This window comes from Cydia amplana, chromosome 27 (assembly GCF_948474715.1).
Source record: "Cydia amplana chromosome 27, ilCydAmpl1.1, whole genome shotgun sequence".
NCBI classification, from domain to species: domain Eukaryota; kingdom Metazoa; phylum Arthropoda; class Insecta; order Lepidoptera; family Tortricidae; genus Cydia; species Cydia amplana.
In genome coordinates this window covers 1,106,970-1,350,762 of record NC_086095.1, presented here as the reverse complement: position 1 = coordinate 1,350,762, position 243,793 = coordinate 1,106,970, and the positions used below count along the sequence as shown (strand labels likewise).

Below are 243,793 nucleotides of genomic sequence, written 5' to 3'. Positions count from 1 at the left end.
CAGCTTTAGATTCCCTTAAATTTGCGATGCCTCCAGGAAACACGCGAATGAGTTTGCTAAATAATGTGTATGAGCCGGTTATGCACTGTGCCTTATTACAAACAAATATCGGATAACCTGCCTGTTACCGACTGCATACATAAGACCATAAGATTGTTACAGTAAGCCTTCTGAAAGGCGTTCCACTGAGTTTTAAATAACAATGAGAGCTAACTGAAATTAGACTTCTATATTATTTTAATCGTTTCAAGATTCACTTTGGATCACTGAGCTAGATTAGTCAGTTAGTTTTATATTTTACACGAAAATAACAAGTGACATAGTAACTACATATATTAAAATAGAAAAATGTGTTTTGTATACTTCATGAACAAATATCAATATACAGTATACTTATGTAAAAAAGGTCTGAATAACATTTAAATAGTTGTGTTAACAATGATCAAACTTGTGTTAATATTGACTTTAATTTGTTTGTATTTTAAACATGTGTTTGCGAAGAAAATCGAATGTGGTTACAAGGTAAGTTATGTTTTGTGTTTGACACAGTTATCAATTAATATTGATAGCATAGAGAAATATAAGTAAAGAAAGAGTGGTAACTCCATAATCAGTTATTTCGTAAAACGCGAGTTATTTCGTAGTCGACATCTAACATCAGTTTGGCACCAGTTTGGTAAGAAAACTGATGTATGGATGGAGTTACCACTCTTTCTTTACTTATATTTCTCTGTGATTGTTAGCAAGATAATAGTTATGAGGGTTGGGCGTTGGAAGACTAGCGATAGGTAGAAAGGTCGCGGATTCGAACCCTGGAATTATACTAATGAGTTTTTAAAACTTACGTATGAAACGAAACGAATAATTTACGAATAGGTTGTCTGGTAGAGAATGCCATTTGGTGTTAAGTCCGCCATTTGCACATTGTTGTGTAGATATATTGTGCAATAAAGTTTAATTAAATAAAAATGTATTTTTGGATGAAATATAGTATTGTGAGGAATGAAAACTAATCGCAATGACGCTTATTTACTCCTCTGGGTTAGAAGGTGATATGTGACGTTATCTATAAAAAGGGACCTTATTGTCGATGGCGGTTACGCCATTATTAACGATGCTCCGATATAAATACAATGCCGCGCGACGCTGTGCGGCGTAAGCGCCATTGACTATAAGGTCCCTTGCTTTTCATAGATACTCGTAATGCCCCATATAGTACCTAGTCTTATTAGCTTAGGCCTGTCTTGGGCCTGTCCTTATACTAAATTCTCTTTGGTTGACAGCAATGCCCCCAGACCAGAGAGGGAGCGCTGAACGTGCATCTCATCGCGCACTCACACATGGACGCTGGCTGGGTGAAGACATACGACCAGTACTACTACGGATGTATAAATAAATAAATAAATAAATATTATAGGACATTTTTACACAAATTGACTAAGCCCCACAGTAAGCTGAAGAAGGCTTGTGTTATGGGTACTCAGACAACGATAGATATAATATACAAATACTTAAATACATAGAAAACAACCATGACTCAGGAACAAATATCTGTGCTCACACAAATAAATGCCCTTACTGGGATTCGAACCCAGGACCGCGGCTTCACAGGCAGGGTCACTACCCACTAGGCCAGACCGGTCGTCAGTATGTGCAGTTAATTATTTTCCCCATATCTACAGAACTTCCATAAGACACAGACATATTAAAATGGGTCAATTGAAGGTTCAAGAAACAGGGAGGCCTTTGCCCAGGCTAAAGAAATAATGATGTTACAATTGATGTAATAATTAGAACTTTACGATCGTAAATTTTTATCCTAAAATTTAGGTTTTTCTTTTCCGATCCTGAACCCTAGAATACCTAATTTTCATTCGATAGCGTGACGAGCGTTCGCGTTTGCGTTATGTCTTGGGATTTTGAACAGCGCGCCAAGCGGGACGTTTTGGAAACTTAAAATCCCGTACAAAATGACACTTAACGCAAACGTCACGTCACGCTATCGAATGAAATTTACACCTGTAGCCGCACCACGAGTTGACACTTGACGTTTACGTTAGCGACGGCACAGACTACAGACGCTGCTATCCCATACATTCAAATGTGACCGCCTAAAAGCGCATCATTACCAGATGGCGTCACTGAAAATGCACTGTTGCCTATCATGGATACAAGATGGCGCTGTGTCACATCCAAATCATAGAATTCCTAACGACATCTATACGTCTTCATTGAAAGTTAGTAGACATATGTCGTTGCCAACGATTAGAAGTAATCAACAGATGTCGCTTTATAGCGTATTGAATAAATCATGAATCTAGTTTAAAACTGGATCAAGCATCAAGCATGAGGGGTGGAAGGAAATGACCGAACAGGATAGTCTTATGTATCTTTCAGTATGAGTAAAGAGAGTTCGGGCACTTAAGGAGTACAGGGAGGGAAGGGAGAGGCAGGGTACAGAGAAATAGCGTAGCCAAACGGTATAACCATAAAGTAATTTCGGAAAACGATACTGTGGTGATGATAATATTTATATATTATAAGAATGCTACATAAGTCTTGCCGAAACTATTTAAACCGGCTGAAAATAAATACCTGTCATAATAATTTTGCGCATGCTACCATTGGTGCATGGCAAAAGGATTAGACATTACTACTGGCGTAAGTCCGTCTATATGCCACCATGTCACTGGTACTTGAGCGTTTCTTTATATTTTTTTAATCCAATTGCTCAAAAAGTTTAGTTTTTGTAGCTGCAAATCGTGCGTAAAGTTTGATTTTTTTACACTAGTGCTAAAAAGTAATCTGATTGATACATTTTAAATAAATGAGTATTATGCGAGACCCGCTTATAAATGACCCACCTGAACAACGCGCGATTGGGCATAAAGGAGTATTATTCGAGACCCAATAGTATTACTTGAACAACGCGCGACAGAATGAAGCTGACGTTCGTACAATACACTTTATACACTTAATATAAATGTAATTAATTAGATATATATCAATATAATGAAATAACAAAAGATTCATGTTTTTTTACATATAGCTGGTCAACCAAATCTTGTCAGTAAAATAAAGGCGCGAAATTCAAATTTTCTATGGGACGATATCCTTTCGCGCCTACATTTTTCAAATTTGCCGCCTTTTTCTACTGTCAAGATCTGGTTGACCATGTATAATTATATGTTCTGAAAATTAATTTTATTAATTTTAATAATACAATTTCTCTTCTATTGGCATAATGCTGACAACAGTGACAACAGAATCCACATTGAAAAAAATGGCAATTAAAAGTAAAACTTTTTTTATTCCCTTCCCGCCTTTTTTATTCAACATTTAAAGTGATTTATGTTTGTAAGTAATTGCCAAGAAAGCATAAGTTATTAAATAAAAATGAGTGATTCAGACGATTTTGGAGTTAATTTAACGCCACCAGATATCAAAGCAAAGGCATCCGTTGTAAGTGACAGGGCTATAACCGCGAAAATCGAATTTCGCAAATTGCGGGCATTTTTCTCTGTCACTCTAATTACGCCTGCATTGGAGTAAAAGAGAAAGATCCCCGCAATTTGCGAATTTCGGTTTTGGCGGTAGCCCCTCAGTATATTACCGGAAAAATCGAAAGCTCGGTACTCGTGCAAAATGACATACTTCTCGCACTTATATCGAAAACTACTATTTTTTGCCATTTTTTATATTGTGATCTTTTTTGCCACTTTTGTGTTATTTGTACTCAAATTCACGAGCTCTTTCGATCCTAATGAGATAAAATACCTCAATTCATGCTCAATTCACTCTTATCGTGCCTTCTAAAAATTTACGATACAAGTTGCATTTCAATAACTATAAAAAAGTAACTGATTTGACTAGTACGAAAATACCCTATTGTAACAATACGATGCGACGTTGTCGAGTTAAACTGGACTCGCTTCGCAGTAACTCATAGCAGTTTGGCAACGTCGCGTCGTGCTTTTATTTTTAAGCAACAGATTTGTACATGATTTGTACCATCTTAGTACCTATACATACAAAGATATGTTTTCATAACGTTCCTTTTCAACTTCTCCCATGGCAAAACCCGTACCTATCAAACCTGAAATTATTATACAAAAGCATTTAGTGTTTGTTTTAATAAACTTTTTCTGTTATAATTAGAATAAATATATCTAATTTTGCGTATATTGACCAGGCAGGTGTTTGTATCACTAATTATGTGACCTATAAGTATAAACAGACAACAGCGTGCACAGAAACGTCAAAAACGGCATCAAGTAATGATTATTGCTATTTTAAAATTAGTCCCCTACTTCAGGGTAATGTTATACGCCTGTTCCTTAAAACAGCTGAGGGCCTACCGCGAACCACGTTCGACGTGTTGCCTCCCTGTCACACTTACGTACGAATTTACAAGTGCGACAGAGAGGCAACACGTCGAACGTGGTTCGCGGTAGGCCCTCAGAAATGGACACTGAGGCATAATTATCATTATTTTGGAATTTAAGTACTATATAATATTATTTGTAGTCTTTTGGAATATCATATTTTATTTGAACTAATAATATTGTATAATAATAAATCATAAAAGCTCTATTTAGGGACAAGAAAGAACTTTCAACGGCAACACTAAAAATAAACTGTCAAATAGTCAAGTCGCCACAAAGCGGCACCGCGTTTGTTGCCTTTGCTGTTTCTGTTTATACAAACTTATTAATTTCATATTATAGCTTCATTTGAACTATAGTACAAGTACGTGAATAGAATACCTAGACGTGTCTTGCTTGGTGCAGTTGCGTAGGTATGCTAAAAGGAAAGTTGGAAGACCGATGTGGCGCTTTAAAGACTGTGCTAAGCGTGACATGTGCCCAAAATGTGGGAGGTCGTGCCGCTCACGCATCGGCCTCCACAATCACCAAACCCGTTGTCTAAACAGCAATGCATAAATCGTCTGCAATAGACGAAAAGACCTGTGATGATGACGTGAATTGCCGATGTAGTAACGGAACACTACTAATGGTAAAACCTACATATTAATCTGACAGTGTCTACTGTTTGCCAATAAATGATAAAAAAATAACACTTCAGGTAAGTTTGTTTTGAATACAAAGGTTAATTAAATAATTTATCACCACACCAACTGGTAAAGGCCCCCTTGATTGTTCAAATACTAATGAGAAAATGGCATTTTTCCCACATGTGGGGCAAAGTAATCAGATCTAAATTTTGAGTTTCCTTATGTTAGCTGGTAGAATTTACTTTTAAATGATGATTTTGAATTATAAATTCTTTATAATGTTCATGTGGATTTGATTTTTTTGGTATTTTATAGTTGGTATTTTCCCTGCGTTGGCATGGTGATAAATTCTGTGTTTCATTAGGTGGCAATGTTTGTTTAACCCTCGTGCCTTGAATTCTCACAACGCTCAAGATTCCACTTCTCGAACCACTCGCTACGCTCATAGTTCAAATCTTCTGCTTGCCCTGGAATCAACATTAGCATGAGCGGTTAAACAACTGCTTTGCCCCCTTGCCCACTAATAACTATTGTCAAGTTTTATTTTAACCCCCCATGCTAATATTGATACCCGAGCAAGCAAAAGATTCCAAAGTATTTAGAGTTAGAGCAAGAAAGAAGAAAGGTATGTCATAATTTCAAAGATGTTTGACATTTAAAATAACACATGTACTGCGCAGGCGATCAATATCGCTGCATACTTTTCTTGGTCTAAATCTATACAATGGTTAGTGTTTGCAAACAGACTCCAATGTGAAGGCAATGTGTATTAAACTTTATTGTGATATTATTACATTTTATATATAAAAAATATGTTTCTGATTTCAGGACCCAGCCTCTAGCCACTAGAAGTTACAATGTATGCAACAAGAGAGTGAAGATGAAATAGTCAATGCATCTCTGTACAGTCGCCATCAGATATATCGGAACGGCCAAGGTGTTCACAATATCTGAACACGCACTCTAACGCCCTGACAATAGAGGCGTGTTCAGATATTTGTGAGCGCCTTGGCCGCTCCGATATATCTGATGGCGACTGTACGACAAGTAAAATATTTTGAGTGGAAGATGGTTGAGATTGATTCCTGTTTCAACGGACAGACACATGCTATGAAGATTCTCTTAAAAATAATAAAATACAATTAATAAATTCAATGTTTAACATGATAGTGACTTTATTTTGTCTACCCACTAACAACCAATTTGTTCAATGCTGGCGGGCAATGGCGGTAAACTTAAATATTTGATGTAGCATGAAGCTAAATGTTTTGAACATAATGGCAAGCCACTAAAAAGTTTTAATCCTAGATTAGCCATTAAACTGTGGCTACCAGTCTGATTTGTTAATTGTTATATAAGTACAGTCAGCGTCATATAGTAGGTAGCATCCAAAGTATTCAAATAGTTCGGTACACCATATTATTTGTATGGCGTACTGAACTATTTGAATACTTTGGATGCGACCTACTATACGACGCTGACTGTACTTAATTTAAATATATATAAATTGTATATTATTTCTACGGCCTCCTAGCTAGTCAGTAGTGACAGTGACCCTGTTCTGCCTATGAAGTAGGAGGTCCTGGGTTCAAATCCTCATAGGACATTTATTTGTTTTTTAATTGTGTGTGTATATATTAATGGTCTATATCTATTCCCATCTGTCCACACCTCTTGTATGGCGGCGGGGACAAATGGGACACCATATTAATACACTTTTAGGGGGATCCGAACCTAGGACTTCCAGCTTTGATATGATCATAAAATATAAGATATGTATGTATTTACATTTACACATTGTATTATTGCTTTCATACATATAGGGATATTTTTTTAAATGTCGGATGTCTCTTCTCTTTTGAGCATGAATAGAAGCAGGGGATAACTGACAGAACGGGATAGTCTTATGTATCTTTCAGTAGGAGTAGCAGCGAAAGCGCTATTATTGTTTGTCCTTGTCACAGTCTCACATCTTGTTTTATTCCCCACCGTAAATTGACCACCGTGATTGGTCGAATTCATTTGTTGCCCACCATAACAAATAAATTCGACCAATCATAGCGGCGCAATGCGACGCTATGATTGGTCGAATTTATATGTTTTGTCCCTCACGGAGGCACGCGTACACCACTTCTATAGGATGCTACCTTCTATGCTTTTGAGCAAGTTTTTGTCACCTGCCCTGCTATTCAAACTGCTCAAGAATTTACAATGTTTTGTTACCAAGTAGGTCGATTAGTGTAAGACTGTCCTAAAATATATGTATAGCTATATGAGGACAATTTTGTAATGCGTAAGGTTAAGTAAATTAATATACAAACAGCAACACTCCTAACTGTACATCGGTACAGTTAACACTTAACAGTGTGGCTGATGATACCATGTAGGTTTAATATATTTTAATTATTATCACGTTTCTAAGAACAATAGTACATTATTGTCGAGGTTCGGAAGTAGCTACTTGCAAGCTGAGGATTCGTTTTAAACGGACGACCTTGGGAGTCCGTTTAATTGAATCCGAAGCCAGCAAGTAGCCTTCCAGCCGAGTCATATATAGTGCTTTTCTCAAAAATGGTGCAAGAGATATTTTACAGAAGCAACGTTCTAATTTTCACAGAGAAAAGTAAAACCATTAAAAAGATTTGCTTGCCACCTTTAAAAAAAATAGAAGTGTATTTTTCTGCTGAAAATACGCCAACGTATTTGAGACACCTAAATAGTCGCGGTACCAACATTATATTAATAATAAGTGCTGATCATCTGTTTGGCTGTTTAATGGACCTATGCCTTCATTTGATATGGCCATTTAAAGTTTTAAAAAGTTTGGAACTCGTTTAATAATGGAATTTGTATGCAACATTGCAGTCCCGAAATCGAGACTGCAATGTTTTTAACTTTTTAATTTTTAGAATGACCATAAACTACACACTTCGCGACCTATTTTTTAACCGGCAACGTCGACTTTGCCGTCCATTTTTGAGAAAAATTATATTATTTATTACTTAATAATGTTGATATGTTGTCTGTGATATGATCATAAAGTATGAGGATTTACTACAGTGACATCTATTGATAGTCTTTCTCAAACAATCGAGCTATTTAGTGTGTTACAACGGCAAGAAACTAACTGTCTAGTAATGCGATAGATGGCGCTTAGAATAGTTCATGCCATTATTTATTTATTTTTTTCTGCGTCGATTTACTATGTGTAAATGGATGTTTTAAAAGGTTTTTGTTGTAATATGCTAAATAAATTAGAACTATACATGTTAATTTAAAAATTGGCAAGATTTGAAATAACACAAATATATATTTAGGCCCAATGGTGCTCTGAGTGACATCTCTTGAATTTTTGTGGAACTAAGCGAGGCTTGTATGGGCCGATTACTCTATACTATACTTACTTTATGGCGACGGCGTTAACTAGCTCGATCGCAGTCCATCTCGCTCGCACAGATGTATTGGTGCGTGAGAATGCGATTTATGCGATCGAGTTCACACAGCCGCTAACGTAAATGTCAAACACCAACTCGTGGTAGCCGTGGTACTGGAAATGAAGGAAGGTGTATTTCTATTCGCAGCTAAACCAACAGTCAGCACGGCGAACGTTCAGCTCATTTTCCACTCAGTCCTATCGGAGTTGCTCCACGATAAACGCAGAAAGTAAGAATCTACTGAGTCTTTCATATTGTATAGTAATAGTAGGTAGTATCTCTGTGTGCTGTACACCACATGATCCCAGCGCAGCCATTAAATAAAAAACCTAGTCACAAAAAAATCTAAAGAATCATTTCAGAAACATGTAACGGACATACGAGAGTATATTTACAAGCTTTTATTTAACTTGCCCTGTTAGTATGTACATATGTAACTATGTTAGTGTGGGTCAAATCTTGGAAGCTAAAGACCCGATTTCCGATATAGCTGCATATACACGTAAACCGGACGACAATGCAATATTATGATGACATGGAGCTGATCTGATGATGGAGACAGGAGGTGGCTATGGCCATGGGTAGCTCTGTGTTAAATTGTTTGGGGTTGCCTGTATTAGTTGCCTGTGGAAAGAAAACTACAATCATCGATAGAGTCTGTGCGGAAAGAGAAGGGTCGTGAAATTTATGGGGCCCAATACATTCCACGACTCTTCTCTTTCCGAACAGACTCTAAAAGCTTGTACCAAAAATGAAATTTTTGCCACAAACTTATTGTCTAAGCTGAAACCAAATGAAAAGAAGAAAGCTTGACACTCTCTAAGTCAGTAGTTAAGTAGGTCTCATCTTGTATTTATCTATGCGATAATCCCACTGCATGATTACTTTCAGATTCACGTTTTCGGAGGTGAGCTACTTCTGGCGATGGTGGAAAGAGCAGCGGCCAGCAACGAGGGCCACCTTCCGAGGTTTAGTTCAGGAGGGCCGGGTGGAGTTCGCGGGCGGAGGCTGGGTCCAGGGAGACGAGGCCACGACGGACTATCTGATGATTCTAGACCAGTTTACCTGGGGACTCAGGTATGGACCTTGACAGGTTTTGGAGTCACATTTCGTGGGTTTATGCTGGAGGAGGGCCACCTTCCGAGGTTTAGTTCAGGAGGGCCGGGTGGAGTTCGCTGGCGGAGGCTAGGTTCAGGGAGATGAGGCCACGACGGACTATCTGATGATTCTAGACCAGTTTACCTGGGGACTCAGGTATGGACCTTGACAGGTTTTGGAGTCACATTTCGTGGGTTTATGCTGGAGGAGGGCCACCTTCCGAGGTTTAGTTCAGGAGGGCCGGGTGGAGTTCGCGGGCGGAGGCTGGGTTCAGGGAGATGAGGCCACGACGGACTATCTGATGATTCTAGACCAGTTTACCTGGGTACTCAGGTATGGACCTTGACAGGTTTTGGAGTCACATTTCGTGGGTTTATGCTGGAGGAAGGACAGCATGAGGGTCGCTGGTGAAGGCTGGGTCCAGGGAGACGAGGCGATGACGGACTATCTGATGATACTGGACCAGTTCACCTGGGGACTCAGGTACCTTGGCGACAGGTTCTGGAGTCACATTTCGTGGGTATAGCTGGAGGAAAAGGACCGCATGAGGGTCGCTGGTTAAGGTTGGGTCCAGGGAGACGAGGCGATGACGGACTATCTGATGATACTTGACCAGTTCACCTGAGGACTCAGGTACCTTGGCGACTTAGGTTCTGGAGTCACATTTCGTGGGTTTATGCTGGAGGAAGGACCGCATGAGGGTCGCTGGTTAAGGCTGGGTCCAGGGAGACGAGGCGATGACGGACTATCTGATGATACTTGACCAGTTCACCTGGGGACTCAGGTACCTTGGCGACAGGTTCTGGAGTCACATTTAGTGGGTTTATGCTGGCGGAAGGAACACATAAGGGTTGCTTGTAAGGCTGGGTCCAGGGAGACGAGGCGATGACGGACTATCTGATGATACTGGACCAGTTACCTGAGGTCTCAGGTATGGACCTTGATAGGTTCTGGAATCACATTTCGGGGGTTTGTGCTGAAGTATCGTTGGAGTTTGCTGGTAGAGGCTGGGTCCAGCGAGACGAGGCCACGACGGACTATCTGACGATACAGTACTGGATCAGTTTACCTGGGGTCTCAGGTATGGACCTTGACAGGTTCTGGAGTCACATCTCGTGGGTTGGTGCTGAAGTATCGTTGGAGTTTGCTGGTGGAGGCTGGGTCCAGCGAGACGAGGCCACGACGGACTATCTGATGATACAGTACTGGACCAGTTTACCTGGGGTCTCAGGTATGGATCTTGACAGGTTCTGGAGTCACATTTCGTGGGTTTGTGCTGAAGTATCGTTGGAGTTTGCTGGTGGAGGCTGGGTCCAGGGAGATGAGACGACGATGGACTATCTGATGCTACTCGATCAGTTCACCTGGAAACTTAGGTAATATAAGGACAATAATCCTCCTTTAGAGCAATCTTTTGTAGTGCTTTTGTAGCAGGCAACGTCACCAAAGTTAACGAGAAAAAGGTAGACTTTTAATGAACAAAAGACAAACACTTGGACGAATCTACAATCTACACACTTAGGGCTCAATTAGACGATACGAGAACTCGTATGCGAGTTTCATTACATTGCGGGTTTTGATCGGTCGGTTGAATTGGACGTAACCAACAGTCCGCAATGTAACTAAAATCGCATGCGAGTTCGCGCGCCGTCTAAATCAGCCCTTACTCTCGACATACATAGGCACTTAGAAGGTACGGTTAATTTACTTGAAGAGCGTTTAATAATTCACTTGTTGTACAGAAAGATGAATGACACCCTCGGTCCCTGTGGCAAGCCGAAGGCCGCCTGGCAGATCGACACATACGGCCACTCCAGGGAGCACGCCTCGCTCCTGGCTCAAATGGGCTACGATGGACTCTTCATAGGTAGGTATAAATAGCACTCTTCATAGCAGAGAGTCTGTGCGGAAAGAGAAGAGTCGTGGAGAGTCGCTTCTCTTTCCGAACAGACTCTAGGTAAATGTTAAATGAAACTGATGTCAACAGTACACCGTCATGACGCGCTGGCGATCATGGCGCTGTGGCTACTTTAGTAAATGCCAAAAAAAGGACATTGAATAATAATCCTCATCTGAACCGGGACCTTCTAAGTGGAAACTTGCATGAGATTTCTGCTTGTCGTGGCTTCTGTATACTTATAATTGCGTATACCAACCACTCACTTGCCTTTGCAGGTAGAGTGAATCACAAGGACAGAGAAGCCATGTTGGAGGAAGAAAGAATGGAGTTCATGTGGAGAGGGAGCGATGTTTTAGGTAAATAACGCCATTTTCAGTAATAATAATGAAGTTTGTCAAAGGACTGTGTGTGTGAAGATAGAGAGAATCATACTATATTTGTCTTACACTAGTACTAGCACCCAAAAGAAGAGGATGAGTATAGGTTTCCTGGTTCTCACTGACTGACAAATTGGTTTGACCAACTATATATTTGACGGAGACCGAGTTTCGTAATTCGTTATCCGTTTTGATTGGTCATGACGTCATGACTCTATTCACTCTTCTCCTTAAGACTTCTATGGAGACCGTTGGTGGCCAAAAAGCTTTAATAAAGCAACACTAATTTTCACGATAAATGAATGGTAGGTACTTACCTACCTTACCTACCTATACAATATACATACATAGTTGTCACGTAGAGAAAGGTATATTTGTTAACTATCGAAAAAGAAAATGTATATACCTAAATAAAAATAAATGGGATAAAAGGTCAAGCGAATGATGATCCAAACTGAAAACTTTGCCATGAGCTTATTACAACAGTTGTTGAATGATGGTCCCTATATCATTTTTGTCATTTTTATATGGATATTAATAACTCAATGTTGATGATTTTCCAGGCAAGATGTCGGACATAATGACGCACACACTGTACAATCTGTACAACGCGCCGGACGGGTTCTGTTTCGACTTCCTCTGCAACGAGGAACCGATTATCGACGACCCTGACAGCAAGGCGTACAACGCCGAGAAACGGGTATGGAAGCATCATATCCTGTTATATGTATAATGTATATACTGTCTTGTGGCCTGAATCGGAAACATAAAGTGTAAGGCCTGAGTGGACGCTCGCTCGGCGAGGCGTGCAGCGTGGCTGTGTGCTCACGCGTGATGTGAGCAGCGTGCACTAAGGCCGCTCCTATACGTGCGCATTTGTTTAACATGCACGCCGCACGCCCCGCCCCGCTGCACGCACAACAAGAGCGTCCACTCAGGCCTTACACTTACATGTACAGTCACCACACGGGATTGTTACACTATTTAGGGTCCCAGCTAAATTGGTTGTTCCGTACCTATGAAATGTCCAATTTAGCTAGAACCCTAAATGGCGTAACAATCACGGAGCGTGAGCGTGACTGTACATTGCCAAAGAAAGTGCTGCCATCTACCGTTCTCGTACGTTTTCTTGTGCACAGTAGGTTCTGCCATCTTGTGGGCCACATCGGAAGCATAAACTTCACATTTACGCCTAAAGGCAAAATTCTGACGGCTCCTGTGCTGCCCCCTTTAGTTTCATTTTATTTAATTTCTACTATTTTATGTCGCACTATATCTAGATGTACTAGAGGAAATGTTAATGAGGAGCGGGGAGTCACTACCTTATATTGTCAAAAAGTTTTTAAGGAAATAACTATTTTGAATTTTTTTCAATCTCTTTTACAGGTCAACGACTTCATAACTCAAATCGAGCACCAGGCCAAGTACTACGAACACGACAACATCATGGTGACCATGGGTGGTGACTTCACGTACCAGAGCGCTGCCAATTGGTTCATGAGTATGGACAAACTCATCAAGTCAGTATGGGACTTTACATTATTTACAGGTGTATGACTTTAACATTCCGCCCACCAAAGTCATAGGAAGTAATACTAATACTACCACGTACATTTATTTATTTAAACCTTATTGTACAGTAAAAAATATACAGTGACAAAAGGCGGACTTAATGCCACACGGAATTCTCTATCAGTGAACCTGCATCAACTGTAGTGACCGCACTCTCAGACTGTCTCTCTCAAAACATAAAACTCAAACTTGTCGAGTTAGTACGAGGCTACATTCTTCGCAGGTGTATGGTTTTAACATTCCGCCCACCAAACTCAACAGAACCCAGTAGTACCAACTGGTAACAGGCTTAATCTAGTGTGACGGTCATAGGTAAAATAATCTTGTATACTGAATGGCAATTAAACTATTTTTATTTTCACACAACTTTGGGAACAAATCAAATTATTTAATTAAATATTTTGATTTGTGTTTTTCTTTAATATATGACATCTATTTCAGTTTATATTTTAATTTTATTTTTAATTCATATACAGCGAGATAAAATACAAAAGTTTGTTTGTCATCTACAGCCACGTGAACACGCATCCCGCCAACATGTCGGACATAAACATCTTCTATTCGTCTCCGTCTTGTTACCTGAAGGCGCTGTACTTGAATGGGCGGAGGGACAAAGCCATTTACACTGAAAAGGTGACCTACATCATAGAGAAATATAGTAAGACAAGAGTGCTCACTCCATACATCAGTTAGACTATTAATTTCAGTGTCTACATCTAGCATCGAGTAGCGGAACTATCAGTACTGCTACTTGACAATAGATGTAGCACCGATCGGAAAGTTATGCTGTTGAGATAAGACTTTCCGGTCGGTGCTACATCTGTTGTCAAGTAGCAGTACTGATAGTTCCGCTACTCGATGCTAGATGCTAATAGTCTTTTTGGTACTAAAACTGATGTATGGAGTGAGCAATCTATGTATTTTTTTCTCTATGCCTACATACATGTATAGTCTTGAGTTTCATTTCCTTTGTTTCGTTAAATTTTCAAACAAATAAAAATCAACTCTGTTCCCTGCACTATAGGTTCAAATTTCAGTGGCAAATTTTGGGTTTTGCATTTGTATGGCTGGGCTAAGGAGGCTATAATTAAATTTATTATGGACGACTCGGCCTGTGGAGCCGCGGGTTCGAATCCCGGTAAGGGCATTTATTTGTGTGACGAGCACAGATATTTGTTCCTGAGTCTTGGGTGTTTTCTATGTATTTGTACCTATATTATATATTTCGTTGTCTGAGTACCCACAACACAAGCCTTCTTGGCTTACCTACTGTGGGACTTAGTCAATCTGTGTAAGAATGTCCTATAATATTTATTTATTTATTTACAGTACATATGGTGCTACTTTCCCGAACTAGTGCGGGATTGAGCGCTTTCCGTGCGTATGTCGAAACTTTAAAGTGCCATATGTACTGTAAAACGTTATACGATACACGTGCGAATAGGTAATTCGCAACTCTTGTCGATTTAAAACGCTCCCTTCGGTCGTGTTTTAATTTATCGCCACTCGTTTCGAATTTCCTCTTTTCCGCACTTGTATCGTAAACAACTATTGTTGTCAGGGGGATCACCTGCCGTATGGTAGCGACTCCAGCACGTACTGGACCGGGTTCTACACGTCGAGGCCCAGCATCAAGTATATCACGAGGAAGACGCACATTTTTCTTCAGGTACCGCTATATAGACTTGAAAAGTTTCGCCGTCTTTTTAGCAAACATTCATAAATTGTATAAAATTATGAAAAATATATAGTGTGACTGCTATACAGCAGTAGTATAACTATAACTGGTCAAGCAGATCTTGTCAGTAGAAAAAGGCAAATTTGAAAATTGTCGGCGCGAAGGGACATCGTCCCATAGAAAATTTGAATTTCGCGTCTTTTTTTACTGACAACATTTGTTTGACTAGAATAATTACTGGCCACTAAACAGTATATAATTGGCCACTCCTAACAAATTAGAAAAAAAAACAAAATATTGTCTTTGGTTACTGCGATACTTACTCATGAAATTATAAAACTATTAAAACGGATTATATCCCGTATATTGAATTTATACTACATCCCGACGTTCCCATATACGCGATATAATGCGTTTTAATAGTTTTATTTCAGAAAATTGAGTTCTTATTGTTTTATATTTATATCAAAGGCCTTCCTCCTCCCTTTCCGGGTCTTCCACATATCCGGGTCTTGTCCCGTGTCCCACCAGTTTCTGTCAAAGGCGTCGAGGTCATCTCGCCAACGCCGTCGAGGTTTGCCGCAACCTCGGGTTGGATTTGGTGCTCTATACATACACATACATACATATCATCACGCCTATTTCCCAGAGGGGTAGGCAGAGACCACGGATTTCCATTTGCTACGATCCTGACATACCTCTTTCGCTTCCGGTTTCGCTTTCGGTTTCGGCATAGAGAAATATAATAAGACAAGAGTGCTCACTCCATACATCAGTTAGACTATTAATTTCAGTGTCTACATCTAGCATCGAGTAGCGGAACTATCAGTACTGCTACTTGACAATATATGTAGCACCGACCGGAAAGTCTTATGCTGTTGAGATAAGACTTTCCGGTCGGTGCTACATCTATTGTCAAGTAGCAGTACTGATAGTTCCGCTACTCGATGCTAGATGCTAATAGTCTTTTTGGTACTAAAACTGATGTATGGAGTGAGCAATCTATGTATTTTTTTCTCTATGGTTTCGGTTACAATGAGATTTAGAATATATCGTTTCAGATAGCGAAGCAGCTGACAGTCCTCGCTCGCATGGGAGATTCCTATGAACTGCATCTGCTGAGACACGCGCTCGGCCTTATGATGCACCATGATGCCATAACAGGTCACTCATTTAAATACATTAGATTTCTTTTTTTTTTATTTTTTTTTAGATTTATATGGTCTAGTACAATATTAAACTAGACGTTTAAATATTGCACTTAGTAAAAGTTGTTTCAGTATGACCGTAGAGAAATATAAGTAAAGAAAGAGTGGTAACTCCATATATCAGTTTTCTTACCAAAACGAGAGTTATTTCGTAGTCGACATCTAACGTCAAGTAGTGGAACTATCAGTACCGCTACTTGACACCAGATGTCATAAGTTTCGCTACTGACGAAAAATGTACTACTAAAACAATTTACAACTAATATTATAAACAGAAGGAGTTGAAAGTAGAGGTCCGGTTAATCCGGTTATAATATTAGCTAAAAATTGTCGAGCATTAGAGTTTTTGTTTTTTGCTACATCTATTGTCAACTAGCAGAACTGATAAAGTCCGCTACTTGACGCTAGATGTCGACTACGAAATAACTCGCGTTTTGGTAAGAAAACTGATGTATGGAGTTACCACTTTTTCTTTACTTATATTTCTCTATGGTATGACCTACATATTAATCCCTCAGAGTATGGTCGCACGCACAGACAAGACATCCTCTAGACTGAGTATAGTAACGCTACCCCCTCTGCCACTCATACGGTAGTTTTACTCCATCTTCGAGTCAATCCCGTGCCGTGATTGGTCCGTGTCTTTGAACGGACCGATCACGGCACGGGATTCGCTCACCTCGTCCCCCGCAACCCCGTTTTGATGAAATAATTGCTCTAAACTCCGTCTAGAGGATTCCTAGTCTATGGGTCGGACGTCACAAAATCACCCCGTATCCCCCCGGTCTTCCCCGCATTTTTATTTATTTTATTTATTTTATTTTATTTTTAACGAATATCTTCATTTGCAGGCACTAGTCAGCAGCACGTGGCTAACGACTTCGTGAAAACGCTGAGCGAAGCTTTCGTGGCGTGTACGAAGAAGGTTTCTACTTTACTGAGGTACTTAACTATTTCTTATGTGGAAATTTCTGTTTTGGTACAAGCTTTTATCGCTGACTGTACTTTTCTTACGACAGACAACTAATACTTATCGAGACAATTCCAAAAAACCCCTAAACTCAATTAGATTGCATTGTTTCATCATAGAGTTCCTATGACCACCTCCTGTCTCCATCATCAGGTCCTAGAACTAGCGACTCTGGATCACTAGCCCATCGCCCTGCCAGCTGAGCTACCGAGACCTCACTCTATGACAGTGAACATTTTCACCATATCACTCATTTGCGAGGCGCCATACCACTTTTCATTGACTTCTAAGTTTTGTGGTATCGTTTCTGCTTAATACAAATTAATTAAGATTGGATTGATAAGAGCAATCGATATGAATCAACGTTTTCAGCTACCTGACACCGACGTGGGCCGGCACTCGGCGGTCGAAGAGTAACCAGCAATTCAACACGTGTTACCAAATCAACATGAGTCAATGCCCGGTACGTTCTTCAACCTAATTTTTTAAGACGATAGTGGACGAACTTCGCAATACAAACTTATTCCTCATATTCTTCCCTGGATATTGAATTGATGGGAAAAATATTTGTACACACTCATACTCTTATGATACTTTTAAAAAACCGGCCAAGTCCGAGTCGGCCTCGCGCACGAAGGGTTCCGTACCATTACGTAAAAAACGCATTGCTGTAGGTCAAGTGTAAAAATATGGGTATATATGTACATATAACTTACTCCCCTTGCATAGCTGTAGTTAATATAAGTAAAGTCAAGTGTAAATATATGAGTGTATACATACAGGGCCGGATTAAGCATGTCGGGGCCCCTAGGCAGTGCAATGCTCGGGGCCCCCGTACAGTTAATTCTGCATACATAAGTTCAGTTGTAAGCAAGTTGCAAGTAAGTTTGCGGTTTTAATTTCAACCTTCACGTGTCGGTTGAGCCGATCCGAACATCCCGAATGTTTTTTTCGCTCTTGCGTGGACATAAAGGTTTTTTATATTAGTTTTTGCCGATTCCTCCTTGCGTCCAGTGTGGGGAGAGCTCTTTTTTCTCAATAAGTAGTTAAATATTTTGCGAGGCTGAACAGCGATTGTCCGACCATATGAGCCACATGATTAAAATTTACCTAATAATAAAGGTTTTACATGTGTTTAAATGATTATTCATTAACCAGTCAAACTAGCATATAAGTACAGGGTAAATCGGAAAAGCAATAAATATCGCGAGCGCAGCGAGCGCGAAATTTTTTCTGAAAAAATTGTGAAAGCGTGTTAAAAAGGCCTAAAAATCCGAAGTTACCCAGTGAGGTTTCATGCGAGGTCAAAGCCGTGCTTCAGGATAAGCTCAGCTAGATCACAGACGACAACCAATGTCCATTGTATTAATAATAATCGAGACCGCAGGCCGAGCTTGGCGCAGCGAGGCCAAAGGCTAAGCTGAAGAAGAGATTTGGTAGGCGAACCAAAAATTGAGGTAAAAAGTGAGGCTGAAGGTCGAGCTCAGTATTCTCAGTAATCTCCACATACTTAACTAGCCCAAAGCGTACTTAACCAGCGAGATGAGCTTTCATGCGAGGCAAAAGGCTAAGGCTTCTGAAATCAATGAATCAAAGCAGCGCTCTGATACGAACCAATCGTCAAATGTTACTCAACAATAATATATGTGTCATACAAGAGTTACTCGGAGGGCCGAAGTTTCATTAGGGAGGTTTTAGGCCCTCGGGAGCCTGAGATTCGAGCTCGATTATATACAGACTTTACAAGCTTTAAAAGCTATAAAATAACATAATTTACATAATCATTTGATGATTGTGTGTGTGAGAAACTGATATTAGACATTAGGTATAAGTAGTTAACATAAAAATTTATGAATTTTGGCCATATGCCAAACATGGCAAACACATTTTTTTTTGGCGCGCGCGGGGCCCATAGGCAGTTGCCTACTCTGCCTTAGGGTTAATCCGGCCCTGTATACATATAACTTACTCAAAAATATGTCCCATATAGGGGAATGGTACATTTCTTCAGTATTTAGCTTGTATCTGACCTAATTGCCAACAACAACCCGATTTACCCCAGTTTGTCGAGGGTCAAGAGAGCCTCCTCCTCCTAGTATACAACCCTCAGAGCGTGAAGACGTACCACTACGTCCGGCTACCGGCCATAGCCCTGCACTACATCGTCAGGAACGCTTATGGTAAGTTCCTGACAGCTTGCTGTCTCTCTCTCGACTCACTCTGTCTCTCTCGCTAGTACACAACCCTCAGAGCGTGCTATAACAGCCACCTACCGGCCATAGCCCTGCACTACGTCGTCAGGAACGCTTATGGTAAGTTCCTGACAGCTTGCTGCCTCTCTCGGGACTCACTCCGTCTCTCTCGCTAGTATACAGCCCTCAGAGCGTGCTATAACAGCCACCTACCAGCCATAGCCCTGCACTACGTCGTCAGGAACGCTTATGGTAAGTTCCTGACAGCTTGCTGTCTCTCTCAACAATCACTCCGTCTCTCTTGCTAGTATACAACCCTCAGAGCGTGCTATAACAGCCACCTACCAGCCATAGCCCTACACTACGTCGTCAGGAACGCTTATGGTAAGTTCCTGACAGCTTGCTGTCTCTTTCGACACTCTATCTCTCTCGCTTGTGTACAACCCTCAGAGCGTGCCATACCAGCCATAGTCCCCAGTTTGTCGAGGGTCCCCACTATGTCGTCAGGAACGCTTATGGTTAGTAAGGAATTCCTTCTATTTGACAATTTAAACTTAATTTTACCAACCCCAGGCTTCCATCTTCAGATTCTGACTGAATAGGATCAACTGTGAGATATGTGTTGTACTTACAATCAATCAAACATTTTTTCAAACTGGTTCTGATAAAAGACAAAATGTGCATCACGAAATCTCACTCAGCATAATGTCCGTATTAAGCACTATTTCTTGTTTGTAGATGAGGAGCTGGAGTATCAGCTCACCCCACTGGCCCCAGCGGTCACCAACCTGCCGGGGCGGACCGCCACCACCAACCACGAGCTGCTCTTCGAGGCGGAGAACATCCCACCCCTGGGCTACGCGTCCTTTTACGTCACGGCCATCAAGGATCCTCTGGTATTTTCCCTAAACCTCAGTCTATAGGTAGATGAGGAGTTGGAGCACCAAGGAGCTGGTCTTCGGAGTAGAGAACGCATCCTGGGCTACTCATCCTTCTACGTCACCGCTATCAAGGATCTTCTGATATTTACCCTAAACCTTAGTCTATAGGTAGATGAGGAGTTAGAGGACCAACGAGCTGGTCTCCAAAGTGGAGAGCGAATCCTGGGCTACTCATCCTTTACGTCACGGCTATCAAGGATCCTCTGGTATTTACCCTAAACCTCAGTCTATAGGTAGATGAGGAGTTTGGAGTACCATCGAGCTGGTCTTCGGAGTGGAGAACGCATCCTGGGCTACGCGTCCTACGTCACGGCTAAGGATCCTCTGGTATTTACCCTAAACCTCAGTCTATAGGTAGATGAGGAGTTGGAGCACCGGCGAGCTGATCTTCAAAGTGGAGAGCGAACCCTAGGCTACGCGTCCTTCTACGTCACGGCTATCAAGGATCCTCTGGTAATATTTACCCTAAACCTCAGTCTATATGTAGATGAGGAGTTGAAGCACTAACCTCAAACTGGTATCCAGCCTGAAGGATTAGAAATAGTAGGTACCTACTTAGTGTAGGGTGACTGCTACCTATAGTTATTAGCCACTACACAGTAATTGGCCACTCCTAACAAATCAGAAAGAAAGAAGCCTATAGAGGTATTTTTGTTAAGAGTGGCCAATTACAAGTAGATAGTAGATAGTGTCCAATATAATATATAAATAGATAAATAAATATAATAATGCTATTTGCAAATCCATTATCAATTATGTTTATCACGTGAATAAATAAAGGAAATAATAATATATTGAAGTAATTAGGTACCTATTGTGTCAGACAGGTGTTATTAAATCGTATTTCATTTCATTTCATTTATTTTTATTCATAACAATAAAATTATTGTGTTGAACATAAACTTAAAATTAAAAATTAACACTACATTAAATTAAATTACATGCAATTAAAGCTCAATGAAGTGATCCCAAGCTGATGGTATTAATGAAAGTATAAGTACCTTTATTCAAATTGTAATTGTTATAATTAAAATTATATCATGTCAAGGAATGAAATGTAAATAAAAATAAATAAGTATATTAAAAAATTAAAATTTACTAACTAAGATATAAGCAAAAATTTAATAATATCATTACTTTGGTATCGTCATAGAAAAATACAGTCACATTAAAACATAAAACTCATTAAAAAAATATAATAATAATATAATATATATCTAACAAACTACTATTGACAGCTATCGGCTATAAAGTCAGTTATACAATAGTACGACTTTTTTAATAAATAATTCTTGAGTCTTGCATTGAAAATTTTACTGTTTGTAATTGTTTTAAATTCAGTTGGTAATTTATTGTAGAGAAAAACGGCCTGGTAACTTGTGGCGTGCTTCATAACGTTAAGCCTCGGGACTACAGAATTTTTAATGTCTTTTCGCCTAGTAGACATCCTGCTTTCTCTCTCGGTCGTGCTCTCATACTTGTGTAGGTGTTTTACTAAGTCCGTTAAAAGTACAAGTATGTAAAGACACGGTGCGGTAAGGATTCCGAGTTTGATGAAATGGTCTCTGCAAGAAGCCATTTGTGGTATGCGTACAATCGTTCTGATTGCCCTTTTTTGTAATATAAAGGCAGCATTTACATTATAGTTATAGCTGTTGCCCCATAATTTGATGCTATAACGAAGCTTGGCTTCTATAAGAGCGTGATATACCATTTTTAGTTGTGCGGTATTTATAGAATCTCGCAGGCAGCGTAAGGCATAACAAGAGGAACTAATAGTATTGCTCAGTGCCTGCATTTCGTGCTTCCAGTTAAGTTGTGCGTCAATATAGACCCCCAACAATTTAACAACATCAGCTTGCATAATTTTGTTGCCGTTTAAACTTATATCCAAACTATCCGATTTTTTTGCTGTCGCTGAAAATAGTATGACACTGGTTTTGTTGCTGTTTAGTCTTAGATTATTTATTGCGAACCACTCATTAAAAGCTAATACTGCAGCATTCCCCCTTTCATTTAACTGCGTCATATTTTCAGCAGTTATAATAGCATTAGTGTCATCTGCGAAAACAGCTAACTTGGTATGAGGTTGTGAATTTATTATATATGGTATCAGGTCGTTCAGAAACAGTACAAAAAATAATGGGCCGAGTATTGAGCCTTGTGGAACTCCGCGTCTTATAGTAGCAGTCTTTGATTTGACCACTTTCTCAGTGTCTCCATCTATTGTTTTTAATTCAATGTACTGCTTCCTATTATTTAAATACGAATCTAATATCTCAAGGACTTTTCCTCTAATACCATAATGCTCAAGTTTTTTTAGCATTATTTCATGGTCTACAGTATCGAAGGCGGAACTGAGGTCGAGAAAGATGCCAGCCACTTTCATCTTGTCATTCAGACCTGTTACCACGTCCTGAACCAAGGTGCCTATGGCCTCTCCAGTACCTACTCCTTTCTGGTATCCAAACTGTCTATCGCTTAGGACATTATGAACAATCAGATGTCTTTGCAACCTTACCTTTAATAACTTTTCAAATATTTTAGACAGCGTAGGTAATAAGGATATCGGTCTATAGTTTTTGGGGTCGCTACTGATGCCTTTCTTGTATATCGGCAGTACTTTCGCAACTTTTAATTGATCAGGGAAGATACCTAATTGGAAGCAGTTATTATAAAAGAGCGCCAGTGGTGCCGACAACAAATCAATGTTAACTTTAAGTACGCTTATGGGTATCTCGTCGTGTCCCGTTGAAAATTTATGTTCCATCTTTTTTACGATCCCGAATACCTCTTGTGGGGTTACACTCTCACAACTCATGGACTGCTTCACCCTTATTGAATTCTGCCTCAGGATATGCATAGCAGATGTAATATCAGCGGTTGAAATGCCTTTACTATGATCAAATACACTTGAGAATATTTCGGCTTGTTCTTGAGGATCTTCAACAACCTTGTCTGTTTTGAGGATTAATTTGGGATTTGACTTAGCCGTTGTCCTGTTGCTTTGTCTGTTTACGATTTTCCATAATTGTTTAGTTGAGTTGTTAGCCTTGCTTATTTCAAAAGTTATGGCTTTTTTCTTAGCGTATCTTACTACTCTATTATAGATAGTTAGATATCTTTTACGATATGCATCAATTGAATCATTGGTATTGTCTTTATCTACGCTATTTAAAAAGCGTTTCATTTTACTTGAGATTTTGATGCCTGTGGAGATCCATGGTATACTAGGTTTATTTCTAACCATTTTCGTTCTCTTTTTCATGAAGCATGAGTCAAATAGGCCACTAAAGTCACTCAGAAAGTTATTAACACTAATATTATTCCAATTTTGCTGTGATAATCCTTGTCTAAAGGCAAGGTTGTTATTCATGTTCAGTACGCGGCGTTCGGTATAAATCACCGGGTCGTCTCTCTTGCCACCAGAACAATCTAATACCATTTCACAGCACAAACCTGCGTGTCCGTCAGCCAAGCCATTATGATCGATCCAAGTGTTTTCTATCTTGTCTTGAGGAATATTGGTCAAAATATTGTCAATGCAAGACTCGGACTGACTTCTTTTAAAGGTAACATCTTTAATGAGAGGAATAAAATTGTAACATTTGAGCAAAGACTGAAATTCAATAGATTTTTTATCATTTTTATGAAGATCAATGTTAAAATCCCCACAAATAATACAACTCTTACCAATAGAGAAATCAAGTAACCGTTCTAATCTTTCAAGGAAATTGGCTAAATTGTTATCGCTAGGACTCCTATAACAGCTAATTATAAGAACATTAGTGTCACAGTCTTTAACACCACACACTTCAAAACTTCCTGTCTCATATAGTGACTTACAGAAGGGCAATTCTTCTGATTTTCTGCTCGAACGCACTAAGATGAGGCTGCCACCTCTTTTTTTGTTTGTTCTAACATTGTGAGCAGCCATATTATACAATGACATATTAAAAACAGGTACTGAATCCTTATTTAAAAAGTGTTCACTAATACAAATATAATGCAGTTCGTTGGCTACAGTACTAAGATAAATCTCTAGCTCATCTTTTTTATTGGATATTCCGCAGACGTTCTGATGGAACACGTTGAGGTTGCTGACTTTACCTCTTAGTTTCCCAGCGGTTGCACAACTAGTGCTTGAGCTATGCCTAAAAAATCAACCACGGTATCACTTACTGCCTCCTGTGATGTACCATTTATTTCAAAGTTATCTATTAACGAGTTCACAGTAGTACTACTGCATTCCATACAATGTTCGTACTCGAGGCAACATTTCAAGTCATCAAAAATCCGCGATAAGCCAACATCGTTTATCAGACCTGATCGTTTCCAAAACATTTTAAAAGTATATTCCAAATTACAGTTAGAGTCCATTAGGTATGCGTATTTGTGCTGGAGAATATCCGAATATAGAATTTTGTTAAATAATTCTATTCTACTGTTAAAGAGAATGCTATTGGACTTCAACTTGTAAGTCGGCGCACAAATAACAACGTTAGTGCTTACTATACAACTAAGTTTTTCCCTAATTAGGGTTACAATGTTTTCATAATTATTTGTTTGTAAAAAATCTTTGTGCCCTATTAAGATTATACACAAGTCATCCTCTGTATAATGTTGTAATTTTTTATCTATTCCTCCTAACAAATCCGAAACTCCTCCGTGGGTGAAAAGGTGATGGCATACTTGATACTCGCCAAAAATCTTCTCCACTGTTTTTTACACCGCATTGTCCGGGTAGCTACTCACTATACATAGTTTTCGTAGTGCCGGCTTATGCTAAATTCGGTACATACATTTAGTTAGAAATCTTGTACTCGAGAGGTGAGGGGGCGGGGGGGAGGTGCCCTTTAAGATCCTATCAGAAGAAGCAAATTCTAGCTGTTGGAAATAGGCCACAAACATAAGCGCCTGCCGCTGTACCAGTAGCAACACGACGCAGCGCATGGAAGTTAATCTTGACTTTTAGGAAACTCTCTTGCCATATATACGCGGTTAGCAACGTTTCATGTTAATCTTCATTTAAGTTTTATAATATATTCTTTTTGTATTTCCCTCAAAACTTGTCTTATTTCATTAGGTTATGGGCCGCCCCATGCCTACATAAAAAAACAATTGAAAGTCAAAGTGTTTTTAAAGTGAAATAGTTCAATTAAAATTTAAAGTCATTCTAACCTAAAACGGTCACCAAGTAGGATTCTTTTTCAGCATAATATCAAGTGTAATACATTATAATGACGTCTAATAATGGATTATTGAGCATTGAAAAATTAACTGGAAGAGAAAATTATGCCACTTGGAGTTTTGCCGTAAAAGCATATTTGCAGTTGGAAGATTTATGGCAATGTATTGAACCAGAAACCGGCACGTCAGTCGACGCTAAAAAGGATGTTAAAGCTAAGTCAAAACTTATTTTGCTTATCGACCCCATAATATATGTGCACGTTAGAGAGGCAGAAACATCCAAGCAGGTGTGGGACAACTTAACGTCAGCGTTTGAGGACTCAGGCTTGACTCGAAAAGTAGGCTTGCTAAAAGATTTAATAAATACTACGCTAGAAACAAGCGCAAGTATAGAAGATTACATAAATAAAATAATGTCATCCGCACATCGTTTAAGAAACATTAAATTTAAAGTAGACGATGAATGGCTGGGAACGTTAATGCTAGCGGGATTGCCAGACGTATATAAACCCATGATTATGGCTATTGAGAGTTCCGGAGTAAAAATCAGTGCCGATTCCATTAAAACAAAATTGTTACAGGAGGTAAAAACTGTGGATACAACTGCATTTTACTCAAACTCCAGAAGGCAAGAGAATAAAAAGACTGACAACAAAGGGCAAGGGCAAAGTAAATCAAAAGGACCCAGATGTTTTTTTTGTAACAAACACGGGCATTTAAGCAAAAACTGTTGGCATAAGAAAAATAAATTAGATAGTAAAGATAATGCTTTTATTGCAACTTTTTCAGCCACCAGTGCCACCACACACAATGACTCGCTGAACTGGTATGTGGATTCGGGTGCGTCGAGGCACATGACGTTACACAGAGAATGGCTCCAGGACGAAAGGGCATCATCTGTAACAAACATCAGAATCGCTGATAATAACATACTCAAAGTACAGAGTTGCGGTGATGTAACAATCAAAGTACCTGACATGCATGGAAGCATAAGTGAAATACAGGTAAGAAATGTCCTTTATGTACCTGATATTGGCACTAATCTAATATCTGTCAGTAAGACGATAAAAAGTGGCTGTAAAATAGAATTTGATGAAACTGGCTGCCAAATAATCAATAAACAAACTGGTTTGAGAGTAGCAGATGCCATTGAAGTTAATGATATGTATAAGCTTAATACAATTAAAGAAAAAGTTCATGCTATGCCCGCCGCAGTTGCTGATGATGACAATTTTGTTTGGCATCAAAGAATGGGTCACTTAAACTTCAAAGACATGGAAAAAGTTCCAAATTGTACTACCGGTGTAAAATTGTCTCCGTGTAAAGAAAATATAACATGCATAAGTTGTATTGAAGGAAAGCAGACTAGACAGCCATTTCCAGGTGAAGGCTCCCGAGCAACCGAGTTGCTAGAAGTCATCCACTCCGATGTATGTGGACCGATGCAAACTGCATCACTTGGAGGTGCCCGGTATTTTGTCACTTTCATAGACGATTTTTCACGTAAAGTATGTGTTTTTACCATGAAGAGTAAAGCTGAAGTTTTTGATAAGTTTGTTGAATATAAAGCAAGAGTTGAAAATGAACTCAATAAAAAAATTAAAACCCTAAGGACAGATAATGGCAAAGAATACGTAAATAAAAATTTTGACAATTATCTCAAGAAATTTGGCATATTGCACCAAACTACAAATCCATATACACCGGAACAAAATGGATTAAGCGAGAGAATGAATAGAACTCTTATTGAAAGATCTAAATGTATGGTACTAAATGCTCAATTACAGAACAACTTCTGGGGCGAAGCAGTGGTAACGGCAGCGCACATTATAAATCGTTCGCCGACGAGAGCCCTTTCTTACATCACTCCAGAAGAGGTTTGGACAGGCAAGAAACCAGATTTAAGCTACATGAAGATCTTTGGGTGCAAAGCGATGGTACACATACCTAAAGAACGCCGCCAAAAGCTGGATCCAAAATCCCGTGAGTTGATTTTTGTCGGTTATAGTGACTCCGTAAAGGGCTACCGTTTCATAGATCCTAAAAATAAGCAAACTATAACAAGTAGAGATGTCGTATTTCTCGAGGCCACTGTAAAAAGAAATATAGTTAATAATAAATCTGCTCCTGAAAAAGAAAAAGTAATTAGTAATGAAAGGAAGAATAGTAGACATGAAGGAAATGTACATGATGATACATCTGCACCTGAAAAAGAAAAAAGGATTAGTAATCAAAGAAATAATGCTACACAGGAAATAAATAAAAAAATAAAGTCTCACAAAAAGGAAGAATTAAACTTACCAAAGTCTAAAACAGTGTACTTACCTTTACCTGAAGAGAGTGAAGAGGATGATGATGATAGTGATGATAATAACAGCGTTGGAACCGATGAACTGAATAGTACATTTGTAAACGTTGAATCGTCATCGTCACCAGTATCAGTTTATTCAGATCCTAATGATGAGTCCTATATTCCTGAAGAGAGTATTGAAATTCCACAAATAGATAGGGATCTTCGGCCACGTCGTCGAGAAGAAATATATGAAGCTAATCCTCCGAATGTTGATGCATTGTTTATGTGCATGAACGGTGAATCTGCAATGAGCATTTTAGATAAGGATCCACAAAGTCTTTCTGAAGCTCTACAGAGTAATAAGGCAGAACAATGGATACATGCTATGAAAGAAGAGCATAAATCACTGCTTGATAATAATACTTGGACATTAGTTGATTTGCCTAAAAATAAAAAAGTAATTCCCTGCAAGTGGGTTTATAAAACTAAAACAGATGAGAAGGGCAATGTATCAAGACTGAAGGCACGACTTGTCGTAAAAGGCTATCAACAGAAAAAGGGCATAGATTATCACGAAATTTATGCACCAGTGGTACGCTACACTTCTATAAGATATGTAATTGGCTTGGCTGTAAAGTATAATTTAAAAATTCATCAAATGGATGCAGTGACCGCATTTTTGCAAGGTGATATTGATGAAAATATTTACATGTCTCAGCCACCCTACTTTGAAGAAGGCGACAAAGTATGCTTACTTAAAAAATCCATTTATGGTCTGAAACAGGCCAGCAGACAATGGAACAAAAAGCTTAATGCAGCTTTATTAGAAATAGGAATGTCACGATCCAGAGTAGATCCCTGCATATATTATCGTATAGTCAATGAAAAAGATATATTATTTCTGACAGTTTATGTGGATGATTTACTATGTTTTTTCAATAACGAAGAATCTGTCAATATGATAAAAAATAAACTGAGTACAAAGTTTCATATGAAGGATTTGGGTGAAGCTAAATGTTGTATTGGTTTTAGAATTACTCATGAAAAATCATTGAATGAAATTTCTCTGGATCAGACTATGTATATAGAAAAGGTACTTACTCGTTTCAATATGAGTGACTGCAAACCAGTGCACACGCCGTGTGAAGCTAATCTGCAACTGAAAAAGGCTGAAAATGATGATGATGTCTTAAAAGATATCCCATACCAAGAGTTGATAGGGTGTCTCTTATACTTATCTCAAGGCACCAGACCTGATATAGCCTATATTGTAAATCAATTAAGCCGATTCAACAATAAACCTACAGCACAGCACTGGATGGCAGCAAAAAGAGTTTTAAGATATCTACGAGGTACACAAGATTTAAAACTCACCTTCAAGAAAAATAATGCCAATATAGTAGGCTACTGTGACGCAGACTGGGCGTCCGATACCGAAGATAGGAGATCCTGTTCTGGATATGTCTTCACATTTCAGGGTGCCGCCATTAGTTGGTGTTCTAAAAGGCAGCCTACAATAGCTCTCTCGAGCACTGAGGCGGAGTATATGTCACTAGCTACTGCAACGCAAGAAGCCATCTGGCTCAAACAATTGGAAGAAGATTTTTGGCCCACCATGTCAGGTATACCAATTGTCATGTTTTGCGATAATCAAAGTGCTATTAGCATTTCAGGTGATGACATCTACCACGCCAGAAGCAAGCACATCGACATACGCTACCATTTTGTGAGGGAGCGTATAACCAACAAACAAATCTCCGTTCGCTACAAAAGCACTCAAGATATGTTGGCCGATGTTCTCACAAAGGGGCTGCACCGGCCGAAGCATCAGACATTCTCAATGGCAATGGGTTTGTGCCCAGAGGAGGGTGTTGGAAATAGGCCACAAACATAAGCGCCTGCCGCTGTACCAGTAGCAACACGACGCAGCGCATGGAAGTTAATCTTGACTTTTAGGAAACTCTCTTGCCATACATACGCGGTTAGCAACGTTTCATGTTAATCTTCATTTAAGTTTTTATAATATATTCTTTTTGTATTTCCCTCAAAACTTGTCTTATTTCATTACTAGCTATAAGATACATCAGTTTTAGTACCAAAAAGACTATTAGCATCTAGCATCGAGTAGCGGAACTATCAGTACTGCTACTTGACAATAGATGTAGCACCGACCGGAAAGTCTTATCTCAACAGCATAAGACTTTCCGGTCGGTGCTACATCTATTGTCAAGTAGCAGTACTGATAGTTCCGCTACTCGATGCTAGATGTAGACACTGAAATTAATAGTCTGAACTGATGTATGGAGTGAGCACTCTTGTCTTACCAGTGTCTTACTATATTTATCTATGCTATAAGTTTTCTTTTTATATGTAATCCAGTGACATTTACATATGCCATACGATAAATAAATAGGTAAATGTGCGGTGAAGACCGTCTACAAGTTCGTTTGTGGCCTTCAACTCTTATGCTTTGATCACACCGACCGAGTAAACGGGCGAGACAGTGAAACGAAGTATCAAATTGTTACTCGGCCGAGTAACAATTTCATACTTCGGTACGTTTACTCGGTACGTGTGATCAAAGCATAAGGCCTGAGTGGACGCTCGAGTTAGGCGTGCAGCGGGGCGGGGCGTGCGGCGTGCATGTTAAATAAATGCAAGCTTATAGGAGTGGCCTTAGTGCACGCTGCTCACATCACGCGTGAGCCCGACGCCACGCTGCACGCCCCGCCGAATGCTCCGCTTCGAGCGTCCACTCAGGCTTTACAGGCTTACACTTACAGAAGGTCGGTAGAGCAGAAGGAGTGAAAACTCGTCCTTTCCGACTGATTTTATAGGTACCTATCTATTATTAAAACAGAATAATATAGAAAAATAAACAAACGTGAAAATTAGGTTATGAATTTATTGAATAACAAAAGTTGACTTCAACAAACAACAATTACTAAGTCAGTGGTAACAAAACAGAACAAAATAATTCAAAGTTAACAAAAATAAAGACTAGCGAAGCAAAGTAGGTAGGTAGTCACATTTTACGGTAAAGGGAATGCGTACCTAGTTTTCCTAAATATGCGTTAAATATTGGGTCGTCCCATTCGTTTTTCGTCAAGTTCTTAATAATTGTCCTATTCTGCTTTCGTCACTCATTCTACATTGAAAGCCACTGACGATTGTGACGAATGTAGAATGGGTGACGAAAGTAGAATAGGACTAATTTAAGAACTTGACGAAAAACGAATGGGACGACCCAAGACGATACCAAATATTGTCATTAAGCTACGTTCGTAATCATATGAAAAACATCGTGATGTGCATTTAAAGCGAGGATAGCAATGTGCAACTTGCAAAATATTCTCAAAAATTTAAAGAAATAAATTAAAAATTATTTAAAACTTCAAATTATCCTAACATTCCATGCGCTTCTTTTATAAGATCGGCTGCTTTTTCCGCTATCATGATCGCGACCGCGCCCGGTTTGGCCGTAGGGCCAGAAGGATATATGCTGTCATCCACCACACGGAGTCTCGACACGCCTTTCACCCTTAAATCACTCTGCCCATAGCGCAAGTACCACATGGATGGAACGCGGTCGTAGCTAAGTTCCTCACGTAGCACTGCCAGTATTCTTCGCTTTCAAACTCCAATGCATCGCACTCTGGAAGAGGCGGCCTGATAAATGTACCTCCATGTTTGGTAACGTATGACGAATTCTCCAATTTCTTAAGTTTCTGCACGCCGCTCGCATAAGTCACTAAATCATCAGGGTCGTTAAAGTATCCTGTTTTTATAATTGGTGGGACTGTAGGGTCCGTGCTGGCTAGGGTCACAGAACCTGTGGATTTAGGCTTGGAAAAGAAAACGAGAACCAAGATCTTTTCACTCGAAGGCTTCTCTAGTAAATACTTCATAGTAAGCTGGATGTTCCAATTGAAGTTGACGAAAAGTAAGTAGAGAAAGATCGGTGAAGCAGCCCCGAGCATTATAGTAGCATGCTGCAAATTTGGTGCCTTTTGACCCACGGCGAATGAGCCCCCGATGATAGGAGCAGGGAATGAACTGAGCGCAGTCAGAGATCGGACCGTGTCCATGGCACTCCCGATATCCGGCTTTCCACTTATGCACATAGGAACAATCATAGGGTCCGACATTTTCTGTCCTACAGACAAGTCTTCTACAACATCTATGCCCAGTTCTTCCAAGTCTTTTCGGGGACCGACGCCAGAAAGCAGCAGCAGTTTCGGCGACCCAAAACCTCCGGCAGATAAGACGACTTCGACGTCAGCGAAAAGATTAATTTTCTCCCCATTCTCGGTCAAAACCTCGACTCCTTTAGCTTCTTTGTTATCAATAAGTACTTTAGTCACCAAAGTGCTTTTAAGCAGGTAAAAATTGTGTTTATCCTTAATTGGCAACAAGTACGCTTCGGCAGTGCTGGAACGTCTTGATGGTTCCTTTTTAATTTTGTACCAATATGGTGCGTTGCCTCGGATGTCCGATGTAAGAGGATCTCTAAGTGTTTTTAAGCCGATTTCTTCAAATGCTCTGAGCAAAATGTCATTTTTCTCCAAGAAATTACTATTGACAGTGTGATTTTTGACGGAGAGTGGTCCTTTCTTACCATGGTAGAAGGCAGTGGGGCCGTCTGCAAGGTACGGGTCTGTCATGTTTTCGGCTTTCTTGAAGTATTTCAAGACAGAGTCCCAGGACCAATCTTCAGATCCGGAAGCTTCGACCCACTCCTCGTAGTCTTCTTTTGATCCTCTGTAACAGCAAAGAGAATTTAACACTATATTCTCTTTGGTAGCAGCTAGTTTGCACCTTCGCAAATTTTATAGATACCTATCATTTATGAGCAGATTGTGCATAGTGCAAGATTCATACATTCCGATCGTGTTCCGTTCCTGTATTATTAAGTAAAGATTAGTGATGATTATCATACATCGGGGTTTTCGGTGCGGGAATGATTTCGTGTATTTATAACTTTGTTTATTGTAAAATAATTACCAAACTATGAATTAAACGTAGGTAGTAAGGTCCAAATGTTAAATTAATATCGTTTTTACCTGTTATTTGGCTAGTGTAAAACATTCCCACACCAAAAACCCCGATGTATGATGATTATGTGTTATTAGAGAAGATTATATATACCTTTCATATATAAGGTGATCCAGTGATGAGCATCCGCCAAGCATTTTCCCTCTCGTATGCGCCACTCTCCCACCGTTGAGAGCTTGGGAAGAGTAGCCATCGTTCGTTGAATAATAGTCCCAGTCCCAGGGGGAGTGGGTGAACACTTGCCATATTCCTGGTATCTGTAGTGATATACCACAGTGAAGATCGTACTCAACCCAATAGTAAAATGACTGAACTGAGGGCCGCAGGTCTGACACTGAACGTTGGGGCCTCTGTACCCGTAAGGCCAAATGTTCAGAGCGGTCAAGCAAACACCGTGCTTTCACAGAAACAGATTGAACAGCTAAAATGTTACAAAATCTACGAAAGTCAAAGGAAACAGATACTTATGTACAGTCATCATACGAGATTGGTTTCCATTTAGGGTTTTTGCTAAATTGGAAATTTTATAGCGTAAGTATTGAACAAATAATTTATCTAGGACCCAAATGGCGTAACAATCGCGGAGCGTGATGGTACAAAAACCTTACCGCGCTGAAGATGGGGGGATCCCCGCCAGCTTCTATGAGGAGCACTTTCCAGTTGTGAACCTCGGTCAGTCGGCTCGCCAGGGCCGCACCTGAGGTGCCGGCTCCCACCACGATCACGTCGAAATGGTCGCCATCTGAAAAACCCAGTCGGTTACAACTACTAGAATAACTATAAAAGTCTTACTTAACCGCAAAGATGACCCCACGGGAATTGTGCCGCGTGCGACTCAATTAAACTGCACTGCAAGGCCTGGCCCGGTCTAGCGTGAGTCATTGTTTATGGATGACTGTTGATAGATCAGTACATTCGGCGGCAAAAATGATATACCTGATACAGCGCTCTGCTTCGGCCACTGGACCACGAAGTCGCTGACGACGACCAGTAGAAGCTGCACTAACGGTAGCAGTATTCCCAGCAGTGACTCGGGGGTCAAGATGGAAGTCAAGGAGCCTGGGAAGCCGTCGATCAGGTTTTCCACGCTACCTGAAAAAGGAATACAATTTTGTTGCTATACGAGTAAGCGTTGGTAGCCTAATGGTGAGACGTCCGCTACAGCTGCTATAGTATTCCACCGGGACATTACTGCCAACTGCATTCCTGCAATATTGATTTTTACACTTGCGCTGTAATAATGTTACAGTCGACTGCACTAGTTCAGGAAACGTCAAACAGGTAATTTTTCAGGCAGTAATTCAGGCGATTGGATCAGTATTGCAGTGCGACGTTACTGTCGACTGCATTACTGTCGCAAATGCCAAATATCTACTCAGCAACATTGATTTTGACAATATTTTGCCTATGCACGACCGGCTGTGGGGTGCGATGCGGTTGCCGGAAAGCAGGAATTTCGTGTTCCAGTGTCTGTGCTGTATGCTCTGGCTCATGCACTAACGGAGCCCCCATCGAAATCACCGTCAGCAATGATGATGATGATGAGTTTTTAGTTTTGGCGCATTTTTTGCACAAAAACTCAGCCTCACTGTGCAGAGGGGGAACGCGGCAAGTGTCCTGGGTACAATGCCCCAGGCAAGTTTAGGGCTAGATTTTTGAAGTAATCATGCATTTTGTTATTCAAAGTTGTTGTTGTTCAATAAATTTCTGTCAGTGTTTTAATACATATTAGAACAAATTAAATTGTTTTTAGTTTTAGAAGATAATTAGAAATTTCATTTATAAGAATTATACGTCCCAATCTTAAAAATAAAGTTACTATTATGTGTAGAATTATAATTAAATTTCTCTCTTTAATATCTTTTTAAATATTGATCCTAGCGAAGAAGTGTACTAAATCTTTCTTGTATATGTAGGCAATTTTATTTTAATTATTTATTTATATGAACAACTTTTGCTATGGGCCACCGTTTACGAGTTATTTACGAACAACTAAAAAAAACCTGCAAATTTATTATATTTAATTTTCCCCTTTAATATCTCATTAAATATTGATCCTAGCGAAAAAGTATAAAGAATATTTTTTGTAGAGAATTTTATTGTGATTATTTAAGTATAAGGTTTTTTTTTTTTGCAATGGGCAACCGTTTACGAGTTATTTATGAAAATTAAAAATTAAGGGACCTGAGAAGTGATTGTAATTAACATTCCCCCTTTAATATATTTTAAATATTATCCCAGAGAAAATTATTCAGTATGTTTTTTATAGAACATTTTATGCAGATTATTTTTGTTTTAGAAAATTTTTTGATATGGGCTACCGTTTACGAGTTATTTACGAAAAACTAAAAAGAAACTTTAAAATTGATTATAATTAACTTTTTCGCTTTAGTATCTTTTTGAATATTGAGCCGAGTGAAAAGTATTCGATATATTTTTTGTATATTATTTATGTTTTAGGACATTTTCTGCTATGAGCTAAGCTACCGTTTACGAGTTATTTACGAAAAATTAAAAACAAATGAACCTTAGAATTGATTATAAATAACTTTTCTTATTTAATAACTTTTTAAATATTGATCCTTGCGAAAAGTGTACTGTATCTTTTTTGTAGGAAATTTTGTGTAGATCATTTACGTTTCAGAACATTTTTTGCTATTGACCACTGTTTACAAGTTATATACGAAAAAGTGTTGATATCTTTTTGAATATAAATCCTAGCAAAAAAGTGTACGGAATCTTTCTTGTAGGCAATTTTATGTACATTATTTACGTATATGATTTTATTTTGCTATGAGCCACCGTTTAAGAGTTATTTACGAAAAACTGACCCAATAAAAAAAGCCTAGTTTCGCCGCTTTCGTTATTTTTGACCTATTCAACTAACGCTTCTTTTCTAAGAAAATAACACAATGGAAAGTTGAAAATATGTAGTAGAAAATGAGACCCTAAAAAAGTAAATTTATTAGTAAATTATTTTTGAAAACGCCGAATGACTTACCAATAAGATTGTCACCCAACACACTGAGAGAAGCGTTGGCGGCGCCTTCAACTGTGTCTAGTAATTTAGGCACAACGTCAGGACTTAGATGCCCTGCGTGGCCTGATACCAGCTTTGTGGCTGTTGGTAATAAATTTAGAAGCGACATTTTGCGATTGGTATCGATTCGCAAATTGGGTGCTCTATATATATATATACCAAATGTCACAGCGAACAATGCACGTGCGTATTTGGTACCGACAAATCTGAATTCATGTTTTGTGAGAAATGTCTAATAGTCGAATCGAAGCCGTTATGGATCGCTCCCATACATAACCCAATTTTTAGGGTTCCGTACCCAAAGGGTAAAAACGGGACCCTATTACTAAGACTCCGCTGTCCGTCCGTCCGTCCGTCCGTCCGTCCGTCCGTCCGTCCGTCCGTCTGTCACCAGGCTGTATCTCACGAACCGTGATAGCTAGATAGTTGAAATTTTCACAGATGATGTATTTCTGTTGCCGCTATAACAACAAATACTAAAAACAGAATAAAATAAAGATTTAAGTGGGGCTCCCATACAACAAACGTGATTTTTGACCGAAGTTAAGCAACGTCGGGCGGGGTCAGTACTTGGATGGGTGACCGTTTTTTTGCTTGTTTTGCTCTATTTTTTGTTGATGGTGCGGAAACCTCCGTGCGCGAGTCCGACTCGCACTTGGCCGGTTTTTTTTAAGCTATGAGCTTCATCACATATGTTGCTTGAGTAATTCTAAGCATTTCAAGTCCGGGAGGCAATAAGAAATGTGGGTCTAGTCGGAGAGAGCGGGGTCCAAAGATGGCCGCCACCCTTCATATTAAAAAAAAATCTATTCTCTTCCTGGTGGCTACTAGGGCAAGTTTGGTATCATTTTCGACCGTAATAAACCGAAGACGTAGAATTCATTACTGATATTAGTTTTATTCACTTTCATAGTAATTTTACAAAAAAAACGTAAAAAGGTGAAAATGTTGGTTGGAGATTTTTGCTTTGAGAGTTAATAACTTTTGTATAGTGACAAAAAATGTAATACAAAAAATACTATACTAAAGCGCAATTCTTGTAAATTCTATAAATATACACTTTTAATAATATCCTAATGCAATGAATTCTACGTCTTCGGTTTATACGAAAATGATACCAAACTTGCCCTAGTAGCCACCGGAAGAGAATAGTTTTTTTTAAATATGAAGGGTGGCGGCCATCTTTGTACCCCGCTCTCTCCGACTAGACGCACATTTCTTATTGCCTCCCGCACTCGAAATGTCGCTTAGAATTCTCAAGGAACATATGTGACGACCAAAAATGTTGGGTCGCTTTTGGGATTATTTTTTTTAATTATCATAAATGTATGTATGTACCTATTACCTAAATTTAATGTCAGTTACATATCTGAGTAAAACCGGCCATGGTATTATTTTCATATTTTCCTCGGCAAAAATTTTACAATTTTAGCTCTTTCAAACGATGCCCGATTTGACCTAGTAACTAGATTTTGAAATTTTGCCCCCACTTCATATGGGGCATTTTTCATATTTAATCAAAATTAAATAAAAAAAACCGGCCAAAAGCGAGTCGGACTCGCGTTCGTAGATTACCCAATTTTTAACAATATATTTTTTATATGTGAAACGCGAGGAATTTATTTGTTTACGTTAGATGTCCGGCTTTGGGTCACGAATTTACATATGTGTACCAAATTTCAACTTAATTGGTCCAGTACTTTTGGAGAACATGGGCTGTGACAGACGTACAGACAGACAGACTCACGAGTGATCCTAGAAGGGTTCCGGTTTTTCGTTTTGAGGTACGGAACCCTAGTAATACTTTCGATGTGTTTTGGTTTTGGCGTTGTACCGATTCCAAATTTCGTATCGACAGCTTAAGTAGTTCTCGAGATATTTAGCGATGTGTCAGACAAACAGATGGACAGAGTTGCACCATAAGGGTTCCTAATTCCTATAGTACCTTTTTGAAAATAAGTGCCCTAAAAAGATAGGATACTTTTTAGGGCTCCGTATCAAAGACCCTATTACTAAGACTCCGTTGTCCGTCCGTCTGTCTGTCACCAAGCTGTAACTCATGAACCGTGATAGCTAGAAGCCCCCTCCACACTCGTGCGCGAATCGCGGCGCGAAGCCGCGAACGCGAGTGTGGAGTCGATTTCGCAGATGTGCGATCTCTACTCCACACTCGACTCGACTCGACAAACAACCAACAGGGAATATATATACCCTGCTAAGTTGCATTGCATCCTACAACACTATGTTATGCCTACTGTAACAAATCATTTTTTTCTCTAGAATTTGTAACTATAATTATAACTCCTTAAAGACGAAACCGGAATAAATAAACCGGCCAAGTGCGAGTCGATTTCGCGCACGAAGGGTTTTGTATCTATAGAACAAAATAATAAAAAGAGAAAATATTTATTTCCCTATCTTAAGGATATGACAGATTTTTTAATTATGTCTAAATTGTAACATGACGGTAACATTTCTAATTCTAATTACAACCTTACAATGTTATTACGTAGTTACCTTACAACGTTAAAAACATGATGGCTAAAGTTTGTACAACTGTGAACGTGAATGTGTTAACAAACAATAAGGGCAAGCAAGTGCGTAATACAATTCATTACGATTGAATAATATACATGTCTCTAAATGATAAGGGTAATTTTCTGATCGCGATTTTTTTATGTGTCCCAGATGAAAATCGGAAGGTTGCATCAGACCATTATATATAATACTTACATACCATTTATTTATTTTTATATCACAGAACTATAAAAACGGCTAGGGCGACAATTTTTTATCTAATTTCTATGGCCACAATAATGTATATGTTTTAGATATATTTCCGTTAACGAACACTAGTTTGACATAGCACGTTTCTATATCATAATATTGATGATAAAATAGAATTTCTGTAATATGCAATTTAGATTTTAAATGATTTTATTTATTACGAAACCCAATTTCCGTGCCTCGATTTTCTAGGCACGGGAATTTGAGATCATCATATATTTTATTAATTAAACGCTATTGATATGGATGTGATGTTATATGTCTTTCAGCGTTATTTAGATCCTATATCGTGGAATAATTACAACTGGGCCATATATTATACGAATTTTAATGAACACATAGTAAACTTATATCACTTTTTTTTAGTTCGCTGCGAATCCATGAATGCTAACAAATTCTATCGATAAAGCTTACCTACGATTCTAATACTCAGATTCATTAAAAAAAAAACAAAATAATAAGTATGGTATTCATAAATATTAGTAACAGACCACTTTTAAACAAATCTACAAAGGGATTTGTTAGATGATTTTCGCAAACACCTTATTTACTTGCAGCTAAAGATTACCAGTCCGCCGGACGATGACTGCCTGTCAGTTGTTCGGAACTGTCACCTTTTTGTTCTATCTGATTTCGCCTTTATGTAGGTTTGTTTAAAAGTGGTATGTTACTAATATTTATGAATAACATATATTGTTTTGGTTTTTTAATGAGTCTGAGTATTAGAATATCTTTATCTTTCAAAATTTCATGAATATGTGGTACCTACACCCTGAAAGTAATATTGGCGCTATTTTATTATTCTACTAATTATCACATTCAAATTATTAGGCTTATTATTAACCGGGCAACTAAAATATTAAACAGGAATTTTTATTGGGCATATAATAATATAATTTGGCTGTGCATTAATATTTTAGCGCCAAAAAGAATATTTTAGCCTCAAATATAAGCATCATATTATTAAAAAACTGGCACCAAAATCTAGCCACCTAAAAAAAAATATAGGGAACTTAAAGTGATAGGTTGGCATCTAAAATAATAAATTAATTGGCAACTAATATTGTAAAGCGATCATAAAATGTAGTTGTCATCTAGTTGTTCACACCTATGTAATCAACTAATCATAACTGAGCATATCTTTTCAGCTAGGTAGTATTTTAACACGAAAGCAGTTAAATTTAATGAATATTGGTCACTTTTTACACAAAACACCACAAATTAATTTACCAATACGCAATGGTCAGTATACTTATAGTCGAAATTTCTTACCATGAAACGCCTAATGGCCATTATACCTACCATTAGATCTTTAAATTTTTAATTACTAATTTCAATAGTTACCAGTGTGTTCTGCTAGAGTCAACAGATAGGTTCGACGACGAGCGAAGCGAGGAGGAGCGTGTTAGGTTGACCGTGTAATGACCAAACAAAATATTTTAAAAGAACTTAATTTTTTAATCAATAGATAGCCGTTTTCTTTTTAAAATGTGCTTCATAAATGGTCTCCAATATATTAATTCAGTTGCCAAATAAATACTTGGTACCTGCCTAAAAATAATCAAAAGCTGTAACGGCATTAAAATACAACTCATATTGATATATTTTAAGGCTCCTTTTTGTTGCCAAACTGTTAATTTTAGTAGCCATTTCTATTTTTTTAAACTACTTACCCAAATTCGATTAATTAGTTGACCGCTTAAATACGAGTATGTGCCAAATTATTATATTAAATCAATATTTGAAAATTCCATGGAAATTAGATAAAAAATGCTCGTTTGGTAAATTTGACCCAAAATTACTAATACAAAGCGGTACCTAGTTTTTATAGGTACGTATTGAATTGTTATAGGTTTAATCGAAGGAAAATATAATAAAAAATATTAAACACGGATACTAGACAAAAATCTTACTAAATATTGAGGTCTATAAAAAAAATCACGTAACAAGTGTTATTTTATTTTCCTTAAATTTCAGTTCTAGGTATATATATCGTTGACAAAGTATCTATCTATCTAATACCTTTAAACGAGCAATTCTTGTTTATTTATTTATTTATTTATTTATTTATTTATTTATATATATATATATATTTCGGGGATCTCGGAAACGGCTCTAACGATTTCGATGAAATTTGCTATATGGGGGTTTTTGGGGGCGAAAAATCGATCTAGCTAGGTCTTATCTCTGGGAAAACGCGCATTTTCGAGTTTTTTTATGTTTTCCGAGCGAAGCTCGGTCACCCAGATATTAATAGTATTATTTTAATACACAATAGCTACCCCGATACCCGGTACAATTTTAGATTTTAGGGTTCCGTAAACTTCTAGGAACCCTTATAAAAAATCTTTATTGTTAGGCAACTTAGGCAGTTTAGGTACCTACCTACTAAACAGAATCGCAATAAGGACATCGTACGAACTTTTGATCAGGGGTGTTCAGGGTGACATGTGTGAGGTACCTACTGTGAAAGATGGACGTTAAGAACGCCTTCAATTCCGTAAATAAGGGACACCCTGCGGAACGAAAGGCTTTCTTCTACAGTGTTACCTACCACTCTTCCTCAAAATTAAATTACAAAACCAATGAGATCCTTTCAGGTTGTGTGGAATACATCGCTCTTCATCAGCGATAAGACCGCTTGTTGTCTACCTCTATCGTTAACCGCCTTTCCATACAAATGTAGTCCCCATTTTCGTCTCTGGATATTAATATTTTGACACAATTTGATGTAAACAGGGTGGCGCATTCAGATCGGTCAGTATGGGAAAATCTGAAACTATAAGACATACGACGATCTCTTCTTAGGAACCATGTCATCGATTTTAGTAACAAGAAAAACTGCATTCATACATTTAAAAAAATGTGTACTCAGCTCGGGAATCGAACCCGGACGTTTTGAAAAAAAAAATCTAAAATTATTTCTATTTAGATATCGATTGTGTACTTGTGTAGGTCTTAAGCAGTAAATGTTACTATGAAACATGATGTCTGAAATGAATAAAATGCATTGTTTTCATATCCTTTAATTTATTTTAGTATGTTTTCGAAATGGCCACCATTTTTTTCAATACATTTTATATAAAAAAAATTAAATGTATGAATGCAGTTTTTCTTGTTACTAAAATCGATGACATGGTTCCTAAGAAGAGATCGTCGTATGTCTTATAGTTTCAGATTTTCCCATACTGACCGATCTGAATGCGCCACCCTGTATATCAACAACATCTACCTACCTAAAAAAAATAAACGAGCGGGCAGAGCCTTGTGATTTAACATTAAGACGATTTTTTACAACTGATGAAGCCTTTTGTAGCTTGAAATATTTTTTTTTTTTAATAAGTAACTAATATAATTATATACCTACATCCAAGAAGCGCTGGTGGCCTAGCGGTAAAAGCGTGCGACTTGCAATCCGGAGCTCGCGAGTTCGAACCCCGGCTCGTACCAGGTCAATGAGTTTTTCGGAACTTATGTACGAAATATCATTTGATATTTACCAGTCGCTTTTCGGTGAAGGAAAACATCGTGAGGAAACCGGACTAATCCCAATACGGGCCTAGTTTACCCTCTGGGTTGGAAGGTCAGATGGCAGTCGCTTTCGTAAAAACTAGTGCCCGCGCCAATTACTGGGATTAGTTGCCAAGCGGACCCCAGGCTCCCATGAGCCGTGGCAAAATGCCGGGACAACGCGAATAAGATGAATAAACCTACATCCAAAATCTATTATTTTCATTTCAGGGAGATTTAGAGTACATGAAGAATAAGAAGTTAGGTCCTGATCCAGAATTGTTCACGCAGATCTCCAATGAGGTGAGTACCTACAAGCCGTTTTCGTAAAGTTTTGGAGCCCGGTTCTGTTTTAACCATATGATATGGTTTGATTTTGTTATGATACGACCTCTAATGTGCCCGTGTGTTTTGTGACGTCACAAGACGCGCGCTTTTTGTACAGGTCATTTGTATAGGTCATTTTTAATTTTTAAACTAATTAGGGTTCCGTACCCAAAAGGTAAAAACGGGACCTATTACTAAGACTCCAATGTCCGTCTGACTGTCTGTCACCAGGTTGTACATAGCTAGACAGTTGATTTTTTTGAGATGATGTAGTTTTGTTGCCACTATAACAAAAAAAACCGGCCAAGTGCGAGTCGGACTCGCGTTCCAAGGGTTCCGTACATTAAGTCCGACTCACGCTTGACTGCACATTTCTAATAGGTTTTGCTGTCATCTATGGGTAAAGAACTATTTTGTGTATTTTTTTCAAAATTTTAGACCCAGTAGTTTCGGAGATAAGGGGGGAATGGTCATTTTTTCTCTCGGCTTCGGCCTTCGCTAGCCTTGACGCTTCGCCGTCGATTTTATGGACCTTAGTTGATTTTTTTAAATGTATGTCCACAGTATCTGAAGGTACAGATTAACAAGCAGACCGGCTTACTGGAGTCCATTCAGCACGTGAGCGGCGCGAAGGTTCAGGTCTCCCAGAACTTCCACTACTACGGGCAGACCAGGGGCAGTCTGCAGTCAGGGGCCTACAGCTTCAGGCCTGACCAGCGACCAACACCTGTAAGTGCGCGAAGGTGCAGGTCTAAAACTCCGGCCGTCCCCAGGAGTCTACAGCTTTAGGCCTGACCAGCGACCAACACCTGTAAGTGAAGAGTGCGAAGGTGCAAGTCTCCCAGAACTTCCACTACTACGGGCAGACCAGGGCCAGTCTGCAGTCAGGAGCCTACAGCTTCAGACCTGACCAGCGACCAACACCTGTAAGTGATCAACATACAACTCTAAACCAAGTTTTATAAAATTTTGTAACTAGCGAAATAATCAAACTATTCTAGGTATTTAGTATTTGGACTTGTGTTATTTCAACTAGAAATAATAGTTATCAGACTGAAATAAATATAGGTAAATGTCGTGTACGAAAACACAAGCATATGCAAACTTGTGAAGGCTATGCTATGGTACCTTATAGGTGATCCGAATGACCTTAGTGGTTAAAATGTCGTCTGCCACGAATGCAGAAGACGCTGGTTCGATCCCAGCCATAAGCATAAGGAGGCCTTGGTCACTTTTTCATAAGACTTATATTTCAGTTTATAATCTTGTTTTTCAGATAGCAGAAAAAGCAACATACAACACGATTCGCGGAGCCCTAGTGAAGGAGATCCACCAGCGCTTCTCCAGCTGGGCCTCACAGACCCTAAGGCTGTATCGAGGGGAGGAGTACCTCGAGCTAGACTGGGTCATAGGACCAGTGCCCATCAGGTACTAGGCTTGAACACGGTGGGACCCTCGTGGTCCACCAGCGCTTCTTCAGCTGGGCCTCACAGACCCTACGGCTGTATCGAGGCGAGGAGTACCTCGAGCTGGACTGGGTTATAGGACCAGTGCCCATCAGGTACTATTAGGCTTGAACACGATGGGACCACTGGGACCCTTGTGACCCACCAGTGCTCTCCAGCCCCTCGCAGACCCTACGGCTGTATCGAGGGGAGGACTTCGAGCTCGACTGAGTCATAGGACCAGTGCCCATCAGGTACTAGGTTTGAACACGGTGGGACCCTCGTGACCAACCAGCGCTTCTGTTTCAATTTTGTCTGCATGACACATTGCAAGTTAAATTTGATGATTCCTCATGCTTATCTTAAACTTGAATTACTTACTTACTTCCTGCTGTGGCGAAAAGACCCGAAGTGGATCTTGGCCTCCGACACCAAAGACCGCCATACTAATCTGTCCAAAGCCGTTTCTGTCCAGTCGACGGCGCCAAGTTCGTTAAGGTCTTTCTGCACTTCGTCTATCCAGCGGTACCTAGGGCGTCCAGACGGTCTTCCGCCACTTGGTACTCCAGAGTACGCCCTCCAAACCAACTCAACTAACCAAGAATAAATGTTTACAGCACAGACCTGGGGAAAGAAGTGGTGTCCATCTTCACGAGCAACATCAGCAGCCGCGGGGAGTTCTACACCGACTCCAACATGAGACAGATGATGAAGAGGAGCTGCTGGAATGAGTCTGCTGGTAAGAATATGGATAAGAGAAACATTGGGAAAAGGGAATTCTCATATTGTTCGTTTAAATAAATTCTCTGAAGTTTTACTTTAGGTTAATGAAATATTATTTAATTTTATTCTTCAGGTCAAGTCGTCAAAAAGCCAGTGGCGTCGTGTTACTACCCGGTCACGTCCCGGCTGTGTATTCAAGCATTCAACGCTAGCACAGGTGAGGAGGCTAGCCATATGTACAGGGGGCATAGCCAAATGAACATGGGGCTAGCCAAGATGACAATTAATTAGAAACTCTTTCGTTGTTTCTAACTCTTGTGTTCAAACCATAGAGAAATATAAGTAAAGAAAGAGTGGTAACTCCATTCATCAGTTTTCTTAACAAAACGCGAGTTATTTCTTAGTTGATGTATGGAGTTACCACTCTTTCTTTACTTATTATATTTCTCTATGGTAGAGAAGGTCGGCATGGCAGAAGGAGCGAAGCTCTTCCTTTCTGACTGTGTCTAAGCGACATATGTAATTAATTATGTATACAAATACGATGGTTCTTGCCGTATGACGGTCTTACCAACCAAAATGTTTATACCGGTCTTCCACACATTGACCGACTTATGTTAAACAGTGTTATGTTTGGATTGCAGGAATGTGTATTTTGACAGACAGGACTCAGGGCGGGACTTCATACAACGACGGGGAAATAGAACTTATGGTGAGAACCCACTTTTTACGCCTCGCGCCAAAAATCTGACTGCTCCTGTGCTGCCCCCTAAAGTTCATGCACGTTTAGACTTGTTCAGATTGTAAAATATGATTGTCAGTAGGTATTGATTCTACCGACAGCTTGTCGTCAGGTGACAAGCAAAAGTCACTAAGTACCTCCACAAACGTGATTACTTACGTTGATTTAAGTTTAAATATTAGTAGTAGTAGTAGTAAACTCTTTATTGTACAAAAAGACATATTAAAAATAACATACAATTAGTAAGAAGTACAAAGGCGAACTTATCCCTTTGAGGGATCTCTTCCAGTTAACCTTTGAGTAGATGAGAGAATATTTTATATAATATATAATATAATATATTTAATATATAATATATTTATATAATAATATAATATTTTTATATATTATTATTACGCTGCACAAACTTCTTCAATGATAATTTTAACTTGTAGTACGTGCTTTATCATGTAGCCTGTTCCATGAATGTTACAGAGAGGCAAAGCCAAAATTAAAAATATGTATCTGATTTATGAACATAACTCCTACGTTGAACGATTCCCGCGCTGTCAACTGTCAATGTCATTGTGTTTATTCATGTTAGCCTAGACCATTAGGGCTTAATGAAATAATAGTAAATATATAATAAATATGTGAAAAAATAAAATATTAGTGTACGACAGTCCGACCAATTACAAAATTGGAAGAAAATACAAGAAGACTGAAGAAGAAAATGCTACTTTCGCGACCAAGGTCAAAGGCGGCGTCGTTTCGTGGATAGCATGACTATCCACCCGGACATGTTGCATATCAAAATAAGAATCTAGCAGGGCATGGACGTAGGTACCTACTTTTTATTTTAGGTCTGCATCATCATCTCCATCTCCGCCAGCGGCGTAGAGAAAAAAGCGATTTTCGCGTGGCGTATAAAAAGCAATCTGTGCCCTCCTCGCTCGCCAGCGACCGAATGTTTAATACGTATCTAAAATTCCGAAAGGGAAATAAACGCAAAGTAGGAAATACAGTGGACCCAGTATCAAGTGCTTATTTGTTCATGATTTTCGACGTTTGTGCTACTTGTGCATTCTGGATTTTTTGGAACACTATTCTAGCTAGGTGTATATCTGTCCGCTAACTGCACATGGTGACTGAGCTGTGCACTGCATTCTGGAGCACTATTCTAGGTGCGTCTGTCTGCTAACTGCACACGGTGGTTGTGCTGTGCACTGTGCATTCTGGAGCACTATTCTAGGTGCATCTGTCTGCTAACCGCACACGGTGGTTGCGCTGTGCACTGTGCATTCTGGAGCACTATTCTAGGTGCCTCTGTCTGCTAACTGCACACGGTGGTTGTGCTGTGCACTGTGCATTCTGGGCCACTATTATAGGTGTGTCTGTCTGCTAACTGCACATGGTGACTGAGCTATGCACTGCAATCTGGAGCACTATTCTAGGTGCATCTGTTTGTAAAATGGCTATACTAAGCTTTTTGGAGTACTAACCTAGGTATCTCTGATGATATTTGAACTTGGCAATCTTTCACATACTAATACTAGGTGTGTTCAATGCCAGTATATTTGGGACATTGTGGTGTTGTCACTTATTCCTTACTAACAGCACTGAGATATGGCTCATATCCTACCTGCCAATGGCAGTGGACTTAAGGCCACAAGTCTTGCTAGAACTGGGTTTTGTGGCCCCATGAGTTAATCAATGTGGTATGCCAAATTAGGCCGTCTCTTGATATGTACTCATCTTCAAGTAGGTGAATTAAAATATTTATTCTTATTTCAGCAAGCAAGGAATTAAGCGAGTAAATCTTGACATCGTGAGACGGAGGCACCAGAAATCTGGATATGGAAAAATCCTAATAAGACAACCTCGTTGTTTGTTTTTTCAGATGTATAATTAAGAACATTACAAAACCAGTATGACCCAAACAAGATTATGCAAAAATAATCTGCGCTGTAAAATTTTATTGGCAGCGACTTGAACTGCGGCTGGTGAGATGCTTGTCAGTAATGAATAAGGCTAAGTATTTGTTTGCTAACTGTGATGATTTAGCTCTCAATCAATTTTGTGCTGCAACCGGCTGTCGCTTTTAAGTGACTGACTTTCATTTGTGTGACTGTCATCGCTGAGAATCTTCGCTAAGGCAGCGGTCCTTTAAATACTATTAAAGCACAATAAATGGCATTAGAGATTTCTTTAAAACATGCTGTCGACAAGTGATATTATAAGAAAATCTAACAGAAAAACTAATAGCTTACGGCCCGGTACTTCAACTTCAAGGGCTCGATTATCAATCATATTTTCCAATGTATGTTTTGCTGTTACTATTTGTTTCATATAATAAAGTGTTCATTTAACATTACAACATACAAAAAACCCTGGTCAAAAGCAGCGATAAGGAAGCGGAGCAACACTTTCCTCTCTGCAGTCACAATGTGGTCGCACTCAAGTGACATTACAACAGCCTGTGTTCATTTAGAACAAATTCTCAAAAGCTGTGGTTTATTTAAATACACTTCTTTAATTGCAGTGACATCATATTTACAAGGATTCTGTCATAAAAAATTAAATTTTGTCTGTGCTAATACCTAGAGGTATTCCGAAATATGATCAATTCTGTAAAATTGATAGTCAAATACTAGAAAACTATGTGACTGTGATATATACTGTGTGTATATGCCTATGATGTCCTTATAAAATAATGTACACTTTATACAGTTTAATATTGACTTCAATATTTTCTCTACCAAATCCTAAGAGAAATAAATACAGATACCTATAGAAGAAGTAAATTTATTGCAACTAAGCAGTTTAAGTCAACAGGGAATTGGAACTGTTATGAAACTAATGAAGTAATGACATAAGTCCTTTTATTAGACTATTAGACTAGGTGTCGATATGTGTCAGACCTTTCATGAAGTGTCTAAGATCTAGAGGTCACATAATGAGCAATTGTTTAGATTATATATCTATTGTTGAAGCTTATTATTATAAATGTTATTTATACCATGTAGGTGCATACATATACAAGATACACTTAATTAGTCTTGATACCATTACCTATATGGAGCTATAATCAAATGAAATTAGCTCCTTAGTACTTACCTCAGAAAGCTGGGTAATACTATAATTATTTCTTTAGCCGATAAGGATAAATACAAACTTAAACAACAGATAAAGTCCTTTATATATTGGTCACATTGTAATTAGTTTTAATGAACTTTGCTCATATAAATGGGTTGTTGTACCTATAACTACAAGTTATAGGTACCTATAACTACAAGTTATAGATATTTAAGTTTGGCTAATGAATATGGTTATGTGTGTATTTAAAGAGCTGAATAGATAAAAGTACCTATACTGAATTTCGTATATTTTAAAGAAATACAATGCCAATATATCACCTAGTGTGACATAATTTGGTGGCTAATTAAAATAAAGGGTTATAAATATATATTTTTTCCAGATATTTAATTACTTACGGTAATACTTACACCCGTGTGGAAATTATTAAATAAGCCTAATAGAATGAATTAGGTACATTAATTTTGTTCAGGTTATGGTGGTCTTGTTTATGTTTAAAGACCCTCTTTTCCGGTTTACCACACTGAGATACATCTGAGAGAAGACAACACAGCTATCGCAATTATTTATAAACCGGTGAAATGAAATACAGTATTTTTTATGTCTAGGAACATTAGCAGTGGTGTGAAAAGAGAAATTACAATATTCTACTTAAATGCTATATGTGCTTTAAGTGTCATAAGCTGATTGAGAGAAAATAATGTAAGATTTCAGATTTAACGCAAATTAAATTTGAAATTCTTACAACATTTTGGAAATCCATATACCTCACGAGTTATTGGTTATTATATAAATATCCTGGTGAAGTAACCCAGATGTTTTTTCTACATAAGTAGATGCTTTTGCAAAAAATATTTTATCTATGTTTTCCTTCCAACTGAAACGAAATCTAAGGTATTAAAATTTAGGAAAAGTAGAAGGCATCAAGGCACGGTCATTGTAACTACTCAGTTTACAAAATATTTACACGCATATGTACATATAATTGTATAAGATTTGCGCCCCAACTCTCATTTATAAAAACATATTTTATTAACTGGTTTCAAGTTTCAACAGCGGTTACCCCATTATCCATTATCCTGGTTACCCCAGTGTTATCCAGGAAGTGCCATCAGCCATCACTGAAGGAGAAGAGGAAGAGGAGAAAGGAGTACAGTACGGTGTAATCCCTTGCGCCCAACACCGTCAAGCACACACACACACACAGTACACACTTGAAATACTGGTGTATGTTATGTAAAAATAATTACATTAATTATTTTATGGCATCTGTTTCAGAAGTGCTTGCCGTTTTTAATAGCATTATGTAATGAGGGTATAGATGTGTAAATAATTGTAAATCTGCTCTTGTGCTTTTATTGGGGAATAGGCTCTCCTCAAATGATAGAATTGAACACTTTGTGAAGAACGTTTTTTCGATTGCACCAAACTCAACCTTAAAGTGTGACCTAGTACCCTTAATCGGTCTTAAATTATTTATTAACAATGTCACCAACTAATGAAAATCATTCATTACAGGATTAAGAAAAAGTAAAAAATTACTTTATCACTTTTATTAGCTGTTGTGATTGTACCTATACAACGTGCAAACCCTGTCCTTGAAAAAATATCAAACTTTACTGTTATTCTGATTGATAAATTTCAGCAACCCTTGCTATCCATAGCATTAATTTTTTCAGGGAAAACACTAATTTCAAATTGAATGAGGTGTAAAACATTGATTACCTGTATATATAAATAACGAACAATAATATTCGTGATGGTAGTTAACTTGTTAGTGATTATTTATTGCCCTCAGAATCATGAAAAAATCACTTCCCAAACGATTTGTAGAGGGATTACATAAGTCAACTCTTAAAGATTTGTATTCATATATTTTTATTTTCATCACCTATTTAACCTGTTATGTGTTGTGTCAACCGTAAATCGTTTAGGAGTTGGTGGAAGAAAAACATCAAGGTGGAGTGATTCTTGTAATGATTTTTCTCAATTTCATAATCATGGTTCCATCCAATAATTTTGGTAAATCCTTACTATGATAAATGAGAAAATAAGTGTTACTTAAAGGTGTAACCAACAATAACACACTGCCAAGAGTTGCTTATAGTTGTTGTATTCGCCAACAGATGCATCTCATGCTATCCTTTGATTTCTTTCCTATAATAATTAAGTTGTATGTGGTATTTGGTGGTATAAATGAAAATACTTACCTATTAATAAATAAGGATCAAATTATTTTTGTTTCAACTATCTATACTATACGATAGACAGTTTGATGAAATGATATCACTAGATCTCTAAATAATGTTGTAAACTAAATATACATACCTATATTTTGAAAATAGTTAATGATAACTAAAAAGGTACCTAATTTAAAATGAAATAATAAATCATTGTTAATCAATGATTTCATTGTTGTAATACAAAGCCAAAACAAACTTTGAATACTTATCTCTAAACATCTACAAGTTAAAATTATCATTGAAGAAGTTTGTGCAGCGTAATAATAATTGGAAATTAAACGAACTTACCTGTAAGTGAAGTTCATTTCAATTATATTAGCTGCACAAACTTCGAAATGATAACCCATCCCGCCCAGTACCCACGTTGTCCTGAGACAGCCAGGGATTCGTGTACCTATAATCCCTGTCAAAGTTATGGCAATATTGGCTTTGCTGAATTGGGGGCCAAGTTGTTCCATCTATTGGCGTATTCACTGCCAGCGTGAGCTGAAAGCATAGCGGATACCATATGTTTTTTCCGCTTTGTAGCGATAAGTACCTAAGAATAGAGAATCCTAGCGGGCTACTGGCAGTGAAAGTGTTATGTCTTGGCTTGTTACTCTAAACTAAATGACATTGACAGTTGACAGCGCGGGAATCGTTCAACGTAGGAGTTATGTTCATAAATCAGATACATATTTTTAATTTTGGCTTTGCCTCTCTGTAACATTCATGGAACAGGCTACATGATAAAGCACGTACTACAAGTTAAAATTATCATTTCGAAGTTTGTGCAGCTAATATAATTGAAATGAACTTCACTTACAGGTAAGTTCGTTTAATTTCCAAATATATTTTATTTGAATATTTTATAGTAATTCTAATTAGTGACTTCTGCTTGTCACCTGACGAAATATAACATTGATACCGTAAAACGGGGTGAGTAGGTTTCGCGGGGACAGGTGGGTTATGAATGGGGAGAGAAGGTTTGAAAGGGGGTTGAGATGCTTTTTTAAGGCTACTGCCACAAAAACAATGCATTCCAATTTAAATTGGAGCTATAGTAATACTCATAATAAAAAAAAATGATCCAACAATCTTCCAAAATCACCTTTGTATGAAAACCCAACTCACCCCAAATACGAGGGACTACGGGGTGAGGTGGGTTTTCCTGTTTATCGTCAAAGTTATGAAATGGAACTACCCAAAATAAAATAAAAACGAAAATACAAACTTCCGGAACACTTATTATATACACCATTCAGTTTGCATATGTAAAAATAAAAATGTTATCGAGGTTTGAATGTCAGTTTTGCACCTACTCACCCCATTTTACGGTAACTAACTTTCTATACACTCTGTTCTCTTTGCCTCGACCCATGGGGATCTCTTGTGTAAAAATGTACGCAGGTATAACTGTTGGTAGATGATGATGATGACTCCAGGTCCACAGAAGACTTCTAACTGACGATGGCTTCGGTTTGGACGAGACCCTGAATGAGGAGGAGCACGGGACGGGGCTGGTAGTTCGAGGGCAGCATCGGCTGTTCCTCGGCAAACATAAGCAGGACGGTAAGACAGGCTGTCTCTCTCACACGAGCCTTGGATGAGGAAGGTTCAGGGCTGGTGGTTCGAGGGCAGCATAGGCTCTTTCTCGGCAAACATAAGCAGGACGGTAAGACAGGCTGTCTCTCTCACACGAGAGCTTGGATGAGGAAGGTGGCTGGTGGTTCGAGGGCAGCATCGGCTGTTCCTCGGCAAACATAAGCAGGACGGTAAGACAGCTGTCTCTCTCACACGAGAGCTTGGATGAGGAAGGTTCAGGGCTGGTGGTTCGAGGGCAGCATAGGCTGTTCCTCGGTAAACATAAGCAGGACGGTAAGACAGGCTGTCTCTCTCACACGAGCCTTAGATGAGGAAGGTGGCTGGTGGTTCGAGGGCAGCATCGGCTGTACCTCGGCAAACATAAGCAGGACGGTAAGACAGGCTGTCTCTCTCACACGAGCCTTGGATGAGGAAGGTTCAGGGCTGGTGGTTCGAGGGCAGCATAGGCTCTTTCTCGGCAAACATAAGCAGGACGGTAAGACAGGCTGTCTCTCTCACACGAGAGCTTGGATGAGGAAGGTGGCTGGTGGTTCGAGGGCAGCATCGGCTGTTCCTCGGCAAACATAAGCAGGACGGTAAGACAGCTGTCTCTCTCACACGAGAGCTTGGATGAGGAAGGTTCAGGGCTGGTGGTTCGAGGGTAGCATCAGCTGTTCCTCGGTAAACATAAGCAGGACGGTAAGACAGGCTGTCTCTCTCACACGAGAGCTTGGATAAGGAAAGTTCAGGCCTGGTGGTTCGAGGGTAGCATCGGCTGTTCCTCGGCAAACACGAGCAGGACGGTAAGACAGGCCGTCTCTCTCACACGAGAGCTTGGATGAGGAAGGTTCAGGCCTGGTGGTTCGAGGGTAGCATCGGCTGTTCCTCGGCAAACATGAGCAGGACGGTAAGACAGGCTGTCTCTCTCACACGAGACCTTGGATGAGGAAGGTTCAGGGCTGGTGGTTCGAGGGTAGCATCGGCTGTTCCTCGGTAAACATAAGCAGGACGGTAAGACAGGCTGTCTCTCTCACACGAGAGCTTGGATAAGGAAGGTTCAGGCCTGGTGGTTCGAGGGTAGCATCGGCTGTTCCTCGGCAAACATGAGCAGGACGGTAAGACAGGCCGTCTCTCTCACACGAGAGCTTGGATGAGGAAGGTTCAGGCCTGGTGGTTCGAGGGTAGCATCGGCTGTTCCTCGGCAAACATGAGCAGGACGGTAAGACAGGCTGTCTCTCTCACACGAGACCTTGGATGAGGAAGGTTCAGGGCTGGTGGTTCGAGGGTAGCATCGGCTGTTCCTCGGTAAACATAAGCAGGACGGTAAGACAGGCTGTCTCTCTCACACGAGAGCTTGGATAAGGAAGGTTCAGGCCTGGTGGTTCGAGGATAGCTTCGGCTATTCCTCGGCAAATATAAGCAGGACGGTAAGACAGGCTGTCTCTCTCACACGAGACCTTGGATGAGGAAGGTTCAGGGCTGGTGGTTCGAGGGCAGCATCGGCTGTTCCTCGGCAAACATGAGTAGGACGGTAAGACAGGCTGTCTCTCTCACACGAGAGCTTGGATGAGGAAGGTTCAGGGCTGGTGGTTCGAGGGCAGCATCGGCTGTTCCTCGGCAAACATGAGTAGGACGGTAAGACAGGCTGTCTCTCTCACACGAGACCTTGGATGAGGAAGGTTCAGGGCTGGTGGTTCGAGGGCAGCATCGGCTGTTCCTCGGCAAACATGAGGAGGACGGTAAGACAGGCTGTCTCTCTCACACGAGAGCTTGGATGAGGAAGGTTCAGGGCCGGTGGTTCGAGGGCAGCATCGGCTGTTCCTCGGCAAACATAAGCAGGACGGTAAGACAGGCTGTCTCTCTCACACGAGACCTTGGATGAGCAAGGACACTGGGTTAACGGTTTAACCGCTCAACCCCGGGTTAGTAGGATGGTGCAAAAAGCGCTAAGTCGGTTAAAAACAAATAGCATGAGGAAACTAGCCCAATTCGTCTTGTAAAATGAAAGGAGTCCAGCAGTGGAACGTCAAGTCAAATTTAAACGCTATGCGTTATTGTATGTATGTCAAACACTTTATTGTACAGTCACGCTCCGTGACTGCGCCATTTAGGGTTCTAGCTAAATTGGACATTCCATAGCGTAAGTATGGAACAACCAATTTATCTAAGACCATAAATGGCGTACCAATCGCGGAGCGTGATGGTACATAAGAGGTTAAGATGCAATTAAATAGAAAGTAGGTATACAATGTACAAAGGCGAACTTATCCCTATAAGGGATCTCTTCCAGTCAATCAGGTAATCAGTCTCTTCAAGTCAGTCAGTTGTCGCTTAATTCCCACCGCAATAGCCTTTTGGCTAGACTTTTGATAATGGTTACATTATAACACTTTAAACTTTCGAGTTTTGTACACATATTTAATTACACAAACGGGTCTAACGCGGGGGGTTGATATTTGTTGGGACGTCAGTCTTTCCGTGACCACAGCTGGTGCAACTCAGCTGAAACGTCGGAATGAAAGGTGAAAACAATGAAATTATATCGCGTTAGACCCGTTTGTGTAATAATGGTTACATTGGTTACAAAAATGTTTCAGGTGAAGAGCTACCGTTCCAAGAGAGAGCGAGCTACGTAGCTCGTCGCTGGCAGTGGGAGCCGTGGGTGTTCGCAGCGGCAGCTGACAAGTTGAACAGGAGGAAGTGGCAGGGCATGAGGAACAAGCGGGTATAGTATCCATGTCATAGAAGAGCTCCCGTTCCAAGAGCCAGAGAGCCACGTGGCTCATCGCTGGGTGCCGTGGCTCTTCGGAGCGGCAGCTGACAAGTTGAACAGGAGGAAGTGGCAGGGCATGAGGAACAAGCGGGTATAGTATCCATGTCATAGAAGAGCTCCCGTTCCAAGAGCCAGAGAGCCACGTGGCTCATCGCTGGGTGCCGTGGCTCTTCGGAGCGGCAGCTGACAAGTTGAACAGGAGGAAGTGGCAGGGCATGAGGAACAAGCGGGTATAGTATCCATGTCATAGAAGAGCTCCCGTTCCAAGAGCCAGAGAGCCACGTGGCTCATCGCTGGGTGCCGTGGCTCTTCGGAGCGGCAGCTGACAAGTTGAACAGGAGGAAGTGGCAGGGCATGAGGAACAAGCGGGTATAGTATCCATGTCATAGAAGAGCTCCCGTTCCAAGAGCCAGAGAGCCACGTGGCTCATCGCTGGGTGCCGTGGCTCTTCGGAGCGGCAGCTGACAAGTTGAACAGGAGGAAGTGGCAGGGTATGAGGAACAAGCGGGTATAGTATCCATGTCATAGAAGAGCTCCCGTTCCAAGAGCCAGAGAGCCACGTGGCTCATCGCTGGGTGCCGTGGCTCTTCGGAGCGGCAGCTGACAAGTTGAACAGGAGGAAGTGGCAGGGCATGAGGAACAAGCGGGTATAGTATCCATGTCATAGAAGAGCTCCCGTTCCAAGAGCCAGAGAGCCACGTGGCTCATCGCTGGGTGCCGTGGCTCTTCGGAGCGGCAGCTGACAAGTTGAACAGGAGGAAGTGGCAGGGCATGAGGAACAAGCGGGTATAGTATCCATGTCATAGAAGAGCTCCCGTTCCAAGAGCCAGAGAGCCACGTGGCTCATCGCTGGGTGCCGTGGCTCTTCGGAGCGGCAGCTGACAAGTTGAACAGGAGGAAGTGGCAGGGCATGAGGAACAAGCGGGTATAGTAGCCATGTTATAGAAGAGCTCCCGTTCAAAGAGCCAGAGAGCCACGTGGCTCATCGCTGGGTGCCGTGGCTCTTCGGAGCGGCAGCTGACAAGTTGAACAGGAGGAAGTGGCAGGGCATGAGGAACAAGCGGGTATAGTAGCCATGTTATAGAAGAGCTCCCGTTCCAAGAGCCAGAGAGCCACGTGGCTCATCGCTGGGAGCCGTGGGTGTTCGCAGCGGCAGCTGACAAGTTGAACAGGAGGAAGTGGCAGGGCATAAGGAACAAGCGGGTATAGTAGCCATGTTATAGAAGAGCTCCCGTTCCAAGAGCCAGAGAGCCACGTGGCTCATCGCTGGGAGCCGTGGGTGTTCGCAGCGGCAGCTGACAAGTTGAACAGGAGGAAGTGGCAGGGCATAAGGAACAAGCGGGTATAGTAGCCATGTTATAGAAGAGCTCCCGTTCAAAGAGCCAGAGAACCACGTGGCTCATCGCTGGGAGCCGTGGCTCTTCGGAGCGGCAGCTGACAAGTTGAACAGGAGGAAGTGGCAGGGCATGAGGAACAAGCGGGTATAGTAGCCATGTTATAGAAGAGCTCCCGTTCAAAGAGCCAGAGAGCCACGTGGCTCATCGCTGGGTGCCGTGGCTCTTCGGAGCGGCAGCTGACAAGTTGAACAGGAGGAAGTGGCAGGGCATGAGGAACAAGCGAGTATCTTATCTTATCTTATGGTATTCGGGGGCCCTTGCGGATACACTTCGACCCATAAGTATCTTTTGTGCAATTACCCCCTAGGAAAGATCCGCCAACTACTCAAGAGCTTTTCCCACCATATCCATGTGTCGGATGATGGAGCTCATGGGTAGCGTTGTAAAGTCCTTTGGTTCCAGATATCCTGCTCCAAAGTCCTTCATTCTTTGTCTGGCTAGGGCGTGACATTCACACATTAGGTGTTTTACTGTCTCTTCCTTTTCGCCGCACATACGACAATCAGTGTTTTGTTAAAACTTTTGCTAAAAACTTTTTCGTGGGTTTTTTTTTTTCAATATAGTTTCTTGTTAACGTCCAGTTCTCGGCGCTGCGCGTGCAGGGGCTGCCTCGCCACGTCCGGGTCCTGACCCTGGAGCCGTGGAAGGCTGGCTCCGTGCTGCTCCGCCTTGAGAACACCCTGGAGAGGAACGACAGGAGTAAGACCACCAATAATACCATAGCCGAATTTAAACTGTTGTGACACATACTAACATTGAATAATTTCACGGTTTAGACTCACTTGTTTTAATGGAAGCGCTGGCCTAGCGGTAAGAGCGTGCGACTTGCAATCCGGAGGTCGCGGGTTCGAACCCCGGCTCGTACCAATGAGTTTTTCGGAACTTATGTACGAAATATCATTTGATATTTACCAGTCGCTTTTCGGTGAAGGAAAACATCGTGAGGAAACCGGACTAATCACAATACGGGCCTAGTTTACCCTCTGGGTTGGAAGGTCAGATGGCAGTCGCTTTCGTAAAAACTAGCGCCCACGCCAATTACTGGGATTAGTTGCCAAGCGGACCCCATCAGGCTCCCATGAGCCGTGGCAAAATGCCGGGACAACGCGAGGAAGATGATGATGAGACTCACTTGTTTTAATTCACCAAGTAGTGGTAGGTAGTGTCAACAGCACTATGCCCGCCTACAATGACAGCGGAAGACCTCCCCCAACCGGTTTTTTCAGCGCGCGCGCAGCGTGCGACGCGGCGTGCCGCAGTACGCGATACACGGCCGTCGTGAACGCTGCTCACACTGTTAGTGCTTGAGAAAGGAGACCTAGGCTCTTCGAAACATGTCGCGTGAGTGACTTAAAACAAGTGAGTCTAAACCGTAAAATTATTAAATACCATAGCCTCCTGCGTTTTAAACACCGACCGACCGTTTCATTATCCGACGATAGAGACTTTATATGCTGGTCCTCTCCACATTGATTTTAGTATAACTAACGACCCGCCCCGGCTTCGCACGTTGCACAAAACCTTAACTAATCATATACCTGAAACCTTTATTAAGAATCGCTCTATTGATAGCTGAAAACTGCATGAAAATCAGTTCAGTAGTTTTTGAGTTACATCACTACACCTTATAAAACAAAGTCCCTCGCCGCGTCTGTCTGTGTGTTATGTATATTCGCGATAAACTCGAAAACTACTGTGCGGATTTTCATGCGGTTTTCACCTAATAATAGAGTATTCCTGCGGAAGGGTTAGGTGTATAATATAATATAATTTGTTAAGATTTTGTGTAACCCGTGCGAAGCTGGGACGTATCGTTAGTAGTACTCTATACACTGGCATATCTTTTCTTTGTATAAGAAAAATGACAATTTTTAAAAATAAACTAAATAAAGTCACGGGTAAGCATTTAGTGGCAAATGTATGAACTCGCAATAAACACTAATCAATGAAGGCCAGCCACACTTACCCCGCAGCCACACTTACCCTTATTGACCTAACTACATTTTTTTAAAGCCACTCAAAGACTGGAATTACCGGACGACACGCCGCTGCCGACACACATCAATGTGGAACTCAGGAAACTCTTTCAGCATCTTAAAATCAAGTAAGTGCCAGTTGCACCGTCCGCACTTGACAGGCTGATCAACGTCACCCGACGCGCCGCGGCGGTTTATTAGGTATAAACTTTCCATACAATAAGCCAAGTCTTTAATGATGACAGTTTGGTGCAACCGACCCTAAGTCATCGTATTTTACAGATCAGTAACCTACAATATGATATTTAAATCTTTCGCGTTTTGAACACATATAATTGGTCAAACCAATTTGTCAGTAAATAAGAACAAAAAAAACTATACTTATCCTTTTCTTTTGGGTGCTAGGACTAGCGTAAGACAAAGATAGTAAGATTCTCTCTGTCTATGTTTGAAATGAGACAGTCTTTTGACAAACTATATTAACTCACATTTATAGATGGCGTTAATTTTTGACATTTAACAAATTGACACATATCAGTGAAAGAATTAGGATCTAAGTCAAATGGCGTCCTAACAGTTTTAATCTTCTGTCGTAAGATGGCAGTAAATGTACTGTGGCTACATAATTTACCATGACAGTAACTCTCTATACACTCTGTTCTCTTGTTTAATATGAAGCAACGAACACGTAGACGGTCTTGTCCGATAGACGGTATTACCCACATTGACTTTGTATAATATCTGTGATGATGGTATGCTTTAGGTCGGTGAGAGAGACTACTCTAGCAGCGAATCAGTGGCTAGAGGAGGCGAGGCAGATGGACTGGAGTACCAGGTACAGTCACACGGGATTGTTACGCCATTTAGGGTCCTAGCTAAATTGGTTGTTCCATACTTACGCTATGGAATGTCCAATTTACCTAGAACCCTGAATGGCGTAAGAATCGTGGAGCGTGATGGTACATTAAAAATATATTATGTACTTAATACCTAGGCATTTCTATTTAAAGTTGTACCGTAAAATGGTGTGAGTAGGGGCAAAACTGACATTCAAACCTGGATAACATTTTATTTTTATATATGCAAACTGAATGGTGTATATAATAAGTGATCCGGACGTTTGTATTTTAGTTTTTATTTTATTTTGGGTAGTTCCATTTCATAACTTTGACGATAAACAGGGAATCCCACCTCACCCCGTAGTCCCTCGTAATTGGGGTGAGATGGAATTTCATACAAAGGTGATTTTGGAAGATTGTTAGATCGATTTTTTTTATTATGAGATTAGTATAGCTCCATTTTAAATTGGAATACATTACTTTTGTAGCAGTAGCCTTAAAATCCCATCTCACCCCCCTTTCATCCCTTCTCTCCCCATTCATAACCCAACTCTCCCCGCGAACCCTACTCACCCCATTTTACGGTACCTACAAATTTTGTGTTAGAATTGGGAATTTTACATTATTTCTACTCAGAATCTAGAGCTTTTTTTCCATCTTTACTGAGTAATCCCTATGTTTTTGGTCCATTTCGTTACGTTTTCCATTTCGTTACCTTCTATGACCGTAACAAAAACGGACAAACAAAAAACGTAGCAAAGTATGTGTACACTTTTTCTCCTGTAATGATCGAATGATCTCATGATTTTGACCCATATATTTTCATACATTCAAAATGTATGAAAAGAGTCGTGACAATTAGACGAGACCGCAGACTAAGAGAATGACCCAAATATAAAATGGGTTACCTATTTATAAAAAAGCCTTGCCTTTGCAAAAAAGTAGTAGTAGTAGTAGTAGTAAACTCTTTATTATACAAAAAGACATATTAAAAATAACATACAATTAGTAAGAAGTACAAAGGCGAACTTATCCCTTTGAGGGATCTCTTCCAGTTAACCTTTGAGTAGATGAGAGGAGAAAGTGAAAAGAGGGTGACAAATGCAGCAAAATGTACAACAAGGTACCAGAAAGATAAAGGATATAAATACATACATAATGTATAGGATAAACATACATATATTACACAAAAAGGAATGGGGAAAATACACTAAAAATTGGAAAGAATTAGAAAGATATAAAGCAACTATACAATAGAAATATAGACAAATTAATCAGTCAGATCAGATAGCCATAGCTTCTTTAACCTCTCCTTGAACGACGCAACCGATTGTGCCTGCCTGAGCGAAACTGGCAGCTCATTCCACAGCTTCACTGGACGCACTGCGAAGGACTATATTATATTATATTATAAGTAATAATAATTATTCTACATTTTAGATACGTGTACACCGGCGGGGATGATGGTATTTTATCAGAAGACGTAGATTACGTAGAAGATGAGAAATCTGCACATAAGGATTCAGGTACATTATAGAGGTAGAAATAATTATAGGAAGGAACTATTAATCTAATCTAAAACGTTGTGGTAACTGATTCTGCTAAAATACTTTTTTAAATTAATAACCGAATTAACAGTTTTTAGGGTTCCGTACCCAAAGGGTAAAAACGGGACCCTATTACTAAGACTCCGCTGGCCGTCCGTCCGTCCGTCCGTCCGTCTGCCACCAGGCTGTATCTCACGAACTATAGCTAGACAGTTGAAATTTTCACAGATGATGTATTTCTGTTGCCGCTATAACAACGAATACTAAACACCGAATAAAATAAAGATTTAAGTGGGGCTCCCATACAACAAACGTGATTTTTGACCGAAGTTAAGCAACGTCGGGCGGGGTCAGTACTTGGATGGGTGACCGTTTTTTTTTTGCTTGTTTTGCTCTATTTTTGTTGATGGTGCGGAACCCTCCGTGCGCGAGTCCGACTCGCACTTGGCCGGTTTTTAGCAAAGAAATCACTTATTATACGCTTGACTTATGGACACTTGATTTGACCTTTATTTGACCCTGTTACAGCCTACCCCCATATTTTTATAACGCTGTTACGTCTTCGCCCAAATCTAATGTTTAGTAAATTTCATTTTTATGTAAAAACGCATTTCTTTTGTCTTTTCTTTTATTTTGTAGTTTCACAGTGCCTTGGTTTTATACTGTAATGCTTGATCAATAAATAACACTTGCAGAAGCTGAGCCAGAACAAGATTCCGACTTCGCCTCCAAAAGACCCGAGCGACGCAACAAACACAAAAGAACGACCAGATACGAAAACAGAAAGAAACGAGCCATAAATATATCTGAAAACTTCGTTGACAACGAGTTTACCGACGAAGCCAGAGAAATTACTGCAGAGGCTGAAGAAAAAACAAATGAATCTGACTTTAACGATTCTATATTCGCGATTAATGTCACAGATGACGAAGAGACGAAAGTGACAACTGAAGGTAATTATGAAGAAGTAGATGTGTCTATTAATAAAACAGATGCTAAGTATTTTGTACTGGGAGATAACTCTGGGCTGACGACAGAGAAAACGGTGAAGAGAAGAAAGTTTTCAAGTGAATTGAAGAATTCGGACTCTTTTGAAGATGTATCAGCGATACGGTCGAGTCAAAAGGATGTACAAAGGCAGCCAGCAGGTAATGAGCGCTTTTATATTTTACTAAATTATATATTTAATGATACGACAATACAAAAGGTAATCACTGTCCATATCCCGGTCGATATATTAAGTCTACTAGATATCCCTTTATTCTATTACGAAATAGTAAAAATATGTCAAATTTTAATTTATTTGCTAATGATTTACTGGTCGCAATGATTTTGTGATTGGCAATAGTCTCATACGAACAAATAAATACAAACTAAGTACCTATAGTAAAAATTTGGACTGGCATATTTTTTACATACTCATAAATAATATTAGATAAAAAGTTTAAAATATCCAGTAAGACATCTCCAAAGCACGGTTAATTTATTTTCATACATTTTTGTATGGAGGGTTGTTTCATTTAATTGGAATGGTTTCTTTGGATAATTTATATACAAACGGGTGACTTACGGAACCATACACCGAGCACGGCCCGAAATGCTCTTGGCCGGTGTTTTATTAATTGTGACGTTATCTATGAAAAGGGACCTTATTGTCGATGGCGCTTACGCCATTATTAACGATGCTCCGATATAACGCTGTGCGGCGTAAGCGCCATCGACAATAAGGTCCCTTTTCATAGATAATGCCCCAATTCTACGTATTCCACAGAACATATCGATATCAATCCCGACGAAACGGACGATGGAGTCACAAAGTCAATGTATGAGATGTATTACAAGAAAAAAACTGAAGTCAAACTCAAGAAGACTTTCAAAAAGGCGGTCAAACCTCGCCCGCGTTGGCAAAAGATATCGAAGAAGATTGGCGAAGATAAGGAATCAACTGTGTAAGTAAAGCCTGCTTACACGATACAAGCTGCCTGTAGTTTCTGCTTGTACTTACCACTTAGATTACGTTCCCTCTGCATTGCCATGGCACATTACTTTAGAAATCGCCATCACTTGTCTGTTTGTACGTAGTTAAATCTGTGAGATCGATAAAATATTGATGTTGCTCATGAAATCGACCTGTCTTCTTCATTTAGTTTTTAGTTTAGTCTGTATAGTTGCCGCATGGCGCCACGGCGCTAGCTGTCAGGCGCAATGTACGGCCAAGACGGGTTCGACCCAACATTGTACATAGTAATTTATTGTAATGTATTTTTATCTTTTTGCTGTCTTTGTCTTTTGTATGTTATATATTAATTTTGTTTTGTATTCATGTTACCTATCGTGATGGTTTCACCGGATGGTCTCATCGGAAGATCAGCGCTGGAAGTCGCCAGCAACATGCTGAGATGAGACCATTTCGTGGCACTTTGTCCTTTTATTCTCTGTTATATCTCTTGTCATCTCTTGTTATATCTCTGTTATATCTGTTACATCTGTTTCTATTTTGTGTTTGTGCTCACGAATAAAATTATTTCTATTCTATTCTATTCTATTCTAAAGTATCTTGAAGAAAGAAGAAGAAGAGTTTCTCCTTTCTTTATTTCTTCTTCTAACGTATCTTTTGCACTACAATGTTGATATACATATAGAGTCTGTTCGGAAAGAGAAGAGTCGTGGAATGTATTGGGCCCACAGACAAGACAGAGCATAGTAACTTCAACTTCAACTTCAACATTTATTCAGCAAATAGGCCACAAGGGCACTTTTACACGTCAACATTGAATTTACATACAAGCAAAATAATAATAATAATACATCAACAATTATTAAATACAACTACAGCTACCAAATCAAACCAACGTAATACAATTACTTAGAGATGTATAAGGTCTCTTAATGTCGAATTACATAAAAAAACTATAATAATAATATTAAAATAAAAACAAAACAGATACATGGAAAAAAAAATTAAACTTATTTAGAGGTGTAAATTGGTGTAAATGTCTCTAAGTGTCAGAACTAAAAAATAACATAGTTTATCAAATTATCCTTAGAGATGTATAGGGTCTCCAAGAGCCAGAATCCTGTATGATTAACACATTACGAGAAAAAAAAACATACGAGAACCGAATGAGGCGTCTCACTGCAATTAAATTAAAAAATAAAGTTACTAAATATATTCGTGTTAGCTTAAACAGACCCGTCTCCACAAACAGCACCCGTTCACGAGTACGACGCGTATCTCAGCCATCGCTACCCCCTCTGCCACTTATACGGTAGTTTTACTCCATCTTCGAGTCAATCACGTGCCGTGATTAGTCCGTGTCTTTGAACGGACCAATCACGGCACGGGACTCGCTCACCTCGTCCCCCGCACCCCCGTATTTTTGGCAGCATCGGTTTCATGAAATAATTGCTCCAAACTCCGTCTAGAGGATTCCTAGTCTATGATTGGGCCCCATACGTTCCACGACTCTTCTCTTTCCGCAAAGTCTCTAACTATATAGATATGTAGCTTATACTATAGGTAGATGGGCTTTTACTACTCAGAATCGACAGCACTCTCCATCCTACCATTAAAAAAAGATGTCCCAAAATGTCCATTCCATTACGTCACGTTTTTAGTATGAGAAATTTTTTCACTTGTATGTAATGTGACGTAGTGGAATGTACAATTTTTATACAAAATTTTGGGACAATTTTTTTTATCATCAGGATTGAATATGCTAGTGATTCTGAGTCGAAAGAACCCAAGAACACCAGGATCTGGGAGAATCGGGTTTTCAATATTTATTTTAGAAAACGCCCAGATATAAGTCAAGAAAGAGTGGTAACACCATACATCAGTTTTCAATTTCAATTTCAATTTCAATGTTTATTTGCAACCAAGTAGGTACAGTGGGCACATGCAACTTAATGCTAGGTAGGCACATAGGTACATAACTACTAGGACCCGGATAGGGCTTAGCAAAATAAGGTTTTAATTTTTCCTAATCTAGATTTCAGTAGCAATAATTATACATTCATTTTTCTACCAGTAGCTACACAATTCATTTGTATTTTTAGATAAAATAAAGATAAAACTGTCAGGCGCGGATCCAGCCCTCAAAAAAGGTTGTGGTCACAGCCACCCGAAAATCGGCAAGTACGAGTCAGAGTAAGGGTCGAATTCACTCATGAACAATCATGACTCTAGAACGACCATCCCGATCTCAATAAACCGTGAAAGTGTGACGTTACAAGTCTATTAGGGGGGGTAGGTACCTAATGATTCCCCGACCAATTTTTCGCAGACAGACAACGTTTCGCCGAACATCTAACTTTTAGACGACATTTGCTAGTTTTGGTTCAATTCGTTTTTGTGTTCATTAGCAGAACAATTATTGTAAGAATTTCATTTGGCAGTAATCTTCTCGTTTAAGGAACTTTTAGTCGAGTAACGTTTTTTTTTAGATTTTATACACTTTTTAAAGATTTCGTTAAGTAGTATAATCGACAAATTCAAAATGGTGGAAAATAGAGACACTGATCCTAAAAAATACATGTGATAAGTACCCCATTAGATTCGGAATAATGTCTAGAAATTTATTCGAAGCACATAAATAAATGCAAAATCACTATCACTACATAGTATAAAACAAAGTCGCTTCCCGCTGTCTGTCTGTCTGTCTGTATGCTTAATTCTTTAAAACTACGCAACGGATTTTGATGCGGTTTTTTTTTAATAGATATATAGAGTGATTCAAGAGGAAGGTTTATGTATAATTTGTTAACCCGTGCGAAGCCGGGGGGCGGGTCGCTATTATATATAATATGGTATTCTGTTTTTTGCCAATATATCATAAATTACTAATGCTAATAATATTTAACAAATGAAAACAAAAGATTCCTAGAGAAGGGATTTCCAATAAAACAAATCTAACTCTAGGTCCTACTATAAGTAATGTAATTTGATTTGTTCCGATTATTTCGATTCCAATCAGGTATCACACGCATTTTGAAGTTATCGATAGACTAAAGACATTTTCGAATAAAGGATGACTCACGCTAGACCAGGCCGTGCCCGGGCCGAGGCGTCCGACATGTCATTTTCTATGACGGCTAATCGGTGGTCACGTGGTGCTTACATAGAAAACGAAGCGCCGGAAGCTCCGGCCCGGCCCCGGCCCGGTCTAGCTTGAGTCATCCTTAAAATATCAGTTTTATTAAATATTTAACTAACAGTTAAATTAGTAATTTAGCAATTGCGTTACCAACTTTGATTCAAAGATTTTGCGCATAGATAAATATAAAAATAAACGCTACTCTAACAACTACGCTAATAAAACTCCTACAGCTGTAAATTGAAAGATGGAATTATTTTTTAGGAAATTGTACTAACATTTGTGAATGTTTAAGATTTCTAAGACCCCATAAGCTAATTCTGAGAAAGATTCCTCTGCCAAAGCGTCTGCGAAAAATCGGCGTAATTTTATTCGGGGAACCAATAGGGGTGCCCACTCTATTAGGGTTGTGGGCATGCCCATCGTGCCCACAACGGTGGATCCGCGCCTGAAAACTGTTGTCAATACAAAATAAAATTTAAAAGGTATAACATGAAATTAATTACAATTTTAATAATAATGGTAAAAATGGTAAAATATTGTAAAATAATTTAGTAAAACATTTGTATAAAGCATTTGTAAAATTGTCAAGGTAAATATAAAATAACAATACGGTAGTTAGGTAGGTATTAAAATTTGGGTTGGAGGTGAACATAATATTATATCATGGTTATGGCTAGGACTTTGTATAGTTATTGTAAACATTTTGATGTTAGGATGAGTTTAAGTATTCATTAACGGTGTAAAAAGCATTTTCAATTAAGTAATTTTTTAGAGCTTTTTTAAATTTGTTATCATTTTCTTCAGATTTTAGTACTTCAGGTAAATTATTGTAAATTCGTATTGACATAGAGTATGGTCCATTTCTATGAAGTTGTAATTTTGACGACGTTTGAAGCAAGTTGTTTTTATAACGTGATTCATATCGACGTGGCACATCACCAATGCCGGTTTCCATTTGAGAAGATAGAGAAATATCAATCCTACGACTTTTTGGGGGTTTCTGCACGAAAAAACGGCCGATTTCCACTTTTATCATGCTCCACATCGTCGATCTTGGGGCTGCCTGTCACTTCCATATTTGTTGCAGACGGTGCGCATTCTGCAGCTGGATCGAGACGGTGTTGTATGTCGATGGTGGGGATATATTCATCTCCATCTATGAATAAGCGGTCATTTCGCATTATCGCGTGTTTTCCATTCCGACGGGCCATGATGAGACAGTCTCGTATGTGTTTTCTCTTTTTCAGCGATTCACTATCAAGGATTTCTGCAATAGCGTAACCGGTATTCCTAAAAAGATACGCATTTTGCAGGATATGATTTTTTAGGCGCTTGCTTAATATTTCAATAATTAGTGGACGACGATGATTGCCTTTCCTTCCTATCCGCTTAACTGATTCTATCGAGCCGTAGATGTTTATGTTATAGATGTCACCAAACATGTTACTAATTCGCTCATATAGATCCTGGTCCGTTTCATTGTAGTATTCATCAAGGCCGTATAACACAAATTTTTTCGATGTATCATCTTTTCCTGCATTGTCCAAGCTTTTGTATTGAGTCTTAAGCTCTTTTAATTCTTCTTGCAATAAAATACAATCTTTTTCCATTTTTTCTATTTTGGTATTTGTGTTTAAAAGTTCATTTTTCAGGTCTTGCTGCTCTATTAGGATTTGTTGGTTTTTTTGTGAAAATTCAGCCTTAAGGTCGTTTATTGCGGAGCCTATTTCTGCGTGTATTAATTGCTTCAGGTTGTTGAAGATTGTTATGTTGTTCATATTTAATTTGGCATCCAACAATGCGCTAATTTGTTCAATTTTTACGCTTGGACTACTGGGCGAATGATTCGGGGGTTTCGAAACAGGCAGGTCTAGTTCTATGTCAACTGACATGGTTGTGTTGTCTAATGAGGTCATATCAAACTGTTTTCGAACTGGAGTGGAGTCATTCTTCCGCCTTGTTGTGACATTTACGCATATAGGACAACGCCACGCCCGGATCAGTTCCTGTTGGTTTTCCCTAAAAGTCGCCGAGGTCATGTTTAGGCACTGGTAATGGTAATTTCCTTTGCAGGCTACGCATGTTAGCAGCTCTGAGTTATTCGTAATCGGTCTCGGACACGCCATACAATCCATTGTGAAAGAAATTAATAATTTAAAAAGGCAAAAAAAGTTATCACGACCACGGGGTTTGAACGCAGGCACAAAAAAAAACCAATTGAAACAATAGAAAAAAAAAAAAAAAAGTTTTATCGTCCACAAGTCTCGAACCCGGAACTATATGGTTTCACAGTCAGTTGTCACTATGTTAGACCACCAAGCCAAATATTCTTAGCGAGTGTTGGCGAAAAAGTCTTATACACTCTAAGGGTTATGTTCGGTGATATCGTCGAGACGGGTATGGTAGTGATTTTAATTTATCTTAATAAGCTACCCTTTTTTTTTTGTTATTCACAGTTCTTTGTTTAGCACTTTATTTTTAATCACTAAAATATGTTCATGGTATGATATTTATTGCTAAAAAGTTATGTTTTTGCATAATATTACCGAGTGTCACTATTTTTAACTTGCACTGACATTCGTAGTCCTTTATTGTAGACAGTATTTCATTTTACCAAAATATGTTATTAATTCTATAATTAGTTCACGTAGCACTAAGATAACAATAACACAGTCAATTTACACTAAGTCTTATATTATAAAAGTTCACAGCACTTAAAACTATGACTAAAACTATTTTTTAAGCTGATATAATCGCAGAGCCAATGTTTACGTGACGCGAGCGCCATCTCTCCCTTATAAATACTTTCTTACCAAAACACGAGTTATTTCGTAGTCGACATCTAGCGTCAAGTAGCGGGCATTATCAGTTCTGCTAGTTGACAAACTGGGGCCTTATTCGACAAGGGACGTTTGACGTAGGTATCCTGTTGAACTTTGAATCTGAACAATCCTGTGTCAAAATTTGACATTAGCAATCCACAGTTAGGTGACAACCAAACCAAACCATTATAAACCTTAACGTAATAAAACATAGTTGATATTTGTTGAATTATTAGTTGTACCATAGAGAAAAAAATACATAGAGTGCTCACTCCATACATCAGTTAGACTATTAATTTCAGTGTCTACATCTAGCATCGAGTAGCGGAACTATCAGTACTGCTACTTGACAATAGATGTAGCACCGACCGGAAATTGTTATCTCAACAGCATAAGACTTTCCGGTCGGTGCTACATCTATTGTCAAGTAGCAGTACTGATAGTTCCGCTACTCGATGCTAGATGTAGACACTGACATTAATAGTCTGAACTGATGTATGGAGTGAGCACTCTTGTCTTACTATATTTCTCTATGGTTGTACCAAATGATATTATCCGCACTTGATGAACATGCGGTTCATTCAACTGTTGAAATGAATAGAGGCCAATTTTATGGATAAAATTGCAATTTTCTCCTCAGTTTTTGAAGAGTAAAGAGTGCTTTTACAAGTTAGTGTGGTGATAAAGTAGAATCTAACGCTAATATTCCTTATTCTAGACGTAGAGAAGATGAAATGAAGCCGATTGCACCTTACGGGTCCAGAGCGTACGTGTACGAGAGTGGAGAAGAGAAACACAGCGAAGATGAAGGTCGGCTATATTCTCAGATTCCTCCAAATATGTAGCTAAGCATTGACATAGATATCTAGGGACTGACTTTACGGGCAATAATAATGAGGCATGACAGGGGCCAGTACAGCGGTGTGAAATCGCTACAACGCGATTGGTTGATGAGTTCGCATCACGCGCGCGATTGGTTGACGAGTTCGCATTAAGCGCGCTATTGGTCGCAACTAGTCGCGTTAGACTGCACGATTGGCTGGAATTCGTGAATAACACCGCTGAACTAGTACGATGTTTAGTGCCCCATTAGCCCGTCCTTAGATATTATACATCAATGTAGCTAAGTAGATTCATTCATTGCATAACATGTATAGTCGGTCAAACAACTTTGTCAGTAGAAAAAGGCGCGAAATTCTAATTAGCTATAGCCCCCTCTATAGTTCGTTTTTTAGCATTAGAAAGATCAAAGAAGGTAAGCGATCTTGACATGTCTTTTAATTGAAAAACGCTTTTTAAAAATCAGTTACTATTACTTATGAAAGCAAAATAATTGGAAATTAAACGAACTTACCTGTAAGTGAAGTTCATTTCAATTATATTAGCTGCACAAACTTCGAAATGATAATTTTAACTTGTAGTACGTGCTTTATCATGTAGCCTGTTCCATGAATGTTACAGAGAGGCAAAGCCAAAATTAAAAATATGTATCTGATTTATGAACATAACTCCTACGTTGAACGATTCCCGCGCTGTCAACTGTCAATGTCATTTAGTTTAGAGTAACAAGCCAAGACATAACACTTTCACTGCCAGTAGCCCGCTAGGATTCTCTATTCTTAGGTACTTATCGCTACAAAGCGGAAAAAACATATGGTATCCGCTATGCTTTCAGCTCACGCTGGCAGTGAATACGCCAATAGATGGAACAACTTGGCCCCCAATTCAGCAAAGCCAATATTGCCATAACTTTGACAGGGATTATAGGTACACGAATCCCTGGCTGTCTCAGGACAACGTGGGTACTGGGCGGGATGGGTTATCATTTCGAAGTTTGTGCAGCTAATATAATTGAAATGAACTTCACTTACAGGTAAGTTCGTTTAATTTCCAATTATTATTACGCTGCACAAACTTCTTCAATGATAATTTTAACTTGTAGATGTTTAGAGATAAGTATTCAAAGTTTGTTTTGGCTTTGTATTACAACAATGAAATCATTGATTAACAATGATTTATTATTTCATTTTAAATTAGGTACCTTTTTAGTTATCATTAACTATTTTCAAAATATAGGTATGTATATTTAGTTTACAACATTATTTAGAGATCTAGTGATATCATTTCATCAAACTGTCTATCGTATAGTATAGATAGTTGAAACAAAAATAATTTGATCCTTATTTATTAATAGGTAAGTATTTTCATTTATACCACCAAATACCACATACAACTTAATTATTATAGGAAAGAAATCAAAGGATAGCATGAGATGCATCTGTTGGCGAATACAACAACTATAAGCAACTCTTGGCAGTGTGTTATTGTTGGTTACACCTTTAAGTAACACTTATTTTCTCATTTATCATAGTAAGGATTTACCAAAATTATTGGATGGAACCATGATTATGAAATTGAGAAAAATCATTACAAGAATCACTCCACCTTGATGTTTTTCTTCCACCAACTCCTAAACGATTTACGGTTGACACAACACATAACAGGTTAAATAGGTGATGAAAATAAAAATATATGAATACAAATCTTTAAGAGTTGACTTATGTAATCCCTCTACAAATCGTTTGGGAAGTGATTTTTTCATGATTCTGAGGGCAATAAATAATCACTAACAAGTTAACTACCATCACGAATATTATTGTTCGTTATTTATATATACAGGTAATCAATGTTTTACACCTCATTCAATTTGAAATTAGTGTTTTCCCTGAAAAAATTAATGCTATGGATAGCAAGGGTTGCTGAAATTTATCAATCAGAATAACAGTAAAGTTTGATATTTTTTCAAGGACAGGGTTTGCACGTTGTATAGGTACAATCACAACAGCTAATAAAAGTGATAAAGTAATTTTTTACTTTTTCTTAATCCTGTAATGAATGATTTTCATTAGTTGGTGACATTGTTAATAAATAATTTAAGACCGATTAAGGGTACTAGGTCACACTTTAAGGTTGAGTTTGGTGCAATCGAAAAAACGTTCTTCACAAAGTGTTCAATTCTATCATTTGAGGAGAGCCTATTCCCCAATAAAAGCACAAGAGCAGATTTACAATTATTTACACATCTATACCCTCATTACATAATGCTATTAAAAACGGCAAGCACTTCTGAAACAGATGCCATAAAATAATTAATGTAATTATTTTTACATAACATACACCAGTATTTCAAGTGTGTACTGTGTGTGTGTGTGTGCTTGACGGTGTTGGGCGCAAGGGATTACACCGTACTGTACTCCTTTCTCCTCTTCCTCTTCTCCTTCAGTGATGGCTGATGGCACTTCCTGGATAACACTGGGGTAACCAGGATAATGGATAATGGGGTAACCGCTGTTGAAACTTGAAACCAGTTAATAAAATATGTTTTTATAAATGAGAGTTGGGGCGCAAATCTTATACAATTATATGTACATATGCGTGTAAATATTTTGTAAACTGAGTAGTTACAATGACCGTGCCTTGATGCCTTCTACTTTTCCTAAATTTTAATACCTTAGATTTCGTTTCAGTTGGAAGGAAAACATAGATAAAATATTTTTTGCAAAAGCATCTACTTATGTAGAAAAAACATCTGGGTTACTTCACCAGGATATTTATATAATAACCAATAACTCGTGAGGTATATGGATTTCCAAAATGTTGTAAGAATTTCAAATTTAATTTGCGTTAAATCTGAAATCTTACATTATTTTCTCTCAATCAGCTTATGACACTTAAAGCACATATAGCATTTAAGTAGAATATTGTAATTTCTCTTTTCACACCACTGCTAATGTTCCTAGACATAAAAAATACTGTATTTCATTTCACCGGTTTATAAATAATTGCGATAGCTGTGTTGTCTTCTCTCAGATGTATCTCAGTGTGGTAAACCGGAAAAGAGGGTCTTTAAACATAAACAAGACCACCATAACCTGAACAAAATTAATGTACCTAATTCATTCTATTAGGCTTATTTAATAATTTCCACACGGGTGTAAGTATTACCGTAAGTAATTAAATATCTGGAAAAAATATATATTTATAACCCTTTATTTTAATTAGCCACCAAATTATGTCACACTAGGTGATATATTGGCATTGTATTTCTTTAAAATATACGAAATTCAGTATAGGTACTTTTATCTATTCAGCTCTTTAAATACACACATAACCATATTCATTAGCCAAACTTAAATATCTATAACTTGTAGTTATAGGTACCTATAACTTGTAGTTATAGGTACAACAACCCATTTATATGAGCAAAGTTCATTAAAACTAATTACAATGTGACCAATATATAAAGGACTTTATCTGTTGTTTAAGTTTGTATTTATCCTTATCGGCTAAAGAAATAATTATAGTATTACCCAGCTTTCTGAGGTAAGTACTAAGGAGCTAATTTCATTTGATTATAGCTCCATATAGGTAATGGTATCAAGACTAATTAAGTGTATCTTGTATATGTATGCACCTACATGGTATAAATAACATTTATAATAATAAGCTTCAACAATAGATATATAATCTAAACAATTGCTCATTATGTGACCTCTAGATCTTAGACACTTCATGAAAGGTCTGACACATATCGACACCTAGTCTAATAGTCTAATAAAAGGACTTATGTCATTACTTCATTAGTTTCATAACAGTTCCAATTCCCTGTTGACTTAAACTGCTTAGTTGCAATAAATTTACTTCTTCTATAGGTATCTGTATTTATTTCTCTTAGGATTTGGTAGAGAAAATATTGAAGTCAATATTAAACTGTATAAAGTGTACATTATTTTATAAGGACATCATAGGCATATACACACAGTATATATCACAGTCACATAGTTTTCTAGTATTTGACTATCAATTTTACAGAATTGATCATATTTCGGAATACCTCTAGGTATTAGCACAGACAAAATTTAATTTTTTATGACAGAATCCTTGTAAATATGATGTCACTGCAATTAAAGAAGTGTATTTAAATAAACCACAGCTTTTGAGAATTTGTTCTAAATGAACACAGGCTGTTGTAATGTCACTTGAGTGCGACCACATTGTGACTGCAGAGAGGAAAGTGTTGCTCCGCTTCCTTATCGCTGCTTTTGACCAGGGTTTTTTGTATGTTGTAATGTTAAATGAACACTTTATTATATGAAACAAATAGTAACAGCAAAACATACATTGGAAAATATGATTGATAATCGAGCCCTTGAAGTTGAAGTACCGGGCCGTAAGCTATTAGTTTTTCTGTTAGATTTTCTTATAATATCACTTGTCGACAGCATGTTTTAAAGAAATCTCTAATGCCATTTATTGTGCTTTAATAGTATTTAAAGGACCGCTGCCTTAGCGAAGATTCTCAGCGATGACAGTCACACAAATGAAAGTCAGTCACTTAAAAGCGACAGCCGGTTGCAGCACAAAATTGATTGAGAGCTAAATCATCACAGTTAGCAAACAAATACTTAGCCTTATTCATTACTGACAAGCATCTCACCAGCCGCAGTTCAAGTCGCTGCCAATAAAATTTTACAGCGCAGATTATTTTTGCATAATCTTGTTTGGGTCATACTGGTTTTGTAATGTTCTTAATTATACATCTGAAAAAACAAACAACGAGGTTGTCTTATTAGGATTTTTCCATATCCAGATTTCTGGTGCCTCCGTCTCACGATGTCAAGATTTACTCGCTTAATTCCTTGCTTGCTGAAATAAGAATAAATATTTTAATTCACCTACTTGAAGATGAGTACATATCAAGAGACGGCCTAATTTGGCATACCACATTGATTAACTCATGGGGCCACAAAACCCAGTTCTAGCAAGACTTGTGGCCTTAAGTCCACTGCCATTGGCAGGTAGGATATGAGCCATATCTCAGTGCTGTTAGTAAGGAATAAGTGACAACACCACAATGTCCCAAATATACTGGCATTGAACACACCTAGTATTAGTATGTGAAAGATTGCCAAGTTCAAATATCATCAGAGATACCTAGGTTAGTACTCCAAAAAGCTTAGTATAGCCATTTTACAAACAGATGCACCTAGAATAGTGCTCCAGATTGCAGTGCATAGCTCAGTCACCATGTGCAGTTAGCAGACAGACACACCTATAATAGTGGCCCAGAATGCACAGTGCACAGCACAACCACCGTGTGCAGTTAGCAGACAGAGGCACCTAGAATAGTGCTCCAGAATGCACAGTGCACAGCGCAACCACCGTGTGCGGTTAGCAGACAGATGCACCTAGAATAGTGCTCCAGAATGCACAGTGCACAGCACAACCACCGTGTGCAGTTAGCAGACAGACGCACCTAGAATAGTGCTCCAGAATGCAGTGCACAGCTCAGTCACCATGTGCAGTTAGCGGACAGATATACACCTAGCTAGAATAGTGTTCCAAAAAATCCAGAATGCACAAGTAGCACAAACGTCGAAAATCATGAACAAATAAGCACTTGATACTGGGTCCACTGTATTTCCTACTTTGCGTTTATTTCCCTTTCGGAATTTTAGATACGTATTAAACATTCGGTCGCTGGCGAGCGAGGAGGGCACAGATTGCTTTTTATACGCCACGCGAAAATCGCTTTTTTCTCTACGCCGCTGGCGGAGATGGAGATGATGATGCAGACCTAAAATAAAAAGTAGGTACCTACGTCCATGCCCTGCTAGATTCTTATTTTGATATGCAACATGTCCGGGTGGATAGTCATGCCATGCCCTCCCATTCCGAAGGCCGTATAATTCTTTTTAAATCGATATCATAGATGGCGCTATATGTCACAATCGGCGATAACGAAATTTTTATCTTACAGATTAAGATGTATTAAGAGACATTTAAAGTGTCATAAATTAAAAACATTATAAATGAAATACAAACATTAATAACAACACGAATTCAATGCATTCATTTTCAAAATTTGAAATCACAATTATATCGCGACTGACTACGTTATGAACAACAGCGCAGGACAGTTATGTGGAGCTGTCGAAGTAATATTGAATATTGTCACTAGATGGAGCCACCACGGTTCTAATATGTGGAGTTTGATTTAGAATAATTACATTTGAGTTATGAATTACGAAATTTAGTACATAATGTAAAAAAAATAGATCGGTCAATAAACATGCCTACTCTAAATGAGTACCTATTTTTTTTAAAGTAGGCCTGACGTTAAAATATAAATTAAAAAAACTCGTAAGCCGATGTTTTTCAAAAGAAATGAATGCTTTGTTTTTAAACACAATGCAAGTTTTTATTTCGCTTGATGTCCAAGTCAAACGCACATTTTACTCCTTTATTGACCGACGCGTTTGCGAAGGTCTCCGTTTTAACTCGGGCCAAATTTCGTTTGAGGAGAACGTTCTCCTCGGTTTAATTCTCAACCGATTCTCATCAAATTTTGTGACCAGATTCTAGGATAAAATAGTTTTTTTTTTTTCAATGTGATTATTTCAAAATTGCGGAAACAAATATGTAGTCGTATCAATATTATAAGAGCATTTCTTTTCTTTTTGAGATATATTTACAGTGCTTGGCAAAAATGTAGAAATGTTGTAATGGTATAGGCGGTATTTAGATATGTATGTAGGTTTTTACTCGAAAATAAGTAGCCAAATTTCGTCAAATTGGCTAAGTGCTATCATAGCGCAGTTTGTAAACAGTTGCTTTGATGCATGGAGGTTCCAAGTTCGAACCCCAGTAAAGTGCGCTGCTAACTTTTTGTAAATTTTTACACTTATATTATTGTATTATGTATTATTATTTGTGCAAAGCACGGGTTAAACGTATTCGTTTCATTTTTCCAATCTTTTATTAAAATTTTTGTTAATTTAGTTTTTCTAAATAATTCTAAACGGCGTACCCATATATTTTTTATTCAGTTTTAAGCTATGCTCGCGAGGTCTACAGTTTATTAATTTCCTTGTTGTAAACGATGATCGGCTTAAACCGCGAAAATCGAAGTTTGTAAACTTCATGAGGTAGAACAAACTAAATTGACAGCGATTTTGATAACACAGACTATGCAAGTGTTCTTTTAATTACATAATCTAATAGAAGTTTGATGTTTAAAATAACACTAATAAAATATGCTTGGTATGACTCATGCAACTATCTTTGTCACTCGAATTACAACTTAATGTGAGTAAAAGAGCCCAAAATTTGCAATATTCGGTGTTCGCGGGTCGCGGGGCCTGCCTAGTCGAATTTTTGTTGACGGACAAACTCCGACAATGACTGCACTCATGACTACGACGGGAACTGGGAAGTATGGGGGTGGTCATGATTTGGTCATGGACTGGCCACGGTGTGACATGCGAGCTATCCTTGAAAAAAAAAAATGCTACCTAGGTGTTCGTATTTCCAATGCAAGGTCATGACCGCTATGACTGGTCAAAAGTCGATGTTTCGCTTCTAAACTGAACACAGACTTGAATTGACAAGACGGTGTGTTATATCTATAGGTTTGTATTTATTTTTAATTTAACACGAGTACTTATGTCCTCAATCGCTCCAGCGTCTCAAAGCCGCACAGCGACGTGCACACGCACACTCGGATTAAGTACTAATTGTAAGGTGCGTCTGTGTGCTTACGAAAACTACCATACAACTAGGTACATAGGCGTGAACGCTGAACGCCACAGTCATTCGTGCCGTCCTCTTCTTCTTTCTAATAGGAGCGACAGGGACAGCATGCACGGTTTGAAACTTCTAACAGTTCTAACCATGTTAATAAAAGAGGGACGGGCAATATATCTCGCCGCGAGATACTGTCGTGCCTATCATGTAAAATTTGTAAATATAAATAAATATTTGTAAAGTAAATATTTGTTTTTAGTGCAAATATTTCCTTTTTGTATTTTAAAATACTACAAAATAAATCGTGTTACTGCCATTTGTACGAGAATGTAAATTTTTAACATGAAATAAATGTTTAATAAATAAATAAATATTATAGGGACATTCTTACACAAATTGACTAACGATACAAATGTGTAATATACAATTAATACTTAAATACATAGAAAATATCCATAACTCAAGAACAAATATCTGTCTCATTATATAAATAAATTACACTTTATTTTCAATATAAAAAAATCGATCGAGTAGGTAATTCAAGGTCACTTTTTTTGTAACGTTGTGGACCTGCTACTTACGGGTTAAACACCCTGCTTGACCATGGAAACCGGCATACCCTTATTATTTTCCCTCCTCTTTTTTATTTCCGAGACTTGGTGCGCGACTGACACTATCAATAGCTGGCGCGCTCGAGTAACATTTTTAATAACTAATCCGTTTTGTATATATGTTTTCTTAGGTACAGTCAGCAGCAGAAGTTGCTAAGCGGGCGAGGCGTTCATAATTACCTTGACGCGCTCTTATTCACTTAACAATAAAGTCGCGTCAAGATTATTTTGAACACCTCGCCCGCTTAGCAACTATTGCTGCTGACTGTACATGATAGGACAAGTACGGCTACCATTAATTGATGTTTGACTTTTACGCCACCGACTGCGTGAACTCGATCGCACCAATACATCAATGCGAGTGCGAGCGAGATAGACTGCGATCGACTTCATGCAGTCGCTAGCGTACCTAAATGTCAAATGCCAACTCATGAGCCGTAGCGAATAAGCTACAAAACTTTTAGTAGCTAAATAAAAAAATGAATAAATCGGAAATACAATTAGTTTATTTATTAATTTAAAAGCATGGCAAAAAAAACGTTACACACATTTTTTATTGCAATATTACGAAATAGAATGTAAAACACGCAAAGCAACGTACATATATGGGGCATTATCTATGAAAAGGGACCTTATTGTCGATGGCGCTTACGACGCACGGCGTGGCGCGGCATTGTATATATACCGGAGCATCGTTGATAACGATGTAGGCGCCATCGACAATAAGGTCCCTTTTCATGGATAACGTCACATATGATCTGTGATCCTTACAAAATACCTACTCCTTCCTTTCCTATATACATGGTCTTTTTAGGGTTCCGTACCCAAAGGGTAAAAACGGGACCCTATTACTAAGACTCCGCTGTCCGTCCGTCCGTCCGTCCGTCTGTCACCGTGTCACCAGGCTGTATCTTACGAACCGTGATAGCTAGACAGTTGAAATTTTCACAGATGATGTATTTCTGTTGCCGCTATAACAACAAATACTAAAAATAGAATAAAATAAAGATTTAAGTGGGGCTTCCATACAACAAACGTGATTTTTGACCGAAGTTAAGCAACGTCGGGCGGGGTCAGTACTTGGATGGGTGACCGTTTTTTTGCTTGTTTTGGCTCGACTCGATATTTGTTTATGGTGCGGAACCCTCCGTGCGCGAGTCCGACTCGCACTTGGCCGGTTTTTTATTTCATAATAAATCTAAGAAAATACCGCGTAGTATTATATCTATATCTCTAGGTACTAATATGGGGCATTATCTATGAAAAGGGACCTTATTGTCGATGGCGCTTACGCCGCACGGCGTCGCGTGACCTTTTATTTATATCTGAACATCGTCAATAATGGCGTAAGCGCCATCGACAATAAGATCCATTTTCATAGATAACGTCACATATAAATTTAGATTTTAATATGCGCATATTTTTTCAAGTTATTACTTTCGATTTTATTTAACGGACGTTAAAAATAGATTGTTTCGTCGGCGCGACCTTGGGCTTTGGGCCTCTCAAGGCTATGTGGACGGCACGCGGCAATGCAACGCTTAGCTCCAAGAATTATTTTATTAAAACAGATCATACCGCAATGCCGTGTTCTTTCTGCCCTAATGTGAAGCATAGGTACCTACTAGATACCTTCAAACCAGCATAAGAGTCCTCTTTGATTATGCATTATTATTGTGTATCTCAAAGTCACAGTTATGCTGGTTTACCCGAACGCTTGTCGTGCCGATTTGCCGAAGCAAGGTAAGCGATAAGAATACGACCTGTGATTTGTAACGAAACTTTGACGCCTTCGCTAAAGTAGGTACCCATTCAAACTTCTATTTACAATACAAAAAAAGTCAAATTGATTTCATAATCGTAAATTATGATATGTAAATAAATTTCAATTTTGTCGCCGATGGCTGAAACGCCATCTAGTAATGATTGACCTTAAAAATGAATGTGATGTGTAGGTTTAGTGCGTGAAAGCTACAACAGATGTCGCGCGAGAGGTGTTTTGACGCCATTTCAACGCATGTTTGTCGTAAGAGTTTTATTAGCTCCGTGGGGCTCCGTGCGCCATCTAGTTTGTTACTGTGAACTAAAAAATTGCCTACAAGTATTTGCTACTTAGGACGGTGCGCGTTTTTAGTATGGGATTGGGTATCTGTACTAGTATTATATGATCTGTGGTCATGCTATCCACGAAACGACGCCGCCTTTGACCTTGGTCGCGAAAGTAGCATTTTCTTCTTCAGTCTTCTTGTATTTTCTTCCAATTTTGTAATTGGTCGGACTGTCGTACACTAATATTTTATTTTTTCACATATTTATTATATATTTACTATTATTTCCTGTTAAAAAAGTTATATTTTATTAAGCCCTAATGGTCTAGGCTAACATGAATAAACACAATGACATTGACAGTTGACAGCGCGGGAATCGTTCAACGTAGGAGTTATGTTCATAAATCAGATACATATTTTTAATTTTGGCTTTGCCTCTCTGTAACATTCATGGAACAGGCTACATGATAAAGCACGTACTACAAGTTAAAATTATCATTGAAGAAGTTTGTGCAGCGTAATAATAATATCAATGATCGTATTGGATTCATAATAATTATTACATATTTGCCGTGACTTAGTTTTAAAACGTGTTTTTCAATTAATAGACACTGTAGACACATCAAGATTGTTTACCTTATTTCTAATGCTAAAAAAACGAACTATAGACTATGCGCGTGAATCGCGGGCGTAGCTGCGAACGCGAGTGTGGAGTCGATTTCGCTGTCTGCGAAAATCGACTCCACACTCGCGTTCGCGGCTTCGCGCCGCAATTCGCGCACGAGTGTGGAGGGGGCTTATGGCGCGTATACATTTTTTACTGGAAAGAGTACCTATACTTTATAGGCTTACATGTCCAAATATCTTTTATAGTTGAGGACGTGAATATGGAGCCAGCTCGGATGCGCACGCGTCGGCAAAGAGAAGCAGGAAGGAGAAAGAGGTACGTAGACAGAGTAATTTTAATTTTATTCAAATTAATTTACTCACGCTAGACCGGGCTGTGCCCGGGCTGAGGCGTTCGACTTGTTATTTTGTATGACGGCTGTTCGAGTATCACGTGGTGCTTTCCATAGAAAACGAAGCGCCGGAAGCTCCGGCGCGGCCCCGGCCCGGTCTAACGTGAGTCATCCTTTCATTGTAACTTTTGGGCTTGGTTTCCAGGGCGGCGGGACGCGCAGCCCTGCCCCGTGAGGACCCGGACTTCGTGGTTACTTTACGCCCCACTCAGATTCGTACTTTCGTCATACGCTTCGAGACTTCTAAGAACAATTATGTTATCTAGAATCTAGACTAAGAGCGGTTTCGCACTACGTCCGATCCGAATCCGATCCGAATCCGTGAAAATATGATCCTAAACTGGATCCGAAGTAGCCGTAAAACTATTTCTATGGTAATTTACGCACTAGATCCGTCTGATTTCTTTGCGAAATCGGATGACGGAGTGCGTAAATTACCATAGAAATAGGTCTACGGCTACTTCGGACCATATTTTCACGGATTCGGATCGGACGTAGTGCGAAACCGCTCTTACACGGAATTAGGCACATTAGGGAATATTAAGCGAAACTCTGCGTAGGGGGCACCACTTCCACAATCCATCACAATCTGGGTCTACCGCAAACGAGAGAGTCGAAATTTTGTTATCTAACCTACCTATAACTAGGGCTTGCAAATATTCGAAACTTTCAGATATTCGAATATTCGACTTTTTCTGACGACGTATTCGAATATTCGAATAATTATTCGAATATTATAAAAAATAAGAAAAGGAACGAGAAATCGGTTTATTATCGTTTTATTCAAAAGCTTTTTTCACATATTGCTAAGTATGTATGTATTTGCATTTGCTAAAACTAAGGATATTTGGCAGAAATCCACTTAATTTACTAGATTTTATCATCCTACTATTTATAAGATGCCCACATTTATAAAAACAAGTAAAACGCCAAAATGAGACGTATTTAATATTTCTTGATAAAACTTATTATAAATGCGTCGTTGCGTGAAATAATATAACTTTAACCATCCAAACACCTAGGTATGTAAGATATTTTTTTAGTAGGTAATTATTTTCCGATTTAAATTAACTTGTCACTCAGAACCCTGTAAAAAGGCCTTTAATTTCATTGTATTTTGAATCTTTATTGACTTTATTTGTTTTGGCAAGTTATTATTCCTAATGGCCGGCTAATTATAATAATATTGGAATATTTAAGGGGAAAAGATAGTTGAGTGAGTACTGGGTGGATTATTCGTCAGCTAAAGGTGCATGGTTAGATTTGGTATGATTGTTGTGGCAAGTTGGGCAGGTTTGGTATGATTAAATTTGAGAATTGCGATAAGTGGCAAGGTTTAGACTTCAAAAATTCGCTTAACGTACGCTTGTACTGGATATACAGAATGACTTAACTTTAACTTAAAACTTACGCACCGTAAAAATAACATACTTTTTGATTTCGTTTTCTTTTAAATTGAGTTAGGTTTCACTGTATTCACGAAGTCTATCGAGAGGAATACAGTAAAAATATTATTTCCTTCGTATTTGGGTACCTACCGTTCCTCATTCACTGTAAATACCCGTAAAACACACAGAAACTGTAACTACAGCGGATGACATAGATTTTTTTTATAGTAATAAAAAATATTCGAATATTCGAAACCTGAGCGGCCGAATATTCGAATATCAAAACAGGTCGAATATTCGACAAATTCGAATATTCGAATATTCGAATTGCAAGCCCTACCTATAACTAAAGAGTGATACAGAGTTTCGATTTTCGCGTTTTCCGGTAGACCCCTTTGTAAACAAACCGCCTTGATGTAACAATGACATATTTTAATGTCTGCGAATACTTATATGGTTTACGAAAGGCGCTAGTGCTGCACTCTGGCGGCAGAACATTGCAGTAATCCCTATTAGACAGAATTTATAGTCTTACTGCAAGAACAGAGTCAGACCAAGAAAAGTATGCAACGATTTTGATAGCAGTGTGTTATTTTAAACGTCAAACTTCTATGAAATTATGACGTACTTCTAAATAACAACTTCCGTTGCGTGTGCTGTCAAAATCTCTGCAGACTTTTCTTGGTCTAACTCTATTATTGCTTTTCTAGGTCTCTATTGTTTCCCAAATAGTTTTAAGTCATAATGTATTGTTTGCCCTCATTTTCGTAGGCATAATTCATTTGGTTCATAAACGCGTCACTTTTCAGGATTGTCATAAAACAAACCTAACCTAACCTATCTATACGATAACCTAACGAAAATCCTAAAAGTTAACTTTTAAACTTTATGGGAAACATCGGAACCCCTTGCTTTTCTACATACTCGTATTTAAGATTGTCTATGTACACGAGACAGGCATTGCCTAGTGTAGAGGGCAGTAAGAACTGTACCCATTCTCCATGTAAATCATTTTCAGAAATAAACAATTTTTATTTTTAGATTTTCTTTTTTTTACAATTAGAATTAATAAGAACTAGTTGGCCAATTAAATGAGACTTCTTCGAAGAATTAATTCCCGACCTGTTATTTTCCTTCATTTGATAAATATAGTTAAAATTGTGCAAAAACAAACAAGTCACCATCAGTTGCGGAAGTTGCATCACATCACCGATTAGTACTAAGCAGAATAAGTTTACACTTGAAAAATCACCCCTTTACCTACTAAGTACCTATCTTTATTTTAGGCATAGAGAAATATAAGTTACTAGCGACCCGCCCCGGCTTCGCACGGGTTCACAAATTATACATAAACCTTCCTCTTGAATCACTCTATCTATTTAAAAAAACCGCATCAATATCCATTGCGTAGTTTTAAAGATCTAAGCATACAGACAGACAGCGGGAAGCGACTTTGTTTTATACTATGTAGTGATAATGAAGAAAGAGTGGCAATTCCATAGATCAGTTTTCTTACCAAAACGCAAGTTATTCCGTAGTGGACATCTAACGTCAAGGTAGTGGAACTATCAGTACCGCTACTTGACACCAGATGTCACAAGTGTCGCTACTGACGAAATATGTAGGTACTCCTAAAACAATTTACAACTAATATTATAAGCAGGAGTTAAAAATAGGGTTCCGATTAATGCGGTTATAATATTAGCTAAAAATTGTCGAGCATTAGAGTTTTTGTTTGCCGCTACATCTATTGTCAACTAGCAGAACTGATAATGTCCGCTACTTGACGCTAGATGTCGACTACGATAATTCGCGTTTTGGTAAGAAAACTGAAGTATAAGTAGTTACCACTCTTTCTTTACTTATATTTCTCTATGATTTTAGGCGAATAGTCCATAGTCCGCATTTAGTTCTTTGCCCCGGCTTGGTAACGAAACCCTGTGTCATCGTTCGGGCTCTGCAACCTATTCCCTTGACCAACAGCACTTTAACTCAGTGTTCCGTACATCAAAAAGTCAAAACAGAACCCGTATAGGATCACTTTGTTGTCTGTCCGTCTGTCTGTTTGTCAAGACCCTTTACCCCTCCGTGGGCGAGTCCGACTCGCACTTGGATACATATAGATTTGTAAAATTAATAATCTAACTTAGACTCTTAAATAACCTGCCCTAGTAGCACGGTCGCATTTTTATCATTTATCACTATGCCTGTCACGTTCTAACAAGCATGTAAGTGCGAAAGTGACGGGCTTAGTGATAGTGGATAAAAATGGAACCGTGCTGTGCCCGCAGGTATTGAATCGATTGCAGTTAGTCATATTACTTAAATCACCACTGCTTCAGGAAAACAACAGGCTGATGTCATGTAGAGTTCGTTATTTCATATTTATTTAGCACTAGCTTTTGCCCACGACTTCGTGCGTGGAATTAGTAACATCAGCTAGAGTAAGAATAGTGCCTGGATAAAATGTAATAGCGATCCTTCAATTTGAGCATTGCTTACACCAATTAACAGGCAATTCATTAATTTTCTCATTTCCACCCCCCTTTTCACCCTCTTCACGGATGACTTCCGACATAAAAACCATCCTATGTCCTTCCCCGGGACTCAAACTATCTCTATGCCAAATTTAAACTAAATCCGTTCAGCGGTTTAAGCGTGAAGAGGTAACAGACAGAAGACACACTTTCGCATTTATAATATTAGTATAGTATGGATGGATTTAAATGTAAATTAGTAATTTACCTGTTTATCGGCACATGATACAAAAAGTTGTGTATATAAGTGAGTGCGCCGCAGCACTGGCTCATTACAGTTGTGTGCTTCCGCGATGTGTACTAACGTTGGTGCTGTGAGCGTGCTGGCGGTGCTGGTGCTGAGCGCGGCGCGGTCCCGCCCGTGCGGGGGGGACCAACCACCGCCGAAGATGACTATTAACCTCCATAGTAAAGACTATAGAGGCTATTATCAGGCAACCTACGGAGAAAAAGTTGTAATACATTGTTCCGGCGAGGATATACACAACATCAGTATGAAAGTAAACGGCCAACCAATACAAGCTGTTACGGTGAACAAGACTACCATCCAATTGAAGGTGTACAAACCAGAAGTCGGTAAATATGAATACATCTGTACTGATAGTGGAACAGCCTGCGATGTATCTTTGACTATCGCGGTCAGGCCCGCGATGACCGTGAAGGCGACAAGGGGTCAGTATAAACTAGATAAGTATGGGCAGCATTACTACATCGTGCCTGCAGGCGAGGTCTATCAGGTGCTCTGCAGTGGGCATGATGTTACTTCTCTCCAAATTAGAGACAATTTATTTAAAGAGGTACAAACAATCATCGGTAATAGTACCACGTCGGTATACAGGACACAGGCGAGCCGCGTAGAAGAGACGGTATATTATGAGTGTCGGAGTAACGGAACAACGGTAGATGGTAAAAAATACGTCGCAAGCGAACTGATAACGGTAAGAGGATACCCGCATTGTGAATATTTCCGGTGTATTATACATGACTGGAACATACTGGAGTGTACATGGCAGTATCCGAGTGACAAGTTTACATTTAGCCTGTTTTATAAAGATAACTACGATAACAATAAAGGAGCGACACTGCTCTGTGAAGATTTGCCGGGCGAAATGAATAATACGTGTAAGAAGAATATAAAAAATATAATCCATGGAACTTTCACTTTGAATCAAAATATTTCACTATCACTTAAGTCTTGCGATGTAATATGTTTTAATGAAACTTTTAATTTAAATATGAAGTCACTTATAAAACTAAAAACGGTTCAGGATTTGAAGGTATCCCAAAAAAGTTCACACGAGGCTGTTATAAAGTGGTTGAGTCCGATTGTATGGAAACCGCGGACCGCTGATGGTTCGGACTGGGACGACTGTTACGATTGTGTGTACAGATTGGAGTTCCGGCTCCCGGTCTTCAGAGATGAATGGCGCCAGGCGGACACGACGTCTGTACGCTGCGGTGGTTTTGGTTTCTGCAAGTTCGCGTTACCCCTCCCGTACCCGGACACCGAGTACGAGGTGCGGACTTACCGAAGACTTGAGGGCGCAGTAAACGACAGGGTGTGGTCAGACCCTAGTGAGCCTATACACGTCCATACGGAGCCCCGAGCGGCATGCGCGTGTGACGCGGCGCTCCACACACCAGCAGGGCCAACTGTCTCCACCGAGGCCTGTAAAGCTTGTACACGCACAGAAGAGATTGTTAGTAAGAGCCTCGCTTTGAAAAACAGAATAAAAAGTTCCTTAAGGAAAAAACTTGATTTAATCAACCAGCTTTCTACAGCGTTATCGGAGTATCCAAAATTAACAGAGAAAATTAAGAGATTAGGGTGAAATACATTACTTCGCTCCCCGAAATGGAACACGGTGCGTAGCCAAGATGCCAATCGTTTGCGCCGTAACGAACGATACGGTAATGTCTCTCTGTTGCACTAATATGGAGGAGTGAGAGAGAGAGAGACCGTTTCGTTCGCTATGGCGCAAACAATTGACCAATAGTTATTTGTACAACAAGAGATCAAAGTTTGATATTTCTTCGAGTGCTTATTTTGAGTCCCGTGCAAGCGAAAGATTCTATACTAGATTCACGAGCGTAGCGAGTGAATCTAATTTAGAATCTTGAGCGTAGTAAGGGACTCAAAAGCGTACGAGATGTAAATAACTTTGATCTCGTGTAGTTCACAAAACTTTTCACCTCAGAAGTGAGAACATATTAGACGAATATATTTAGTAACTTTATTTTTTAATTTAATTGCAGTGAGACGCCTCATTCGGTTCTCGTATGTTTTTTTTTTTCTCGTAATGTGTTAATCATACAGGATTGTGACTCTTGGAGACCCTATACATCTCTAAGGATAATTTGATAAACTATGTTATTTTTTAGTTCTGACACTTAGAGACATTTACACCTCTAAATAAGTTTAGATTTTTTTTCCATGTATCTGTTTTGTTTTTATTTTAATATTATTATTATAGTTTTTTTATGTAATTCGACATTAAGAGACCTTATACATCTCTAAGTAATTGTATTACGTTAGTTTGATTTGGTAGTTGTAGTTGTATTTAATAATTGTTGATGTATAATTATTATTATTTTGCTTTTATGTAAATTCAATGTTGACGTGTAAAAGTGCCCTTGTGGCCTATTTGCTGAATAAATGTTGAAGTTGAAGTTGAAGTTGAAGAGAACCCGAAAAATGTATTCCTTCTTCATCACTTACCTCTATTCACTCATGTTTTCTTAAGATATACCAACAATTAAGTTTTCACCTCAGTGGCTCGAACAAGGGTACTTTGCTACTTAAAAACAGTGAGCAAAATCGCATTTTGCTCACTGAGTGAGCAAAGTCGTATTTTGCACATTTTGTCTCACTCAGTGAGCTAAATGCGATTTTGCTCACTGTTTTTAAGTAGCAAAGTACCCTTGTTCGAGCTGCTGAGGTGAAAAGAGAATTAAATCACTACATCCCCAGTGCTGCTACGCGCTACGTAGCGCCGGAGGCTTCAATTTCGCTGCTATTTTATTACTGTCGCCAGAATTTGCCAACTAATCCAATCGGAACTTTAGAACCAAAATTTTTATTATTCGTGTGTTTTTTTATCTATTATTCATAATATACTTATACATAGGACAATCATTGACAAATTAAGATGAAGATGTATGTTTACCTACGTATGTCAGTAGGTAACTAGTAATAATTTGTATACTTTTACTTATAATGGTTTTTAAATTGTGTATTGCTTGACATTTGTATAATTATAATCACTTGTTATTTTCCTACCTGACGATCATAATATAAATTCGTATAGATTAGTGTAAAATACTTTATATTGTAATTTCATATTATGAAATAAATAAATCTAAATCTATCTATAGAGTTAGACCAAGAAGAGTCTGCAGCGATTTTGATACCATACGCAGTACAAGTGTTATTTATACGTCATAATTTCATAGAAATTTCACGTTCAAAATAACACTTGCACCGCATGAGCTATCAGAATCGTCGCAGACTTTTCTTGGTCTAACTCTATGAGATCCCTAGCTTTTTTAAAAATATATTATTTGTCACTGCGACAACAATATGTGAGTACCTACAGAATTAATTTATAAATACATTTTATTTAGGTAGTGTTTTATGTAACTATTCTACGTAATATTTAAAGAATTTACGAAATTTTGATTGTTTTCATGTACGTGTTGTTTTTACAGTTTAATTGACCTACCAAATTTTACAGATTACATGACATTTTATTTTTTACACCATTTTTGGTGTTTTGGATAGAATATTCTTACGGTAAACGCCGTAAATGTTGCTATACGCGTCCCTTAGGCATACAAACAAAGAACAGAATGGAAAAATTGGCATGGGTCTGGCGAGCTTCGGTAGCTTAGTTGTTAAACTGATCGGAGCGGTGTTCTGGGAGATAGCGAGTTCAAATCTTGACCGAAAAGGCGAATTTTTCCACTACTGTGGGTGTCCACAGAGTGTAAGTAGTGTTACTTTAGTACCTACTATGTTAATATTTCTCTTGGTATGTGTGTAACTTAATTATAATAGGTTTGCATATTACCTACGTAAAGAGCGAGCTAACACCTTACAATAATTTAATACTTAAATGATTACCTTAATTATCGATTATTACTATTGATAGTAAGTATGTAGTAGAAATTCCTACTGTTTTACTTAAGTATATACCTACCTAACTTATATTTTACAATTTTTATTCAACTACCCATATGCTATCTAAGTAAACATTCGCTGTTTCAAATTATCTTTGCTAATATTTCTTGTAGGATTACAAATTTAATAAATTTGATTAGTAGGTAATATAATGCACATTTTATTACTGCCCTGTGCCCTCTCAAACCAAAGATTAATTGACATTATCAGATGTGTAGAATGCAAGTCCCGTTCGTGTCGTAGATGTCTCCGTGGATGATGCGGTAACTCTGGTCACCACAACACAGATGGCGCCATGTAGCACTAACATTATTTGGGGCATTATCTATGAAAAGGGACCTTATTGTCAATGGCGCTTACGCCGCACAGCGTCGCGCGGCATTGTATTTATATCGGCGCATCGTTAATACTGGCGTAAGCGCCATCGACAATAAGGTCCCTTTTGAATAATTTTACGGTTTAGACTCACTTGTTTTAAGTCACTCACGCAACATGTCTCCTTTCTCAAGCACTAACAGTGCGAGCAGCGTTCACGACGACCGTGTATCGCGTACTGCGGCACGCCGCGTCGCACGCTGCGCGCGCGCCGAGAAAACCGGTTGGGGGAGGTCTTCCGCTGTCATTGTAGGCGGGCATAGTGGTGTGTTTGGGCTTTGGTCACCTAACACTTGTAGCGATACACAGCACGAACTCACTATGTCCCTTTTCATAGATAACGCCACATTTAGAGCTCGATTACACTTTGATTAGTACAGTCGCCATCAGATATAACGGAGCGGCCAAAGTGCTCATAAATATCTGAACCTCTATTGTCAAGGGGTTAGAGTGCGGGTTCAGATTTAGTGAACGCCTTGGCCGCTCCGATATATCTGATAGCGAATGTATTTAGTGCGAGTTCATACATTTTCTACTCGTGTTAAGTCGCAAATGTATGAACAACATTTAATCTTCTTTAGTTCTTCGAACAAGAAAATACCTCTATTGTAACTTGTTACAAAAACTGGAAAATAAATGGTTAGGTACTAGAGATGCAACGGATAGTTGTTTGGCCGGATACCGGATGTTCTGCCTGACCGCCGGCCGAATATTCGGTATCCGGCCGCCGCATATTTGGTATCCGGCCGGCGGAACTATACCTACATTTCGGTTCTTCGGATGCAGGTTTTGACCTGTTTCGTAGTGAACGTTCGCGCGGACACATTTCTAGGTTAGAACAGAATGCGCGTCCAAGTCAGTGGAATGTTTAAATTGTTTTAAAATAATAAACGAGTACAATTATGACAGTGACTGTTTCCTTAAATCCATCCAATTTGTATACTCCGAAATCAAGCAAAGTTAATATACGGTATCCGGCCGGATAACCTAGGTCACTATCCGGTTTCCGATCGGATGTTAAAATAACGGCCGGATACCGGATAGTAACCGAATATCCGGTGCATCTCTTTGGTAATACCATCGCCCAAACTGTTAACTGACCATCGGTGGACATTATTACAACAGGCATTAAGCAGGCGTGGCTCACTCCGCGATTTCGTCGCGTCGCAACAAGTACCTACAAGTACATCCGTCCCACAGTCCCACACCAATTTTGGTGGCTAGCCATAGGCCGCGCGTGGCGCTTGCGACACCTTAGCGGTCATATCTGTCCTAATCGTAACTGACGCGTTTTGTTAGAGAGTGAATCTTCTGTACCTAGTACCTACTATTACCAGGCGGGTCTCACTCCGCGATTTCGTCGCTTTGCTACAGGTAGCTAAAAGTACATCCGTTCAGCCCCAATTTTGGGGAAAGCCATAAGCCGCGCGTGGCGCTGTCGCCACCTAGCGACCTAACCTACCTGTGCTGATCGTAACAGACGCGTTTTGTTAGAGTGAATCTTCTGTACCTAGTACTATTACCTAATATCTGCGTGACCGAGCTTCGCTCGGAAAACATATAAAAACTCGAAAATGCGCGTTTTCCCAGAGATAAGACCTAGCTAGATCGATTTTTCGCCCTCGAAAACCCCCGTATAGCAAATTTCATCGAAATCGTTAGAGGCGTTTCCGAGATAAATAAATAAACAAGAATTGTTCGTTTAAAGGTATTAGATAGATTTATTCTGTGGCAATTGTGGCATAAGGTCCACCGATTAGTGTACTGTTTGTAAAAGGGTAAAAAAATGAAATACAATTATTGTACAATTATATTTATTTGACAGACTAGCTACGCATTCACTCGTTCCTTATCCAACTAGTGGTAAAATAAATCATATTAATAATCTATGTATAAAAAAAATAATACAATAACAACGCAAAATGCAACCTTTTGAACGCCAAACGTCAAATTAACATACATCTGTACAATCATCACCTAAATCATAGAGAAAAAAATACATAGAGTGCTCACTCCATACATCAGTTTTAGTACCAAAAAGACTATTAGCATCTAGCATCGAGTAGCGGAACTATCAGTATCAGTCTTATGCTGTTGAGATAAGACTTTCCGGTCGGTGCTACATCTATTGTCAAGTAGCAGTACTGATAGTTCCTCTACTCGATGCTAGATGTAGACACTGAAATTAATAGTCTAACTGATGTATGGAGTCAGCACTCTTGTCTTACTATATTTCTCTATGCCTAAATGTAATCAAGTGGCCACCATTTGCCGTTTAATTTTGATGGTGAAGCAAAAATAAGCAAAATAAAACTATGTGACAAATAACAAAAGTTGGGGAGTGAGTAGGACAATAGAGAAATAACAAAGCATAGAGTGCTCACTCCATACATCAGTTTTCTTACCAAAACGCTTATTATTTTCGTAGTCGACATCTAGCGTCAAGTAGCGGAATTATCAGTACCGCTACTTGACACTAGATGTCACGAATGTCGCGACTGACGAAAAGTGTATTGCTCAACAATTTACAATTAATATTACAAACAGAGTTGAAAATAGAGTTCCGGTTAATCTGGTTATAATATTAGCTGAAAATTGTTGAGCATTAGACTTTTCGATCGTCGCGACATCTATTGTCAAGTAGCGGTAGGTACTGATGAATCCGCTACTTGACGCTAGATGTCGACTACGAAAATAATAAGCGTTTCGGTAAGAAAACTGATGTATGGAGTTAGCACTCTTTCCTTATGTATATTTCTCTTTGATTATAGAAAAATGGATTGGTTTATTAAAAAAACACAATCCCCCTAATGAGCACGTCTGTGGCGGTCAAAAGGTTACTGCGTAATCTAAATTATTTCTGCAGAATAAGGCAGTGTACGAGTATTTTATAAGTTCAAGCTTCTAATCATTTCATTGTTTTATTTACGATAAAAGTGCGAAAAATAGGAAATTCGCAACGAGTGGCGAATTTTATTCGCAACTCGTGTCGATTTAAAACACGACACACGATCGAAGAGAAGATAGTTGCTAATTACCTATTCGCACGAGTATCGTACAATAAAATATAGTCTGTCAAGCCATTTCCGTCAGTAGAAAGAGCGGCGAATTTAAAAAAATGTAGGCGCGAAGGATTATCGTCCCATAGAAAATTTGATTTTCGCGTCTTTTTCTACTGACAAAGTTATTTGACCGGCTATAGTTAATAATATATCTCCCTAAATATATGTGACGTTATCTATGAAAAGGGGCCTTATTGTCGATGGCGGTTACGCCATTTATTAACGATGCTCCGATATGCAGCGCGACGCTGTGCGGCGTAAGCGCCATCGATAATAAGGTGCCTTTTCATAGATAATGCCCCATATGTGAAGTAACTTAGAAAACAAGTAATTTTTATAACGAAATAATAATATTGGGGCTCGTTATCTATAAAATAAGCATTATTTAAATAATTACAATGTAACATGGAAATATGGAATGGATTGGAAGAGCACAAAAAGTCAAAAAATCGTGTGTAGATATTTTTGAGCTCTTAGAAGTGTATTTATTTCTAATGCTTTCGATTCTGGTGTAACGATGCTTTTATATCAAGATTTTATGTAATTGTGATTTATCTCTAATAAAAAAATAAAAAAAATATGAACATGACATGTTAACAAAATGATAAATCTATGAAATGAGACGATTTTTTTTATTGTAGATTTTGTTTTTGTCAGGTTTTGACAAAATTTGGTAAGTTTGAAGAACAAGATTACAATTACAACTTAGCCTGAAAAAAATGTATGTACTTTTCCGTCGAGTTACCAAAATACAATACGTTTTCGTAACTCTACAAACAATTTTATTTGACATACAGAAAAATTGCGATAATAATGTACAGAATAGGGAACTCTGTATATCCATCAAGTTTTATCGAATTATTTATTTAAACTTGATTGCACAAATTAACAAAAAGAGTACAAATGGCGGGCTTAACGCCTTGCGGCATTCTCTACCAGTCAACCATTCCACCCAAAAAAACTACAACAAAAACATCGCCCCAATATTTTGAGATCATTAAATCATAGCAAAATTAAATTAGTATTTGCCATTTTATGATTTTTTCTAACAATCAGACAAGACGAGAAGTATATAGCTAAGCGGACGAGATATTCAAAATGATCTAAATACGACTTTATATTAATCTTTGAACCCCGAACCCCGGCTCGTATCAATGAGTTTTTCGGAACTTATATACGAAATATCATTTGATATTTACCAGTAGCTTTTCGGTGAAGGAAAACATCGTGAGGAAACCGGACTAATCCCAATACGGGCCTAGTTTACCCTCTGGGTTGGAAGGTCAGATGGCAGTCGCTTTCGTAAAAACTAGTGCCCACGCCAATTACTCGGATTAGTTGCCAGGCGGACCCTAGGCTCCCATGAGCCGTGGCAAAATGCCGGGACAACGCGAGGAAGATGATGATGATTAATCTTTGAACGCTATGCCTTTTGTGTGCGCGTCATTGTGAACCTTGTCGGAATGCACAAAGGTTGATATTGGCCTGCATCCGCGCGCGTCATTTGACGTCTTTGGCTAAAACGGTTAAAAGAGTAAGATCATGTGTAAATGACAACTGGTCTGGCCTAGTGGGTAGTGACCCTGCCTGTTAAGCCGCGGTCCTGGGTTCGAATCCTGGTAAGGGCATTAATTTGTGTGATTAACACAGATATTTGTTCCCGAGTCTTGGGTGTTTTCTATGTATTTATGTATTTGTATATTATATATATCGTGGTCTGAGTACCCACAACACAAGCCTTCTTGAACTTACTGTGGGACTTAGTCAATCTGTGTAAGAATGTCCTATAATATTTATATATTTTATTTATTTAAAAAAATTACCTGGCCCGCATAGCCACTTCCGCTCCTCAGACGTTATTAACTTATTATAAATTCATACATTTGATCAAGCACCTTAAATTAATCGATCAATCATTTCATTTATTGAGTAAACAGGTCTCAACCCTTAACCAAAGAGAATTAAGAACACATAGAGTGCTCATGCTCACTCCATACATCAGTTTTGTTACCAAAACGACTATTATTATCGTAGTCGGCATCTAGCGTCAAGTAGCGGAATTATTAGTACTGCAACCCGACAATAGATGTCGCGGCGAACGCAGTCTAATTTAGCTTAACGATTTTCAGCTAATATTATAACCGGATTAACCGGAACTCTATTTTAAAACTCCTGCTTATAACATTTGTTGTAAATTGTTGACTAATACCACGGAATAAATAATAGTACTAAGTACAGAAGACTCACTCTCTAACAAAACGCGTCTGTTCCGATCAGGACAGATATGGCCGCTAGGTGGCGACAGCGCCACGCGCGGCTTATGGCTTTCCCCAAAATTGGTGTGGAACGGATGTACTTTTAGCTACCTGTTGCAAAGCGACGAAATCGCGGAGTGAGACACGCCTGCTAATACACTTTTCGTCAGTCGCGACACTCGAGACATCTAGCGTCAAGTAGCAGTACTGATAATTCCGTTACTTGACGCTAGATGTCGACTACGAAAATAATAGTCTGTTTGGTACCAAAACTGATGTATGGAGCACTCTATGTATTTTTTCTCTATGGTGATAGACTGATAGTGTTTGGTTGGTATAGTCGTTCGATTTGAAACTGGCCCCGAACGGCTAATCTTTTAAACTGACATCTGGATTTAGTTGAATTTTCTGTTCAGCTCAACCAAAGTCATTGTATCATTGAGGCATTTGCTAGTGTTACCATAGAGAAATATAGTAAGACAAGAGTGCTCACTCCATACATCAGTTCATCAGACTATTAATTTCAGTGTCTACATCTAGCACCGAGTAGCGGAACTATCAGTACTGCTACATCTATTGTCAAGTAGCAGTACTGATAGTTCCGCTACTCGATGCTAGACGCTAATAGTCTTATTGGTACCAAAACTGATGTATGGAGTGAGTAATCTATGTATTTTTTTCTCTATGGTTCGGGTCAAACCCTAATCTGCTAAATAGGCATTGTATCATTGAGGCATTAGCTAGTGTTACTTAGAATACCATAATCTCGCTCCTGGGCGTGTCCATGAGGTTATCGTCTATGGTCAGGTACATATTGAATGAGAAAAACATGGCGATTGAAGACATGAAGTGCCAGATGTCGTGAGCGTCGTACAGTTGAAGCAAAGAGCAGGGGCGGTTGCTCTGGCGAGATTGGGCTGGGGTTAACTGTAGAGAAAAATGCCGACTTATTTACAGTGTTGCCACTTGCACCATCCCACTAACCCGGAGCATAGAGAAAAAAATACATAGAGTGCTCACTCCATACATCAGTTTTAGTACCAAAAAGACTTAGCATCTAGCATCGAGTAGCGTAACTATCAGTACTGCTACTTGACAATAGATGTAGCACCGACCGGAAAGTCTTATCTCAACAGCATAAGACTTTCCGGTCGGTGCTACGTCTATTGTCAAGTAGCAGTACTGATAGTTCCGCTACTCGATGCTAGATGTAGACACTGAAATTAATAGTCTAACTGATGTATGGAGTGAGCACTCTTGTCTTACTATATTTCTCTATGCCCGAAGGTAACCGGGACCACAAACTATAATCCATTAGATTTAGATCAGGCGAGTAGGGTGGCCACCCTTTTGAACTTATGAATCCGGGAAAATTAGCAGTGGTGCAAATAATTTTTTTTCGGATACGTTGTACCATAGAGAAATATAGTAAGACAAGAGTGCTCACTCCATACATCAGTTCGACTATTAATTTCAGTGTCTACATCTAGCATCGAGTAGCGGAACTATCAGTACCGCTACTTGACAATAGATGTAGCACCGACCGGAAAGTCTTATCTCAACAGCATAAGACTTTCCGGTCGGTGCTACATCTATTGTCAAGTAGCAGTACTGATAGTTCCGCTACTCGACGCTAGATGCTAATAGTCTTTTTGGTACTAAAACTGATGTATGGAGTGAGCAATCTATGTATTTTTTTCTCTATGGTTGTACTATAGTTACGTAAGTACCTAACTTAATAAAATAATTAGAAAAAACGATGTCAACGTATTTTTGGGCCACCCTGTAGCACCATATGTACTATAAATATAAAAAACAACGGGATGCACTCAGGGAGTGCCGGCAGAAGTGAAAACTCAATGACTATTGCAGCACTATTTATAATTGAGGTTGACGCCATCTAGCGTTATTTCGTCGCATTACTTGAAACCCCTTAGCACATCACTGTTAGTACTCAAGTTATATTAATACCAATTAGAGGGAAACTCACTAGATGGCATTTAAATCAATAAAGAAAAACTCAATGACATTGAAGTAACAGTTTTTCGATCAGGTCACGTGTCCGTCTTACGTCTTACGGTCACGTGACACCTGTTACGAGTTTAACATTTTTTCCCCATCACAAAAAGTGCACAGCGGCGCTAAAGAAGTTTTCACTGCAATAAAAGCTTGTAAAATAACAACAATAATGTCACATACCGCCCAATTGGTGATCTGGTCCAAATAGAAATAGCTTGAGCTGAACCAGGTAGTGTACGTCAGCACGATGAACACCCAGCTGCGACAGACAAACATACACTATTAATAGGGTATTTGTATCAGTCGATCAGGTTTGTTTTGATGATCAAATGTCTGTATGGCACCCATTGTCTTAAATCAATACAAAAGTCACAAATGATGATCAAAGTCTGGCACCCGCACTTTACTGACGTTAGAAGCCGTTTCAATGTATGGAAAACAAGGAAATTGCGATTTTGTCGGTGAAATATTGCGTTTATGTATATTGTTGGCATACAATATTTGTTTAAATAAAATGTAAGGAATCGAATGGTATCATTATTTTTTTCCTATTTGGAAGTTAACTTTTTAGGGTTCCGTACACAAAGGGTAAAAACGGGACCCTATTACTAAGACTCCGCTGTCCGTCCGTCCGTCCGTCCGTCTGTCACCAGGCTGTATCTCACGAACCGTGATAGCTAGACAGTTGAAATTTTCCAGATGATGTATTTCTGTTGCCGCTATAACAACAAATACTAAAAACAGAATAAACTAAAAATTTAAGTGGGGCTCCCATACAACAAACGTGATTTTTGACCGAAGTTAAGCAACGTCGGGCGGGGTCAGTACTTGGATGGGTGACCGTTTTTTTGCTTGTTTTGCTCTATTTTTTGTTGATGGTGCGGAACCCTCCGTGCGCGAATCCGACTCGCACTTGGCCGGTTCTTTTTTTAACTTTAAGGCCTTGTATTTTTTTATTATTTCCATATATTTTTTAAATTTCCAATGTATTGTGATAAATTGCTAATTTTCTATAACTAGATTTAGTTATAAAATTCAACATGTTTCAAATAACCTATTACATCTTCATGTTCCTCGCGTTGTCCCGGCATTTAGCCACGGCTCATGGGAGCCTGGGGTCCATTTAGCAACTAATACCAACAATTGGCGTAGGCACTAGTTTTTACGAAAGCGCCTGCCATCTGACCTTCCTACCCAGAGGGTAAACTAGGCCTAGGAAAAGCCACTGGTAAATATCAAATGATATTTGGTACATAAGTCCCGAAAAACTCATTGGTACGAGCCGGGGTTCGAACCCGCGACCTCCGGATTGAAAGTTGCACGCTCTTACCGCTAGGCCACCAGCGCTTCTTCACCACTTATATTATTAGACCAGTCGTCAAATAATATAAGTATATTATGACATGATTGTTTATCAGTTTACTTCACTTGCACTATCCCATTAACCGGGGGTTAAGCGGTTAAACCGTTAACCCGGTGTCACATTGTACTAGTAACCATGGTAACTCCAGGTTTAACTGGTTAACCTCGGATTAGTGGTATGGTGGAAGTGGGCATAAGCATAGAGAAATATAGTAAGACAAGAGTGCTCACTCCATACATCAGTTAGACTATAAATTTCAGTGTCTACATCTAGCATCGAGTAGCGGAACTATCAGTACTGCTACTTGACAATAGATGTAGCACCGACCGGAAAGTCTTATCTCAACAGCATAAGACTTTCCGGTCGGTGCTACATCTATTGTCAAGTAGCAGTACTGATAGTTCCGCTACTCGATGCTAGATGCTAATAGTCTTTTTGGTACTAAAACTGATGTATGGAGTGAGCAATCTATGTATTTTTTTGTCTATGGCATAAGAAATGTAACGTACCTGTACCACTGTATAGACTCTCTATGTAGCAATTTAATAACGATATAAAACAGAGTGTACAGGAACAGATTACTCATCAGCACTAGCAGCAGATGTGACGCGAAGTCTCTGCTATGTTGTGCTACTCTGTGGACAATTAAAAATAAGAATAAGAAGAATAAGAATAATATTTATTTAAAAGAGAAAACCTTATTTAGTTTCAAAATTTAAGTTTTTTTTAACTTCCAAAAACGATAAAAGTAAGGGTACCATTCGATTCCTTACATTTCATCCAAAAAAATATTATATAGCAACTATATACATAAACGCAATATTTCACCGACAAAAACGCAATTTTCTTGTTTTATCCATACTACAAGATGGGCTCCCAGAGACCTTGACGTCACGGCCTCTGGCCGTTTTGTATAGGGCGTTTCGCGAGTGAAGTGCGACTGTCGGACTTTGACTACAATTTCTGACTTTTGTGTTACTTTAATGCAATGGGTCCCATATAGACATTTGATCCTAAAAACAAACCCGATCGATTGATACCATAAAAAAAAATAGTCATGTAGCCTATTAATAAGGTCCTGTGGGCCCTGTGGCCCTACCAGGCTAGTCACGTGATAGCCGGAATGTAATGAATGTAATACCACAGAATAAATAATAGTACTAGGTACAGAAGACTCACTCACTAACAAAACGCGTCTGTTACGATCAGCGCAGATATGGCCGCTAGGTGGCGACAGCGCCACGCGCGGCTTATGGCTTTCCCCAAAATTGGGGCCGAACGGATGTACTTTTAGCTACCTGTAGCAAAGCGACGAAATCGCGGAGTGAGCCACGCCTGGTAATAGTTTGAGAAATTAAGCAATTCAAAGAAAGAAAAAAGGAAAAAGAAAAAACTGTGTGTGCGTGTGTGTGTGTGTGAAAAAATAAGCTTTTTGTAAAAAAAAGATACAAGCTTTTATCGCTGACTGTACTTTTCTTTCAATAGGCATTACCCATAAGCAGCAATGACTACTAGTTAGTAGTCATCGGGACAATTCTAACCCAAACACAATACACAATTAGGTTTCGTTGTTTTATCACAGAGTTCCTATGGCCACCTCCTGTCTCCATCATCAGATCAGCTCGATGGTACCATAATATTGCATTGTCACCCGACTTACATGTGTATGCAAATTTTCAGCTTCATCGGAAACCGGGAAGTGGGTCAAATTTAGCTTCCAAGATCTGACCCATAGAAACAGGGCAGTGACATATTTTACTCCATATAATGATAATGTAAGCCTATAAGCTGCAATAGCCCAGTTGGCCAAGTTGGCTATTACGAGCAACACGCAGCGGCCAACATACGAGGGGTGTTCAAAATATTCTCGGTATGAGAATGAAAACAAACAAGTACGAAAAGTTTGATATTTTTATTTTTCAATATACTCCCCCCCTATGTTCATACACTTAAAAGATCGATCAATATTTTTTTTTAATCCTGCATAAAAATATTTTTTATCTTTGGAGTAAAAATGCTCCTCCACTGCCGCCTTCAATGCTTCATCATCGGAAAATTTATTTCCACGCAGATCCTTTTTAAGATTGGGGAACAAAAAGAAGTCGCTGGGGGCTAAGTCCGGACTATACGGTGGGTGAGTAACAGTTTCAAACCCACATTCAACAATAGCTGCCTTGGCAATATGAGCAGTATGGACGGGGGCGTTGTCATGCAGAAGCATAACACCTTTGGTTAACTTTCCTCGCCTCTTTTCTTTGATTGCATCCTTTAATTGACGTAGAATGTTAGCGTAGTACTGTCCTGTGATATTTACACCTTTTTCTTTATAATCGATCAGTAATACTCCTTCACAATCCCAAAAATAATAAATAAATAAATAAATAAATAAATATTCATGGACATTTTTTTACACAAATTGAATAAGCCCCACGGTAAGCTCAAGAAGGCTTGTGTTGTGGGTACTCAGACAACGATAGATATAATATACAAATACTTAAATACATAGAAAACAACCATGACTCAGGAACAAATATCTGTGCTCATCACACAAATAAATGCCCTTACTGGGATTCGAACCCAGGACCGCGGCTTCACAGGCAGGGTCACTACCCACTAGGCCAGACCGGTCGTCAAAATATCGTGGCCATGACCTTGCCAGCTGAAGGGATGACCTTGAACTTCTTGGGATGAGCTGAACCCTTAATGTGCCACTGCATGGACTCTTGTTTACTCTCTGGGTCATAATGATGAACCCAGGTTTCATCTCCAGTAACTATTCTTTGCAGCACCTCATCAGGATTTTCACCGCACAGGTCAATAAAATCGGAACAACAAGCTACACGCATGTCTTTTTGAAGCCGAGTCAGCATTCGCGGAACCCATCTTGCACTTACTTTTGACATATTAAGATGGTCATGGATAATATCATGTACGGTACCAATAGAGAGATTGGTTACTTGTGCTATAGATTTTACCTTCACTCGACCATCTTCCAATATAAGTTTTTCCACTTTATCAATATTTTCTTGTGAAGTAGCTACTACAGGTCGGCCAGGTCTAGGGTCGTCTTCAACACTCTCCCTTCCACGTTTAAACTCGCTTGACCACTTTTGAATGGTAGATAAAGAAGGAGCAGACTCACGGTAAACACAATCCATTTCCTCTTTTATGGTTTTTTGATTTTTACCCTGTTTTGTCAAGAATTTTATCACGCATCGATGTTCTAATTTAGTTAACATTGTCAATTCCCACATGATGTTCATGTTTGTTCAGCAATTGCAGAAAAACAAAAGAACATCTCGGTTCGAATTATACTTTCTTTTACCTTAGCGGCCAGTAACGAAAGAAATTTTAGAAAAGGTTGTAAGATATCAATACCGAGAATATTTTGAACGCCCCTCGTACGTAAGTGTTATGGCGGCTAGTGGCCTTGAAACCAGCTCCCGCGTGGCGCGGTAGTAACAACGACATGACTACATACCCATAAGCAGCAATAGCCCAATTGGCCAAGTTGGCTATTACCAGTGGCGTAGCTAGAGGATATGGCGCCCGGGGCAGGCACCAAATTTGCGCCCCCCCCCCCCAAACGAAATGAACTAACGAAAGGGTTACTTTTTACTTATTAAAGTTTACTTTTGATTTAGACAAATAAGTGTTTTTTTAGTCCATCGGTGGCTAACAAGCTTACGACTCACCTGATGGTAAGCGGTCACCGCATCCTATGGACGTCTGCACTCCAGGGGCGGGTAATGCGCGTTGCCGACCATTTTAAAACTTATACACTTCTTTTTGGAGATCTCCTTAGACTTGAAGATTCAATATCGCTTGTAAGTTTGGGATCGTAGACTATTCATAGCGCGCCTTTGGACTGATTTGAAGGGACCAAGGTGGCATCTAGGTGCTCCTGCCCAAAGGTGACAGCAGTACTCTTTATATGGGATCTGTCCATGGTCGTACGCAGCATTTTTTAAGGGGTGGGGCAGAAGTAGGGGAGGCTGGGGACGTTAACAGAGTACGGTTGAAACAGAGATTCTTAGCTTATGGTCAGAGACCAGGGTGGGACAATTGCCCCACCTTGCCCCACCGTGGGTACGCCTATGGATCTGTCTGCCCCAGAGTAAAGTATCGCCTCCCTTTATTGAGCACACCGAGTTTTTTGGATACGAGCGCAGCCTACCCAGCAAGATGGCTACGAAATTATTGGACGTCACTGATGGAGATGTCAACACCGAGGCTCCCAATACTCCCTGACATGGGATGGATTGTGCCTTGAAAAATAAGGTTTTCTTAGCGGTAAACGCGCAAAATTGAGCCTTGGTGGGATTGAATTGGACTAAATTCTCCCGATCCCACACCAAAACTCTGGATACCTCAATACCTGACACAGGTTTTTCACGGCATTCTAGTATCACAGAACGAGATGTTGGCACGGCATGTGTTATACAGGTTGGTCCAAACCTTGCCGTCCAAAATTTTTTTTTAGATTCCTCATGCTGTGGGCTATCAGAATATGTATGTTAGCCGACTTTTCGTAGTTTTCGAATTATGATTTTTATTGTTATTACTTTTAACTTTTGTTGAGAAATTCCGGGGTGAAGCAATTATTTATTAAAAAAAACTATTGAACTTTTTTGAATATTTCTTTTTGTAACATAATCCTTCACAAACGGCGCAGTTGCTAAATAAAAATCAGCATCCTCACTTGGCTGAGTTGGGAAAAAAAGACAAACTTTTACGTTCAAGCATGTCAAGCTTAGATGTTGCCCTTACCTAAATAAATAAAAAATACAAGCGATTTCAAAGACTTTTGGTTATTTTAGAAACTGCTAGACCCTACGTTTTTTTAAAAGATCAAAAAACTGATACTTAATAGTCATAATTTGTCAGAGTCGCCGGCCAAAGGAACTGAGGTGGAAAGCTTCCAAATTAGTAATTCATTACAAAAATCCTCTTTTGTTATTTCTACTATTATTTTATGGGGTCACTTCCCCATTGCTATTTATGTTATCAGTGCAAATACCACGAACAATTATTAGAAGGCATAAAAGCAACGCAAAGCTTCACCCCGGAATTTCTTAACAAAAGTTAAAAGTTAAACTCGAAATCTACTAAAAATCGGCTAACATACATGGGGTATATTCTGATAACCAACGACGAGCTAGGTTTCCAAAAAAAATTTTTTCACGTCAAGGTTTGGACCACCCTGTATACAGGGTGGCTAAAAAATAACTGCATTTCCGTTGCCAGGGAGGTTTTGGGATTATACTGACCAATTTTTACTTTGAGACCAACCCCTAAGTCGCGAAAAAAAAAATATGACTATTTCCTACATTTTGGCTGGTCCATTTTCTATGGGAGGTATTTGGCCCATTTTGGCGCCCCCCCTTGGACGGCGCCCGGGGCACGTGCCCCCCCCAGCACCCCCCTAGTTACGCCACTGGCTATTACAAGCAACACGCAGCGGCCAACATACGTAGGTGTTATGGCGGCAAGTGGCCTTGAAACCAGCTCTCTGGCGCGGTATATAACTTCACTGTAACATACATGACTACATACCCATAAGCAGCAATAGCCCAGTTGGCCAAGTTGGCTATTACGAGCAGCACGCAGCGGCCAACATACGTAGGTGTTATGGCGGCTAGTGGCCTTGAAACCAACTCTCGTGTGGCGCGGTATTAACAACGACATGACTACATACCCATAAGCAGCAATAACCCAGTTGGCTATAACGAGCAACACGCAGCGGCCAACATACGTAGGTGTTATGGCGGCTAGTGGCCTTGAAACCAGCTCTCGCGTGGCGCGGTATATAACTCCACTGTAACAGACATGACTACATACCCGTAAGCCGCAATAGCCCAGTTGGCCAAGTTGGCTATTACGAGCAGCACGCAGCGACCAACATACGTAGGTGTTATGGCGGCTAGAGTCATCATAACCAGGTCTTATATGGCGCAGTATATAACTCCACTGTCACAGCGACGTGACTATACATACCCAGTAAGCAGCTACTGCTGGGCTATTGCCCAGTTGGCCAAGTTGGCTATTACAAGCAGCGCGCAGCGGTCAACGTATGTGCGTGTTATGGCGCCTAGAATCATCAAAGCTAGGTCGTATATGGCACATACCCGTAAGCAGCAATAGCCTAGTTGGCCAAGTTGGCTATTACAAACAGCACGCAGCGGCCAACATACGTAGGTGTTATGGCGGCTAGTGGCCTTGAAACCAGCTCCCGTGTGGCGCGGTAGTAAAGACATGACTACATACCCATAAGCAGCAATAGCCCAGTTGGCCAAGTTGGCTATAACGAGCAGCACGCAGCGGCCAACATACGTAGGTGTTATGGCGGCTAGTGGCCTTGAAACCAGCTCCCGTGTGGCACGGTATATCACACCGCTATCTGTAAGAGAACATTTTTAGTTTAACATTTCGTATGTGTGTCATAATAGTTATTTACGATACAAGTGCGGAAAACTGGAAACACGAAACGAGTGGCGATAAATTAAAACACGACCGAAGGGAGTGTTTTAAATTGACACGAGTTGCGAATTACCTATTCGCACGTGTATCGTACAACGTTTTACAGTACATATGGCACTTTAAACTTTGGACATACGCACGGAAAGTGCTCTTTCCCGCACTAGTTCAGGAAAGTAGCACTATGTGTACTATAAAGAAATAAATAAGCATACAGGGTGGATTTTCTTTTTGGGTCAGTGAGGGCAGCTACCAGATCCCGTGCTGCTACGAGAAAACGGTCTAAGAAGACCTTCCCTCGATTTCAAATTAATGAAGATTGGCTTTTACAGATTTTGGAAAAAACATACAGGGTGCGAGAAAAAGGTCATTTTTGACAAACTTTTTTTTTGATGCCAATCGATCCCATTCCTATTAAGGATCAAAAGCTTGTATGGAACCAAAAAAAAATTTCCGGCTAGAAAAGCCACAAATCGAGGAAAACTTTTCCCATACAATTTGTTTAAAAAAGAAAACTTTTATTTTTCACATGCTATTTTTGTATGCCAATCGATTCCATTCCTATCCAGTATCAATAGTTTCTTTGGGGTCAACTTACGGTAATGTACTAAAAAGCCACAAATTAAAGAAAACTTTTTCCATACATTTACTATGGAGAAAATGTGAAATTTAATTCACATTTTTCTATCTGGCCAATCAGTCCTGTTACATTTAAGGACCATAATACTGTATGAAGACATTGCTGTAGGACTGATGGGCGAGATAGAAAATTGAGAATAACATTTCACATTTTCCCCATAGTAAATGTATGGAAAAAGTTTTTATTAATTTGTGGCTTTTTAGTACTCATACTCATACTCATACTCATTCTTTATTGGTAATAGATGATTACATGTCAACTTACATAGCTAGTACAAATAACATAATAAAAAATATATATATAAAGTATTCTAAATATTAAAGTTGATTCGCTACTTGCGTAGTTTTATATTTTCATTCATTTAAGTACATTAATATTTCGCAGTCAGAAATTCTTCTATATTATAGAACGACCGCTCAACAAGCCAAGTTTTAAGTTTGTTCTTAAAGAGTAACAAACTAGGTGCGTCTGTTATTGATGCTGGCAGGTTATTATACACGGAGGGGCCCATGACGTGTATAGTTTTTGCTCTCTTTGCTAAGCTACGGGGCACCACTGCTAGTTTTTGTCCGTATCGTGTAATCCGGTCGCTGTTGTCGCCCGCTTGGGGTATTTATCCAAATTCTCTCGCGTGTATAAAGCTGTTTGCAGTATCAATAGACCCGGCAACGTGATAATCCCCAGGGTGGTGAAGTGTGGCCTTGCAGACTCGTACCATGGGACACGAGCAATAGCCCTTACAGCTCGTTTTTGGAGCCGGAAGACACGCTGCCAATCGGCTGCACGTCCCCATAGCTCAAGCCCGTATTGAAGGATGGATTGTATACTTGCGAAGTAACAGCTGCGGACTGCCTGAAGCGGGAGAACGGTCATCAGCCTGCTAAGGGCGAAACAGGCACTACCCAATTTGCCGCACAGGGAATTAATATGGCTCTCCCACGTTAGGCATTGGTCTATGTGGAAGCCCAAAAAGGAGGTACTTTTAACCTGGTCTATGGTGCCGCCGGCGAGGCCTACATGCAACGGACGGCGCTTGCGCCCAGACAAATCAAACTGGATGATATGCGTTTTGGTTAGGTTTAGTATCAGGCCGTTTTGTTTAAACCAGTTCCACAGTTGTCCGGCTACTTGGTTTACCTTTACATTTACCTTTACTTTACATTACCGTAAGTTGACCCCTAGGAAACTATTGATACTGGATAGGAATGGAATCGATTGGCATACAAAAACAGCATGTGAAAAATAAAAGTTTTCATTTTCATACAAATTGTATGGGAAAAGTTTTCCTCGATTAGTGGCTTTTCTAGCCGGAAATTTTTTTTTGGTTCCATACAAGCTTTTGATCCTTAATAGGAATGGGATCGATTGGCATCAAAAAAAAAGTTTGTCAAAAATGACCTTTTTCTCGCACCCTGTAGGTTTTTTCCAAAATCTGTAAAAGCCAATCTTCATTAATTTGAAATCGAGGGAAGGTCTTCTTAGACCGTTTTCTCGTAGCAGCACGGGATCTGGTAGCTGCCCTCACTGACCCAAAAAGAAAATCCACCCTGTATACTGCTCACTACATACATCAGTTTTGTTAGCAATACGCTTATTATTTTCATGGTCGACATCTAGCGTCAAGTAGCTGATTTATCAGTACTGCTACTTGACAAATTCGTCAGTTGCGACACTTGTGACATCTGGTGTCAAGTAGCGGTACTGATAGTTCCACTACTTGACGTTAGATGTCGACTACGGAATAGCTCGCGTTTTGGTAAGAAAACTGATATCTGGAGTTACCACTCTCTTTACTTATATTTCTCTATGGTTAAAATGGGTCTCCATTGTTTCCCAAAAAGTTTTAAGTAAGCCATAATGTATTGTTTGCCCGCATTTTCGTTAGTCATAATTCATTTGGTCATAGAGAAATATAGTAAGACAAGAGTGCTCACTCCATACATCAGTTAGACTATTAGTTTCAGTGTCTACATCTAGCATCGAGTAGCGGAACTATCAGTACTGCTATTTGACAATAGATGTAGCACCGACCGGAAAGTCTTATCTCAACAGCATAAGACTTTCCGGTCGGTGCTACATCTATTGTCAAGTAGCAGTACTGATAGTTCCGCTACTCGATGCTAGATGCTAATAGTCTTTTTTAATACTAAAACTGATGTATGGAGTGAGCAATCTATGTATTTTTTTCTCTATGATTTGGTTCAGAAACGCGTCACTTTTCAGGATTGCCATATAACAAACCTAACCTAACCTAACCTATCTATAGGATAACCTTACGAAAAGTCTGAAAAGTTAACGGATTCAGTTTTATGACAAATCAATACATTATGACTTAAAACTTTATGGGTAAAAGGGACCCCGGTTAAAATAAGAATGCCCATGATGACTCACCCAGTCGGAACCTGCCGAGATAGTATATCTGAAAGGTCATGATGAGACACGTGGTGAGGTGTAGTATTGTGAACGCGACCCAGAAGTACACGTTAGCGTTTAGCACACCCACCAGACCTGGGGGAGAAGAGGCATTTTATTCACATGTGAGGCAAAGTAATCAAATGCAAATTTTGAGTTGTTTCCTTATGTTTGCTGGTAGAATTGACTTTTAAATGATCAATCAATCAATCAATATTTTTAGGGTTCCGTACCCAAAGGGTAAAAACGGGACCCTATTACTAAGACTCCGCTGTCCGTCCGTCTGTCACCAGGCTGTATCTCACGAACCGTGATAGCTAGACAGTTGAAATTTTCACAGATGATGCATTTCTGTTGCCGCTATAACAACAAATACCAAAAAACAGAATAAAATAAAGATTTAAGTGGGGCTCCCATACAACAAACCTTATTTTTGACCGAAGTTAAGCAACGTCGGGCGGGGTCAGTACTTGGATGGGTGACCGTTTTTTTGCTTGTTTTGCTCTATTTTTTGTTGATGGTGCGGAACCCTCCGTGCGCGAGTCCGACTCGCACTTGTCCGGTTTTTGTCTTTGTTGATGATTTTGGATGATAAATATTTAATAACATTCATTTGGATTTGATTTGGTTTGATTTTGTTTGATAGTTTACATGAAATATTTGCTTCTGGTTGGTGCGGTGAAAAATGCGTTTGCGTTTCAATCGGGGGCAAATTTTGTTTAACCCTCGTGCTTTGAAACCTTCGCAACGCTCAAGATTCCATTTTTCGAACCAATTTTGGAATCTTTCGCTTGCTCGGGTATCAATATATATTAGCACGAGCGGTTAAACAACAACTTTGCCCCTTTGTAAAACAAATAACTATTTATATTATGTCTGAGTTGGCTTTCTAGTTAAAATTCTCTATTGGAAAATGTCTTCAGAACTCAACGTATAATATACACTTCTTTAATAATGTGAACTTACCCACAAATATAATAAGAGCTAGAACACCGAAAGTGGCGTGAGCCCTCGCGTTGATGTCGGGATGCCGGGACTGGTATATCTTCACCATACATAGTACCGACGTAACGTACATGAACGACGTATCTATAACAAAAATATTCAATCATAATTACTTTTTAAGTTACTTACATAAGATGTTACTAACCATAGTTTTGATAAGTCTTGTAAATATGTAAAATAATTACTAACAATTTTATGGATATGTATGTCTGAAATAAATAAATGAATTGAATTGAAAATCACACACACAAGACAAAATATAATCTTAAAAGAAAATGAAAATGAAAATGAAAAATGAAAAATATTTTATTCAGTAGCTTAAAAAACAAATTACAGTATCTGCACTGGTGCCTCTTTTTAAGTGAGAATACACTTGTGCTAAGAGAACACCGCTCTTCCACGCGGTACAATAAGTATCTTAGGAATAATATGTAATATGTAATAATAATAATAAACTATAAAGCTTGGGCCCTGCCCCGCTGCCGGCGGCATTCTAGGTTAGGTTTTTTATAATGTGTTTATATGTATTTTTTATTGTTTTGTAAGTGTTTTTATATTTTACTTTTATATTCATATTATAAATAACCTAACGTAAGAGGAAAGATAAATAAAGGAATAATAATAAACTATGAAAAAATTACAAATTCTAGCATTAATATAAGTATTAACTAGACCTTATATTATATTAATATAAGTATTAAATAGACCTTAGTGTGGTTTAATGTGGTATAGGGTACTTAATATAAAAGTGTGTGTGTGTGTGTGTGTGTGTGTGTGTGTTTTGTTTCAGTCTATACTAATATTCTCTATACTTATATATTACTTATTTTGATTAAGTTTTCTATGTCGTTGTAACTTTTAGTTTTTAGCCATTTTGTTAACCTACTCTTACACTCGTATGTGGTGCAGGAATGTATGTCAATGTATTTGTTTATTTGATTATATAGTTTGCAAGATTGTGCCTGTTGCTGTCTTCTGGCAAATGCAGTTTTCACTGTAAGGGTTTTAATTACATTAGTCTTTTTCCTACGTGTGCATGTATTGTCTGTTTTGTATGTGGTTCGCTTGTGTGTTTTTAGAACCTGTGTTAAAACCTGTCGTGTGAATTAAGCTCCAATTTTGGAACACCTGTGGAACAAGACTACGGGTGCGGAACACGAATCTACATATATATCAATCAATTAATTAATTTAATTCAGACATAAATTAAGACACAAGACCAGACGATTCAACGGAGCCACGCCGTTTTGTCGCCTGAATAGTGTTTAGTTTTTAATTTTATAAAATGCATATGTATGTTAGTGTGTAAGGTATTTGTAATATGGGCCTTGTTGCCTGATTTAAATTTCTAAATAAATAAAAAATTAAATTAAAAATCCATAAGATTGTTAGTAATTACTAGACTTATCAAACTCTCACCAATTTGGTTCGACTTTTATGATTTTAAATTTTTTTTTGGATCATTATCTATGGTATAGGGTCTACACTTGAGGAACATGTCAAAGGGTATGGAAAAAAGTCTACGCTTGTGGAACACGAGCCTACATAAGTGGAATACTTACCAAACTGAAAGTTAATGCTGTACAAACAAGGTAAACAGCTGAAAGCTATAGTATATTTGTTTAATAATGAATTAATTAATAAGCGTGTGTCTTGTCAGTGAATTGTCAAATTATGGAACGCGAGTGACATATGTGGGCAATGACTAGGTGTGGGAAAAAAGTCTACGGGTAATGTATCACTATACCACGAGTACAGAACAACTCTACGGGTATGGAACAAAGTATACGCGTGTATAACACGACTCTACGGATATGGAACAAGTTCCACACGTGTGGAACTGTGGAACACTCACCGAATTGGAAATTCATGCTGTTGGGACACACGTGATAGGCAGCTGAGAGCATGCCTTCGCTTACAAGCGCTATGCCCATGGCGTATAGAAGACCGAAGTGCTGTGGTATTCCCAACTCTTTCTGAAATATTTTTTTTGTCAAAAATTGCATTTTTTATGAAGCTTTTATCGCTGACTGTACTTTTCTTTCAACAAATGACCATAAAGTGTAATTCTATGGAACTTACAAACTATAGTTTGTCAAAGGACTGTCTCATTTCAAACATAGACTGAGAGAATCATACTATCTTTGTCTTACACTAGTACTAGCACCCAAAAGAAAAGGATGAGTATAGTTTTTTTTTATTCTTTATTTACTGCCAATTTGGTTTGTAGTTGGTCAAACCAAATTGGTAGTAAATTTGTACGAACCGCCATATTGAAATCTCTGAATTATGAATTTACTAGCGACTTTTGTTTAAACAATTTACATAGTTAGCAAGTTCCATAGAATGACACTACGTCATAAGATATATAGTCTAGCATCCCACCATAACTTTCTTACGTCAAAGTTTATAGTCCAGCATCCCACCAGAAAATTACTTACGTCAACGATTGTAGTCCAGGATCCCACCAAAAATTTCCTAGTCATAAGATTATAGTCCAGCATCCCAACAAAAAATCTCATGTCGTAAAATAAAAATTTCCTTGTCTCACAAGATTATAGTCCAGCATCCCAACAAAAAATCTTGTAAAATTCCTTACCTCTCGCCTAAGCCGGGCCTGGTACCAGTCGTGCCTGCGCCACACAGCGACCAGGAACAGAGCCCCTAGTACCACGTAACCCAGGTTGGATTACACGTGGTTGAAGTCAGAGAGCGCTAGTAGGGGATGGGCGCATAAAGAGTTGAAGTAGCATAAGTCCGCGTTGCCTGACTATATAGTCTAGTATCCCACCAAAACTTTCTTACGTCAAAGTTTATAGTCCAGCGTCCCACCAGAAAATAACTTACGTCAACGATTATAGTCCAGGATCCCACCAAAATTTTCTTAGTCTCATAAAATGTATAGTCCAGCACCCCAACCAGAAAATTACTTACGTCAACGATTATAGTCCAGGATCCCACCAAAATTTTCCTAGTCTCATAAGATTATAGTCCAGCATCCCAACAAAAAATCTCATGTCGTAAAATAAAATTTCCTTGTCTCACAAGATTATAGTCCAGCATCCCAACAAAAAATCTTGTAAAATTCCTTACCTCTCGCATAAGCCGGGCCTGGTACCAGTCGTGCCTGCGCCACACCGCGGCCAGGAACAGAGCCCCTAGTACCACGTAACCCAGGTTGGATTACACGTGGTTGAAGTCAGAGAGCGCTAGTAGGGGATGGGCGTATAAAGAGTTGAAGTAGCATAAGTCCGCGTTGCCTGACTATATAGTCTAGCATCCCACCAAAACTTTCTTACGTCAAAGTTTATAGTCCAGCGTCCCACCAGAAAATAACTTACGTCAACGATTATAGTCCAGGATCCCACCAAAATTTTCTTAGTCTCATAAAACGTATAGTCCAGCACCCCAACCAGAAAATTACTTACGTCAACGATTATAGTCCAGGATCCCACCAAAATTTTCCTAGTCTCATAAGATTATAGTCCAGCATCCCAACAAAAAATCTTATGTCGTAAAATAAAAATTTCCTTGTCTCACAAGATTATAGTCCAGCATCCCAACAAAAAATCTTGTAAAATTCCTTACCTCTCGCCTAAGCCGGGCCTGGTACCAGTCGTGCCTGCGCCACACCGCGGCCAGGAACAGAGCCCCCAGCACCACGTAACCCAGGTTGGAGTACACGTGGTTGAAGTCAGAGAGGGCTAGTAGGGGATGGGCGCATAAAGAGTTGAAGTAACATAAGTCCGCGTTGCCCGACTGGTTTAGCAACTGTAACAAACATGGTGGAATTAGTTTACCAAATAATTTTAAATATAAAATGTTTTAATTTAACCTGTGGTCCGCTTGGCAACTAATCCCAAGAATTAGCATAGGCACTAGTTTTTACGAAAGCGACTGCCATCTGACCTTCCAACCCAGAGGGTAAACTAGGCCCGTATTGGGATTAGTCCGGTTTCCTCACGATGATTTCCATCACCGAAAAGCGACTGGTAAATCTCAAATGATATTTCGTACATAAGTTCCGAAAAATCATTGGTACGAGCCGGGGTTTGAACCCGCGACCTCCGGATTGCAAGTCGCACGCTCCTACACATTTTATGTATTATATCAACAGCATATATGTACTTAAATTGTGTGGTATATGCATGGGTGGGTCAATAAGATGTGAAGATATGACCTATTACTTAACCTCCTAAGGCCCATTGTCCTACCTATAGTACTTCTTCAGTTCGATGAAATTTAAACCATATTCAATTGGAACAGAGTTGAAGTTTGAAATTGAACGCCTTTCTGAATTTAAAACTTCTAAATCGTTTTTTTGTTAACAATTTTAAAACTGTGGGAGTTAAGTAGTAGTCTAGAACACAGCTAACGTTCCAGAGGTACATATTGAGCGTACTTACCCTTGGGTATGTCACCACGAGTTGTATGACCGGCAGTGTGTAGAACACAGCTACCGTCAGAACGTTCCAGAGGTACATTTTGAGCGAACTTACCCTTTGGTATGTCACCACTAGTTGTATGACCGGCAGTGTGTAGAACACAGCTACCGTCAGAACGTTCCAGAGGTACATTTTGGGCGAACTTACCCTTTGGTATGTCACCACGAGTTGTATGACCGGCAGCGTGTAGAACACAGCTACCGTCAGAACGTTCCAGAGGTACATTTTGGGCGAACTTACCCTTTGGTATGTCACCACGAGTTGTATGACCGGCAGTGTGTAGAACACGGCTACCGTCAGAACGTTCCAGAGGTACATTTTGAGTGAACTTACCCTTTGGTACGTCAACACCAGCTGTATGACCGGCAGTGTGTAGAACACGGCTACCGTCAGAACTTTCCAGAGGTACATTTTGAGCGACCTTACCCTTTGGTATGTCACCACGAGTTGTATGACCGGCAGCGTGTAGAACACAGCTACCGTCAGAACGTTCCAGAGGTACATTTTGAGTGAACTTACCCTTTGGTATGTCACCACCAGCTGTATGACCGGCAGTGTGTAGAACACAGCTACCGTCAACACGTTCCAGAGGTACATTTTGGGCGAACTTACCCTTTGGTATGTCACCACGAGTTGTATGACCGGCAGTGTGTAGAACACGGCTACCGTCAGAACGTTCCAGAGGTACATTTTGAGTGAACTTACCCTTTGGTACGTCAACACCAGCTGTATGACCGGCAGTGTGTAGAACACGGCTACCGTCAGAACTTTCCAGAGGTACATTTTGAGCGAACTTACCCTTTGGTATGTCACCACGAGTTGTATGACCGGCAGCGTGTAGAACACAGCTACCGTCAGAACGTTCTAGAGGTACATTTTGAGCGTACTTACCCTTTGGTACGTCACCACCAGCTGTATGACCGGCAGTGTGTAGAACACAGCTACCGTCAGAATGTTCCAGAGGTACATTTTGGGCGAACTTACCCTTTGGTATGTCACCACCAGCTGTATGACCGGCAGTGTGTAGAACACAGCTACCGTCAGAACGTTCCAGAGGTACATTTTGGATCGCGCTTGCAACACTCGAGGGCGACACCTATAACATATGTCATGTGTTTTGTAATAAATAAAACTTGTCAAAAAATATTAGTTCGTATACCTCAGGCCAAAAGTATGGAAACAAGCTTATATGAAAAAAACACCTCCCCATCATACTGAGCTTTCTCTCGATTGATATCATCCAATGTAATTCTACTCCGACTCAGTTTCTGAAAATGAATCTCGGCCGAAAGGTATTACTAGCCTCGTGTTCATAACACAGCCTCGCTTCGCTCGACTCTCAATGCCACACTCGGCCGGCAATAGCCGTTTTCCAGGCCTTTAAATATATTACTAGCCTCGTGTTCATAAGACGGCCTCGCTTCGCTCGACCGGCAATTGCCTATGTCCCCGCTTTATAGTAAGATACTATTCCGGATTGAACCCGCTACCCACCTGGCTAAGTTGGCTACACACAGCCTCCCCATTATCCTGAGATCTTTCTCACGGTTAATGTCATCCAATGTGGAATAGTCTGACTCCGTGTCAGATGATGAACTGCATTCTGTAACAAATGTCAGATCATATCATTACACCTACTATATCTTATAAAACAAAGTCCCCCGCCGGGTCTATCTGTTTGTGAGTTTGTTTGTATGTTCGCGATAAACGCAAAAACTACTGAACGGATTTTCATGCGGTTTTCACTTATCATTAGAGTGATTCTTGAGGAAGGTTTAGGTGTATAATTTGTTAACCCGTGCGAAGCCGGGGCGGGTCACTAGTTTTAACTATAAAACTCCCGTGAAACTCGCTCATATTATAGTATTTTACAGTACATTTATACAATCGTGATATATAATACAGAGCTTTTCAGTCGAGTACCGTGTTTAGGCCACGAAGCTTGCTGAATGGCCTAAATAAGGCATGATATTAAAAAGCTTGATTATATCACGTGATGCACAGTATATCCTACAGATTTTAGTTTTTTAAGATATATGCTGAATTCCATTGGATGTAAGTGTTTAGCTTTAGTTCACACTAGTACTTTTACTCGAGTATAAAGGCCAGAGCGCACCGACTGCGTATCGCAAGCGGTGTGCCGTCTCTTATAAGGATCGGTATATTACAACGCGCACGTGCACGTCTATGAACACGCCTTCGGTGTGCACAGGCCTTAAAGCAACCATAGAGAAATATAGTAAGACAAGAGTGCTCACTCCATACATCAGTTCAGACTATTTATTTCAGCGTCTACATCTAGCATCGAGTAGCGGAACTATCAGTACTGCTACTTGACAATAGATGTAGCAGTACTGATAGTTCCGCTACTCGATGCTAGATGCTAATAGTATTTTTGGTACTAAAACTGATGTATGGAGTGAGCACTCTTATGTATTTTTTTCTCTATGAAGCTACGCACATATTATAACTACAGTAAGCGTAATGGTATGTAATGACAAACACAACAAAATGGCTCGATGAAGTCATCACACACCACTATGCTTACCGCACAACTCTGTGTCAGAATACAGCTCTGTCACGTCAGATAACAGCTCTGTCATGTCAGATGACAGTTCTGTCACGTCAGATGCTCGAGGCTGCATGAAGGACAGTTTGATGAAACTGCCTTCCATCTTATCTGAAAAATCTGACATCGAAACTTACTAAAGTATCATACAAGTCGAATTTAAGGCGCGGTGAGTTCAGGTCGTTCTATAAACTCAGCTGCCTAAGCACTGAGCGGACGGCCGTGCGTGCCCGGGATTGGTCATTTTAGTATTATAACAAAAAAAACCGGTTAAGTGCGAGTCGAACAAAATTTGCCCCCGAGTGAAACACAAAATTTTTCACCACACCAATCCGATTTTTTTTTAATTAACTGTAAGATATCAAACAAAATCAAATCCAAGTGAATGTTATTAAACATTTATCATTAAAAAACATCATTTTAAAAGTCAATTCTACCAGCAAACATAAGAAAACAACTCAAAATCTGCATTTGATACCTTTTACTTTGCCTCACATGTGAATAAAATGCAACTTTGCTATCAGTTTTTAAACAATCAAGAGAGCCTTTACCAGTTGGTGTGGTGAAAATACATATACTGATGGTACAAACAGCAGCAAAAGTTCCTAAGCGGGCGAGCTGTTCAAAATTACCTGCACACGCTCTTATTCTCTTAATAAATAAAGTCGCGTCAACATCATTAGGGTTCCGTACCCAAAGGGCAAAAAACGGAACCCTATTACTAAGACTTCGCTGTCCGTCCGTCCGTCCGTCTGTCACCAGGCTGTATCTCATGAACCGCGATAGCTAGACAGTTGAAATTTTCACAAATGATGTATCTCTGTTGCCGCTATAACAACAAATACTAAAAATAAAATAAAATAAATATTTAAGGGGGGCTCCCATACAACAAACACGATTTTTTTGCTCTATTTTTTGTTGATGCTGCGGAACCCTCCGTGCGCGAGTCCGACTCGCACTTGGCCGGTTTTTTTTGAACACGTGTTCCGCTTAGCAACTTCTGCTGCTGACTGTACTTACCGATGTCCCTGCGATCTCCCTCGCCCACTAGACACCGCGAGCTCTCAGCTTTCACGTTGATGGGCGTGGCGTGCCGTCTGCGGACGGACACGTTGGCCACGTCGTGCGGCGTCGAGGGGGATGAGATGCATTCCGCTGGAAAGAAAGAGCAGATATTTAATGGGTCGACAGAGTGACATCCCTAGTGCGCCAAACGTTCAAGCTGATAGACATAAGAACCCTAACGCAGCCCCTGCTGCGATCATGTATTCCTGGTACCATTACTTACTGTATTTGCATATATTTGTGAAATATTTGCCTGTAGTTGTGTGTATTTGTTGAATATTTACATGTATTCGCTCAGTATTTACCAGTATTTGTCTGTATTCGGACAGTATTTGGCTGTATATGTTTGTATTTCTGTATTTTATTATTACCTTCATAACCTTCATTCAAGTTAGCCTCGGCGTCTTGTCTCGTCTTGCGTCGTTGACACACGACAGTAATTATAAAGGCGACGTAGGAACATAAGAAGAAGCCGAGTGCAGCCCCTGCTGCGATCATGTAGTCCTGGTACCATTACTTACTGTATTTGCATGTATTTGCCTATAGTCGTGTGTATTTGATCAATATTTGTACGTATTCGCTCAGTATTTATCAGTATTTGTCTGTATTCGGACAGTATTTAGCTGTATATGTTTATTTCTGTATTTTTTCTTACCTTCATTCAAGTTAGCCTCAGCGTCCTGTCTCGCCTTGCGTCGTTGATACACGACCGTGATTATAAAGGCCACGTAGAAACATAAAAAGAAGCCGAGCGCAGCCCCCGCTGCGATCATGTAGTCCTGGTAAGATATCGTCGCTATGATGCGAAGGCTGAAACAAAAGGGCTTATTTTAACTAACATTAACCACACTACATAGTAAAATTATTAAATGAAACGACCGTTGAAGAGATTTAGAACAGACTGACTTTTATTTTTTTTTAAACCATAGACACATAGTATATAGATATTACAGACACAGTAATGTGAATCACCAATATAGATGTCGCTACTATATGTTATTTATTTTGATAACAACCAATACCCCCACTTAATCAAAATAAAGTACATTACATACAATGCAACTTATAACACTACTGCACTACTATACACTGTGGTTGCATGCCCATCAATTTCAAAAAATTATGATGCTTAACAGAGTTTAATGCCTTGGTTAACAAATCAGCAACCATATTTATAGTTGACATATACTTAACCTTAACTATATTATTATTAACACATTCCCGGCAAAAATGATATTTAATATCTATATGTTTTGTCCTATTATGGAAAACCGGATTGTGTAAAAGTTTGTGGGCACTTTGGTTATCATTAAAAATATCAATACAATACACATCTCCTGTGATCTCTTGATACAAGTTTCTTAAGTAAATTGCCTCTTTACAACTCTCTGATATTCCAACATATTCAGCTTCTGTAGAAGAAAGACTTACATTTTTTTGTTTTTTACTACCCCAAGAAATTACACCCTCTGACAAAGTAAAGCAGTACCCCGTATATGACTTTCTGTCTACTGCATCGCTACCCCAGTCAGCATCAACATATCCCACAATTTCTTTATTACCTGTGCCTCTATATGTTATACAATAATCTTTAGTTTTCTTAAGATACCTAAGTATACGTTTACAATGATTCCAATGCTCTTTATCATAACAATTGTTGAACTGGCTAAGATATACCACTGAGTATGCTATATCAGGACTGGTAAGTATAGCTAAATACATTAAGCACCCTATTAATTGCTGATAAGGCAAACTTTTATTACTTTTCTCAAATTTAGTTAATTTTAATCCACTTTCCATTGGAGTGTCTACAGTGTGACAATCACTTAAATTGAATTTCAATAACAGCTGCTGTATATATTCACTCTGACTTAAAGTCAGTACACTTTTTTCTTTATCATAGCAAACTGACATTCCAAGACACTGTCTTACTTGACCCAAGTCCTTAATTTTAAATTGAGATCCTAAAATTGCTTTTAAATTACAAGTTTCTTTTTCATCGCTTGAGAATACAAAGAAGTCGTCCACATGTAGAGCGACTATTGTAGTTTTATTTTTTATATACAGACATGGCTCATATTTTGACTTTACATAACCATTTTTAGTAAGACACTCGTCCACCTTTTGATACCACATTCTTGACGCTTGTTTCAGGCCATATATTGCCTTTTTTAATTTAAGTACTTTACTATTGTCTTCACAGTAAAAACCCTGAGGTTTTTGCATGAAAATATTCTCATTAAGCTCCCCATTCAAGAATGCGGTAGTCACATCCAGATGAGTTATGTCTAGTTTAAGCTTTACAGACAAAGCAAACAGTAACCTTAGGGTACTATGTCTCACGACAGGCGAAAAAGTTTCCACATAGTCCACACCGGGCTGTTGTGTAAACCCTTTTGCCACTAATCTAGCACGATAGCGCACTTCATTGTCTGGTCCAATTTTTTTCTTTAGCACCCACTTACACTGCACTATGGTACCACTTATAGGGACATCGACCACTTCCCACGCACTATTTTCTTCGAAGCACTTCAATTCTTCTCTGACTGCCTGTAACCATTGGTCCCTCTCAGACCCTTTCAAGGCTTCTTCCAATGTCAGTTCCATTGTACTGTCCATAATATTATTCTGGGTAAAAAACACACCATCAAATCCAAATCTTTCAGGTGCACGACGCTGTCTCACTGGTCTGGATACAGAAGTATCCTCAATGACTTTACTAGTATCAATTGTGTCTTCATACTCACTGGGAACATACTCGCTGGATGTATCCGATGCAGACACATCTGTCAGTGTCGATTCTGTGTGTTCTTCCCCCACTGAATCTTGCAGTACCTGGTGCTTTACTTCTTCTTCATCTTTTTCTTCAACCTCCATAATGCTATATGATTCTGAGGGCTTTTCCATCACTATAATATCTCTGCTTGTAGAGATTTTCTTTGTTTCTGGATCATATATTCTGTATCCCTTTACATTGTCAGGATACCCGAGTAGTATACACTCACGTGACTTCTTGTCCCACTTAGTCCTCTTCTGTTTCTCTATATGAACCATAACTGGAGAACCAAATATTCTTATATTGCTTAGATCTGGTTTCATCCCAGTCCAGAGTTCATATGGTGTCTTACCATTCAACACCGAAGACACAGTGCGATTGTGAAGATAAACCGCTGTATGACAGGCCTCGGCCCAAAACTTCTTATCGAGCTTAGCATCATAAAGCATACATCTTGCTTTTTCAACCACGGACCTATTCTGGCGCTCGCATAATGAGTTTTGTTCAGGAGTGTATGGGTTACTTCTCTGATGTATGATACCCATTTCCTTCAAGTAAGTTTCAAAACTTGAGTTACAAAACTCTTTTCCATTGTCACTACGAACAATCTTCACCTTTCTATTTGTTTGATTTCTGCCATAGCTTTAAATTCTTTAAAGCACTTCAAAGCTTCATTCTTGTGCTTTAAGAAGTATATAAACGTCATCCGGCTAAAATCATCTACAAATAACTGAAAATATACTGAGCCTCCTAGTGAAACTGCCTCCATGGGACCACATAGGTCAGTATGTACTCGATCCAACAAATCACTGCTTCTAGTGCCTACATGCTTGAAAGGCAGCCGGCACTGCTTGCCCTCACAGCATGTCTTGCAAGACGATTTGGTGATATCAACTTTTTCGTTCAAATCCATGCCTTCTACTGCATTCTTTGTCTTCATTAAGCAATCACTGTGAACGTGACCCATTCTACGGTGCCAAACCTCGCCCGACGTAGTCACCGCAGCAACTAGTCGTCTAGAAACTGTATTCAACTTGTAAACACCATTTGTCAACGCTGCAGTAGCTACCAAGTCGCCAATTCTGTTGAAAATAAGACAACCGGTCTTGGTAAACTCCACTTTGTTTCCCTTTTCAATCAATTTACTCACAGAGAGAAGGTTAGTTGTCAAATTCGGTACACAAAGTACACCTTCGATGTTTATCTCGTATTCACAGTCCTTCACTGAGGTTACGATCTGAATATCACCAGCACACGTTACCGAAACGATTTCTCGGTTAGCAACAACTATTTCTTCGCTAGTTTCACGAAAGTTACTTGTAATCCAATCTCGGTTTGGTGTTAGATGAACACTCGCGCCAGAGTCAACATAGTAGTCGTTTTTACTAAAACTTCCACTTAAAAACACAGCTGAGAATGCGTTAGTCTGTTTACGATCTACGTTTTTATTCAATTTAGAATTATAAGTGCACTGCGTACGATAATGACCCATTTCGTGACAGCGATAGCATTTGACATTTGCTTTTGTTGACTTAGCCCCCTTCGCGCCATCTTTGTTCCCGGCAGCCATTTGTCGATTTTTGTGTTGCCAGTTTTTAGACGCAGCAAATGCACTATCTCCTTCACTGCCATCGACACAAGTTCCGGTTTCCATATCGAGAAGTTTGCTTTTAATGGCGTCCGCTGTCACTTGAATGCCTGAATGTTCTATAGCCATAATCATGGGTGAGAACTTCTCTGGTAATCCAGCTAGGAGCAACGAGCCAATCCACTCGTCATTTATTGCAAATCCTGTTCCACATAATTTTTGCCCCGTCTCGATGATTTGAGTAACGTAGGATGTCATGGAACTGCAATTATCCAATCGAATGGAAATTAAAGTTCTTAAAAGACTGATTCTTCGCGTAAAACCGGAATCATCAAAAAGCGATTTGAGCTTTTCCCACAGTGCCTTTGAAGTAGTTACGGTCTTAATATGAACATACAATGACGAATCAATGGTAAGAACCAACTTTGCCTTTGTCTTGGCATCATCTGCGGCCGGAACAGCTACTTCTGCACCGTTCGCATCTAATTCTGGCTTGATGCACTTGATCATTCCTTCCAGAACTAAGAAGTTTTCTGCCGCAAATACCCATTCGTCGTAGTTCTCTCTTCCTTTAAGTTTTGGCACGTTAACTATATAGTTCGCCGCCATTTTTGCACAGTCACTGTCCGTTTTTATACACAGAGTTCAAAACTGCCCGACTAACTAACTAATCCTACTGCGAAATATAATACTGCAATTACTTTTACACTGAAAAATTACTTATATTTTCGCGATTTAGTAGTCTAAAGGCCATAAGCTGGACCATAACCTATTAAATGAAACGACCGTTGAAGAGATTTAGAACAGACTGACTTTTATTTTTTTTTAAACCATAGACACATAGTATATAGATATTACAGACACAGTAATGTGAATCACCAATATAGATGTCGCTACTATATGTTATTTATTTTGATAACAACCAATAGCTCTTAACAAGGTTTCAATTGACTTGTTTCATTCTGATTTGTTAGGAAAGGCCAATTACTATGTAGTGGCCAATAACTATAGCATTCACCCTATCCTCCTAAGTCCCTGCGTACAAATTTTTGTACATAATCCAAAAAATATTTTGAACTTTCATTGAGTAACTAAGGGTTACAAATTCAAAAACAAAACGAATGCTTCTGGGTCTCAGGGGGCTATACATGCAATAGATTCATGTGGTTTTCGCTTATACTTGTCAAGAAGTTATCTGTATTTGTCGGTATTCGAAATTTATTATCCCATACATGCAAATGTATTTACCAATATTTTTATGTATTTCATTATATTTATTTGTATTTGCCAGTATTTCTATTTATTTCCCTTGTACGTGTAAAGTGTTTGTCTGTATTTCACCTGATTTTGCATATATTCACATGTATTCGTCAACAATTGCTAATGCTTTGTTTTTTTTAATGTAATATATATCACGTCTTGGCCTGATCTGTAAGTGGTATGTACATAATGTAGTTGATTTAATTATAAATAAAAAGAATTAAAAAAACTTACGTGAAGTTCTTAGTCCTCGCCGTGGTGGCTACGTAGTTTTGCTCCCAGCCAAGGTACCGCGCCATGGTGGGTAGAGTTTTGTTTGCGTTTTGTCCCGTACAGTCCTCGTCCGAAGTTTTCACTATGAAAACTATGTAGAAGCCCACGGGGAACATGTCTTGCTGGAATTTTATAATAATACATATTATGTAAAAAAAATATATGCCTGTGTTTTTTTGTCTCTTTCAAACATAGAAATCAAAGAGTTACATAAGACTAAATGAATTTCAAAAGTTTTAGGCAGTCGTATAATGGCAAAAAAATATAAGTAATAGGGAATATTACACGAAACTCTGCGTAGGGTACGCCACTACCACAATCCATCACAATTGGACGGTCTACCGCGAAACAAGAAAATCGAAATTTCGTTAACCTCTCTATCACTCTTGCGTATTCGTGCGATAAAGAGGCAGATAGCTGAGTTTCGATTTCGCTTTTCCCGGTAGGTCCTTTGTAAACAAACCGCCTTGATGCATCAATGTCATATTTTTTTATCTGTAAAAACATGTCAAAAAACAGTTTAAAGCACAGTATGTAGGTTACTGTATGGTTTATGATAGGCGCTAGTGCCGCACTCTGGCGGCAGAACATCGCAGTAATACCCCCTATTGATGAAAAAAGCACTAACTCACATTATATAGATAACTTACATTTAAAGTGATACCCCCTCGCCTCGTCATCGTTAGGTAATATCCGTCGTATAGTATGTTCCTCTCATTATCGAATACTGGGCACTGAAATAAAAAAAAAATTGGAAACACTTTAAGGTCAAAGTGGAGAAAACCGCCTGTCAGATAAGACCGTCTGCAAGTTCTTCCGTCGCTTCTAACATACTCAACTTACTGAAGGTCGGTAGAGTAGGAGCGAAGCTATTCCTTATTGATTGTCTGTTCAAAATTGAATAACACGCTTTTTCCCACTACTTTGTGTAAATCTTAGTGTACCTATTGTAAAATATTTTCAATGTAAATGGTCAGTATTTGTTAAATATTTACCTGTATTCCTCAGATATTAGAATGTATTTATTTAGTATTTACCTGTATTTAATACTTACCGTCAATAAGAATAAGAATAACAATAATATCAGGCTAGTATTGCCAATTTAACTTTTATTTTACTGTATTCGTTAAATATTTTGATGTATTCAACTGTATTCGTCCTGTAGTTAGCAGCAGTTAATTTTATAAAATATACTTACGGAAAAATTCTGTATAGATATAACAGCGCAGACATCATCATCTGACTCTATCATGACGATCACACTCTTCGGTTGCCTAAACCACGAGTATGACTCTTGGCTTTCGAAGATATTCTCAAGAAACACGCTCTTCTCTTCTCCGCTGCACATGGATTGCCTTTTCTCACTTTGTCTTTTTAAGTCCATTTCCTGAAAGTTACATTAATGTAAACTAAAGAAAAAGTGACCAAGCCTATAAAAATGTTTATAGACTGAAGTTAAAGCCGAAATATTATAGAGAAATATAGTACATCAGTTTTCGCCTATTATTTTCGTAGTCAATATCTAGAGTAACGACATTATCAGTACCGCTACTTGACAATAGATGTTGCGACGACCGAAAAAACTTATGCTCAACAATTTATAGCTGATATTATAACCGGATTAACCGGAACTCTATTATTTTCAACTCCTGCTTGTAATATTAGTTGTAAATTGTTGTTTAATACAATTTTCGTGAGTCGCGAAACTCGGGACATTAGTAGTAGTATCAAGCTTTATGTAGAAATATTTGACAGTTTTTCTTACAATAGTAACATTTTTATTTTACATTGTAATATTTTACATAAACACTTACCTTTTCCTGTTTAAAAGGGAAGAAGTAATATTTCGGCTGGCTCGGCGTCACCGTTATATTAGTGGTAGTATTAAGCTTTATGTATACATCTTGGACCGTTATTCTTACAATAGTAACATTTTTATATTGTAAGATTTTACATAAACACTTACCTTTTCCTGTTTAAAAGGGAAGAAGTAATATTTCGGCTGGCTCGGCGTCACCGTTATATTAGTGGTAGTATTAAGCTTTATGTATACATCTTGGACCGTTATTCTTACAATAGTAACATTTTTATATTGTAAGATTTTACATAAACACTTACCTTTTCCTGTTTAAAAGGGAAGAAGTAATATTTCGGCTGGCTCGGCGTCACCGTTATATTAGTGGTAGTATTAAGCTTTATGTATACATCTTGGACCGTTATTCTTACAATAGTAACATTTTTATATTGTAAGATTTTACATAAACACTTACCTTTTCCTGTTTAAAAGGGAAGAAGTAATATTTCGGCTGGCTCGGCGTCACCGTTATATTAGTGGTAGTATTAAGCTTTATGTAGAAATCTTTGACCGTTTCTACTACAATAGTAACTTCTATGGGATCCGGCGAGGAGGACGTTAGGTGGACGAGCGGAGTGTTCTGGTTCGAGACGTCTGAAAAGGACGAGGCAGGTATGACTTAGTTATATTTTAATTGGATGATAACATGACCGTTATAGCTACTATTAAAATCTAAATAAACTTGAATGGAACAAACAAAAAGCTCTGAAAATCAACTACAGTACATTACTAAAACTATTTTAATTTTTAACAAGCAGAAACGTCTGCGATCGATGGTATTAACCTTAGAATAAATTTAAAAGTGGAAAAATTACTGTCTTGGGTGAGACTTGAACTCACGGCCTCTGGATCGATACTCCAGCGCTCTGCCATCTGAGCCACCAAGACCTCATCCATAGCCAGCAAATCTTTCCACCATATGGGTCAAGGGGACCCGAGCGACATCTACCGTAAGAGCGTTACACTTCTTGAACGGCTACTGGAGTTCCAAGTCATATTGGAAATTCACCAGTTATGATGCGCTACCCATACTATTTTAATTTTTAACAAGCAGAAACGTCTTCGATCGATGGTATTGGCTGGAGTATCGATCCAGAGGCCGTCAGTTCAAGTCTCATCCAAGACAGTAATTTTTCCACTTTTAAATTTATTCTAGGGTTATTACTAAAACTGGCACGAACGTATTTAAATCCGTGTAAGTAAAAATTCCTAATGGCGTTATTTATAAACATTACTTAGTCAAATCTTACAAACCGTTGTCGTTTGTCCCTACCCGCCATTATAAAATGTCTGTTAGTTAGAAAGAGACAAAATTTAACATAGGTTTGTAAGAGATTGGTAAGTTATATAAAAAAGGGGATAAGTATGTTACATATTGCTTTCACATAATACATGTAGCCATTCATGTTCATATAGTCAGAAGCAGGGCTCGGAAACCGGTTTATTTTTCAAACCGGTTTCGTTCATTCACTCGTGAACGAAAAGGATTTCGTTTCCATTTGCAGTTACCGGTTAAAGAGCTGTTCTATTGTTCGTTCGCCTTCCGTTTATGTGGAACGAAATTAACCGGTTAAATGAAGAAATTTGAAAATATCGAAGCGAGATAGAACGAGTAAGTATTGCTCTCTTTCACGTATGACAACTAGTCTAACCGAGAGTCTCCGAAAGCTAAGAATAAACGAACCGGTATTATGTCGTTCCCTGCGAACCATAAAACTCCGTTCCCTCTTCTTACCGGTTAGGAGAGGGAGTGTAATTTTTTAGTTCGAGCTCCATACATTAACCGGTTTTTAATGTACGAAATAATATATAGTTTTGGAACAATATTAACAGCTATTGCAATACCGGTTCCGAGTCCTGGTCAGACGAGGCTAGTTGTTCGGAACTGTCAAAATTTTGTTCTAACTGACAGGCCGATACCGTCAGGCGGACTGTTAATCAGTGGGCCCCTTTAGTTTTCATGCCAAGACATACGTATGTATGCATTGGTTTATCAATTATCACTGATAAATCGGTGGAAGCTTATTCTTAGTCTATAATTCGTGCCAGTTTTTGCGTTACTAATTTTGAGGCAGAACTGACGATTTAGTGAATAACTTATCTATTTCGTAAATAATAGCAGGTATAAATTATACGGTAAAAGATTATACATATAGATGGTCAAGCAAATCTTGTCAGTAGAAAAAGGCGCGAAATTCAAATTTTCTATGGACACGATATCCCTTCTCGCCTACATTTTTCAAATTTGCCGCCTTTTTCTACTGACAAGATCTGCTTGACCATCTATAATAGCTAAATTGAATTTCACGTCATCTTTCCGCGCCTCAAAATTTTCTTTTATTTACTCAAACTGTGTATATAAGCTTCTTGTCTAAACATATAATAAAGTGTAAATAATCGGTGATAATAAAACGTGATAACAATAAGTTTATTTACGTATCAGGGGGCCGCAGTAGACCCTGAGCCGTCCCCCGTTTACTACGTCAGCGTGAACAGAAAGACATACATATTTTATATGTGTACAAAACCCGACCAGCGGGCTTATGATGGTCGCGATTTTATCATGTCATTCAGCATATCAGGGTTCAGTTTTAAGGAACGCCTGAAGGGCGAAAACTATTACGCATGACATGGTAGACCAGAGTTTTTCAATCTGTGGGTCACAAAGTAGCCACCTCCGGGGGAGTCGCGGAGCTCCTACCTATAATCGCTCGCGTTGATGGTTTTCACGCCATAATGCGCAAAAAGTACGCGCCGATGCAGAGACGATTGAGGGTTAGTCACAACAGCATTCTAAAAGTAATTGCTGAAAGGATGTGTAGCTGTCAAATACAGAAACAGTGGGTAGACAGTCTCAAGGGGTGTGTATCATCATATCACAAATAGTTTTTAAGATATTATACCTACTGTGATTTTAATCTTTGTTTTATGTTTTTAAAATTTTAATTAGTTTTATGTGCTTAATTTATTAATTTTATCTGTGTGATTTTATTTTATTTATTTTTATTTTAATTGTATTTTAACATTTATTAGTATTATTGTGATGTGTGATTATTATTGTTTTTGTAATTTTATTTAAATTTATCATGTACTTATGGATCATAGTTATCTGAAGTAAATGTATTTTGATTTTGATTTGGATACTAGGATCTGCAAGGCTCGCAAAAAAAAGCGAACAAGCCAGAAGGTGAGAGCCTTACATAGCTATTAGTGCGACACAGAGACATTAGCGTACAGATGTAGTGACTAATTTTCTCGGGAACGTTCTTATTTGTCACGCTACTTCAGTAAACCTCAGTACTTTTTGTCCCGAGATTAACTGCAATAGCAAGGAACATAATTATGCACTACATCTGTATTGGCATCTTGGCTAGGCACCCTGCGAACCCCTGAACGCCGCAATATTTTTTTTTCAAGCCGAGGGTAGTGAAAAGAGGTCATTCCGACATGAAAACTATTGAAAAACACTGCGATCGACAATAAAACCGCAACCATCATGTTCATACAAAAATGGTTGACGTTGTTATGGAGATGAGCTTACTTAGAGCCACTTGCGCCATCCAACTAACCCGCGGTTAACCGGTTAACCCGTTAACCCAGTGTCAAATTGTACTGCTTATCATGGTAACCCCAGGTTTCACTGATCAACCTCGGGTTATTGAATTATAAATTTTAATAATATTAATCAATATGTTCAATAGGGAATATTACGCGAAACTCTGCGTAGGTGGCGCCACTCCCACAATAAGTCACAATCTAAAGGGTCTACCGCAAACGAGAGAACCGAAATTTTGTTACTTAACCTCTCTATCACTCTTGCTTATTCGAGCGATAAAGAGGCAGATAGCCGAGTTTCAATTTCGCATTTCCCGCTAGGCCCTTTGTAAACAAACCACCTTGATGTATCAATGTCATATTTGATTGTCTGTGAAAACCTGTCAAAAAACAGTTTAAGGTACAGTATGTATAAGTTACTCTATGGTATACTTGCGTCGATAGTACTGCACTCTGGCGGCAAAACATTGCAGTAATACTCCCTATTAGCAGGTCGGGTTTTATATTACAAATTAGAATCATGCAAGTTTAACCACAGATTATACACCGCATATACACCGAAATACTTAGAGGATATAACCAAACGGTGACGCCTTGTCTGTAATAACTACATAGTATAAAACAAAGTCGCTTCCCGCTGTCTGTCTGTCTCTATGTACGCTAAGATCTCTAAAACTAATTTTTTTAATAGATAGAGTGATTCAAGAGGAAGGTTTATGTATTTGTTAACGCGCGCGAAGCCGGGGCGGGTCGCTAGTGTCCTATAAAATTGTTCCTCTGATGGGTTACGAAAACGTATGGTATTTTCGTAATTCAACGGATAATTATATTCTTTTTTGTCCCAAAAAGGATTTCGTTTTTATTCCGCCCAGAATGAGCTCTTCAGACGTACCAAATTAAAAAAAAAACTACAAATATGTAAATATAAATCGGTCCATTTCTTAGATTTATCATTTTTGGTACAGTCGTCATGAGATATATCCGAGGAATTTGTTAACCCGTGCGAAGCCGGGGCGGGTCGCTAGTTTTCTGTACAAAGCAGTCTGCCGTTTGCGGGGGAGGGGCATGTCAAATGTATAAGTAACGTAAAAATAGCCATGTCAGATAAACGTCAGTCCATACATTGTGTATGACCAATGGCCGCCTATTTTAGACAGAGGGGAACGCCTGTTAATGGCTACTCCGTTTGGTTATATCCTCTAAGGCGAAATATCACTACACCTTATAAAACAAAGTCTCCCGCCGCGTCTGTCTGTTTGTGTGGATATACAGTCAGCAGCAGAAGTTGCTAAGCGGGCGATTCTCTTAACAATAAAGACGTGTCAAGATCATTTTGAACACCTCGCCCGCTGAGCAACTTCTGCTGCTGACTGTATGTTCGCGATAAGGCCCATATAGCGAGGCTCGGAAACCGGTTAATTTTCCAAACCTTTATCATGTAACTGGCGCAAAACCTTTTAATTCCGGTTTTGTTCGTAAACCGTTATTTTTAAACCGGTTTTTATGAGAACATTTCCATAAAGTTCTTGTCATATTAACCGGTTTAGAACAATAAAACCGGTTTCTTCGTTTCGTCGCCCGTCGAATATTGATTGAATTTTAAGAACCCTTAAGGCTTCGTCTCACAGGCGCGTTTCCCGGGCGGGGCGTGAGCGGGGCGCGCCGCTTTTACATGGTAATAATAATTAATATTTTTAATTGTATAATCTTAATTTATAGTTCGACTTTATTTCCTTTTGTATTATTTTTGGAATTGATATTTGAAATTTTATATACCTAACTTGACATGAAATATGATCTAGATGTAGGTAAGTGATTTTAAAATGTAAGTGCAATGTTTCTAAAAATATAAATAATAAATATAATATAATGTATAAAATTAGGAATATTAGATATGAGTTTATAAAATTTTTGGGATTATTGTAAATTAAAATATGTATGACATTGCAATGCCCTGCCAGGGCCCATATGACTCTAAATGTACCTAGTATAAAATCTGTACTACACTATGGTTGCAATAAATAAATGACTAAATGACATATAAAACGCTCACGCCCCGCTCGGCAAACGCGCCTGTGTGACGGAACCTTTATTATGTATGTACTTGTTCCACAAAATACTAGTGTCTTACCGCACGTGTCCTCATCCTCGGCGAACATGTTGTTGTGAGGACAGAGGGTCCGCGATATGTTGGTGAACTGCTGGAAGCTGCCAGGCACCTCCACCACCATGGGCAGCTGCCAGGATGACACCCCTGAAAGAAGGAACAATGAGCAATATAAGTTTTTGACAAAAAAAAACATTTTTGGTTTGAAAATGTGATGTCTACCCCAAACATTTTCATACACTTTTCGTCGGGTAGTTGTACAAATCTCTGTTTTGACATTTTCCTGGGACATCAGTTGGCCGCGACCATGACCAGTGAAACCTGTGTCGAAACGTCGGTAAATAAAGATAATTGAATAAATTTCGCGTTAGACCCGTCTATAAATGTGAGTTAATAAATTATTGTCGAAATAATAATCCAATCTGATCACGCCTCAGCTTCGTAGTAATCTATCAAAAATATTTAAATTATTAGATTTTACATATCTAGCACAATCAATATTTGCTATTGAAGACACATTTTAGCTCCCACGCTAATAAAGCCTTGAAGAAAATGTTACCTATTTCAGTACGTGCACATTCGTATTTGGTATGATCTGAACGTAGTTCAAACTGAACTGAACCGAATATGCGTATTCGGCAAAGTCCACATTCGGCCCATCTCTAATTTAGTGTAAACATACCTTGGAGGATATAACCAAACGGAGACGCCTTAAGCTGTATCCAGACGAGCTGGGCAAATCGACCGATTTGATCGGGAAAATAATTGGCGCCAATCTCGTCTAGCGTCCACACGTACACAATTTATCACCAATTTGCATTCCATAGATACCTACTAACTTCGAAAATTGGCATTTTTGTGTCGGCACCTGCTGGTTTGATCGGGGAATCAAATTGGCGTTTGCGTCCGCACGGCCTAATTCGATCGGACAGTTTCATCAGATTGGCGAAAAATTGTCTCGTCTGGACTCCACTTTATCTGTAATTTTCTGTACAAAACAGTCTGCAGATTTTTGCGGAGGAGGGGCACGTCTAATGTATACGTAACGTAAAAATAGCCATGTCACTTGTCAGATAAATGTCAGTCCATACATTGTATATGACCATTGGCCGCGTATTTTCGACAGAGGGGAACGCCTGTTAATGGCTACTCCGTTTGGTTATATATTCTAAGAAACATACCTTTCTGTTGTCGCGCCGTGACAAAGAGAGGGAATGTGCTGTTGGCGAAGTTGCTGGCGACAGTCACTCGCGCCGGGGTGTCGAATGAGTCCTTGGGGCCAAAACAATATTAAATAGGCGGGTGCACACAGAACGAGCTGCCTCGCGAGGCAGCTTGGTCCGTGGAGACGTGCCTCCCCCGAGGCAATGCGGCCGAGGCACGTGCTTCGCGCGGCATTTTTCTCGCGAGGGGGCCTATTGGCCAGGTATGTGTGAGGTGCGTCTGAAAAGTCGGCCTTAGTTTTTTTTTAAAGAGTTAAAGTAAATGTTAATTATTAATCGTTAGTAATGGCGGCAATATTTAAACTGCCAAAGAGGGGGGACAAAAGTAGCATAGTTTTATTATTCTTTTTTTTTAGCTTAGGCCGCGAATATTAATATTTCAGCCTCCTCTATATTGCCTTATCTATAGAAAGTAGTGTCCGACCGAAACATGTTTTTTTGCCGAAACAGAAACCGAAACCCAAAGTTCGGCTTTGGCTCTAGTTTCGGCCGAAACTGAAACCGAAACTTTTGCAGATTTATTAAAATCGTTGAAAAAATGTCATTAAACCGCTTTTATACACATATTAAGACTGCGTCGACCGTTCAGTGGCGCCATCATTAGGGGAATTGTGTTTTCTAATAAACCAATTCATTTCTGTATACATAAATATTGTTGTCCTACTTGTTCCCCAACTGTTGGTTGGTCTTTGTCACATATTAGTTTAGTTTCATAGTACGAAATACTATTTCGTATGTTTCGGCCCGGCCGAAAGGTTCGGCCGTTTTTTGGCCGAAACCGAAAATACGGCCGAAACATGATTTTATGGCCGACACTGGCCGAAACCGAAACCGAATCTTCGGTCGGACACTAATAGTAAGAAATGAAAGAAAATACATTTATTTACGTCAAACCATACCAGTTAATTACATACAAGAAATTGATGAGATGGATGTTAAAAAGGATATCTTAGTGCATCCAGTTGCCTAAAAATAAAGTTATTTAATTTCATTCATTTATTTTTTTTTAAACTTACCCCGGCAAACTCCATGATGTATTCCACATTTTTACTGACATTGACAGTGTATTCAACGTCAAATTTGTATCTGAAATGATAATAAAAAAATTAGCTATATACCATTTATTTTAATAATTGACATATCGAGCGGCGGAGTGCCACTAGCTACCGCGGGTGCATACAGTGGGCGCCCACCCTAATTAGGGTGCCATTATAGATAAAATCCGTCAAACACTTCGTCTGCGCCAGTTAGCAAATAATAATAGAATTAGACGAACTTTAAGGCAAGGTCACATGTTCAAGAAGTTTACCAGCGCGTACACTGAATATTCAGCACATCTCTACCTTCTATCTATCTGTCGGCGGCCAATCGTAAGATCAGGCAGATCGTAATGTTCCTGTGTAATGTTTTGACGATAGTGACATTAAACCAATATATAGGTAGGATAGGTTTGTTAGGTTGCTTTAGATGCCCGAAGGGCAAACTGCCCAGAAATAGGATCCGTCGACTCAGGAAACGGGTCAAAGATTTTCACGTTTCACGATATGCCTAGGAATTTCACGATATGCCTAGGAATCTCACGATATGCCTGATCTTACGATTGACCGCCGAAATATCTATTAGGCCCCCAACCTAGGTATCTATTAGGACGCGGCGTGCCGCAGTACGCGATACACGGCCATCGTGAACGCTGCTCGCACTGTTAGTGCTTGAGAAAGGAGACCTAGGCTCTCCGAAACATGTCGCGCGAGTGACTTAAAACAAGTGAGTCTAAACCGTAAAATTATTCAATCTATTAGGCCCTTTTATTCTGAGTTGGAGTATGTCTCTTAAACTCAGTGTGCCGCTTGGCAAAGGCCTCCTCCAGCTCTTTCCATTGGGGTCTGTCGTGGGCCACTCTTATCCTTATATCAAGTTACTAACAGTGCATTTTTGGTAAATCCAACACTAATACTTTTCATAAACAAAGTATTGACAGTTTTGAATAGCAGTATTTATAACTATTCAAAACTGTCAATATTCTGGTCTCAGACAATAAGTCATTGACATATACTATGTTAGGTAAGTAGTAATGTATAAGCATATTACACATAAGCCCACGACAGGGGAATCCACAACCAACAATCAAGTGATTCATAATTCTTATCTTTGGAATATTAAATAGATAACAAATTGGTTGATCTTCTAAATTTACTTTTGCAAAGCAATTATGAATAACAATTACAATAAAGTAATACATTTTGTGATTATAAATATTATAATTACGATTTTTTCACAATAATTAGTATAAAATAAGGTCGGAAATGCGGTCGAACAATGATGAATATTTTGATGGTTTATTCATTATTATAATAATTATAAGATGTAATTTAGTATTCTTATTGAATAGATAAGTAAGTCAAATGTATAATTATAGCTGAAAATTACTTACGTGTTGTTATAATTAAAGACAATACCAGAATCTTGCTGACACAAAGAAATTAAAGGAAAACTTAACAATATGTACAATTCTAAATATCCGCGCGCCATTTTGCACCACACACTTGATAATTTCACTTAAAACATTGAATTTGAATTACTTATTGCACTTTTAAAGGTAATTTGAACGAAATTTTCGCCTTATTTGGAAACTACTGCAGTATCTATCTACCCTAAAATCATGACAGCTGTAGTGTCAGTTGTCAGTGTCATCATGTCATGTCATAACAAAATCCAGTTGCCATGTGCAATGAGTAAATCCCTTGTAAAACCACTGAAATAAATCCGTAATGGCTAACAGACCAGAGGACCGGAAAACACGAACAACAAAATTTAGTTATCTGCCTTTCTATCGTTCAAATATGCAAGAGTGATAGAGAGGCAGACTAAAAGAGAAATTTCTTTATCTGCCTCTATATCGCTCTTGCATATTCGAGCGATATAGAGGCAGATAACGAAATTTTGATTTTCGTTTACTACTCTTTATCTAATAGTTATAGTTTAGCTAGGGAATGTGTCATTTCAAACGTAGACAGAGAGAATCATACTGTCTTTGGCTTACGCTAGTACCCATCCAAAAGAAATTGATGAGTATAGTTTTTTTTGTTCTTATTTTCTGTCATATTAGGTTTGTCAGACTATACATATAAGAACTGTAAAAGGACATTTCGGTCAGCTACTCTACGACCTAACCATCGATCCTAAATATGAAAATTTAATAATTTTAGTATGTACGTAGTTAGAGAGCATACCTACCGGCCTATCCTTCATAACTTGTTTGAAGCGCATAGACCATAGTTTCCCAAAGTGGTCAATACCGCCCCCCAGTGGGCGCTGAAGAGTTTCAGGGGGGCGGTGCGGGCCGCGGAAGCGATTGGGGGGCGTTCATGCTGCCCAGGGGGGCGCCCCCGAACGGAAAAAAACTAAAATATTAGATAATACAAATAGATTTATACCTGAGTCTGAGTATACGGTTTATTTATGTTTCCTAACTAAAACAGTATTTTGAGGAATGAATTCTCAGCAAGCTGGAAATCGTTTTAATACCTTCATTTGGTCCTAAAATAAATGCGTGTAATCAGAGTTTGCTCAATTCCAGGAGGTGTGCATAAATTTTGTGAGCCTTGGATGTTCAATTTTTCCTTGGATTTCCAAACCACTCGATGTAGAAGGAATCATCAATTACAATGTCACTAGAGTCGTCGAGAGAAGAGTCGTGGAATGTATGGGACCCAATACATTCCACGACTCTTCTCTTTCCAAACAGACTCACCAGCAAGATTTTGTGGATCAGATACTGGCGAAAAAGAATTTCGGATTTTAACAGAATTATACCAAAAAAAGGAAATTCAAAGTGGCAGACAATTTTACAAACTATTACAACGAATTCATATTTAAGGTACTTTTCGGATCCTCAAATATCAATTTTTATCATGTTTAGTCGAAATTTTCCGTCAGACCATAGAGAAAAAAATACATAGAGTGCTCACTCCATACATCTGTTTTAGTACCAAAAAGACTATTAGCATCTAGCATCGAGTAGCGGAACTATCAGTACTGCTACTTGACAATAGATGTAGCCACCGACCGGAAAGTCTTATGCTGTTGAGATAAGACTTTCCGGTCGGTGCTACATCTATTGTCAAGTAGCAGTACTGATAGTTCCGCTACTCGGTGCTAGATGTAGACACTGAAATTAATAGTCTGAACTGATGTATGGAGTGAGCACTCTATGTATTTTTTTCTCTATGGTCAGACGTACCGTTTTCGAGCTTCAAGCAAAAATGTGAAAATGAGCTAGAATTCTATGCACACCAGCCTCCACCTCCTGGGATTAAGCAAACTCGGATTATACGCATTTAAGACCAAATGAATGTTTTAAAATGGGTTCCAGCTTGCTGGGAATTAATTCCTCGGAATGCTTTTTTGGTAGGAAACACAAATAAACTGTATGCTTAGGAATACATCTATTCGTATTATCTAAAATTCTAATTTAATTGGCCCAAATATCAGTCTTAACAAGTTGAAAAAGTTATTAAATTAGGTCTTCGTTGTAAGTCTTTCAGACCAATTCGAACGTGCCCCTGGCACCTGGCATCGAACCGTAATAAGTATCGGTAGACATTCATGGTTACTCCGTGAATTAAAAATACGTTAATACCGCTTTTATTCCGTGATGGTGGGCGCTGAAATTTTTTTTTACACCTAAGTGGGCGGTGGCCCAAAAAAGTTTGGGAACCTATGGCATAGACCGCATAGTTCTCTTTTCATGAACTAAAGAGTTTGATCCAAACATTGGGACCGAGATGGAAATGGTGGCCCCATTTCCATCTCGGTCCCAATGTTTGGATCAGAGAATTTGGATTGAATTCGGTCGACCTGGCATGTCTATGTTTTTTAAATATGGCTCGCGGGATAAGTGTACAGATGTACAATTCATTTACTTTATTGTCCACGAGTGCCTAAAAAGGAATAACACTGTAAAACTGAAAGCCCTCTGGCCTCACCAGCCCTAAGTATAGTTTGTCAAAGAACTGTCTTATTTAAAACATAGACAGCCAAAATAAAGGATGAGTATAGTTTTTTGTTCTTATTTACTGACAATTTGGTTTGACCAACTATAAAAAATTATCTTAATTTAAGGCAAATTTTATTTAAAGGCAACACCTGTAATAACTAAATGCGTTCATATTTTCACCATATCAAAACATTTCGACCTCGAACCGAAATAAAATATTTTCTTGATTACAAAACTATATATCAAGATTTTCATCTTTTCACTTATATTTTTATCATAAAAAGCTATTTTATAAAGTATAAGCTTCAAACTATTTCTGTACACTATCATTAAATGCAGCTACAAAACGCAGTTTTAAATATGAACGCATCCATAAACGAACCAATGACATGTATTGAAGCGACATCGTTATTTAAAAAAAAAGAACGCCAGCCAATGGGAGCTCAGTATTCATCGCACCGGTTAAATGAAGCGCTCTGATTGGCCGTACACTTGAACAGGTGCTATGCGTCATCCGCCATAACGTACGTGAATTGTGAAAGTGTGCTTTGTTTAGAATATTGTTAAATCCAGTGTCGTGTAAGTAATTAATTAAAGTGTAAAGTGTTATCTATGTGATTCATCATGACCGAGTGGTACAGAATGAATACGGGATTGACCAAGCATAATTCTACGGAACTGTCGGAAGAAATGTCAGATTCCTTCAATACATTTTCGGAAAATCTAAGTCCTATCCCGCCAGTATTCCCAAGGAAGCTGGATTTTAGTTATCCTGACGATGAAGAGAAAGTGGGGTCTCCAGCGCCATCATCAATGAGTCCACCATATAGAAAAGTTCGAGCTTTGAGGTAAAACTTTCACTATCACATGAACTTATCTCATAAAATACCACGTTAAAGCTTGTTTGTTGTATTGAGACGCTAAATGAATGCCAAATGACCTAAAACCCGTTATATAACACTTAAGATTGACGCTGGCTTGTTTTGTTTGCGACGCAGGTGTTGCAAATAATAATAGCAGTTTGTTTTCTAGAAAGTGTGTTAATTTTATTCATGTATGAGCATTCTCATCACATGATCGTTTAAAGGATGTTAATTTCGTTCCATTTCTATAAAAATTTTGACCTTTTATACGGAATGAATAGTAGGTTATGTATTTATAATTATTCATACATATAATAATATAATGTATAAATGTAATTGTATTTGTTGTCTTTAAAATATCCGTTTTTCTATTAGTTAGACCAAGAAGTCAGTAATAATTTGTATTTAATAATATCAAGGAACAGCAACAGAAAGTTAGGCTATTTTTCTTCCGTCTTAAAAAATCGCCGCTACACTCACTCAACCTCGTATCTGCAACACTCATTTGATGACAAAAACACCCGTATTCTGAATGAAAGAAAAGCGACATTTCCATCAAATGATTGTTGCAGATATGAGGTTGAGTACATATAGCGACGAAATATACTATACCATCATAATTTTCTTTTTACTCATTAATCCAGTATACAATATACTTTTGATTAAATGTATACATTTTTTGAAGTGACACTAAAATCTTCCTAATCCTAATTCGGGCATGAATAAACATTGAAATAAATAAATCGAAATAAATAAAAAAAAAAAAAAAAAAAAAAAAAAAAAATGATTTATTCAGTAACATAGTAGCTTAACAATATGCAGGTTGGTGTCTCTTTTTAAGCATACAAGATACCTGTGTCAAGAGACACCGCTCTTCCTTACTGGTTTACTAACTACAATAACAGAGCAACGGTTGAAAGAAACAAAAATAGAATTAGAACTTAAGATTAAAACTTAAGATTAAAATTACATTTAAATTAGCGTAACATGTAACTTAAACAGAAAAGAGATATCTAAGCTAGATATCTATGAACCACTTGTGTGTATATGTGTGTGTGTGTGTGTGTGTGTGTGTGTGTGCGCACGGGTGCGTGAAGTGTATGTGTTAACATAAACCGGTATGGTTAACATAAGACGGTGTAATTAAATTGGATGAAAGCTGATAGAAGAATTGTAGGATTGAAGAGAGGTTACGTGATTGTTACTAATAAATCTTCTACTTCTGTGTAGTTTTTTGTTTTTAGCCAGTTTAATATCTTATTTTTACATTCTTTATACGTAGAAGGATATAAATCAATGGCATTATCTATACGGTTATATAATTTTGCAGATAGAGCGACATACTGTCTTCTAGCATATGCAGACTTTGTTTTTGGAATGGAGATAACACTTCGTTTCCTTTTCCTTGTGGATCTTGAAATAAAAATAAAAAAAGATAATGATTTTTTTACATAAATTATTTTGATGTTGACTGTACAATGTGAAGAGGGCTATATTATATAGATCTAAGGGTAGTATTCTACCTGTCCAATGTTTGTTTTGTCTCACATTTTGCTTGAGAGAGAGAGAGTGAGATGCCATGACATTGGTCAAATATATTGGACAGATGGAATACCACCCTAAGAAGTATTTTGAGGATTCTGTCACGGAAAAAATAATAATACTACCATACAGAAAGGACACTTCTTACAAAACCGAAGTTTGTCAGCACTTCAGGGACAAATCACGCTGTCCCTTTCTAATGTATGGCACTATCCCTTTCGGCTATTTAGGGTTGTCAAAATTCAAGTCATTATCTGTGGTCGTGATCGCAAAGGGACGTCAAGTTGTGTCAACCGTCAGAGCTGTAAATGCTGAGCCAGGTGTGTCTCACTCCGACATTTCGTTGCTTTGCTACAGGTAGGTAAAAGTACATCCGTTCCACACCAATTTTGGTGGCTAGCCATAAGCCGCGCGTGGCGCTGTCGCCACCTAGCGGCCATATCTGTGCTGATCGTAACACGCGTCTTGTTAGAGAGTGAGTCTTCTGTACCTAGTACTATTATTTATACGGGAGAAAGAAGGAAAGGGAGTATCCCCCCACTGATTCTGTGTCATCTACTTTCCATACACAAACATGTCGAAACAAGTCTCAGTTACAAATCCCCTAAAATCTGGCCAAACCTGTCAAACCTTCTCATCCAAATATTGGGTACAAGTAGTAACAAGTTTGTTTATTGTTAAATTGTTATCCATTCATTCATACTACTTTTATTCTATCAGATGAAAGATAGATTCGATCTTGTCTTGTGCGAGCGAGACGCGTGGACGAATGATGGACAAAATGAGATCATTTTGACATCAAAATGTAAGTTTCAATTAGCCTCCCATGCCATACTTATAACTTGATTTTACCTCTTTTCCAAATGCTTAAAATAAGCGGCAATTACACTGCGTCGTTCACCTAATGCGGTCGCTGAATTCATTTTAAACTACTTAGGCCAACATCTTCACATTAGTCTGTCCGCCTACTACGGCGACCGCATGACTCTTGAACTATAACAGGTTAGGTTAGGTTTGTTTTATGGCAATCCTGAAAAGGGACGCGGTTCTGAACTAAAATAAATAAATTATGATTTATGACTAACGAAAATGCGGGCAAACAATACATTATGATTTAAAAATTTTTGGTAAACAATAGATACCCAATCAGGATGTTACTGGCAAGGGTATCTCTAATCTTTTGTTAATTCCTGACCCATGTGGGATTTGTATGGCATTTTCCTTCCCTCAAAAACTAGCCAAAAAACTTTTATGATTTATGAAAGTGTACAAAAATTGAACATGGCCACAGAATAAATAATAGTACTAAGCACAGAAGACTCACTCTCTAACAAAACGCGTCTGTTACGATCAGCACAGATATGGCCGCTAGGTGGCGACAGCGCCACGCGCGGCTTATGGCTTTCCCCAAAATTGGGGCCGAACGGATGTACTTTTAGGTACCTGTAGCAAAGCGACGAAATCGCGGAGTGAGACACGACTGACATGGCCATGTGTTCACAAAAATTTCAGTTAAAAATCAGTTAAAGCACAGTTATAAACAACAATGACAAACATATGATCACGTTATCTATGTAAAGGGACCTTATTGTCGATGGCGCTTACGCCATTATTAACGATCCTCCGATAGTAATACAATGTCGCGTGACGCTGTGCGGCGTTAGCGCCATCGACCATAAGGTCCCTTTACATAGATAACGTGATCATATGATCACAGCTGTCCGCACAAAAAAACGCCCACGCAAAAACACCCCAATAAAGATTCAATCTTATTACAACACACACAGAATACAAAAAAAACGTGACCTTTCTTAGGTAGCTTATAAACTTTTAAAAGGATTTGAATCTTATATCTCTACATATAAAGTTTATTTTGCAGAACACGATAGGTGGGTGCATCACCTTGCATGGACAAAAAATGAGCGTGATTTAAAAAATTTGATCTTTATTGCAAATGTGTTAAAGTCCATATTTGGTTGAGTTTGTTCATTACACTACTTACAATTTGTCTGAGTCTTGAAGGTTTCTTTTTTTGTAAATCTTTCTCAGGTGTTACATGTATTTGGTGTATTGTTGTTAAGGTGGGGAGTGCAAGTGTGATTTTACATCTGTGCTTCTCATATGGGTTTTAATTATAATTTTAGTAACCTATGGCGAAAGAGAGGTAATAAATAACATAAATAAATAAATACCTATTATAGGACATTCTTAAACAGATTGACGTCTTGACTTGATGCGATTGAAGTCCCGCAGTAAGCTCAAGAAGGCTTGTGTTGTGGGAACTCGGACAACGATATATAAAATATACAAATACATAGAAAATTATGGTCATGTGACTTTGTATCCTCTGTCAAAAGTTTAGTGTTTACGTTCAAATTATCACGATCTTATTAGTAATACTAATAATTATTACTCCAATACGTGACACAGCATTACAGTAAAAACAGGCACTGTGAAACTACAAAACAAGAATACAAGAAAACAAATAACACTACAAATTAAACATTAGATTTGGGCGATGACATAACAGCCGATGGTTCCTTTGCATCACTTGCATCGTCTGACTTGGTGTAGGATTCGTCTGACGTCATCTTCTGACTGGGAATATTATTTTAATGTTATAATAATCTTATCTTATCTTTTCAGGCTATTCGACAGTCCCCGGACGCCGAAGAGTCTCCTGGAGAAATGCTCAACACCATCGCACAACGCGTCGAGATCGCGACTCTTCCCCCCCAAACTCAATGTACCATGTAAGTCACAATATCTGGGAGACAACAGAGAAAACATATAAAAAATCAAAAATGCGCGTTTTCCCAGAGATAACACCTAGCTAGATCGATTTTTGAAGATCGTAATATATATATAAATAAATATATATATACAAGAGTTGCTCGTTTAAAGGTATAAGAAATGAGATTACAGTACAATTTGGCGGAATGGACACTAGGATTTCACCATGGATCTGACATACACTGGTTAATTTCAGCGTCGTTCATAATCTCTTTATATTTGAATTTATAAAACCAATAAATTTATAAGACCGGTCTGGCCTATTGGGTAGTGGGTAGTGACCCTGCCTGTGAAGCCGCAATCCTGGGTTCGAATCCCAGTGAGGGCATTTATTTGTGTAATGAGCGCAGGTATTGGTTCCTGAGTTTTGGGTGTTTTCTATGTATTTGTTTATTGTGTATGTTATATATATCGTTGTCTGAGTACCCACAACACGAGCCTTCTTGAGCTTACTGTGGGACTTAGTCAATCTGTGTAAGAGTGTCCTATAATATTTATTATTTAAATTTCCGTTGCCTCTAGGCATCACCACGGGCTCCAGCCACCACCTGCACCCTCCGGACGAGGACAGCGCGCTCGGCAGCATGCACGACGACTCCAAACCAGTGGCCAACATCAACCCTTTCACTCCTGACGGTAAGTTACCATTGTCTGTTGCCCCTAGGCATCACCACGGGCTCCAGCCACCACCTGCACCCTCCGGACGAGGACAGCGCGCTCGGCAGCATGCACGACGACTCTAAACCAGTGGCCAACATCAACCCTTTCACTCCTGACGGTAAGTTACCATTGTCTGTTGCCCCTAGGCATCACCACGGGCTCCAGCCACCACCTGCACCCTCCGGACGAGGACAGCGCGCTCGGCAGCATGCACGACGACTCTAAACCAGTGGCCAACATCAACCCTTTCACTCCTGACGGTAAGTTACCATTGTCTGTTGCCCCTAGGCATCACCACGGGCTCCAGCCACCACCTGCACCCTCCGGACGAGGACAGCGCGCTCGGCAGCATGCACGACGACTCTAAACCCGTGGCCAACATCAACCCTTTCACTCCTGATGGTAAGTTACCATTGTCCGTTGCCTCTAGGCATCACCACGGGCTCCAGCCACCACCTGCATCCTCCGGACGAGGACAGCGCGCTCGGCAGCATGCACGACGACTCTAAACCCGTGGCCAACATCAACCCTTTCACTCCTGACGGTAAGTTACCATTGTCTGTTGCCCCTAGGCATCACCACGGGGTCCAGCCACCACCTGCACCCTCCGGACGAGGACAGCGCGCTCGGCAGCATGCACGACGACTCCAAACCAGTGGCCAACATCAACCCTTTCACTCCTGACGGTAAGTTACCATTGTCTGTTGCCCCTAGGCATCACCACGGGCTCCAGCCACCACCTGCACCCTCCGGACGAGGACAGCGCGCTCGGCAGCATGCACGACGACTCTAAACCCGTGGCCAATATCAACCCTTTCACTCCTGATGGTAAGTTACCATTTACAGACATTGGTTTCTTCCCTCCCGGTCCCTAAATACTGAGGATCGTGACATCATGTCCTTCTGTTGAAGACCAGGTTCCTCCATAGGGTTCTGTTCCCCGCCAAGCGCATGGCCTCGTGCAGTTTTAATTGCATAGGTGCCGTTTGAGAACACCATCTAGTAGGGGGACGGGCCTGAGGTCTCGAGCCTTCAACTTTGCCCGTCATTATCAGACTTTGGTCACAGATTATATAATAGTTCTTACGAACAGATACTTATCTCTCAAAGAAAACGCAAATACCTACCGTTTTGATACCTACACAAAAATACAATGGACTGACCTTCAGCGCGCCGCTCCCTGCACCGCGCGCACCGGCACAACGCTAGGGTTGCCGACGCGACGCTTAGAAATATTAATACGTGTGAACACCGGTGTCTAATTCGATTGATCAAACTAACATTAAAACTTGCCATAAAGTATATAACAGCATAGCGTTAAATAACTATATTTAAGCAAGTTAAGTTGCAATAATTTATAATATTCCGTTTATGCGTTAGGTTAGTGTTTGCGAAATACTCATTTTAAAAGGTTATATGTCCCTGCAGTGACCGCAGTGTTTACGCCGTTTTATAAACCACGCAATGAATCCAGCGAGAATTAGTTTTAAAACCTCGTGTAATTTAAAACCAGATATAGATTAATGTTACACAATAAAGAAAAATAATAGAGAACCCATGATTACAGGTAATTCATTATAAGATAACCAGAGCAGAAATGAGTACCTATTTTCCGGTGTAAAATTAAGATCTTACTGTCGATAAAATGATCATTTACCAAGTTAGCTACCTATTTTAAATAGATATCTAACTATAGGTACATTTGTCGTAATAAACACTACATGTTTAATTAAAGTAATTCAATAGTACCTACCTACGTAGTTTGTAACTATCATAAAAATTGTCAGTGCGGCGCGCGGTAACGTGCGTGCGTGAGCGCGTGTGGCAACCAACTGGCTTGCTTTTCTACCGTGAACGGGAACAGAATCGTAGGTATAAATCCGAGCTCGCGCGTAGAGTTCCATAGGCCTGCTTTGGTTTACTAAAAGTCATATTTTCAGACCTTAATGTACCTTTCTAGACACATTTACCCTGTAAATATGACACCCGTTCACTCCTGATGGTAAGTTACCATTTACAGACTTTGGTTTACTACAAATTATATTTTCAGCCCTTTATATACCTTTCTAGACACATTTACCCTGTAGATCCCAAGGTATAAGCGGACTAGTAAGCTTTCCGGATGATATCGACGATCCAACGGAACGGCAGCTGACGGTCACGAAGCTTCATGACTCTTTCTATAACCTCTATGAGTTTATCAAGCATCTGCTAGAAACTGTCTAGTGGGACATGCAGAAGTATTTTGTATGGAGACGATCGCTAATGTCGCTGTATCCTAGGAAAACAGAGGTTTAATTAAACCAACACTATACAGGTTGACATTTAAGTCGTGATCAGTAATATGTTTTTCTAACTCCATAAACAACGGGCAGTTTAATGGCCCTACTCTTACTAAAATCAGACAAGATTTTTTTTATTTTTTGTTTATTTTTTGTCATTTATTTCACTTTTATAAGAGGATTTAGGATATTACAACGGCTTATTAAAATATTTAAATTAGTAAATTGAATCGCCTCTTTGAATCGGAACTGTCATTGACATCAATTTTGTCATTTGTCCCAGTTAGAAATAAAATGTACTTAATTTTTCATTTGAAATATCTTACAAAGCTGTTTAAATACCACATTGCCACTTGTAAAAGTAAAATAAATGACAAAAAATAAACAAAAAAATACAAAAAATCATGTCTGATTTTAGTAAGAGTAGGGGCATTAAATTGCTCGTTGTTTATGGAGTTAGAAAAACATACTACTGATCACGGCTTAAATGTCACCCTGTATAATAAGTAACTTGCATTGATTGTACACAGGTCAAGCGCTGAACAAGAAAAAGAGGGCGCTATCTAAAACACCGACGTCTATGGGAGATGCCACACCGGAGCAGCCAGCTAAAAGATTGAGGGTAAGTTTATGTTTCAGCTTTAGTGTTGTTAGTTAACTTGCGCTGTATGAAAGAGAATTTAGACTTGAGGGATATTGTCAAAGTAAATTATGTAGTCGGTACATTTACTGCCATCTTTCAACATAGACGTGTGCGCCGATTAAAAAATGATCGGCGGCGGCGTTTGCCAAAAAATCGGCGGCGGCGGCGTGTTTTCGGCGTGAAATCGGCGTGACCTTGACTTTCAGGTTTCTTAAGAAGAATCTTTAATTTGTCGTTTTTCTTGAAAATTTGATAAATCTAGGTTGCTGGTCAGTGAACTACGTATTTTTTTTAATATACTGTGAGTAAAATAGGGATTGTGAATGAATATAGCATAGCTATAATTACTGAAATTTCTCTACTGGCTTGCGTTAAGGGGTTACCTGGTCCCATGACCTTCGATCATACAAAACGTATGTGAATTATGCGTCACAAAACTGTCAATTTTTTCCTAACAGTTTTTCTTTTTAAATTGATAATCCTCGTGATCCTGAGTAGAAATAAGTTGATAGTTTCTCGAAAAAAAGCTGACGTGTACATTTTTTACTGAACAGGCCCAGAGTCTGGGCCCCAGACACAGTGTTTTTTACGATTAATAATTACGAATATTGTCACCAGGAGTCCAACATATCCCGTTACAACGTGGAGTTCATTGAACTCGACGTGATCGGCCGCGGCGAGTTCGGGCGCGTCACGCGCTGCGTCAACAAGCTGGACGGATGCGTGTACGCACTGAAGCGGTCTCTGAGACCGGTAGCGGGCTCCGCGCAGGAGCGGGCCGCGCTCACCGAGGTGTACGCGCACGCCGTGCTGGGGAAACATCCCAGGGTTGTCAGGTGAGTTGATACACGCCAAGCGGGACGGATGCGTGTACGCACTGAAGCGGTCTCTGAGACCGGTGGCGGGCTCCGCGCAGGAGCGGGCCGCGCTCACCGAGGTGTACGCGCACGCGGTGCTGGGGAAACATCCCAGGGTTGTCAGGTGAGTTGATACAATACGTCAAGCTGGATGGATGCGTGTGCGCACTGAAGCGGTCCCTGAGACCGGTGGCGGGCTCCGCGCAGGAGTGAGGTGAGTTGACAGACTAAGATCCGGTTGCACCAACAACAGTTAACAGACTGATCAACGTTACACAGCAGATATCTATGAAAATTCCCATACAATATATCGTCTAATTTACTTACCATCTTTCTAATCCTAAACTAACGAAGTATAGGGAAAAAAAAGTACATAAGGAGTCACAGACAGACTTACAGACAGACTGAAAGCTTAATAAACCAGATAGCATTGACGTTTAATTGTTATTTTTTGTACATCAATATCAAACAACAATGAAAATATTAATACTCATTCCTCTCCACAGATATTACTCAGCATGGGCCGAAGATGACCACATGATCATCCAGAACGAGTACTGCTCCGGGGGCAGTCTGCAGCAGATGATGGAGACCGGCCCACTGCCGGAGACCGAACTGTTGCTGTTACTAGCCCATGTCGCTGATGGTTTAGCGTGAGTAATCTGTCCGTTATACTTGGTGTGACACATGATCCAGAATACTACTCCGGCAGCCTGCAGCAGATGATGGAGACCAGCCCCCTGCCGGAGACCGAACTGTTGCTGTTACTAGCCCATGTCGCTGATGGTTTAGCGTGAGTAATCTGTCCGTTATACTTGGTGTGACACATGATCCAGAATACTACTCCGGCAGCCTGCAGCAGATGATGGAGACCGGCCCACTGCCGGAGACCGAACTGTTGCTGTTACTAGCCCATGTCGCTGATGGTTTAGCGTGAGTAATCTGTCCGTTATACTTGGTGTGACACATGATCCAGAATACTACTCCGGCAGCCTGCAGCAGATGATGGAGACCAGCCCCCTGCCGGAGACCGAACTGTTGCTGTTACTAGCTCATGTCGCTGATGGTTTAGCGTGAGTAATCTGTCCGTTATACTTGGTGTGACACATGATCCAGAATACTGCTCTGGCAGCCTGCAGCAAATGATGGAGACCAGCCCCCTGCCGGAGAGCGAACTGTTGCTGCTACTAGCCCATGTCGCTGATGGTTTAGCGTGAGTAATCTGTCCGTTATACTTGGTGTGACACATGATCCAGAATACTACTCCGGCAGCCTGCAGCAGATGATGGAGACCAGCCCCCTGCCGGAGACCGAACTGTTGCTGTTACTAGCCCATGTCGCTGATGGTTTAGCGTGAGTAATCTGTCCGTTATACTTGGTGTGACACATGATCCAGAATACTACTCCGGCAGCCTGCAGCAGATGATGGAGACCAGCCCCCTGCCGGAGACCGAACTGTTGCTGTTACTAGCCCATGTCGCTGATGGTTTAGCGTGAGTAATCTGTCCGTTATACTTGGTGTGACACATGATCCAGAATACTACTCCGGCAGCCTGCAGCAGATGATGGAGACCAGCCCCCTGCCGGAGACCGAACTGTTGCTGTTACTAGCCCATGTCGCTGATGGTTTAGCGTGAGTAATCTGTCCGTTATACTTGGTGTGACACATGATCCAGAATACTGCTCCGGCAGCCTGCAGCAGATGATGGAGACCAGCCCCCTGCCGGAGACCGAACTGTTGCTGTTACTAGCCCATGTCGCTGATGGTTTAGCGTGAGTAATCGACTATATAATAGTATTTTATATGATCGTGATATAATAGAGAACTTTTCGGTTGAGTACCGTGTTGGTACGGGGATTATTACATAAGTGCGACCCCAAGTGTACGATGCACGATTGTGCGACATAATTTTTTTAACGACACTCCAATTCTGCGAAGTGATATTGTGCGACATATCACTATTCGACCAAACTATAGTCCGGCAGTATTTTTGATCGATGTTAAATTGTGCGACATATTACGGCTCGACAATACTTCTAGTGCACGACAGTATTTGTGGGTCTACGGGTAATTTATTTTTAACATGGTCTCAGTACTTACACTGTTTCTTCTCAAAAAACATTTACTTTACAACTGAACTAGACGGAGCCCCGCTTCGCGGGGCTCCTATTTCTGGGCGCTTTGCCCTTCGGGCATCTGAAGCTACCTAACGAACCTAACCTACCTATTGATTTATATTTCGCACACACGATGATTCGCTCAAACGGCACATCGTATAGTCGTGCATCGCCTAATAATGTTTCGCACGAACAATAGTTCCCACAAATGACATGTCGTACAATCGTACATCGCCTAATCATACGTCGCACTAACAATACTTCGCACAAGCGGGTGTCGCACTCCCGTAGTAAAGCCGTTGGTACGAAGCTTGCTGAGTGGCCTAAGTAAGATACGGGATTGAAAAGCTTGATTATATCACTATTGAACCAAACCTAAAGAAAAAAACATTAGGTAAGAGTCACAGTACATACCCCCCCTTTTGACCCTCTTAAGGGATGATTTCCGAAATAAAAAATTTTGTATGTCCTGGAACTCACACTTATCCCCATGCCAAATTTCTGATTATCAAGACTTGTATCGAAAAAAAATTGCTTATACTATATTTTTAATTTGTTCTAAATATAATTTCGATTGTTACAGTTACATCCATTCGTTACATCTCGTACACATGGACGTGAAGCCTGGTAACATTTTCGTGTGCAGCCGAGAAGGCGAGCCAGCGGCGGATTCAGACGATGACGACTATAACACCAACACGCACATATACAAGATCGGTGAGTAACATTAGTTACATTTGTCACACATGGACATGAAACCTGGTAACATCTTCGTGTGCAGCCGAGAAGGCGGACTCAGGCGATGACGACTATAACACCAACACGCACATATACAAGATCGGTGAGTAACGTTAGTTACATTTGTCACACATGGACATGAAACCTGGTAACATCTTCGTGTGCAGCCGAGAAGGCGGACTCAGGCGATGACGACTATAACACCAACACGCACATATACAAGATCGGTGAGTAACATTAGTTACATTTGTCACACATGGTCATGAAACACGGTAACATTTTCGTGTGCAGCCGAGAAGGCGGACTCAGGCGATGACGACTATAACACCAACACGCACATATACAAGATCGGTGAGTAACATTAGTTACATTTGTCACACATGGACATGAAACCTGGTAACATCTTCGTGTGCAGCCGAGAAGGCGGACTCAGGCGATGACGACTATAACACCAACACGCACATATACAAGATCGGTGAGTAACATTAGTTACATTTGGCACACATGGACATGAAACCTGGTAACATCTTCGTGTGCAGCCGAGAAGGCGGACTCAGGCGATGACGACTATAACACCAACACGCACATATACAAGATCGGTGAGTAACGTTAGTTACATTTGTCACACATGGACATGAAACCTGGTAACATCTTCGTGTGCAGCCGAGAAGGCGGACTCAGGCGATGACGACTATAACACCAACACGCACATATACAAGATCGGTGAGTAACATTAGTTACATTTGGCACACATGGACATGAAACCTGGTAATATTTTCGTGTGCAGCCGAGAAGGCGGACTCAGGCGATGACGACTATAACACCAACACGCACATATACAAGATCGGTGAGTAACATTAGTTACATTTGTCACACATGGACATGAAACACGGTAACATTTTCGTGTGCAGCCGAGAAGGCTGACTCAGGCGATGACGACTATAACACCAACACACACATATACAAGATCGGTGAGTAACATTAGTTACATTTGTCACACATGGACATGAAACCTGGTAACATCTTCGTGTGCAGCCGAGAAGGCGGACTCAGGCGATGACGACTATAACACCAACACGCACATATACAAGATCGGTGAGTAACATTAGTTACATTTGGCACACATGGACATGAAACCTGGTAACATCTTCGTGTGCAGCCGAGAAGGCGGACTCAGGCGATGACGACTATAACACCAACACGCACATATACAAGATCGGTGAGTAACATTAGTTACATTTGTCACACATGGACATGAAACCTGGTAACATCTTCGTGTGCAGCCGAGAAGGCGGACTCAGGCGATGACGACTATAACACCAACACGCACATATACAAGATCGGTGAGTGACATTAGTTACATTTGTCACACATGGTCATGAAACCTGGTAACATCTTCGTGTGCAGCCGAGAAGGCTGATTCAGGCGATGACGACTATAACACCAACACGCACATATACAAGATCGGTGAGTAACATTAGTTACATTTGTCACACATGGACATGAAACCTGGTAACATCTTCGTGTGCAGCCGAGAAGGCTGACTCAGGCGATGACGACTATAACACCAACACGCACATATACAAGATCGGTGAGTAACGTTAGTTACATTTGTCACACATGGACATGAAACACGGTAACATTTTCGTGTGCAGCCGAGAAGGCTGACTCAGGCGATGACGACTATAACACCAACACGTACATATACAAGATCGGTGAGTAACATTAGTTACATTTGGCACACATGGACATGAAACCTGGTAACATCTTCGTGTGCAGCCGAGAAGGCGGACTCAGGCGATGACGACTATAACACCAACACGCACATATACAAGATCGGTGAGTGACATTAGTTACATTTGTCACACATGGTCATGAAACCTGGTAACATTTTCGTGTGTAGCCGAGAAGGCGGACTCAGGCGATGACGACTATAACACCAACACGCACATATACAAGATCGGTGAGTAACATTAGTTACATTTGGCACACATGGACATGAAACCTGGTAACATCTTCGTGTGCAGCCGAGAAGGCGGACTCAGGCGATGACGACTATAACACCAACACGCACATATACAAGATCGGTGAGTAACATTAGTTACATTTGGCACACATGGACATGAAACCTGGTAATATTTTCGTGTGCAGCCGAGAAGGCGGACTCAGGCGATGACGACTATAACACCAACACGTACATATACAAGATCGGTGAGTAACATTAGTTACATTTGGCACACATGGACATGAAACCTGGTAACATCTTCGTGTGCAGCCGAGAAGGCGGACTCAGGCGATGACGACTATAACACCAACACGCACATATACAAGATCGGTGAGTAACATTAGTTACATTTGGCACACATGGACATGAAACCTGGTAATATTTTCGTGTGCAGCCGAGAAGGCGGACTCAGGCGATGACGACTATAACACCAACACGTACATATACAAGATCGGTGAGTAACATTAGTTACATTTGGCACACATGGACATGAAACCTGGTAACATCTTCGTGTGCAGCCGAGAAGGCGGACTCAGGCGATGACGACTATAACACCAACACGCACATATACAAGATCGGTGAGTAACATTAGTTACATTTGTCACACATGGTCATGAAACACGGTAACATTTTCGTGTGCAGCCGAGAAGGCTGACTCAGGCGATGACGACTATAACACCAACACGCACATATACAAGATCGGTGAGTAACATTAGTTACATTTGTCACACATGGACATGAAACCTGGTAACATCTTCGTGTGCAGCCGAGAAGGCGGACTCAGGCGATGACGACTATAACACCAACACGCACATATACAAGATCGGTGAGTAACATTAGTTACATTTGTCACACATGGTCATGAAACACGGTAACATTTCGTGTGCAGCCGAGAAGACGATGACGACTATAACACCAACACGCACATATACAAGATCGGTGAGTAACATTAGTTACATTTGTCACACATGGACATGAAACACGGTAACATTTTCGTGTGCAGCCGAGAAGGCTGACTCAGGCGATGACGACTATAACACCAACACGCACATATACAAGATCGGTGAGTAACATTAGTTACATTTGTCACACATGGACATGAAACCTGGTAACATCTTCGTGTGCAGCCGAGAAGGCGGACTCAGGCGATGACGACTATAACACCAACACGCACATATACAAGATCGGTGAGTAACATTAGTTACATTTGTCACACATGGACATGAAACCTGGTAACATCTTCGTGTGCAGCCGAGAAGGCGGACTCAGGCGATGACGACTATAACACCAACACGCACATATACAAGATCGGTGAGTAACATTAGTTACATTTGTCACACATGGACATGAAACATGGTAACATTTCGTGTGCAGCCGAGAAGACGATGACGACTATAACACCAACACTAGTGTCCGACCGAAACATGTTTTTTTGCCGAAACCGAAACCGAAACCGAATGTTCGGCTTTGGCTCTAGTTTCGGCCGAAACCGAAACCGAAACCGAAACTTTTGTAGACTTGTTAAAATCGTTGAAAAAATGTCATAAAACCGCTTTTACACACATATTATGGGCCTGTCAAGACCCAATGTCCTTGAAATTGATGTTACTTCAGCAGTTTTTTATGAAAATTACTAGAGTTAGACCAAGATAATTCTGCAACGATTTTAATAACACACGCAGTGCAAGTGTTATTTTAAGCGTCAAAACTTCTATGAAATTATGACGTATAAATAACATTTGCACTAGTTGCACTGCGTATGCTACAAAAATCATTGCAGAATTTTCTTGGTCTAACTCTATTCATTCACTAAATATAGGGTCAACCAAAAACGCAAGCGCAGCGAGCGCGAAATTTTTCGTTAACAATATCGCAAGGCCGGGTACCGATCTTCACCTGGGCCTAAAAGTCCGAAATGCCCCATTGAGGCGCACTTTTATTGTATTAAAAAGCGAGACCGCAGGCCGAGCATGGCGCAGCGAGGCCAAAGGCTAAGCGCTGAAGTAGAGGACATGTGGAACACAAACCAATGGTAAATTGAGGTAAAAAGTGAGGCTAAGGTCAAGTATTCGTATGAAAAACTGTACTGGGGACACTTTCAAGGGTTTTTTCTTCGTTTTAATCAATAGTCAGCTGTTCAGCCTCGCAAAATATTAACTATTGAGAAAATCAAATTTGCGGCACTAGTTGAGCGTAGCCTTTAGCCTCGTTTAAAATTTGCCATTAGAGGTAGATAGGAAAATTACTGAATAAGAGCGAAAAAGACACGTCGTTCGACATGGGGCGGGCTGAGGGCCTACCGCGAACCACGTTCGACGTGTTGCCTCTTTGTCGCACTTGTAAATACGAACGTAAGTGTGACAGGGAGGTAACACGTCGAACGTGGTTCGTGGTAGGCCCGCTGATACTTGGCCAACGCCTGAAGATTGAAATTAAAAACGCAAACTTATTTCCCTGTACTGAACAACAGAACATGCTGTATGCAGAATTAACTGTAGGGGGCCCCAAAACCTTGCACTGCCTGGGGACCCCGACATGCTTAATCCGACCCTGCTTAAAATCACCATTAAACGGTTCTAATGTCTTAATTTTTTTGACTTATGTATCTGAAATTTAAATCAACAATGTGTAAACATTTATACCTAAACCGCTAACGAGTAATACCTACTACACAAATAATCCACATTTATTTTTATTACAATAGTTTTCTTATTATGTATTTCCTTAAGCGCTGGTGGCCTAGCGATAAGAGCGTGCGACTTTCAATCCGAAGGTACAAACCCCGTCTCGTACCAATGAGGTTCCCCAACTTTTGGTCTTTGTCCGAAGTACCATTTCGTAAGTTTCGGCCCGGCCGAAAGGTTCGGCCGTTTTTTGGCCGAAACCGAAACTACAGCCGAAACATGATTTTTTGGCCGAAACTGGCCGAAACCGAAACCGAAACCGAACCTTCGGTCGGACACTAACCAACACACACATATACAAGATCGGTGAGTAACATTAGTTACATTTGTCACACATGGTCATGAAACACGGTAACATTTCGTGTGCAGCCGAGAAGGCTGACTCAGGCGATGACGACTATAACACCAACACGCACATATACAAGATCGGTGAGTAACATTAGTTACATTTGTCACACATGGACATGAAACACGGTAACATTTTCGTGTGCAGCCGAGAAGGCGGACTCAGGCGATGACGACTATAACACCAACACGCACATATACAAGATCGGTGAGTAACATTAGTTACATTTGTCACACATGGACATGAAACCTGGTAACATCTTCGTGTGCAGCCGAGAAGGCGGACTCAGGCGATGACGACTATAACACCAACACGCACATATACAAGATCGGTGAGTAACATTAGTTACATTTGTCACACATGGACATGAAACATGGTAACATTTCGTGTGCAGCCGAGAAGACGATGACGACTATAACACCAACACTAGTGTCCGACCGAAACATGTTTTTTTGCCGAAACCGAAACCGAAACCGAATGTTCGGCTTTGGCTCTAGTTTCGGCCGAAACCGAAACCGAAACCGAAACTTTTGTAGACTTGTTAAAATCGTTGAAAAAATGTCATAAAACCGCTTTTACACACATATTATGGGCCTGTCAAGACCCAATGTCCTTGAAATTGATGTTACTTCAGCAGTTTTTTATGAAAATTACTAGAGTTAGACCAAGATAATTCTGCAACGATTTTAATAACACACGCAGTGCAAGTGTTATTTTAAGCGTCAAAACTTCTATGAAATTATGACGTATAAATAACATTTGCACTAGTTGCACTGCGTATGCTACAAAAATCATTGCAGAATTTTCTTGGTCTAACTCTATTCATTCACTAAATATAGGGTCAACCAAAAACGCAAGCGCAGCGAGCGCGAAATTTTTCGTTAACAATATCGCAAGGCCGGGTACCGATCTTCACCTGGGCCTAAAAGTCCGAAATGCCCCATTGAGGCGCACTTTTATTGTATTAAAAAGCGAGACCGCAGGCCGAGCATGGCGCAGCGAGGCCAAAGGCTAAGCGCTGAAGTAGAGGACATGTGGAACACAAACCAATGGTAAATTAAGGTAAAAAGTGAGGCTAAGGTCAAGTATTCGTATGAAAAACTGTACTGGGGACACTTTCAAGGGTTTTTTCTTCGTTTTAATCAATAGTCAGCTGTTCAGCCTCGCAAAATATTAACTATTGAGAAAATCAAATTTGCGGCACTAGTTGAGCGTAGCCTTTAGCCTCGTTTAAAATTTGCCATTAGAGGTAGATAGGAAAATTACTGAATAAGAGCGAAAAAGACACGTCGTTCGACATGGGGCGGGCTGAGGGCCTACCGCGAACCACGTTCGACGTGTTGCCTCTTTGTCGCACTTGTAAATACGAACGTAAGTGTGACAGGGAGGTAACACGTCGAACGTGGTTCGTGGTAGGCCCGCTGATACTTGGCCAACGCCTGAAGATTGAAATTAAAAACGCAAACTTATTTCCCTGTACTGAACAACAGAACATGCTGTATGCAGAATTAACTGTAGGGGGCCCCAAAACCTTGCACTGCCTGGGGACCCCGACATGCTTAATCCGACCCTGCTTAAAATCACCATTAAACGGTTCTAATGTCTTAATTTTTTTGACTTATGTATCTGAAATTTAAATCAACAATGTGTAAACATTTATACCTAAACCGCTAACGAGTAATACCTACTACACAAATAATCCACATTTATTTTTATTACAATAGTTTTCTTATTATGTATTTCCTTAAGCGCTGGTGGCCTAGCGATAAGAGCGTGCGACTTTCAATCCGAAGGTACAAACCCCGTCTCGTACCAATGAGGTTCCCCAACTTTTGGTCTTTGTCCGAAGTACCATTTCGTAAGTTTCGGCCCGGCCGAAAGGTTCGGCCGTTTTTTGGCCGAAACCGAAACTACAGCCGAAACATGATTTTTTGGCCGAAACTGGCCGAAACCGAAACCGAAACCGAACCTTCGGTCGGACACTAACCAACACACACATATACAAGATCGGTGAGTAACATTAGTTACATTTGTCACACATGGTCATGAAACACGGTAACATTTCGTGTGCAGCCGAGAAGACGATGACGACTGACACCAACACGCACATATACAAGATCGGTGAGTAACATTAGTTACATTTGGCACACATGGACATGAAACATGGTAACATTTCGTGTGCAGCCGAGAAGGCTGACTCAGGCGATGACGACTATAACACCAACACGCACATATACAAGATCGGTGAGTGACATTAGTTACATTTGTCACACATGGTCATGAAACCTGGTAACATTTTCGTGTGTAGCCGAGAAGGCGGACTCAGGCGATGACGACTATAACACCAACACGCACATATACAAGATCGGTGAGTAACATTAGTTACATTTGTCACACATGGTCATGAAACACGGTAACATTTTCGTGTGCAGCCGAGAAGGCTGACTCAGGCGATGACGACTATAACACCAACACGCACATATACAAGATCGGTGAGTAACATTAGTTACATTTGTCACACATGGACATGAAACACGGTAACATTTTCGTGTGCAGCCGAGAAGACGGACTCAGGCGATGACGACTATAACACCAACACGCACATATACAAGATCGGTGAGTAACATTAGTTACATTTGGCACACATGGACATGAAACCTGGTAACATCTTCGTGTGCAGCCGAGAAGGCGGACTCAGGCGATGACGACTATAACACCAACACGTACATATACAAGATCGGTGAGTAACATTAGTTACATTTGTCACACATGGACATGAAACCTGGTAACATCTTCGTGTGCAGCCGAGAAGGCGGACTCAGGCGATGACGACTATAACACCAACACGCACATATACAAGATCGGTGAGTAACATTAGTTACATTTGTCACACATGGACATGAAACACGGTAACATTTTCGTGTGCAGCCGAGAAGGCGGACTCAGGCGATGACAACTATAACACCAACACGCACATATACAAGATCGGTGAGTAACATTAGTTACATTTGTCACACATGGTCATGAAACACGGTAACATTTTCGTGTGCAGCCGAGAAGACGGACTCAGGCGATGACGACTATAACACCAACACGCACATATACAAGATCGGTGAGTAACATTAGTTACATTTGTCACACATGGACATGAAACACGGTAACATTTTCGTGTGCAGCCGAGAAGGCGGACTCAGGCGATGACAACTATAACACCAACACGCACATATACAAGATCGGTGAGTAACATTAGTTACATTTGTCACACATGGTCATGAAACACGGTAACATCTTCGTGTGCAGCCGAGAAGGCGGACTCAGGCGATGACGACTATAACACCAACACACACATATACAAGATCGGTGAGTAACATTAGTTACATTTGTCACACATGGTTATGAAACACGGTCTGCCTAAATCACCTATAAATGCACATATTTTCTTATCACTACATAGTATAAAACAAAGTCGCTTCCCGCTGTCTGTCTGTCCCTATGTATGCTTAGATCTTTAAATCTACGCATCGGATTTTGATGCGGTTTTATTTAATAGATAGAGTGATTCAAAAGGAAGGTTTATGTATAATTTGTTAACCGGCGCGAAGCCGGGGCGGGTCGCTAGTATCATAATATTATCATAAATATATTAAGTAAGTAGTACGTAATTAAACTTAGTTGGTAATACATTTAAATTTGCATGCAGTGTTTACCTAAATTTTATTGTACACTAAGCTCTTAGTTATTAAGGATTTAATAAATTTATGTATGCGTCAGTGTAACAGTTACTGGTAAACCAATAAAAAAAAAAAAATCACCCAAAAATGCACAGATTTTCTTATAACTATGTAAATGATGTATTTTTTCATCAGGTGACCTGGGCCACGTGACGTGCGTGTCATCCCCGCGCGTAGAGGAGGGAGACTGTCGCTATCTCACTCGCGAGATCATCCAGGAGGATCTCACGCATCTCACCAAGTCCGATATATTCGCTTTTGGTAAGTCTTTCTTGAACTCCTCACATTTCAGGGTTTGAATTTTTTCAGGGAAAAAAAAAACGGTTGGGAAATGTATGTCCAACAATGTCATCAAAAGCTGTCGTTCAGTATTAATACAAGTGACCAGAATCATGTTTGTATTTATAGTCTGTCAAGCCATTTCCGTCAGTAGAAAAAAGCGGCAAATTTAAAAAAATGTAGGTGCGAACGGCAATCGCCCTTAGTAAATTTGAATTTCGTGCATTTTTTAGGGTTCCGTACCCAAAGGGTAAAAACGGGACCCTATTACTAAGACTCCGCTGTCCGTCCGTCCGTCCGTCCGTCCGTCCGTCTGTCACCAGGCTGTATCACACGAACCGTGATAGCTAGACAGTTGAAATTTTCACAGATGATGTATTTCTGTTGCCGCTATAACAACAAATACTAAAAACAGAATAAAATAAAGATTTAAGTGGGGCTCCCATACAACAAACGTGATTTTTGACCGAAGTTAAGCAACGTCGGGCGGGGTCAGTACTTGGATGGGTGACCGTTTTTTTGCTTGTTTTGCTCTATTTTTTGTTGATGGTGCGGAACCCTCCGTGCGCGAGTCCGACTCGCACTTGGCCGGTTTTTTTTTTAAATGTTTTGTATCGTCCAGGTCTAACGCTGTTCGAGGCAGCTGGCGGCGGGCCTCTGCCCAAGAACGGCCCCGCCTGGCACGCGCTGCGCGACGGCCAGTTGCCCGAACTACCCGGTATATCCAGGGAATTCCATCAGCTCATACAGGTAATATAGTTTGCCATTTCCGTCAGTACAAAAAGGCGGCAAATTAAAAAAAATGTAGGCACGGAGGGTTGTCCTCCCGTAGAAAAATAGTTTTTCTCGCCTTTTTCTACGGACAAATTGAGTTTGTTAGAGTTTATACTGTGAGGAAACTTTTGGATCGTTAGGAAGCCTTTGACATGGTTGACATCCTTTCCTTAGCTATCGGTATAAAAATTATAGGTATCTGACTTCTTTATGGTAACTAAAATTAGCAATTTGGTATTTTTAATTAGTCAGAAAAATGTAGGCACGTAGGGTTGTTCTCCCGTAAAAAAATAGTTTTTCTCGCCTTTTTCTACGGACAAATTGAGTTTGTTAGAGTTTATACTGTGAGGAAACTTTTGGATCGTTAGGAAGCCTTTGACACGGTTGACATCCTTTCCTTAGCTATCGGTATAGAAATTATAGGTATCCGACTTCTTTATGGTAACTAAAATTAGCAATTTGGTATTTTTAATTAGTCAGAAAAAAGTAAATATTGGAAACCGCGTCAGTATACAATCGAACATTTTTTGTGGTGTGCCTCAAGGTAGTGTCATTGGACCCCTACTCTTCAAGGAATTCTTCTGGATTTTACAAAATAATATTTTCTTAAAATACCTATGACATCATTTTTGCTTATTTACATTCACCACAAATAAATTTACTAACAGTAACATTATAAAACTTTAAATCGGCAAAAAAATTAAATAGTAGTGTTTTTATTTCGGTGCCATTTTTCACACCTCTTTTCAAACTTATCACATCTTTTGACTTATAATATGATCTTAACCCATAGAATGAATTTCAGAAAATGATCGACCCGGACCCGAACCAGCGACCGTCCGCGAGCCGGCTACGGAAGCACCCGCTGCTACACCCGGCCGGGAATAAGAGCAAGACGCAACTAACGAGGGAGCTAGCGGCCGCTAAGCTCAAAAACGAGCTGCTCACCAAGAAACTTGACGAATATGCGAGGTAAATAAAATAAATAATAAAATCACTTTATTTCAAACTAACATAGATAAAAAAACCGGCCAAGTGCGAGTTGGACTCGCGCACGGAGGGTTCCGCACCATCAACAAAAAATAGAGCAAAACAAGCAAAAAAACGGTCACCCATCCAAGTACTGACCCCGCCCGACGTTGCTTAACTTCGGTCAAAAATCACGTTTGTTGTATGGGAGCCCCACTTAAATCTTTATTTTATTCTGTTTTTAGTATTTGTTGTTATAGCGGCAACAGAAATACATCATCTGTGAAAATTTCAACTATCTAACTATCACGGTTCGTGAGATACAGCCTGGTGACAGACGGACGGACGGACGGACAGCGGAGTCTTAGTAATAGGGTCCCGTTTTTACCCTTTGGGTACGGAACCCTAAAAACACTTTATTTCAGACAAAATTACATATAAAAATTATACTATAATAATAAGAATAAGATAAATTTATTAAAGTCTGTCAAGCCATTTCCGTCAGTGCGAAAAAAGTAGATAATTAAAAAAATATGCAGGCCCGAAAGCTTACCGTCCCGTAGAAAGATTTAATTTCGCGCTTTTTTCTACTGACAAAGTTGTTTGACAGGCTATAATACATCTTTTTTACGTAGATCTTTAAAATAACAATTTTACTGATTTTACAATTACGAGTAGATTCCTTGGTTTAAAACTTTCGCGTTTTGAACACATATTAACTCGCATTTATAGATGGTAAATAAACATAACATCAATAAATAAAGGTAATAATAGTATTTTATGCAACCGTTGTTTAAGAGAGGTCAAAAAAGGCAAGTGGCGTGACTAACAATTTGAGGCGAAGCCGAAAATTGTTAATAAAGACGCCACGAGTATTTTTTGACTCAGTTAAACAACGTTGCATACAATACTTTTTCTACGACCAAGCACTTACTTTGAAATAAAATTGTAAATTTAACAAATATTTTTAATTCAAGAAGTAGTAAAAATGGAGGGTACGGGCGGGAAAAGAATGAATGAATGAATGAAATAAAAAAAAACATGTCTATGGTTCACTTATTTGTCAGAGATGACATTTAAAATAAGGTTGGCAACACTGTATTTCACTCAATATTTTTTAAGTGGTCATCACACGAAGTATCGTAAAATCGCCAAAAAGATACTGCGTGTATGCACAAATTCTTTTTTGGGGAATAGACTAAAGACTTGTCTTGACAACTATAAGATAGCGGTTTAAAGGTGTGTGCACGACCGTTTAAATGACAAATAAAAGTACGGGAGTAGAAAAAATAAATTTTGCGATAGACCCGTGTATAAATGTGAGTTCATATGCAATCCTTGGTATGTATGTATAAATTCTTTATTGTAAAAAACACAGAACACAAATTCATGGCACAGGATAGGCAGTACAAAGGCGAACTTATCTCCAGATTTCTTCCAGTTAACCTTTGAGTAGATGAGAATTGATGAAGAACGGTAGACAAATACAGCACTGAGTACAATAGGTTGGTTTACAATAAAGGCGTGTACATACCGGCTTGCTGTGCGTGACGTGCACGTGCGCGTGCGCTGAAAGGTTAGGTTTGTTTTATGGCAATCCTGAAAAGTGACGCGTTTCTGAACCAAATAAAATATGACTAAAGAAAATGCGGGCAAACAATACTAATGTATTATGACTTAAAACAATTAGGGAAACAATAGAGACCCTAAAAGAATTTATTTTAAATACAGTCAAATACCCTATTGAGTAGTTTACAATTTTAATATATATTCTTCTGATAAAAATTGAGAGTCGCTTACATATATCTATATCTTTCAGAGTCTGTATTTTCATGATAATCAAATCCTTGTAGCATATTAAACTTATTTGCAGTTTCCAAGTTTTAGTATTAATTTCTCTGTGTATTATTAGCTATGCCCCACGAGTCAAACCGCGGATCCGGCAGACCTCGTCGGCGATGGCGGGATAACTAGACTCCTTTTTGAGCGACTGGCCAGATATATTTTGAATAAATTTACGTTTTAGACTCACTTGTTTTAAGTCACTCACGTGCACGTCACGCACACGCAGCCGGTGTGTACAGGCCTTAAACTTCTTTTTTTCACCCAGATGTATAAAGTCCCTGACACCCGGCCGCCTGGTGACTCAAGACTCCGCCAAGTTCAGAACGCGTTCCGCTAAGCGAATGCAGAAACCTCGGGAGCAGTTCCTAGACGCCATACAGAACATGAACTCACCCATACACTGCCTGGAGAGGCGGACGGACAGACGGAAAAAGGTATAACTATATAGCGGATAACTATTGTGAGCCTATGTCCGCTGGGCAAAGGCCTCTTCCATTCATCCCGGTTTTGAGCTATATCATAGAGAAATATAGTAAGACAAGAGTGCTCACTCCATACATCAGTTAGACTATTAATTTCAGTGTCTACATCTAGCATCGAGTAGCGGAACTATCAGTGCTGCTACTTGACAATAGATGTAGCAGCGACCGGAAAGTCTTATCTCAGCAGCATAAGACTTTCCGGTCGGTGCTACATCTATTGTCAAGTAGCAGTACTGATAGTTCCGCTACTCGATGCTAGATGCTAATAGTCTTTTTGATACTAAAACTGATGTATGATGTGAGCAATCTATGTATTTTATTCTCTATGACATAAGGCTGAATGTGCCAACAATGGGGTAGTTTAACCTACTTGGGATAAAGTTGACATCAAAGGAAATTCGTGGTAACTACTGGGAAATATTTTTCATAGTTGTCACCGCTGGGTATAACCCAACTATAGTTTGTCAAAGGACTGTCTCATTTCAAACATAGACAGAGAGAATCATACTATCTTTGTCTTACACTGGTACTAGCACCCAAAAAAAACAGGATGAGTATAGTTTTTTTTTGTTCTTATTTACTGACAATTTGGTTTGAGCAACTATAGTGGGAATAACCCATTATGTCCTCAATGATTGTGACTATGGGCCATTCTATAAAAAGTAAAGTGAGTCACTATTTTAATGTTTTTTAGGGTTCCGTACCTCAAGAGGAAAAAACGGACCCCTTACTCACTCGTGCGTCTGTCTGTCTGTCTGTCCGACCATTCCCCCCCCCCCCCCCCCTTTATCTCCGAAACTACTGGGTCTAAAATCACTACATCCCGCTGTCTGTTTGTCTGTATGTATGCTTAGATCTTTAAAACTACGCAACGGATTTTGCGGTTTTTTTTAAATAGATAGAGTGATTCAAAAGGAAGGTTTATGTATAATTTTTTAACCCGTGCGAAGCCGGGGCGGGTCGCTATAGTTTTGAATAAAATACACAAAATAGTTCTTTACCTATAGATGACAGGAAAACCTATTAGAAATGTGCAGTCAAGCGTGAGTCGGACTTAAACTTACGTATATACAGGATGATGTTTAAAGAAATGGCGACTCGCATTACTTTAGTCGCAGAATGGCCCTTATTATTCTGTCATAATATGTGACGTTATCTATGAAAAGGGACCTTATTGTCGATGGCGCTTACGCCATTATTAACGATGCGCCGATTTAAATGCAATGTCGCGCGACGCTGTGCGGCGTAAGCGCCATCGACAATAAGGTCCCTTTTCATAGATAATGCCCCATATGTCATAATAATAGTGACGATGTAAATAACAGAATAAAGTGCCTTTTGATGGTTTGGCTAAACGTTATAAAAAAAATTACCGTACCGTCGAATTGTACTAGACGTGTATACGTCAGTATGTCCGTGTCATCATGTCGCGCGCGAGATCGACTGTCTCTTTCTAATTAATACAATTAGATAAAGATGGCTAGTATGTGTCGCGCGCGCGTGTTGTTACGCATTTTAAAATCAGTTGATAATTTACTCGTAAAATTCGTACTAAAGAGAAAAGGGGACCCGCTCGCGCTTCTCCATACTAACGTAGTCCCCATTTTCCTCTCTGGGTATTAACGTTATGGAAAATACAAGGTCATTTTTGGACCGTTAGCCATATTGTGCGAGGTGATTAGGTAGGTCATACTGAACAACTTTTTCTATGGGACCAACCCCGAAATCACAAAAAAAAATTTGGCCTTCCCATAGAAAACGTCGACATCCACTCGACCAAAATGTATGAAATGGCTAAAAAAAATTGCGATTTCGGGGTTGGTCCCATAGAAAAAGTTGCTCAGTATGGTCTACCTAATCACCTCGCACAATATGGCTAACGGTCCAAAAATGACCCTGTATTTTTACATATTATGATTTCTGGATTAGAATCAGAATTAGGACCGAAAAACAAATTACATACAATTTTTTAAATGCTCCTAACTCTTACAATAATTAAAAATACGAAAAAAATCAAACGAAGATGTATAGGTGTATCTATTGTTGATAATGTTGATATACATACATCAAATTGTGTCAAAATATTTTCAATAATGTCATAGAGAAAAAAATACATAGATTGCTCACTCCATACATCAGTTTTAGTACCAAAAAGACTATTAGCATCTAGCATCGAGTAGCGGAACTATCAGTACTGCTACTTGACAATAGATGTAGCACCGACCGGAAAGTCTTATGCTGTTGAGATAAGACTTTCCGGTCGGTGCTACATCTATTGTCAAGTAGCAGTACTGATAGTTCCGCTACTCGATGCTAGATGTAGACACTGAAATTTATAGTCTAACTGATGTATGGAGTGAGCACTCTTGTCTTACTATATTTCTCTATGATAATGTTAATATCCAGAGAGGAAAATGATGACTAGTATGTTTGTATGAAAAGGCGCTTTCAAGAGGATGTCCACATAAAAAAAAAAGTTTTTTTCTCAAGTCTTCGTTGATTAGACTACGAAGCGAGCCCTTCTAACGAATTTAAAATGTATATTAAATTTATTATTAAATAAAAAAATGTCCTAACCAATCTTCCATGTTCTTCAATGTGATATTTATAATTTCGAATTAACTAAATATAGGTCTTGTTAGATTTAAGTGATTTATAATACTCTAATCAATAAGGTGATTGACTGCGTAAATTCTCTATCCGTCGATTCTTGCAAAATACGAAGGACTGGAGTATTTTTGTATTGTCCTTTTTGATTAGTTTTTGTATCAGCACATGTCAAAACTTCACAACTGCCCGATTCGACCTTAGATACGTCAAATATTACGTCTAGATACGATATGGATTAGATATGTCAGTGTAAGTGTCAGTGTTTGTTTGAAGAAACGTCACTTTTCACACTGAGCTAATCCATATCGTATCTAGGCGTAATATTTGACGTATCTTAAAGTTCGAATCGGGCCGTAAGTCCTCAACATTCGGTTCACTAATTTGACATTTCATGCAAAAACTCAAACTTCGTGATCATTTTTCCAAATTTATTATATAGGGTCAAGGAGGGAACAGTGGCTCACTTAACAGCAACACGAGAGAGGCGATATTTGGGCGACTGAGCCACTGTTCGAGCTGAGCCACTGTTTCCGCCTTGACCCTAAGTTAGATATGTGTTGATACAGTAAATAATTAAGTATGCCTCTTTGAATTGTAGGGCATGTATTAATTAGTAACGGTTATGGTAGTAATAATAAAGTTATTGAACATTATTATATTTAAACATTAATTTGTAGAACGTCCAGAAATCAGTTTTTAGGGTTCCGTACCCAAAGGGTAAAAACGGGACCCTATTATTAAGACTCCGCTGTCCGTCTAGACTGTATCTCATGATAGCTAGACGGTTGAAATTTTCACAGATGATGTATTTCTGTTGCCGCTATAACAACAGACACTAAAAACAGAATAAAATAAATATTTAAGTGGGGCTCCCATACAACATGTTATTTTTGCCGTTTTTTGCGCAATGGTACGGAACCCTTCGTGCGCGAGTCCCACTCGCACTTGGCAGGTTTTTTCACAATAATCCTTAAAAAATGACGCAGAAGCTTTATAATTATAGTGCTTAGTCCAAAATAACAAGCATATTGGGAAATTAGATATTTAAAAAAACCGGCCAAGTGCGAGTCGGACTCGCGCACGGAGGGTTCCGCACCATCAACAAAAAATAGAGCAAAACAAGCAAAAAAACGGTCACCCATCCAAGTACTGACCCCGCCCGACGTTGCTTAACTTCGGTCAAAAATCACGTTTGTTGTATGGGAGCCCCACTTAAATCTTTATTTTATTCTGTTTTTAGTATTTGTTGTTATAGCGGCAACAGAAATACATCATCTGTGAAAATTTCAACTGTCTAGCTATCACTGTTCGTGAGATACAGCCTGGTGACAGACGGACGGACGGACGGACAGCGGAGTCTTAGTAATAGGGTCCCGTTTTTACCCTTTGGGTACGGAACCCTAAAAAGAGTAACAGGTTTTTTAAATTTAAAAAAGGTGGACAACGCATATGTGACACCCCAATATAGCACTGGCGTTATAAGTCTACTTAAGCATGTCATAAATGTGTTTATTATTTTAAATCGCTTTTTTTTTTAGTTAGTAGGCAGCTTCAAAATCTGTAATATAATATATCAATCATTTATGTATAGATTTGTAAACTAATAAATGCTTATTAAAAAATAATTTTAAGTTAACTTACTTATATTATAATTAGAATCGAATATTTAATTAATTTTAACCGCGTATTTAACATTTTTTTTAGTATAATAAGTTGTAACGCTAATGGCGTATTTAACCATCCGCAACGTAGATATAAATCTAATAGTTATTTACGATACAAGTGCGAATATTCGCACGTGTATCGTACAAACAGCTACACTTTTCACTGTCCACCGATGGATAATAGTGTACGTTTTACAGTGGCTCTCTATTGTTTCCCAAATAGTTTTAAGCCATAATGTATTGTTTGCCCGAATTTTCGTTAGTCATAATTCATTTGGTTCAGAAACGCGTCACTTTTCAGGATTGCCATAAAACAAACCTAACCTAACCTATCTATAGGATAACCTAACGAAAATCCGTTTTATGACTAATGATAATATGACAAACAATACATTATGACTTAAAACTTTATGGGATACAACGGGACCCCTTTTACAGTACATATGGCCATTTAAATATCCGACATAGTTATGTAATGTGCTTATTTTAGTACACGGTGTCGTTATGTGGCACAATATGTACTGTAAAGTATATTATTTAGTCGCAATGAAACCACCTTTCAGTTAAAGTAATAATTATTAAAATATATGTGACGTTATCTATGAAAAGGGTCCTTATTGTCGATGGCGCTTACGCCATTATTAACGATGCTCCGATATAAATGCAATACCGCGCGACGCTGTGCGGCGTAAGCGCCATCGACGATAAGGTCCCTTTTCATAGATAATGCCCCATATTTGTTATTAAGGTCTACCAATTACCACAGGCTATTGAAAGTCGCGCGGTGATTTTCTAGTAAAGTCAGGACGCTAAACACAAAGAATTTCGGACATGACCCGCAATGTCCTATCTCTATCGCACGCTCGTAACTATATTGCTGTCTCGCCCGCACAGTGGCATTGACCGCCGGTATTATGGGCGGAACAGCAATATAATTGGCTACTTTCCTATTAGTCAAATCAGCTTCTTTTTTAGAACTGCCAAAACGATTTTCTAATATGGAATTTATATGAAAACGTGTGTAGTGACGTCACGGTCAACTCACCTACTTTTTATATTTCAATCCAATTTATTAAATATAAATAGTATTTAAAAATAACTGCTATCTATGTTTCACTAATAGTTATCTGGTGCTTTATTTCGTGCACGGTGTGAAATAATTTATTTAAGGTAGAGGAAAGTACCCAATTATGCGCGTGCGATAGAGATAGGACATTGCGGGTCATGTGCGAAATTCTTTGTGTTTAGCGTCCTTAGTTTACTAGAAAATCCATGGCCGTAATAACTTACCAACCGCCTCACTTATACGGTAGACATATGTCACGTTTTCAAGTAAAAGGTACCACATTGTCGGTTGTCGATAAGGTTGATTTCAAATAAAAGCTATATGGAAATAGCGCCTTATTGGCAACCGCCAATAAGTACCCTTTTGGTTGAGAATGGCACATATGAAGACGCACATATAAACTATTATTTTTAACTAGTGATACCTATACTATGCCATATGCTGTAATTCTATAAAAAAACATTGAAGTAATATGTTACCATATTTATTTCCCACAACTATAATTATTGACAAAATTCAATTCAGATTTTTTTAGTAAATAATATCTAGATTTGATTTATATGTTATTTTGAAGTTACATATGATATATGGCATATTTGAAATACACTCCTTTTTACAAGCTTTTTATTAACTTGCAATGAACCTAACGTATTATATCAAATCTTGCAAGTTAAATTTGACCCACTTTCCGACTTCCAATGAAGCTGAAAATTTGCATACATATGTAAGTCGGGTGACAACGCAATATTATGGTACAATCGAACTGATCTGATGATGGAGACAGGAGGTGGCCATGGGAACTCTGATAAAACAACGCAACCCAATTGTGTTTCGGGTTTTTAGAATTGTCTCGATGAGTATTAGTTGCCTGTGGAAAGAAAAGTACAGTCAGCGATTAAAGCTTGTACCAAAAATATTTTTTTTTGTCAAAAACTTATTACCTAAAGTGTCATTCTATGGAACTTGCTAACTATGTAACTATGTAAACAAAAGTCACTAGTAAATTCATATTTTTTTACAGTTACAATATGGCGGTTTGTTTACATAATTAGCAAGTTCCATAGAATCACACTTTATATGAAGTTGGATTAAAATACAGCATTTTCGTTTAAGTGGTAACATATTACTTTAATTATTGAAGAATTTCTTTTTTAATTAAGTAATAAATTTAGACTACAGTTGCACTAGCAACGTAACATATTAATTATTAGTTTTTATAAGGGTTTGTTAAAAAGATAATAATTATTATAATAATTAATAATTTCCTACTTAGTGGGTGATAATTTTAGATGTCAGATCTCAATTTTCTTTATTATATACGAATTTGTGTCACGGCTGTAGATTTAGTGTCATGTTTGACATTTGACAAACTGTAGATTCTAACACTTTAAACTCTCGCGTTTTGTACACATATTTAATTACACAAACGGGTCTACCGCGATATAATTTAATTGTTTTTACCTTTAATTCCGACGTTTCAGCTGACTTGCACCACCAGGTCTTTCCGTGACCACAGCTGGTGCAACTCAGCTGAAACGTCGGAATTAAAGGTAAAAACAATTAAATTATATCGCGGTAGACCCGTTTGTGTAATTAAATACTGTAGATTCTGTATCCCTGCGTATCATGACGTGACTTACGCGTTTGCGTTAAGTGTCATTTTGTACGGTATTTTGAGTTTCCAAAACGTCCCGCTTGGCGCGCTGTTCAAAATCCCATACAAAAATAGACATAACGCAAACGCGAACGCTCGTGACGCTATCGAATGAAATTTACACTATGGGTTTTGTACATTTAAGTTACAATTGTCATGAAGTTTTTTATAAATAATTGGCGTAACATTGTAAATTTTGGTTGAAATTACTTGTTAAGGTGAAAATGTTTGAATTTTTAATAGTTGTTTTTTAAAAAATGGCTGTCGGTGGTTGACCAAAGGAAAGGATGGAGTATATGTGAATAAATGTATGTATATTTGCTATTATTATATGATTGTAATAAATGTGCTTGTTTCAATATTTCTGCTTTTTTATTTTGTGGCTACCGTCAACCGGGGTGAATAGGAAGCTGGGTAAATCGGGACAAAACTTAAAATGTAATATACCTGACAATTTTTTAAAAATTACCCACACTAATTGTATCATACTATTATTTTCAATCGAATGATGCAATATGTGTGGGTATTTATTTTACAATACGAGGGGAAGCTGAAATATTCGCGGCCACGACTAGAAAAAAAGAAAAAAAAACTATGCTACTTTATTCCCTTCTTTGGCAGTTTAAATATTGCCAGGCGTGGCTCACTCCGCGATTTCGTCGCTTTGCTACAGGTAGCTAAAAGTACATCCGTTCCGCCCCAATTTTGGGGAAAGCCATAAGCCGCGCGTGGCGCTGTCGCCACCTAGCGGCCATATCTGTGCAGATCGTAACAGACTCGTTTTGTTAGAGAGTGAGTCTTCTGTACTTAGTACTATTTATTCTGTGATATTGCAGCCATAGTAATGGCTGAAATATATGGCATCGTTAGTAAACGATTATTAAGGATGACTAATTAACATTTACTATCATTTTTTAGGGTTCCGTACCCAAAGGGTAAAAACGGGACCCTATTACTAAGACTCCGCTGTCCGTCCGTCCGTCCGTCTGTCACCAGGCTGTATCTCACGAACCGTGATAGCTAGACAGTTGAAATTTTCACAGATGATGTATTTCTGTTGCCGCTATAACAACAAATACTAAAAACAGAATAAAATAAAGATTTAAGTGGGGCTCCCATACAACAAACGTGATTTTTGACCGAAGTTAAGCAACGTCGGGCGGGGTCAGTACTTGGATGGGTGACCGTTTTGTTGCTTGTTTTGCTCTATTTTTTGTTGATGGTGCGGAACCCTCCATGCGCGAGTCCGACTCGCACTTGGCCGGTTTTTTTTTCTATGAACGCGAACTTTTCAGTCGCTCCTCGTATCTGGGAGACCGAGCTTTGCTCGTACAGGAACAGTTTAGCTATGTCAGCTCATATTCTAGTGCGCGTGCACCCCGATATGAGCTGACTAGCCAAAAGCTTCAGGTATAGCTTTACGGAGCAACGAGATACCAGTCCAGTCCCGCCTGAACCTTTGTACGATCAACTTGGTTATTTTAATATACGGAGTCAATATAAAAAGCTTGGAGGATACAACTAAACGGAGTAGCCATTAACAGGCTTTCCCATCTGTCGAAAATAGGCGGCCAACGGTCATACACAATGTATGGACTGACGTTTATCTGACATGGCTATTTTACGTTACGCATACATTTGACGTTCCCCTCCCCCGCAAAAATCGGCAGACTGTTTTGTACAGAAAATTACAGACATGGCGTCTCCGTTTGATTATATCCTCCAAGATAAAAAGTGATTAATATTCCATACTAACTTTAATAATATTCAATTAAAAATAGACTTTACAAACTATATAATTCTAAACAGTGAAATCGTGCTCAGTGAACTATGATTTAGGCGTACCAGCGTCAGCTGCCTGTCTAAAACGGAATAATAATAATCTCGCCTCTACACACACCGAAAAGATCAGTAAATATACTGATCTAATCCATATAGAGATTAAAACCCAATCTGCCCTCCTAAGGTAAAAGGCCGTATTTTCAAAGAACACTATATGAAAATACGGCCTTTTACCTTAGGAGGGCAGCAATGGCGAGTGAATACCTTAACCTTTTCCACGCCGTGTCAAACACAAAAGCTGTCACTCAGACGCCACATCATTGAAGTGTCAAAACTAAAGTTGAACTTTATGTATATGCAGGTCGATGTTGCTCTCTGGTCTGTGACCGATTAATCGGTCTTTGGCGTTGAACCTACGGTGCGGATATATCGGTCATTGGCGTCCAAAAGGTTAAAAACTATACCAATTATAATTTCATCCACTGGTGTTATCCCTCGTTCTCTGCACACCAGGAGGCGTGTCTCACTCCGCGATTTCGTCGCTTTGCTACAGGTAGCTAAAAGTACTTCCGTTCGGCCCCAATTTTGGGGAAAGCCATAAGCCGCGCGTGGCGCTGTCGCCACCTAGCGGCCATATCTGTGCTGATCGTAACAGACGCGAGACGCGTTTTGTTAGAGAGTGAGTCTTCTGTAAAGTGTCATTCAATAGAACTTGCTAACTATGTAAACAAACCGCCATACTAAAATTGACACTGAATGTCAATTTACTAGTAACTTTTGTTTACATAGTTTGCAAGTTCTATTGAATGACATTTTACTTAGTACTATTATTTATTCTGTGACACCAGCCTAAATACATACTCTCAATTTTCACCCACTCACATACCTATAGCATCCTGCAAAAAGCTGCTGTTATGAACACATGCTGGATAGTTCGTAAGTTCCTAACTCTAGAACTTATACTTTCTGTACTCGTTTGACGAAAAGCCCGCGAATATGGAAATAAAACTTCCTCCAATCGGACAGACAAATGTTAATATAAAAAGCTCGTATCTGGTAATGTCATGTCATCTTATGTTTCTTAATGTTTGCATAGTACATTGCTGCTCGGTAAATTTAATAACTTAATTACGGGGTCATAATTAAGTGTAACTTATAAAAACTTCTTAATTAATGATAAGACGGATAAATTATATATCTGGTTCATTTACTGCCCGTAATGGACTTACCCCACGAAACTATAGTAAGCAAAAGTCAAAGGAATTTAAAACTTCTCCTGAGCAGTTACAGTTCATATTTCAATAGCAACCGCCTGCGATTAGTTTTGACTTGGTTAAACAACGCCCTCTTGCGATAAAGCAAGGTACCATTTCGTTTCTAATACTTGTTCTTTTAATGATAATGCTACTCGACGACAGATGGCGCTAGTAACATAATAAAGCAGCCAGCAACTCGATCATAGATGTCGCTAAGCTTGGTTTCTATAGTCAATTATTTGGTGAATTGAACTCTGGGTCGCCATAGAACTATGTCACACTATGTCAAATTAACAAAGAGGAATTATTGAGTAATTTGATTAAAAAGGTACTCTTGAAATCGTTATGTAGTTTAGGTAAAACATAAATTAAAAAACCAAGATATAATATAAATATACATAAAACAAGTGAATGTTTTTAAGCCTTTTCCGTATTGAATGTTAGTAGAGAACATAATAATAATTATAATCCCTCCCTCTAATGGAGTTGCAGGGGTCCATCTGCCACGGTGACCGCTTAGCATCAGGCAGGCCGTATGCTTGTTTGCCATTGACGTAATTATTACATTGAACAACAACCGAAAATGCCACAAATTGGCCACTGGTCAGATCTGATATATTCAAAGATTTTAGACATATAATATACAATACGTACTTGCAAAAGTGAGTTTTTTGTTAACACGTCGTTGGCAACCAGTCCTAATTCTAGGGGTGTAACATTAGCGTTGCCAAAGAAATTTGAGTATGTTCAGCGCAAGGAAACGGCTATAGTTCGTTTTTTTAGCATTAGAAATAAGGTAAACAATCTTACTGTGTCTTTTAATTGAAAAACACATTTTAAAAATAAGTTACGGCAAATATACTTGGTCAACCAGATCTTGACAGTAGAAAAAGGCGGCAAATTTGAAAAATGTAGGCGCGAAGGGATATCGTCCCATAGAAAATTTGAAATTCGCGCCTTTTTTTACTGACAAGATTTGGTTGACCAGCTATATGTAACAATTATGAATCTAATACGATCATTTATATTCTTCTGCTTTCATAAGTAATAGTTACTGATTTTTAAAAAGCGTTTTTCAATTAAAAGACATGTCAAGATGGCTTACCTTCTTTCAAGTTCTTTCTAATGCTAAAAAAACGAACTATAGTGGACAGCTAATGCGATATTATTTAATTCGAAGCCCCAATTAGCAATAGTCATCTGCGCAATAATTAAATCAAGAAAAAGCGTGAACACATCATAACCATCAAACGTAATAAATTAATAACATCCCCCTAAATTCGGAACGCGACTTATGGAGGTGACAGTTGACAGCTAGCACGTGGCGCCATCTATTGTTCGATCCGCGACGCTCTGATGCCGCAACACAAACGTCAAAGCATTTTCAACTTTAATTTGTAACTTTAAGGTTTAAATTTGTGTGGATGTGTTTGTATGTTGCGGCGTTATGAAATTGCGAATTATGATTAGGCAAGGCGATTTGATTTTGTCATAATTGTATTATCTTTTTATTTATTGCTGAATGTTTTGATCTGGTTTAATTTAACTGTATTCAAATGCGTTACGGTTAGGATTTTATTCGTGGATAATTTTTGATTTAGTTTTTGGGATTTGGTATCGGATTAGTAAAAATTCATTGTAGAAACTGAAATATAAATACAAACTAAATATCGTCGCTATACTTACTCAACCTCATATCTACAACAATCATTTGATGGATGTCGCTTTTCTTTCATTCGGAATACGGGTGTTTTTGTCATCAAATGAGTGTTGCAGATACGAGGTTGAGTAAGTATAGCGGCGATATGTAAAAAAACACTAAGTACCTGAAAGTTTCAAATATTTGCAATTCCTAATAATCCTACCCTCTAGCCGCTTAGACGTCAAAACTTGACAATAAAAATGCAATGTTGACTTGTCAAAACAAAGATTCAAGTTAGAAAGGAACAGGTCGCGTAGCCAACATGCCAATCGCTTACGCTCCTTAACCTTTTCGACGCCGTGTCAAACACAAAAGCTGTCTCTCAGACGCCACGTCACCGAAGTGTCAAAACTGAAATTGAACTTTATGCATATGCTAGGTCTATGTGGCTCTGTGGTCTATGACCGATTAATACGTCTTTGACGTTGGTCCTGCGGTGCCTATATATCGGTCATTGGCGTCCAAAAGGTTAACGATCGAAACGCAAGAAGAGTGTTTAACTCGGGTGAAAGGCACCATTTCATCCCTTGGTTAACAATCTACTATTACGCAACCGGTTCCGTTGCGCCCCTTCCAAACTGTCCATAGCGAATTGCAGTAATTGCATAAATACGGGAATAATATCGTGGGTTTAGATAAATGCATTATTTTTAACCCTAATATGTCTGTCTGTCTGTATAACAGCTGCGGTGTAAACAAATAAATCGATCAGTTTTGAATAAATTTTTATGGTTATCAAAAACAAATCAGAATTTTATACCTATCGCATATTAGATTATGTGTTCTGCCGATTTTCTACGCGACAACATTCCATCTTTACTATAGTCGGTCAAACAACTTTGTCAGTAGAAAAAGGCGCGAAATTAAAATTTTATATGCGACGCGATTACCCTTCGTTCGCGCCTATTACATTTTTTAAAATTTCCGCTTTATTTTCTACTAACGGAAATGGCTTGACAGAATATACATATCTAGATGGTTAGCAGTCCTAATATTTTTATGAAATAGTAGGCAAACGAGCACACGAACCACCTTATGGTAAGAAACTACCGCAAATGTGTCTCTCTCCAGAAACTTCCTGCCTCGCACAGCTAAACTAGGGAATGAACTGTCGCCTGTGGTATTTCCGGACCGATACGACCTTCAAACCTTCAAAGAGCGTACTCCCATCTTAAAGGCCGGCAACGCACTTACAACCCCTCTGATATTGCAGGTGTCCATGGGTGACGGTAATCGCTTACCATCAGGCGATTCGTCTATTCGTTTGCCTCATAATAGGGATGTTGACATGAATCGAGAATATATAACATGTTATGTTTTTACCATAGCAGGGAATATTAGAAGGCGGAAAATCATATTTTGCAAGTGTAAATATGCGTAATAAATTAATTAAAAATAATCAAAAGTATTTTTTCTACTCCAGCACTTAAATGTGTCAATTAAATGACTGACAGTGATATCTAAAGCAATGTCATTTGAATGATTTGTCTATAAGCAGTCATCTTTTTTTTTTTTTTTTTTTTTTTTTTTTTTTTTTTTTTTTTTTTTTTTAATGGCGTTTATTACAGTAGCCAGTGTCATGTCGATATGTATATAAATCGAAAATTTAGGAATTATAATGAGATAATTAATAATAGTTGCTGATTTCAAAAATGGTATATATCAAAGTTTCAATTTATTAAGTTCACAGAAAGAAGCTAGAGCTAAAAATATAAATTTGTCTTTGGATTTAATCAATTGTATAATAGAAGTAGGTAAGGAAACTTTAAGGTGAAAAAGATCCGCATAAAGATAATCATGATTATATAAAGGGCATGCAAGAAAAATGTGATTTAAGTCACCTTCCTCCTGCCCACATTCGCACAGCGAGGAGTCTCGACTATGGATTTTTTTCAGATGGACAGGAGAACAGCAATGGCCCAGTCTCATTCGAATAATTATGGAACAGAACTGTTTTGGGATAAAAATCCTTGAGAACCAAGGTTTTCTTGGTACATCAGGTTGTACAAGGTAATAAGATTTGGTTCGGGATCGATTAGCGGCAGTCCACTTGGCCGACCAGGCTTGGAAAAGCCAACTAGAGGCCAGAGGGACTAAATCATAACAGTAGTTCCTGAAAGGCGTTTTGTCACCGCAAACCACGGCTTCCTTAGCTACCCGATCAGCTCGTTCATTCCCTGAGACCCCTGAGTGGCCCGGAACCCAGATCAAGGCAACCTCAAACCCCCTTTTTTTACAAATTAGAAGATTCTCCTTAATTTGGAGGATAATTGGGTTGTGGAATTTGGACGAAAACGGGTTAGATAGTAGTGCTTGTAGACAACTACGGGAATCTGAAAAGATGATAGCTTTCTTAAGTTTGAAAAGAATAATAAACTTCACACTCTCCAAAATGCCAATACATTCTCCAGTATATACAGACGTTTCAGGAGGGCATTTAATTTTTTGTACTATGTTATATTGAGAGTGGAAAACTCCTACTCCCACACAGCCAGTTGGTGATAATTTAGATGCATCACAGAATATAGTGTTCCAGTCATGCCATTCGCGCGTAAGGATCTGGCGGAGGTACTCATCTGCATGAGGATCATTATGACAAATGTCGAAGTTTAGAATAACGCGGGGCTGGTAAATGATAATCGCGTAGTTAAATTCATACAAAGGTAGTCGGCGGGTATGGTAAACTGGATCTTTGAGAGTTTGAAACTTTCTTAGGCTATTCACAAGACAGGGTAGGTCAAGATGATTAGGGGCAGACACTGCTTTAAGGTCATATAAACGGTGAATGATAGGATGATACGAGAATTGTAGCAATCGGAAAAAATAACTATCCGCTAAGAATTGACGGCGCAAAGCGAGGGGAGGCTCAACACACTCTACCTGCATAGCCTTGATTGGGCTAGACCTCATTGCACCCAAAATAATTCTTAGGGCTTTCGATTGGATTAGATCAAGTTTTTTCAATCCAGCTTTATTCCCTGGTACCAAGAGATGGGAGCCATAATCTAATATGCTTCGAACAGTAGCATTATAAATTAGTTTCAGGGAAGTAGGATGAGAACCCCACCAAACTCCCGCTAGGCATCTGAGAGTGTTAAGTCCACGTTCACATTTTTTAACTAAATATTCAAAGTGTAGGTCCCCGGTTAGTTTAGAATCTAAATTAATTCCTAAAAATTTGTAGGAGGGACGGAAGGGAATATTAGAATCGTTGATCGAAACATTCAAATTAGGCAGGGCTCTTTTACGAGAAAAAACGACTGCACAGCATTTAGAAGGAGACAGGGACAGACCATTAATAGAGAGCCAGTTATTTAAAGACTGAAGTGACATGTTGATAGACTCACTGGCAGAAACTAGGTTTTTATTTGAAGAGTAAATTAAAAGATCATCTGCATATTGGAGTACTTGGCAGTCAGAAATAGACCGCTCCAGGTCATGAGTGTAAAAATTGTACAGTAGGGGGCTCAGGACAGATCCCTGTGGTAATCCGCGCCAAACCAGTCTAGAAGGGTTGATGTGAGGGTCTTTGCCCCGGAATGTAACTTGCCTTTCGGAAAGTAGGTTACCCACAAGACAGGACAGTCTCGCAGGTATTCTCAAATTACGGAGCTTTTCTCGGAGAATGGAAAGTTGAACATTGTCGTAGGCAGCCTCGACGTCCAAGAATACCGCAAGAACCGAAGCTTGTTTTGAAAAAGCTAGTCTTATATCCGTTGTGAAAATAGCCAAGCTATCAATTGTACTTTTACCTTTTCTAAAGCCATATTGAGATTTTCCTAACAATTCGTGGTTTTCAAGAAACCATTCCAATCTGTTCTTGATAAGATGCTCTAAAATCTTAGTTAGAACGGACGATAAGGCTATAGGTCGGTATGATTGTGGGTCATTTGGGTCCTTACCTGGTTTAAGAATGGGCATTATCAGTTGAGATTTCCAGGACCGAGGGGGCCGGCCCGAAAGCAAAATAGAGTTAATTAGGCCAAGGAAGTAATTAAGGAATCGGTCACCAGCTTTAGCAATAAACGAATAGGGAATACCATCATGTCCTGGGGCAGAGTCTTTTACCGCTCCCAACACATTCCTGAGCTCCACAAGTGAGAACAACTGATCTAGGGGGTCAGATGAATGGTTATTCAGCAAACCTATAGTGGAGTCAAGAACCCCAGGAACATATGGAGGAGCTATTTTGGTTAGAAAAGATTCAGCCCATTGTAAAGAATTTGGGTAAGGGCATTTACAAGGGTTATATGATCTTCTAAATTTTCTGATATTATTCCAAACAATTGTATCCGGGGTAGAGGGACTTAAAGAGGAACAGAATGATTTCCACCCTTCAGACTTCTTATTCTTAAGCAAGATTTTGGTATCCGACATGGTTTTTTTCAGTGAATCAAAATTCTCATTTGACATATTTACAGCATACCCCCGCTCTGCTCTTTTTCTAGCCCTGATAGCCTTAGAGCAGTCACTGTCCCACCACGGGGGAGAAGCCAGTTTGCCAACAACTGTGTTTTTAAGGGGAAAGACATCCGCAGACGACTTAATGGCTGCAATTAAGGCGTCGGAACAAAGCTCTATAGAGTGTGGAGTGATGGGAGGAAGATGTAACGTCTCATACTCTAGACGTTTTTTGTAACTATCCCAGTCGGCGTTGTTGATATTATATATTAGAAGGGGATAGGTTATTGAGGGTCTTTTAGAGGAACCAAAAGGAAGACACAGTAAAATAGGGAAATGATCGCTTCCATAAGTGCTGTCCAGGACTTCCCAGGAAATTCGAGATGCAAGAGAAGGAGAGCAAAGGGATAAGTCAACTGCACTAGCTGATTGATTAGGCAGAGAGCGTCGGGTGGGTGAACCCGAGTTTAGTAGGCATAAGTTGCATTTGTCCAATATATCTAGTAGAAACTGTTCTCCTAGAGCGTCATCTTTTTTCTCACAACCCCATAAAGCATGGTGGATATTAAAATCCCCAAGAACAATAATAGGTTGGGGGAGGGGTTCTATTAACTTCCTAAGAGACTTTCGGATGTTAGAAGAAGGATCAGGAATATAAAGGGATAAAAATGTAATGCCTTCCACACGAGCACAAGCTGCGTGGAAATTAGGACTATTATTAGGCAGTGAAATAGGTAAGTAGGAAATATGGTCTCTAATGAAAAGGGCACTTCCAGCACAGCCATCAGCCCGGCAATCCATTAGAGAACAGTAACTGGGGATTTTGAAATTGGAGTTTTGCTTTAGCCATATTTCTGATATGGCCAAGATAGCTGGATTGTATTTATTGATAAGGTAAAGTAACTCTTGTTTTTTATTGTTGATACTGCGACTGTTCCACTGAAGTATTACTTGATCCATTATGCTTTAACAGAGATGAAATAAAAGGCGCTACGTGGGAAATCAAAGAAGGGTTAGCCAAAGGGCTGGCGGGAGAAAAAATTTTTACGAAGGAAGAAATCAACTTTATAATTTCTGAAACTATGAATTGTTCCTTAGGGGGTGGTTGATTAGGGAAGACCGGTCTGGATTCGACAACCGGGGCCCTTGTCAAAGCATCATGAGCTCTTTTATCATACCCTTTTTCGAGGTGAGGAGGCGTGCGGGGTTGACGGAAAATAGTTTTTCTATAAGACTGCGGTTGGGGAGAAGAAGAGCAAGAGGCCGCAACATTGGCGTAAGATTTGTGAGAGACTTTAGCATGACGATTTGAGGCTTCAATGTAGGAGATATTCTCCTCCCCCATGGTTTTTTTAATGTTTGCTTGTCTAACAAATTCCGGGCAAGATTTGCTGTTGGCTGTGTGACCTGCCCCCAACCCCTGAGGGCAGATACAACAGAATGGTTGAGGTTCACCATCGCCGTTACAATTGTCCCCCTGATGAGCACCTCCGCAGCGGAAGCATCTAGGGAGAGACCTACATTTATCTTTCGAATGACCATACCGGCAGCATTTGTAGCATTGGATAGTAGGGAGTTGATATTGTTCGACCACTAGAGAGTTCAGACATAAAAATACCCTCTCAGGGAGAGTTTGGCCGTCAAAAGTGACAATAACAGTTTCGGATGGAAGCCACGAGTAAGTGCCGTCTTGTTTGGTTTTTTTAAAATTGAGGCGTCTAATTTTAATGGGGACGGGGCCTCCCGAGTTTAAGGGGACCTTAAGATTTTCGAGCACCTCCTCAGGGGACCAGTCAGCAGGAATTCCTCGCACCAGTCCCAGTCTTGAGACATTAAAAGATGGCACAAAAGCCTTGTAGTGACTGTGTGTTAAAGTGGAAGATTCTAGGAAGTGATTGGCATCTTCAGCGGAGAGGAAGCAGATTGATACCCGATTTCGCCCAATTCTTTTAACCGACCCCTCAACAATATTGGGAAATTCCCTTTTTCGCGTTTGCAGGAAACGCCCAAAGGTCACTGGGTGTAGAGTAGTTCCCGAATCTAAAGCCGCTTCTATTTTTTGAACGTATATCAAAAAAGGACCTTGATCATTGGTTGTGTATTTAGTGCGTCCAATTGGGGTAAGAGGGGAGGAAGGGGACTGAGAGGGAGTTTTATTTTCTTGCGAGTCTATTAAATGAGCCGGCGGAGTAAACACTGAAGACTGCGCCATCGATAGTTGTCCTGGCGAGATTTGACTCTCCTCTGAGCTGCAGTGGGGCTGATTAAAATCCATACTCGAAACATCCGACCATCTATCAGGGGGGCTGCCGGACCTGGAGCGGGCCCCTTTATCTTTATTTGACATTTTGTCGTTACGATCCCTTTCATGAAGCTCCTTACGCTTCTCCCTTTCGCGCCTATGAATTCGTTCCAAAACGGGAGTAGAAGACTCAGACAGATGTGAATTCTCGAAATTCTCATGATGAGCTAAGCTAAAAGATAAAGAACGATTGGGTTCTCCATCTCTCGGACGGTTTAAAGTAACGTCCTCGTTCATGAGGTGTTACTATGGTTGCCATGGGCAACCACCCTACAAGATAAAAAAGAAAATTATATCGCTTTTTATGCACTAACTAATACGTCTTACCACAAGAATTGGAATAGCAACATATAATTAGTTAAATTTAGCACTTATTTCACCAGCTGGGTATAAAGATAACGCCAGAGATTTAAAATATTTTAAAATTCAAATCAACCGCGATCGACACTCAACTGACAACCCCACCAGCTTTTCTATTTTCAGCAGTCATCTTATGAGTATAATACAACTGCTTTATTTTTTTTTAAAGATACAAGTTCCGATCATCTTGATTGAAAGAGGTATGTTTTCATTTACAATAATAACTCTTTTTTTTTAAAATAATAACTCAATTTTTTTTAAATAATAACTCTTTTTTTTTAATTATAACTCTTTTTTTTAATAATAACTTTTTTTGCAGCTGTCATAGAAAAAGTAATGTATGCAACAGCTCATAATTGGTTCTTAAAATTCTCGGGTCTTTTTTTACAAAACTCGACTACGTCTCGTTTTGTAACTTCGACCCTTGAATTTTAAGAACCCTTATTATATCACTGTTGCATAAACTACTATAAAATAATGCCCAGTATCACGTGACTGCAAACGCCAATCGGAGCGCGTGACGTAATCACAGTGGAATCACCAAAGACAAGTTATAAAACCTACCTAAATGTCTACAGATTATCGTACCGAAACGCGATCTTGGTGCGGTGCGGCGCACGAATCGTAGTGTGTAAGGTGGTGCGTTGAGGACGCAGCTATAAGTTAGAGCGAGAAAGAAGGTCGCTGTCCGATGCGGTAGTGTCTTAAGGCTTTAAAAAAAATTGTCAGTTACCATATAAAGAAATTAAAAAATAGGCTGACAGCAGTTTGTTTAAAACGCCGTTACGTCATCAAGGTCACGTGACAGTTAGGAGCGTTTAGGCGCGAAATTTAAACACGAAACTTATTATACATGTTTTTTTATTCAAAATTAATGAATATATTTTTTTAATATTTTTTTCTGTAATTATTACGTGTCTATCTACAAAATGAAACCAGTTCCAAAAAATTGTCAACATCCCTATTAAACCTGTATATTCTTAAAATAATACGAATAAGCATTTTGTATGAAAACGCAAAATAAAACCATACCACGTTGTCTGCCGTAAAAATCAAACAAAAACGAACCGTAACTCTACGTAATAACAATATTTTAGCAGCAATCATAAGTTAGTAGCTCTCGGGGCCCCTAAATATCAGTAACTGTGTCAATCAATATGCAAAAATTATTCACCAAGCTGAAAAATACTGCCACAACAATTGCCATGCAAATGGACACTATGTGGCCACAGAAATAGAGCTCTAATCAGATTGGGAGAGTAATGTGGACTTACGTCATTTTAAACGGAGCATCGCAGCCAATAACAATATAGGGGGAGTGGCTAATTTCAAAATCCCAACGATTTCTTTCCGACAGCGGACGATTTTCTTTTGTGCCAGTCTTTAGTCTATGGATATGTTTTTTTTGGCGAGTTACCACAGAAATGTAATATGCCATGTGTATTTTGAAACTAAGTGTTTTTGGATTTATTATTTTAAGTAGGTACTCGACGTACTAGTACTTTGTTAATATAATGTATTTTTAGTATCATAACCACTACTAAAATGTAATATTCATAACTTAGTGTAGGTATGTACAGTCAGCAGCAGAAGTTGCTAAGCGGGCCAGGTGTTCAAAATGATCTTGACGCGACGTTAGTATTAAGAGAATAAGAGCGTGTCAAGATAATTTTGAACACCTCGCCCGCTTAGCAACTTCATGTGTATCTATTATACTCAGTTAATATCTGGGAGACCGAGCTTTGCTCGGAAAACATATAGAGTTAGACCAAGAAAAGTCTGCAGCGATTTTGATAGCCCACGCAGTACAAGTGTTATTTACACATCATAAATTCATAGAAGTTTGACGTTTAAAATGACACTTGCACTGCGTGGGCTATCAAAATCGCTGCAGACTTTTCTCGGTCTGACTGTAACAACTGAGAAATGCGAGTTTCCCAGAGATAAGACCTGCTAGATCGGTTTTTCGCCCCCGAAAAAGAATTGCTCGTTTGAAGATATACCTAAGATTCTATCACCAAAAAAATTTCTATAGGAATTGTTATAGGAATCATCAAAACAAAACAAAAATACACTTAAGTAAAATTTGTTTTTCGGTGTATTTCTAACAAAGTTCTTGCTTTCAACGATTTAAAAAAACAGTAAGGCGTTGGCATGAATCGAATGAAATGTACACTAGGGTACTGAAATCAATAGGCGTATTCTGATTTTAATAATAGGTTAAGAAGTAGATCTGGATTAGATATGGATCCCATTTTTAACCTGCATTCAAATCAGAACACTCCTGAAAGCAAGTTGTAACTAATCCGTAGGCGTTCTACGCCGTAGTAGACCATGCGTAGCTGCTATGACGCGTAGCACATGAATTTCAAATCCGGAGCGGTGTTCAGATTTATTTATAAAGTCTTATTATCACGTAACGTAAACATAACGTTTCTTCAAACAAAAACGTCACTTTTGACACTTGTTGACAGTGTTGACACTGACATATCCAATCCATATCGTTTCGATTCGATATCTAATATTTGACGTATCTTAAAGTTCGAATAGGGCTGTACCTATAGTCCTTGAGGCCAATTTAATCTCACATTTTGATGTCAAAATAATCGGCATGATTCGAACTTTAAGATACGTCAATTAATAGATCTAGAAACGATATGGATTATGATACAGTGCCAACTACTTAAATAGCCTCACCTATATATTGTGAGTATTATAATTATTTTTATCAATATATCTTAAATTTGAATTGTACGCCCTGACGTTTATCGAACGACACATTAACAAGTCCGAACTTGTCTGCGCGCGAAACGTTCGGACGCAAGAGCTAATACGGGCCGTCCACATGAATAGCCTCAGTGTAACATAATCGTCCAAACTGTGCATTTAAGTTTCGCTTTCAAATTTATTTTATTATGATTAGATAATACAGATGGCATTCTATTAAGTACCTGCAGTAACGCGATAAACACAGTGTTTTTGTGACTATGGGACGTGGTAAAAAACTTACAAGTTTAGAAATTGAAAAGGTTAATTTTTATTTAACTCTAAAATTATCCCATCGTGAGATAGCTAAAAAAATAGGTCGCAGCCCTAAAGTTATTAATAATTATGTTAAAAATAAGGAAAATTACGGCCACCAGTATAAAGGACGCACAAAATTTGCCACTACGGATCGAGAACGTCGACTTATTTTACGCTCTCCTTCAAATTCCACCAAGACCGCCAGGCAAATAGCTAGTGAAATAAATACTAGAGCATCTCTCTCTACAGTTCGACGGATTATTAGAACATCATCCCACCTCAAACGAAAAAAAATCATGAGTAAACCACCTTTGCGCGAACAACATGTGGCGGGTCGACTGTCTTTTGCTAAAAAATACATGTGCTGGAAAACCGAGTGGCGAAATGTGATTTTTAGTGATGAGAAAAAGTTTAATCTAGATGGTCCAGATGCATTTAAATATTATTTTCATGACCTAAGGAAAGAACCGAAAGTACTATCACGTCATCATTCAACTCTCGGATCGGTGATGGTTTGGGGAGCAATTTCTTACTATGGTACTGTTGATTTAATTGTGGTAGACGGAAGACTAAATGCTGAAAAGTATTTAAATTTATTAAAAGAAACAAAAAGTAAGATCAGAAAAGTAATAGATAGAAAAAAATGCTCCCATACACACGTCAGCCATAGTTACAAAGTGGTTTGAAGAAAACCAGATTGAAGTTCTAGATTGGCCTTCCTTGTCCCCTGATCTGAACATCATGGAAAATGCCTGGGGTTGGCTGTCTCGGCAAGTTTATTACAACAGAAGACAGTTTAGTAATAAAGAAGAACTGATTCAAGCTATTTACACTGTTTGGGATTCTGTGGACGTTAATTACATACATTCTTTATATGAATCACTACCTAATCGTATTTTCGAATTAATGAGGTATAATAGAAGGTATACGAAATATTAAATGAAAGAGTTTTAATAACTAAACAGTATCTTTTAGCATGTGAGGCTATTCAAGTGGAAGGGTCAATTATTTGTTTGACGTTATTTCTTAAAACGTTGATTAGATAACAATAAATATTTTATGTACTATTACAAGGCTTCTTGTTTTATTTCATATTTAATGTTTAATGTATATCTCCTTTTTATATTACTATGAGAAATATTAATTTTGGTGAGTGAGGCTATTCAAGTGGCTGGCACTGTATGTCCGTGTTAAATATGACGTTTCTTCAAACAAATACGTCACTTTTGACACTGACACATCTAATCCATATCGTTTGTAGATCTATTAATTGGCGTATCTTAAAGTTCGAATCGGGCAGTATATCATATTGAGTCTTGATTTAGTCAATCGTGAATATTTGGCGAAAAAGGTTAACCTGCCCAAAACAATATAATTAGCCCAAAGAATGATCTTATGTCAGTCTCCCATTCGAGGTTAATATAAAACAATTTTTGCCATGAATACCGCTTAACGAAATCTATAACAACACACTTACCCGTTCCTTATGAATAACCCCATACATACATAGACTGTCTAACACTAACATATAAAACAAACAAAAAATTACATCTTTATGCTTACACAATAAGGTTTAAATTCGCGTAACGACAACTACGGAGGAAAATTTGTAAGTTTGCAGCAGCCAGTATTAGCTGAACTCCGACTCTCCCTACGCTAACGGGAATCGCGAGGCGTTTTTGCAACTCCAAGGGGGCAAGGGGGGTCTCCGTAAAATGGACGCGTAATACAAAAGCGCGCCCAAAAACGCCCCTTTCATAACCACTCCTCTTTCGAGTTAGTAGCTTCTTGAATTCCAAATGCGGCGAACGTATTTGAAATTGGAACGCGCGACGTTCGATTTTTGAAATTTGAATTTTTGAGTGTCTTTTTTGTTGCGTTTTGTTTTTCCTATTTTTAAAGATGATATTAGGTTTCGTATAATGTACCCGAATGATAAAAATGGACAGTTGAAATTGAATCCGTTCGTGAATCAGAAATTGGACCACAATATGTTGAAAACTATACAGAACTTGTGTTACAAGTCAAATGCCCCTTTTAATATGACTTCGCCCTTCCTAGTGGACAATATCTTGCACCATCAGAAAGTGAACTTGCACAACCAATATCTGAACCAGCAAATAGAAAATTACGTAATGCAACGTAACTACGAGCGCTCGAGAGAGACCTCTCCAGATTTGGAAAAACCCGACGAAGAGCATAAACTAGAAAACGATAACGATTCCAAAACGGACGATGAGGAATTTTCAAAAACAGAACAGTATTACGACTATAAGAATGACGAGAAGGTGTTAAATATTCCAAATTTGACGCGCCGCTGCCAGAATTGTAACGGTTTCGAATGTTTACCGTTCGCTTGTAAAAAATCGGGTATTACTAGACTTGAGGAGCTTGAAAAGAGGTTTAATATGAGTTATCAGGACGCCTCAGATGAGGACGGGAAAGAGAAGGCGTATACGGATGATTTAGTAAGGTGTGAGGAGATGGAAAAGAAGCCTATGCTTAAATTTAGTGTTAGTGCCATTTTGGGGGACCGGGAGGAGGGTGGGGCGAAAAATAGTGTTAATGGTAAGTTTTTTTTTATTTTGTAACCCTAATTACTAAGAATTTTAAAGTAAAAAGTTAAACCAAAATAGCAAATACCTATCTCAATCTCTTTCGCTATCTACAAACATTTTTAAGTGGCGCGAACAGTTTTTTTTTGTAAATTCTTATTGGATTGTATCTACTATCTAATTGGAAATAAATTAAAAAAGAAACAGACTGGCTGAAAATAGGTACATATAGCCTTCTAAAAGGTTTCACTACAAATAAATAAAATGACAATACGGTATTTGAATGTATTTAAAATAAATTATTTTACAACATGCAAGAAATAAAGCACCAGAAAATGATTAGAGAAATGTAGAGAGCACAGCAGTAATTTTTAGATACAATTTCTATTTTAAAACCCGTATAAAACTATAATTTGATCATGACGTCACATGCTAGTGTTTCATATAAATTCCATAGTAGCAAATCGTTTAGACAGTTCGAAAAAGAAACTGATTTGACTTGACTAGAATTTAACCTAATTTAGACCAGACTTATCACTCCTCGTAAATATAACAAATCACCACCAAAAGTACAAATTTCGACACGTGTTTTGCCTCTACGGCTTCTACGAGGCATCATATTATTGAAAATAAGGGTTGACAAAAATACGTAGGTACCCTAAATTGGCTTTAGTATGTAAGTACTAGGACTATAGGTACCTATAAATAACCGCTTTAACTATAAGTACCTCGTTTTTTTAACATTAGAAATAATTTATCTTGACGCACTTTATTTATTGAAAAACACTTTTAAAAATATGAATATATTATAGAATAGGGTATTCTCTTACTAGTCAAATCAGCTTCTTTTTTAGAACTGTCAAAACGATTTGCTAATATGGAATTTATATAAAACATTACATCGTGACGTCACGGTGAACTCACCTACTTTTTATATTTCTATTCGATTTATTAAATAGGACTTAAAGGAAAATAACGGTACCTAATAGGGAATATTACGCGAAACTCTGCGTAGGGGGCCCCACTCCCACAATAAGTCACACTCTTAAGGGTCAAGAGTAGAAATTTTGTTTGCTGACCTCTCTATCACTCTTGCATATTCGAGCGATAAAGAGGCAGATAGCTGAGTTTCGATTTCCCGGTAGGCCATGTCATTTGATTGTCTGTGAAAACTTGTCACAAAACAGGTAGAGTATGTATAAGTTACTCTATGGTTTACGTTGGGTGCTAAGTGCTGCACTCTGGCGTAATACTCCCTATACCCTATTGCATTGGTAACGGGGTTTGGTTTGAGTTAATCAATGGCGAAGGGGCTGAAAAAGCCTGCAGCCCTTAAAGGGTAAAGAGTTGCTCTCACCAGTATGTTTGAGCACCCCTGGCTGAACACCTATAGAATAGGATACCTACTATAGTTCGTTTTTTTAGCATGTCTTTTAATTGAAAAACGCTTTTTAAAAATCAGTAACTATTACTTATGAAAGCTGAAGAATATAAATGATCGTATTAGATTCATAATAAAAAAATATCGTTTATTAAAAAAAAAGATAAAATAACATAACTAGCTCAGTGGTCCCACACTAGGCTAGGCCTGTGTCGTGGTGACCGCTCTACAGAATTGCTAAAAACATAAAATTTAGGGGTATCCTCTAAAACTAGACTTTTCTTTTACATCATGAAAAACTATGCTAAAAGAAGTACATGCGAAACTAAGACATGCTAACTAATACAATTTTTATTTATATTATATTTACAACTTCAACTGAGTACAACATAAACGTGGTGTGTGTCATGTGTGAGTATGATGTGTAGTGTTTGTGTCTGTTGTGATTGAGTAGGTACATGTATGAGCGAGCCTGGAAGATGTAATTATATCATTTGTAGAATTTAGACAACTCGTTTCACTATTTGCTCAGAGACTGAAAACCGGGTGAAAAGTTTTCTCTTTGCTTCGGGCAGGGATGCGTTCTTAATGTCACAATATTTAGTGACCACATTGTATATGTATGGATGGAGGTGACTGGGGAAACGTTTTGCAAAAATGGTATTTGTGCTAGGAACTGGAATTTTGTACACTCTTCTGGTTAACAGGTATGCAAAGTTTTGGGAAGCCATGGTGCTACGATGTACCATGAGAGTAACCCTTTGAAACATAAGTTGCCGAACTGACAATACCTTCCACTCTTTATACAGAGAAGCAGTAGGAAATTGCCGAGGCTTTCTGAGCATTACTTTTAAGATAAAACGTTGAGCTCTTTCTAATGTTATAAGGTATGAGCTAGCAGCTCCTCCCCAAACTGTAATACAGTACGCGACCACTGGTTGGCAAATGGCTGTGTACACTAGTTTAAGTATAGCGTTTCTGAGTAGTTTCATAATGTAAATTAACTTTCTAACCCTAGCGGACACGGAATTTATATGGGCTTTAAAATTAAGTTTTTCGTCAAGGGGTAATGCCTAAATATTTTATTGTGCGGGGGCATTTCACGAGAATGTCGCTTACGTAACGCTTTCGCCTTGTATGGCAGCTACCTTAATCAAATCCCTAAAGTTCTAGATTATAGGTACTGCCAATTTCTTAGCCAAGTCGTGAAATATTAACAGACCCAATATAGCTTACTCAGCATTTTCAGAAGTATTAGAATAATGTCGTTACGTAAGCGACATTCTCGTGGAATGCCCCTGCGGCAGTTGAGGAGTGTCTTTTCAAAAGGGTTTATTTTTTCTGGGAATCTATTTCCAAATTGGACCTTAAGTTTTCTTGAGCAAGGTTCTCTCTAGAAGTACCGCTAAGAAAAAAATAAACCCTTTTGAAAAGACACTCCTCAGTTAATGACACTATTATTATTCGTACTCCGCGGTAATTGTTACATATTTGCCATTATTTATTTTTAAAACGTGTTTTTCAATAAAAAGACACGTCAAGGCTGTTTACCTTATTTCTAATGCTGAAAAAACTAACTACTTATAGTCAAATCAGTTTCTTTTTTCGAACTGTCATAACGATTTTGCTACTATGGAATTTACATGAAACACTAGCATGTGACGTCACAATCAAACTACCTACTCTTTATAGTTTTATACGGGTTTTAAAAAAGATATTGTGTCTAAAAATAACTGCTGTCTACGCTTCTCTATTAATATTCTGGTGCTTTATTTCATGCATGGTGTAAAATAATTTGTTTTAAATACAGTCAAATACCCTATAAAGAATAGAGATGTTACGAATATTCGGCAACTATTCGGTATTCGGCCTATTCGGCCACTTTGCCGAATATTAAATTATAATTAATATCAATACAATTATTTTAGAATAACAATAATAACACCGATAAATTGCTGTGATACGAGTAATTAAGCTTAAGACGATTGACATATTTGTACATTAAATAACACCACTCCGAAGTATTTGTTGTTAATAGGCCTAGTTTAATACATATTATAAAAGAAAGTGTTTGTTGCTAGGCCTATAAGCTGTAGTGCATTATTTTCCATCGTATTTTCTCGGAAACGTTTATATTTGTCATGCTACTTCAGTCAACCTCAGTACTTTTGTACCGAGACTGACTGAAATAGCAAGACACGTCGTACGTTTCCTTGGAAATACGATGGAAAATAATTATGTACTTCTTCTGTACTTGAATAAAGAATATTTTGAATCTTAAATCCAACGCGGTGCGACGGGCGAAACGAAAAATAAGAAAAACAACCGTCGGCGTTTCCTGTTCCGCCGGAAGCAATCGCCACATTTTTCGATATTTGAGAATAGGGGAAGTCCCAGGTCAAATTAGTTACTGTTTAAAAGTCTCTTTTGGTTTTTTTACTGTATTTTTATCACTTAAATGCTAAACTTACAAAAAATGTACAAACATTTTACGTGACATATAAAAATTAATTGGCGGTCCTTAATGAAACATTTTTCATCACACTTGCTCGAAAAAGGTCTTATTTTAATGCAGGTGTACTGAAACCCTTCAGGTTAAAGGCCTATATTGTTTTCGCGGGAGTTAAAAAAACTACAAATCTCGCTTACCCCTCCCCCCCCCCCCCTCGTTTCACAATACTATTGGACATCTGACACGTTTAGCCTCTTGCTGCTGACTCTACCTATAGACAAAAGGCTGTAAAATCAAGTTATCACAGCATAGCACAATATGTCCTTCCAATAAAACATTAATCGCCATTTTCCTCCAATAACATCTTTATTAATAAAGATATATCCAACATCAATAATAAAATACTAAGAGCCAAGAAAAGACATATTAATTCCGTTCGGACACCCTCCACCCTCCGTCTCTCTCGCACTCCTGTGAAGCTGTATTAATCCGTCTCTCTCCAGCCCCTTGGCTTAAGTGTCGTAACAGATGTTGCCAGTTTTATTGAAAAAGTCGGCCATATTGCGCGTTTCTGTTAGTAAATTAAGATGTCGCTAGGGAGACGCCGTAATGGCGATAATGGTTAGTTCTCTTATTAACTTTTGGTTTTTATCTGGGCACAGATAAGATATTAGTGTTTTGTTATGGTCGGGCAGTTTAGTGCAGTAATTAACGCTCGTGTATTGTATTATGCCGGGGCCACACTAACGGGTAAAGGATGACTCACGTTAGACCGGGTCGTGTCTGGGTCGGAGCTTCCGGAGCTTACTTTTCTATGACAGATGACGGTGATCACGTGATGCTTTCCATAGAAAACGAAGCTCCGGAAGCTCCGACCCGAACACGGTCCGGTCTAACGTGAGTCATCTTTAACGCCGGGAAACTAACAACGTTAACAGTTCGCACTTCCTACAAACCCGAAGTTTGACAGCGATCTTATCTGTAGTCGTGCACGCAAAGGGACGTCAAGTTGTGCCAACCCTAATAATTGCTCGGAGCAATGCTGGCGGCCTAACCAAAATGACAATCGCTTTGTGACTCTCTATCACTCTTCCATATTAGTGTGACAGTGACATTTGCGTTTCGTTCGCTAAAAAAATCACGAAAGATCACGTTGGGGGAGGGGGGGTATAAGAAGACCTCATGTGCAGTATTTTTCTACAGTGAACGAAACTATGAAAAAATACCTACCACATCAAGATTAGATAGGTACTTTTTCTCGGTCTCGTTAAACAGAAATCTCACTCCGCACTTCAAAATAGCTCGCTATTATCTTATTTTACGAAATTTTGGAGCGCGTAACGTAAAATTAGGTCGAATGAAAAAAAATCGAAAAAATACACGTGTGGGGGGGAGGGGTAGCCAAAAACCTCACCAAATATCACCAAGGGGGAGGGGAGGGGGGGTTCAGAAAGTAGCCGAAAACACCTCGCGTGATTTGTGCATAACCCCTTTCACGTAAATATGTAGGTAATGAAAAGCTCAAGTTATATAAGTTTTATTGTAATAATTGTTTCCACAGACAATTTCATAAGAAACATATATCCATCCGCATAATGTTTTAAGAATACCCATTCGGGACTATGGGCGTGATCTCATGCAAAGCCACTCCTCACTCGACCCCCATGACTAGTGATGAGACCCTTATTCCCGGATTATCGGGAAAATTCCCGTGTTCTAACTAAAAAATCTGTAATATTATATTAACTTATTATTGTTATTAAACTTATTAATAATATTTTTATTTATAAGAATTATTGAATGACTTGTAAAATATACTTATTTTACAAATAAGGATCTGTATATTTGTTGATAGAAAAATTTTCAAAAAAATAATGATAAATTTGAACTCAATATTGTGTCTCTATAGTTTCGCTAAAAGTTTTAAGCCATAATGTATTGTTTGTCCGCATTTTCGTTAGTCATAATTTATTTGGTTCGAAACGCGTAACTTTTGAGGATTGCCATAAAAGAAACCTAACCTAATCTGCCTATAGGATAACCTTACGAAAATCCTGAAAAGTTAATGGTTTCAGTTTTAGGACTAATGATAATATGACAAACAATACATTATGAATTAAAACTTTATGTGAAACAAAGGAAAGGGCCCTTAATATTGCCTAGTTTTTCGGCTATGGAATCTATAATATGCTGAAGCCACACTAAAGAAAAGACAGCTGTTAAGCTGGTTTAGATCCTCTCAGTGAGTCGTATACAAAGTCTGGCAAATCAATCTAAGAAAAACGGGATGACACTACAGTGTTGCTACTTTTTAATTTCTACTCTTTTTTGTCAGACTATACTTCCAATGACAGATTCACGTAGGACACCCTTTGTAGTGTGGTATTAGAGAAAATTACCCGTCACGTACGTACATTCCCGCACGCGAATATTTCCTTGTCTTTCCCATCACTACCCATAACAATACGCCACCTGCATTCCACCATTTTCCTCAAACCTCCCTTTTATTTCACAAAAAGATTTCTCCAGAACGACATTTCCACTCTTTACGACTGGGAAAAAAATTCGTAATATAAAAATACCAACTTACAACGAACACTCTGCAAATACTCCACAGACCTTATTACCAAAAACTTACTGTCGATTTTCCTTTATCTAAGCATTTGACAACTGTAACACGATCCAATATTACACCTAATCGAGTCTTTTCCTTAATCTTATTGCTTAAGACTTAAGGTCGCGTTTCGGAGTGAATGTTCTTCGGCAATAGAAAACCCAAAGACCGTTGGAATCGGCTTAGATATTTGAATATTATCGCAATATGGCGTCGATGACATGTTAATATGGCTCGGGATCCGATATGCATAATTTTATAGTGCCAGTACGATTTTTGATTTTCTCGTTCATTTCGGTATGTTGGTACGTGACTTGTTTTCGGTGCGGAGTGTCGTGCCGGGAAAGTGTTTTGAATCTGTGGCAAGAATGGGAATTTGTGGAGCTTTGGACTCGCTTTTTCCGAGTTTTTTTTATGATAAGCGCTTGACACATCTTACTTAATGCGATATCATAAATCGTAAAGGTGTAACTGCGTTTAGTAAGCGAGCCTGCCGGCCTAGCCAAGGTGACAATCGCTATCGCTTCGACAGCGAAACGCTTTGTGTCTCTCTATCACTCTTCCATATTAGCGCGACAGTTGCGTTTCGATCGCTACGGAGCGTAAACGATTGGCATGTTGGCTACGCGGCCTGGGCTATAACCGCGAAAATCGAAGTTCGCAAATTGCGCTTTTTTCTCTGTCACTCTAATTACGCTTTCATTGGAGTAAAAGAGAAAGATCCCCGCAATTTGCGAAAACGGTTTTCGCAGTAGCCCCCCCGACTGCACTAAGTGCCAGTTGCCAGTTGCACCATCCGCATCCGCACTTGACAGACCGCGGCGGTTTACTATGAAACTTTCCATATAATAAAATTTAGCGAACTCTTTAACGATGACAAACAGTTTGGTGCAACCGACTCTAAATCACTATAATAGTTGGTCAAACCAATTTGTCAGCAAATAAAAACCAAAAGCACACTACTACTATACTCATCCTCTTCTTTTGGGTGCTAAAGTGTCATTCAACTTGTTAACTATGTAAACAAAAGTTACTAGTAAATTGACATTCAGTGTCAATTTTAGTATGGCAGTTTGTTTACATAGTTAGCAAGTTCTATTGAATGACACTTGAGTACTAGTGTACAAAGATAGTATGATTCTCTCTGTCTATGTTTGAAATGAGACAGTCCTTTGACAAACTTTAACTGGGAACACTTTCTAGGACAAATTAATTAAGTAAGGTGTATCAAGGCCTTTAATACAGAAACCTCATGTTAATGGCACCAAACTACTACCAACCTAACCGAACAACAGAAATAAGCATGCGTTAATACGGCAGTAATCCGCAGGTGTAACAACCGACGGTTTAGCGACCGCAACGCGCGCTGAATTTAAACGAGCGGCCGTTTCAGAGGCGAGGCGAGGATTTGCTTCAGTCTATACTCTATAGGGCCTTCCACACTCGTGCGTAAATCACAGCGCGAATGCTCAACGCGCTGCGATTCACACACATAGCCTGGAGGGGGCTTATAACCAATTTTATCTACACACATATCATAAACCCGTTATGATGCGTTCAATAACCGCAAATCACGGCCAGGTATCCGTGAAAATGTAATTATTGAGCAATAATAACGTCGATATTGATTTAATAATGTCATTAGAATTTCTTGGAGTTTAATTTGACCTCATTTCTATCAGTCCAGATGACGTTTTATTGAGCGCACTACCGCACCGCACCAAGGTCCCGGTGCGGTGCGGTAGTGTGTAACGGCTGTAGTATTGGTCTGATTGAGACGAATTCCCGTTAGCGATGTAAACGACAGGCGTGGAGTGTTCCAAATTCGAAATCTGAGGGCGACTCCATTTGCCGTCGGGCGATAGACGTGACCGTTTTTCTGGATGTTAAAAGATCGTTGGTTCGCGTTTTATTTGCTAGCTCTTCATATAAATAAATCTTTTATCATAAAATATTTAGGCCCTGCGTAACAGAGGCTCAGTATAATTTGCCAAACAAAGCTTTTTATAATTTAAAATTCAAATATTTATAATTTTAAATTCTCGTAATATCGTCATTTTAATTATGGCCAGCATAAGTTTCTGACATTTACAGGCCCCACGCTGTATACGTAAACAAGTATATCGCCCCAAAGGCCGGTGAATTTCAGAATTTAGAATTTAACACAACACCCGTCTTGCCTGTCAGAGGCACTCCCCACGTCATATATCAATTACTAAACAATAATCTGCTATTCGTAATTGTTTAAGACGAAAATGGACGACCGCCCCGAAACCGCCTTTTCATAAACGTAGTCCCCATTTTATATTAACACAACTAATAATTAAAAATATTCTTTAATGCACCACAGTTAAAACAAATTTAGAAACTTAAATATAAATACAAACTAAAAATATAAAAAATAACTACCTACTAACACCCGTCCCGGGCTGCCGACGCAAAGGTGCCCATCACACTCGCTGCGTTGCCGCTTTGGATTGCGATGGACAGCCTTTGCTCAACTAATTAGTTGAAGTCTATCAACCGTAATGTCAATTTTTTTAATAATCTACTAAAATAAGTAAAATTAATACCGCTGGGCAAAAAATATGCTGTCAATTTTTTTACTGCCTATTGTTGACAATTTTAACAAACGTTTGCATTAGGGTATTTGACTGTATTTTAAATAAATTATTTCACACCATGCATGAAATAAAGGATCAGATAATTATTATAAAAATATAGATAGCAGTTATTTTAAAACACAAGTTCTATTTAATAAATCGGATAGAAATATAAAAAGTAGGTGAGTTGACCGTGACGTCATTGTGTAAATGTTTCTTATTAGTTAGCAAATCGTTTTGACAGTTCTAAAAAAGAAACTGATTTGACTAGTAGGAGACCCTTTTGTGTATCAAAGCTAAACTAGAAAAATTTGAAGATAATACTTTTCGTTTTAGTTAAATCATTGTATTTAGTTTTTAATGACACTTTGTAAAACTGAAGTAAGAAAAATATTCCTAAAAATTTTTTGTCAACTTATTCAGCCACTATACCCTAATTACTCGCAGTTCAGGCCACACCCTGTAAGCGGCGCCCCTTCGGCCGGTTTTAGAATTTAACTCAACACCCGTCTTGGCTGTCACTTGCACGCCCGCGTTATATATCGTACGCCTTTGTCGCATTAATCACCGCTATATGTTTTTGAACGGCGATCGCGATCCGATGGCGGTTAAGAAACGATTTGCCTGCCGGCGCACGGTGTATATAGCGTATTGATTTAATTGCTGTGTCTTACGATTTCATTTGTGTTTGGATTAGTATAATACGATTTCAATCAAGTTCAATGTCCGTAATACATTCGCACATATACTCAAACCAATTTGTCAGTAAATAAGAACAAAATAAAACTATACTCATCCTTTTCTTTTGGGTGCTAGTACTAGCGTATGACAAAGATAGTATGATTCTCTGTCTATGTTTGAAATGACACAGTCCTTTGACAAACTATTTGAGTAGGTTGTAAACACGGTTTTTCTATTACGAAATGTATATCAAAATGAATCATTTTCTGATGAGATGATAAGACTGCCAATTTATAAAATACGTCCCTCAAAGGAATAAGTTCGCCTTTGTACTTCTTCCTAATTTATGTTATTTTTAATACCTATGTCTTTTTGTACAGTCAAGAGCTTACTACTACTAATACTACTACGTCCGAGCAAGGTGGCAAAGCAAAATAGGCTTTGTAATGTTTGTATTTTTTCTAAATAAAATACTTAGACTGCAAGGTTTTTTTTTTAATCGATAAATATGATAACTTAATAATTACCGAGAGGTACCAAGGATAATTTATCGATACACGCTCAGGAACGCGTGCCGTACAGCACTATTAGTTTCGCTATGTTGGCACTCGCGTTGCTTGACTCAATTTTGACGTTTGACGTGTGAGTGTGACTTATTATGCGTGTGTCACTAGACTTATGCTAAATTGATTTTATTGGGCAGTAAGAAGGTCCCGTCTCTTAAAACGTAGTGGTTAGAGTTAGAGTCAGGGCTATAACCGCGAAAATCGAAGTTCGCAAATTGCGGGCATTTTTCTCTGTCACTCTAATTACGCTTTCATTGGAGTAAAAGAGAAAGATCCCCGCAATTTGCGAAAAACGATTTTCGCGGTAGCCCCTCAGATCAAGACAAGTCTGCAACGATTTTGATATAATAGCACATCACGCAGTGCAAGTGTTATTTTAAACGTCAAACTTTTATGAAATTATTACGTATTAAACTGCGTGTGCTATCAAAATCGTTGCAGACTTATTTTGGTCCAACTCGTACCTGCCTATTCTGATATTCTCAAAGTCAAAGTCAAAGTCAAAATATACTTTATTCATGTAGGCCTAGCAACAAGCACTTATGAATCGTAACATACTTATAAATTATCTTAAGCTAATTATCAGAGCAATTTATTGATGTTATTATTCCATAAGAATATTGGATTATTATACAAATCAAATTAAACACAAATTAAATTAAATTAAGAATTTCACAAAAGGATCGTCAAACATGAAAAAAAAAATGTATCAAAAATACTAGTCTAGAATGTTTCTAGAATAAAATCTAAATGTCAAATAAATAAATAAAAACACAAAAGAAGTATGTACATCGGAATATCAATTTCCTCATCTCATCATTAATCAAATATACCTAAAAAAATAATCATTTCGAATAACAACTAATCCCACGTTGTTAAATCATTCATGTAGTCTTGTGTGGTATAATACGCTTTAGAAATAAGTTTACGCTTTACATAATTCTTAAATTTATTAATAGATAATTCAGTCTCTTTGCTTAATACTATTAAAAACACTGAATCGATACCTCGGAGCCAAATGACAAATGTCGAAGTTATAAAAATAACCAAATCTACTAGTTTTCGTCCACTTGATAGATTTGCAAATAATATATTTGATTTTTAATTTTCTACTTGCAAAATATAATTTTTATGTACCTAAATAGATATATTGTTTTGACATTAAGGATTGCAATAAGTACAAATTTGTGCACTAATGTAGGTTTATATTCAAATTTCGTCAAGTGGACGAAAACTAGAGATGGACGAAAACTAGCACAATGACCCTATCAAATGCGTGAAATCAAATCAAAAACCCGGCAATAAAGCGAACTTTTCTAATATAAAAACTCACTATTAAAAATCATAATTCCATCTTCCCGGGCTCGGGGGCGTTACCCCGGAACTCTTAACGACTCCCCCTAATTGTTTTAAGTGTTTTATCCCCGGGGTGCGATTAATATATTCTTAAGAATTGAGAAGTCATGTGGGGAGCTATGGGAGCTATGGGGAATGGCGGTGTGATTCGGTTTTGTAGGCATACATCAACATATTGCGTTTAAGAAATGGTTATTATTTTTCAGATTCAGGTATGTTTGGTTACGTAAAAAAAAACTTATAAAAAAAAATCACAGGCATTAGGTAAGTACTCTATTTGAAATGGACTGCTTTCTTTTGTCTTATATTTTATAGTTTGGCAAGCCATTTCCGTCAGTAGCAAAAGACGGGAAATTTAAAAAATGTAGGCGCGAAGGGTGGTCATCTAATAGAAAATTTGAATTTCGCGCCTTTTTATACTGACAAAGTAGGTTTGCCAGAGTATATTGTACTTAGATATACTTGGTCAACTAGATCTTGACAGTAGAAAAAGGCGGCAAATTTGAAAAATGTAGGCGCGAAGGGATATCGAAATGGATGGAGGATGGATGGATGGATGGATGGATGGATGGATGGATGGATTGCGATTAAATGATTATGATTATCGTCCCATAGAAAATTTGAATTTCGCGCCTTTTTTTACTGACAAGATTTGGTTGACCAGCTATATCTAGACAATATTCCTTATTGGAATCTCACATAAAATATGTTTCACACGAAGACTTTTTTGTATAAAAGATAAAATATATGTGCGACTGTCCTTTTTATCACGGTAGGCGTGAACATACCATTTATTGCCGTCTATTTTAACAATCCCACAGTTAATAAAACATAATAAAATATTGCTAATATTATTTTAATATAATCCCTTAACAAAGTGGGGTAAGTAAAAAACACATAAAAACGGCATTGTGCCGGGATCAACATAACTCCCATTTTTAACATTATCTGTGGCCGGATTATCTATTGTTGTGGCCCCATTGTAAAAGAAGCAAGTAAGGATTTCGTGTTTTTGTTTTCTCAAGTGTTCGATCTAATGTGTGCGTATTTATTAAAAATGCACTTGGGTCTTTTGTGGGTTTATTTTGCGTGTTTTTGTGATAGCCCTAAGAGAAGCGTACCTACTTATTAATTTTTCTATCAAATATTTTCTTGTAATAAAATTCCAGCATCTTCGGCATTTAGTTGCAAGCGCCATTATTAATTTATTTCTAGATTTGATTCTTTATTTGTCCAACGTAACTCTGCGCCGAATTTGAAAGAAAAAAGTGTGATTAAAAACATCATATTTTTATTAAAATTTGGTATTTATGATGACATACCACACTTTGTCATAGAAAAGTGTTGCAGTCTTACAATTCCTCAAAAATTAACATAAATAGGTAATGCTTGTCAAAGGACTGTCTCATTTCAAACATAGACACAGAGAATCATACTATCGTTATCGTTGTCTTACACTAGTACTAGCACCCAAAAGAAAAGGATGAGTATAGTTTTTTTTGTTCTTATTTACTGACAATTTGGTTTGACCAACTATTATCACTTGTTTTTAGCCGTGACTTTCGTGACATTCCCTACTGATATTCGTCGCTCTTATGCCTCTTATTGAAAAATTCTACAGTTATAAAAACATAAGCAGAGTAAAAAAAAGATTCAAACCATTTTGTCGAACTTCATTGAAAAACACCTCCAACTCCACAAGTACCAACATAACCAACTCCCAATGAACGGTCCCCCGAATCAATTACTCTCTCGCCCGGCGCGCAAAAATTGGCGCGAAACCAATAACGAACTTAATTAAATTGCGCTAGTCTGTGGCGACATCGAGAGTTACTTCAACAAGCTCGTATTACGGCCTGATGGTTGGGCGGATTTGAACTTTAACGTAGTGCTGTAAGGTTGTGTTTGGTTATGGAGTTGTTTTGAGACCGGAGATTATTGAAGCGATGCTCCCTTGAGTCGCGTTGTGATAATTTAACTTAAATGGTATTTAACTTATAGTATTGGGCCCAAAAGTTTAGATTACTTACCTATGTTACCTACCTACTACCTTTCGACGACCGGTCTGGCCTAGTGGGTAGTGACCCTGCCTGTGAAGCCGCGGTCCTGGGTTCGAATCCCAGTAAGGGCATTTATTTGTGCGATGAGCACAGATATTTGTTCCTGAGTTATGGTTGTTTTCTATGTATTTAAGTATTTGTATATTATATATATCGTTGTCCGAGTACCCACAACACAAGCTTTTTTGAGCTTACCGTGGGGCTTAGTCAATTTGTGTAATAATGTCCTATAATATTTATTTATTATTTATTATATTTATGTAATAGAACATTTTTTGCTACGAGCCACCATTTAAGAGATATTTACGAAAAACTATAAATGGACCTTAACCACCTTCCCATAGAAAATTTAAATTTACGCGTTTTTCTACTGACAAAGTGGGTTTGCCAGAGTATATTAAATATTTAGCTGGAAACGGCAAAATACTCAAAAATAAAGCCAACACCCCACACACACCCACACACGGCCCAAAACGAAGCTCGTGTGAATGAAAATGCAGATAATTCGAGGCTAATTCCGGGTCGCGGTCGCGCGTGCCGCTGACGTTATTATGTTTGTACACTACATTATTTCATAATAACGAAGAACGACGCTCATTTTTACATTTTGGTTATTTTTACAAAAGTAGACAATAATCAAAAAAATCCCTAAAAAATTGCTCGCGTAATTAATGTACGACACCCCCTTATGAAAACATTGATAGAGTTAGACTAAGAAAAGTGAAAAGATATTAGTGGAATCCAGACGAGACAATTTTTCGCCAATCTGATGAAATTGTCCGATCGAATCAGGCCCGATCGACGCAAACGCCAATTTGATTCCCCGATCAAATCAGCAGGTGCAGACACAAAAATGCCAATTTTCGAAGTTAGTATCTATGGAATGCAAATTGGTGATTAAATTTGTGTACGTGTGGACGCTAGATGAGATTGGCGCCAATTATTTTCCTGATGTCATCCGGCGGACTGATAAATTAATTAGTGGGCCCCTTAACTCTAGTGGCGCTATCATACTTTGTCACCTCAAAGTCTTCTCAGTTTAACACATTCAGTGCCGAAAACCCAACTATCGGGTATTTTATGATTTCGTTTCCAGGCCGGACGATCCGATAGTCGGGATCGTGGTACAGTCAGCAGCAGAAGTTGCTAAGCGGGCCAGGTGTTCAAAATGATCTTGACGCGACTTTATTGTTCAGAGAATAAGAGCGTGTCAAGGTAATTTTGAGCATCTCGCCCGCGTAGCAACTTCTGCTGCTGACTGTATGATACTACACCTTTATTTATATGCAGAAATTTTTATGGTCTGGCGCGGATGTCTTGTTTGGCTGGGTGGCAATGAATGTGTTAAGAGATTGTTACACCTTCCTGAATTTTGTTACTAACAAGAGGGATACCGCAATAAGTAACAACCTCTTTCTTCTTCCTCGCGTTGTCCCAGAATTTTGGCCACGGCTCATTGGAGCCTGGGGTTCGCTTGGCAACTAATCCCAGTAATTGGCGTAGGCACTAGTTTTTACGAAAGCGACTGCCATCTGACCTTCCAACCCAGAGAGTAAACTAGGCCTTATTGGGATTAGTCCGGTTTCCTCACGATGTTTTCCTTCACCGAAAAGCGACTGGTAAATATCAAATAATATTTCGTACATAAGTTCTAAAAAACTCATTGGTACGAGCCGGGGTTTGAACCCGGGACCTCCGGATTGAAAGTCGCACGTTCTTACCGCTAGGCCACCAGCGCTTAAATGTTTTTTTTTCCACAGACTACCGGCAACCAATGATGGCGCCGTGGCCCATCGCGAAGCCCATCGCCAGCCGACCAATCCCCGTCCAGCACCAGCACTTACAGCATCTCCTGGCACACTGCCACCATCCCTACTTAGCTGGTGAGTGTACCTTATATTGGACAACAGGCAACCAATGGTTCCCAGCACTTACAGCAACTATTAATGGCACACTGCCACCACCCATTGCACCACCCATACTTAGTTGGTGAGTGTACCTTATATTGGACAACAGGCCACCAATGGTTCCCAGCCCTTACAGTAAGTATTATCTTCTAGCAAATCTAGCAAATTACCACCACCCCGACTTAGCTGGTGAGTGTAGGTACCTTATATTGGACAACCGCTGGTGAGTGTACCATATATTGGACAACAGGCAACCAATGGTTCCCAGCACTTACAGCAACTACTTGCACACTGGTGCTACTTAGTTGGTGAGTGTACCTTATATTGTACAATAGGCAACCAGTAGCAACCAATAGGCAACTAGTGAGCGTCCCATCTGTTAGATAACCGGCACTTCTATCATCATCATCACTTTTTAGCTAGTAAGTTATCCTCCTCTATTATAGTTTGGCACAGGACTGTCTCATTTCAAACATAGCCGGAGAGAATCATACTGTCTTTGTCTTAAACTAGTACTAGCACCCAAAAGAAAGAGTCGAGTATAGAGTCTTCCTGGTTCTTACTGACGGACAAGTTGTGTTTCCCAGACTATAGTGTATAACCCACTTTTTCTTCGTCCACATCTTCCTCTTCTCGTGAATCTTTTGACAGACAAGCGGAAATACCTAACTACCTCTACCTATGTCACCCGAAACTGTCAACATGTCTCAAAATGTCATATAACCTTAAAAAATCAAAATAAATACAATTATAACACAAATAAACCCGTGTTTTTTATACCAAGATCAATACAACAAAAAAGGCAATAACTTTTATTGATCTTCCAATATTTTTATTGCATTACAATACAATACAATACAATGCTAGGTTATAAACACGCTTGCGTTTGCAAAAAACGCCTTTGAAAAGAACCGTTGTCCATTTTGCCACCGTTTAATGTTAGAGTCTGTGCGGAAAGAGAAGAGTCGTGGAATGTATGGGGCCCAATACATTCCACGACTCTTCTCTTTCCGAACAGACTATATTGGATTAACATAAAAAGTAAACTGTGGTCTATGGCCAAAAAAAACTACTAGAGACCAATTGTCAAGTTTCAATAGTTATTCTATTATAGTTATTCTAAAATGAGCGTTTATATTGCGTAATTTAAAAATATAAAGATTATGTATTTAATTTCCTTCATCTAATATTTTTCTCTCTGATATTATATTAGTGATATAGTATTATTTACTACCGATGTTAAAAAGTGTAATGCCCATGGCACACTAGAAGAAAGTTATCTACACCTGGTTGCTTTTGAGTATCTCGCTACGCTTAAGATTCTAAATTATATTCTCTAATATTAAACACTATTCATCTTAAATATTAGCAAGGCACCAAAATCAACTTTTTTCTATTCTTGCGGAATGAATGAATACCTATCAAAGGAGGTTCTAAATTTCTAATGTTGTAATTGTGGCAAATGTGGTCACAGTAAAACAGAATAGTGTGTCATATTTTTAGTTTCCTGACTCAGTATTATAATTAAAATAAATGTAATGAACTCGAAATGTATATTCAAATACAACTTTATAACCCCCAAATGCCAATGTTTGCTTTAAAGATAAACTAAACGTATGTTTATGTATCAAATTGGGCAAATAATGCCCCTTTGTTGCGACAACAATGGCGAATAGAAAAGAATAGCTTTTTTAAACCGCTACGAGGTGGTCTTTTTAAATGTATCGCAAAAAGAGGGTTAACGCTATCTGTCTGTTAGCTTGTGCTGACGTATCTCCAAAAAATGTTTACTATCCAAAATGTGTATCTTATCTTATCTTATTATTTTCGGGGGCCCTTACGGATACACTTCGACCCATAGGGATCTTTTGTGCAATTACCCCCTGGAGAAGATCCGTCAGCTACTCAAGAGCTTTTCCCACCATATCCATGTGTCGGATGATGGAGCTCATGGGTAGCGTTTTAAAGTCCTTTGGTTCCAGATATCCTGCTCCAAAGTCCTTCATTCTTTGTCTGGCGAGGGCGTGACATTCACACATTAAGTGTTTCACTGTCTCTTCCTCTTCGCCACACATACGACAATCGGTGTTGTCAGAATGTCCCATCTTGGTCAGAATTCCCTTGACCCCGTAATGACCAGTGAACACCCCCGTTATGATTTGGAGTTGTCTTTTGCTAAGTTTCCAAAGCTTTTTGCTCCAGCCGGAGTCTACTCCTTGCATGAAGAGCTTTGCATGCTTTAGACCCGTCAGACTGTTCCATTCTTCCTGATGTTTGGTCTTGGCATGGTCTTTAATAGCCGTTGTGATGGTTCCCTGTGAGAGCCCCACGAATGGTTCCGGACCTATAAAGTTGCTTTCAGATCCGGTTCTGGCAAGTTCATCTGCATTTTCATTGCCTATGAATCCCTCGTGCCCTGGGATCCATACCAGTTGCACTCTGTTTTGCCTTCCAAGCTGGTTCAGAGCTTGGACGCCATTATATACCAGTCTAGAGTCCACTCTGTGCGATTCAAGCGCTTTGAGTGCCGCCTGACTGTCGCTGAGTATATAGATATTCTTCCCTTGGGTTTGCCTAACTATATTCTCATGCACGCAGGCAATTATAGCGAAAGTCTCAGCTTGGAAGACAGTGGCGTAATTGCCCATGCTTATACTACTACTAAAGTCATTTGCATAAATGCCTGCTCCCGTACCAGATTCTGTCTTAGACCCATCTGTGTACCATATGATGTCGTTTTCATCAGGGATTGGTGCTTCAAGACCTTCGGTCCATTCTGCCCTTGTTGGAATTTTAACGTTAAAATTCTTATGGAATACAAACTTGGGTTGCATTTTATCGCAGCCCATGTTCGTAATCCTTTTCACGAAATTGTCGCATTCCATGTTTGTGTGCTTGGTCTTTGGCTTGCTATCGCTCCAGAGGCCTGTTAGGGCCAACCTGTGTAACGATTTCCGCGCCTCAGATTGTATCACTAGGTGTAACGGTGGAAGGTCTAGCAGTACCTCCATCGCCGCGGTTGGCGTCGTTCTAAACGCACCAGTAATAGCCATGCATGCCGTTCTTTGTATTTTCATAAGGGCATCCCTGCATGTTCTCTTTAGTGTCCTTGGCCACCATGCCAGGCATCCGTACAAGATGATTGGTCTTACCATCATGGTATAGATCCATCTTAGTACCTTGGGGTTTAGACCCCACGTTTTGCCATAAGCCGATCTACACATTCCAAACACTCTAAGTGCCTTGGTGATTGTGAGTTCGACATGCTTTCTCCAGTTCAGTTCTTTATCAAGTGTTACGCCTAGATATTTCACTTCATTGGACATTTCCAGGACCCTTCCATAAAGCTTCAGCTGCTTCATGCCATTAAGGGTCTTTTTCCTGGTAAACGGTATTACCACTGTTTTGCCTGGGTTTATGGAGAGTTGATGACAGTTGCACCATCTCTCCACTTGCTTCAGTGCTTTATTCATGATTTCCGATACTGTTCCCGGGAATTTTCCGTTTACAAGAATCACTAAATCATCTGCATACCCTACCGTATGTATTGGGCCTTTGTTTAGTTCTTCCAACAGTGAGTTAACTACCAGACTCCAGAGAGTTGGTGAGAGAACCCCACCCTGTGGGCAACCTTTCGTAGCCGTAGCTAGTATTTCGTCTCCCATAAGGGAGGATGTTATTAGTCGGCTATTTAGCATAGTACCAATCCATCTACAGATTGTCTGCTCTATGCCATGTTTAGATGCTGCAATACTGATTGCCTGATACGTGGTGCGGTCGAATGCCCCCTCCACGTCTAGAAAAGTAGCCAGACATAGTTCTTTGTTTTCTATCGCCTGTTCCGCTCTGGTTGTCACCAGGTGTAGTGCCGTTTCAGTCGATTTACCCGGCTGGTACGCACACTGCAATTGGTGCAGTGGATGCCTCTTAAGAGGACCATCCCTTATGTGTCTGTCTACCAGTTTCTCCAGTGTTTTGAGGAAAAACGATGACAGACTTATCGGCCTGTATGATTTGGCTTCTGTGTAATCTGCTTTGCCTGGTTTAGGCAAATACGTTACTTTTACCATCCTCCATACACGCGGCACGTGTCCGAAGGCTATACACGCTCTGTACAATCTACCTAAGTGCGGTATTAGTACATTGGCGCCCTCTTGTAGTAGTATGGGGTAGATTCCATCTGGCCCCGGGGCTTTGTATGGTTGAAATGTGGATAGTGCCCATTGTATCTTATCGTGATCTACTACCTTTTTAGACGTGTCCCAGTTGTACCTGGTTGTGCTAATGGATTGTTCCATTGCACTGTTTACTACATCGTCCGTTACGCTCTGATGTATTATCGAGCCTGGGAAGTGTGTGTTACACATAACTTTAAGGGTTTCGAGCCCCGTTTCAGTCATTCCTCCGTCACTTCTTCTAATGGAAGTAAGTGGGACTGACTTCGTTGCGGCTAGTGCCTTTGTGAGTCTCATGCCTTCCGGTATGGACCTGATTTGATCGCAATGGTTCATCCATGCTTTCCTTTTTGCTTTCCTCACGGCTTTGCTGTATTCCGTGAGTTTCTGCGCGTAATGCTCAAAGTCATTGGTCCTTTTAGCATCATTGAAGACAGCCCTGGTTTCCCTCCGGAGTTTAGCAATCTCCGGGTTCCACCAAGGCGCCTTCTTCGCCAGGATTTTCTTTTCCGGGCAGTTGTTTGACCAAGCTGTGCAGACAGCTTGTACTATTCTGTCTGTTTCAAGTTCTATGTCAATAATAGAGTTTAACTTGCCTTTAGGGTCTCCCAGTTCCACCTTCAGGTCGCTTTTGAACGCTAACCAGTTGGTGTTTCTGGGATTCCGTTTGCGTATAGTTCCTAATTCGATTTTAGTCTTATACCTGAAGCATATATATCTGTGGTCCGATAAAGAAATCTCCCCAGAGACATGCCATGAGCTGATCTTATTACTCGCGTTGTTGGACGCTAGCGTTATATCAATAACCTCACCCCGCCTCGCATTGACGAATGTCGGTTCATTGCCTTTATTTAATATTTGTAAAGAGGAGCTTACCAGAAAATCCAGTACCTTCTCCCCTCTTCTGTTGACACCTGAGCTCCCCCAGATGACGTGGTGTGCATTTGCGTCGCAGCCGATGACCAGGTCGGTGTTCACCTGGCTGCCGTAGATAGCAAGATCCCTCAGTTGCCCAGTGATTGGATCCGCTGCCTCGTAGGGAAGGTAGGCTGATGAGATGATTAGCGCCTTGCCCCCCCCCTTGTTTTGGATCTTGACCGTGGTCAGATCCCTGGAACAGAAAGCATGTAGAAGCATAGCGTTAATGCCATTTTTAACATAGATACATGTCCTCATAGTACTCTCAGGACAAACATATAACAATGTCCCGCCAGTACCGTTTAAGCCTCTTATCTCGCCTTTGTAAATATATGGTTCTTGAATAAGAGCAATATCGAATTTATCGCTTTTTAGCTGCCTAGCCAGAAGGGCAGTGGCTGCTTTATTGTGCTGAAGATTTATCTGTACGCACCTTAAGCCCTCCATTGCGGCGTTTATTGTTTGGTGGTGCTGAGATCAGCAGCCACCTCCTGGACCGTGTCGTCGAAGGACATGGGTGACATGGTACTCTCCAGGTAGAGTTCCGCCAGACCACGCAGATCCTCTGAGCCCGCCATCGATGAAATCGGTGACGATGCTCGAGTCATGCACAGTCCGGCATGGTCCTCTCCCAGCTGCACCATGTCCCCCGCCTCCTCCGGCTGGTCCTTAGCCACCTCCACAGGTGCGTCACCGGCTGGTGGCGCCTCCCATCCCGGGGCCCCCCCTGTCGCCACAGCGACCGTAGCCTTCTGGGCTACCTCACCCCCCTCTCCCCCCACCCCACCCGGCTCGACCTCAGCCCCCCCAGGCCCCTGCTCCCGCGCTTCCTCCAGAAGCTTGAAGTGGCTGGTGTCGAGCCCCGAGTGCAGAACGTAGCCGGCCTCCTTGATGACGGCGGCCGACACCCGGTCCATCAGTACGATTCGCCTAGTGCTCGGCCCCGACCCCACGGTGTCGACTACCTTCCACTCGCATGTGCGCAGCCTAGGGTTCCTCCTCTGCAGCACCCTGAGGGCCCTCGCGATGTCCTGACTGCCATCGACCACCGTTTTCCAGGCCATCTTGACCGGTTTCGGCAGATCTTTGGCACTCACGACCTTTAGGCGCAGCCCGGCAATCTCCCCACCTCCGATTACCGTGCTGAGCCATGCCGCGGATTCCCTCCCCTTGCAGGTGACGTTGAGCGCGCCCCCCACGAGGTTGCCGAGTGTGATGTCGGGCATAGGCTCTGCGGCCTCATCCAGAAATAGGAGCAGAGCTCCTACGATGGCCGGCATATGCTCCTGCATCACTTTCTCGGCAGGGAAGGCCACTGGGACGATGGCCATCTTCTCGCTCGCCGTGACTTCCGCGAACGATCCCCCCACCCTCGTTCTCTTGCAGTCACCAGCGAGCAGAGATGAGTCGCCACTGGCCCCCAGTGACCTCTTATTCTGTGGCCTTCCCGCTCCACTTGTGGAGGGTCCAGCCACCGATTCCGCGTCCGTCTTTCCTCGCGCCTTCGCACGCCTCTTCTGCCTCCTGGACATAGCGGCTCCTCCACCCGACTGCACGTCCACGCCCGTAGGCATGGCCGTGCTGTCAGGGGCGCCCGGAGCAACGCCAGCAGGATTTGGAAGCGGTGCTCCCGTTCGCCTCTCGCAGTAGGCCATCGTTCCGCTGCCTACTCCTCCGGCACCTACGCTAGTCGGTCCCCCTAGGGAAACTTGCTGGGCGCATTCGCTTTTCGACCCTTGGGGAAAAGTTCGAGTGGTACCTTTGGAGTGGCCTGCACCACCATGGCCTCTGCCTTTCGCGCCGTGCGCGTCCTCCGTCCTCGCGGACCTCCACACCTTGCCACTACCTGCTCTCGCGTTCCTGTCAGGGACAGGCCCGCGAACCGCTGGAGCAGCAACCTTTGCGCTATGCGCCTTTGCCTCATCCCGTACGGGTCCGGCTTTTCCTCCTTCCGTCGTTTTTGGTAATATGTCATCCATAAAACCACCAGTGAAAATTTCAGCAGCTTGGCTCCCCACCCTCCACGGAGCCTCACATTTGGGATGCTTTGACACATCAGGGATACCAAGCTGATATAGCGTCCCAAAGTGCGTTGCCCATGAATCCGCACGGTGCCAAAACCCTAGTCAGCTCCACAGCCGACATGGGAATCGTGCTCCGCCGATTACAGACCCCTACACCCCAGGACACTCGCCATGCGGCCATCTGACTGGACACAACAGCCGATTGATCTTGACTGGCTAAGTCTAGACCTCCCGTGTGAGATGAATCCAGAGCCAAAGGAACTTCTTCTAACGGGGATAACGACAGCAGACCCCCGCTTCGCGCCCGCTCCCAGGATCTCCTTCTCCACCCGTACGGGTCCCCGCGCACGGCACAAACACGCGGGTGGCATTCTACCGCTAATCATCCTTCTTTGTGGATGAGAAGCCCGCTGCGACATGCCACATCATCGCTTACGGCTGATTATACGGGATATGGATCGTTATTTGGGGCCACCAATCTTCCCGCCTCTGTATGCTCGCCTCCGTTAAAAGAAGACGGACCAAAATGTGTAGGTACAAGATTTTGTACCTATAAATAGCGTATTTGACTGTATTAAAAAAATATTTTACACCAGCATGCATGAAATAAAGCACCAGAAGATTAATACAGAAACGTAGACAGTAGTTATTTTTAGACACAATTTCTATTTTAAAACGCGTATAAAACTATAAAAAGTAGGTTATTGGATTGTGACGTCACATGCAAGTGTTTCATATAAATTGTATAATGTATAGTAGCAAAATCGGTTTGACAGTTCGAAAAAAGAAACTGATTTGACTATAACAAATACCCTATTGTCATACTAGGCTAGGTAGCTAGAGTGTGGAAGGCCAAAGCAAAATTAATAAAAACTACAACTGTCAATGATGCCATATTTGTTTGTTGCAGTGAGACCGTCGCAGGCGCATACGCAAGTGTTTCCGCTGCCCGGCGCCTTCCCCTGGGCACACAGTTCGAGAGGTAGGAAAATACTGCTTTAACACAAAGTTTCGTTATTTTTTTTTAAAGAATACAAAGTAATTGTACATTGTAAAAAGTAACAGTGGACCGACGCCTTTGATGTTTGCGTAAATGCCGACACCGCACAAGAGCACAGTACCTACCTAGGGTTGTCACAGACTTTTACACAACTGTCCAAGATTTAAACTTGACTTACTATACATGACCGGTTGCAAGACCAGCAGATCGCGTCACGTTGCATTTATCCCGGTCGACTTTATCAGAAATTTAAGAACAGAGGGGCTACAAAAAATCGCAAATAGAATAGAATAGAATAGAAATGTTTATTTGCCAGAATACGTTACAATTAGGTCTTAATACAGTTTTAGCATCAGTATTCAGTCGATATAAAGCCAACATGCAAAATGCAATGTTATACAATTGCCGCGGATCCTTTTCTTTTACACCAATGAAGGCGTAATAGAGTGAGAGAAAAATGCCCGCATTTGCGAACTCCGATTCGCGACTGTATCGTCCTCGTGATCTGCAGTCTTCTCCGAGACGTCGGAGGTAATTTTAAAACGTATTTAATACGTGATAAGTCGCGTTTCCGTAAAGAATAATGTTTAAAGTTTAAATCAGTGTTTTGAAAAACTCATGAACAATCATCAGGTAAACCTCGTCGGGGTATGATGCGGCGCGCCGTGTTCTCGGACCTGCAGCGCAAGGGTCTGGAGAAACGGTTCCAGGTGCAGAAGTACATCTCCAAGCCAGACCGGAAGAAGCTGGCTGAGAAGCTGGGACTCAAGGATAGCCAGGTCAGTGCACATTTTAGATACTAATGTTCTTTTTATTCATGTTACCTGTCGTGATTGTTTCACCGGATGGTCTCATCAGAACATGCTGAGGTGAGACCATTTCGTGGCACTTTATCCTTTTATGTTTCTGCGGTCTAGCATGAGTTGCGTTCTCGCGCGCGAGTTCATACTTGAAGTCGCGCAAGATATATGGAGTCGCGCGCGAGAACGCAACTCATGCTAGACCGCCTGTTATGTATAATTTTCTATTTTGTGTTTGTGCTCACGAATAAAATTATTTTTATTCTATTCTATTCTAATATCTGGGAGACCGAGCTTTGCTCGGAAAACAAATAAAAAATTGTCACTTATATTTCAATAAAATAAAATAATACGTTTTTGCAAGATTTCTAAGTTTTATTAGCGAATTCAGCTCAGCAGCGCAAGATCTTCACTGGTTTATCTTCATCTTCAATAAAATCTGAACTCAAAAATGCGCTTTTTACCAGAGATAAGACCTAGCTAGATAGACTTTTGCCCCCGAAAACCCCCATATATACTAGAAATCGTTAGAACTATTTCCGAGATCCCGAAATATACAAGAATTGTTCGTTTAAAGATGTACCTATTTACTATTAAACAGACTACTCACGTAATACCTATTATTAAGACGATATTAGACTGCAATGTAAATTTTATTTTCTTTCTTTAAGGTATCATTGTATAGTCAGATAGGCCAAAAGCAATATTTTGTTAAGTATTTAGGGCTTAAGAAGAGTCTTTTAAACTTATTAAACATTGACTGAATAAAAAGCACCACACTGAAATTTCAATTGCTTTTAACACCCCAAAAACGCCTCTGAAAAGGCCCAATAATCCTTAATCAAACCTGCATCTAAATATCGCTTTCCTCCGTAATTGTTTTAAACCTTTCTCCCCCTAGCGTGTGCTTGACAGCCCCCTAGAGGGTAGCTTTTTTGTAACACCCAGACCCCTATGGGGTGACTTTCAGTATAACTGTATTTTTAGAATCTAAAGCGTTTTGAAGGCTTTAACTCGGGTGGTGTGCGTGATTGTTGGAATTTTGTGTATTGTATTTTTTAATTGGGTACTTTCCTGTACTTAAAATAAATGATTTCACACCGTTAGTTATTAGAAAAACATAGATAGCAGTTATTTTTAAACGCAAGTTCTGTTTAATACATCGGATTGAAATATAAAAAGGAGGTGAGTTGACCGTGACGTCACTATACACGTTTTCATATAAATTCCATATTAACAAATCGTTTGACAGTTCTAAAAAAGAAGCTGATTTGACTAATAGGAAAGTAGCCAATTACTAAAGATGACTTTGAGGTTTGTTCTTCGAAATAAAGATATTTATTAATTAGTATTGCTAAATGTTATAGTTATTTAAAGATATAAAGATATATATTAATTAGCAAATACTTCTAAAATTACCTTAAATGCAGGTAATTTTAGAAGTATTTGCTAATTAATCTGTAAAGTGTTAAAAAGTTATATGTATATTATCCGATTAGCATTTAAAAAAATGTACCTACCTATTTTTAAAAACGAAAGGAGGATGTACCCTCTAAAATACTCTTAATGATATCTAAAAAAATTATTCGCTCAGAACTTCGTGTTTAGATGATTTTGGATACTTTTGCCAGCGTCAGTCTTTTTAGGAGTGATTAATTTACATTTTATTTGCAAATATTTATTTTAGCTCATAAAACGATTTCGTTTTATGAGCTACGCCCGTAGACCCGCTACGACGTAGCGGCGTAGAGGTTATTAACCTTAACACATTTACTGCCAACGTTTTCGTAGCGCTACGCTCGTAGCCGATCCCAGGGTTTTCCCGCTTTGTAGAGGAAAGCGACTACAGAGAACCCGCCGAGCGGGTTCGCGGGCACTCAATGTGTTAAGCTAAAGGCGATTCGAATTTTGACATTTCGAGTAAAATACACCCGTTCATCTCGCTCGTATTTATTTGCTCGTTCATATATGTACATACCGCATATTCTAATCTTATTGTCTCCGATACCCAAAGGTTGTCTGGAAGAGATCGCTCTTAAGCGATAAGACCGCCTGTTGTTACCTCCATTGTCTTTGTTTATGTTACTGTACATTTATTGTAAACTACGAGTTTGGTGCGGTGAGCAATAAAGAATATTGTATTGTATTGTATTTTATATATATATTTACAATATTTACAAAGGTATTACATACATTTTAGACGAAACCTAATGTCACCTGGTATTGTATTGTATATGTATTGGTAGAGCTGTTGCTAAGAGTAATAACTTATCAATAACAGATTTTAAAGTTCCGAATTCTGTTCTAGTTAATTAAAGGCCTCTATTCGTCATGCAGTCAAAATCATATGTTAGTACATTAAGATTAATAAATATGTTAATATGACAATTTCTTAATATCGAAATTACGTGTTTTATTCTCTGGCAATTTATCAAAAGTAAGCAAATATAACAAAAATATTTAATCTTAAAAAAACTCAAAGACTTTTCCCCTTCCTCGTATCAATTTAAAAAACAAAAGACTGGGGTTGTTTATTTCCGCCCTTTGCCGGTTTTCAATTTTCATTTCCGGTATAAAATAAGGAGGATATTTTTATGACTACGGTCCCAGCACGATATTTAATTGTTTAATATTTTTGGTACAAAAATAATGTATCCTATATAATACGGACTTAATGCCTTAAAAACATACCTACCAACCATTCATCTAATACCTTTAAACGAGCAATTCTTGTATATTTATTTATATAGGGTAATAAAATAAAAAATAAAATTAAATTATAAAAGATTCATCGATTCCCAATAAGTTTAAAGATGATCGTCCTGGCCAAACATGGTTTCTTAACTTTTTGAAAAGAAACCCTGAAATTTCGTTCCGATCTGCCGAAGGTATCAATAAATCAAGAGCTGGAGTGAGTGAAGAATCCATCCGAAACTGGTTCCGAGATCTTGAGACGTACTTGGATGAGATCAATCAAAAGGATATTCTTAACCGTCCTTCGAGTATTTTCAACGCTGATGAAAGTGGATTTGCGATGTGCCCCAAGACAGGGTTGGGCAGTATTTCAATTACATGTATTTGAAATACGTATTTGAAATACAAATTAGTATTTTGTATTTGTATTTCAAATACTACCTCAAAAGTATTTTGTATTTGGTATTTCAAATACTGCACTCACATGTATTTAGTATTTTGTATTTCAAATACTTCAAGCTTCAAAATACATTTCTATAAATACATTTTATTAAATTCTATAATCCTAAAATGTCTAATCTCTCGCACAAGCTGTGAGCCGACCGCGAACCTCCGATCCAGCCGAGATACAATTTTCATTGGCTGGATACTGGATCTATATTAGGTCAACTTCTGCGTGGAACTTTTCGTTTAAATCTAGGGGATAGGGTCATTGCAGTAGTTTCCGTCCATGCACTAGTTTTCGACGACTTGACGGATTATCAAAAATATATTTCATTTTTAATTTACTACTTTTTGCGAAATCTTCATCTTCCTCGCGTTGTCCCGGCATTTTGCCACGGCTCATGGGAGCCTGGGGTCCGCTTGGAAACTAATCCCAGTAATTGGCGTTGGCACTAGTTTTTACGATAGCGACTGCCATCTGACCTTCCAACCCAGAGGGTAAACTAGGGCCGTAATTGGAATTAGTCCGGTTTCCTCACGATGTTTTTCTTCACCAACTCATTGGTTCGAGCCGGGGTTCGAACTCGCGACCTCCGGATTGCAAGTCGCACGCTCTTACCGCTAGGCCACCAGCGCTTCCTTTTTGCGAAATATCATTGTTATATGTAGACAGATATATTGCTTAGACGCCTTAGACATAAGGATTGAAATCAGTCCAAATTTGTAGGTATACTATATTCAAATTTCGTCAAGTGGACGTAAACTAGAGCTGGACGAAAACTAGCGCAATGACCCTATAAGTTTATATGAAAGGATATTCGTTAACGTTAAAACTAAATGCTAAACAAAAAAATAAATAAAGGTATATTTTGTAATTGAAATACATTATTTTAAACACTGTAATTTGTATTTTGTATTTCAAATACCCGTCACCAAAGTAGTTTGTATTTTGTATTTCAAATACTTTTAAAAATGTATTTTGTAATTTGTATTTCAAATACGTGGAAGCCAGTATTTTGCCCAACCCTGCCCCAAGACAGGTAAAGTACTGGGACCCAGAGGTATCCGAAATCTGTACCAAGTCAAACAAGGGAACGAAAAGGAAAACTTGACAGTCCTTGTTACATTCAATGCTAATGGAGATGTCTGTCCACCATGCGTGGTATTTCCCTACGTTACGAGGGGTGTTCAAAATATTCTCGGTATGAGAATGAAAACAAACAAGTACGAAAAGTTTGATATTTTTATTTTTCAATATACTCCCCCCCTATGTTCATACACTTAAAAGATCGATCAATTATTTTTTTTAATCCCTCGTAAAAATATTTTTTATCTTTCGTGTAAAAATGCTCCTCCACTGCCGCCTTCAATGCTTCATCGTCAGAAAATTTATTTCCACGCAGATCCTTTTTAAGATTGGGGAGCAAAAAGAAGTCGCTGGGGGCTAAGTCCGGACTATACGGTGGGTGAGTAACAGTTTTAAACCCACATTCAACAATAGCTGCCTTGGCAATATGAGCAGTATGGACGGGGGCGTTGTCATGCAGAAGCAGAATACCTTTGGTTAACTTTCCTCACCTCTTTTCTTTAATTACATCCTTTAATTGACGTAGAATGTTAGCGTAGTACTGTCCTGTGATATTTACACCTTTTTCTTTATAATCGATTAGTAATACTCCTTCACAATCCCAAAATATCGTGGCCATGACCTTTCCAGCTGAAGGGATGACCTTGAACTTCTTGGGATGAGCTGAACCCTTAATGTGCCACTGCATGGACTCTTGTTTACTCTCTGGGTCATAATGATGAACCCAGGTTTCATCTCCAGTAACTATTCTTTGCAGCACCTCATCAGGATTTTCACCGCACAGGTCAATAAAATCGGAACAACAAGCTACACGCATGTCTTTTTGAAGCCGAGTCAGCATTCGCGGAACCCATCTTGCACTTACTTTTGACATATTAAGATGGTCATGTATAATATCATGTACGGTACCAATAGAGAGATTAGTTACTTGTGCTATAGATTTTACCTTCACTCGACCATCTTCCAATATAAGTTTTTCCACTTTATCAATATTTTCTTGTGAAGTAGCTACTACAGGCCGGCCAGGTTTAGGGTCATCTTCAATACCCTCCCTTCCGCGTTTAAACTCGCTTGACCACTTTTGAATGGTAGATAAAGAAGGAGCAGACTCACGGTAAACACAATCCATTTCCTCTTTTATGGTTTTTTGATTTTTACCCTGTTTTGTCAAGAATTTTATCACGCATCGATGTTCTAATTTAGTTAACATTGTCAATTCGCACATGATGTTCATGTTTGTTCAGCAATTACAGAAAAACAAAAGACTATCTCGGTTCGAATTATACTTTTTTTTAATGTCAATGAATAAACCTTAGCGGCCAGTAACGAAAGAAATTTTAGAAGAGGTCGTAAGATATCAATACCGAGAATATTTTGAACGCCCCTCGTAAACCACCACCGGTAGTGGTAAAGAGCATGCCACCAGATTGGTGCTTAGGCAGATCTGAGACAGGATGGATGCGTGGTGACGTCTTTTTCGAATATATTACTAATGACTTTAACAACTGGCTTGAACGCAATAACATTGAAAAACCTGTCCTCCTGCTCGTAGACGGACACAAATCCCACATGTCCCTGATGCTTAGCACAGTATGCGAACAGATGAAAATAATACTATATGCTCTTCCACCTAACACGACGCATATTCTGCAACCTGCTGATGTCAGCGTCTTTGCTCCACTAAAAGCGAACTGGAAAAAAACAGTCAGAATTTTTTTAGGAAAGCCAGAAAACATAAACACTTCTGTAACCAAAACTAACTTTTGTAAGTTATTTGCCGATACCTTGAAGCAATCAAATCTCGCTACGTGCATCAAAAACGGGTTCAAACGATGTGGCCTGTACCCATTCGATGCGGATGCCCCCGACTACACAAAATGTGTCCTCGATACACTGCAAAATATTAACACAAGGCAGTTTGATACTGAACCAATCATAAGTAGAGCAGCCATCAAAACCACAAAAAAAGTGCTGAGCGTCATAAAAACTGAATTAGGAAACAAAAATATTAACTATAAAGTTTTAAATAAAGAACTAAACGCATTAAAAAATACACTGCCGATGGAGAAAACTATTTCTGAATTATCATTAGATACTGAATCCGACAGCACAATACAAAACATTTCAGCGGATTCTTCTGCAGCTGATACAAATGAAACTGTCCAAGAAATAAACGAAGACTGCAATTCAGAAAGATATCCAGAAGTTGGTTCAATTGTATCCCTTGATGACATTTTAATACTGCCCTTGAATGTCACAAATGAGACGCCAGAGACGTTGGATGTACGTGAAAACCTATCTAAGACAAAAACAGTCGACATTCACCCTAGCCCAGCCTTTTCTGTGCGTTCAATCCCACTTGAAGTACCAATGACAGCCACAGAAGACCTGGTTTCATCCGGCGACGACGCCACCGAAAAAGAAGCAGCGTCTTCTGTTGCATTAGCGACAGCTGAAATACTTACCAATGCAAAAACAGGTCATACAGAAACAGAGTGGAATGATTGTAACAATATAGATCCAACTGAATTTGCTTTAATAGATCAAGAGAATCAATTTTATTTTGAAAATGAGTTTGAAACACCATCATTTAATAGTCCCGAGCAACGCGCCAACTCGAAAATAATGGAATGTCCAACTGCAACATCAAATACCTCAACTAACGAGTCCATACTAATCGATCCTTTTGAGCGCCACTTATATTTACCAGACCATCGTGTATACCCTAAAAAGTCAACGAATAATAAAATTCCCGCTGCGATTTCCTCAGCTGCTTGGAGAGAGCATTATGAAATGCGTGAACGGATAAAAAATTTAAAACAAGAAGAAACCAGAAAGAGAAAATTAGAACGCGTCCAAAAACAACAACGAGCAAAAATATTAAAAGAAAGCAATTCCGAACATAAACGAGGATCAAAATCAAAAACAAGAAAACAAGATTACCAGCCACGAAATACGCCTAGAGTTCGAAAACAAAATCATATGACTCCAACAGCTGCATCTGGAAAAATAAGATGTTCGGAATGTGATAATGATTTAATTTCTGATGTAGAAGAAGACGAAGATAAAAACATTGGCTGTGACCTCTGTCCTCGGTGGTACCACCTTAAGTGCACAGTATTTCAAGGGCAGGCCTATCATGATATAAAAGATAAACCATACAAATGTAACTATTGTGGTTAATAGGTTGTGCTTGCTAAATAATAATTAGATTTATGTGTGGCTATCTAATTGTTATAGCTGTATTCTTTTAATATAGTTTTTAATTCAATGGCTTGTTAAAATGTATAACGCCTTTAGTGTTAGAAATTTTAATTTGTTTTATGCTGTTATTAACATTAATATTTTACATATTATTTATCATAAATTCATTATAAGGCACATACACGACACGAGCTGTTTTTCTAAAGAATTTCAGTGCCTAAATCTCTATGGTCACTTAATTAATTCAGAATGAACTCCCTGACGACTATGACCATACATAGAGATCTTTTCCTACAAAAAAATAAATTATTGAATGACCATGTATATTGAGACTCTGAATTTCTCAAATAATAATATTATCTAAAGTTGATAAATAGATTGTATTAGATTGTTAGTAATTTAAGAAAAACGAGTTAAATATCTGTAATTAATAAATTAAAAGTGGGTAGGTATTATAATTATAACTGGTGTTTATCTTAATAATGCATCTGCATTCGTTTTTCCTATACATAAATTAACACAAGAAAACAAATAACTATCATATATTTAAGTGGGTATTTCATGATAAATTTTACTGTCCAGCTACTCTGGCAGCTCCGATAAGTTGATGAAAACTAACGCAACGACCCTATATACAACAAAACTAAGTCGGTACTAGTAACGTACATAGCTTAAAAATAAATGATTCCTTATTATATTGATATTATATATTATAAATGCGAATGTAACACTGTTTGTCGGTGTGAGTCCTGAGGAAGGAAATATATATAAATATTTATCACGAAAATAACCATTCTACGCGATCGAAGTCACGGGCAGAAGCTAGTAACTAACTAAGAATTATCTATATAACATAAAAACAAAAAATAAAGATAGGTATAATTGATTTTCAATGCAATAATGCACCCTACAGTACTTTTTCATACAGTGGACGAAAACTGACTCATACGTGGACGAAAAGTAGCTCACAGGCGGACGGAAACTGAAATAACCCTACTTTTTCAAAATATATTTTTTATAAAATAAACCGTAAATATTATTTAAGGTCACGTAATATTAACCTAAAATAGACAATATGAGCAATACAAACAAATATAGCAAATTTAAGTAAGACTACTTAAATATTTTTTTTAGCATTTCAAAGTAGACATCTCCTATAATTGGACGGTATCTGACACAATTACCCTATATATATATAGTATATATATTTCGGGGATCTCGGAAACGGCTCTAACAATTTCGATAAATTTGGTATATGGGGGTTTTTGGGGGCGATAAATCGATCTAGCTAGGTCTTATCTCTGGGAAAACGCTAATTTTTGAGATTTTATATGTTTTCCGAGCGAAGCTCGGTCTCCCAGATATTAGATTAAAATATGACTATATAAAATTAAAAATGTAAAAAAAATCTACATTCACATGACGATAGATTAAGAATTTTCACAATCTTGGATTTTACTCAAATATTATAATTGTTAATTAAGAATTATTAGGTAGTAGGTATGTAGTAGTAATGCACCTTAGCAAAAGTAGTTCGTCTTAAAACCTCATGAATCTTATAAAAAACACATTAAAGTATATTTAACATTATGATTTAAATAAATATATAATATCCAACCAATAAACTGAAGCTTAATACAGCCATTTTGTATCGCATCGCAAAACGCGACCAAATAAATCTGTAGGGGAAACTGGGGAGGGTTGATCACCTCTTTTGTTTTTAGCATACATTTTCTTAACTATTTGTAGTATTGAAAAACTTTATAGACCATACGATTCAGAATTTATCTCTTCATTAATAGTTTGAATTAGAACAGATTTGTGCAATAAATTAGACCATTATTTAATGAAAACCCATACTGTTGACTTTTACCATGTGTCCCCTATGTAAGGGAGACTTGTTTACCCCTGGTCGGGAGCCTTGATCCTAGGGGGATCAAGTAACCCTGGTTCTTGGGACACATGGTAAACAGATTTTTACCATGTCTCCCCATACCAGATTCTCATTGATTATATAACTAGGATCGCTATTAGCAATGCATCTATAATTTGTAAAATACACAGCAAACATATTTAAATTGCATCTTCCATGCTTTGAAGTTGTATTTCCGGTAATCAGATGTCTAAGCCGAAGGGATCAAGTCTTCCAGATTTGGGGACACTTGGTAAAAAGATTTTAAGCGGCAATGTCATATTTCGAGGGTAGTATCTACATTAATTTATTCACTTTATCTACAGAAAATTAATATATGAAGATATCTAACACATATTAATCCATAATCTTATACTTTTAAAAAACAATGTAATCGTATTATCCATAAAACAACATAAAATAGGGAATCATTTTTTGAACCAAAAAAAAAGTTAAAAAAAAAACAAAAATCTAAGTTATTAACATAACATTTCTTGTAACAAGCTAAATTTTTTAAAGTTATTATGAAGGTATTTTTTAGCGTCAGATACCTACAGCAATTTTAAATTTTTTACCTATCTCTGGTCGTTATTGTTTACCATAATAAATAATTTTAGAAATTTACTGCTCACGTTTCGAGGACGGTGTTTGAGCTGCATAATCCTAAAATCCTTTCTATGGACCGTCGTATCTATAGTACATAAGGTCGGAAAGCCATTGAAATAGCATTTCATCCATAAAAACAAATATCGCCGGTTGAAAACCAAATATCGTTATAAGTGTTGTTTGTCGACCGAGTAACATCCCCTGTGTGTAAAACGTTTAACTTGATAAACAAGACCAAGTGCGGGTAGTTCGTAAAATGTTGATGTCAACTTTAGTTAGTCTTTTCAAAGGCCACGGGGATAATTCCGTTTTCGGAGTTCGGAGTCGGTTGTATAATTAAAAACTGAATTATACGCCATTAAATCCCGTTTTAATAAACAATAATCAGTCAAAAACCTTGAAAGTTTAAATCAGTGTTTCTCTGGTCGTACTGTTGCGGCATGATTTACTAAAGAAAAGAAAATATTTATGATAGCTCTATGAATCATTTTGTAAGTAAATTTATTACAATGTATATACTTGATCGCTTTGGGGGTGACATGATCCCGGAATCATATCTCCCCTGAAGAAAAAGACAAAGTCTCCCCATACATAGTAAGATTATAAAACGTGCCGTACTCGAAACGTGTGTTCGCGTATATCAATGTAATCCAAGTTAATCATCACTCCAATAAACAACAAATAAAATAAGCACACTCACTAACATCATTTCCATCTCATATTATAAAATAAATCCAGTTAAAGTTTACCGAAAATTTAATATAGTACGCAGAAAATCTTTCACCGCCCGCCATTTTTGAACCACTGACTTTTCCGATACAGTGCCATGACAGAATGTGAAGTTAGGAACGAATGAATGAGTGTTACCAGTGCAAAAAAATGTATCTCGTTTGGTTTGATTAAAAATGAAGTTTACAAAGTGTCCCCTAGGGATCGACCCTCCCCACCCTCACCTATCGTATCGGTATTGCAAACAAAATACTCCGTTCTTTATCCACCAACCAAGCATTAACAAAATCTGGCGGCAAATCGAGAAAATCACCCGCCAAAAGCACTCCCAACATAATAAAAAAAAAACTCGCCAACACTGACATAACAATAAAATATACAAACGTTCTTAAGACAAAAATACGCCTTTGCCCTCTACGAAAGAGAGCAACCTACAAATATCCCAAGTTAGAACGAGACCGCTATAACGTTAGAACGACGTCTTATACCCCGTTTCTATTGGCCGATTTGTATCGAATAAAATGTTCCCGCTTTTCTATTGGAGGGCGCGCGTTTGTTTTTTTTTTATGGCTGCGTTCAGTTTTTTTTGCCATTTCTGATGGTTATGGAGCGATCGTAAGCAGGTTTTCGGTTTATTGAATGTTTCCAAGTTATTAAGTTGCGTGTTGGGATTCGTTTAAAATTAGGGTCTGTTTTAGATTAGGTTAGTGGTTAGGGTGGTAACACACTACGTGTCACTGAAATGTTAGTATATTTTATTGAAATACAATTGTTTACCTATTTCTAAATGATGTAATGAAAGATTCGATAAAATATAGTACTACAATCGTATAAGGACAAACCTCGAAATTTCTGGAAAATTCCTGAAATTTAGTAAGTACGTTACGTATGTATGTTAATTGAATGCCCCTTTTTCATGTCCACACCATTTGACATTTGGGGACCTCGAGTAACCGCCGCCATCTTGGAAAATTAGAACCATCTTGGAGAAGTTGGCGTTTTACTCTGAATCTACGTAAATTTGGGCCTATACTAACTATCGAGCCAAGAAGCATCGCCTGAGTGCATACTCACTGCACTTTATAATAGCCTAATATCTGGGTGACCGAGCTTCGCTCGGAAAACATATAATAACTCGGAAATGCGCGTTTTCCCAGAGATAAGACCTAGCTAGATCGATTTTTCGCCCCCGAAAACCCCTATATACCAAATTTCATCGAAATCGTTAGAGCCGTTTCCGAGATCCCCGAAATATATATATATATATATATATATATATATATATAAATAAATAAATAAACAAGAATTGCTCGTTTAAAGGTATTAGATATACGAATTCAAGTTAAAAAAAAATCAAGCTCAAAATTTTTTTACCATACTTTTACTGACTTTACCGATTTTTGACAAAGTTGCGTTCGGCGCTCGAGGTCACAAACTTCGATTATTCATTGGGCCAACATCATAAACAAGTCTGCAAAAAAACAGAAGTACCGCATTTGACGCAAACTCTTGTATTTTAAGTTACTGGATTAATAGTCGAACAAAGGATGAAAATGCATGCTAGACCAGGCCGGGGCCGGGCCGGAGCTTCCGGCGCTTCGTTTTCTATGACATGTCGGACCCCTCGGTCTGGACACGGCCTCAATACATATTATAAAATAAAGTCCCCTGCCGCGTCTGTCTACCTGTATGTTCGCGATAAACTCAAAAACTGCTGAACGGATTTTCATGCGGTTTTCACCTATCAATAGAGTGATTCTTGAGGAAGGTTTAAGTGTATAATTTGTAAAGGTTTTGTTTAAATTGGTTGAACTACTCGTGCGAAGCCGGGGCGTGTCGCTAGTTCTTAAATACAACCTTCAATTGTCGATATAACCCTTCATTTTGAACATAGGTATTGTTATAACCGCGAACACGCGAGTAAACCCCAAACAAACCTATTAATTAAGCTCATAAACGACGAATTGCGCTATTCACGATCAAAATGGCGTAAGCTACTGACATACAGCGTGTTTTTGTTGGAAATAACTCGGAGAAAATAGAGTTCAGCCAAGAAAATTCATAAATATTAATATTATACTTATTTCACTGATTGGGAAAAGGTAACAAATACATTTATAATTAACTAAAACTGTAAAATTTACGAAAAAAGGGGAAGACTGCTTCTCCATACAAACGTAGGTCAAGTGCAAAAATATGGGTGCATACAAATACTCAAAAATATGTCCCATAGTTCTTTATTCGCTGACATGAGAGCTACGGGACATATTTTTGGGTACGATATATCGATGCGAGTGCGAGCCAGATGCATAGAAAGTAATTTAAGTTACGTTATCGATAGCGTTTTGTCATTATCAGTGTCAAACTGGTGGTAGCCACACTATTCAGTATAATGTGGAAGTTATCGAAGTTCAACAGAAACACGATGTATAAAGATACGGCGTTCTGTCTTCAAGAATAATCTTAATTGGTTGGCAAATTAATCGGCACTTCAAAGAGACAAAGAGATAAGACGGAGCGTGTCGTGTTCAGGTTTAATGCTCCTCATAAAACCCTGGTTTGCTCGTGATTTAGTGAATGTATACTCGAAAGTAATGAAATGGAAATTAACGTACATATCTACAATGTTAGCCATTTTTTATTTTTTTCAATGAAAATATATTAATTTATTGCACAATAAGTGTTATAAAATGAATATAAAACTAGAATTAAGTACAACTAATACTAAAGCTAAAAATTAAAAATACCTATCAAAATTTTGCGCCTTTGGTGAGGTGCCCATCACGCAGGCAGCGTTCCCGCGCTGGATTGCTATGGCCAATCTTTGCGCGAGAAAGCTGCCTGCGCGAGGGTCACCTGTGGCCTGCCTTAGGCGTTTGCTGAGCGCCTTGTGGAGCCCCCGAGCCCCCCTTCCCCACGGACCTAGTGTCTCGACGCCAAAGGCTACAAATTCGTAGTGTGCGCCGAGACAACTATATTTATTCGCCTTGAAGCGTTCTCGGGCGTCAGCCGCCGCCCCGCCCGCCATTTTTATTGTAGATGCGCTATTTAAGTAAAAACTAGATGATACAATAAAATCCGCATGGTCAAACCAATAATACTCATCCTTTTATTTTATTCGTTTTAATTTATTTAGTTTATACTTAATTTTAATAATAGTTTATAAGTTTTGTTTATGCAATAAATTATATTAGATTCCGAGGAGTGAAATGCAAATTTCTCCAAGATGGTATACCTACATTTTCCAAGATAGTGGCGGTTCCTCGAGGTCCCCAAATGTCAAATAGTGTGGACATGAAAGAGACCTTTTATTAACAATAACAACAATAACAATATTTTTATTCATAATAAAAGTTTAGCAGAAACGTTACGGTGAACCCCGCACTAGGCATGGCCTGTATCGCGGGGGTCATGATCAACACGAGTTACCAGAAATAAAATTTATAATTATACTAAACGTAAGAATAGGAATTATTTAGGAAAGAGAGAGGAGAGTGTAGGTACTTGTTTATGTGTAAGGTTGTTGTGAGGAGGTAGTGAAAAGTGTGTGAATGAAATCTAGGAATGTGTGAGTGTAAAAGTTTGTTAGATTTAAGTGTGTTCGAGCGTTAAGTATTAAAAACTGAAAATACTAAACTCAGGACTGTTCTAGAATTTTCGAGGCTAGTCCTAATCCGATTGTGCTAAACGTGTAGTTAGTCAACTACATTATTTTGGTTTCATAACTAATAGTTACCTAAAGTCTATTTTTTAATTCGGTAGACTAAAATGACGTTTCATAGTAGGTATGAAATGACATTTTATGTTCATACTATGAACTGTCATTTCAGTCTACCGAATAAAAAAATAGACTTTAGTTACTCTTTTTAATGGTTTTTCAATAAAAACGCACGTCAAGATTGCTTACCCTTTCTAATGGTAAAAAAACGAAGTTCTTACTACTGGGTCATAGTAAGCGGTTGGTCAATATAATAAGTCATAAACGAATTCCACTGTAATTTAATTAAATCATATCTTAAACCAATTATATCCTATAATAAGCACTCGAAACCGGAATCGTTTAGAAATAAAATCCCAATTGAGCCGCCATATAAATTCCCCCACAGTTTGGCCAACATTACAGATTATCTCAGTTTAATTTGTAAATCGAATGAGGGCGCGCGTTCACATTGCTTGCATACTCGTAGCGTAAGGGCGTCCGCTAGATGGCGCGGTGGTGCACGTAAGCAGGCGTGGCCCACTCCGCGATTTCGTTCGCTTTGCTACAGGTAGCTAAAAGTATATCTGTTCCGCCCCAATTTTGGTGGTTAGCCATGCCATAAGCCGCGCGTGGCGCTGTCGCCACCTAGCGGCCATATCTGTGCTGATCGTAACAGACGCGTTTTGTTAGAGAGTGAGTCTTCTGTACCTAGTACTATTATTTATTCTGTGACGCAAGGTAAAATCTGTCGCACGGGGTCCCTTTGTTTCCCTAAGTTTTAAGTCATAATGTATTGTTTGTCATATTATCATTGGTCATAAAACTGAAACCGTTAACTTTTCAGGATTTTCGTAAGGTTATCCTATAGATAGGTTAGGTTAGGTTTGTTTTATGGCAATCCTGAAAAGTGACGCGTTTCTGAACCAAATGAATTATGACTAACGAAAATGCGGGCAAACAATACATTATGACAAAACTTTATGGGAAACTAAGGAACCCCGTAAATTTCATTCAATAGCGTGACGTGACGTACGTCTACGCGTTAGCGTTAAGTGTCATTTTGAGTTTCCAAATCGTCCCGCTTGGCGCGTTGTTCAAAATCCCATACAAAAATAGACATTACGCAAACCGTTCGCGTCACTCTATCCTCTATCGAATGAAATTTACACTAGGGGTCCCGTTAGCGTTGCGTCGATGTACGATTGTCATCTTGACTAGCCCCCCAGGTCGCTCAAGTTCGCTAAGTGATTACAATCGTCCTAGGGTGCCCGTCTTGCCGGTTGCATTTGACGTGAAATAATTGTAGGGCGCCGCTTGCGATGGTAGACAGGACGGGGGTGATATATTGTGTTTTTATGTTTGCTGAATGAAAATATCAAAGTCAGATTTTTAAAGGGTCGACATCCACTGGAATTGTATCTTATCAGGCGGGCGGTATGCTTGGTTGCCACCAACGTTGTACTACAAAAAAGTCGTAGGTATGTGTTTAACTTTTAAATCTCGGGGAAATCATTGAATCCTGACCTGAATCACAGACTTAGATCATAATCATAATCATTTATTCGTATATAAAATATCATTTATCGACCTAGTTTAGTAGACAGGCTCAATCCCAGTAAAACTTACAAACCTAATGGCCATCATACTGGCCCACTAAAATGGACCAGCATGGTAGTGGTGTCGGATGGCTTATGGCGCGGCGGGATGGCGATGCGATGGCCGCGGTGTCGGTTTTTCGTCAACACATCAAAGGTAGTGGGCCAGAGATGGCGCGTACGCATCTACACGTGGCCCATTCCATAGTGCGTGCTCTCAACCATCGCATGCCCATCTCACTGGTCCAGCGCTGGACCATCATGTAGTAGAGTAAACTACCTACTACTGAAAGAGTAACTAACTAACTTCATTTGTTAAAAAAACCGCAAATTTTACAGTGGCGCCCAACGTGGGGCCTAAATAAAACCTTGAGTTCGCATATTTTTCCAATGTATAATGTATACTTCAGTAAAAAAATCATTTTATTGGAATAATTAGGTTGTCTCAAATAGACACTTGTACAATCATAGACATATATTTTACAAAAGAATATCTGTGTTTGAAAAATGTTGAAACTAGAAATTATTTCATTTGTATAATGGAATATCCGCGAATCCGGATCCAGATCCGGATAATTTCATACATTTCGGATCCGGATTGCAAACCTTAGTTGTGATTTATCTTTCTATAGTGATTGTTATAATATATATTTATATTTATTTATTTCATATTTATTTATTTAAATTTATTCTAAGCTTAATAGCATCATTGGCAGAAGTGTGTGCTTGGTAATAATTAATTCAAAATAAACGTTTTATATTGTCATGTCTATCCGTCTGTAACTCTGCACCGGGTCCCTGAAGGGTGATTTTTACTTCATGCCTCCAGATTAGCCCTAATCGGTGAGGGGAGCCCCATCCCTTAAGGCGAAGTGTTGGTACATACTAGAATATTCATTATAGGAAGCTCAGTTAAGGGGCTACCTGCGGTTTTCATCAATTTTTGACAAGTTTTGAATCGTATCTCCTACATTTGCACTACAGATAAATTTATAAGACAAATGGCTATCGGTTCTTCAATCTTTTATCTCCATTTTGGTCGACCTGATTTTGAAAGAAATGAATACTTATTTTTTTATGATTTTTTTAAACATTGTCTAAAAAAACACTTTTTTCGTAACTATATTGCTGTGAAGGATCTTAGATATACGAAATCTAAATATTTGGGTTCGTCATTAACGTCTCAAATAATGTGTCTAGACAGACTCTAGGATTTAAATTTTAAACTAATTAACTGAAAAGTGATGGCCGTAAAACCAGTTTTTTGGCCTAAAATTGTTTAACTTTGATGCCAGATATCTCGAAGACTTAACTCAGAACTTATCTTAGAGCTTTGAGGTAAATATGGGGAACCAGAGAGGAAAATGGGGCCTAAGTTTGTATCGAGAAGCGATCCACTATCCTCTTGCGGCGGTAATTTGATACAAATTGTCGACAAAAGATGTATCACAGTATCAGTAATTAATTCCAAGCGCCTCGCCCCTGTTAGGGGTGGGGCATATCGACATTTCACCGATATCCGACGACTAAGAACATATTGACGTTGCAATTTACTTACCGCACGAATGATGGTCCCCATTACAATGACAAAAGATAGGTTATACTCATACTTGAGGAGCACAAAAAATACTTCCATATTTATTTCTGTGCCTACGAAGAACTCTGTTATTTTTGATTAATTTTCTCATTCCATCCATTTTTGTCACACTCGTTGTTAAACATAAGGTCGTCTCTTTCTCTTTCGGTGTGCGGGAGCTCGTTAGCACGTGCACATTTCTTGTCCAGTTTCGACTAAAGGCAACTTGTCCAATTCGTCACAAGGTAAGCGCTTCAATTTTGGAACACCTATAACCTATCTTGAGTTATAAATCATTGCCCCATTACAGTTCTTTCAAGTCATAATCATAATCATTTTATTTGTCGCAATGTTTGTTTGGGTTTATTTTGAAAAATAATAGAAGAAATATGTTTGGCACCAATGGAAGGTTGCCACAAATCCTGTAAAATACCTAAGTATTTACCAGTTTTTAAACAACAACGTTTTAACACAAGTCATAATGCTGCTTATTTTTGCCGTTTCATTAGGTATTTTCTGTTTGTTTTAAAATAAATCGCGCCCATGACGAGAAAAAACATACCTATACTTGGTCCAGCAGATCTTGTCAGTAGAAAAAGGCGGCAAATTTGAAAAATGCAGGCGCGAAACGTTATCGTCCCATAGAAAATTTGAATTTCCCGCCTTTTTTACTGACAAGTTTTACATGACCAGCTATATATCATACCTACATATATAGATTTAATTTATTAATTATGTTGAAATCTTGGAGGATACAACTAAACGGAGTAGCCATTAATAACAGGCTTTCCCCTCTGTCGAAAATAGGCGGCCAACGGTCATACACAATGTATGGACTGACGTTTATCTGACATGGCTATTTTTACGTTACGCATACATTTGACGTTCCCCTCCCCCGCAAAAATCGGCAGACTGTTTTGTACAGAAAATTACAGACATGGCGTCTCCGTTTGATTATATCCTCCAAGGTTGAAACCAATTGCAGTTTATTTCATTAAGCACATCGAAAACAAAAGACGAATAGGACATTCGACTTTTAACGTGCAAAGCGGTAGATATTACACAGGTCTCGGTGAACTGTAGAAAAAAAAACCGGCCAAGTGCGAGTCGGACTCGCGCACGGAGGGTTCCGCACCATCAACAAAAAATAGAGCAAAACAAGCAAAAAAACGGTCACCCATCCAAGTATACTGACCTACTGACCCCGCCCGACGTTGCTTAACTTCGGTCAAAAAACACGTTTGTTGTATGGGAGCCCAACTTAAATCTTTATTTTATTCTGTTTTTAGTATTTGTTGTTATAGCGGCAACAGAAATACATCATCTGTGAAAATTTCAACTGTCTAGCTATCACGGTCCGTGAGATACAGCCTGGTGACAGACGGATGGACGGACGGACAGCGGATAGTCTTAGTAATAGGGTCCCGTTTTTACCCTTTGGGTACGGAACCCTAAAAAATCGCTTAGCAGCCATATTCGAACTTTAAGATAAGTCAAATAATAGATATGGAAACGATATGGATCGGATATGTCAGTGTCAAAAGTGACGCATTTGTTTGAAGAAACGTCACTTTTGACAATTGTTTGACACTGACATATGTATCCGATCCATATCGTTTCCATATCTATTATTTGACTTATCTTAAAGTTCGAATATGGCTGTTTTAGTGTCTCGTAATTAGTGTCGCACGTATATATCGCTAAATATTAACACTGTAATATAACTTTACCTTCAAGTATATTACTAAACAGTGTTTGTATAGTCGGTAATAGTTGTGTGGGACCCCAGGGTCCCAGGGGGACCCTAAAAAGGGCCGCGTCAGCTGCAGCACGCGTTGTCGCGCGGTCAGATGTAATTGATTACTGAGGACCCAATATTATAACATTATAACTACTAATAGATAGATATACATCACATACATTTTAGCAGAATTCAGAGACTCAGGAAGGTTTCCGTGACACAAATCAAACAATAATCTCATTCACATTTACTATATTGCAATTAAATATTCATATTAATATTAGTTAACAACTGTAGTGATTTCAGGCTTGGGGATATTAAATTTCACATTAATTAAATTAAATTAGGACGACTCAAAAATCTTACGTATTAGGCGGAAGAGCAAGGACTATATGGTCACCTAGCTTTTTATAGAAAGGAAGCATAGACAACGTAAAACAGTGTATTTTTCTAACAATACACGATATACACGATATGTTTACGTTTATGGAGATTCCTTTTATAGTCTATAATACTAACCATATATTTAAGTTTTATTTTAATAATTTGTAATAATGATCTCAGTTGGTCTTTGAATAAAATGAAATGGAAATTAAATATACCCACTCGTAACAAGCGAAAAAAATGTTTCCGATATCACGGATCACGGCAGCACACACCCACAATACGTTTATAGTTTATTATATACACCTACAAAAAGCGTAAAAGATTTCTATACTCTGGACAACCCACTTTCTTAGTAGAAAAAGGCGCGAAATTCAAATTTTCTATGGAACGATAACCCTTCACGTCTACATTTTTTTTTCTTTTGCCGCTCTTTTCTACTGACGGAAATGGCTTTACAGACTATATATATATATATATATATATATATATATATATATATATATATTAATCGGGTTACTTATCTCTAGATCTCTACCTGTATAGTATTATGCCATCTGTGGGCACCTTCTATAATCTATGCTGTGAAATAAGTACAGCAAAATAGGCATTAAATTCATGCCAATAAACACGAGATTCCATCACAGTCCACGCAACCAATAAATCTAATTTTCGGACGGTCTGGTTCGAAATTTGAAATATTCATATTTGGAATGAATATTCAAACGGAGCCTGTTTACATTCACGGCGTTCCAATTCCGAATGTTGAATTTATTTATTTTGCCGCGGTTTTTTGGCGGGAGTTTTTGCATCATGATTGACAGCCCGCCATGTTTTGTTTACCATAGTCAAATAGTTTATTTTTTTAATTTCTGACATTCAAATTCGCTGTGTAATTGTGTACATGTACAATCGTTTAAATTTAAATAGTTTTATTTGCGTAACCCTTCGGGCCTCGAAGATTTGGGTTGACTTTTATTCAAATGCTAATTTTTGTCATTGACACAACTTGCAAACATACACATTTTTTGTGCAACATTTAACTTACAAATTGGTGTTGTCTAAGAGACAATTATACAATAGTTTGTTTGTCATTCTAAATTTGTAACTATTTGGTTTTCTTACATATCATAATATTCATAATCAAAACATTTACTACGGTTTTTTTTTAAACTTCATGCCAGTTAGTATACCGGGGTACTTAATGATTTATTTTTAGAGTGATTAACTTTGCACCGACGTGAACAGGAAGTTAGGGATCGAGTGTCATAAGTAAAAAACGTCAAATTTTCAGAGATATTTGACATTAATGATGACATTTCTACGCTTCATCGTTACATATGTCATGTAGAGCTTGGTCCGAATCTAGGTACCTACATATTAATGTATATAAAAATCATAAATTTTATTAAATTAGGCAACTAAAGGCGCATGTTTCATTACGGTGTACTGCTCAGTGCTGATATTTATGATGATTTAATAATATTTGAAAGAAAGAAAATAATAATAATGTAATAATTGTAACAAATTCGGCCTCATTGAATATTTGAACATCAGCTGTGAAACTGAAAGTTCTAAACAAGAACTTCGGCAAAATATTGCCAAAGTTTGGGCTCATTATAATGTAAGATGCATGAATAATGGAGGGCAAACAATTTATTGAATAGGTATCTAACCGTTTTAAACGTTAAAATACTTAAAGTCTGGGCTATTACCGCAAAAATCGAAGTTCGCAAATTGCGGGCAATTTTCTCTGTTACTCTAATTACGCCTTCATTTGAGTAAAAGAGAAAGATCCCCGCAATTTGCGAATTTCGTTTTTCGCGGTAGCCCCTCTGTCAAGCTATTTCCGTCAGTAGAAAGAAGCGGCTAATTTAAATAATGTAGGCGCGAAAGGGTTATGTTCCCATGTAAAATTAGAATTTCGCGGCTTTTACTAGTGACAAAGTTGTTTGACCGGCTATAGTTTCAAATTTAAAATCGAATTCGAGTAAAGGGACCCGAATAACACTAAATTTAAGCACCACCCGAAACAATTATTTAATTTAATGATAACGAACGATGACTCGTCACGCTAGACTCTACTCTCAACCTAACTCTAATTAATCTAACTTTAGCCTCAGCCCGGGCAGGGTCCGGCCCGAGCTGAGGCCTCCGACATGTCATTTTCTATGGCGGCTGATCGGTGATCACGTCACGTGGTGCTTTCAATAGAAAAAGAAAGTCCCCGGAGAGGGGTTTCTCTGTGGAAAGCCACATTTTTTGAAGTGAAAACTTCTTTAGCGGCGCTGGGCACTTTTTGAGGTGGGGAAAAAATGATAAACTCGAGACAGCGTAAGGCGATCACGTGACCGTAAGGGGCGTAAGGCGATCACATGACCGTAAGCCCCGTAAGGTGGCCACTCATAATTTAAATGGCATTTAAATCAATAAAGAAAAACTCAATGTTATTTGACATTTATGTTGCGGACTCCTTTTCAAGACTCTTTACCTATTATGTTCAAATAATTTGACGTTGTCATGGCAGTATATAAACATGTCAATGAAAAAGTGTGATCTTATTTGAGAATGATAATAATATATAATAAATAAATAGAATACCTCCGCTAAACGTATGTATCGTGTTACCGGGCGTCGGTAACATAGTGAGGTGAGTTTTCACTTCTATCGGCACTCCCGGAGTGCAACCGTTGTTGCTTGTTTTTAAGTTCAGCCCATACAAAAGTTACTTGAAGGTATTGCCAGGACCATCATTCGACGCGAGAGGTATAGTAACACAAATCGTCAGTCTGGCCAGAGGGTCAGACTGACAATTTGACAGTAGCATGTTTCTGACAGGTGTAATTGGTGCGTCAGATCGCCGCCGGCTACTTTTCGACGGACGGATACTGCTGAGGGTTGTGTAAAATATTGTTATTTGATTTAACCCTTCTTGAGCGTTTAGCTGTAGTCTGTCAAGCCATTTACGTCAGTAGAAAAAGGCGGCAAATTTAAAAAAAAATAGGCGGGAACGACAATCGCCCATAGAAAATTTGAATTTCGCGCCTTTTTCTACTGACAAAATTGTTTGACCGGCAATATTATTAACTTACTGTAATAAATAATTATATGTACATATAATGATGTCACCGTAGGCGTAGATTAGGTAATGACTTGTAAAAGGTCCCTTAAGACCTACTTGCTGAATAACTTTTTTGAATTTTGTTTTGTAATTTTTATTTAAAATTGTAGGTATGACGGAATTATAATATGGGTACCTACATATTTACTACTTATAATTGTGAGATTGGTATCGTCTCTTAAGCTCAAAATTGCAAGCCGGCCTAAAAAAACTTACTAGAGTCTTAACAGCGAGTCGTGACACTAAAAAAACGCGGGAATTTCAATAAAAACCGCACCTGGCAATAAAATTACTATGAAATTAAATGACAGCTTGAAACTGACAGCTTATTTGATAGGAAAAAAAGTTGCCATATAAAAAGTTTTTAATAAATCTCAGTCTCAACTTTCATTAGCCAATCTCTAGGTATAATATTAATCACCATCAATGACATCTGTGCGAGTCGCATTATCGCGAATCCAACTAAAAAAATCACATTAACGTAAATCGAAATCCCATTTCGAAATACAAATAATGTATGGTGGCAAAAATCTAACAGTTTTTTGGAACAACACCGTGTCCACGCATTGTGTTGGTGACGGCGCGTTTATTGATGGCCGCTGGGCGTGGTCGCCTGTGCCCCGAAAAAAATACGTTTTGGCGGAATTGTCGTTGATTTATTTTAGAAAAATTCGGGTTTAATGGAAAATATATTGTTAAGGGTTAGAATGTGATTTATTTATGTCGTTGTATTGTATTAGTAATATTTGGGTTTATTGTTTAGGGAAGTTATTACCGTAATTTGTTTGATTACGTAGGATAATTATGTTTGTATAAATCCACGACTACTAGAGCCAAGCTCACTCTGAATGTCATTTGCTATGACAAAGTGTAACAATGTCATCACTATTGTCCTATGAAAATATGTAAGTATGAAGTTTATTAACTAAACTGGCAGCCGTTTGAAAATAATTTGAGGTACCTATAGTGAATATGTTAATACCTATTATCTAATACCTTTAAACGAGCAATTCTTGTTCATTTATTTATTTATATATATATATATATTTCGGGGATCTCGGAAACGGCTCTAACGATTTCGATGAAATTTGGTATATGGGGGTTTTCGGGGGCGAAAAATCGTTCTAGCTAGGTCTTATCTCTGGGAAAACGCGCATTTTCGAGTTTTTATATGTATTCCGAGCGAAGCTCGGTCACCCAGATATTGTTTATAAAGTAAGACACGCGAAAAATAAAGTAGATATACTTGGTCAACCAGATCTTGACAGTAGAAAAAGGCGGCAAATTTGAAAAATGTAGGCGCGAAGGGATATCGTCCCAAAGAAAACTTGAATTTCGCGCCTTTTTTTACTGTCAAGATTTGGTTGACCAAGTTTAACTTTAACCCCTTAACCTGTCGAATCCCACGATATGACGTCACCATAAGCGTTCTGGCTCATATATGAGCCGTGGGAGCTGACAGATTCGTAAAAATATGTTTTTACTTTTTTTATAAAAAAAAATATACCTACTGTACATCAAAGTATACTGGGTCAACCAAATCTTGTCAGTAAATAGGAACAAAAAAAACTATACTCATCCTTTTCTTTCGGGTGCTAGTACTAGTGTTAGACAAAGATAGTATGATTCTCTCTGTCTATGTTTGAAATCAAACAGACCTTTGACACACTATAGTAATCATCGCCACCGCGTAAGCGATCGCCTTAGCCAATAGACGTCGAATAATTTCAGAAAGTTTCAATAGCGTATTGTTGATTACTGCAAAAAAAAATTGATGAGACTACCCATATCATATCATTGCATATTTCCCTATAAAAATAATCCTTGAATTGAATTGAGTTGAAACAGTAAAATAAACACATACAATTATCTGTTTCATACTTCCATAGTTGCAATATCCAATAATGATAATATGATTTCATAGACAATCGTTTTATTCCCTGTCATCGAGATATTGTTGAAATTGCGGTCCATTCATGGGCAGATGCTTTCACGCCCGCGCGCAATGATGAATCACTGCACACACTATTAAATGACACGTCACTTTCGCCATAGACAAACCTTTTTTCATCGAAAACGGCGCGAAATCGTTAAAAAAACAAATTTGATTTCCGAATGACGAATAGTGCTCGCCGATTGGCGTAGCCAATCAGTTATTGATAGATGTTCGATATTTGAAATTTTGAGCCATTTGTCAGTTTTAAATATGGAACGATCGTGAAATCGCGTTTATAATTGATTTCCGGTGATCATTAGTGTTGATAAAGACGTTAAAAAAGCACGTTACACATACTAGCGAAAAGATGGATTGCATCTGATGAGTTAACGGTAACGGTCTTGGTTGTAAAAAGATTTGATTTAAGATTTTTTCCCAAGACGCTTTCAAAAAGAATAAAGAAAGAAACATAAGCATTTGTGACGTTTTCCTTGTTTAACTATAACATTTTTTTAAATATGAATGACTGAAATAATAAAAAATATTTTCTATTCATAAACGTTTTATCAAATAACGGTCAATATAGGGTAAACCCGGGATAGATGCACTAGCGCACTACTAATTGAAATGCCTCCTGATTGTAGTTTTTAGGGTTCCGTAGCCAAATGGCAAAAAACGGAACCCTTATAGATTCGTCATGTCTGTCTGTCTGTCTGTCTGTCTCTCTGTCCGTCTGTCCGTCTGTCCGTCTGTCTGTCCGTCCGTATGTCACAGCCACTTTTCTCCGAAACTATAAGAACTATACTGTTGAAACTTGGTAAGTAGATGTATTCTGTGAACCGCATTAAGATTTTCACACAAAAATAGAAAAAAAAACAATAAATTTTTGGGGTTCCCCATACTTCGAACTGAAACTCAAAATTTTTTTTTTCATCAAACCCATATGTGTGGGATATCTACGGATAGGTCTTCAAAAATGATATTGAGGTTTCTAATATCATTTTTTTCTAAACTGAATAGTTTGCGCGAGAGACACTTCCAAAGTGGTAAAATGTGTGTCCCCCCCCCTGTAACTTCTAAAATAAGAGAATGATAAAACTAAAAAAAATATATGATGTACATTACCATGTAAACTTCCACCGAAAATTGGTTTGAACGAGATCTAGTAAGTAGTTTTTTTTTATACGTCATAAATCGCCTAAATACGGAACCCTTCATGGGCGAGTCCGACTCGCACTTGGCCGCTTTTTTATATAATAAAACCTGTATCGTTGTAACTATCCCACTCTAAAAAAAAATACATTATTAGAGCAAGTGGTCCACCAAACACTTATAAGCATATAATACGATCCCGTTTCAGACACAAGACAAAAAATGTTCTTAACCATACGAATACCAATGACCAATAATAAATTTTGGCTGCCTCAGATTTTTACCATTTTTACAATCTTTTATTTGCAATATTTGTATGTATGTTCGGGCACAGAATAAATAATAGTACTAAGTACAGAAGACTCACTCTCTAACAAAACGCGTCTGTTACGATCAGCACAGATATGGCCGCTAGGTGGCGACAGCGCCACGCGCGGCTTATGGTTTTCCCCAAAATTGGGGCCGAATGGATGTACTTTTAGCTACCAGTAGCAAAGCGACGAAATCGCGGAGTGAGACACGCCTGGTTCGGGTCAGATCTTGCAAGCTAAATTAGACCCACTTCCCAGTATTCAATTGAACTGAAACTTCAAATAAATATGTAAATTAGGTTACAATGCAATATTATGGTAACATCGAGCTGATCTGATGATGGAACAACGCAACCGAATTGTTTTTGGGCTTGTTAGTATATAAAACTGTCTCGTATAGTTGCCTGTTAAATAAAATAAAAAAATATTATAAAATCACTTTATTTCAGACAAAAAGTCAATATAAAATTAAAATTGCTATAATATAAAAATATTACACTTAAACTAAGAAAAATACAGTCCGAAAAAAAAATGTATGTACCTACTTAAGTATCAAAAAAAAATTTTTTTTACAAATATTTTTTTTTTTCTCAGGTCAAAATCTGGTTCCAAAACCGGCGCATGAAATGGCGCAACTCCAAAGAGCGGGAGCTGCTGGCGTCCGGCGGGTCCAGAGAGCAGACGCTGCCGAACAAGAACAACCCCCACCCGGACCTGTCTGACGCTGAGGCGGACAAGCAGAAGATGTCCCCGGCGCCTGAGGATGAGGAAAAGAAGATGTTCGCCGGCACTTCCGGGGAGTTTAGAGGTGATTAATTTAATTGTTAGTCTGTACTGTCTGTAGCAGCAGAAGTTGCTAAGCGGGCTAGGTGTTCAATTTCGCAAAGTTATCCTATAGATAGGTGAGGTTATGTTGGGTTTGTTTTATGGCAATCCTGAATAGTGACGCGTTTCTGAACCAAATAAATTATGACTATCGAAAATGCGGGCAAACAATACATTATGACTTTTTTTGGGAAACAACAGAGACCCTCTAAAAATACTTTCGATGGTAAAGACGTCCCGAATCATTTCCCAGGTTAAAATGTTTATTCTCTATAGGATACGAAGACAAGATGGCCGCCCCGTTCTACCGCGAGCCGTTCCAACCTATGGACGAGGGCGAGGACTTTGACAGCGACAGCGCCAGCGACGAAGAAATCAATGTGACATGACGTGTTTACACGTAGCTGTATATAGGATAGGTTAGATCTATTCAATAATGTGATTGTTTAAAAGGATTAGGGTAACAATACAATACAATACAAATAGGTACTCTTTATTGCACACCTCATTACAGAAAACAGTACAAATAATATACAGGAAGAAGAGGTTAAACAACAGGCGGTCTCATCGCTATAAAGCGATCTCTTCCAGACAACCTTAGCACATCAACCTTAACATTCCATTCCTGACCGCAGCTGCACTACTGGTACTGAACGCGTCGCTGTTACTGTCAATTTCCATAGTAAAATTAACAGTAGTGCAGCTGCGATTGGAAATGGACTCTCACCTTAATACATCACTTGCAAGTCTTGCAACCTTTGTAAATGACAGTTGGATTTCATACAGAGCTATAACCGCGAAAATCGAAGTTCGCAATTTTTTGCGGGCATATTTCTCTGCCACTTTAATTACGCCTTCATTACAAAAATTAACTGAGGTTGACTGAAGTAGCATGACAAATACAACGTTTCCGAGAAAATATGATGAAAAACAATTATGCACTACCTACATCTGTAGCAAGGACCATTCTGGTTACTCGTGATGTCATCACTACATAGTATAAACCAAAGTCCCTTCCGCTGTCTGTCTGTCCCTATGATGCTTAGATCTTTAAAACTACCCAACGGATTTTGATGCGGTTTTTTTTTAAATAGAGTGATTCAAGAGGAAGGTATATGTATAATTTGTTAACCCGTGCGAAGCGGAGCGGGTCGCTAGTTAAACCTAAATATTACCAACATAGTGATTAAGCCCTTTTAAATAATCACATTAATATATCATATTGACTTTAATAGTTTTAAGCTGATGTAAGTACCTATTGTAGACTTAATTTAAAAACTTTGTCATTGGATAACTTAATAAATAATGCACGAAATATAACGCAATCACAAAGATAATGATACAAAGATAGGGCATTGGTACTTAAATAGTAAAAAATAGTGTACAGTCAGCAGCAGAAGTTGCTAAGCGGGCGAGGTGTTCAAATTCCTTGACGCGCTCTTATTCTCTTAACAATAAAGTCGCGTCAAGATCATTTTGAACACCTCGCCCGCTTAGCGACTTCTACTGCTGACTGTACTTAGTGAACGCCTTGGTCGCTCCCATATATTATATCTGATGGCGTATGTACGTCGAATCGGTGGAAATTATATTTCGTCAACTATAATAGCACTTAATAAACAAATTTATTGGGCAGGTATCCCTAGTAGACCCGATTTACTAACTGACCTTCAGAGGGCCTACCGAAAACCACGTTCGACGTGTTGCCTCCCTGTCACACTTACGTACGAATTTACAAGTGCGACAGATAAGAGAGGCAACAAGTCGAATGTAGTTCGCGGTAGACCCTCAGACCAGGGATGTTGCGGATGCCGATTTTTTGACATCCGTGGATACGGATGCGGATACGGATTTTTAAAGGCTCACATCCGCGGATGCGCATGCGGATGTCAAGATAGGTACATAAAAAACGCTAAATATTACATTTTAGTAATTTTTACTTTAAAAAACCGGCCAAGTGCGAGTCGGACTCTTGGAGGGTTCCGCACATTAAGTCCCACTCACGCTTGACTGCTCATTTCTAATAGATTTTTTTGGCTAATGACTAGATTACCTAGCAGTCTAGCACTTACGCCGATGCTAAAACGTTCCTGTACCGACCTGTTCCACATCCGCATCTGCATTAAACTCCGCATCGATTTTATACGGATGCTGATGCAGATGCGGATGTTGAAAATAATGCGGAAGTTCCGCGGTTGCGGATGCGGATGCGGATATTCGCAACATCCCTGCCTTAGATCTCATTGTCATTGGATATTAGTGATCTCAAAACCCGCCCGTGTGTATTTAATAAAAACATAGTTAGGTATATAAGTAGCGTAATTTGATACGATGCACCAATTGTACATAGTAGCATGTAAACCAGTGATCTCTCAATATGTAAGCTTGGAGCGTTATGTAATATGTCTTAATTATGTGGAAATAAAAATATGGTAAAATTAAAAAGTATTTTATTCGATAAACATTTTTAATGTACCTTGTGCCAAAGAGAATTTTCATACATTGCAAAGTTCTCACCTAAAACACAAAGCATTTATGCAATGCCTTTGCTACACTATTTAAACATACTTTAATACACGAGTGTCACCCTTCGATTGAGGGAGTATGGCGGTGACAGTACTTATATTAAATGCAGATGGGGAGTCTGTTGGTAAGTGCTCCGAACCGCATCGAAACAGGGCCGTTAAATGATATGAACAAAAACACATTACATTTGGACAGTTAATTACTGAGAGCTGATTTTAATCATTTTTATTTACATTTTTACCTAAGCGTCACATTGTGTTTAAAAAACATTTAATATAGGAATTGACCGAGCCCCGCGGTAAGCTCAAGAAGGCTTGTGCTGTGCGTAATGTATATGTGGTGTGGGTAGACAACGATATATATAATATAATGTATAAATACATAGAAAACACCCATAGGAACAAATGTCCGTGCTCATCACACAAACAAATGCCCTTACCGGGATTTGAACCCAGAACCATCACCTTCATGGACAAGGTCACTCACTACCCATTATAGGTCAAAAATATACAACATAAAATAAATTAAGTACTTTAAATTGTACCACCATGTCCTGGTATCAAATTGGAAGGAAATCACGATTTAATTTAAACATTTTGAGCTTTTTAAAAAAAAATGGGATCATAACTCACGTCTATAAAAAATCTAAAACAATGACTTTAAACACCCACGAAAAAATAATAAAAGGAAAATTCAAACCGAAAATGGAACGCTTACCCATTGATACCAACCGAAGAGCATAAACAATATTTTTTTAAAGGCGAGGGTGCGGCTTGAAATTCCGTCTGATCGCTTGCCGAGCGAATAGAAATCTTAAAAACCAGCGTATTTTGACATCAAAAACCGTAATAACTATATGATTTCAGGAAACACATATAAACTGGTTGGTGGTTTTAAGTAATGCTTTTATTCGGTATGCGTTTTCGAACGAATCCCCAGTGGGCGGGCGATATAAATATAAAGGTGTGAGCACACGTCATCCGCAGGACGCCGGGTCGCGTTTATTTTGTTGTCACCTCATGTGTGGACGTCTTTACTTGTATTTTTTGGACCACGATTTTCTGACCTAAACGTTATTTTATTTATATTCAGTTGACGCTATTTTTGTGTTTTATTTTAAAACTAGAATCATATTTTTGAACTTTTCACCTAATACAAAAGAATGAAATCTTATAATAAGGCCCTCACACTGCTGACTGTACCTACCTAATTTCATGCTGTTGTTACCTCGTATGGGTTTTACTTAAATCGAACTAATTCGATAGGTACCTACTGTAATAAAAACTTCTTCATAGAATAAAAGTTAAAATATTCCTTTTAAAAATTTGAACAAGCAATTAAAATAAACAACCGGTCATAACTTGCTAAAAGGCGTTATCATCCACTTATTTAAACTTCAAAATCACGGCACTTTGATCTCAAAATCCCAGATTACACAAATCAATACCAACCAGATGTTGACACGGCACACTCCCGCCAAAACTAACGTCAAACGCACGCGGTCCAAACGAATGACGCGCCACCCTTAAAAGCGCAGCACAAACTTACACGTACAGCTACCGTGGCGCTAGTGTCGCAAACGAAACGGATACTTACTATGGCGGAATTTTAGTTCCAATTTTCGCCGCGCAAATGGCAAGTTGGTCCAAATGGTCATTACAACGATTTGCTGCGATTAAGATTAGGGAGTCCGTTTTGAGGGGCGATGTTAAGTGTTTACTTATTTATAGAATTACGAATATGTTTTTAGTGGTTATCGTTTATCAGATTATTCTATCGCCTTTTTAAAAGAAGAATACGAAGTTCAATCCTAGAATTAGGAAAAAGGATCCAGAAATAGGTAACGGTGTATAAAATAGTGGTGGCAAACAACGTATTTCATACACATATGGTGTAATAGTACATTACATACCTAGGGAGGTGAATTCGTGAATGCTCTAGATCGCAGGTGTTTGTGGCCCGAACCGAAGGTGAGGGCCATAAATATGCGATCCGGGGCTTTACGAATTACCGCCCGTGGTTTGTCTAAAGTTTTACGTATTGCATTGGCTAGGAAGTGAGATTTAGAATCCCACTTACGGGCCTGTACACTTGTGCCTTGTACCCGTATAAAACTATACAGACGGGTAATTTGATTGTGACGTCACATGCTAGTGTTTCATGTAAATTCCATAGTAGCAAAATCGTTTTGACATTTCGAAAAAAGAAAAAGATTTGATTTGAGTACTCAAATACCTTATTGAAAGAGATTTCAATATCACTAGTTACTGCTCTTATGCTAAACACGGCAGTGTGTAGAGGTATTGCCTGCAGTGGGTACCCACATATGCTTCCCCATTTTTAAGCTACAACCTCAAACCCGTTACACGCATGCAGATCAAAGGGCTGCGAGTGACGCACCCTCGAGAATCGGCATATCTTTACTTCAAAAGATTGGAATCAAGATGTGTTCAAATGGAGAACAATTCGATTATGGCGCATCTATTCTATATGTGTGGCTTTCCATTGGAGAAGGGTCCTTATTATGCTTCATCTGCAACAAGGACGTTTCTATCAGAATTGCACTCTCGCGTTTTGTACATAATTTCATTGTTTTTACCTTAAATTCTCCGTTGACATTTGCTGGGACGTCAGTCTTTCCGTGACCACAGCTGGTGCAACTCGTCTAAAGCGTGGAATTTAAGGTAAAATAAAAACAATGAAATTATATCGCAGTGGACCAGTTTGTGTAATTAAATTTTTATATCAGAATTTCTGGTGATATTTCAGATGAAAACGTCCTTATTGTACTTGAAGCATAAGGACCCTTTTGTTATGGTCAGCCACATGTAGGTACTGTTCCATTCCACAGGTAAAGCAGGCAACACATTTATTCTCCATACCTCCATACGAACGTAGACCCCATTTTCCTCTCGGGATAATACCTACCAGAGTTCTTGTCCTATTTTATATGCCGGTAGATTCGGTAGAACCATTGACCTAGTCAATATTATGCATTTGGTTCGTTAATTCCTAAAAAGCAATTTGTCCATATAATTCCCTCTATCCAAATCAATGTCAGCCACCACTGTCTCATCCATCTGCCACCAGTTATCCCAAGTCCAATTGACAAATTAAAAACAAAACCTCCCCTCTCGCTCTAACACATATGCTTCTCGCACGCCGTGTGTCGGAAACGTGGCGTTTGTTAATAATGTTTTACGCGTT

At 39.0% G+C, this 243,793-nt stretch overlaps 5 protein-coding genes across 5 annotated transcripts; 4 read left to right on the top strand and 1 right to left on the bottom strand.

Moving 5' to 3' along the window:
* The first annotated feature begins 433 nt into the window (after positions 1-433).
* LOC134660394 (lysosomal alpha-mannosidase-like) lies at positions 434-52,403 on the top strand. The gene is made up of 22 exons (XM_063516129.1): positions 434-522; positions 1,284-1,386; positions 8,596-8,677; positions 9,340-9,525; positions 11,289-11,417; positions 11,726-11,802; positions 12,387-12,523; positions 13,210-13,343; positions 13,908-14,028; positions 14,957-15,064; positions 16,135-16,237; positions 17,133-17,223; positions 17,624-17,714; positions 19,314-19,431; positions 20,182-20,339; positions 42,491-42,562; positions 43,151-43,315; positions 43,863-44,014; positions 44,649-44,770; positions 44,888-44,971; positions 45,399-45,466; positions 52,239-52,403. The coding sequence occupies exons 1-22, from the start codon at positions 439-441 to the stop codon at positions 52,401-52,403; spliced, it is 2,550 nt and encodes an 849-aa protein (XP_063372199.1). The 5' UTR covers positions 434-438.
* A 199-nt stretch (positions 52,404-52,602) lies between these two features.
* On the top strand, positions 52,603-81,360 carry LOC134660393 (uncharacterized). Its single transcript, XM_063516128.1, has 13 exons — positions 52,603-52,770; positions 53,147-53,284; positions 54,041-54,116; positions 54,975-55,102; positions 57,129-57,246; positions 58,561-58,651; positions 59,287-59,358; positions 60,803-60,888; positions 61,605-62,057; positions 62,681-62,858; positions 69,549-69,640; positions 80,949-81,018; positions 81,240-81,360. Exons 1-13 carry the CDS (start codon positions 52,603-52,605, stop codon positions 81,358-81,360), a joined length of 1,791 nt encoding a protein of 596 aa, XP_063372198.1.
* Positions 81,361-95,631: 14,271 nt separating this feature from the next.
* LOC134660509 (SID1 transmembrane family member 1-like) lies at positions 95,632-134,164 on the bottom strand. Its single transcript, XM_063516281.1, has 20 exons — positions 133,955-134,164; positions 132,540-132,609; positions 131,482-131,572; positions 130,325-130,447; positions 125,054-125,232; positions 123,982-124,170; positions 123,434-123,517; positions 122,745-122,905; positions 117,542-117,696; positions 116,842-116,976; positions 114,747-114,855; positions 114,237-114,348; positions 112,396-112,578; positions 110,663-110,783; positions 108,769-108,891; positions 107,782-107,898; positions 104,541-104,673; positions 98,783-98,908; positions 97,091-97,169; positions 95,632-95,818 (listed from the first exon to the last, which is right to left on the bottom strand). The coding sequence occupies exons 1-20, from the start codon at positions 134,050-134,052 to the stop codon at positions 95,642-95,644; spliced, it is 2,565 nt and encodes an 854-aa protein (XP_063372351.1). The 5' UTR covers positions 134,053-134,164; the 3' UTR covers positions 95,632-95,641.
* Positions 134,165-137,115: 2,951 nt separating this feature from the next.
* On the top strand, positions 137,116-162,088 carry LOC134660392 (wee1-like protein kinase). Its single transcript, XM_063516126.1, has 12 exons — positions 137,116-137,367; positions 141,571-141,677; positions 142,240-142,353; positions 142,666-142,779; positions 145,190-145,281; positions 145,921-146,138; positions 146,666-146,812; positions 148,861-148,994; positions 157,917-158,042; positions 158,683-158,810; positions 159,640-159,806; positions 161,914-162,088. The coding sequence occupies exons 1-12, from the start codon at positions 137,144-137,146 to the stop codon at positions 162,086-162,088; spliced, it is 1,746 nt and encodes a 581-aa protein (XP_063372196.1). The 5' UTR covers positions 137,116-137,143.
* Positions 162,089-185,850: 23,762 nt separating this feature from the next.
* Positions 185,851-238,471, top strand: LOC134660530 (homeobox protein DBX1). Its single transcript, XM_063516305.1, has 6 exons — positions 185,851-186,519; positions 201,980-202,102; positions 210,154-210,225; positions 210,877-211,022; positions 237,830-238,043; positions 238,337-238,471. The coding sequence occupies exons 1-6, from the start codon at positions 185,874-185,876 to the stop codon at positions 238,447-238,449; spliced, it is 1,314 nt and encodes a 437-aa protein (XP_063372375.1). The 5' UTR covers positions 185,851-185,873; the 3' UTR covers positions 238,450-238,471.
* Positions 238,472-243,793: the final 5,322 nt, after the last annotated feature.

Excerpts from the sequence above, each read along its gene's own strand:
- LOC134660509 (XM_063516281.1), bottom strand. The coding sequence starts at position 134,052 with ATGGCGCGCGGATATTTAGAATTGTACATATTGTTAAGTTTTCCTTTA. Across the intron at positions 124,171-125,053 it reads TCCCTTTTAAACAGGAAAAG|GAAATGGACTTAAAAAGACA; the intron begins GTAAGTGTTTAT and ends TGTAACTTTCAG. Across the intron at positions 97,170-98,782 it reads GAGTCTATACAGTGGTACAG|CTGGGTGTTCATCGTGCTGA; the intron begins GTACGTTACATT and ends TGTCTGTCGCAG.
- LOC134660393 (XM_063516128.1), top strand. The coding sequence starts at position 52,603 with ATGAGGAAGGTTCAGGGCTGGTGGTTCGAGGGCAGCATAGGCTGTTCC. Across the intron at positions 54,117-54,974 it reads CGGCAAACATGAGGAGGACG|GTGAAGAGCTACCGTTCCAA; the intron begins GTAAGACAGGCT and ends AAAATGTTTCAG. Across the intron at positions 57,247-58,560 it reads CCTGGAGAGGAACGACAGGA|CCACTCAAAGACTGGAATTA; the intron begins GTAAGACCACCA and ends ATTTTTTTAAAG.
- LOC134660530 (XM_063516305.1), top strand. The coding sequence starts at position 185,874 with ATGTACCCGAATGATAAAAATGGACAGTTGAAATTGAATCCGTTCGTG. Across the intron at positions 202,103-210,153 it reads CCACCATCCCTACTTAGCTG|TGAGACCGTCGCAGGCGCAT; the intron begins GTGAGTGTACCT and ends TGTTTGTTGCAG. Across the intron at positions 211,023-237,829 it reads TGGGACTCAAGGATAGCCAG|GTCAAAATCTGGTTCCAAAA; the intron begins GTCAGTGCACAT and ends TTTTTTTCTCAG.
- LOC134660394 (XM_063516129.1), top strand. The coding sequence starts at position 439 with ATGATCAAACTTGTGTTAATATTGACTTTAATTTGTTTGTATTTTAAA. Across the intron at positions 9,526-11,288 it reads CAGTTTACCTGGGGACTCAG|AAAGATGAATGACACCCTCG; the intron begins GTATGGACCTTG and ends CTTGTTGTACAG. Across the intron at positions 17,715-19,313 it reads TCAACATGAGTCAATGCCCG|TTTGTCGAGGGTCAAGAGAG; the intron begins GTACGTTCTTCA and ends GATTTACCCCAG.
- LOC134660392 (XM_063516126.1), top strand. The coding sequence starts at position 137,144 with ATGACCGAGTGGTACAGAATGAATACGGGATTGACCAAGCATAATTCT. Across the intron at positions 142,354-142,665 it reads CAACCCTTTCACTCCTGACG|GCATCACCACGGGCTCCAGC; the intron begins GTAAGTTACCAT and ends TGTTGCCCCTAG. Across the intron at positions 159,807-161,913 it reads AAACTTGACGAATATGCGAG|ATGTATAAAGTCCCTGACAC; the intron begins GTAAATAAAATA and ends TTTTTCACCCAG.